Raw genomic sequence first — 260410 nt, 5'->3', positions numbered from 1 at the left:
GTCAGCATCCATCTTCATATCATATTGTTGTCATTTGATGCAAAAAAATCAATCAAAATCAAGTGAGAGATCTCGCTTGATTTTGACCAATTTTTGCATTGGATGACGACGATATGGCATGAAGATTATGTCGGTGACTCATTCTCGATTGTAGAGATGTCAGAATCAAAGAGAAAAGGTTATCGATAGTGATCTAGAAACTAAAGGTGAATGAGGGTGAAACTGAAATTTTTTAAAAGATTGGTGTGATTGTAATGAGAAAAATATATAGGTGTGTAAACCCTAGGCAGGCAGGGAGGGGAGTCAGTTTTTAAACCTTGAAAATTTGAGACTAGTGATGTAATTATTACTTTTTAAAACTAAGGTGGGAATAGGATTTTTTTAAAATAAAATCTTAGAATAACAATTTTACCTTGACAGTAATAGTAAAATTTAATAGAAGAGTGGGTATTTGGATTTTTAATAGTTAATGGGTGAAAAGTTTGGTTTGCACCAAATCTTGGGTGGGAAATAGTTATTTGGCCATAATTTTATTTCAATGATATATAAATTTATTTTTACTGTTTTCATAGTTTGTTTCATATTACATTCGAAAACAAATAATACTACTTATATAAACAAATTATACAACTATATTCATACAATTTGATGTTGTTGCATTTGATTGAGTGATTTTGATAGAAAAAAAAAATAAACAATTATATTACCTTATCTTAAGAGGTTTGATAGACTTTCAAGTGGTCATGTATGTCTAGTTTATAAGTTTGATGAGTTATTCCACTTAAAGAATTCAGATCAACTATAAGATAAGTGTCTTGGTACATTGAATGAATATTATCCTGTTGATGAGAGGTCGTCATTTGACATTTGTAGTTGTTATCTACTAAAGGTATGGTATGGGTGGCTTAGATCATGCAACGTATTGTAATTAAATAGTGAGCCGGTTTAATACACAAATTGATAGATTGGACAAAACAGACTATGAATAGTCAAGAAGAGATAAGCACTGAGACATAAAGGCCCACTTACTATGGAGAGCACTAACAAGCATTAAAGTAGTTGTAAGTTTATGGCCTTATTGTTAGGCAAGCTCAATTGTTTATTTTGTCATCAATCACGGTTTGGAAGCCTTAAGGATTACATGTATTTTCCTATAATGACACCTTGATGAAGCTTGACAAGGTATGACTATTGCTTCTAAATGCTTTTAAGTGACGTCTAGTCAAATGGATCTAAATTAGGAGCCAAAAAAGGCTAATGTGTTTATTGCTCTTGTTGACATTAAGGGAGATTGGTGGAGTCTTTCTCTTCGGGTGTGAAAATATCTACAGTGGTTTCCCTCTTGGAACCAAATTCAGCAAATTAAAAGTATGCAATGATCATGGAGATCAATATGAGTTCTAGGAGTAATCTTTTACTTAGGTTGTTAAGGCCAGTTTTGAAAATGAACTAGCCTTGGGAGAGAAGTTTTGGACTACTTTTTGAACTATTTAATGATCAGTTGTCTGCTATTTTCAATATCATTTTTCCTTAGTCATCATTAAAGTTGAAAAGTGCAAGATATGTTTGTATCATCCTTCTAAAACTAACTTTTTGATATGATTTTTTGTACCAATTAATATATATAATCTAGAATTTTGTATAAGATAAACTATGATAATAATAATTAGAATGTGAAATAGTCGAACAAATTTGTTACGAGTGAGAGTATTTAATAAAATGAATAAAAGAAATAAATGAGACATAAAAGTTCTGATGTGGTTTGATTTGATAATTGGAATGTCTACATATATGATAGTCTCACTAATTCGAGAATATTACAAGAATGATACAAATTTATTTGTGTTGTTTCTCTTCCCTCTTCTCCATATATACAATACAACTTCTTTTTAGGGAAAAGTATATTTAAATATCTTCTTTCTTATGGTCATGGCCCATAATTTTAAATTTAAATAAATGAAATTATTCTTACATCAATAATAGTTTAATTTATGTAAAAATTAATATTTTGTTAAATAACTATTACAAATATATTATATCGTAAAATTTAATAAATATATTTTTTTTGGTATAACCCCAGGAGATACTTTTTTTATGAACTCTAAATTTGATATTATCTTATCATATTTAAGTATCAGATCTATCATATGTTTTAGGCTCGAATTAAATTAGTCATTATCCTTTAATCGTTAAATCTAATTATAGTCTAAGGGTTAACTTCAAAACGATTTGACCTTTCAACCATTTCGAAATATATTAAGAATGAAGACATGAAAACTCAACTAAATACCCTAAATTTCAAATCTTTATTAGGCAATTCATCAATGTAAAAGAAATCAATTAAATTGGCAATAAAGTGTTGCCGTAAAGTGCTTTTGTTTTGTTGCCCATAAGTGCTTTTACTGCCATCATCTGATCAAATTTAAATATCTGTCTCCATTTTAAAAAATTAAGATAATTGTGCGGCAGTCACATTTTTGGGACAAATTGTTGCCAAAAAGGAAAATAAAACCCTCATAAATCAATCTGATCCACTTCTATTATTGCACGATTAGCCCCCTTATAATTTTGTTGTCACTTAATAAAATTTCCAGCCCATGTCGGGCCATTTCCGTAAAAGGACGAACGGGTCTTGACTAATCATAAAATAGCGACAATTATTGAAGTATATATTGCCTAGGGATTATTCCTAATATGTTCAAACAAGATTCATTTTACCAGAAATTTTTTAAATATATATATAAATATTTTAAGCATATAAAATAGATATAAAAATAAAATTTTTTATATAATTAAATATTATTTTATTTTTAATTTAAAATTATGTAACCATATTATATCAATTGAAAAAAAGAGGGAGTTAATTATAATAATCACAAAACATGAAAGTAACTAAATTTTATCGCTTGATATATGGGTACACGAACAATGGAAATTTTGGGGTATAGACTTATTTGGCATGTGGAGAGAGTAATGACTAACATTTTAGGGTTTAAATAGGGTGTTCGTTTAATGAACTTTATATTCGAATGGGTTAAAATTTTACCACTAAAATGTATGAATTTTGCTTCTTAAGTGGCGAATCATATTTTAAGTAAAATCATCTTATACATCTTATAGGTGTTTTTTTATGTAGATTGTGATGATGAAAACTCTTACAGAAATTGGACTACCGAGTGATGGCCAAGGTTTCATTATATAGGTATAAAATATGATATAATAATAACTAACATTGTAGAATTGTTCAATGTATTAATAAGACACACTTATACTTGTCAGTTGCTCTACTTGTTGAATTCATATAGGGTATTTTACAAAAATAGTTTTACAAGAAACGAAACATTGTAGGTAAATATATAATGTAATTGAAGTTTTTACTATTTATATTTTATTTATTTAAAGTTGATGCACTAATGCTTTAATTTAATTTGATTAACAATTAAATGAGACATATATATTACCCCATGAGCAATGGACACGGTCGGGTGCACGTAATGAAATTTGTGAGCATGATTTTTCAATCAATAAACAAACAACAATACGAGGTCAAGAGTGGTGCCCAAAAGACTAGATTAATTGATCTATGAGTATGTATTTGTTTGTAGTCATAAAATATCATATCTTTTTATTTTAAAACAATATGATGTCAATAGTGATAGCCTCGACTATTCTTCATCTTCTAAAAACATTGTATAAATTTTTTGTTGAGAATAATATCAAATTATCTCTCTTGATATATGTCTATGATAAGACAATCATTCAATAGTTAATCCAATTAATTTTTTACAACCTTCATTATAAAAAATATTTTTCATTAAAGAATTCTTTAGAGCTCCAGTAGAAATCAACTTTTGCATATATATATATATATAATTCATTTCTCTCTTATAATGGAACAATGATGTATGATTGTTATTTAATAATATTTAGTAATATAAATTTTGTAATGAAATCACAAATATATATTTAAAAAGTGTAATTTTTAATTAAAATAAAAAATTCATATATTTAAAATTTTTGGTGGGTCATACTCTATTGGTTATACTACACCTGTGACCCTTATTGAAGATGGATGCCCCTAGGGGATCAATCATAAAGGATTTATTTCTCTTTGAGGATGCGCAAATTGTTCTTCCCCTCCCTCATGATTCATCCACCCGCGAGTTAGGTGACCACCAAACCACGTGGTGAAATAGTCGTGGAACATGTTTATTGTTGTTATCAACAATCAAGGCAGACTAAGCTTAATACAATATCTCAAATTCTTAAAACGTAAAACAAAACGTTGGTATAGCTTGGAATTGAGACATTGGGATTGCCAAGCGTACCAAAAACATTGGAAAAAGACACAAGTCTCCTCGACAATCAACTCATGAAGCACGTGTCAAAACACAGCCTGTCTTAACGCTCATTTCTTTTGCACTGCTAAGTCAAGAAAAGCGTCTAGAATATTATTCTTTTTGTATTTGCTGTCTTTTTTAATTTTATCATAAGATTTGAATCAAATGTTAACCATATGATTGTGTTTCTGAACAAACACGTGTCAACAAGATACTGATGATATAGGACTCACCAACCAAATGCTAATCATAATTATTATTTAAATTATTAATAATTTTAATGCTGGGGTATTCAAATTATATTCCACCAGTAGTTCCTCTGGGTATATTCTCCTTTATGAATTATTATGATACTCCCCATTAAATTCAATCTTAGAAAAATGTACTTAATGTAAATATCAACATTTTATAAATTTATCATGTAGTATACTTCAAAGAAGGAAGAAATTTTGTACAATTATATTTTTGAATTTTGTATGCTTGGACTTTAGGCGTTAATTTAATTAAAAGATATAAGATTAAATTTCATTGGATCTTTTCAAATGTTTCACCCATCCCATGTCTAACAAAGATTTTACAATCAAAATAATATCTGGATCACATCCCCAAAACGACAACGTTTTCAAATGCCAAAGCTAACAATTGACACGTGTCAAACGAAGAGGAGTACAAATCCAATAACGCACACTGCTTAACTCTTCATTCCGAATCCGGATTGGAAACGAAAAACAGACAACAAAAAAATTTAAAAAAAACACAGATATTATAAAAAGCACCGATTCACCCATTAAAATATCCCATAAAAATCAACCCAGAACTCTCTCTCTTTCTCTTTCTCTTTTCCTTTGGGTTCAATTGGAATTAGATCTGAACCTGTCAATTAAAAATTTTCTTTAGGGTTTTGAGTTTGTCTTCAATTATCTATAGGTTGTCTTAAAATTTGTTGAGTTCCTGGTTTTTGCGTTCAGTTTGCGACATTGAGTTGTTCGGTTTTTACAATTTCGTAAAAAATTTGAGAAATTAGGATCTCTTTTAGCGCTTATCGGGATGCTGAGTTCGGAGAGAATGAGCGCGTCGCCACCATCGACAACGGCGCCGTCACCGCCTCATCCACCTAAGCAGTATGGAGTTACGAAGCCAATATCGATGTTGGGACCGACAGAGGCTGATATTCAGAGAACCCTCGAATTAGAGAAGGTTTTTTTTTTTTAACTTCTTTATTATATTTTGTAATTGTTTTAAATTTTTGCTGTTTGTAGTTTTCACTTATTTGTTTTGTCTTTACAGTTTTTGGTTGAAGCCGGGCTTTATGAGAGCAAAGAGGAAGCAGCGAAGAGAGAAGAGGTTCTGGGTCGAATCAGACAGGTGTTTACTATCTTTTCTTTCTTGTGGTATTTTTGAATTATTGTGAAATTTAAAGTCTGGTTTTTTATTTTTTTTATTTTCTTTTTTTGTTCTATTAATTGCTTGACAGTAAATTTAGCTTGTTTTCGAACGTGTTCATAGTTGTAGAGGGTATATGTGGTTTCAGTGTATTGTATCTAGATTGGCTTCATTTATATAGAAGTGAAACGTGGGTCAATTTTGATAAATTATTTTAGTATCAGCTGATAGCATTTTTATTTTATTTCTTATTTGCGTTGATTAAGTCTTAGCTCTGTTTTGAAGATTTTAACAAGTCTGCAACAGTAAGAAAGTTTAGTTGGAATATATTGGACTGATTCTCCCTGGAAATGACTAGGTTAAATTAAGAGTTAAGAATGGTTGGGATATAAATGAGGAGGTCCAAAATTTGAAAATTATGCTTGCATTGTTCGGTGTGCTGTCTCCCTGAATTCATCTTTATATAATTGTATCACCCGAGATAATAAATTCTTATAGTTGATATTTAAGGTAGGTTTAGTAAAAAATTTTATAAAATTATCATACAAAATTTTATAAAATTACAATACCTAATTTTTTGCTTAACTGTACTTTTTGATCTGTGCTTTCTGTATTTATATTTCCTTGCCAAGTTCACATAACCTCTCCCTTTATGCGCACAGATTGTTAAAAATTGGGTGAAGGATCTTACTCGTTTGAGGGGATACTCTGATCAGATGGTGGCGGATGCAAATGCTTTAATTTTTACTTTCGGGTCTTATCGTCTTGGGGTATGGTTTAGTGGCAGTGCATCTCTCTTTTTTTTATTTTTAAATAATCGTGAAGAGTTCACTTGTTCTTGTCACCATCTTCTTCTTGTTCTGTTCTGGCGACAAAGGAGACCTGGTCAATCTTCTTGTACTTGCTAGTATTCTAATTGTGTAACTTGTTAGCACTTCAGTTTTTCATCTGATTGCCATTTGATTCTCATGTTATCTTACATCATTTGGAGATCTGGCTTAATCTTATTACGGTGTTAGGTACATGGTCCTGGTGCTGACATAGACACACTATGTGTTGGACCATCCTATGTCAATCGAGAGGTAAAAACTGAAGTTAGGTTATCTTATTTATTTGAATTTTCTAACGATTTTATTTTTGTGTATCTAATCCATTGGCCTTTTGCAGGAAGATTTCTTCTTTATATTACATAACATCCTGGCAGAAATGGAAGAAGTTACAGAACTGCAGCCTGTTCCAGATGCTCATGTCCCAGTGATGAAATTTAAGTTTGATGGAATATCAATTGACCTTCTATACGCAAGTATCTCTCTCTTGGTTGTACCAGAAGTGAGTTTATATTACATTCATATAATTGATTGCCAACTATTATATGCGGATTGTTACTCTCTTTTTTCAATTATGTGCATACATCTTCACTGTTCCAGTTTGGATATTAATATTGAAATCAAATTACAATTTGGTATCCTTATTAGATATTCATTGTTTATTGCCCATTAAATATGAGCTCTTCAGTGTGAATGAAATGGTATTGACTGATATGATAGTGCATAGTATTTTAGTGGTTGTGATGAACTACTTTGTCTTAGTAGATGAGTGCTTTTACTGCAAATAATCAGTTCTTCTATGTTTGGAGGCATATTACTACTGTTTTAATGTTATTTCTATGAGCAAATGATAAGGTAGGAAAGAGATGTGTGAGTCTGAAGTTTCAAACTATATGCTTTATTTTTTTATTTAGTGAGAGTGTCTGCAGCAGTTAAACATGTTTTGTGGGGCTGTTGTGGTTATTGAAATGGGATTTTTGGGGAAGCAGAACTTTCCTTATTGTCATTTTCTCCATAATAATTGGTGAAGCTGAATGGAGTTGTTGTTTCTTATTGTCTGACAGGATTTGGACATCTCTGACATATCTGTATTGTATGATGTTGATGAACCAACTGTTCGGAGTCTCAATGGATGTCGTGTTGCAGATCAAATTCTTAAGCTTGTTCCAAATGTTGAGGTGAAATGTTTTGTATCAGATGATTCGTATGTGTTTTACTGGATACATGTGACCCCCTCTTTATAATTTTACCTTATTATCTATTTTCTACTTATATTACTAAGCCTGAATTTTCTATGCACTGTAGCATTTTTGCACAACGCTCAGATGTTTAAAGTTCTGGGCTAAAAGGCGTGGTGTTTACTCTAATGTAAGTGAATCAGTTTTTACTGACTGAATTATTTGTTATTCCTGATTTCTTATTGTCTCCATGTTTGGTATTTAGGTGACTGGATTTCTTGGTGGTGTGAACTGGGCACTTCTCACAGCTCGTGTATGCCAGCTTTACCCTAATGCTGTTCCTAGCATGATTGTTGCTCGGTTTTTTCGGGTTTACACACTATGGCGCTGGCCTAACCCAGTCATGCTATGTGCAATCGAGGAGGCTGAGCTTGGGTTTTCTGTTTGGGACCCTCGTAAAAATCCTCGTGACAAAACCCATCATATGCCGATCATAACACCTGCTTACCCATGCATGAATTCTAGCTATAATGTGTCAACAAGCACTCTCCGTGTTATGATGGATCAGTTTCAATACGGTAAAAAGATTTGTGAGGTGAGAAACTAGATAATTTTCTTCCTTTCATGTTTGGATTTTCTTTCTGTCATGTTCAATGTTAACTACTGATTTCTGGTCTACTTTTTGCCTAAATTCAGGAAATAGAGTTGAATAAAGCTCAATGGAGTGCTCTGTTTGAACCATATTTGTTTTTTGAAGGCTACAAGAACTATCTCCAAGTTGACATAATTGCAGCTGATGTTGATGATTTGCGAACTTGGAAAGGTTGGGTGGAATCTCGACTAAGGCAGCTGACTCTGATGGTAATGTTTATGGCTTTGAGATGCTTTGAGTGTGGGAAGATTGTCTCAAAGTTGAAGTTATCCATACATTTGCAAATTTGTGTGAACAGATTCCCCATTTTTTATAGCGTAATCATATCCTCCATTGTGAAATATGCAGATTGAGCGTGACACATATGGCAAATTGCAATGCCATCCTTATCCTCATGAGTATGTAGATTCATCCAAGCCATGCTCCCATTCTGCATTCTTTATGGGCTTACAAAGAAAACGAGGAGAAATGGTCCAGGAGGGGCAGCAGTTTGATATTCGTGGTACAGTTGAAGAATTTAAGCATTCAATAAATATGTATATGTTTTGGAAGCCAGGGATGGAAATATGTGTTTCTCATGTTCGTCGTAAGCAGATTCCTTCTTATGTTTTTCCAGAAGGTTATAAACGATCTCGACACCCAAAATTTTCATCTCAGCTGCAGTCTGATAAGCAATGCTGTGAAGACAGTGATGCACATCAGACTGGATCTGGTGATAGATTATTTAAAAGGAAAAAAGATACAGATGCTATGGAGCAAGATACTCCAGGAAAACGACAGTCCATTAGCCCTCAGAAGCAGGATTCTGCATCTCCAGAGCGTATGGCACCAAGTAGCTTGAGTTCTAGGACTGGATCAAATTCAGGCCCGATTAACCCAAATAAAAGGATGCTGGATCAGGAGATTGCTGAGGTTGGAAATCTCTTAAACTCCAGCAATACATCTGTGACAAGTTATGATGTTGGAAATGAGTCTGTAGCAGGTAGCACTGAGGGAAATAATGGAAGCATTGATGGGAGTGTTGAAGGGAGCAATAACCTAGGATCTTCTCAAAGCGATTCTTGTGATGCAGATTCTAAATCCCTCTCGGAGAATGGGAATCTTGATGGCAGTGGAGTATTTTACAATGGAACGCAGGGAGAGTTAGAGGTTTTGGATTTAAGTTCCTTAACTTCTATTCATCTTTCATGATTTTGATGCTTTGGTTTTCAATTTACCAGCTTTCTTGGTTCTATTCTTGACATGATTCTGTTAAGTGCTAAATTCTTATAATTTCAAGTCATGTAGATTGTGATTACAAATGCAATGGAGACATAAAGAATAATTTAAGGAAATTCTATTTATGTTCTTGATTTTATTTGAATGACGACTAAAATCCTGGTTGTGTCATTTGTATCATATCTTAGAAGTTGGATTGTTTGGGCATTTTTACCCTATTTGGAGAACCATGTGTAAGAAATACTTTCAAATCTTACAGGTTTTTGTTTCTTCATTTTGAAGATGATTTGTTTATGAGCTCTGACCAATCTACCTAATATTTGTTTCTTTATTCTTCTTGTGAAGCCAAATACTAGCCTCGGAGAAGTTTTGCAATCTATGGGCGGAATGGACTCAGAAACTGTGCAGAAAACCAGTTATAAGGCAAGTATCTGATAATTTGAATCAGTTTTTTTGTGTATTTTCTTTCAATGCTTTTCTTTATACTGTTCTTTTCTTGCATTTCTTTTGGCTTGCTTTATAGCAGGCTGAGTTTGACGACAACAGTATAAGAGATTAGTAGTCACATAGAAACCCTTGTATCATCAGTTATAATCTAATGGCTCAGAAGAGAGGGGAAAGCCAACAATTCTGGTAAGTGCTATTTAAGTTGGTGGCTTTGATTCCTTTCGTTTTTTGCAGACATGCTTGTGAGTCTATCTTAGTGAGTAAACCATCTTTAAGGCATGATCTGAAAGAGAGTTGTGGGATGCAGCTTGGCCATCATTTCTGTACAGTTATTTTTTTTATTTTTCCTTCGTCTTGTTAGTAGTATTCTGTTCTGCACAATCAATGAGCTCTTCCAAGCTCGGAAAGTTAGATGTTTGTTTTTATTATTTTTGTGCTGACAATCTCCTACTGTGGTAATCTCCCTAATGAAGGGGTGGTGGGTATTCTGTGTCTCAGTCTTGTTCTTATTCTACACAACTTGTGTATACGCTGTGATGAAATGTAATAACGTTATGTTGGACCTCTCTGTATCTCTTCTTGTGCCCTTTACTTTGTTTCTGTTATTTTGTTTTATTTTTCTAACATATAACGAGCGAACGAGAATGAGTTACGGGATTTTCATCGTGAGTGGCTGGTTGTAGTTCCGCGGCTATCACAAGATGCCCAGCCAGGCGTGTTTTCAGTGTAAACTTATTGACAAAAGATCTTTTGCCCCCTATAGTTTGAGAAAGTAATTTCGGACATTTAGGATATATATCAATCGAATTACACCCAAGAGTTTCATAAATGAATCATTCAAGGACCAAAACTGAAACTCCGTTACACATTAGCTACGAGTTTTTTTTTTCCCCTGTAACTCGAAATGCTAACCTTTGCATCCCATAACTTTTTTTTTTTTTCTAATTTATCACAGAATTTGAGGAAAACTCCTTAGTTTTCTGTCAAAATCCTAGTGGAATTTTTGGAAAAAAAACACTATAATGAAAATAAAATATTTCACAAAGAATATACATTAATTATTATATTTTGAAACAGATAAATTTATAAAATAAAATAAATTTTATTTTAAATTTAAAATGATAATAATATATTTATCTATCGGAAAACATTTAAAAATATAATCAAATTATTTTTTTTAAAAAGTCAATAATTAAAAAAATAAAATAAAAGAAGTGGAGGTGTAGTTATGGGATGCAAAGTGTCAAGGTTATGTATAAGTAGTTTATTATTTCAATAAGAAGGGTGTATATAGCAATTTGGCCAAATTGTCATAGTTCTCCAAACCCAAGAGTTGGTCCTTAAATCTTGAGATGGCAACAGTATGAATAAGAATAAGAGTCGAATACCTTAATTCTCGTTCTCATCTTAGTAGCAAAAATATTCTATTCTTGATACAAGGATGATGGGCAACCCTCGTCTCTTTTCCGTAGAGAAAATTTCTCTCATGGTCCCCTCTTTATCCTTGTTGGAAAAGTTTCTCATACTTTCCCTTTCCCATCCCCACTAAAAATTTAATGGAATAATGATTGAATGTTAAAATATATTTATAATAATTTGAAATATTTAAGAGTAATTTAATATATAAGAATTTAAAAAATACGTAAGAAGAAAACAAACCAAAAAGGGAGAGATTGGAAACATGTTTATCACTATTCTTGATTGAAAGATTTATAACAATCTCTATTTTTATTTTTATTAAAGAATCACTTTTTTGTTTTAAATAGAATAGCCAAAAACCCAATTTTACGGGTTAAATTGTCACCTCTAAACAATTTGATTAAAATGTTATAGTTGCAGGAAGGAGCAAATGATTTTCTTAACATAATTTTTTAAAAATAATTTTAGTTATTATCTCTCAAACTTGAAAGATTATATATATATATATATATATATATATATATATATATATATATATTTGTAATAATGTTATATTCATTATTTCATAGAAATCTTTTCAATGTCAAAAATTTGCAAATCTCTAATGCATTGAGTTTTTGGTAGTATCATTCCAATAACAACCATTTTCAAAATTAAAATAAAATTATCTTTTTAGTGAGATAACGAAAATTTTAAGCTGAATATTTGGATAATATAACTTTGAGAGTTTTTAACTTTGAGAGTTTTAAATCATAAAAAATTTGGCTAAGTTATTCATATTCGATGGAAATTTACATTGAAAAATCAATTGACACGTGTAATTTAACTGACATGACACGCGTAATTTAAATAGTAGAGAAGAAACTACAAAAACCAAAAACTAAAACAGAGCACACTTGCCGAGTTCACAACAATTCCTGTTTTCTTTCCTTAAGTATGCACGCCTCACTCTCTGAATCTTGAATCAGTCTTCCTTAACGTCTCATTTTATATGATCATTAACAAATATTAATATCTTTTTCGGAATGAATCTTCGAAAATTCCTATTTCGTGTAACAATCTATATGTATCACCATTATTAACTCATTGCACAAGTTTAATTTTGTTTATTTTGATTGAAAGACCTTCGCTTTTTATGTTTTTGGTTCCTGGGTCGTTGGAAAGATTGTGTTTTTTTATTTCGGTGAAGAATGGGGAAGACGACAGTTGTGGTGGCTTGCGCGGCGGCAGTGGCCGTTGGGTTGGGGGCAGCAGTGGTGGTGCGGCGGAGGACGAAGAGGGATGGTAACTGGGGGAAAGCAATGGGGATGTTGAAGGAGTTGGAAGAGAAGTGTGCGACGCCTGTGGCTAAATTGAAGCAAGTGGCGGATGCTATGACTGTGGAGATGCATGCTGGGCTTGCCTCTCAAGGTGGCAGTAAGCTCCAGATGATTATCAGCGTTGTGGACTCTCTCCCAACTGGGTATTTTGTTTTTTTTTTCACAAACTTTTGTGATTCCTTTAAATTTTTATAATCCATAAATCTCCCGAATCAATATCTGAACCCAGAGTTAATATGTTAGGACTAAGATTTTGAAATAGTTTATCATGAATCATACATGTGTTTGTCACGTGAGTGTGAATTTATGTGTAATGAAAGTTTGTATGATCCGCTTTTGCCCATGATATATTTGATCATAATATGTTAGGAATATGTTGAAAAAGATGATCATTTTGTAAATATGTGTTCATGTGCGCGCTTTTATATGTAAAGTGTAATGGACGTTTGTTTGATCCATTCTTTATTTAATTATATGTGGGGAGTGGTGGGTTAATTTATGGCATTCAAACTGATTAGTGTACAACATATCAGGATATGATTGATTTTGGAAATTCTCCCAACTGGGTATTCTATTTCATCCAAACTTGTATGATTTAATATGCCAGGAATTTAATTTAAAAGTTGATTAATATATATGTGCATGTGAGCGTGTGTGCGTGTGCCTTTATATGTGTGGTGGAAGTGTTTTCCATCCACTATATTTGGCGGTTAATTTTTGGCCATGACATATATTACTTAAATTGATAATTAAAAGTGTATGAAGACTTGATGGATTTTTTTTTCTGTTGTTGTGTTCTTGTTGGAGAAATTTTTGTGATAACAGAAAGTGATTTTGCAACATTATAAATTTATAAGTTCTTTTGGTTATTCCTGTTTCAGGAACGAGGAGGGGGTATATTATGCATTGGACCTTGGGGGAACCAATTTCCGTGTGTTGAGAGTGCAATTGGGAGGCAAGGGTGTTCGTCTAGTTAGCCAAGAATTTACCGAGGTGTCAATTCCTCCTAATCTGATGACTGGAACTTCAGTTGTAAGTGCTGTGTCCTTGAACCAATTTTCAGCAAAATTTAAGTTGATTTATATATAAGGTATCACAAATCTGAAAAATGAATGTGATTGCAGGCTCTTTTTGACTATATAGCAGCAGAGCTTGCAAAATTTGTTGCTCAAGAAGGTCCAGAATATAAACTTCCTCCTGGTAGACAAAGGGAGCTAGGTTTTACCTTCTCTTTCCCAGTGATGCAAACATCAATCACTTCTGGAATTATAGATAGGTGGACAAAAGGATTCTCTATAGATGATGCGGTTGGTACTTATTTCTAAGAATGCCTTTATATTCTTTCCATCAATTTTAATTTTGGCTGAAATATTAACACTACTACTCCAGAATTAGATGTCATTGGTATTCTTTTCCTATTGATTATGTTCTTAGCTTCAATTTAATAGGTTGGACAAGATGTGGTGGCAAAATTGTCAGAAGCTATGCGAAAACAAGGCCTTGATATGCGTGTGTCAGCTCTTGTAAGTTGAAGCTGTAAATTTACTTTGAGGACTTTTATGCAAACTTGTGAGGATTTTCCAATATTTGATGTTTAAATGTCTACCTGGTGTGCAATTGCTTAACAAATTTTGCTTTTAAAATATTATCTTGATATTCATTGTTAATACCAGGTGAATGACACAGTTGGAACATTAGCTGGAGGAAGGTATGAAGATCCTGATGTTGTTGCTGCTGTCATTTTAGGCACTGGTACAAATGCAGCATACGTGGAGCGTGCACAAGCAATTCCAAAATGGCACGGTTCATCTAGATCTGGAGATATGGTTAGTAAGTTTATAATAAATTACACCCTCTGTATTACCTAGCTATTTGCCATTGAGAAGAATGCATTCAGAGTTTGAATCATCAAATGGCAATCAAGAAGGATAATGGTAATGGAGGAGGCTATCAATCTCTGATTGCAGGTTATCAACATGGAGTGGGGTAACTTTTGGTCATCACACTTTCCACTATCAGAGTATGATCACGCACTGGATGCTGAGAGTTTGAACCCTGGTGACCAGGTAAACTTCTAAAGTTTTTATTTTTTTTTAGCTCCTCTAGCAAACATGACATATGTTCTTATAATTTTTAATCGATTCTGACAGATTTTTGAGAAAATGATGTCCGGTATGTATTTGGGGGAGATTGTACGCAAAGTTTTATTGAGGATGGCTGAAGAAGCTGCAATTTTCGGTGTCAGTGTTCCACCAAAACTTAAAGAGCCTTTTGTATTGAGGTAATTCCCTAGGTTTTATTTGACCATCGTTTAAATTTTTGTAAGTTTCTTTCGATAACACTGAATTTACTCTTCTTGCTCCTGTCTCTGCAATGTTCTACAAGGGAGGTTTAAAGAGGGAAAATCAGATGTAATGTCCACTTGTTTACTGTCAATTCTGTGTCCTTTAGGTTGTACTAACTTACGTTTGTATGTGTTACTTCGAGTATTCTATCATTGAACTTGAATTAACGTAATGATAAAAGAATTAGTATCTACATAATGTTTTGTGATCGAATCTGCAGGACGCCTGATATGTCAGCTATACATCATGACACTTCCTCTGATCTTAAAGTTGTGGATAAAAAATTGAAGGAGGTTTTAGAGGTAACTTTCTAATCTCAATGTCTAGGTATTTGTGTTTTACTTCACCCCAGCTTCCATTGTATGGCTTTGTCCATGATTGAGTGTCTGCAGTTCTGTTATTCGTTTTATTTACAATTGTAGAGCAGTATATGATGGTACAAGATACTTCCATAATTCCATTTTAGTTTCTCTCTTACAGAGATTAAGAATATTTAATCTCCTTTGTAAAACAAATAACCAACTGCTGAAGTACTTTTATGCGTATTTATGTTTATTATTTGCCGCTTCTGCTGCAGGTATCTAATACTTCCTTGAAAGTGAGAAAAATTATAGTTGATGTTTGCAACATTATTGCCATACGTGGGGCTCGTCTTGCAGCTGCTGGGATCTTGGGTGTCCTGAAGAAAATTGGCAGAGATACATTGAAGGATGGGAGTAAACAGAGGACAGTGATAGCCATGGATGGCGGATTGTATGAACACTACAGTGTCTTCAGCAAATGCTTGGAGACTACCCTAGAGGAATTGTTCGGTGAGGAAGTATTTAAAAACATTGTCATCAAGCACTCTAATGACGGCTCAGGCATTGGGGCTGCCCTTCTTGCCGCATCACACTCCAAGTACCTTGAATATTAGTCGTTCCAAATTTGTCTGCATTCTCGTCTAATTTTTTGAACCTCTGCTTCTCATTGTTCATGTTTCCATTTCTGAATTCTGTATAGGAGACTGTTGCCATGAATTTTAGATTCATGGCTTCCGGAGTTTGTTATATATGTGGATTGAACTTTTTACAAGCAGGACTTTGAAGCAGCCATGCTTTTATGCTGCAACCTGCCATTCTTGTGATGAACTTAATAAATTGGAAAATCAAAGTTTTTGTTTTTGGTATATTCTAATTACAGATGTCCCCCATATTGCAGATAGATATGTTACATTATCAGTCAGAATCTTACTATTTCAACTGCATATATAAGAGATGAAGCAAGGCCAAAATTTATGGCTAACAGAAATGAGATAGATGATTTAGTTAATTGCCTGAGATGGAAGTTAAGTCAGAGAGTGGATTCGTATTACAACCAATAGATACAGTGCTGCCTGTCTTGACATTGATGATGGCCATGAAACCTGTACAAGGCATAATCATCAGTTGAGCATTTAGCTTTGACAATATTGTTTGTTTGCATAAGAATTATATAAAAAATAAAATGAACATGGTTGTGACTTGCTCACTTATGAAGAAAACGACAATGCTCTCACGATAGACACGGGATAAGAAACAACCTTGAAATGATATATATGTATTTAAAGACATTTAAATTACTGGTAGCCTGTAGATCCCACTTTGAAATTACATATTAATAAATTTATTTATTTATTTATCTTAAACAAGTTATTATTTATTCTAGTGTTTAGGGATTAATGAGTTGAGCAGGTTTTTAATTATTCAAGTATTCTTTCAAGATTGAAAACTAAAAACCTTATACATGTAAATCAGGTGTGTGAGCGTTGGGTTAATCTTTTCAGATGAGATTTTTAAAACGATTGAAAAGGAAAGATTTAATCCATAAACTAGATTGAAAGATAAATACAACAACAAATTGATTGTGCTTTGACCAAGAGAGAAGGATTCTCATTAGAATATAAACAAATAACAAGTGGGGGGTGCCCATATATTGCTGCTCTTCCAAAGGGGAATGAAATCACAGTTGAAATTTGAGAAAGCTTTCCCTTTCACCACCACTTGAGGATAATGGAAAATGCATACATACATACATACATACATACACATGAAAAGTATTTCATGAATCACTATTCTTATCTAACATATACTAAGCTATAAGAAATCTAATCATACCCAAATTTCCTTCTTATTAATCTCTCTTTCACTAACAATACCAGAATGTGATAAAAATTCTCTCCCTTGCATTCATATGAAAATATGGAAAGGAGTATGTGACATGTTGAATCATACTTTTGATAATACTTGTAATACTTCATATTTTACAAACCAGATAGATATTATGTATCATTCACTGGAAACATCCATCATCCAAAATACATTAAATAAAGGCGAAAATTGCACCAAAACAAAACCCCACTTACAAGACCCTACCATTACTCGACTTTCCAATGCCCCATAAAAAAAAATACAGCATAAAGACACTGGGAGAGAGAGACCTAGAGACTCAATTTCAATGGCTATCCACAAGACAGTTTCCACTCTAAAACTCTGCCATGTTTGGTGGCGCTACCGCCGCCGTGGATGGCCGAGCATAAGTTGACTCCTACATACATGTATGCATCCACTCTTCTCTTCGGTATATTGATTGTACGTATAGTGAATGTATATGGCATACAGGATTTATCCAGGCAGCTCAGTAGACAAATAAAAAAGTTATAAATTCAGTTTGTGTATTACTAGCTTTATTACAAGTTATTGTACTTTTGTCTCTCTACCATTGTTGGTTTTGTTGGTTGTTTGTATTATAAGTAATCATCATTCTCTAATGTTTTGAGATCGACTGAGAAATGGGGAAGCATTTTCTAATTGATCTATATATAGCTCCTTGTAATTAACTACAAATATTGAGACTTTATTCTTGGATTTTATTGTTGGAGTGAAAATTTTGGTTGTTTTGATGCATTTTAGAATTTAGCTGACATTTTTAATTTTCTGTAATTGATGCCCTGCCACCAATGTCTCAAATTCTATTCTTAGTAATGCCCTCAATAATTTTATGTAAGAAACTCTTGATTAAGAATAATCAATCATGGAATTTCTCAAAAAATCCAGTTTAATTACTAGGAAGAGAAGCAAGAATTTCTTCAAAAGATGTGACAATGAAGCCATCAGCCTGGTACTGAGAATCCTCTCTGTTTCTCTCGATTGCAGTTGAAGTAAAATTAGATTTCCAAAATGGTTTCATTATAGAAGTATGATATTCACACAATATTATATCAGTCTGTCAGTATTAAATTTAACCAAGTATAAAACACAAAGTTATGTTCAGTAAAACCACTAATAATGGTGACAGATACATCAAATGGATTGGTGAGCATTAATGAGTAATTAATTTAAGTAGATATTACTGCTATAGAATTTTTATTTGGCTGAGTCTAATGAATTTTGGCAGTTGAATGGCTTTTCACCATTTATCCTCTCTGACTTCTGCAAATCTTTCAAGTATTACAGATTCCAAGATTTGGCATTATTGCACTCCTGCACCTATTCAGCTTCGTTATCACCTCTATGCATCAGCATGATTTCCCTGGAGATCTGCAATTGCAAGTCAAGGAAATAAATATAGTCTGGACATTGTATATGAAGTTTTTAATGGCTTAATTTTATGTAACATATATTGCTTGAATGGAATGTGGAACTTTCACTAAATCTTTCCAGGCTCCAGAAACAGACATTATAGAATCAGGAAATGACTTGACCTGGAAGTTTCTTGAAGCAAAGTATTCCATGTTTGTCATATTCTCTAAGTCAGATGATCGATTTATACATCCATGTTACTGCAGGCCCCCACCAAAGTTTTCTATGGCCAAGGGGATGGTGCCAGAAATTAAGCATGTATCAAGAATCTTGTCATTAGCAGTCTTCTTATTGAGAAAGTAATCTCAAATATCTATATAGTGTTGAGGTGTCTGGACTTGAACAAGAATGTACAATAAAAGCTATTCAATATACATTAGATGTGCCTAAATTTCTAGCCCCGGCCGTAACACGTGACCATATATTCTTTCAATATGCTGAACAGGGTAATTTAGATTCTTGCTTCAAATTTGAGTTCATTAACATTAAACCTGGATTCACTTGTAAGGCCAGAATGGGAAAGCCACCTGGAGAATCCTTCTAGCTAGGGAATAATGTGAAAAAACAAAAGGGCCAAACATCTCTTGCCACACAAAAAACACACAGCACATTAGTTCTTTCGACTTAGGCTGGTGTCATTTACAGACCCAAGTTAGGCACTTCCCCATGACAATGACCTTTCAGTCTTCCCCATAGCATATGATTTTTCCTTTCAACTTTTACCTAATTTTTCTTGTGCTCCTCACCATTATGCGCCCCACCAACCAAACCAACTCAATCCAAGCCTTTCAATCCGCCCTTCTTGTTCAGAATTAACAATAATCAACGGTGCAAAATCAACCAGAGATCAGACATTGCTATCAAAGACTGCTTAAGGGGCTGTTTTGAGAATAAGAGCTTCACTTTCTTTTCAGCTTTCTCCCCATCCAAAGCCTAGAGGAACCTTTGAATAGCTCAGTATTTGCCAGCTGATGAACAAGAGCTTTCAAGGAATCTAAAAAGAAAAAAAGAGCTTTACAACCCAATATTCTTCAAGGGCAAGACTTGTCAATTTTACACTGAAATGTGTTCTGGACCATGCGCTTAGTGTCACTCAAAAGCTTAGATCGGATTGTTAAGATAAGTGCAGAAGAAAAACACATAAAAAAGTTACTTAATTATATATTATATAATATTTACTGCGGTTGCAACAAAGTTCATACAAAACAAGGGAACAAAATGTCAAATGGAGAACACAAATCAAAGTCTATTCTTCAAACTTTAGTGGAGAATCTGCACAAGAGAAAAAAAAGCCTCCTCTTTTTCTTCGTTTCAATGCAGGGTTAAGTTAGTAACTTGTCGTCTTGCTTACTGCCTCCGACTGCAAAAAAATGCAACAAATTTCTGATTAAAGGACGGAAATCCTATAAATTAATCACGATTAAGCTCTTGAATGAAGTAATTAGGTACACTCACGGCTTAAGGATGAAACTTCAGAGCTCTTCAACACACGCAACCTCTTCACTGTTGAAACAAACATGCTGCAAATTCCATATTTAAAAACCAGTCTATCAAGATACTTCACTAGCAAAATGACAATCGCTACAAATGCCATTTATTTTGATTGATTAGAATACATAGATAGTAAACAAAATATGTGTCCTAAAAGAGGGAATCGCCTTTATAAGATTAGGAATCTAATGCTGTTTTCGCAGACAACCTAAACAACAAAGAACTATATACCAATGTATTATTATCGTAGGAGAAAACATCAAGTGTGGGAATATCATAATGATAAAATACGCTTAAATTGCAATAGTTAAGCAGTAATAGAGATGCTTACCGCCATGGGACATCCCCAACAAGCATCCTGTCCCCCTCATTATCCTCATAAACAAGAGTATATTCCCCAGTTCCACCCAATACACCGGTGATCGCTTTCTCTTCCTCTTGCTTGTTCACCATTCCACCAGCACATGAATCTCTTTGAGCTACACAAAGAAAGAAGCAAAAATAAGATAATCTAATTATTGACTCATTTAGTCATATAAACATGCATTTTAGGACCTAAATTAAACAAACAAACTAATAGTCCAAACTTTGCTCTTGACGTAAGTAATTTGAACTGATATTACCCCTAATGTTCCTATCTTGTACCTTAACTTAATAGACCTCACAATGACATGCATCATCAAATTTGTACAGGATTTCTCACTTGTTAACTTTGAAATCCAGGTTGTACTGGTGGCGTATTCTGTGTCAATACAGTAAACTTACGAGAAGGAAATTACTATCAACTCAACATTCTACAGCATGTGCATAGCCTTGGCAAAGCTACATAAAACCATTATTGCTCTCTTTTACCTGGAAGTTAAAAGTTTGGCCCCATGGATTGTAAATGAAAGGTTAAAATTATGTGCATCACCTGCAAGAAGGCCTCTGAAGAGTTCATCAACAGCAGTTGAGAGTTTTTCATAGCTGTCATAGGCAGTGAGATCAACTTTTCTGCCAATAGGGACACCATCCATATTGATTTTCACAAACAGACCTTTCCTGCTAGCTTCAACTGGCTTTTCATCAATATCCTTGTTTGAGACTGTATTTGGTGACTCGGAAGCTTGTTTTGAAGCACTTGTGTTTGAAAGATTCTTCCTGAATGAACGAATTGGAGGCCAACCCACCACTGAAGCAGGAGCAGTCCTATAATCAAGAAGCCATAAAAAGACTAAAAATATAAGACTTTTCATAAGAAAGGAAGATGAGTAAAAGTTTTGAATTTTGATTACGTAAACAAATATAGAAATAGCTGCAATAAACTGAAAAATAATTTTTTTTTTGGGTAAGTGTAAAAAAACTCTGCCACTCTTGCACTAAAATGGGACAACCAAGTGAAAATACATAAGAACTGAAAATAAAATATGCATGGACCACAATGGCGAGCTTACGAATTACAATGTGACCATCTGAGCGAATATTCTGGCAAAAAAAATGTTAAAAGAGGAACAGAGAAGGAGAGAGATAGAGATGAAAAAATAGGCTGACGTACCTTTTCTGAGAGCTGGTGGGCACAGCTGGGATTTTAGCAGGAGATGGAGAAGAAAATGCTTTCTTTTCTGGTGTAGACTGCAAGTCTACAACTTTAGTGCAACAGGGCTTTGAGGATTCCTTTGCCATTACAGGCAAGCTTTGTGGAGTTTGAGAAGCGACTGTTGAAGTCGTTGGGGTGGATGGGAACTGAAGAAATGAAAAGCCATTCTTGTTGTTGTTGTAATTGTTTGTGTTATTGATGGAAGGAAGGAAGTAGCCTAGAGAAAGAAGGTCGCTTCTTTCTGATATTTTGGCTTGTTTCATCGACCAATCTTCACCACCTGGTGGACCAAGCCTCAGTTCAAGCTTCTTCTCCTCTGAAGACCTCCGATTTCTCTCTCCATCTCCCATCTTAAGCCATTCTTTTTCTTTTGGAATCAAATCCAGCAGATGAGGACAAGCCTCACCATTCTTTGAAAAACGACCCTCCATGTCTAACACTAAAACCAACCTTCTCTGCCACTCCCAACACCGAAAATATAAGAGGAAAAACTGCAAAATGAACAAAAACACTTAAAAATTAGAAACCTCAAACAGTTATACAAACAAACTACAAATCAAAAAGCCAAAAACTTGTCACTCACATACCTTATAATATGGCTAACCAGAACTCAAAACCAATAAAAACCACATCTTCTTCAAACTTCTAAACTGAAACCCACATACAAGATCTTCACCACACAAAAAACCAGAGAAATCCCTCAAAAGAGAAAGCCATGAAGAAGACTGAACCAACAACACAAAGCGAAAAAAAAGAGTGCTAAATATAGCTTTAGCTAGTTATATATAAGCAAAACCACAAAGTTGATATGCCTTGTTTGTTATAAATGAGAATATAAATTTTATATATATTCTCCAAACTCAATAACACAGAACAGGAAGGGCCCGGCTAAGAAGAAGAAGAAGCATAACACACACGCAACCAGAACAGTAGTCTCTAAATAAAAACGTTGGGTTGGTTGGCTGGTTAGTTCAGGAAGCAAAGGCCAAAAAGTGCTGTTTGTAGCTGACCTCTCTACCTCTCTCTCTATATAGAATGGAAAAAATTATCTTTTTCTTTGCTTTTGTGTCTCTGTCTATGTTGTGCCTATAGGTACAGACTCTATACAATGCATACAACAAAAGAAAACTAGATTAAGCCACTGTGATCAGCACACTATCCCAAACATCCACCGCCCCTTACTAGAGACATAAGAAACAGTGTGGTTGTGGTGGGACGGAAAGGGACAAGATTAAGATGGGACTTAAGATGGATTGACTTGGTAATTAAGGTAATTTAGTTGCACTCTGCTTTCTACTTGCAATTCAACACCAAAATATTTCCTCCGTGGTATTATTGATTACCAGATTAATCCCCCCTTGGTAGTAGCATTGGTTTAGTATTACAACTTCCCAGGAAATTTTGTTAGTATGCGAAGACAGAATTTATAACTAAAATTGATGTGTCCATTCACTATTGGCTAGAGCTAATAGTCGTACTAGCCACGCAATCAGCGCAGCACAACACAACCATCTCAAAATACGACATTCTCATCACACGATTTTACAAGACGATTTGCAAGCCGTCTGATTTATTCTTTCGGATTTGAATGGACATGAGCAGAATCTGGCATCCCATCTTCATCCGAACACGTGGTCGTACCCGTAGCCAGCTTAAAAGGAGGCACCCTTTTTCTGTTTTCTTTACAATATTTTATAATTTAAAATTTAAATAAAATAATTATCCTCAACCGAAAAAATTTTGAGCAAACAGCAGATGAAAAAACAAAATATTTAACATCATATTTGTCCAAAAAAAAAAAAAACGTTTCGATAACTTCTAAAAAGTTTTAAATATTCAAAAATTTACTAAAACATTCAAGCCTCATAGATGGGAACGTATTAATAGTTTTTAATCAAGGTTGGACTCGAGTCAAGCTAGCTCGAGGACTGAGCTTGAGTCGAGCTCGAGCTAGCTTGATAGATTTTTTAGTAAAATTTTTTATAAATAACGACGTCGTTTTGATCAATTTATATTAAAAATGATATCGTTTTGATAACGAAAATGAGTCAAACTGAACCGAACTCGAGTCTGAAACTAGCCAAGCTTGATCGAGCTCAAACCGAACTCGAGTCACCTATATATGAATCAAACCGAGCTCTAACTCAAGCAAATCGAGCTCGTTTCAACTCAAATCTAACTGTATTTCTAATGATCATCTTCCATTTTAAAATCTCTAATACGCATATAAAATTGACCCATTTTATGATTTTTTTTTTTAGAAAATTAAAACTCTTCCAAAATCAATTGGCCCTTTTTCAAGAATTATTTTAAATTAAAAATATAATATTAATTATATGATAATATAAATAAATATATATTTATATATTTAAAATAATTACATATATATTAAATATAAAAAATAAAAAATAAAAAGAGGAAGATGGTTCCAGTTAGTTGAGAAACCGCAAGTATTGCGATAATTTGGAGTTTGGTGCTATATTTAGTCGCGTCAGCAAGGAATCTCGAATCTTTCACCTAGGTCGAATCCCCTACACCGCCGTACCACAGAATAAAGATGAACCGACATGATTAAACCCACCAATCACCATCACGCTACAAAGGACATCTTTAGTGATCTGTACACCACCATTACTCGAAAGATCCCCTCCAAACGCATCAAAGCCGTACATCCCAAAACGGACGGTGGCGATGAGTGGGGGCAAATGCCACGGCATAAAGAAACAAACACCCCGTGAAGTAAATGTCATGTCAAAATGAGTAATGATGATAGGTTTGTTGTCACAAGGACAAGATTGCATTGGAAGTCAGACATGGCGCACTGAACGTGCCTGTCTTATCATGAGATGTCAGGTGATGGGATCATCTCCACCGTCTGATTTATCATGTCTCATGCCCTTTGATGTCTCATCTCAAATCAGTGTCATTCGCCAAGGATCTGTGTTTCTGGCTCTTTAATTTCTTTTCTTTCAGGGGTTTTCTATTTATAATTTTTAAATCCAAAAATGGCTTTTTAATATATAAATAGAGTTATTTTCATTTCAGGATACATGAAAAATCATTAACACATAAACATTTAAGAGAAATTAATAATTTTAATTATATTTTAATCCATCTAGATAATTTTAATCTCACTTTTTAATTATATAATTTTAGTCAAAAATTCAATTTTATTTATTATATTAATTTGTCTAATTTATAAGTCAAGTATTCTAACAAATCAAATTTTAAATTTAATAATTGATCCTATAAACTTAAATATATATTTTTTATCATACAAACTATTTTTAAGGGATAAAATTATATTTTTGTGATTTGCTAAAATGATGAAATTAAATTGGGATTCATACAAATTTTATCACAGTCAAGCCTAAATTATTTAAATATGAATAATATTAATATTATATAATTTTAGCTTTATGATACAAAAATAACCATGTGAAAAGTATTTATTTAGGTTGGGATTTATCTTTATTTATTTTTTTGGTATTTGTTTAATTAAGAATTGAATATAAAGAATCATATCTTTTATATTAAAATGCTCCATAGGTTGAGTAAGCAAAAATTGATGACATTTGTACCTGGACATATTTTGACCCAAAGAAAGAGCAATGCAAAAAAATTAGGTGTAGTAATAAAAGTGAAATAAATTATTTTGTTGTTTGCTTTAAGAAAAATAAAAATAATTTGACCATAGTTGGAATGTTACTTAATTTTGATACAAAATAAGAAAAAACCCATATTACAAAAAGGGAGAAGGACTATTTCCCACCCAACTTTTGATGCGTTCTCAAAATGCCACACACGTCAGATGAAAATCCAGTTTTCTCACCTATGAGCTGTTAATTTGGATGGTTTTTGTTTGCATAAGGGTAAAATATCCATTTTACCCTTATTAGATGAAATGACAAAAATACCCTTCTGCAAAATTCATCCTAAAATTGATGTGAGGTTTTCCTTCACCCCCCTTAGGTTTTAGAAACTAACATTTCATCTTACCTAAAGTTTTTAAACTTTGAAAACTAACATTTTCACCCCCAAACCTAGGGTTTCCAAATTTTCCAAAAAAACAACCGCCCCCCATAACTTTCAAAACTAGCAGTTTCACCCCCATTCTTCAACTTCATCTCCCGACGTCGTCTCCGGCGTAGTCACCTGCCTCATCCTTCTCCTGGTGCGACGGCGGTGGTGGCCGAAGAAGGAAGAGACGGAGATCTCCTTCTCCTGGTGCACGGTGCGACGAAGAGACGGAGATCTCTTCGTCGCACAATGCGACGAAGAGACAGAGATCTCTTCGTCGTTCCACCCAGACGACGAAGGACGACTCTTCGTCGTCCTTCGTCGCTCGTCGCGTCGTCCAGACGCTACGACGAAGCGTCGTCCTTCGTCTGTTCTTCCAGATCTGGACGACGCTTCGTCGTCCAGATCTGGGCGACAAAGGGTCATCCTTTGTAGTCGGAGATCTCCCATCGATCGATTGCAGCGGCCGTCGGTGGTGGCCAAAGAAGGAAGCAAAACCCTAGGGGGTGAAATTAAAGTTTTCAAACTTTGAGGATGGGTTATTTACTTTTTGAAACCTGAAGGGGGAAACGGTAAAATTTTAAAGTTTTAATGTTTTAAATAGTAAATGACGATTTTGCCCCTGTTCCTAACTGAAAAAATGGACGGCAATTTGGTCATGGGTGGGAAAACTTGATTTTTATCTGGCGTGGGTGGCATCTTGAAAACGCATCAAAAGTTGGGTGGGAAATAGTCCTTCTCCCTTACAAAAATAGGTAAATGTAGTAACCAAAATGAAATCAACTTGTTTCAAAGTCCTACAAGTGGCCTTGTTGAAGTGTTGCTCTTAATTATTCTCTCCACATCAACACTCAGCACATTTAACATTGCTCAAAATTTGGTTGGTGCTCTTTGCCACAAAAAGCCTTTGCGTGTGCTTTCCAAAAGGTTTCTTTTCTTTGCTTAGTTCAGAATATCTAAAATTCAACCACTAAATCATTCATTTCACCTGTTTATATTTTTATCAAATACTTAATTTAGATATAAGTATTTTTATAATTTAGAATTTTATTTATTTGATATGATTAATTTGATCTCAAATAAATACTTAATCTGGATATGATTTAACATTCTTCAAAAATTGGTTGATTTTTTTTTGCCACAAAATGCCATTGCGTGTGCTTTTCAAAAAGTTTTTTTTCGTTGTTTAGCTCAAAATATCTAAAATTCAACTATTAAATTATTCTTTTCATTGGCTTATATTTTTATCAAATACTTAATTTAAATATAAAAATTTTTTAATTAAAAATTTTATCTACCCAATCAATTAATGTCATCTTAAATAAATAACTCTGTCAGAGTGAAATTCTGAATTAAAAAAGAAAGAAAGAAAAATCCATTGCACTTGCTTACCAACAGCCAAGACAGAGTAACCAGACCCATACAACTTTGATCCATATCCATTATTAGTAGAGCCCACCACTCATTCAACATGATCATCATCTTCATCATGATCAGTTCAATTCACTTTGATGATATTGACAAATTCTCATATCCCTCTTTCTGTGGCTTTTTGATTATTTTTGTTATGTACTCTCACACTTTTTCCTATATTTTATTCCATGCGCCGCGACTCTACCAAGTACAATATCACCTTAGGACCCTCTTTTGGTTTTGTTTAGACTTATTTTTAAATTTAAAAGGGGTAATTTTTAAATTTAAAAGGGGTAATTTTTTAAGTATATAATTTTTTTATATAATCTAAATACATAAATAATATATTTTTATATAATTAGATATTATTTTATTTTTAATTTAAAATTATTTAATCATATAATAATATGTTATTTATATACTTAAATTATATATTAAAAACACATATATATGATTTTATTAAATTGAAATACCATAACCTTCTTTAGAAATTCTAGAAAATTAATTTTATAAACCTTGCTCTTCTTACTTATATACCAATGCTAATAAAGTCTTCTCTTTTTGCTTAATTGGGTTGTGATTGTGATTATTAGAAGCATGAGGACTATTGAATATTAATAACAACCACACAATAAAGTCTTTTTCTTTTTGTTTTAAATTTTGTAGTTATGATGCAATGCATACAGGAGATTCTTCTTAAGTTTCTAAAGGCAGAAATTTTTCTCAAAAGTAGACTAAACTTTAGGATTATTTTAGTAATTAATAATCCATTTATGATTTGGGTTCAAGGGGAATAACAAGTCTTCTTGCCTTGAACTTAATGATGATTATAATCCTCTTTATGGGTCTTAACTAAGTCAAGATTACATTAAGGGAGGCTTTTGTCCCTCACAAGCAAAGCAAAGCAAAGCAAAGCAAAGGTAAAAGTCATTTTAAATATTTTTTATGCAACCACATGGCGCAATTTTATTCGTTCACACTGCAGGTAAATCATATTTCATATCTATCTCCACTTTTATTTATCAATTTTCTTTAATAATAGAATTTGTCTAAATTTATTGTATTACGGTTATTATATTCAATTATATATCTTTTTTTTAATCATTTAAATTATTTTTTAAGGGTATATTTATAATTTTTTGTTTTTATAATATTAAAAAATTGATAGAGATTTTTGGGTTGTAAAAAAGTGCTTCATTATTTAAAATTAAGATTTCCCATTTATCATATCCTGAGACAGAAGATTCTCTTATATATCATGAGAATATAATCATATAAATCTAAAAGGTGTAGCATATATAGAAGGGAATTATGCTGCCTTTTTTTTTTTTTTCCCATTTAAACTTCGAATCATTAGAAGTGCTCCCTCTTGATGATTAAAACAAAATCATAGATAAAAAGTGCCTTTTTCTTTCAAGGATCTACTCTTTATTTGATAGGCCTAAAAGCTCACATGCTCGGAATGAGTGTGAACCCATTACATGCAGTTTTAAAAATATATTAATTAAAAAATATATATATACAAATGATGATATGTCATTATATAATTGGGTATACGAAATATCCAATAATAAAAATAAAAAAAATAATTAAATAGAAAAACTCTCGAATATTTAGCTATTTCAAATGTGTCGATATCAATGATGACTTATTATTTTGATGAATAATTTTTTCAGACAAATGAAGATTATGTAAAACTTTATTCGAAATCTCACTTATAAGATTTCATTACGAAAGACATAATAAAATCTGATATTATTTATATATAAAATATTTAATAATGATTTATCACTGTAGATTCTATGCAAAGGGAATAAAGTGATTTTGAACGGTTTTTTGATGTGATTATAACATTCTTGACATTTGTCAACTGTATAAAAATTACGGCGTAAGATCGTCATGAAAATGAAGACTAAAAACAAAGGAAACATGTGTTAAACATTACTTAATTTTTTGAAATCATCGAAAATTCTTTTTCTTCTATTTGAATTATTACATTGGACGTAATGTAAATGAGAAAAATTCTATAAGATTGATGGAGACATATGCATGTGCGATGATCCTTAATTAAACCATATCAAGACCATAAAATAAAAATATTGAATTGGTAATTATGTTGAATGTTTGGATGAGAAAATTAAAAAACAGAAAGGGGTGGGGTGGGGTGGGGTGCTTTTCACATTTTTAATTAATAAAACGTGGTGTTATTGCAAACCCATAATAATCCAAAAAACGTTTTTGAAGGTGCAGGAAAGAAAGAATGGAGATCGACATTATGTTTATTTGAAGCTCCAATCTCAAATACCCAAAAATCTTATCTGCAAAAGTGAGTTCTTAACATTCCAATTTCCAACCAATAAATTGTTATTCTTTTTAAGCCAAACGGCTATTTCTTACCCTAAATTTAATACAAAGATAAATACATATTTATGAGAGATAAAAAATTTAAATATTTACATATAGATTAACTTCTATTAGAGATAAGGATAAAATCATTATTTTATTATTAAATATTAAAACTCTAAAAATTTATATAATTTCTTCTCTTAGTTTAAAAAAATTAATAATTTTTTTTTATAATTATGTTTTAAATAATTCACTTTTCCTTTTAAGTTTTTTTCTTTTTTTTCTAACAAACAGAAAAAAGTTTATACCATCAATCGGTCTTCCCACTATAACTTTCTCTCACTGTAAGTTTTTTGATTATATAAGTTTTATCAGACAAAGATGAAATATTTTTGTTTGACAAAAGAACAAAAACGATTCGTCATTTTTATCTATTTGATTAAACGAAGATAATTCATCATCATCTATGCCAACAAATTGTCATAAGAAAAATATTCAAAACAACTAAAAATAAAACTTGCCTTTGCATTAAAACTTGAGTTGGAAATAGTCTTTTACCTTCTTCTTTTCCCGCTTTTAAAGTGAGAAGATAAGGTTTTCGGTCAAAAGGGGATTATTTATCATCAACACAACTGAAAATATTTTAATAATACAAAGTCCATTACTACTTGATCTAGCCCAGCAAAAATCAAACTTGGGTTGGGCCAGACTCTTCCTGTTTGTCTTTATATTCTTTTTTGGTCTAGACTATGACGACTGATGCATTAGCAAGCACACACTACTTATTTTAGAGTGAATGTTATGTGAACATGTTTTTCAGTAAATTAAAATTATCTAATTTTACAATGATGTCATATATATATATATATTTATTTATTTATATATTTAAAAATATGTATATATAGTTTTATTGTTAATTTTAAGGAAGATTTAGAGTAAAAAAGAGTTGCAGAGAAGAGAAATGAATCTGCAAATATGATACGAAGAGAATCCGGTAGAAGGAGGATCTTCTAAGTGTACAGTAAATGAGATTTGCCTTTATTTCTTGCAATGGGCAAATTTTGCACAGATTGGTCTGAGTCAAGAGGCAGGCAACTAAACATGTTGGGCTCATTCAATAGGCCTCGTATATTGTCAGATAAGTTGAATGAAATGGTAATAAATAATTACGAGATTTACATTATATCCAAAAATTTAAAAGGAAAAAGAAAATAGAATTAACTGTCTAAATCCCAAAGCGGGCACCTTTAATCCAAATAAAAGCAAGATCCAAAGTTTGTGAGGTGTAAAGTAGAGACAGATAGACTTGAGCAAATTAACAAGAAAAATCCAGTCTGGATGAGCCAACACAAACAAATTTACATCAATCTTTTTTATCAATAATAATTCATTAGTTATGTAAAGTTCCACATGATTAAAATATAGGAAACTTGTACAGTATCCTTGTCACATGATTAATCTCCCAGCTGCCATATGATGTGGAAAATGGCCCCCATTATTCTTCCTAATCTTTTGTTTTTACCTTTTTGAAAAAGAGAGGAAATTATTTATTTATATAATAATATATATATTAAATATATATTTATTTATATATTCAAAATAAATATATTTAAAAATAATTTCTTCACAATCATTTACAGTTTTAGGTAATTATTTGAAATAAAATTACAACTTCGATTAAAGAGATACCATTGACCTTTCAAAGTTTTTTAAAATAATATAAAAAATCCCCCTCTGTAGACGCAGCAGTTAGTTTATCTGCCACTTGACTCTGTAAATATTTAAACAGCTTTGAAATGATGATTTATTATGATGCCTAAATTTTAACGGTATGAAAATGTGTAATATAAAATCGACATTTAGGAATTAAGTTAGAAGAACAAATGGGTCAAAAGAAATTTATGAAAATGTGTTAATAAGTAATATTAATTGAACAAACCAAACAACCAATTTAATAATAAGGACTAAATTATTATATCATTATATGATTATATGATATAATTATTAATTTTATTTTTAAATTAAAATCACAAAATCATATAATTATATCATTATTTAACTGATAATTAACAAAAAATAAAATTTTATATTATTTTTTTTCTAAACCCAAAAAATTAACTATTTTTCTCTATATTTAAGTTTTAAAAAGTTACATTTTTCCCTCAATTAGGTTTTCATTTCTTTGACGAAAATTTTCTCCTTGCCATGATTGGACTCCCCCTTCTCTCTTTCTTCGAACATCCATTTCTCTAGCAAGACAAAGACGACGATATTGTCTTTGTCCAAAGATAAAGACGTTGGGAGAGAGATCATTGGTGAAAAGAAAGACAGGTCATGATCAGATTCTGGTTGTCAAAGAATAATGAGTTGAAAATGAAACCCTATAGGGAAAATATAATTTTTTAAAACCTAATACTGAAAAAAATTGTTAGTTTTTCTAGGATTTAAAAAAAATATATATAAATTTTTATTTTTTTAATGTCATTAGCTAAATAATAATTTTACTATTAAAACTAATTGGTTTTATTAATTTTAACAATTCAACAGTAAGTATTGAAGTTTTTAAAATTTGACAAATAAAACTTTGGAAATACATTAAACTTTGAATGAGAATAAGTCTTATGCCTTATATAAAATGTTATTGTTTATTGGATAAAATTAAATTAGTTCTTATATATTTAAAAAAAACAAAAAACAAAAGTTTTTGTTAGGCTTCTAACTTGGAAAATAAGTAGCCTTATCAAGATATTTAACTACCTACACCTACACTAACATACTACTAATTTTGGTTCCCTATTTATGAGATTATACATCTCTCATTCATTAAATTAGCTCTTATTGCCATCTGCAAGTGAGCAAGATTAATGGAACTCCCACTTTCAAATCAACAATTTAATTCATCTTTGACTTGGAGCATGTTAAAATTGAAAATAAGGGAGAAAGACTATTTCCCCCATAACTTTTGATGTATTTTCAAAATGTCACTCATGACAGATAAAAATTCACTTTTCTCACTCATAAGCTATTAAAATGGATGATATCTGTTTGCATAAGGGTAAAATAGATATTTTACCCTTGTTAGATGAAATGACAAAAATACCCCTCAATTTAATCTCCCAAAATTGATGTGAAGGTTTTACCATTCACCCTCCTTAAGTTTTAGAAACTAATATTTTGACCTTACCTAAAGTTTTTAAACTTTAAAAACTAACATTTTCTCCCCCAACCCTAGGGTTTCCATATTTTTCAAAATACAGCCGCCCCCCATAACTTTCAAAACTAGCATTTCACCCCCATTCTTCAACTTTATCTCCCGACGTCTTCTCCTGCGTCGTCACCGACCTCCTCCTTATCCTGGTGCGACGAAGAGATCTTCATCTTCTCGTCGCACGGTGCAACGAAGAGATCTTCATCTTCTCGTCGCACGGTGCAACGAAGAGATGGAGATCTCTTCGTCGCACGATGCGACGAAAAGACCTCTCTTTGTCGCTCGTCGTCCAGATCTGGGAGATCGCTTGACGAAGGTCTCTCTTTTTCTCTTTTTGTCACTCGTTGCATCTGGACGACGCGACGACGAAGGACGATGAAGCGTCGTCCTTTGTAGTCGGATATGGGAGATCGATCGAATGCGTCGGTCGTCGGTGGTGGTCGGAGAAGGAAGCAAACGTCAGAGGTGAAATCTAAACTTTTCAAACTTTAATGATAGGTTAGTTATTAGTTTTTAAAATTTGAAGGGGAAAAATGGTAAAATTTTGAAGTTTTAAGGTTTTAAATAGTAAATAACAATTTTACCTCTATTCTTAACTGAAAAATTAGATGATAATTTGCTCATGAATGAAAAAAATAAATTTTTATCTGTCATAAATAATATTTTAAAAATACATAAAAAATTAGGTAGAGAATAGTCCTTCTCCCTTGAAAATAATGACAAAATTCACATCAACATTTTATTTGAAAAAAAAAAAAAATTGCTTGACATCTCATCGTGGAACTCAATGATGATTTCCTTGAACTTTCTTTTCACCAATATTATTATTTTTATTTTTATAGGATCTTGAAAAAAAGATTTTATTATCTCAAAAAAAAAAAAAAACCCACCTCAAAGTTATGGGGAATCACAATGCATGATTTCCCAAAATATCTTAAATTTTGTTAATATTTAAATAACCAAGAAAAGGGGTTCTTATTTCAAAATATTAAAATAAAAAGAGAGAGAAAAAAATTAAATAATAAAAATAAATATTTTGATAATATCTCTCTGGAATCTTGCGGTTGCGTTTATTGGGTATCTCTTTGGCGTTGGTAGATCTAAAAAATATTATATATTTATATTACAGTTGTCTCCTCTCCACGTGTGGCCCTACCATTATTACGCTTTTCAATTAATCGCCTTTTTTCGAGCTCTCGTTCCCCGTCTCTGGCGCCATTGCATTGACCTGCTTTTACTTTTTCTTTTTAGCCCTTGATAACTTCAAATTTACTAAATTTCGTAAATTGGTGTTTGGTTCATATTTGAAAATAAAGTTTATATAATTAAAAAGAATAAATAAGTTAATGTTCTTTCATGAGTTGATGAGTAATTTTGATTTTATTAAAAATAAAATTTTATTTATTTATTTTAAATTTATAAATAAATAAAAATTTATTTTATTTTATGATTAATTATTTTTAATTTAAAATAATATAATATTTAATTATATGATAATATATTTAAAATGAAAACAAAAACAACATATACCAACCCCATCTGTGCTTAAGTGTCGGTAACTAGGGGTCAAAGAGTCGCCAATAAAGCGGCGATGAAAAGAGTTTATGTGGACAACCCTGTGGGAGCGACAAACAGTGACTGTCGAGTCCAGTTCTTCGCAACTTGTGCCATCCTTTTACCCAAAACCACCCTTCACTTCTCATCTCCAGTATCAATTTCCGATTTTACTCCTTACTGATTTTAATATTTACATTTCTATTTTTGGAAAATTAATAAATAAATTGGTTTTACATCTAATTTGATTACTATTTGACGACCCTTATTCATGCTTATTTTGAGAAATGTTATCAATAGATAAATTTCTAAACATAAAACACAAAAAATAAAGTAAAAAATGAAAAAAATAAATTTATATCTAAACTCTTCACAATTTATCACATAAAAAATTCACGATATATTTTTGAAATAACAAATTTTTTATATATTAATAAATTATTAGTGAAGCTTTATATATTTATAAATAATAAATATGTTTAATATTAATTTATCTTTAATTAAAAATTTATTCAATACAAAGAATAACATATTTACAAGTTAAATGTTAATTAGTTTTTATTATTTATAACTTAATAATATTCTTTGTTATATTAAAAAATATAATTAAGTAGATTAATTCATTAACGAAAGAAAATATCCTTAAAATATAACTTAATTGAAATTCTTTTAGGTAGATTTAAGAAATTACAATTAGAATTTTTATTAACATCAAAAGAAAAAAAAATTATTTCAAAGCATATTTCTTAAAATTGAATTATTTATTTATTTATTTATTTTACGAGGGGCAGTGTAGCTCATTGCAAAAGTGGTCTCTGGCGGTTGGTGGTTCTCTGACTCTTGTCTGAAAGTCGCTTTCTCTTTTCACGGTGTCATGCTCACTCAGCAGTTACCTGGCTGAGTGCAAAACAACACTAAACCTGAACAACTACTCTTTGCATAAAAACATAACATGTTTTTCCTTTCCTCAGATTCCTCTCTTCCTCATTCCTTTCTTCTTCTGTCCTTTAAACCCCCTTAATATTTTTTTATCTCAACTATTCACTCCGCAGGCTTACCCTTTTCTCTCACTTTCCCACCACTTAAAAAAAAAAAAAAATCAAATTATTGTTTTTGTTACTACCCTGATAGCTATACCCAACATTCTTTCACTCATTTTCCTAAAGAATTTTTTTGTTTTTTTACCTGGTTAAAGTTTTTGTTTTTCTGCTCTGAGTTCAGCTCAAAATTTCCTCTTTTTAGTTTGTATAAGCTGAGGGTTGAATTTTAGTCCTAGTTTAAAGTTAAAAAATGACGCTTGAACGTTTTCATTTCTTGGTTTCATTCTCTGTTGTGGTTTTTGTTTTACAAATCAAGTTTTGTTCATGTTCCTACAACACACAACCCATGAATTGTACGGACACAACTAGGTTATGCGCATCTTTTTTGGCGTATGAGATGAAGCCAAACCAGACTCTGGCGGTGATCCAAAGCATGTTTGATGTTTTACCCGGGGATGTGACTGTGGAGGGAAATGGTAATGGTTACATTTTTGTGAAGAAGAATTGTTCTTGTTTGTCAACGACTAAGTATTATGTGACCAACACAACATATACAGTGAAATCCAATGGAGGTTATGTCTATGATTTGGTTGTGAATGCATATGATGGGCTTGGTTTCTTGAACAGTAGTTCAAGGATGGCTAGAGTTGGTGCAGTGGTGTCATTGAGGCTATTTTGTGGGTGTTCAAACGGGTTGTGGAATTATTTGATGAGTTATGTGTTGAAAGAGGGGGATACTTTGCAGTCTTTGGCTAGCAGGTTTGGAATTAGTATGGACAGTATGGAGCTAGTGAATGGGATGGAGAATCCGAATAATGTGACCGTTGGTAATGTGTACTACATTCCATTGAATTCAGGTCAGTATCTTGATCTTAATTTTTCTTTTTACTATTTTACCTTTTTTTTTTTTCTCATGCAGTTTTTATTTTTGTGTGATAGACAAGGTTAGAATTTCAGGAATCACATTAGTGAGGGTGACTATTGGCAAATTTAAGATGATATTGGTATAATTTGGAAGAAATATGATTTGATAGTTAAAATACTTTTTAAATCAGCAAAATAAGTGGCCTATGCCCTTAATATATAATTTTGTGGATTGCTGACTTAAGTAGATGTAGCTGGAAGCTTGGTCAGGGCTTCAGGGTTTGCTTTGGGAGTGAGTTTGGATGGAAATCAATCAGAAATGAAAACATTTAGAATGGTTATAAAAGCGAGTTTGAGGTTGAGATTCTGCATCCACCCTGGACCTAAGCCTTAATAAGTCTGAGTGTGAACTGTTGAGAAGACTTAACAACTTTGATAGATTAAATTAAAAAAATGTGTTCTTACAAACTTATTCTTGTACATAAATTTCGTAAATATGGTTTCTGTACATAGTGTAGGCGCAAAGTAGATGGCTGAATTGAGCATTGATGTGGAAGAACATTTACATTTAGGCTAAATGTTGAATCAAAATCCTGTTGTTTTCATGCAGTCAACTTCTATTAAAACCTCTATGTTAACAGAAGTGTACAAGAGTGAACCCTGTTATACTGGTGGTTTTCTACTATTAGGAAATGCTCCATTTTAGTTGAAAATTTAGGGTTTTTGTTGAGAGTAAATATATACTCTTCAAGTATGCTAAGGAAACAAAAAATGAGAAATATCAACAAGCTTGCACATCTTGGTTTTCTCCTGCAAAATGGTATCAGAAAACTCAAGAAATTCTCAGAGGTAGAATCTATTGTCAGTAGAGTTTTTTTCCATCAGGCCAGCAGAAGGAAAAACAGAAAGAAAAGAAAAGAGCTTGAAAACTAGGTTCGAGTTTGTAATGTATATTGTTTGTTGTCTTCTAATTATTGGCTCTGCACATTTAATTAAACATTTCCAGGTACGCTGAATGTGAAATGTCACTGTTTTGAACAGTGTCCTATATTTCAAGTTATTTTCTTTTGTAGTTCCCGGTGAGCCTTATCCTGTGGAGAATGATAACCCTCCTGCTCCAGTTCCTGCACCAGCTGCTGACAATTTTGAAGGTACGAAAATGATTATTTTGTTTCATATATTGACTATACTCAAAAGCTGAATATATTGAAATAGAGATGGAATGTGTATGAGACCTTCCATGTTAACCATGGGGTTAAATGTATTTGAAATGCTTTAAGCCAAAATGCTATCTAGATCTCTATGATAAAGTATGTATTGCTTATCTTGGAGTTTTTGAGAAATATAATGACTCATTAGCTATTTATTTGCAGTAACTGAAGTTGATCATAATGATCACGTGCCATATGGATGGATTGTTGGGGGTCTAGGGGCTGGACTGGCTCTCATTATATTGAGCATTGTTGTTTGTATTTGCTTAAGGTCATCAAGCTGCTTTACTGAACCCCGTGGAAATTCTGCTAAAGATCCCAGTGGCAAGAGTTCCCATAAGTTTCACATTCTTCGGAAGTCTAGTTTCTGTTGTGGTTCAGGAAGGTATGTCGGCAGCATGTCTGGGGACAATAAGCAGGCTACTGCTGAAGCTAGCCACCCTCCAGTTACCATCTCCAAAGGTATGTACGGTACAATTGTTGATTACTCAAAGCTAGATTTTACTCCTCACATTTCAATGTATTTTTGGATTCTAAAAAAATTTTTTAAATTTAGATTTTGTGTTAAATAGGGTTAAGCTTTATAATCCAAAACATCCAAATAATGGTTTGGTGTAGATGACTTTGTTTGCTATTGAGCATCATGTGGCAAATTTATTTAATTTTTTGTTCTATTCTCATGATTTAATGTCATGTACTAAATTTACGATTTTTTGCATTGTTACAGAAATCAGAGACTTAAATTAGTTCTCTTTTCCTTCATTAATCAATATGGTGATATTTATTTCAGTTTTCAGCTGAGCATCCTTGAATGATATTCTTTTCTCTCTGCTTCCAGCTCTTGGGACTGATGTATTTGACGTGGATAAGCCAGTAGTTTTTACATACGATGATATTCTTTTCTCAACTGATGGGTTCTCCGATTCAAATCTTCTGGGACATGGAACATATGGTTCTGTGTATTATGGCAACCTTCATAACCAGGTTCTAAGTGCTTGACACTCTTTTTCATATAACAATTTCTGTTTAGGAAAAGTACAATTTCTCACCACGTTACTATTAAAGTGGATTTGGATACATTCAGGAAGTTGCTATCAAAAGGATGACTGCAACAAAAACCAAAGAATTCATGGCAGAGATGAAAATCCTATGCAAAGTTCATCATACTAATCTGGTAAAACTCTTTGTGATTTCAGTGATGACCAATTTGTATGACACGTGAATCTTGTTATTCTGAGAAGTTTAAAGCATTGACTTCTATCTTGATTAAACTTTGTCAAGGTTGAATTGATTGGCTATGCAGCAACAGATGATGAGCTCTTTCTTATTTATGAATATGCCCAAAAGGGTTCTCTCAAAAGCCATTTACATGATCCTCAGAATAAAGGTAAGATACTTGTCAATATATTTGTGTTGGTTCTGGTTGATTTTGGTGTCAGATTTGGCCTGATATGATTTAGCTCTTCACCTAACAAGACTCTATGGGTGAGAGTGACCCTAAACTTATTTGACATGTTTGTGCGTGTTTCCTGAAAAATGCCTAACCTTTTTTAAGGTTGGTGACATCTTGTACTGTTTGCAGCAATATTAGGTTTCATGATACTTACAAGTGCAAATGTTTAATATTCTTGAAGGTCATACATCATTATCTTGGGTCATGAGGTTACAGATTGCACTTGATGCTGCTAGAGGTCTCGAATACATCCACGAACATACTAAAACCCATTACGTTCATCGAGATATTAAGACAAGCAACATCTTACTTGATGATGCTTTTAGAGCAAAGGTTCTAGTTCATTGCATCTTGTTGATTTTTTCATATTTTGGGTCTTGGTATACATATTTGTATCTTGCTGATGTTATTTGATATCATTGCATGTAGATTTCAGATTTTGGGTTGGCAAAACTTGTTGGAAAAACAGGCGATGGAGAAGCCACGACAACCAAAGTTGTTGGTACGTTTGGTTATTTGGCACCAGAGTAAGTGATAATACTTTTAATTAGCTACTACATGTCCATGACAAATCTTTCAGCTTTTCAACTGTTCTGCTATTGTATTTGCAGATACTTGAGTGATGGCCTGGCCACTGCCAAAAGTGATGTTTATGCATTTGGTGTGGTTCTTTTTGAGATAATATCAGGGAAAGAGGCCATTATAAGAAATGAAGGCATGGTGACAAAAAATCATGAGAGACGTTCATTAGCATCGGTTGTAAGTTTAAATGTTGCATATTTTTTAAAGTTAGTCCAAATGAGGATAAGCATAGAATTTATGAAAAATTCTCTTGTCTATCCTTTTTTCAATTGATATAAGTATATTTTGATGAAGTTGTATGGTTTAGCCTTCTGTATAGAGCTAAAATTGTCTGTATGGACATCTTTCTCACTTTACCCTCTTGTATATCCCTTTTTCAATTGATATAAGCATATTTTGCTTTTATAAAAAGAGATTATAAAAAAAAAATCAAGAAGAATGCATATCAGAAGACAAACACTTCCGGCAGCCAGTAAAAGAGGCCTTGCCTTGGTAGCAACTATGAAAACATTTCAACAGGTGGATGAAAGTTAGATGGGAACTTACCTAAAAGCTCCCATGCTTTCTGTTGTATCTTTTAAATATGAGCAAGTAACATCACCTAATGATGTCTAACGACTTTCCAACTTGGAACTTTTTTTGTACACTCAATAAGCATTGAACCAAATTCTTATGGAAAAATTACTCAGTCGAATCAGAATATTCCCTGTTACTTGTGTGCATGTGTTTCATTTATTATGTTGTTATACTACACTATGTTTTTATGTTTCAAGCCTTTACTTGAGCACACATCAATATTGATGCTATTTGTCTCACTGAATTCCATTGCTGTTTGTTAAATTGCAGATGTTATCAGCACTTAGGAACTCACCTGACTCAATGAGAATGTCAAGCTTGAAAGACTACATCGACCCTAATTTGATGGATTTGTATCCCCATGATTGTGTGTTCAAGGTAAATTTATTCACCTTTTGTCTCTCATACTCGAAGATGATGGAGATTGTTATAAAACTGTGCAGATATTCATAGTCCTCACTTAATGATGTGTCCATAGAAAACTATTAAAACTTAAAGTTAGACTATGTGCACTAATAATAAATAATAATTTGTATATTAACAATGATGTGTTACAATGTGATTAGGTGGTATTTTATCTCTAATTTAAAATCACTCAATTATACGGTGATATGTTATCATCAGTACATACATTAGTACGTATTGTTAATGCACAAAGTTTTATTGCTAAAACTTACATGCAAATTAGAGAACCTTAAACCAAACAAAAAAGAATGATCTTGTACTCGAAATGACAATATAAGTAGGAGCATGATCTCTAGGCTTTGAATATGACAAGTTAAGTGTGGAATTACATTTACCAGTCTAGTGACTCACCTCTTTGTTAATTGGAATACTTCCTTGTTTAGGTGGCCATGCTTGCGAAACAATGTGTTGATGAGGATCCTATCCTTCGTCCAGACATGAAGCAAGTTGTAATTTCTCTGTCACAGATCCTCTTGTCATCTGTGGAGTGGGAAGCAACTCTTGCTGGGAACAGCCAAGTTTTTAGTGGCCTTGTCCAAGGAAGATAGTAATGGAGGCGATGCCTTTCCTCTCCCACCACTTTAATATCCTAATTTCTTTTCTTTCTTTCTTTACCCCACTTGTTCCTTTTTCATCTTTATAGCTATGTGTGTATAGAAGCACTGAATTAAAGTGGCTATGTGGTGGTGTTAATAGGTTCTTACAAATTCTTTTTCTTGGTTTTTGTTATCCCTGTTTCAATCTTAATTGATCCATCTCTTTGAAGTTTCATTTGTGTGGGAAAATTTTGGTGTAATGCAAATCATATAATTCTTAGTGTTTCATTTGTGTGAGTGAATTTTTGTATTATTTTTCATTTTTTTTATACAAATTGAAATTTTCATTTATCTGTGCCTTTGTCATGGTTCAAGAGGCTGATGTTTCTTTCACTGTACCAGAGGAAGCAAAGTAATGCTAAAGCAATATATAATATCCCAACACCTTTTAAGCTTTAAATCTTGCTTTACTTAAAATAGGAGTCTCGATGAATTTATTGAGTTGAAAGAAGAGCTTTCTATGTTCATTTTGATCTTTAATCTCTCAGTCATGTGGCCAGCTTTCTGATTTGCCGCCTTGGGAAACTCAAAGATTTGACATTTGAAGCGACAAGATGTATTGTTTTAACATCAACCGGAATGGAATTGAAAATTCATGCTGAGAACTTGAGATTTAACTGAAACTTGAATTATGTACTTATTAACTGTATAAAAAAATAGACTCTTGCTCAACCATTTTCGATGTTGATGTTCAAATGATAAGGAATTGCAAACATCCTGGCCATCAGAGAATTGAAGATATAACAACTGTGTAAAAGGCTTTTAGAGGCGATTGGTAGCCAACAAAGAACTGATTATAGCTTGAATACAGTTTTAAAAAACATCCCCATTATTTTTAAAAATTACAGTTTATCTTCCAATATATAATTTTACAACAAAGACATCCTTCTATTATTGTTGTTTTATTAATCGAGTTTAATTTTGTGTGAGAAAGTATTATATATGATTGATTTTGGGAGAAAAGTGTTATTTTTACCAAATAGGGTGGAAAAGTGTTTTAAGACCTAAACTAGTAAATTACTCTTTTGCTTATTAATTCTGCCTCCTAATTAATTAATGAAACTCGTAAAAATAGAAGCATAAATTCAACAATTAGCCACATAAATTCTATAAATTTTGTAGAAGAATTATTTATACCCGCAATATTAATGCAATTAACAAATAAAGAAAATTGGAAAGTTGATTTGAGAAACTGTTAAATGCCTCAAGTTCGTTAACTTTTCCGTCTTTATTGCATTTCAGGCCATTTTGAGGGAAAATGAATTCCATTCATGGATAGTTAAAGAGTTGGAATCAGAGAGAGAGAGAGTCTTAGTTTGAAGGTAAATTAATACCTCTCAACTCCTATTTGTCTGTAATGAAGAACTTGTTATCATGATTTGGATGTTTTTTTTTTTTTGTTGTTATTAAATTTTAATACTCAAAGTCATTTGATTACTTACTAATACAGATACTATTATAACTATGTCTTGTTTGGCTGCTGAGAAAATTCTGAAATGAAAGATTTGGAGGATTGTAAGACGTTTTAGGACTTTGTTTGGATGCAGAAAAAGAAAAAAAGTGAAACGGATGAATATTAGACATTTGAATATGGAAATCTTCATATTAATCCACAAAGATATAACATGCAGCTTCATTTTTTTCTGTCAAAATTTTCATGTCTTTTTCAGTGTCAAGTTGGCCTAAAATGGCTATACAAGGACACAATAACAGGTATGGTATACAAGCAGAGAACTCAAGCTTTCATTATTATGGAGCATCCAATATATATTTCAGGCAAATAGAAAATCATACACAAGCCATTATTAACTGATCTTCGCTACTTGCAAAGTGAAGCTAATATGCGGCGTGGAGGATTGAATGATCTTCTGGCATGAAGCACAGCCCAGTTATCTATCAGCAAAACATCACCTCTCTGCCAAGGAATGGCAACGGATTCCTCTTCCAGGATTTTCAGACAATCAAAGAGTATATCAGCTGGCAACGGATTGCCATCTCCGAAAGTCACTGCCTTCACTGGATCGTTTCGCTTGTCTTTCCACCCTGTGTAAGCAGCTACCATGCTGTTGAACCAGATTTTGCGACCCCTTGATTCGTCATACTTGATGGCTGGAATCGGACCCATGATTGTTTTTACTCCGCCATCCTCCATCCACTCCAATTTCATTCCCAGCTTAGCAGCCCTGTGGAAAGATAATTGAGAGCCAATTTAGCTCAACTTTCATAGCTAGATACACTTATATAATTTAAGCTAAATGATCATGTTTATATGATTCTAGCTGAATCAGGACCCCAATTGTTAATTAGATGATTAAATCACAAACCTTTCTTCAGCCAAGTTCTTGTCATCAGTCAAGAAAGTGGATTTCCATCCACGGCCGATTGGCGACGAAGGATCATCCTCCTCTCCTAGTACTCTTGTATAAATCAATCCATGTTGCTCTAATTGTTCAACAAATTCAGGGTATCTCTGTTTCATCCTTTCATAGACAATGTGGCTGAGGACTATAGGAGTTTCTCCTTCACTTCCAGGCTCTACTTCACAGAAGAAGAACAACTTGGATGGGAACTCAGGAACCTGTTGAATAAGCCTTGTGAGCCCAAATTTTTTTTTTTTTTTTTAAGGAACACTTTTATACAAAAAGAATTATTTACTGGGGCATCTCTAAAAGTGCTTTTTGAAGAGAAGGGAAAAACTAAAAGCTGTTTTAATATCTATTTAAGCCAAACATTGAACATTAACCACAAACGTTCTTTTTACTATTAATCACTTCTGATAATATCAAAATCCTGAAATTGAAAACAGAACTCTAAACTCTTTCATGACATGTTGGAGAATTCAACCTCATCAAGAAGTCAACCAAAAAAAAAAAAACCCTCAAAATTCAATTTTAAAAAAAAAAAACTCCAACCAACCTGAGCCATTTCATGGTGAAAAGGAATTTTCTGATCAGGCGGGGGCTCGTTTGCCGTAAAAACCCGACCAACAACGTTGGTCCGAGGGGCTGCACCACCCACGTACGGCAACTCCTCGTAACCAAAAGCCTCAACGACGTCGTTGAAGTCCTTGGCCGCCTTCACATCAAACCCTCTGAAAAGCACAGCTCCTGCTCTATGCAGTACAGAATCAAGAAACTGTTTCTGGGTGGTAATGGTTTCCGTCAAAAGAGACAAAGAAAACGGAACTTTTATTGGGTTTGGGGAGAGAACTGAAGGGAAAGAAATGGAGTTGTAGCTTCTTTGTTGCGGGATTTGGATTTCTGTGAAAAGGTGGGCAATGAAACTCTTTGTTGCGGGATCTTTCATATTGTTTTTGTTTGCTGTTTCTGTGTCGAATGTATTAAAACTCCAGTCAGATAGAAGTGCTTGAGTGAAATTGTGTTGTTGTTTGTCTTGGAGTTTACAGTGTCGTGCTCTTGTGGAGTGATTTGAAGGGGCCTCGGGGAGTGTCCTGGAAATAAAAGGCGTCCAGGTTCAGGCGATGGAACGTTTTGTACATTACAAATCAACCTATCAATTTCTTTCATTTTTTGTCACAAGTTGTCTAGTTAGACTTGGGCCGGGTCACCATTAAAAAACCCGACCAAACCCAACCCTCGTCTGCCTCCTGGAAAATTCAATTGAAAGTAGTTGCCGTAAAATCCCGCCTGGAGCTTAGGGAAAAAAAAATTCAAAGTCTTAACAGAAACGCAAACTCGGAGACAGATTCCAATTCCGGTACACAGACACTGAGATGCAGAGGAACGATACGAAACAGAAATCAATCCGAAAACCGCTGCGAGATTTATCAAGTAACAACAACATCAAAGATGGAGGCGGATGTTTTCCCAAATGCGGGAACGCGAAGAAGAAATCGAACGACAATAAGCAAATCGAAGAAGCGTCAGACAACAACGCACTCGATCGCCTCTTGCTTGTTCAGTCCGATATTTCGAAACTTCTTCAACAGGTTTTACTCCGAGACCTTCATAATCAGTACTTACAACTTTCTTTTTTTATTATTTTTTAAATAATTTGAGTGGTATGACATATTTGAGTAATGTAATCAAATTGAATTTAGGATTAGTGTTTTTAGTTGTACGACATTCATTTTGTATTTTTGAGAATTTTTTTTTCTTGTATTGTAAGTTTTTGAAAGACTTATTGGCCGCGTTTGATAATAGGGAAATGGAATTGCGTTGAGATAGACATATTGTTTTTGTTTATTTCTAGTTATTTGGTTAAGTTCTGTATCGCCAAATACAATCCAAGCGGTGGGTCTAAATTTGGACCTCGTTGTTTTGATATAGATAAGCATATTGTAAATCTACATATTTTTTGGTTGCTTTTCTATGTTTTGGGAATTTTAGCTGTATTGAATTTGAAAAGAGTTCATTGTTGGATTGAATTTGGATAATTGAAGAAAGATGTTAGGTATGTTTAAGTTTCTTTTGTGTTTACGCACCTGATAACAAATTGTGCCAATTTTATTTTCAAGGATAGATCAAAGTAATTGTTAAATTGTGAAGATGACAGCATTATTTATCTTGGATTGGCATGGTTCAGAATGTAAAGTCCTTCATTTGTGGCTTGAAACTTCAACTTGCTGTACTGCAACGTTAGCATGTAGAGGCAGCAAAGTTGAGTATGGATGTGGTTGTTGTGTTATGCAGTCGTATTCAAGGACAGAAACTATCTTCTATGAATGTATGGTTGTATAGTTGCTGTTTCAGTAGCAATAACCCAATATAGTGGCAATCTTGCAACATTTTTAGACTCTGCCTGCCCATACAAAAGGACTGAAGGAGTAGTATATAAAATATTAAAGTGGCTAAGAGATTCACTTTTAGCTTACACATCTGAGTTTGATTTGCATAGGTAAAACCTATGCAGTATTGCAGCTATAATTCAAGGGGAACTATTGCCGGAGGACCTTTTCCCCCTTAATGCAAATTTAAGTTTTAAAACCCGGATAGTAAGCATCCATGCGCTTTCGGTCTATAATCTGGCCAGTAAGGATCTTCTTGGCCTTTATCTGAACTCACCGAGTCACACTTCATATGATAACATTTTGGTTTTCAGAAGGTGTCTAAACTGAGAGAGATGTTCCAAGAAAGCCAGTAACTTTTCTGGTACTGATGTTAGAAGTTCCTTTTATTCACAATGCTGAAGCCTAGGTTTAAGTTTTTATAACATCCAATGTACATAAGTAACTGCTTTTTATTTTCTTCTGAAATAGACATAGTTTATTGTTAATATGTTCCTTGAGCTGTTACTAAGGATACAATAATTAATGCCTTGAATTGCAGATTGACGAGCTAGTTATGCAAGCGCTTAAAGTTAAGACAATGAGCAAGGAGGGGAAAAAAGAAATTGAATCTTTCACTCATGTCTTGTCTCATATGAGTTCCACTTTGAAGGTCACTTTCCGCATTTCCTTATGTCCTGTTGGTGGGTGGATCATTACGTTTTTCGCTCCATATGTTCTATTGCTAAACTGATTTGAAATATCATATTGTATCATCACAGCCATGGGTTCCCAGATTCCAGAGGGCTCTCTCCAGTTCTGTTGAGTCTGAGAATCGGTTGGTACAGGCATTTGCAGGTAAATCTGCTTTTGCTGCAGATGAAGATGAAAGAACTTGTGAGTATGGGAGTCCAGAAGATGACAAGGAGCACACTTTAATCTCTCCTTCCCCCCTTGTGTCCTGGCGAGTCAATTGCACTGTTGAAAGAAACAAACAAGTGTTTCTGCTCACACCTCTTCCTATCTTGAAAGCTTTGTCATCCAAACACCAAGAACATTCCAAATCACTATTTGAAAGCATTACTTCCAATCACACCATTGAGCTACCGCCATTTGCAACTATTTCGGGAGATACAAATGATGATTTGCTTGAAGGAGTGCCAATAGAAGCAACTCCAAGGAAGCCTTCTGAATGTCTATCAGCTGGAAAAGGAAACACTCTAGAGTCTGCATTTGTTGTTTCACCAATGGTTCCAAAAGGAGACCACTCTATGCTTATGATGACCCCATGTTTAAAAATGTCCCCTCCTAAATCTTGTATATTGCTGGAGCCCATTTCTGGGTGCACTCATCGACCCTGGGACAAAGTTCGTAAGTCAACCCCATTTCCTGTTGGAATGCATAATTGCGGAAGTTCACAATCTTCTGAATCCTCAGGTAGTGAAGCTTCTGAGGACCTTGCTTTTAAGTATCCAGAGCTACTAGGAATTCAACAGGCTCGTAAATCAGTAATTCAGAAGAAAGAGTTTGAAACTTCACCAGATTGGTCATTCTCACCTCCTAAAAGTTGTGTTTTGTTGGAGCCACCTGATGAAAAGTCACTGGAAAATGTTGCTGATGTTCACAACATGCTAATGACTTCTTGTGATTTAAATCAGCAGACAAAGCTCTCTGTATTAGATGAAAAAGATGTTCCAAAAACCTCACAGCAAGCCAGGAAATCGATCCACCCAGGTATTATCTTTGTTTTTTAGCTTTGCTATGATATATATATATATATATATATATATATATATATATATATATATATATATGCGTCTTTTCTCTGTGATAAACATGCATTAGTTTATAATACCACTATTATGATGCTGTGAGCGTGTATACTAAATTTCACTCAAATGTTTTTTGAAAAAATAATTCGAGGCAACGCAGCGATTGTAGAAAGTACCCCGCTGTGGAAGGAACTGGAAAGCACAATGAGAACAGGCAAGCTTCTCGGTGAGAATACTCTAAAGAAAGAGTTGTGGACGAGGTTTGAGGCAGCATCAAGTTTTGGGATCCGCTACAATGCCTCTGCATTGCAAACGACTGCCAGGAAAGGATTTCTTGACATGCTGGAAGAAGCCTCTTTTGATGAAGGAAGTTCATTGATCAATAGTCTCAGATAGCAATTAGTGTTACGTTCTGTAAATGGTGGCATTTGTTGTATGTTTTTGGATAGTGTCGAGTGGCATTTCAAAGTTGTCTTGGTGACATGGTGTTAGCCCAGTTGTACCACCTTAAATTATGTATTTTTTTTTATATTAAAAAAAATCAATTTTCCTCTGAGTTTTAGAGGGTTGCTGCTGCTTCTCTTTGTTAGCTACTTACACTGCCTATATTTGGTATACTTATCAGTATATTATAATACGATATGATATGATACATATATAAAATAATATATTTTATAAGATATATTAAATTGAATGATACAATAAATATAATATATAATACAATATAAATCTTATAATATAATATATATTATTAATATAAATTGACACACTTTTAAAAAAAAAATAATATGATATAAGTGTATATAAAAATTTAGAAATTTTTAATAGTGTTTACAATAATTTTTAAATTGACGATGCACCAATTAATTATTTCATTAATATTAATATTATTTTTTAAAAACTGTATCATATAATATAAAAAATTAATATTTTGATATACGACATAATATATGATTTGAATATTATTGAGAAAACTATAATTAATCAATTTATAAAAATATTGAGAAACTTTTTGAAATGAAAGTTTTTGCTGAAAACGCCGGGAACCGTGTAGAAACCGAAGCTCAAAGGGGGAAACGAGGGAAACGCAAACATACGCGCCATTTAAGTGATAACTAAACTATTGGGGTCAACATAAAAATTGAAACACTGCTCTCTGTTTCTTGCTAGTTTTAGCTTCCGCTTTCTTTTAACTCATTTCGACACTGGGTCACAAAACCCCTCTCGCTCTCCTGCTAAAACCCTAACTTATTATTCAATCTTTCCGCAAACCAATGGCACAATTGAGTCAGCTGAGTCAACACATTGAGTCATTCGTTAACTTGTCCAGCTCGCCCGCCCACCAGGTTCTTAACCGACAACTCTTGATGTTGTTTCTGTTAAACATTAAGAAAACTTATAAAAAAATTAAAATTTAGAACCTAATATATGTAGCCAACGGAGTTATTATTTTTATTTTTGGATTCTTCTCTGAGTTAATTATGCCTGTGTGTACAGAATGCAGAACTTGAATTTAATTTTTTTTATTATAACTCTAGTTACGTGTATATGTATGAAATAGCCAAGTTTGAACCTAAATTGTGTAATTATTTGTTTATCAGTGTGTTTCACAGTATGCATTTTCTAAATGAAGAATAGTTATTTAATCATACATGTGCATATGTATAGCTCTGATGAATTTGAGTATATAATTGTACTTGTGTTGATTACAGGCTGCAAGTTTGGATGCAATTGTTTCTTTGTTGAAGAATAATGTATTGACTATAGAGAAACTGGTATGGTTCACATGAAGTCTTTTTGTTTGTGCTGAGTCTTTTTTTCATCAGGTGATTTTGTTGATGCTTCTCTTTACTTTGCCGTTTTCTATAATAATTTCTAGGTCATAGAGATGGATATGTATTTGACTACCACTGATGATGTCACTCGTGCAAGAGGTAAACGATTTAATGGTTTGTGTCTATGACCTTAGATTGTAGTTTCATTGGATTATCATATCACTGTCATGTTCCTTTGATGATTTTGAGTGAGAAAAGAAGGAAAGATAATCCAAAAATTTCCAGCCAAGTTGTGTTTTGGTCAGCCATGCTAAATTTTACTTTGTTTAGTTCTTATTTGTATTTTTTTTCTTTATTTCTTTCAAAGAATTAGCAAACAATTTGAGAATGAATCAAGGAATGTGCACTTCCTTTTTCAGGCATGCTTCTTCTTGGAGAAGTCCTTTCAAAGCTTGCATCAAAGCCACTGGATGATGCTACTATACATAGCCTGATAGTATTCTTCTCAGATAGACTGGTGAGTGTAGTGTTTCTCATTTATAACTTTATCTTTAAGAAGAATTAATGAATTTCTATTCTTTTATTTATTTCACAAGCATTACTAACACTGATTAGCATGGATTTTAAATGCTTTCATTTCATTACATTGGCATTCCATCCATTTTTTTGCTTATTTGAGGTTGATTATTATCAGTTTTATACATAGTAATTATAAAAATGGATAAATGATATTTTCCTTGGATCAGGCAGATTGGAAAGCTCTACGCGGTGCACTTGTTGGTTGTTTGGCACTAGTGAGTAGGAAAAGTAGTGGTGATGTGGTTACTGCAAATGATGCAAAAGCAGTTGCTCGGTCTTATTTACAAAACCTACAGGTGCAGTCATTAGCACAACATGACAGGAAGGTATGAAAATTTACATAACATGACTGTGTACCTTAAGTAATTCTGTTGGAAACTGACCATTGCAGTACTCATCGAAGTTTCTGTTGTTTGTCTTTCACATTTTATTCTTTCAGCTTTGCTTTGAACTTTTGGAAGGCCTATTGCAACGCTTTCCTGATGCCATTGCTTCACTGGTATTAGTCCTGTTCTCACTTTCTCTCAACTTGTACTTTACAGTGAATAGCTTATCACTTATTTCTGTAAACTAATGAAAATAAAGGAACCTTATCTGAGGCTTTATCACGAAAAGCAGAAGTTGGGCTATTGCACTTATGTTAAGGTCAAGAAAATGAAGCAAAGATTCAGCTTTAAGATCTTATGAATGATTTTTAGTTCAGGATGGAAGCTTTTTTTTTATTTTTTGAGCAAAATAATAATTTTCTCTAGTAGCTAGACCAACATTGAATTACAATGATGGAAAATTTTTATCTGTTTTGTTAATCGAACTTGTAACATCATATTCTAATTGTTTTTGTAATCTTTGTAGAACTGCATCTTTATTCTTAGTGAACAATTAGGTTAATTATATGCAAATTATTGAAATTTCTATAGTTGAATTTTTTTGGTTTTGAATTAGAATTTACATTGCATAAATTAAATCCAGTCATGCATGTGATACATGTCATAAGCCAAATCCAGTCATGCATGTGTGATCCCTTAATGTTTCTCACATGCAGGTTTATTTCATTTCTCACTTTTCTTGTGTGTTTTTCTATCATTATACCTTTTCTATTTCTGCACGTGAATTGTAGTTTAAATTCTTTTTCTCATACTCTCTCACAATCATACATACACACCAGTGACTCATGCATGTTCACATGTGCACTTGCATACTCTAGCCAAGGAATGCACTTTAAGCCATAAATATATTCAACCAAAATCATTCAATAAACTTGTGCTCATTTTTTACTTGATTTTCTTGACATATTTCCTTGCATTTCTTTTAAGTAACAATTAAATGGTTTATTGTGGTCTAGGGTGAAGACCTTCTATATGGAATCTGTGAAGCTATTGATGGGGAGAAGGATCCACAGTGCTTAATGCTAACTTTTTGCATTGTTGAGGTTGTGGTGCGAGTATTTCCAGATGATCTGCTTGCAAGTTTTGCTAGCGACCTTTTTGAAATTTTAGGCTGTTACTTCCCAATTCATTTTACGCATGTAAGCTTGGTTTATTTAGACAAACCATATTCTGTTTATCCTTATGCATTTTTTCTGTATTTGAATTGGCATAGGCTAATTTGAGCAGTTCAATATCGCAAGGAAGCTGGATTTATCTGGTTAATCACTTATAACATTAATTTGAGATCACTTTTTCGATACATATGAAGCATTCTCTTGTTTCATGTACATTTGTACCATATTTGTAATTTTATCCGGATATTTGAAGTGTCAATTTATGATTGTAACCTGTCCTTTCAGTATTGGGGTTGTTATTTTCTAGTTCTTTCTTCGATGCATTTGTTGGTGTGTCTCTGAAGCATTTTGTTTGTCTCTAGACATGTGCATGGGTTTGTGGTCCTAGGATTCTTAACCCATATCAGGGAAGCAACACATTATCTTATTTAGCAGAATTTTGGATTTTTAGTGGCTTTATCTCTTGTTTTCATAAAAGAGTATATGGGGAGTGTAGTACAGGGACCCCAAAATCAAGGCATGGTTGTTAAAAAAAAAAAAAGTTGTTTTAGTGGGTTGATCTTCAGGATACTTTGTCCCAGATATGCTATTTTATTTGATAAACAATATGCTTTTTTTTTTTTTTTTTTTGCTTTTATGTATCTGTTGTAAAAATGCAGAAGTGTTTTAGATGTTAATGGCTTAGATCTTAATGTCTGAACGTTTGTGTTCTATTGTCATGTCAATTAATCTTCTATGAACATGAAAAACATTTGAGTTTCCCTTTGGTTTCTGTGCTTCTATGTTGCTGATATGGGATCTGGATATTATTCTTTATGTCTTTGTCTGTGGATTTTACTGTTCTACATGGTTTTCTATTTGTTTGATCTACGGTTTATGATTTTCTTTGTATATTTTTTACAGTCTATGGGTGAAGACTTTGATGTGAAAAGGGATGATCTTTCAACTGCATTGATGGTATGTAAGTCAGTGTTGTCTACTATGCTTCGTTTCAATCACTTTAGCTTAACTGAATTCCTGCTTTAAAAAAATTTATCATTTATTTTTATATCTCCTCAGTTGCTCTTACATTTCCTCCAAATATTGTATGGATTTTCCTAAAAATGGTAAAGTAAAAAGTGTATAAAATTTTATTCCAGAAATTGATAGGACCTGGTTAATGTATTCAGCCCAAAATCATTATTATACTCTCAAGATATCTTAGCCACTGTGCCTCTCATCCCCAAACCGAAAAAAAAAAAAAGGAAAGGAAAACCTCTTCATAGAGTTGCAAAGGATATTGTAATACTCGTCAATGTTTATATACTTTGTTAACCACTGCTTTTTATTCTGTATCTGGCCTTTTACTTGGCCAACACTTGTTGGACTGATTCAATTCTCTGTCTCTCTCTTTTTCCACAGCGAGCATTTTCCTCCACTCCTCTTTTTGCTCCCTTTGCCATTCCATTGCTCCTTGAAAAACTTTCTTCTTCTTTGCCATCAGCAAAGGTCAGTATTGATTTTAATTGTATGTTGTTCCACGTGTTAGGATTTATTGTAATGATGTAATATTTGCTTCTATGCTTAGAATGATATTTTTAGCGTATTGAATCTTAGTGCTGGTTTTATGATTATATGCTGCAGGTTGATTCTCTGAAGTACCTCAGCAGTTGTACACTGACATATGGTGCAGACTGTATAGCGAAACATGCTGGAGCAATCTGGTCTTCGATAAAAGATGTGATATACTTTTCACTGGAGCATACTCTGTCCTTTGGTTTGGAATCACTGGATGGCCCTGGCTTTCAGGAGAATGCAATTTTACAAGAAGCTCTAACTCTTTTGCAGATAGTTATCAAGCAAAACACTGATTTGTTTTTAAGTCAGATTATAGCTGATGAAGATATAAATTTTATTTTAAAATCCATCTCTAATTTTAATAGTTACAATAAAATTCCTATGCAAAGCAAGCAGAAACTACATGCAGTTGGTTGTATCCTTTCTGTCTCTGTCAAGGCTTCTCTTTCCTCCTGCATTAGAGTTATTGAAAGTTTCTTCCCCACCCTGGTGAATGCTTTGGGGCTTTCAGTCAGAAACTTGCCTCAGGATTGCTTTCCAAGTGATAATTATGTGTTTGCTGAAAGGCTTAATCATGCAGCTCTTTATCTCTGCATTGAACTTATTGCAGCATGCCGAGATGTAGTATCAGGCTCTGAACAATTCATGACAGAGTCTGGCTTTGCACATGAGAAATGGTGTTGCTTGATTCAGAGCTTTTCTGTTTCATTAACTAAGGCCTTCACTTTTACCTTGGCAAAGAGCGCAAAAGAAGATGCTTATGATGCAGATGCATATTTTGGAGGTGAATAGTTTTATTTTTCAGTCAGTTGGTGTCTATTCCCTGTTTATGATTTGAGCATGTGTGTCTTGATGTCTTTTCCCATTTTCATAACTGTTTTAAATCTCTCTCAACAAGCTTGCCCAGTGGTCATTTTGGAGGATCTAAGGCATATATTGCATGAATTTGCATACACCTGTTGATTACAAGTGTGCGTATATCAGAAGCCTGTATAATCTGGCATTCCAAGGTCTGCACAAACTTTTAAATAAACTTTAAATGTGTTCTAATATCTTCATCCCTGCCATGGGTAGTATACATCATTACTTACATTATCGAAACTGTTTATGTGATATAACTGAGTTTGGTATTTTGTCCTTTAGTCATATTTTTGCCTTAAAACAGTACATGTGATGTGACATCATTGTTATATGAATATAATCTGTGACAAATACAATTAAGCTGATATGAAGTTACGTGATTAATTAATTTTTTCCTGATCATTCATCAATTGCTTCTTTAAATGAGTAATGATTTGTTGATCGTTCTTTTTCTTCTGAACTAAATACAGTGAAGGGTTTGCTGATTCTGGGCACATTCCCTGGTGGTTTTTTCACAATATCAAAATCCATATTTGAGGATATTTTATTGACATTGACATCAATTATTACTTTGGACTTCGAGAAGACTTTGTTGTGGAAGCTGGCGCTAAAGGCACTAGTGTACATTGGTGTCTCTGTTGATAGATGTCATGAATCTGAGAAGAAACTGAGCTACATGGGTATTGTCATAGACAAGATTGTTTCATTGGCGTCTTTCCATGATTTTAGTATGCCATTGCCTCTCAAATTGGAAGCAATTTCTGAGATTGGTGCAAGTGGAGCAAATTATTTGCTGAAAATTGTTCAAGGACTAGAAGAAGCTATATTTGACAATTTGTCTGAGATTTCTGTATGTTCAACTGCCAAGTTCTATGTTCTTTAAGTAGAAAACTTTTACTTAAAAGTCATGAAATGTTTTCATTGAAAGAAGATATTGGTTCAGTATCATTTTGTTGCCATTTGATGTTGTTTAGTTGTCTAGAGAAGTGTTTTATTATTATTTGAACTAGTCTATGTTTCTTATTTAATAAAATTATGTGCACTAATAATGATAACTAATTTGTATACTATGATGTGTCATCATATAATTAAGTGATTTTGGAATAGAGAAAAAGTAATGTTCAATCACATGGTGACACATTATCTTTAGTACACAAATTAGTACTCTTTGTTAGTGCACATAATTTTATTTTTTCTTATTTGACAAAGCATTTCCTCCAATGGGCTGCCCAAAGCTAATTTTTTAAATTTGTTCTTTTCTTTTGATGTTGGTTCATTTTTGCTTTCTCTTTGACTAGATCCATGGGAATTCTCAGTCAGCTGAAATCGTGGTTCAGCTTTTGGAATGCTACTCAGATAAGGTGTTTCCACGGTATACTCTTAATACCAAACATCATTGTACTGTTTTTTCAGTTCATTTGACTATTCTTTTTGCTGCTCTTGTGCAAAGACTCTTTTATTTGTGTTCCCTCATTTGTTGTGAAGGTGGAAATTTTTACAAATTAAAAGGTTATTGTTTTTCAAAAAAATTTGATGGGTATCCCACTGCTGGTGGTTATGTAATACGTTTAGCAACAATATTTGTTTGTGCTGCTTATGGCCTGCTATATATTCCAACTTACCCATATGTGCAACAAGTCTCCAAAAGTGTTGTTAACTTACGATGTTAGGAAGAGATGCTGTCAATCATAGCCCACATGATTCTTACTGTATTGTAGCTATCTTCTTTTTTTCCCCTGGAAAATTATCTTATGAATATTAAGCTTATGTAGTGTATGGATGGCATCACAGAATCTAGGTGCACATTTTCTTCTTAAAATGTAGATTGGACTCTCTGTATCTGTATGGGTGTGCATAATTGCATGTCTTTGTCAAAATTATCATGGGCAAGCATGACCACTCACCATCTACTATTTGTACTCATTCTGGTCACATTAGAAACTGGTAGAATGTTGTTGATCTTTAGTATGAGTCTCTACGATATGGATAATGATTGTCATCTATGCCTTCGGTGAAATTCCTTTAAGAGAAAATGGAGTAGGTTTTTAGTCATGTTTTCATACTCCTTTTATTTTCTAATCATTTGACATGACTTCCTCAAAAGATATAAAATCGATGTTGAAATGGTCTCAGGATCCATGAAACTGGAAGCTTTGAGGAAGTTTCGCTGAGGTTTGCTCTAAATATTTGGGGCCTTCTTGAAAATTGTGTGGCCTTCAGTGTCCAGGCTCATGAAAATGTGAGTCTTGTTGAATTTATTTTCACAGAATTTCTCTGGCTCAATGAATTATGTAGCACTAATATATTCATTGTACTGCAGGGGCTTCTTGATGCTACAATGAAGGCGATGAAGCTAGCCATTGCAAGTTGTTCAGTAGAGACTCAGACCATAATAGTTCAAAGAGCTTACAATGTACTTTCATCAGGCACTTCTTTTCCATTGAAGGAGCCAATGGTCGCCATTCCAATCCAACTGAAAGGACTACAGCTTACTCAAGAGATAGACATTGGTTCCAGTAGAGATGAATGGATATATTCACTATTTGCATCAGTAATTATAGCACTTCGTCCTCAAACACACATTCCGAATGTGAGGCTGGTATTACAGCTATTTATGACAACCATGCTCAAGGGTAATGTTCCAGCAGCTCAGGCATTGGGTTCCATGGTTAACAAATTTGTTCTGAACACCAATGTAATAGATGTATCAAGTACATGTACCTTGGAAGAAGCCATGGATATAATTTTCAACATGAGTTTATGTAGCTTTGATGATATTGCTTCTTCAAGGATATATGGTAGGATGAATAATGGTGGTGAGATGTGTCTTAACAGTATTTGCCGTGGTGTTGTAAATGGTAGATCTCTTCAAATCCATGCAGTCACTGGGCTGGCATGGATTGGAAAAGGTTTGCTTATGCGGGGGCATGAAAAAGTTAAAGACATAACTATGATTCTCTTAGAGTGCTTATTATCAAATGACCAAAAAGGTCCTTTACCGGTGGAGCAGGATTCCTCCGAAGACAGCTCTAAGCAGGGTGTGCATCCATCCGTGATGAAATGTGCTGCAGATGCATTTCAAATTCTTATGACTGATTCTGAAAATTGTCTATGCCGAAAATTCCACGCAACAATACGGCCACTTTATAAGCAACGTTTTTATTCAACCATAATGCCAATTCTGCAATCGTTGATTATGAAATCTGAGTCATCATTTTCAAGGTATGTATGTCCTTTTTCACTCATAGTAGAGTATATTTAGCTTTAGTTTTGGTTTTGAATTATTGTTTTTATTCCTGTTCATGGCATTCATTTTGGGCAAATGTATTGCTGCTTGAGTTATGTATACCAATAAATAAATTGTTGAAGTTGTATTGATTGATTGCTAATAATTCCTTTAATACATCTTCAAATAAGAGTCTGCTATAAACAAAGTTTTTGGTCCATTTTGCTTTATCCAATTAGTTTGTCTGTCCTAGGTCTGTCGAGGCCTTGTTCTACACAATAGCATGAATTAAAAATTGACTAAAATGCTGACAATATAAGATGTCAAGCAAATATTGGGACTCGTTGCTACTTTGTTTGATATTTGGCAACTTTTGTATCTCTACTTTCATTTTTAAAACATTCACCTTTTACCAGTTAATAATTTTCACTGATGTACGTACTAGAGAGATGCCTAAAGTGGATATTAAAGAAAAAGGAAATTACAACCTAATATAAGCATTCATGAAATTTGAAATTTCTTCAAGAGAATAATGTCCAAAAAGATTACATCTTTCTTTATATAATGAGATTGAGCTCTGAACTCTCAATATCCTTGTGGTACAAATCCATCTGACATAATAAATTTGTCTAGTGTATTGGTTAGAAGTTGTGCACTAAGTACTGTTGCATTACTGGCTTTGCCATCCTGAAGAAATATTTATTCTCGTTATAGTGAGGAATATACATAGGATCGATTTGAAACTATGTGATTACTTAGTGAAGCTGCTAATATGATTTCAGATCAATGCTGTGCCGGGCTTGTGCATACATTATATCAGATACTCCTGTAGTAGTTATCTTGAATGAAGCCAAGAAGGTTAGTGTTGAATAACGAAAATGAGTGTTATATTTCCTGCTATTCTTGTATATTGGATTACATCATGCATGTGTTTTTCTAGTTTTGCTGAAAGTATAATATTTTAATTTTGCAGGTAATTCCAATATTGATGGAGGGATTATCTGTGTTATGTAATGATGTTTTGGATAAACAAATTCTGTACAGTCTCGTGCTGGTCTTATCTGGAATATTGACAGAAAAAAATGGTAAGGCTGCTTGTATCCATATTCGTTATGGATTCAAAAAGAATTCTCTTCTATCATGATGAGCTGGTACGATGGCCTGCCACCAAAGTTAAGTAATTCATGTTTTACTTTTGTACATATTCTTGCAGGACAAGAGGCAATCCTTGAGTGCGCACATATCATCATTAATCATCTTATTGGATTAATTAGCTACTCTCATATGATGGTAAGAATTTCTTCAATAGCAAACTTGTTTTTTTCTAACTTGTTTCGGAAGTGTGTTCTTGGATATGAAATAGCTGGTAACTTTATTAATATTTTCAGCTTGTTCGAGAGACAGCAATTCAGTGTCTTATTGCCATGTCTAGCCTGCCTCAAGCACGAATTTACCCCATGAGAGTGCAGGTTAGTTAAGTAGAAGAATTTAATTATCAGCATTGCCACAATGAAGTTCTTTTTGCTGTTATCCTGTAGTTGCTTTTTGTAATTGCTGTATCAGTACCTCATTACATCTCTTCAAATCCAAGTTACTTGCTAATCCAAAAAATCACCATCTCCCTCGTGTCCTCATGTGATTTTCTATTTTAATTGTATTTATTAGGTACTAAAAGCGATATCAAAGGCACTAGATGACCCAAAGCGAGCTGTTCGTCAGGAAGCTGTAAGATGCCAGCATGCATGGTGAGTGCTTAAGTTCTAACCCTGTAATTTTAATGCATAGACATTTTCAAGGTTTTTGATAGTCACTGCCATTATTTTTGGTGATCATCAAACAGGGCACCAGTTGTATCAAGAAATCTTCAGTTCTGAAGATTGAGGAGTTTTTTCCCCTCGAAAGAGTGAACATGGAGACTGTTCTTAGCATGTCTCAATTATTTTTTTTTCTTTCTTAAAGTTGTTCATAAAATATTTGATCAAGCGTAGTTGTGAATATACAAAATGATTGCAAGGTTTTCTTGTCATTTAAAGAAATGAGACTGAATAGTAAATTGTTAATTTTCCTTGTACAGACTGTGCCTGTCTTTGGTGACAATGGAAAGGCCTTATATTTGACAATGGAAAATTACAGATGTAATCGAAATTCTCGCAACTTTGGGAGTAGGATTTTATCCAGAACTTGTTGAATATCGAAAATTGGGTTTTTTCAATTCATAGTTAAATTATTATCCTGACCAAATCTGATTCTTAAAAGAGTCTGTTTATAGTGAAGTTTATTTCTTTAAGTTGACATATTTATTAAAGTCAAACCAAAAGAAACATTGAATCATCAACAATCATTCATGGAAGTAGGGGTGGATTTGAGTCTATTTATAGTTTGGGTTTTCTTGAATGCCGATTGGATCAAGCGAGTTGAATTCAAACTTAGGTTCGAGTTCAGTGAAATTTATTTATAATAAATAATCCAAAATTTTAAAATGTTTCCTCTGGATGAGAGATTTTTTGTAAGACCATTTGTAAAAATTTTACATTTTTCTTTCTTTTGCAATATAATTTAATTTTCTTTTAATGTTTTTTTTTAATTAGACAGTATAAAACTTCAAAATAATTTTATAAGTTAAAAAATATTTTTCAGCAAGTTTGAGTCTAACCTTTTATAACTTAAACTCAAACTCGAGAATATCTTAAAATTTTGGTTCAAGTTTGACCTCAAAATATGATTGCTCATTTTGGGTTAAATGAAATTTAAGTTTGCGAAACTCAAATCACCTTAAGAAGAAGTACCAACCATTGAATTAACATTTTGATGTAAAATGGTGAAATATATAGGTAAGGTTGAATCAAATTTTTACCAGGTCTACCAAATTTACAAATAAAAATGACAGTGAACAATTAAACATAGAGAAAGCTTATATTGCCAATTATATTTTTTTGTTTCAAAGATGAACATTCTCACTTCGATACCATAACAAAATTTCTGTTATGTTTAACCTAACTTCACACCTCATTTTCTGCCTTATGGTATTCAAGGGGAGAGCCTAAATAAACTTACACCACCTAATATCTGGAAAAATGCTATAATCCACACAAAATTATATCTTCTGGCTGGTCGTTAGGGACTTATCAGGATCTAGTTAACTTTTATAAACCTAATGAAATAAAACTAGACCCTTATCACTCCTAAGCCAACCTGATATAAAATGAGTGTGCCTATTCCAACCCTCCAAACGGGATACATTTTCCAGATTACAGCACTTAATGGAAAATTTTCCTTCTAGTTAACCTGAGCATTGATGGCATTCAATCAGACAAGTCATCTTCAGCTCCACTAGAATGATAGAGATCTTGGTGTCGAGAGAGCTTTCGTGATCTTCCCAGGCTATCTTCGGCATCTAACCTTGCCATCTTTGAGCTGGTTCCCCTTGAGTTTGAATAAGCCTGAAAGCATCAATATGTCAGTCATATCCCAAAACTAAAATCTAATGTTAAAGGTGAACTTAAATATAGACTTCCACCATACCCCAGCATCCTTCGGCTCTATAACAGCAACACTTGATCGCCTCCTGACAGTCAGTCTTGAAGGCACAGGAAAATGTTCAACATCCTCATTAGCTCTCCCCTCTCTGGCCCTCTTCTTTCTCAAATTAAGTTTTGTGGGGAGAGGCTGCATCATAGGGAGAATTATAAGAACAAAAATTCTTACCAATGGATAACTTGGGCAATATTAACATAAATCCTGTTTGAGTGTATACCACATAGCGAGCTTCGTCATCATCAAATGAAACGAGGTATGATGTTGGATCATCGGCATCATCACCACGCACCTGTTAGAGGGCCACAAGGAAAATTATTCACAAAACAGCAAAATCCTTATATGCCAGAGACAATGTTAAAAATTGATGAACGTACATCCCAATGATACTCGCGAACCCAAGAAAATGATACATCTTCATTCTCATCATACATATCCTTCGATAGCTGCCACCAGTAAGATAAACTAGTAATTAATAATGAAGTAGCCTTAGCAAGACAAATATTACTCTATGAACTGTTCCATGACAATATGTGGAAGTTTACACAAGCAAAATCTACCTCATCGACAGAAGGGACCATGTATGCCAGAAATTTATCTGGGTTAGCTGGATCGGAGCCTGTTGCCACATAACTTTTCATAACAGCCTGTAACATACCAAGGAGAATGAGATCATCAACACAGTATCATAGCCATCTAGGAAAGGCTAGAAAAAAGGCAAATACTATAATATAAGTAACTTAAAATCTTGACTTCAATTGGGACACAAATAATGACTATGGGTATATTGCAATCCAATAGATAAGAGGATAAAGGCAGTTATCTTATTTGTCACCTTAGCAACTCATAAACCACTGGAATGTAATGAATTGATGATGGAAAATTACAAATATAATTTAAGTCAACAGTTCTAAGTTGATAAGGCTGGCCTTAAATAAATTAACCTCAGCTTTGTCATGAATCATTTTTGCTGAACCATCACTGTTATACATCTATGCTACAACAACATTTTATATATGAATAATGTTATATGTACACACTTTGAGTACACAAAATGAGTATACAGATGATGTGTTAATATACAATTGAGTGTTACTTTATCTTTAATTCAAAATAACTCAATCACATGATTATAGATCATCTATTTACCTATTTTGTGTATTTAAAGTGTGTACACATAGTTTTATTGTATATATATACTGACCCGTGATTCATGCTCATCACGGACAGACTGGTCCAGCCTGCTGTAGATTTCTGAATCCGCTGTTGGAACACCATCAAATAAAGCCACAACAAATTGATCATCATACCTAGCAAAGTTGCATCACAAGGGCTCAAAATTATTACCAACATGATGGTGTGTGATATAAACATCAATGACTAAATTTTGAAAATAAGATCCAATTAGAAAACAACCATATCCTCTATTATGACAGAAGACAAACATTAATTTAGTCAGAGCATTATTCTACTTATGAAGAGTGCATGTTTGATGAAAACAGTTCATTCAGCCTTGTATTCAAAACAACACAAGCTTGGGAAATCTTGAATTCGCTAGTAGTCCCGGTTTCTAGATCTTCTTTCCAATAATAGAAGAGAAACTAATTCACTATTAAACTTCATAGAGCTTGAATAGAAAATGTTTGCACAAAAGAAAAATAAAAAAAAATTAAAGGCACAAAATTGTTCATACCTCTCGAAATCAGGTACCAGAGGCCAAATCTGAACAGGACGTAAACTTTTATTGGTTGAATGAATAGGGCGCAGCTTTGAAGCCTCAAATGATGCCTCAATGTCCTTGATCTGTCTATCTCTGCAAAACTTTTAACGTCTTCAATAAAAAAGGATGGAAGTTCCCTCATAAAGTTTTTATGGTCCAATACTGTAAATAGTGAACAGGTTTGGATAGCACAAACCTATCATTAAGGTTATCTAAAATGTTACGGCCTCCCTTCATCTCTTTCATTTCTTTTGCTTGTTTTTCAGTCAAAGACTGCAAAAATCAATGTATTTTGTTACAGCAAAGCTTTCATCAATATTTGTCCAAAAAAATCAGATATAAAATTGTGTACTTATCAAGTACCAGTCTTGTTGATTCCATGCTAAGAGGAGATATATACTGAGTCTTAACTAGCCAAGAAACACCTTTATCAGTTGGCCGTTCTTTTTTCCTTATACCATCTTTCTTTACAGGGGTAACCACATCATCATCCCGCAACAACTCCTCATCTTCTGGAGCAAGAGGTATTCTGACACCCTTGGGAGGACTAATTAAACAAGCAGAAGATACAACAATCAATACTGCCATGACAGCAAAATTATGAGATTCTTCAACAAGCTTAAAGTGGTAAGAGATAATACTTGTAAACATTAAGGTCAAGCAGGTCCAGAGGTATCCCAAGATCTGGCTCAACATACAGCTGGGGCTTGTAATTCTTCTCCAGAGAAGTAATAGTGTATCTTGTAAATCTGCGATAGACAATAAGAAGATTAACATGGCATTGATACACAACAAAATCAGAATATGAATTCTTGATGCATGAAGACAACAAACTAAACTTTTTCCCTCTATCTTTGCAACATAAAGTGGACAAAGGCTTGTTTCAAGTCTTTCATATCCTAGTCTTCAAAATAGTCCATTTAATGCGTGTTACCAACCTTATGAATTTATCTGGCCTTCATTTGCCTTACTATGTCATCTCTTCTTGGTGACAAATATTTCTTGGACAATTTTGTTCAGTTAACATGGAAACATAGGAAGTAATTACATTTCCATACACACATGAAAGGCATTAATATATCAAGAAAAATTCAGAAATGTTGCATACCGATCTTTGTCTTTCTTCAAAGTCATAAGCTTTGGCTGTGCACTTGGGTCAGGAAGCTCATTACGGAATCTACACAATAGTTCAGGTGTTAAAATAACATGTTAATAGTATAGGAGAACAAAGTAAAAGCTCGTTTGAGACTAATGATGCTTGCCAAACATACCATATTGAAAAATCAATAAAACTATATATACCCAGTTTTGAGATTGAGTACTCAAATGATGTATCATCACGTGATTAAGTGAAATTGAATTAAAGATAAAGTTACACCAAATCATATGATGAGACATCATTTAGGTAACTAATGAGTATTCAAAACTGAGTGCACATAGAATTACTCTTGATAAAATCCAGATTCCATTATTCATATTATAGTGAAAATTTATAACAAATAACAAACACAGCACTTAATAGGCAAGAATGCACCATATACACTCACTATGGCATAACAAATACAGATTTTTCTTTCTTTTTTGCTTTCAAAATATAAATCCATTGTAACATATATGTTCAAGCAACTTGAAAATTTGAAGGCTACAAACAGAACACAACACAAAAGCAGAATCATACTGGACATAAAGATACTCACTTCAACTTGCACAAGAATGTAGTGGGCTTTTTTAACCTATTCTCAATCCTCTCACCACTTAGAAATGGAGTAGCCCTCCTATCCCCCATTCTGGACCCTACAATTGACCCATGGCCTCCTTTAGCAGAAGCCATCATATGAGTCTTCTGCATTGCTGCATTCTGAGACTCCTTCATTTGTTGCCTTTGCTTCTCCTCTTGCCTCTGCTTCTCAAACTCCTTCTTCTTCCTTAACCTCCTCTCCTCCTCCGTCTCCACTCTACCTGTACCTCCACTGACCTTCTTGACCATTTGTGGTGGCACTGGAGGCTTGTGCTGCCTCGGATGCCCATGATCACGTGAATCAAGCCTAGAAACATCCTTAGACATCCTTCTATCGTGATCATTGAATCGTGAACCTCCACTATCAATCTCCTTAGGAGGTGGTGGTGGTGGAGGAGAACTAGGAGGAGGTGGTGGTGGAATAGAGGAACTAGGTGGCGGAGATGAAGGTGGTGGAGGTGGAAGTGGTGGTTGCAATGGCTGCAATGGTGGTTGAAGGTTATACATAGAATTTTGAGTATACTGGCTAGCTGGATAATACATTGGGGGCTGCTGTGGTTGTTGTTGTGGTGGTGGTGGTGGGGGTGGAGGGGGGTACGACGACTCCGGGGGCGGTGGTGGTGGTGGTTGAGCATACGGGTATTGTTGGCGAGGTGGTGGAGGTGGTCCTGCAGGTGGATAATTTTGTTGTTGTTGGGGAGGCATTTGGGCATTATAACCCCAGTTCTGATTGAACTGATTTGGCCTCTGTGGTGGTTGTGTTGATGCCGGCGGTGGAGGAGGTGCGGGTTGGGTAGGGTTCTGGTTCGTCGGCGGGGGTGGCGGAGGAAACGAGGATTGTGGTGGTGGAGCAAATGGTCTATAAGACGCCATATTAATCAAAATTTCAAATCTAGACAATTAAGATCGAAAATTTTCGAATTTTTTATTTAAAAATCCGAAGGCAAAACAGTACATGACACTCAAAAGTAGCGACGAAATTTAATTATTCACAAAAAAGAACAAAACCCTAAAGAAGAGGAACGATGTGGTTCAAAACTCTTCTGGGTTTTCTCAACTCTTCTTGATTGAATTCTCAATATTTCAATCAGAATTCAAAACAGTTACTAAATTCTCTGACCACACTGCCCAAAACAAATAAATTTAAAACATCACTGCCCCAAAAAAAAAAATTCACAAACTTCTCGAAAGGAAGCTAGAACAAAATCAAGTAATCAAATTAAAGCTCTTGTTGATTAAGAAGACCACCCATCAAAAGCTAAACGTATACAAAAACTTTCCTCTAAACAACACTAAAAACAAAAAAAGATTTGAATTGAAGTGAAAAACTAAGAATAAGCCTGCATTTATATACACATTCAAAGAGTTTTGATTACTTTCAGAATGAGTTTTAAAAAAAAAAAAAACAGGACTCTGTTTGTCTTTATACGAAGAAACATGGTAAGTATTGGGTGAGCACATTGACTTCTGTGAGGTTTGGATTCATTTTACAGGTCAAGCACTGGGCTTATTTGCTTCTGCTTTCATTTGGATTCATGGTTTATTGGCCAAAAGACTCGAAAGTTTTATTTATTAATTATCATATATTTTTTTAATTTTTGTTATATTATATTTATATATTAATTTTTTTTATTTTTGTATTTACTAACTAAGACTAAAACACAGTCATCAGAACCAAGATAGTTTGGGTTTTATAATTGTGCTAAGCTATGTTTTTAATTAATTTATTGTGTTTAATTTATAATATGTGAGTGAGAATCTAGTAATTACTACAATTGATTAATTGATTAATTTGCTGGAGTTGAAATCTTTATCGAGCAAGAAGTGTCACATCTTGAGCCGACATTCCAATCTTCAAACTCATTTATTCTTCTACTTTAGATAAACGTTAAAATAAGTTTGTAGAAAATCTTGTTTTATGCTCCGAACTCGATCTATGTTTGAAATAAAAGAATTCGAATCAAATCGAATTAACTCAATTTTTGAATCTGAATCAGTTTGGTTTGAATCTAGCTTAGATCTAACAAGGCTCTTGTGGGTTACACAGGTCCACTTCAACACAAAATTTGTTTACAACATTGCGTGAAATGTTTATATCAACACAACAAATTAATCTTGTATGTATGCGTTTGTTTTTAATGAAAATTTCATAATGTCATATTCTTATTTAACTGTGGCTTGAAGTCATATATATATCAGTTCGATTTGGTACATTTAACATAACAACTGAGAAGAAGTTGGATCTCTTCAATTGTGAGGCCCAATACTGGGTTGGGTTGATCTTCTCATGTAAAAGCCCACAACACAAATTGGAAAAAGAAATTCAAGATTTAAAGTCAGTCAGCAAGCAAAGCAAGCAAAACACATGGATGTTACATTTGAAATGAAAAACCCAGTAAAAGAAGATGAATGTTTCTATTTGTAATTCCTAAAATTTTCTTTTTCAATTAGAACGAGAAGTCAGTTATTCTTGGATTGTATAATTATCGAAAGACATACATAAAGAATAACAGAGAAATGCTATATTTTAATGTTTCTTATAAACTGAGAAGCCATATATATATACAGAGAAAAGCCAAATTTAATACATATACTATTAACTTTACTCATCAACTCAGCCAAAACGCCCTTCACTTTTACTTTTTCTTTTTCTCTTTTTTACATACACCACCAGCATTTCTCACATTTTGGCTCCACATTTTCCATTTATTCACTTGCAAGCAATTATTTGCGACGACAAGCAGACTCTATGGGCCCAGCTTGTCTTGCCAGCTGAATAACATCAAAAACAACGTCAAATTTCATCAGTAAAAAAAAAAAAAACACATAATAATTTCTTCTGTGGGTAAAAAAAAAATACAAACAGGTTTGCCTCAGGCACCTGAAAATAGGCTTCAAGTTTCTTCTTCAATGTTGCATATTCCTTCTTCAGTTGTTGGAAAGTCCTTACACATCTGCAATCTCAAACGCAAAACACACCGTTTAAGAAACTGTCGAGGAAGATCATTTTTCTGTACTAGTGCCAAACGATGATATGTTAATAATATAATTATTTATTAATAAATATGCCATTACCCTTCTCCATTTCCTGCCTTACAATATTCTCTGAACTCTGTGCTCTCAGCTTTGACCTTTCTGGCTCCAATGCTGCACCCAATAAGAAAGAATGTTTTTTTTTTTTTTTTTTTATAAAGTTGTTGTTATCATAAAAACCGACACAGAATATACTTGATAGTTACACTCTTTTTATTGGATATCTTAATTAGTTAATTAATTAATTAATTACCTTGAGCTGCTTCCCTTGAACTGATGCATATATCCATCCAACTTGTTAAAATCAAGAGGGCTTTTCTCGCTGCTAATTGATTACGGCATTAATAATAAGCTTTTAACAAATATAGAAACTAATACAAGTTTTAACTTTTAATAATAAACTCACAGTCCCTGGTCTATGTTAGTGATTAGCCTCGCTGAATCTCGGTAGTATAATGTAACAACTTCCTCTACAAAATTAGGGTTAGCTTCATCTTGAAGCTCCTCCAGCTGGATGAATTGTTCATCAAGGTATCCCTGAAAATCCCCCCAAAATTCATTTTCCCATCTCAAACTCAAATACATACATATATATATATATTTATTTATTTATTTATAAGGAAGACCTCTCGCTTAAAATCGAGCCAAATTCAAACCTCTGGAATGAAAGAAAGCTTGTACAGGAAAACTAAATATATCTCAAAGAAAAAGATGTAAAGCTGGAGATTTTGTTTATATAAGACTTTGAGGTTATGACTTATAATTAATGTGGCTTGAAATGAGTTACATACACATTTACACGAAGGAAGAAATGTGAAGAAGAAGAGGAGGAATTATAAAGTAATAAACCTGATCAAAGAGGGACTGCCTCATGGCAGCAAGTTGTCTACGAAGCTGTTGGTTTCTTTCCATTGATGAGAAAATGGAAAATGTTGGAGAAAGGAAAGAAAATTTGGAAGGTAGAAAGTTGAAAGGTTGTAAGTGAGTTTGATAATGCAATAACATGAAGGCAAGAAGGGTCTATATAGTAAGGAGATTTTCAGAATCCAATTAAATTAATCATGAAAATACAGAAAAAAAAAAAAACATAAAATCAAATTTGTTATGTGGGAATTGAGAGATGGGCATTCTGATTCTGATAGATTATTAAAATATTATATAGATGAGATTTGTTCATGACCTACACATAAAGATAAAAGTAACTGATTTTATAGCGTTTTAATTACTCAATCCCCAAGATTCCTAATATCTTAACAAAAACAAAATTAGACTAAGCAATTAATGAATTATTTATTGTTGATATTGCATGCATAGATTCATGAATGTAAATAAAAATGGCTGATGGTTAATTTCACTAATCTCACATTGTTAAATGTTGATTAAATTAATGATTTAGGTCCGACCAGAAGAAGCCAACTATATCAAGCAACTGATTAAATTGGCATATGCCATTTTGGCTTCTTTTGATTAAATTTTGACAACAAAAAACTATTTTTAATATTGGGTATCGACAAGACAAAGGAATATATTGGCTGTAATGCCACATCATTTTATTTACCAAATATTTATATGATTTTTAAAAAAAGATTATTTTATATATATATATATAGTAACAATATTGAAAAAGAAAAGAAAATTAAATTAAATTTTATTTTGAGAGAAAGTGATTTGATTATACAAAAAAAAAAAGGATCGATTATGTACGGACACTCCTTTTTAATTGGTAATCTGAACTCATGATTAAAAAAGTAATTAAGAATGTAATTAATGGAGAAATTATATCATTAGTTAAAATAAAGTATAATCTTATTGTGACAGCTTTTTTATATTTGTTAAAGTGCATATACTTAGAAGAGGAGGCATAGAGCATTATAATAAACATACAATTGGCATGAATGGATTTATTCCTCAAAATTGATTCTAATTTCTACATCAAAATAAATTATTATCCTTCTATTCTTTTGCTGTCAAATCTCTTGATACACCACTTCATCCATTATTTTATCTTTTATTCATATTTCTTAATAATAAATTCCAGGCATTTTTCTGAAAATAAGTTTAAGAGGAAGCAATTATAATCATATACATATATATAAATATAATATATTTTTATTATATTGACGAGACAATAATATTATAATATATTAAATTATTATTTTTAATAAAATGATAGAATTTTTTATTAAAATTATTTAACTTTATACTATTTTTACTTATGGGTATAAACTTGTATTCTTTCACGTAAAATTAAATATTAATGATATAGTTTTTGTTTTAATTAAAAAATATGTTTAGAATAATTCTTGATAGACGTAAACAATTTAACAACTAATTTAGACAATTTTAAAGTTGATACGGACAATTACTATTCACAAAAATCTCAAATTAATTTATTTTCTTATATTATTTTTCACGTTAACTTTAAAATACTAAAAAACAAAACAAAACAAAACAAAACCTATTACCATAATTAAAACCAATCCACACTAAAATCTCCATCTCCATTACAGCAAGCAACCAACTGCTAAAGCTAGGGTTCCGCGTCCCCATCATTCTATTACTCATCCCTTGAATCTAGTTCTCTTGTTTCTTTGTTTCGATATTCATGACACTCAACTTTTTCGATTTTGTGTTGTCATGGTTACTGGAGGAAGGAGTAGAGGTTGTGTTGGAGTAATCAAGAACAAGGAGAATCATAAAGCCAATTATGAGACAATCAATATCCAAGATGCAACTGGTTATGAGGTTGCAACTCGTCCAGACAGTATGTTTACCATTGGTAGAGGAACAAAGTCATGGGTATCACTTTCCAAGGGCAAAGGTATCAAGTTGTCTATTATTGAGGAGGTTAGGAAGAGGCAGGATGCTTCCTTAAGTTCTGTGATACAATTTTTTGCTTTAGTTGCCATTTGATGCGTGGAGGTTCCTACTGTTTTCTTTAGTCAAGGTAGAATTGAAGCTAAAAACGGATCTTTACTTTTAATTATTGGCACAATTTTGATTTGTGCTTCGTTTGCGTTAGTTATTGTTTAGTGGATATGTCTAAGTCATTACATTACTTACAGATTTGAATTCAGTTTATTTGAGTTTAAATTTAAACTTGATTCGAATAAACCCAAAACAAGTTTAGCTCAAACGAGCTCAAATATAAAAATTTAATATTTTCAAGCTCGAACTTGAACTTAGGGGCATTTAGCGTATTAAACTTATGAGTTTAAAAATTTTGATACAAAACAATATTATTTTAACTAATATGTATTAAAATGACGTCGTTTTAATAACGAGTTAAGTTAAAAACTCTATTTGAGTTTGAGCTCATTTGAATCGAGTTCGATGAGTTTAAACTCAAGCGTTGTTTTATACAAATTGAAGTGAATTCAAATTTGATTTTATTCAAATTTAATCTTATTTATTCATATCAATGTAAAAAAAAAACATGGCAGCGTTATTAATGTGAAAATGATCAAATTATTTTTATTGAATATTATTTGAAGTTAAATGATAATTTAATATAATTAATAAAAAATGATAAAAATTTCGTCATTTCAATAATAAACCAGACTGTTTGATCATTGAAAAAATTTACCCAAAAAATAAAATAAAATTCCAAATTTCATTATAAATAATATGCTAATTCAGTACTTCCAAGTGTTTTGTCATTATCCATAGTTTGATTAGAAATACTCTGATGAACGTACCGTGACAAGAATTTGGTGACAGCCACATTATCCACCCTAGAATGGAGAGTTATCAAATCATTGGGTCCCAAGATCTAAAGCTGATGATGGCTAAAATGACTTCATTTCACATCAAAAATTTGTACATGTGGAGAATCAAAATTGGCTTTCACAGAAGTCTGTCAACTACTCTTTCATTATTCACAATTTTATTTTTGACATTTGGATCCAAATAGATTGGCTAACAAAACTAGTCTAGTGAAGTAACAAAATTGGTGGGTTATCAAATAAGAGTGTCATATCAGATTTGACATTAAGTTTTATAATGGTCATCTCATAAAGGTATTAATTTTTTGTTTAAATATAATATTGTTAATATCAATATAAATTTACTCATATACATTTAAAATCATGATTTAAGTTTTGGATGAGAGAGAGAATATAAAGAACTTTTTTCAACCAAATATAAATAGATAAAAATGAAAATAAAAAAAAATACTCGAGATTATTATATTGTCCTTATATCAAATAAGTAAGTATTATCGAATAAGATTTTAACTTTAACTCTCTAACGTATAGAATTTGTTCTTCAACTCTGTTACGTACAGAATTTGCCTATCGCCATTCAAACCTACCCTATATGGGCTAAGAAAAAATATCCTTGATTGAGTGATAAGCAAGGATATGGTGGGCAGAGAATAATAATAAACAGCAAGCGCCAACAAGAAAGAATAATCTTACAAACCCAAGAGAGAAAAAAACAAAATCAAAATCAAAATAAATGATTGACATATAACAACCTTCCCTGCAAATTTTAGCAAGATGTTAAAAAGGAAAGAGAAGGGATTCCATCTTTATTCCTCTTCCAATGCCATGCACAAACAACACAAGTGAAAGCAGAAATAATAATAATATGTCTTTGTTTTCCTGCAGTACTTTCACAAATATGTGGTCACATCTTTGTTAAAAGAGTAAACAAAAGCTGGAGGGTTGGTGTGGGTGGAGTAGGATCAGAATATGATTTCGTGTTTATTTCTGGCATAGATTGTGATTCTTTTTTCCTATCACTGTCTCTTATACTGATAAGAATCCCACCCTGGACACAAATCATCAGTACCGGCTGCTACTAGTTTTTTTATTCAATATCCTTCTAAATCAGGCCACGAAATATTTTCTCCAAATCAGTAAACAAATAAACAACAAAAATTTGCATCAGCATACCAGAGATACCACATTTGTTTAAGTTGTGGCTTATTTTTCCTTTTTTTTTTTTTGGGGGTCAGGCGAAGTGGGATATGAAAAATTTCTTTCTTATAATTAAAAAGTTTACATACACAACAGTTATATCAGGGACCAGTGATCAGGCAATATTGTAAAAGAATATTTATGTTAATAAATAATACGACACGTTTCGACAGTGGTAGCTATCAGCGCATTGTCAAAATATCTTGTGAAAACGATCCTAGTCCATATGTCTATCTATGTGCTGCTAATCTATGCAGAGTTAAGAATCATATAAAGGCAAAATATTCAAGATATAAGCAGTCCTCTGCCTGGATGTGTTGTTGAGTTCATCGAGTCACAGCTATGAATTACTTTGAACCTTCGAAATCAGTTTGACAGTAACTATGATGTTCTATATTGTGGAAGTTCATTTTCAGTAAACAGAACCCAGGAGAAACACTTTGTTCTGATTCTTGGCAAATTAGGCTAAATAAATTGAATGTTCACAAGGGTAAACAATCAGCAACTAACACTTGCAAAAACAAGCTAGTAGATTCAACGACAAGAATGTAACATGGGTTTGCACAATGCTATTTGGCATAAAAATAAGTAAGCTAATGTTGCCACATTCCACATAAAAGAATTTGCTGCTTGCTGGACCTTCTCGAAGAACATCCCTTTTCACTCATCAAGAATATGCCCACGCAAATAAACCAAACTTGTGGGCATTGATGCAATCATACAGAAGTTAGCTTTAAGGTGGCTTTCTCACTAGCCTTTATGTAGATATTCTCCTTGCAGCATCAATTCTGCTCATCTCAATGAGAATCCATTGCTTAGTAGACATTACTTAAAGCAGCAACCGCACTAAAGGTAGCTTTTTCTTCATCTGCCAAAATTTTATCCAACTAAACTGAATGAGACTTGATCCTCGTAGAAAAACCTGTGAGGAAGAACCAATTGAATGATCATGGAGCCACCTAAATTAGTATTGATAGATCATCAGCCAAATAAGGAAAAGTAACTTTAAATAACTTTCTAGAGAGGCCATGATGGTGCCAACCGCATAGTGGTTAAGATTTCAATAAGCAAATGGACTGCTCAAATACATCAGCATTTCCCTCCTGTAGCAACAACAACAAAATGACCTTCATATTTCCATTGCTATCCGAAAAGGAGTAAGGTCTTGCACACAATATCCTATTGTGAAACATTTTACATTCTCAAATTATCTAATCAATATAGGAAATATATTTTAAAGATAATTTTGAAATTCTTAATAACATTTAGAGTGTCTTATGAGTTTCAGAATAGAGGTTGATAGTTTCTTATACCCATGGCTTGCACTCCATGGTTGCTATTTTTATATTTGATTGAGTCAGAGTTTTTAATTGTGCTTGAACTTGCTCAATTCGAGTTCAATCTTACCTTTAACAAGATTGGGAAATTAAGATGCAAACCGGTTGATACACCATTAGAATTGAATTGGAAATGCAATAGTACCCAAAAAGACCAATTATTAGTAACTTAGCTTATTTGCTTGTCACTCACAAGAGCCAATATTACCCATGCAATAAGTGTTGTTAGTCAATTCATGTGTTTACCATCACAAAGACACCTTGATATTGTTAATAATATTTTAGGAAAGGGGCTACTATTTTATAAGAGTATTTATAGAGGTATTGAGTACTATGCAAATGTTGACTAGATAGAGCCCATTGATGAGAGGAGACATACTACTTGTTATTGCATCAAGGTTTGGAGAAATCTTGTCACTTGGACGAGTAAGACGTAGTCAACTATATCTCACAGTAGCATTGAACATGAATTTATAGTTTTAGCATAGAGAGTTTGTGAGCTATTTCAGCTTAAACGACTAATAGTAAATTTGAGGATTCTGTGGATAGGTTCTATGAACTTTATAGTTACAATAAATTAATTACAACAATATGTCCACAACAATTTCAATTGAAGCTTGACAAAAAATCAACCATCAAATCCTCCAATTGAATTAACATTAGAAGACTTTTTCTTCATAATGTTTACTTGTTAATAATTTAGAATTGAGAAGACCTGTTCTATATGATTACTTGTTGGTGATTCATAATTCAAGCTTACATTCATGTTAAAGAACAATCATGCAAACTAATAATATTACTAATTTAAAAGCTTTTTTTGAATGATGTTCACTAAAACTAAGATCAAACTATTTGTAATAATTTAATATTTTATAAGGTTTCTTCTGGATAATGTTTAATTGTAAGCTTCGGCTCTGGTTTTGATTCTGGTTCTAAGTTCTTTACAAGGTGGAATTGGAACCAAAACCTACCCAAGGTAGACTGGTTCCGGATAGGAACCAAAACTGAAAGCCAGGCACCCATGGTTTTGATTCCAGTTTGGTTTTTTTGTGCATCAATTTTTTGTTTACAACTCAACATTGACTTTTAAGCAGGCTGTCAATTGGTATTGAACCGAGTATAGTTTATTCAAGTTTTGGTCTAGAAAACATTTTAGATTTGAACTTCAAACCTCAAATTTAAGAGGTTGTCGTCATGTGATTAAGTGTTTTTAAATTACATGATAATACATTATTATTTATACACAAATTTATATATATTATTTGTACACATAATTTTACTCTTTAAGATGCAAATTACTCTAAAAGAGGTCATCTCTCTTTTGTTATTCACTATATTTTCAATTTCTGTAAGGGCTTATTCTCGAGTGTCTTTTAAATTAGACGAATGACCTTGATCCGTTGAAGGGCCTGGGCTCTGCCTGGGTCTATCTCCAAATGCAGGGCCTCGTACCAGGCCCTGTATGAGAGCCTGGTGGGTTAGGCCCAGATTCCAGCCTTTGGATCTAAATATTATTGTTTTAGAATTTAATTTTATTATATGTTTGAATATATTCATTTAAAATTTTAATCATAAAAACATAAATAATAATTTAAACTTTAAATATAAAGATTATCCAAACTCAAATCCAATTGCAAATATGTTGTATCACGAAATCGTCGTAACATCAATGTGAAATTAAGATCCCACTACTAGCTCTAACATTGAAAATCTAATTGGCTAGACAGTAATTTACGAAGGTTGCTTTTAAGTGCAAATCACTGGGGGGCAAATGACATGTTCTTTACTCTCAATATTGGTTATCAAGTCATTCTTAAATTCTGATATGAGCCTACCAGACAATCGGTCAACGTGCTCATATTTAACAAAACGAATAGACTCTGAGTTCTGCAACATTTCCCAGGATCATTAGCTTTGAGCAGATATGAAGAGAAAGCATTTGTGGCCAAAACCAATTGAATTATTCCAACTAATAGCTATTTCTACAATCTGAAAGAATTGAAATAATATCCAACCCAATTAATGTACCTATAAATTGAGCAGCAAAACTTCATACTACCAAAGAAAAAAAAAAGACAAGATGTGTCTTGGAGAACATATAATTGTACAAAAAAGAGAGGATTACCTAAAAGGGGAACAAAATATCATCATTCCCCACCAATTCAAACTGCTTGTATGGGGGTAGTCTTTCCCTTGCTTAAATTTGAACTGCTCTCAGGAGCGTTTGCATGAAACGCTGACTGCCTAGCTGGCCCTCCCAGCAGGTTTAAGGACAGTGGCGAAGGGTCTCTCAAGCCTCCCCCCACCTCTTCTATACTGAGCTGAGACATGCCAACGAGTTCATCAACATTGACAGGTTCTTTAGGAAGCATTGGAGTAGGCTTCAGAATCTGGTGAGGATGAGATGCCCCTGCTTCCTTATCTTCTTCCAGGGAAGCTGTGTTTGGCGGGTAGAACAGGTAAGGGACTGGTATATACACAGGTAAGAAACCAGGAACCATTGGACTAAACCCATTTGATCCAATCACAGTTTCTTCAGGTTCTTTTACTGACTCTTTAGATTCCATGGGTTCAAATTCTGTGTTCAGGGAAAGATTTAGAGAGGGTAGTGAACTGCTATTATCGGTTTCTCTGGCCAGAGGTGAAGGAAGTAACACTTGTTCTTCTGGCACTGGTGGGGTATCAGTGGCCTGAAAAAAATGATTCATTAATTATCACAAAATCTTCCTTCTATGAATCGACATGTTTTATAACTAGTAGTATGGCAGACCTAAATGCTAAATGTCAAATTGCAACCAGACACCATCTATATTCAAGCATGTGCAATATGAAAAATTAATATAAAGAAGCAAGAATAACCATATCATCGACACCCATGTCAAAAAGGCTTATGCGCCTCTTTCTTCGGGTAGCAGTAGTCTGCCGGATGAAATACTTCTGTGCATGACTTGCTACCTGAGTTGGAGTCCTTGACACAACAAAATTTCGTGATATACCACGCCAGTCTCCCTTCCCTAATTTCTGAAGGCCAATTAAAAACATCCGATGCTCCTCTTCAGTCCATGGAGTACCTGCACATCAAATCCAGTTTAGATAAGGGAAAATCACTAATTGCTACTAATAGAGAGCATCAGTCCAACTTTATAACAAGGTAAATTTGAGTATTCCGGCTTTGAAGATCAAAGGACATGTTAGCAATGCAGTGAGCTAACTGAATAAACTAAGCATTATTTTCTGCTTATTCGAAGTTAGGTTCCTTGATCTGAAAGCAAATAATGCATGACATCACAACTAGAACTTTGAAAGCTAACCATACCACAATTTAGTTACTACATTATTCTGCTGACAGAATGGAAAAAACACAGGTATACTAGCTTGAATGTGCTAATCAAGACACGTGAAAAGCAAACGTGGGAGAGAAGTTAGAGAAAACCAGTCTAATATAAAGAGAGTATAAATAATTGCCTAAAGAAGTGTTTGTCAATTGATCCAAAGCAAATAATTAGGAATACATCCTGATGCAGTAGCATCAACATATGCATATTTTGAAGCAATTCAAACTACCAAATATAATCTATCGAATGCCACATCCTGAGGTTTCACAGCAATAACCCTATAACCAGTGTTTTGAAAACCGGACAGCTATAGGCTATAAGATTTTATGATTACTGATTAAGCTCATCAAGTCAATCTGTGAATCTATTAAGTCCTCAAGAGAGGTTACCCACATGTTAAGAATCAAAGTCTAAATGAATAGTCAGCAAAAACCAAACAAGGTACTCATCAAAGAAACAAGTTTGGTACTTTAGCAATTGAATATCACCACAATCCTGCTCATATTTTCAATGTCAATGCAAGCAACAAGTCAAATTTAAGGACCATGAACACAAAATATAATAACAAGACAGTATAAGGTGGCTTTGCTAAAAAAAGAATGGTGGACTCAAACAATGGTTGAAGTGCACGCATTGTACCCAACATTAACAGTATATCCCTCAACGCTAACCATAAAATCTAGCTAAAACAAAATTTCCCCTTCAAGTATAAATCATATAGGCTCAAAAGTAAAACAATGCTCTAGCAATCAAAACCAAGCAACAATGAACCATCTTAAAAATGGAAACTGAATCACAATAACGTAGCATACCATATAAATTCATAGCCCTGGTCTTAAGAACCTTGAAAAATATTACGGAAACTGAACAGTTTAACAATGAAACTTGAATAAAATGTGACACACAAGACTCTTCTGCCACTGACTTCACATTTCTTCAAGATTAACAAGAAATTAAATTCATTCAAGAGCTCCATAAAATGAAATTTCCTTATCTCTGTTGACCTTAAATTTTGTAACCTCTTTGTTGGAATTGCTATCAAGTTGTTAGATTTATGCGTTATTAAAAAAATAAAAGAACAAAATAGTTCATTAATTATGTAAACAATATACTATGATTAAAAAAGCCAAGCAAATCAAAACAAAGACATGATCAATTCATATATGAAACTAAAATAACAATTGACAAGTTATTCTTTTTCTAATTTGATCAGTTATTAAAAAAAACCCATAAAATAAATAAAAGTATATCATCAAAGTTAACACGTATCATTAATAATTGACCAAAAAAAGAATTCTTGAACTCCTCAAAACTGTTAAAATAACAATAAATCAACCAAAGAATTAAAGAAATGTCATTGCTTTGATTAAAACATATCTAACCTTTCTTTCTCTCTCCACGTCGATTGGAAGAAGCCGCATGGGTCGGGTCATCGGACAAGTAACCGCTGGCGACATGCGTCGGGTCACGCACGTGATCCGATAACGGCGAGCCCGGATTCGGTGAAGCGGCAGCGGAAGACGAGCTATGGTAATGCAAGGCCGATAAGTTCCCCATACTCGCGCTCTTCTTTATGATCGACCCATCCGTCAACCTCACTCCGAACAGCTTCACACCACCGCAGCTCATCGACGCGCCGCCGCCGCCTCCTCCTCCCCCGCCGCGCGCGGGACACGTCCGTGAGTTGTGTCCGTTGTTGCTGCAATGCGAGCATCGCCGCGTCATCTTCAGCTCATGCACTGAGTCACCCACCCCAAGTCGAATAACAATCTCGTATTATTAATTAATTAATTAATTAATTCAATCAATCTTAAAATTAATTAATCAATAATCAGTTGAGTAAACAAGAAGGTTACAGAGAGAGAGAGAAGGGGCTTGCATGGCAAAGGAATGAGAGGTAATGATAAAGATGAGCAGAGAAATTTATGGAAGAGATCAGGGTAAAATGGGAATATTGAAAGTTGGGGAAGAAGAGGACAAAGAAATTTGCGGTGGAACGTTCGATGGGTGAAATTGAAGTGGCGGTTTTGTCCTTTATAAAGAAGATAACGTCCATGACTAGACTTGGTTGTAGATTTTTTTCCTTTTTTTTTTTTTTTTTCGTGAGTAAGAAAATAATATTATTTTGAGAAATAATCCTTAATCCCGATAACATGAAATACCGCAATAAGATTACTACATTAGTTAATGAGGTTATTTATAATAATTTTGTATTTTAACATTGGCCGAAAAAACTTATTCTCTCGAGTGTAATGCTAAATTCATATTCATTAATTTCTAAAAATTTTAATATTTATTTATTAAATATTAAATTTTATTATTATTGATAAAAGTAAAATTATTATTTAGTTAAAAATATTTTAAAAACTAAAATTTTATTATTTAATTTAAAATTTTAATAATTTTTTTCAATTTAAAGTTTAAAAAGTTATAATTTCTCTCATAAATTGTTTTTCTCCTTCTCTTAAATGACCGTTTGTCACTTTAACCATCAACTATTTCCTTTTCAGTCACTCTCTCTTCTCTTTCTGACCATTTTTGTTAAAAGCAAGAACAAAATAATTTTCATCTCAGATGAAAATAAAGACAACTGGTCTTTGTCTAAAACGAAGATGATCAAAGAGAAAAAAAGATTGATTGGGAGGAAAAGAGAGCTGACGGTTGGAGATAACGAATAGTCATTAAAGATGAAGATCTAGAAACTAAAGTAGAATAACAGTAAAATTGAAATTTCCTAAAAAGCTGAGAGGCGACTATATATAAAAAATAAATAAAAGTTTGCGACCATATATTTGAGAAGAATTAATTTTAAAATCTGAAAAATATGATGTTAGAGAACAAAAATAAAAATTTTAAAATTTAAATATAATTATAAAATATAAATTTAAATAAATTTTTAAAATAATAATTTTATTTCTAATAATAATATAATTTTAAAAAACTAACAGGGTAAATTTTGAAATTATGGTGAGACTTTAAGTGGGAAGAAGTCTTTTGGCCTTTAACATTTAATATTTGTAATGGGAATTTTGTTTATGTGATAACATAAGTCAAATCAAAATAAAGATGGAAATTGGAAAAGCCTAGGCAATACAACAATAATATAAATAAAGAAATCTTTAATTTTCTTTCCACACAAGACCCTACTCTTATTCGTGAATTTTTTTTTTTTTTTTAAAGTAAAAATGGTATTTGATATATCAGAAAATACAAGTCATATTCGTAATTTTTCTTTACTTAACAAAGAGAAAATAAAATAAAACCAACAACCACCATCAAGGTTGCATAGAGAAACACAAGAGAAATGCATGCACATATGAATATTTAAGGAGAAGACTCACCTTACCTTACCTTCCACAACATTTCTCCTTTCTTTTCATCGTTGAAAACCCTCACCCATGTCTTTTCTCTTTTTCTCTCATTTGTTTTGTTGCTCCCTTTCTTTCTCTCTCTGGTCACTTGTCTTTTATAGTTTTTCCAGTTTGCCGTCTCTGTAAGCAATTTACCTGCTATCTTCTACACCACATTGATCACATTATATCAACTCAAGTTTTGAATAGAAAGCTCCTTTCTGGCAAGCTAGAGTCACCAATTACATCTCTATAACATAACATGATGAGTATAATAAATACAACAAGAATGTAAAGAAATAAATCTTTTTTTCTCACTTAAAATCTTACTCTTGTTCGTTATCCTTTGCTCGGAGAATGTTAATTATCTATCTTCGGTGGGTTAAACTCAAGGCTTAAGAGGCATTCAAGTCATGAGTTTTGACCTTTTCAAGGTGTGTGCCTTCTGTAGACTAGCAACACCCAAAAGCATGTGGGAAAGTGATCATCTAAGGTTCATCTTTAGTTCTTATGTAGAGAATTTTAAAAGAGATATTTTGCCCAAGGTCGGCAAGTTGGAGGAAATTGGTATAGACTTTCACTCTAATGTCAAATTGTTAATAAAAATTCTCATCTTTTACTGATGTATACAATTCAGAGCTTTGATAAACTACATTAACAATATTAAGGATCTAATAATGGATTATAGTATTCACTACAGTGATGCAAAATAAATATAAAGAGAAAATTAGACCAAAAAGTTTTTTTTTTTTTTTAACATCGTTTAACCTACTACTTAAGAGCCTATTTTTATAGTTATGATATTATAACTCTGGCATAATCTCTAACAAAATGAGTACAAAGATTTAAAAAAAGCATTTTAAGAAAGATTAGACTTTGACAAAAGTCTTAAAGAGAATTGTTGAGTTTGAGAGTCTCATCACTTTAGGACAATCTTAGTTTTCAAGAAAAGGATTACAATATTGTCTGTTACAATTCAAATATTAACGTCCTAAATAGTTACAATGAAAATAAAATCATGATTATAACTAATAAGGTAGGAAGTTATCATTTTTGGGCAAATGATATGAAATATAGGTAAAGTAGTCGACCATATTAAAAATATTTGTCGGTCATGTCAATTAAATTCAATATAACCTATTATATTTAAGGGTTATATCGTGTTAAAGTCTATCTTGTTGACTCACTGAAATGGCAAAGCTTAGGGTATGACCCAAATATATTATTTTTTATATTTTATTTTTTTCGTAAGTTGTATTGGATCAACCCGCAAGTCGTGCCACTTGCAAACCATGCTTTTTCATATGAGTTGGATTGACTCTTGACATGTCTAGAATATGTTCTATGACAAAGGAAAATCTATTCAACAATCAAGATATGAGTTATTACTCTCATAAATAATTACTTCTCCAGCAAAGACTTCACAAGAAAGAAGCTACCACACATCGCATCAAAACTAATGAATTCAAATTTTACATGTGTGATTGTTATTTTATTTTTAAAAAATATACTACTTCTGATTCCAGCCTTAGCAAAAAACATGAAGCCAGGTCAAAAATATTCAACTGTTGCTCCCTTTGCTTACCACAAAGTCGCCTTCTTATACATATTTAAAAATTTCTAATATTAATATAAACACACTGATTAAATAGGAAAAAATCTAATATTTTTTGTGGGAATCACTTTGTTAGGAGGGTTTTAATCATTGGACCAATTATACTATAATCTTTAATCATGATTAAAGGGTAATTGTCCCCTTAATAAAATTGTCAAAATTAATAATTTTAATCAATTTTAAGTATATATTTATATATATCATTATGTGATTGAATATTATTTTATTTTAATTTAAAATCATCTGATCATATAATAATATAAATAAATATTGATATATATATATGTATTTAAAATAAGTAAATATAGTTTTATTGATTATAATAATAATATATGTTATAATAAAACTATATGTACATATTTTTTTATATAATTTATATACATAAATAATGTGTTATTATGTAATTAGATAATTTTAAATTAATGATAAAATAATATTCAATCATATGATGATATATATTTTATGTACTTAAATTATATATAAAAAATATATACACATAATATTATCTTGTATGTTAATGTTTATATTAAATATTTCGAAACCGTGAATAAAAAGGAAAAGAAAAAAGAAAACCATAACCACACAATGTTGGTTTGGTTAGCAGCATATCCTCTAGGGATAAATTTGATACCAAATTTATATGATTAAGACATTATAGGATTATAAAGCTAAATAGGTGCCATTATTTTCATGTGCCGAAATTGACATTCGAAGGCCAAGCCAAATTTGCAACTTCAATAATTAAGAGGATGCAAACATTTGTCAAATCATTTTCATGAAACCTCAGATGGGTTTGCTTCAGATTCAAATTTAGTGGGGGATTATGTCATATATTATCCATCCAATCCAATGACTCAAGCGATAAGATTCTTCCAAGTTTTTAATTGAAGTATTTCTTATCTTATCAAGGAAGGGATTGGGAGTGAAAGACAAGAAAGAAAAAACAATTTTGACTAGTCACTTACATAGATAGAACAATTTATAACAAAAAAATAAAATAAAATAAAATTATTCAATTTCTTGGACTATTTGTGGAGTCAACATTGATGGAAAATGTTGAGTTCTAAAAAATAAAAATAAAAATTATGCTTTGGAGTAGAATTGCTTTCACTCTTAAGCTCTTTTCTTATCCAAATATTTTAAAAAAAAAAATATCCCCTACATGTAAGTAAATGAAGATGGAACAATGTTACTGTTCCCTTGAATAATAAGTTAAAAGATTAATGTGATTCATTGCTCAATTTAAATTATAATTAAACCACTATGGGCTTGAAGCCCAATTTAGTCTGCAAAGCTTGGGCTTAACCCAAGCCTAACTCAAGCCTTTTATAACTTAAGCCTGTGTAAAGTCAGGATTTTTGGAGCAGATTTGGGCTGATAAATATAACGGGAATAAACTATATAAATATATTTTGAATATACAAATAAATATATATTTGATATATATTATTATATAATTAAATAATTTTAAATTAAAAATAAAATAATATCTAATTACATAATAACACATAAATGTGTACTTATTTATATACTCAAAAAGAGTATTCCCTATTTTCTAAATATCCATTCTTTCTAGCATCAGGTAAAGATATACACTTTTTTAGATACACAAATAATGTGTTATTATATGATTATTAATATTACTGAAATATGCTGCCCTCCATCTAAAACCCATTGGACCATGGCTCAACCAACACTTGATCCATACAGTTCAAAGACATCCCTTGATAAATAAACTTTGAATTTCATTTCATGTAAAATTTATGTAGTCCACAACAACAACATTTGATTTGACTTTGATTCGTCCAACTACTACTACCCACCAACCACACGTTTTTTCTCACCCATCACCACCACTACCACTTAAACGACTACACACGAGAATGAGGAGCAAGTAAACTTTAAAATAAATAAAAGAACAGACAAGTCAACTAGTAATTTAAGAGAAATGTTAAACTCCAAATAACCAAATACTACTTTGTAGCTTCACCGATAGGTTCGATAGGCAGGGCTGTACATGCAGCTTTCGGCATACTTCACCAGATCCTTAGGCTGGGGAAGACGAGTAGCCAATCCTGTAAAGCAATGGCAGGATAATAAGTATGGCATCGCTGAACAGTTTTCACTTTGAAAAAATATAGTTGACAAGTTATGCATGAAAAAGAAGCTCACCAAGTTCATAAGCCTTAGCAGCTACATTGGCAGCAATATGTGCTGAAATCTTTCGGATGTTCTTAAATGGTGGATATATGAGCCCCTTGTCAAAGTTTTCCTGAGTTACTTGCGAAGACAGAGCTTCCGCTGTACCGAGCCAAGAAACATATGCATTTATGTGAACATATTCAACTCATATCACTTGCCAACTCATGGCACTCATAAATGTTCATATCTATATATGCACTTACCGGCTGCCAGAAGCATGTCATCGTGAACACGGATGGCACCGGACATGATTAGACCCAGACCAAATCCAGGGAAAATGTATGCATTATTTGCCTGAATAATAAACGAAGAATAAACAAAATCAGCCTCGGTTTCATACTAATCTATATAGGACACTTCATTATATCTATAGAGTTCAGACCTGGCCAGGGATGAAAGCCTTGCCCTCATATTCAACAGGGTTAAATGGGCTTCCACTTGCAAATATTGCACGGCCCTGCCAAAAACAGAGTCGAGTATAAGAGAAGTTACACTAACATATTATGTCAGTCACAAGAAATACACAAATGATTTATCAGTGGGAAAAGGAGCTGATGATTTGCATTACCCGACTCCACGTGTAAGCTTCTTCTGCAGTACATTCAGATTGTGAAGTTGGATTGGAAAGAGCAAGAATAATGGGTTTCTGCATGCAGTTATACACAAGAATATGGGTTAGTTTCCTCATCTGGAAGACATTTATTTTAATTACCAAGAGTATGATGTCAGACAAGATACCTTGTTCAAGGAGGCCATAGCCTCAACCACTTCTTTAGTAAATGTTTGTCCTTGTCCTGAGGTTCCAATCAGAATCGTTGGCTTGATTTGCTGACAAATACAAGAAAATGCATATACTTAGAAACTTTAACACATGGGAAGATCCTATAAATGTAGTCATAAAATGAGATTGCGCACATTGATGACATCTACAAGGTCCGTAACAGGTTTGTGTTCATGTGCCCAGGGCTTCTTGAAATGTTGGAGAGATTCTAGGCGGGAACTCACAATCAATCCCTGAAACCCAAAATAAAATATGCATGCAAATTTTAATACAGGAAACAAAAGAAAACAGATACAAAAAGCAGTATACTTCACATGGCAATGAAATAGATCAGGACTTTCTACCTTTGAATCCACAAGCCAAACTTTCTTGCGAGTCTCTTCAACTGGCATATTTGTCTGCACAAGGAATCAAGGATCATTTTTAGAAGCTATCAAAGATTTTTTTTTTCTATGCCCAGTTGTCCACAAGACATCTCCAAAATGAAGTATGAAGATTTTGCTAATAAACGGTTATAACCTGTTTTGATATCTCAAGAGCTATGAGTTCTGCAATTCCGGTGCCAGCCTGTTTTTCAAACAATTGAAACTAAGATGAGAAAACAAGTGACACGACAGTTGTATATACAACAAGGGGAGAGAGCAAGAAAGAGTGAGGGGGTGGGGGGAAGGAGAATATTACAAAGATAAGCTATGTAGTAAGTATAATAAAAATTAAAATACATAAAGTATGGAATGATAGTAATCAAGTTTCAGGCATGACAATTTTATTCTTTGGCTCCTACTTCCTAGATTGCTTCTGCAAACTGCGAAATTATTTAGATTTTCCTCAACTCTATTGTGCGCTGAAAAACTTGTCAGAAAGCAGAATGATGAACTCACCTCCCCCGCACCAAGAAACAGAAATGTTTGGTCAGCTAAGCTTCCTCCAGAAAATTTCATTGCTGAAATAAGTCCTGAAAGGACCACAGATGCTGTCCCCTGAAAGATCATAACCAACCAAATTTCAGTAATGTGCTTGGTGAAAATAAAAAGTATCACAAATTCCCAACAAAAAAACCTACCTGAATATCATCATTGAATACAAGATGAGTTGTGCCATACTTTTCAAGAAGATCAAAAGCATTGTGGTTTGCAAAATCTTCGAACTGCCAAATCCAGCAAACAGATTAAGAGAACATTGAGACTAAAAATATAATTAGTAGACCTGCAATCCAGACTACTTCATTAAGGCCTTAGTCATCGCCAACTACCTGAATCAGGATTTTCTCCCCATAAACCTGCTTGACTGCTGTCATGAATTCATGAAGAAGTTCAGCATATTCCTAGAGCAAGGACAAGCAGGCCAGATAAGCACAATGGAATCAGACAACTTCCTAAATGAACTCAAATGCATAATAGAAGGGCAGTGCCAAACAAATCAAGAACCTGTCCAGTAGCTCTCTTTTGTCTGAGCCCAATGTAGAACTCATCATTCAACAATTTTTCATTATTAGTCCCAACATCAATGGTTATAGGTAAGCACTGAAAAAATCACAATATATGACAGTTATAGCACGAAGGAAAAATTGAAGCAACTTACTGGACTATATATATACCAATAGTTTATCATACAAGATGTTGAGAGCACCCCATAATGTCTCATAAAGACATTTCAATAGAGTAGTAAAAGATATTGCTATACAAAGAAAGAAATCACAGTAGTTGAGTTGGTCACATCAAAAAGCCAATAATATTGATCATGTTTACTTACAGCAGAAGGACGAACTCCTCCAAGAGCTGTATATAAAGAAAGTTTTCCCACTGGTATTCCCATCCCCTGAGAAAATGAATGGACATTTACTCAAGTTACAGAGGAGATCATGGAGAGAGACAAAAAAGGCAGCGATGTGTTAGAGATCCATATAGGGATCAGATCTCACACTTCAATGGGGAATATAAATAGATATCATAAACAATAGCCCCAACAAATGACTTCAGGTAGAGCATACCTGACATCCAAGATCCCCCAGCCCCAGAATTCGCTCACCATCGGTGACAACAATGACTTGAATATTCTTCTCAGGCCAGTTCCTCAGCACTTCAAGAACCCTCCCTCTACAAATAAAGAACTTATCAATATGAACACAGACAGTAGACAAACATTGCATTTAAAAATTCACCCATCAGCAACACAAGGAACCCAAACCTTACTTTTCATTCAAACTGATAAAAAGACCCTGAGGACGGCTATAGATGCTTCCATATTTTTGGCAAGCTTCACCAACAGTAGGAGTGTAGACAACTGGAAGTAACTCCTCAACATTTTCAATGAGAAGCTTGTAGAACAGCCGTTGATTTCTCTCCTGTGAACCAGATGGAATTAAATAGGATGAAATAATTAGTTTGCCTCCCTGACAACAAGGTAGCAGCAATAAAGGCCACAAGGAATATCAGAAATAATCATTGAAGAGAACTGACAGTCGAACTTATAAATGCATTAACAAAGAGGTATATAAGAAATGCATGTAAGAGAAGGAAACAATCATCAAAATTCAAATTTGGGAAGTATTCCTATAATTGTGGTAAGGAAATTGCAATACACAGTTTTAACTTTAAAATGGAAATAGCTGATTGTGTTCAACATATGATTTACAGTTTATGAGAATAAATTGTTGGTATGGTACCTGAAGATCCATCATGGCCATGTACTTCTGCAGGGGAACTTGGTACTGGCGAATATTGTGCATCATCTTCTTTACCTGGAGAGTTGATTAGCAAAAATCTAATAAATCAAGCAAACCATAGAAAACAAAAAGCACCAAAAGGGACCGAATAAGAGGAAGACAAGACAGGGTGTCAATGCAAGATAGATAACCTGAAGGTCTTGTGAAATAACTGTAGGGGGGAGAAGACCACGCAAGAAATGTGAATCTCTCTCTTTGCAGGTGAAGGCAAGCCCCTTGTTGTGATGAGGATCTCTCAGCAAAGAATACCCACTGAAGCAAAAAAAAAAATGTATTTAATATGAATGGGCAGAATAATTATAAACCATTTTTTATTAGCAAAAGAAAACAACACCATTTCTGTAAATCCATGAATCCAAACACAGATGTTAAAAACAGTGATCTCAAAGGTCCCAAGAAATAAAAGACAAGTCAAGAACTATGAATATTCAAGTTTATCTGCCTCAGGGGGTATTAATTGATAAAGGTTTACATATGTGTAATTTGATTCACAAAACCAAACATTACATTTCATCTTTTTGTCATATTCATCAAATCAGTTACATGGATTAAAGTATTAGAAATGAATATGGTTCAGCAACTGAAATCATAACGGTGCCTAGGAAGAGTTGTCCAATAATTTAATTTTAAAATGTCTAAATCGTGATAGAGAGCCGTAAAAACTCCCTCCGTAAAGAAGAATCATAAATGTAAAATGAACTGATAGTCTACAAAAAACTTTTACAACCCTTGATGCCAACATACATCCATACACAAAAGTCAGGAAGATGGCTTATGCCATACACCTATATATGGTGTCACATTTACAATTGTTGTAAGAGATTTTCCAATTGAATCATAAAGCATAATATATTAACCTCATTTGCAAGTAACTCGAGTACACTAAAACAAAGTACAATCTCAAACTGCAATTTACAAATACAAACTAAAAATAAATGATGTGACAACCCACATGGTCATTACTCACACAAACACTTTCAATCCAAAATCAGCAAACTACTACACTTTTTTATTTTTATTTTTTTAAATCTTCAACACAAAGTCGCAAGTGAGAATAACATAGATAATTTAATAAGTACCTGGCAACAGAGACAGCCCAAGGGGTGACAGGCTGGTCCTCAGTGGCAGTATCCTCACCATAGGCATCCTGAACGCCGCCGCTCACGACAGTTTCAGCATAGTCCTCTCTTTCTGTGAACGTCGGTGAGCCATTATTCTCCAAGACAAGGCTACCGGTTTCCCTCTTAGAAACGCCAAAAGCCACCAGTTTTGTTTGCAAACTTCCATTTCTTTGATTAGTAGTACACAAAGGGCATGATAGACCCTTGTTATTCTGTTCAATAACAACAAGGAAAGAAACAATTTTAAGCATAAATGAATCAAAACTATTAAAAAAATTGTGATATTTTTATCAGAATGAGCTTAAGCAAGAGAACTAAGAAGTGGACTCGTTTAAACGTGAATCTTTAGTTTAGATAATAAATTTTCAAGCTGAAAAACGCAGACCCAGAAATGGAAATCAATCAAAATTTGCAGGTATAATTAAAAAAAGAAAAGAATTATGAGGTAAAACCAGAAGGCACAAAAATGAACATCAACGAAATGAGTAGTTCAGATGCGAAAGAAACGATTTTGATGAGTGAATTTACGACTATATATGATTTGTATAAAGTAAATCTTGAAGTAAGAAGAAAAAAGCGAACTTCGGGTACATTTATATTACCAGGAAAGTGCTTGTGTTCAACGAAAACATGGCGAGTCAGAGGCGAGAGAAAATGTGAAATACCAAGCGAGAGTCTTGCGCCACAACAAGTTTACTAACACCAAACAACAATTAAAAGAAAAGAAAAGAAAATTATAAAAGGAAAGAAAATTGGGCAGAGAGAAGAGACGAGAGACTCTTTACGATATTGTATATAGAGAAAGAGCTTGAGCTTAAAAGGTTTTATTTATACCTTTAGCTCTAGATTTGCTCTCTCTATATGGTTTGAGTCTCTCTCTCCTCTTCTTTCTTCTCCGTCGTCGCTTTGGATTTTACGAACTCATTCAAACGCGCAAGAGAATCAAAGTCAGAGAAGAGAAGAAGCAACGAAGTAGCTGAAACACGTGTCTGTTTCACTTTATATTGTTTATTAAATTCTTTGTACCCCATTTTGTCTCTTTATTACCAAATAACCCCAAAAAATTCTTCGATTTTTCTTGGGTTATTTTGTCGTGGGATCAAGACTTGGGGACAGAAAAATCTTAGGAAAAAGAAATATAATTCAAATTTTTATCTTTAGTACAATATCATATTATTATAAAATTATAAGTGAAAAATATCAAAAACTTTCTAGGAAAGGTTGTTTTTGTCAAGTAAATAATTATTTAACATATAAGGATTCTTAAAATGGTCATTCGTGAAGGGTTTAGTTGTAGTTTCTAAAATCTGAGGGGGGTTTTTAATTGCCATATTCAAATCGCTGATTGGGAAAACTCAAATTTGAGCCAATCATACGTAGGGCGAAATGCACGAGGAAGGGCTCATCAAAAAGCAAGCCCAAACTTAAATTAATTTTTTTTTTTTGTTTTTTGGTAATTAGGTGGTCCTTTTGGTGTGAAATGTTGATACTTGTGGCGCCCTTATCACGTGTCAAAATCAACCGTCTGATCATCATCACATTCTGTCGGACACACTTTTTTTTTTTGAGGTGGTTGTTGTTGTTGCCGCATGTGGCTGTGATCCTTGATACGAAGAAATTGCCAAGTGGGATTTTGATAATGTTGTTGGATGTCACTGTAGACAATGACAATTTTGCCCACTAACTTCAGTATTTTCGATCTAGACTTCCAGGGATGAAAAGCTGATGCTCCTCAAAGTTTGAACCACTATCATCGCCATGGATTTGATTATTCGTAGGGATCAGATGGGTTCTGGGGACATATATTCCAGTAGGGGAATGCAATAGGAATACCCGATAATTCCTGGGACATATTCTCTTTTTTAGTAAGTTTCGTGGGACATATTCGTTCTCATCCAACCCCAAGGAGAGGAATTGATAGGGAGGGGTAAGGATCACAGAAAGATGATTTTTTTTTTTTCATCGTGTGATGAGATTAGGGTTTATAGAGATTTCAATCACGGTTTGTCTCGTTCGTACAGTTTTACTCTCCATGGATGGGATGGGAGAGAATGACAAGGAATTTCTATGTATCCAGTTTACTTGGAACTCTGTCACTTACGGTTATAGCAATGCTTCGATTTTTTTCTTCTTACGGTAAACGACACTCTTTTATTTTTTAATTAAGGAAACTTTAATCCAATTTATTTTATATTGAAAATTTTGTCCGTATCACAAATATGCTAAAATTTTGACATAGGAATATTTAATTAATTGGTCACAGAAAAAGTTTAATGTAATAAAATATACAAGTTATTTCAAAATTAAATTTTTTATTTTTTTAGATTAATAATTATAAAATCTTTCACTGAATTTAAAATTTTATTTAAAAGATTAACTAGTAAGGAATTCTGGTATTATAATATGAAATAATTTCAAAACAAAACAGACACTGTTAAATTTATAAAAGAATGCAAAGAAAAATGTTTCCCTCATTTTAACACGTGTCTCATTTCACATTGCACTTGACAATAAGGCAGAGTCGCGAACAACCATCCAACCGCATCCCTCAACCTCCAACACTACAAGCCAACCACTGAAGTCACCGACCGCTTCCGAGGTGTGTAACGTTTCGCACATTTTTATTATTTTGCATGACGGAATTTGTTTTTTTTTCCATTTTTTATTTAATGAGCTCTTTTAATGACTTTGTAATATCTAAATATGCAATAAGAATATAGTGGAGAAAAAAATCTTAAAATAAAAAATAATATTATATTTATACATTTTTATATATATAAATAGATATATATATATATCATATAATTAATTATTATTTTATTATTAATTTAAAATTATTCAATTATATAATAACATCTTATATATATTTATTTATATACTAAAAAATAGTACAAATAGTTTTACCCTGAAATAAATATCACCTTGTGTATATAATTGATATCAATTAAATTAATTAAGATTGAAATGATAGAACAACAAATTTCTTGTTTTACTTTGTATATTTAAATTTAGGCCAAAGTACTATTTATCCTCTAAGTTTTAGCTCAATTTCGAAAACACATCCATGCCTCTTCAAACATTCACTCATGGATCAACCTATTATGAGTAAAGGTAAAATTGATATTTTACTAATAATAATAAAAATATATATAATTTCATCTCATTTTATCTTCCAAATATTGAAAATCATATTTTACCTCTCAATCAATCTTAATTTTGAAAAGTAACTTTTTTCTTTCAAATCTCTAGGTTTTCTTTCCTCTTTAGTCTCTGTCGACAATGGTTGTCACCATTCCCACCTTTAGTCTGACAGTCTCCCTTTTTAGCAGAGTACATCAATGGAGATAGAGAACTTCGTCTCTATTAAAAAAGAAGAGATAAGACAAAACGAAATCGTCTCGTCTTCATCAATGAGATGAAGTTCTTTATCTCTGTCAACGTTCTCAACTGAGGAGGGGGATGATCAAGATCAAAGTGGAGATGATGTTGGGCATCGTTGACGGAGACTGGAGAGAGAGAAAACCTTAGAAATTTGGAGGAAAAAAATTACTTTTTAAAGTTAGGGATGGGGGTTGAAATGCGAGTTTTTAAAATATAGGGGGTAATGTGAGAAAATTATATATTTTTAATATTATTAATAAAATGATGATTTTACTCTTAATCCTAACAGAAAATTCGAACAACAGTTGATCTATGAGTGAGTGTTTGAATTTTTGAGTTTTTTAAGAGATATGGGTGTGTATTTGCGATTTAGCTAAAATTTGGGTGGAATATAGTACTTTGACCTTAAATTTATTATTGGAAGTATCAAAGAAGTTGGGTAGGTGGCATGTGGGTGGAACCAAAGGTTGTTGAAAGTGGATGGACGAAAGACTATACCCCATTTGAATTGTGATGAAATGACCATTTCCCTGACTTTAATTTTGAAAAAGTCTATTTACCCATGCATTGTACCCTTTCATTTATAAAAATAATTTCATAGAAGGATATAAACGTCTTTTTATCCTAAAACTCGTTAATTTATTCCTAAAACCAATTGTTTGAACTTAATGATGACAACTGAAACTTTAAAACTCAAGTATATGTTTTGCTTTGAATAGCCTCACTTTATACAAGGAGGGGATACGCTGAAATAAATAGAGATAATGATAATAATAAAAACAATCCTCACAAGTGGGTATAGATGAATCATCCCCATTCTTCTCCAAACGTATCTCATTACATTTTTTTTTTTTGCCCTTATTTAATATGCTAAAATATCTCTGTTATTTTTAATTAATTACTAAAATACTATCAATATTTCTTCAAAACCTTTCTAATATAGAGAACCCTTTTATTTTCAACATACAAACTTAATATTGTTAATAAGCGAAGAAAACATGTAAAATTTTAGTTTATTCATCATTTAACTTTGTGTATACATTTATTTATAATGATTTTTCTTCTTCTTTTAAGATAGAAGAAGATGTAAAAGCTAAAGATTGCACCATACTTAGAATAATTCACTAAATAAATTTTGAGGTTGGGAACAGGCCAAGAATGTTAACATGGATGGGGATACACTTGTTTCTCCCCCCCTCCATGTTCCATCTAATCACAACCATCGAACAACCAAATTCCATCTTCTTATCCTTTCCACAATTATAACAAAGACCTCCTTAATTCCATTAAGTCCAACTTATCTCTCTTGATTGTGGCATATCACTACATTTATACCTCTTTACTCTTTACTCCAATGTATCTAAATTTTCATATTTAAATGAAGAATTATTTCTCTACTTTATTAATAGAAAAAGTTTGGTGACTTGCATTTATTGGCCGCGTACCTAATTTTGAGGCAATTTAATTTAAATCATGCAAACTTGTAGCCTAGAGGTTTGAAAATGATTTAAACATCTTACTCTAAATATTAAAAAAAATATAGCTAGGATGATCGATAAATTTATCTAATAAAATCTCGATCATTTTAATTTTCGTTTAAGGACAAAAACATAAGTTATAATAGTGAATAGATAAAAAATTTATCCCTTCTAAGTTTTTATTAAAATTTTTTTAAACTTATTTATAATAAACTTAAAAACTCTAACCATCGTTATGTTCAACTCGGTCATTTGAATATGACTACTAACAAAATTTCTAGCTATTTAAGATGTGAAAAATCACTAATGACTTTACCAAACTAAAATTAATAATTAAATGTTAATATAACGTTTGTTTGTTTATTTTGTTTCTGTGTTTTTTTTTTTCCTAGTAAGAGTGAGAAAAAATTTTTTAGGTGGCCCATTGTTATGTTTAACAAATGAGAGGGTCAAAATAGGAAGTTCCAATATAGGGGGGCTAAAGGAATTTCAGTGAATTATGGGGCAGAAGAAAGAACGGAAACTATAGGGGGTATATAAAAAGTAAATCATACTAAAAAACAGATAAAATAAGAATATGCCCACATAATAGAGTTTATGTTATAAAATGTTTTGACTGAAATAGCGCGAGTTTATAACTTGTGTTATAATTTCTATAAAGAATGTCACCCTATTTATATGAATAAGCTTAAATTATGTGGCATGCATGGAACGGTTCTAGACCTGGATTTATATATTCTGATCAAATCATTTGACTTAGAATAAATCAAAGTATATTCATGGATCCAACTCAATCATACTCACCGAAAAACTTCTAACAAATACTCACAAAAAGTTTATTTTAGTCAAGAAATTTTCAACCTAAATTACATCAATGTACCCAGGATACAACATTTTCTCTATAATAAGTAACATTGGGGCGGCTAAAATCAGAAAGTAATTAGTATTTTAATCATCAGGGACTAAAATAATTAACATAAATGGGTGGGTCTATCGTGGAGGGAGCAAAGCGTTACTTTCTAAATTTAATGGACCAAATAATTCAGCCTAAAGCTTCAGGATCTAATGAAGAGATTGGACGGGCAGAGAGATGAATGGGTGGTGGGTGTTGTGCCATCGGGGCCAAGGCCAAGAGGTCAAGGTGGTGGGGTTAGGGTTAGGGCTACAAGTAGTGGCAGCCACAAGCTTTGCACATTATAATAAATTATTGTTGAAATTAATTCAATTCTAAATAATGAACATGTCAAGGTGGTGTGTTGCACCTTTCAAGTTGGCCAATAAAAAGCCTTAAAATTTTTTTTTTTTGGCAATTTTGAGTAAAGTTTTTAGAATTGTATCATTATCATCGTCTATTAAGAGTTTCTGATTTTCATTGAATGTTTCACTATACCATCGAACAGACCATATGTAAAGCATGGGTCTGACACCAATCAAATGGAGCATTATGTAAAATACATTTCGATTATGCAACTGTTTCAAATTATAAAAAAGTCTTTCTCTTATAATTTATTCATCATGATTATTGTAAAGATCAAGACTCTTTTTAGTTGATTTCCCTTATAATGAACCATATATACTAACTATATTTTGAAGTTTTTTATTGTTTCCATTTCAACCATAATATAAGAATTTATATCATTTACATACAAAGAATTAAAAGAAATCAAATTATAATATGAAATGCATTTCTCATTAAAGATATATATATATATATATATATATATATATATATAGACACACATATATAGTAACCTTATACATCTCTACATATCCAAACTCCTAAACTTGTAAACTAACTCATATTCGTCACTATCTAAATGTTTACAATAACCATCTAAAATTGGCTATAGTGAATTCTCATCTACCTGGTTTGGAAGTTCAAAGTCTTTATGCAGTAGGCAAACATGAAGGCAAAGAAGACTGTGAAGGCAACCAAAACTGCAGCCACTGCTCCCATGAAGTCTGGATCAAACCCAAAATGGTCCTCAATGTACCATTTTATACTTGCCCTAGTGTCCGTTCCAACCACTCGAATCTGATCTTCGACATCTCCGTATTGTGACACGATTAATCCGTAGACCGTCCATGCTACTGGGCAAATCCAGTAGTACCATACCCACCACTTGGGAATTCTCTGGAAATTTTTGACAAGTGTTAGAATGCATATGGTTAAGTTGCATTTTTAGTGGCTTCAGAGTCAAGTAAGTTGATTAAGGTTGACTTACCGGTCTTGGGATGAAGAAGCCAGAGAAAAGATTGAAGAGTGCATAGAATGCTGCTGCGAAAATGGCTGCTACTTGGTGGTTTGGTGTGATCGAAACAGTCATCATTCCGTAGTATGTCCAGTATAAGAAGGAGAAGAATGTGACAAAGAGGAACCAAAAGAACTTGGCTGCTTTCCATTCAAAGCCCACCATGGAATACACAATGAGGGTGTAATATATGGTTTGAATCAAGACGTATGGGATCTCAGAAACCACCTGCAGAGGATATATTGCACAGTTGAGATAAGTTTGTTAAATATGGATACAAAAAAAATTCAAAGTGTTGACACCCAATTATAGTTCCTTAGACTCACCTGTGCAAGGGCATAAGGTAATGCAGAGTACATTCCAGCAGCTCTCTCACGATAAAACACCGTTCTTTCAATTGCTACTATTGGCTGTACCGTGGAGCAGTTATTGATACCGACAAACAACACAGCAGCATACATGGCACCTATGATCATGGTAAGATCACCTGTGTCCTCCCTGAAACATGCAGAACATTGAAACTGTGAGTACTGCACAGCATCTCAGCGGTTACTATAAGTGAATGAGGATATGAATTTTGTGAATGAGAAATCTACAGACCTTCTAGTGCCGACTTTCCAGAAAATTGTTCCAACCATGAGAGCAGCAGCCAAGGTGAAAAAGTATCTAACAAGATTATAGTCAGGACTTCTCCAATAAGTCAACCACTGTTTCCATACACAAGATTTGAACTGTCCCCATGAAGATTGAGAATACTGAGTGGGAAAGCATAGGTCTTTTGCTTCTGGTGCTGGTGTGCTTAACTCCTTAACCAATGCCTTGTTTCGCCTATTCATAGTCAAATGTGTTAGTTCATAAACAAAGAACGTATTTGGTATCCCATAAAAAAGAATAATTCTTTCCGAGATCACTCACTGGAACAAAGCTGATGATTTGTAATATTCAGCGAAGTCCATGTTAAGACGAACTTCAGCTGCTACTGAGCTTACTTCTAGCATCCATGTTGCAGGATTGTATTTTTCTTTAATTTTAGGGACTCCAGGAATAGCCTATGAGTTTACACGAGACGAATTAGATAATGCTACCTTGTTAAAATTATTAGATGAAGAGCATTTCAAGGGAAGGCACCTCAAAATATTCAATGATCTTGTAAGAGTTTTTTCCCAGTGGTCCTGCATAGATCACTTGTCCTCCTCTCTTCATCAGAAGCAACTCATCAAAGGCTTCAAAGATATCAATGCTAGGTTGATGAATGGTGCAGACAACAGTCCTACCGGTATCCACAGTGTTTCTCACGGTCCTCATGACAATGGCAGCTGCCCTTGCATCGAGGCCAGATGTTGGTTCATCCATGAAAATGATCGAGGGATTAGCAACAAGCTCCACTGCTATTGTCAACCTCTTTCTCTGCTCAGTTGACAGCCCTGTAACGCCTGGCAACCCCACTATAGCATCCTTGAGACCAACTAGCTCTACCAATTCCATCACTTCATCCACAAAAACCTGACAAGAAAAAAGCCAAACATAAAACTGTTTTAACTCTTGATTTTTGGTTAACCTTAAGTGCTGAAGTAGAATATTGGTCATTGCTCATACCATCTTTTCCTCTTTTTTGACTTCTTTAGGGAGCCGAAGGGAGGCTGAGTAAATTAAGGACTCTCTAACTGTGACTTGGGGCGAATGGATATCGGTTTGTTCACAGTACCCTGAAACTCTCGCAAAGGTTTCTTGTTTCTTAGGGAAACCTGAGATTCTAACATCACCTTCAATGTATCCGCCTGTCTTTCTTCCAGCCAAAACATCCATCAAAGTTGTCTTTCCAGCCCCACTGACTCCCATCAGAGCCGTCAAGACTCCAGGCCTGAATGCACCTGTTACACCCTGAAGTAGTTGTAGCTTGTCCTCTGCTACACCTTGCCCTTTCATTTCCTGATACCACGACCAAATTTATGAATAACATTAATATTTGTAATTCACAAGGACTATTGATACAGTTCTAATTTCTTATTGTAAAGTGAAGGAGGAAAGGAGGTTCTCACAGTAGGCATGTCCACATAGTAATTTACAGTGTCGAATGACATTGCTAGAGGAGTGAAGGGCAAAACCATTCCTCTTTTGGGAGCAACACCACTGGCCGTCTCAAGAGAAGCATCACCATTTCTACTTAGCCCATTGGGATTGGATATGCTGCTCATTTTCTGGATGATCATTTCCCCTACAAAATTTGAAGCCCATTTAGGAACTTGATAACTGAGTTTGGACAGAATTCATAAAGACAATATCATGCCATTTCCTACTTGAATTGTTTGCATCAGCAGAAGATGGTGATCGAGACAATGAATTTTTCTTCGATTTTGGCCTTACTAATCTTGGTTCCTCCTTTGATTCCTCCTGGTCAGCGTCAATCTCTGCTGCTGTTTCTTCAGACAGTATTGCCTGTGGCTTTCCAATGGCTGATATCGCGTTCAACAATTAGTCACCACAATGAAAGAATAAAATTTTCACCAAAAGGAACACCTTGATCATCATGTAAAGACTTACGATTTAGGTACATGAGCGCAAATGTAAAGAGAACATTGAACAGAACAGTGAACCCGAAAAGGGCTGCCACGCCAATCCAAAACCAGTTCCTGTCATTGGGAACATCAAAGGATCTGAGCACTGCCACTCCCAATCTTGTGACATTGTCTGACGCCTGAAGTTCAATGAGTACATTGTTAATATTGGAGCCTCTTGAGATGTATAATATGACACCATAAGATAATGAAATTACATACCATTTTGTCCATCCATCTAGGAGCATACATTTCATTCTCAGTAAAGGCATTGAAACCATATGTCAAAGGTGAGATCCAGTAGCCCCAACTCCACCATTTTGGAATATGAGCTGCCATCAATGAAGTAATTATCATGTTAATTAAGTAATCATAATTATATTTACTCTAATTTATGTATATTTTTTATTATAAGGTCTGGTTGTTGCATTAACCTTTAGGAAGAATGAAACCTCCTAGCAAAAACACAAGGAGGAGAGTGAGAGAGCCACCGGTATTGGCAATGATCATAGTCCTGCATACTCCAGCAATAAGCCTGAAGATCGCAGCAGCCATTTGTTGAATTAGAAACACGACAAGTAGATGCTTGAAAAACCTGAAAATGTGAATGCAATAAGTTGCTTATTAGTACTCATTTTCTCAGCTGCTTATCTTAGTAATAACATTCAAATGATAAAGTTACCTGCTAGCTTCTGGTGCAAATCCTATTGAGTAATATGTCAAGACAATCCAAACAATGGACTCAAAAACTGATACTGGGATCCTGAGAAGGAAAGTTGGGACCGTGAAAGTCCAAACAGGATGAAACAAAAGGTCTCTTTGCTTGTAAAACACTGGAAGCCTTGAAATCATGAGTGAGAGCTCAGCAAAGCCATTGAACATATTAATGATCAGGGAAAATAACAATGCGCCAATGTATAATGCTCCATCTTCTTCATTTCTAGTATGCAAATTAGTCCTTAAAAAGACTGTCGATGCAATGACTGCGATAATAATTATCTGCATTGTCTTGAACACATAGAAAAATGAATTCCTCTTGATCAATAGCCACTCTTTGTCCCAACAAGTCTTGAGTAGTTCAAATTTCGGGACAGAATATTTATCGAAGACTAGAGCTGCCTTGTGGCAACTGGACTTGTCATAAGGGATAGACAGCTCATTCTCAATATGCATTCCTATATGGAATCTCTTGAACCTATTTGCAAACTCAGCAACTGAAATGTATCTGTATGGTCTGCTTCTGTCTGCCCAATATTGCTCCTGGTCCTTCCTGGAAGTAACCTATAACAAATTCCACAAATTCAGCTGTGTCCAAACAATACAATTTACCTAAAAATATAAACACACATATAATTGAGTAAATAAAATGGTTAAATTACTAACATTAAAATGATACCATGACATCATTTTAGTACCTCTTGCAAGAAATCAGCAGTTCCCTTTCTCTCAGGGCATTTGAACCCACAACTCTGAAAGAATTCAAGAATGTTATCTCGTGGGCCCTGGTAAACAATTTGGCCTTCTGATAAGAGAATCACATCATCAAAAAGATCAAACGTCTCAGGAGCAGGCTGCAGAAGGGACATCAAGATTGTGGCCTCGGTGAGATGCACAATCTGCTGCAAACACTTCACTATTTGATATGTTGTGGAGCTATCTAGACCAGTTGATATCTCATCCATGAACAATGTTTTTGTAGGTCCAACAATCATCTCCCCTATATCAACAATCACACCAATTTAACAACTTTCAGTCACTAAGTACTAATCCAATAACATTACGACATCATTTATTGGTTAGATCAATGTGAACTCATTGAAATAAATGCAGAAAAAAAAATTTTATTACACTAATTCAAAAGATTTTGGTAAGTGACAAATATGACACTGATCCAATAATATTATGTAGTCTAATGTCAATGTGCAAAAATCTTTTTTGAAAGTATTTTAAATATTTTTAAAGTGGCAATATGTACATTTGGCCAATCTTTGAAATTTGCTTCAAAGATTGAAATTGCTGAATTGGGTGTTGCTTATTATGTCTAGACCAAAAAAAAAAAGTATATATTAAAAAAGATTAAAGAAAATATAAAATTAACCTGTTGTTACTCTCTTTTTCTGTCCGCCAGAAATGCCTCTTTGCATTTCATCTCCAACAATGGTGTCCTTGCAAATATCCAGCCCCAAAATCTGTTCCATCCAAAACATGAATTCTATGTTAATTATAATAAAAATTAATTAAATTAGATGGCTATGTATTGACAAGTTGATGATGCTGAAAAGTTGGTTAAAAAAATTATCAAAGGAAACAAAATTGGGCCATCATCACCCACCAGGGACAAATTAATATCCAAAGTTGGACAGTGGTCAACAGAAAGTAGGCTAGCAGAAATTGTTGACATAAACTGAAGTCTAAAATTGGTGGACCTAAATGTTCTTTACATAGAGTTTTTGAAATCTATTTGCTCAAGTATTCACATGTAGTTGTTAAGAAAAATTTACTGAAATTAAGGAACTAATCCCAGGTCAATTACCTTGAGAGTGTAATCAGTAATGAGACTGCTCTCAACTCCTTTCATTGCAGTTGCCTTCATGAAGAGATCCACTTCAGCTTCTGGGAAAATTCCAGCATCTTTTTCCCTTCTTGCAAGCTCGTTCAGGAGTTCTACAATATATCTTATCTAATCAAAACTTGAACAAAGATATGTTTTCTTTTATTGGGCTTTTTTAATATTTATAATGTTTGATGAAATTAATTACCATATCTAGTTCCAACTCCTTGACATCTAGCTGAGAAATCAAGAGTTTCTTTAACAGTCATTTCCCCAACATGAACATCATTTTGGCTGATATATGCTGATGTCTTTTGTGGCACAAACTCCTTCATCCTGTATCCATTATATGTTACTTCTCCTCCAACCTGCAGTTTCATGTAAAGAATAAAATATAAATAAACATACATTTACTAAAGAAGTTGCCATAAATTAGAATAATTTAATTCTTCATGCTCCAATATTTTGACCAAGTACTGTCACCAACCTTCAAGCTTGGATCCAACTTTCCAGCCAATGCAAGCAAAAGGGTTGTTTTCCCTGATGATGGTGGACCCAGTAAGAGGGTCATTCTGTAAAAATTTAAAACTTCCATGGTTATATTTATAATAATATTAAAATTATACATTATTACTTTAAGTATACAAATAGGTACACATTTTGTATATGTGTCATTAAGTGATTAGTGGTTTTAAATTAAAGATAAAGTAATATTTAATTATATGATGACATATACCAAATATGAATCTATTTATGTACTCAAAGTAAATACAATATTGCTTAATATATCTTGTGTCTGTATTTCAAGTTTGGATAATAAAAAATTATGTCGTTATATTATACCTTGATGGTTTTATGATCCCTGAGGCATCTTTAAGGATTGTGAATTTTGTTCTCTTGGTCAAATTGATTCCAACCATTCCAAGAATTGATTCTGCAAGGTTTCTAGCAGCATTTGGGAGAGTGGGAAGAGCTCTGTTACCAACATGGCAATTGGCTTCAACTGTCAAGTGTTCAAATCTAACTTCAACTGTTGGAAGTTTAATCCCCACCCTGAAATTGTCAAAGAATCATGAAGATTTTAATTGCAAGCATTAATTACTTCGAAGAAGTTAATGGACGACGACAAGACAAAAAAGTGTCAATTTTGATCCCTAATGAAGCAAATTTGCCCTTGCCAAAATTCTTCATTCATTTATTTTGGTTGTCTCTCATTTCAAAATTGATAGAGACTTGAAAGCAACCACAAAACTATGTCACCGTGTTCAACTTATCAAACAATTACTATACAAATATAATAGTAAAATCTTTAGCCCGGAATAATACTTACTTGTCAATTCTATTTCTGAGCTTGGTCAAGAATTTTTCATTGTCTTCTTCGGCAACCCTGAAAAGTTTATCGATGAATTTTTGGCGATCATTGATGTCAAGTTTTGTGACATCAACTTGTTTGTGATCCATTTTTTGTCCCGGAATTTCATTCTCGAGAAAAGAGTGCATAATACTTGTTCTCAATCTGTCATAAGTCGGAAGTTTTTCAATGGCGGCCCATTTGAGAGCTTCTTCATCATCATCGGCTGGGTTGGTCCTTCTCGAATGTCTACCTCCTGCAAATATCTCCCCCATGCTCCAACTTCTTCTGCTTAAACTCCGGCTTATGCTACGGGTCATCGAGCTTGCTCGCTTCGAATTTCTCATGTTTTGATCCATTTTTCCTCCACCTGGTTTCAGTTTTCAGGAAAACCAAAGATGAGTAAAAGCTAAAAAGAAAAAAACTTCAGATGTTTCATGTTTGGCATATTGTTGTGAGCTTTTCTCAACCTTCGTGTGGAGGAAAGACAAGAATGAAGAGAAAAATTTGCAAGAAATTAAGCACTTACTTTTGTTAAACTATAATAAATCAAAATACAGAAATATTGAAGCTCTCAACTCTTTTTATGAGAGAGATCGAAAGAAAGCTTTTCTCTGAAATTTTCACTTTGTAATTCTCTTCAACAATCTCTGAAAAAGTCTCTGTCTAGCTCCTCCTTTTTCCTTGAAGAGAGAAAGTGAGTGTGAGAGACAAGAGAGAATTGCAAGTTTCCATCTTCAAGCCTCAACTCTATTTATATACGTGAGTTTCATGCAAAAGAGAGACGGAGAGTGTTGTGCAGCGGAAATATAAAACACAACTTCTATGCTATTGAATATAATAAATAATTAAAACAGAAAATAAAATGCAGAAAAATAAAAGAAAGAGAACACAAGTATTTACGAGGTTCGGTAAATGTACCTACGTCCTCGGCGCCGTTGACTACTTTCACTATCTCTAAAGAATAGTTACAAAGGAAACATAAACTATTAGAGATCCTTAAATAATAGGATTCTCTCAATACAATTGTATTTGACTACAACTGTCTTAGGGATAATTTTGAACTAAAACCAAGGCCTCTATTTATAGCCTTTGGAAAAATACAAAGAGATTAAATTAATAGATGTGGGACATAAAGAGCTACTAATTTCAACAATCTCCACCTTGGCGATTTAGCGAGTCCCACCAAATTTCCTCTATACTTTCTTCTTCAGCGACGACTTCAAATGCGCCTTTCGACGCAATTTAAGCTGGCATGATGTTGATCAAGTTCAAACAATGATTGAACTTGATCGTTGTTACCACCTTGGTCATCATATCTATAAGGTTCTCAGCAGTCTCAACATACAATAATAGATAAATGAAAAACCCATCTTGAAGCCTGCGAAAATATACACAATTATCATACTTGCTTCTTGTGTACCTATGCTCCATCATAAATTGATCAAATCGTTTGTACCACTGTCTTGGTGACTGTTTCAGTCCATAAAGCGATCTCTTCAATTTGCAAACCCAATTCTCTTTATTAGCAACCTTAAATCCTTCAGGCTGAGTCATGTAGATTTCCTCTTCCAAATTACCATGTAGAAATACAGTTTTCACATCAAGTTGAACTAGTTCAAGATTCAATTGTGCTACCAAGGCCAACAAAATTCTAATAGAGGAATGCTTTACAACTGAAGAAAATACCTCATCAATCCCTTCCTTTTGAGCATAGCCTCTTGCTACCAATCTTGCCTTGTAGCGAATATCTTCTTTGTTAGGAAATCCATCTTTTCTTGCATACACCCACTTGCACCCAATTGTCTTCTTGTGTTTTGGCAATTGAACTAACTGCCAAGTTTCATTCTTTTGAAGGGATTGTAATTCCTCATCCATGGCTTTCTTCCACTTTTCAGCTTCTAGACTTTTGACTGCTTCTTTATAAGTGGAAGAAATATCATCATCTACAATTGGAAGTGCATAGGCCACCATATCAGCAAATCGAGCAGGCTTACGTATTTCTCGTTTTGGCCTATGTAATGCAATTGATTCTTGTTGTTGTTGAGGTTCTTGGGTTGAAACCTCTTCATCTTCACTTTCCTCCTCTGCCACTGGAGTATCACTATCATTTTCAACAACTCTAACTGGGTTTATTGTTGTGATTGTCTCAAACTCCATCTGTTGCGTAATACACTCCACCTGCTGTTGAGTATCATCAATCTTCTTTGTTACCTTCTTTAACATGACAGATTCATCAAAGGTAACATCCTTACTGTGAATGATTTTCTTCAACTTTGGACACCATAGACGATATCCTTTCACTCCAGAACTAATCCCCATAAAGATTGCTTTCTTAGCTCTTGGATCTAATTTAGACTCCCTTGTATGATAATAGGCAGTCGAACCAAACACACGTAAGGAATCATAATCATTAGCAGGTTTTCCAAACCATACCTCAAGGGGTGTTTTCCCTTCAATTACAGTGGATGGTAAACGATTAATAAGATGACATGCATATGTAACAGCCTCAGCCCAATATGGTTTGCCCAACCCAGCATTGGACAACATACATCTAACCTTCTCCAGCAAGGTTCGATTCATGCGTTCAGCCACCCCATTCTGTTGTGGTGTTCCTTTAACTGAGAAATGACGTACAATACCTTCAGCCTGACAAACTTCAAAAAACGGATCACTAGTATACTCACCACCATTATCAGTTCTTAGTCGTTTGATCTTTTTGTTAGTCTGAGTTTCAATCATCTTTTTCCATTTCAGGAAAACATCTAATACGTCATTCTTCTTCTTTAAAGTGTACACCCACATCCTTCTAGAAAAGTCATCAACAAAAGTAACAAAGTAGTGTCTACCTCCCAAAGAAGCTGTCTTAGTAGGTCCCCACACATCAGAGTGAACATAATCCAAAATACCTTCAGTATTATGAATTGTAGTACCAAATCTTACTTTTGTTTGTTTTCCCAAGACACAATACTCACAAAAATCTAACTTGCAAGTCTTCGCTCCTTTCAATAAGTCTTGTTTCACCAAACTAAATAAGGTTTTTTCCCCTGCATGTCCCAAACGCATATGCCAAAGTTTGGTTGTTTCATCATCTACATCTTTTCCAGATATTACAGCTGCTAATCCAAAAACTGTACCACCATTATAATAATACAAGTTATTTCTTCTTGTTCCTTTCATCACTACAAGGGCACCAGAGATAACTTTCAAGACTCCATCTTGTATTGACACCTTGAAGCCTTTGGATTCCAAAACTCCCAAAGAGATGAGATTTTTCTTCAACTGTGGTACATGTCGAACGTCTGTCAGAACTCTAGTTGACCCATCATTATTCTTCAAACGGATTAAACCTATCCCCTCAGTTTTGCAAGGACTATCATTGCCCATGAAAACAACTCCACCATTTAGTTTTTCATAATTGAAGAACCATTCCTTGTGTGGACACATATGATAAGTGCAACCTGAATCTAGAAACCATTCATCATACTGAGATGTTGTTGGTAGACTTACTAGAGCAAAATCTGACTCATCTTCTTCAATTTCAGCTACACATGAAGCAACTTTGGTCTTCCCTTCATCTTTCCTTTGTAACTTCAGACAATCTTTCTTCCAATGCCCTTTCTCTCGACAGAAAGCATATTCATCTTTACTAGGTCTTTTCTGAGATCTACCCCTTCTTTCTTGCTTTCGACTTTGACTTTGTCCTCTTGCAATAAGGGCTTCAATAGTTGTCTCTCTATTCTCTTGTTGATCTTTCTTTCGAATTTCATTATTACTCAAAGCAGCACATACCTCATCATAAGTTACTTTCTCCTTTCCATGAAGTAATGTAATGTTCAAATGATCCAATTGCTCAGGAAGAGATCCTAGTAGAAGCATTGCTTTATCTTCATCTTTGAAGGTTTCATCCAGGTTCAGTAAATCAGCTATCAACTGGTTAAAAGTATCAATATGATCACCTATACTTGTACCAGGTTTCAATTGAAGACGGAACAGTCTCTTCTTCAAATAAAGTCTATTCTCATTGCTCTTCTTCATATACTTGTTCTCTAATGTCTTCCACATTTTACTTGCAGACGTCTCTTTCATGAATGGATATTTCTGCTCTCTACAAAGACACATACGAATTGTACCACAAGCTTGACGGTTGATCCTCACCCAGTCTTTGTCATCCATCTTCTCTGGTTTTTCCTCCTTCAGAGTTATATCAAGATTTTCTTGACACAGGGCATCCATCACCTCACATTGCCACAAGCCAAAATTGTTGCGGCCATCAAATTTTTCCACATCAATTTTTGCGGTTGTCACAATTGTCTTTGTTGATGTTGATGTCATTTTCTGCTGACTACGATTTACTTGGTAGATAGTTGTTCAAATAACCAAGTTCTACAAATTTATATTCAATAGCTAGAACAAAATTACTATAACCTAGGATAGTAGTAAGTGCCCAAAAAATGATAATATATGCACCAGGAAAGTACCCAGGAAAGATTGGTGGGGACAAAGCCTCCTTAAAAACCAGCCTCCTTAGACAGCATTTTCCTAGACATGCACATAACCATATAAATAGCTACTCACTGTCCTAAACCTAGGCTCTGATACCACTTGTTGTGCAGCGGAAATATAAAACACAACTTCTATGCTATTGAATATAATAAATAATTAAAGCAAAAAATAAAATGCAAAAAAATAAAAGAAAGAGAACACAAGTATTTACGAGGTTTGGTAAATGTACCTACGTCCTCGGCGCCGCTGACTACTTTCACTATCTCCAAAGAATAGTTACAAAGGAAACATAAACTATTAGAGATCCCTAAATAATAGGATTCTCTCAATACAATTGTGTTTGACTACAACTGTCTTAGAGATAATTTTGAACTAAAACCAAAACCTCTATTTATAGCCTTTGGAAAAATACAAAGAGATTAAATTAATAGATGTGGGACATAAAGAGCCACTAATTTCAACAGAGAGAGATTAATATAATCTAAATTAGAATAGTGAAATTAATCAACTAAAAAGGACAAAGAACGTTCAATTATGATGGGCAAGTAAGAGACTCTTTGCTTGACACTTTGTTGCATTTTGGTTTTTTTTTTTTTTTTCTGACTTTGTTTATTTTGTTAGGCCAAAGGACCTTTGCCCACGCAGAGATTAAAATTATTTCAAGTTCACACCTACTAATTTTGAAAAACTCAAATATTCATCCATATATTAATTTTAAGAGTTAATATCAGAAATAATATTATTATTTAACAAAAATAATTTAAAAAATTAAAAATTTAATCATATTTTCCTCCCAAGTTTAAAAAATAATAATTTTACCCACCCACCCTTTACCCAAGGTTTCTCCAACCGTTAGCATTTTTTTTCTTTTCCAACTTCTCTCTTCCTCCTGATCTCTCCCAATCGTCTTCATCAAATTTCCTTATGGTTGTTAACTTCTTCTTCTTCAGACTGTTTTTCCTCTATCGTTACTATTCTCTCTCAATTGATTTGTGTCACCACCTACTACATAACTCTAAAACTCTCATTGTTGCTCGTGTAACTTCACCACCTCATAAAAAAAATGTATACTTGTTGAATAACCCAATGGCTTATCGGATATTGACAAAATTTCTATCGTGCACATGCTACCAAACTTTTCCACTTCCTTACAAACTGTCGTTGGATTTTTGAAAAGTTGAGGTATATTGCTTCAGCAAATGTGAGTTATTTTGTGCAAACCACTGCAAATCTCCACTTGGTTCCATCAAACGAGTTGAACATAAGACTTGCATATCATATTTGCCCCTAAGTCAATTCTAGAAAAAATGTATATATAAGTTTTGACACGTTCGATACTCTCAATAGATAGATGACTATTATAACACCTACTCAAAAAGTATTGTTTTCGAGAGGAAAATATTATTTGACTAGACTAAATAAGCATGTAAATAACCTTAAACTTCATGTGAACCTATATATATTGAAATTCTAATAATACCCTTTATTTGAATAAAATGTGGATGCATACAAAGGATGCTTGAGTGAAAACCATAAGCATAAAATAAATGGTATGTAGCAACATAAATAACATGTAAAAAGCCACATATAAATTGTAGAAATGACAACTAGGCCCCTCATGACTACCCCATGCTAGCTCTATCGCCTACAAAATATAAAAATAGGACAACGAGTGATAAATCGCATAGTAAGGAAGAGACATTACTTATACTTTTACTTAATCTTCATTTTACCCTTATCTCAATCCACATTAATTTGGTCATCTAAAGTACACCTTCGAACTTCATACTTTAATGATGTAAATCTTACTTTACTCGTCTACATAACTCAAGATCACCTTTAGTCCCATAATCTATCTTGAGAAGCTCTAAGATTCTATATAATTATCTAAAATTCTCTCAGGTTCCTAATCTTGGATGATTATCTAAATTTAGAGATATTTGGGTAAAAACACTTACTATTTTATAACTTAAACTTTTATACCAATCAGACTAAATTAAGACAGAGATTTGACATATTAATCATTTGATGCTTTTTTTTTTTTTTTGAATTAACAGATAATTTGTTGTAAGAACTTAATCAATCAATCCAAGCAGGCAAGCATCCATTAATTGAAGCTTAAGTTGGAATTAATTGGCCTTAATTGTGGAATGAATCAACTAGCGTTGTTGAGTCATAAAACTTAGACTATCAGTCAACATTTAATCCTATAAAGCCATTCTTTTAACTATATGTATCACATAAAGCTTCATCGATCGAGTCAAAATATTAGAATCTATTTCATACGATTTATCTTGAAGGGGCGGTTTAAAAAAATATTGACATACTTGAAGAGTTAAAAAGCGGTCTAAAAATATGTGACAAAAAAAGACAAACATGTTGCACTTAATCCGACTAATACCTCAATTGCTAGCAAAGGATTTGTTTTAGACATAGTCAAAGATCCCCCAAACCAAACCAAACCAAAACAAAACCTATACAATATTTAAAATTGAATCGCTAGAACTAAAATAAATAATACCATACCGGCCTGCTGTTATGTCTAAAACAAATCCTTTACTAGATTTTACTTGGGATATTTTTGTGTTAATTGAACAACCTTTAACCTACTTTATTGACACATTGGTATTTCCTCTCAGGCAAAAATTCTCAAGGGCAAACCTCCGTTCTTGGCAACAGTTTTGTACTGAAAGAGTATTTTGACCAAATTTCTTATTTCAAGAGTATGATTTTTTTGTTTTTTTTTAATTTATAACTATAGATGAAGAATGCAAGTTGTAGAGTAGAGGTGTAGACGTGGTGACGTACCCATTGGACTGTTGGATATTGTTAGAATCTCAAGAAAAAATTTTGTCAGTTTTAAGCTATTTTCTTCGTTGAAAATCAAACAACATTGAATTTCGTAGTTCAGCTTTTAAATGAAGAGCAATTTTAGCCATGTAAAAGCTACTGAAAAAGCCTGAACTTCTGCTAATTCATTGCAGCCTGGTGAGGGATGTGATAAAGAACTGAAAATTGAACAATAAATTTTTTAATATTGAGTCAAGTGGAATATTTTCAAGATTAAGGTTATCTATGTCTACGTTTCATTTCAAAATTCTACCCTTGGGATCACTCAAGTCTGGAAAATTATAGGAAAGCAACCGAAAAATAAAACACTTCTAGAAAATATATATATATGAGCATATATTTTCTAGAAGTATTTTCTAACTGGCAAAAAGTCTCAATCTGCTAATAAAAATAAGGAGATTTTATACCAAACACAATAATTATTTATACCTAGTAATCTTTTATTACCTTTATACTTAGTAAATAAAATAATTTACTAGTAATCTTTTATTACCTTTAATCAAACACAATAATTATTTATACCTATCAAATTTTATCAAACATAGTAATCATTTATACCCAGTAATCTTTTAAGTAATTTATCTTCAAGGTAATCTTTCCATTTTAGTAATCAAACATTACCCAAACTAAACACCCCTAAATGGTATCTTAATCAATTAAAATTTAAAATTATATATATAAATTGATGACGAAAAATTACATCAACAATTACCAAATTATCTCTTTGTATTTTGATGTAAGGAAACGGATCGAAATTAATTGAATATCCCTTTCATCATACGGGCTTTTTCTCTGTGGTAGGTGAATATATATGTACTTGAACCGGAAATTTTCATTTTATGGCTGGTCATGAATGGAAGACCCAGATGATCAGATGGAGTAAATTTAATAGTATATTTTGATTAATTAATTTGTCTTTGTTATCTTGAGTCCCCACACATTTGATTATTGCCCTACTGATATGATGTTTGCATGTATCTTTTTAAAATAGATCTAGTTCAACACTCCTAGACAATATGTGTTTGTTTCATTCTTTCATCAGCTTTTCGTCATGAGCAGATTTCGTTTCATCATCTATATCAATAAAAATCAAACCGTTAGCTGAGATGCGTAGAAGAAGAAAGACAAAATAGTCTGGAGGAGTCATTTCTGAAATCATACAGATCAAACCTCCAAACTTTTACGGTATAAAGACTTAAATAAGCGAAACAAAAATAAAACTTATCTTTTGTTCTGCACATTACAAACTTTAGGACATTAAAATATGAGATCAATTAATTATTTTGTGGAAAAAAAAACAACAATATATAATATAATGGTAAAAACTTTGTTAATCTTCATAAGAGATTGGCATTAATGGTAGATATAAACCAAATTAAGTCTAAATATCTCTTGATTTAAGTTTAGTTTGAATAAAAAATAATTCAATTTGAATTTTTCGAGCCAATATTAAGGCTGATTGGTTTAAATTTGATTCAAATGGAAATAATTCGATTCTAGTTTAATTTGAATTTATAGTTGAAATGTATAACTCGAATATGTAGCTTAAATTCATGGTTTGAATTTGTAATATATTGACAAAATGACGTTGTTTAATAATTACTCAACATAATTTGAATTAAACCATGAACTAAATTCAAACTGAATCGAATAATCTACCTATCTTGTGTGGTAAATCAAGTTGAGTTCTCTCAAGCTTGAATTTGGCTCAGTTTTAAAACGGGTCAAATCTTCTAACTTGAATAATGTTTAAATTTGAATTAAATAAATTCAAATCAAATTGAATCAATTTTAGAACCTGAACTAACTCGATTCGGGTGAAACACTAATTGAGATATGCATCCTCTCTTAATCTTCTAAGTACTTAAGTTTCTGGTGGAAGGAATATGTTAAAAGATTTTATTTATTTTTTTTATTACATGACATGGATGACTGAAATTTTGTTTGTATATATTTTAAGATAATCCATAATTTAAAAAGGAAAATTGATTTACTTAGCCTAAATATTAAGGGTTTAAGCAAAATTATTTCAAAAATTAAACATTAAGCAAAAATATCATATTTATCTGAAATAACTAAAATATTTTTATATATAAATAAAAAAATTTTATATTCTCATCTATTTTTCCTCTGAATTCACTATTAAAATTCAGAGGAAAATTCAAGGCTTTCACAAGTTCAACGGCTGTTTGACTTTTTGAAATTTTTTTAGTGTTTTTCACATTTTTTTTATGACAAAAATAATAAAAAAGGTTAAAAGACAAAAAAAGATATCATTTGATAAAAATTTTCAACGTTAAATGTTTAACGTGATGAAGAACTGAATCCGATTTGATCACATTAAAGAACAAACAAGACCGGAAAAGAAACGTGTTATATCAAAACGATAAGTTATGATGTTACATTAATTTCATGTAGATCCAGTGACAGAATCCGTGTCATAAATCAGTCTACACGCAGAGCTACAGGTCAAAGAAAATTTTCAATGCATTAGACCATTTGGACATTGTCTACGAATTGCCAACTTCATTTTCAACGTATGCTCATAAATTTTATCAGGACTTCAAACCCACTTCATGACATCTGTAATCTGTATTTAAAGTTAAAAAAGGGCAGCAGGGATCATGATCCTGTTTATGTCAGAATGAACTCTATTTTCCGACCATTTTTCTCTGTGTAATTAAAGATGCGATCGGAAAAAGATTTGTTTCTTGTGGTGCCAAAAAGTAACTGATTGAATGGTTCACAGATGAACCAAAAATTCTACGGTGACTGAGAGAACTTTCAATCCACCCATTTAACTTCCCCTTGTGCGCAGAATATCTCTGGTAATCCATTGTGAAGTCGCAATCTCATAACAGCTCAAGGATCATCATAAACTAATTAATTAATAATACAAGTATTTAAAGCTTGAGGAGTTCTCCTGGCTTGTTTGAATTATGGCTATAATTAAGATTCCCGAACAAGCAAACTGAGAATTTTGAGGACTTATACATAATCGTAGTTTTGTTAACAAACCGTTATTGTGTCATCAGTTTCTAGATATAAGAAAAAAAAAAAAAACTTTCATATATATATATATATATATATATATATACGACAGCATTATGCTCTCCAACATGCCATAGAGAAAAGAGATGTTGCAAAATACTTAATTTACCCTAATTTGATCTTGTATTAGAGACATGGGGAACAAATAATTGATCTTGTAAAATCAAGTTGTTGGGGTTTTTTTTTTTTTTTTTTTTGCCAAATGACTTATTCCTTTCCAAAGTTTACTTTTCTCTCAAGTTTTCACCTATTATTTTACAAAAAATCAAATGTTCACTTATAAACTATTAAACTAATTAGTTTTAAGGGTAAAATCGTTATTTTATTAATAGTATTAAAAATAAATTAATATTTTATTTTATTTTTCTTTTTAAACCCTAAAACTGTTAATTTTTCCCCAAACCAAGTTTTAAAAAGTAACATTTTCTCCCTTAGGTTTATTTTTTAGAACCAAACATTTTTCAACCATCAAAAGAGCTTTCAGTCGCCTTTTTCAGCCTACCAAACTCTCCTTCCCTACACACTCTCTCTTCAACCAGAATCCCTCTGGTGTATTTTCATCTCTCTCCACTAGACAAAGATGTCAAAGTTGTCGTGCATGAAGATGATTCGACTTTTCATCTTCGTGCACAACGAAGCCATCAAGGACAATTCGTCTGTAAACAAATCATTTGTCTAGACGTAAACGATGCACCAAGAGATAGCTAGAAAAGAGAGATGACATTGAAGAGAGAGAGAGAGACTTTGTCAAGAGAGTGCTAAAGAAGGCAGTCATTCATCGAAAAAAACTCATTGAAAAATTGAAACTCTAAGGTGAGAAAATATAACTTTTTAAAACTTTTGTATAAAAAAAAAAAATTGTTAATTTTTAGAATTTATAAAAGAAAATAAGATAAAATTTTAAAATTAACAGATTTAATTAACGTTAATAACTGATAAGTAGATATCTGAGCTTTTAAAAGGTAACTAGTCGAAACTTAAAAGAGATTAAACTTTGTGTGGGAATAAGTCCTTGGCTTTTTTTTTTCTTAACTTTTTTTTTTAACCCAATATAATGGGGAACAAATTTATCCTTCATACAAAATAATTGACAGCGAATTTCCGTCATGATTACATTTCATATAAAAAAAATATATAAACGATTTTAAAATATTGCATCTTGTGGTCAAATTTTCACCTTCATAAGTAGACATTTCAACTTTCATCTTAGAGATGCATGTGTCTTTTGTAAGGTGAAATCTGAGCCATTGTGGTCAAATTTTTGGCCCCAAATAATTGAACCCAAATTGTCACATTCTCATCATAGATCATATTTGCTTTATAATTTTGAATGCCTTTACGGGGATAAATTATAGAAAAAGTTTTACAATTTTTCTATATAAAATTCAATTATATTTATGTACACCCTTTCTTACCCATGTGATGAATTCGACATAAATTGAAATTAATTTTAATCTCAAAATCTAATTAATTTTAGAAAATTCCATTTTATAAAATTTAAATATTTCTTTAACCTTACAATTTCACTTGCTTCAATAAAACATTTAAAATGAATATTTAGAATTAATAATAATAATTTTGAGGTATATTTTAAATAACAAAAAGCAGAAAATTATTGAGTGAACTGCGGTTGGTGATACTCCAGCAACCATCGGCTTATGAAATTGGATAATTATGTGGTTAATTATTCATAATTGTGGACTTAATTCACCTACCAAATCCTTAATTAGCTTACCCCTTTGACCCTCTATTTGTTGCATGCCCATATGGCCTGCCAAAATCTTTATATTCAAACAGATTATGCTTGCCTTCACCGTAAAAACCAAGCTTCAAAACTTTGTCTCAATATTTATTTAGTCAAGACCGGCACTTAATTACCAAATTTAGACGTTTCTTTATTATTTTTTTTAATTTTCATTCATTTTTTCTTTTCGAAAGTACTGAAAAATTGAATAAAACTAAAAGAAAATGTGTTGAATTAATGTTTTTTGGAGATTATGCAAAGCATCAGGTTAGACCTCATCTTCTAAGTTCTTCAATTTGGGCCGCACTACTTTGAAAATTATGGCCCAAATTAAAACTGGGCCAAGTTCAATTATCTTTTACAGAGTTGGGCCAAGCCCATTCAATTATTGAAATATTCCCATGTTTATGATTGACATAAATTTTGTTGATTTTGAGCACTGGGGGAATGATTGCTTCAGCAAAAAGTTGGGATTGTTTATTTATGGTGGGGTGAAGAGTCATCTTTAGGTGAAGGGTGAAGCTCAACTTTATGAAACCGAGACAATGTGGGGGCTAGATGGACCCTTCAAGCCTGCCTACTGTATTATCATTAGACCTCTCTCGGTGGTTCCATGCTTTCTTTTCAATTTTACAGCGTAAAAGCCTTAAAGTTCAAACTATTATCTAATCAAATCAAAGTTCTAATTTGTGACTTAAACCCACAAGTAAAAACTAAAAATCCACGTATTGAACCTAATAATAATGTTGGGTTATTAATATATTATCAAATATTTTGCTAAAAAGAAAGAATATTGACTTTCTTCGAGTACATTCTCAGTTCCAGTTTTGTTAATTGATATATGGTACATAATTTAGAGAAAATCCAAATATTTTGATCAAATTCCTTGTACCTCTTAATTTAGGTGAATGGGAAAATTTGTTATAACTCTCAGTTTGTTATTTTTGTAAGGTTTATGTTGAGCTAAAATAATATTTTACGACATTATATGCATTTATTTTACGATAAAATTATATATAATTATAATAAATATTAAGTTTGGTACTAATTATGATATATTTTGAATGATTTTAAATTAAAAATTAAATAATACTAATTCTATAGTTGCACATAATCATTTATACTCAAATTGATATCAATAATAAATATACATTACATCACACTTTATTTTCACACTGATAATCTGGTTGATATATAAAAAGTATAAATTTAGTATTTCATGCTCTAATCAAATTAATTACTCACTAATTGTACATAAGAATTATATAGATACGCATACCTATTTTGAATATACAAATTGGGTGATTGTGTAATTTTAAATTAAAGATAAAGTTATACTCAATCACATGATGACATATCATATATGTATTTAATTATATACTTAAAAAATAAATATGTATAACATTGCTGATAAAATAACAGTTGGAAACTCAAAATCTGAGATAGTGAAAAGTTGAAAATTAGCTGATTTTGTGTCTGCAACTATTGGTTTCAAGTGTGAGCCCAGATGTTGAAATGAGCAATGTGACCCCATATGTGTCAGCCAGCAGGCCAATTCATTTACTTTAAAAGAGATGATGATGATGATGATGAAATATGAAAATATGAAAGTGAAAAGCACATCTGTTGTGATTATTCTGTAAATGTGGACATTGTTAATGGCATACCATCATTGTTTCTCCATTCCCTTTTTCTTTATCAAAAAAGAAAGCTAAAACAGAAAAAAACAAAGGGAGAATTCATATGCTACAAGACAATCAACAGTTTGATCTTATTGATAATAAAAGTTCTACTTAATTCTACTCAGCTTAATTCTCTTATCTTTCTAATGGCTGCAGTTTCACCCCAATCCGTGCCCGAAAAGCCTTTTGATTTCCGTGCGCCACCACCATCACCCATCGCCAGCGGCCGCCGGTCATCAGTCACCAACGATGATGTCCTCACTGAATATCTTGAGCATTCGCTGCGTGTCCCGGATTTGATTTTGCCTGATAAGGTGTTTCCTAGACAAAAGTTCATTGAAAACCCTCCGAGAATTGATTTTCAAGCATTGGATTCTAAAGAAAGTTATGATACTGTTTCCAAGATTGTGGATTCTATCACCACAATTGGTTGTTTTCAGCTTGTCAATTATGGAATTCCAAGTGAATTAATCAAATCTGCTTTGGCCGCGGCCACTGGAATCTTCCAGGTGTCACCGGAAAAGCGGGCGGCAGTCACCAGGTCCCCAGAGAAGCCATATGGGTTTGAGGAAGTTCATGGGGAAGAAGAGATTGAAATGAGTGAAGAATTTGTATGGTGTAGGGATGAAAATTTGATGCTTGAAATGGAGGGAATTTGGCCTCTGGGATATTCAAAATTCAGGTAAGTAACTGCCAATCTTTGACATATGATTTATTGTACTTTAATATATATTTCTGGATTATTGAACAGAATAATTCTGTGAAGGCAAATTTTCTTACGATGTGCAGTGAGAAAATGAAGACCCTTTTGGAGGATATAGAGAAATTGGCCGAGAAAGTTCTGGGGATTTTGAGGGAAAATTGTATGAGAAAATCAATGCAGGGAGATGAATTAGTGGAGGAATTACAAGAAAATTTTGTGTCAGTTTGTCTTATTCACAAAGATAGCCATAACATTTTGGCTGATTTTAGCTCCCTAAGATATGATGTGATCAGAATGCTGATAAGAGGAGGTGATTATTCACATGCCTTGTGTCTGCATATTTGTGATGGAGCTTCAGAATTTCATGTTTACTCCAAGAAAGGTTGGGTGTCCTTTTGCCCTGATAAAGATGCCATTCTGATAACTGCCGGAGATCAAATTCAGGTAACTTATTCAACTCAACTCGACTCGGATTGAATAATAAACCTTCTTACTTGAGTTTGCAGATGAACTGTAATTATATCATTGTACAATCTTCACGAAAAATATGTCAATTTCTATGTGACAGGCGGTGAGTGGTGGGCAGTATAAGCATGTGATAGGAAGGCCAATATATAACAAACAGAAAGAGGACTGTATTTCAATGGCGTTTCTCTATGCTCCTCCTACCATTATCACCAGCTTTACCCCTAACTTGGAAAAGGGGAAGACCATTTCCCTTTCCCAACAGTTTATAGTTGCTCTACTTTTAACTCTTGTGTATCATTTTCTGGTTTACGTTTACAAAAAATTCTGAGTCTGTCTACATTTTTTTTTTAATTCAGAATTATACATATTCACACCTTTCACTCGTATATGTTCATATACTTAACCATTTTTCTCTTTAGCTTCTATATTGAGAATTTTGTAAAAGTGTGCCTTTTTTCGCATTCTTTTGTGTATGGAATTCCATAATTTTAATTTAGAATTTTATTGTTATGGAGTATAAATTAATTAAATTGTATGAGTGTGTTGAAATGACTCAAATCTTGTTCAAGACTCGAGTTTAGATTTTGAATCTAAATAATTAAAGAAATTAATTAAAATAATCCAATTTTATTGAACCTCAAAAACAATAATAAAAAATATATTGGTTAGGTGATGTACATGAAATCTCAACATAACTTTGTTTTATCCAAATAAAATGAGAAAACAAAAATTCAAGAGTTAATTTTAATATAATTTTATATTTACTTCATATGCCCTTCTAAATATACATTTACTAGAAAGCGCTTAAAACTATTTATTTGAATAAAATTTCTAAAAGAGTAATAATTTAAAAAAAAAAAAAAAAAAAACCTCTTTGAGATATATGACACTTTTTATAATCATATATATTTAGTATGAATTAAATACGTCAATGGGCTAAATCCGGCCAACTCTAGCTTGATTCATTGAGCTCATGGGTTAGGTCAGACTTTAGATTTATACAGTAATAAATTTTCAGAACGAGTCAACCTATAGATTTTTAAAGGCTTAAGACCCGACCTTATATATATAGAGTCGAGCTGGGCCTTAAACATGGTCTATCTATTTAAGTAATTTTTTTAAAATTTTAATCAAAACTTTTAAATATAAATTATTTTTTAATTATTAAAACTAAATATAGTATCTCAAATATTTTATTTATAATCTTTTATTTGTAATAGAAGAATATTATGGTTGTATGATCAAAAATAATATAAATTTATAACATAGTACAAATAAATTAATTTATATATCATATAATTACAAACATAAATAAAATATATATATCATACCATTTATCTACTCATCCTTAACATCCGAATTTCTGAATTCATTTGCAATAATTTATAATAATAAAATTGAAATAAAAATGAAATTATAAATACAAAGAATTATTATTTACAAATTTAGATAATTTCTGAAAAAGAGTTAATGAGAGAAAATGAGATTGAGAATATAATGAAAGAATTAAGATTAAAATATTTATAAATAAAATTAAAAATAAAAAATACTTGAATTGATTTATATAGAAAAAATTAAAAAAATAACTTCCATAAGTAGAAGCAATGAACACTTCTGCCTTTTTTTTCTTAATTTGTGAACATAATTGGACAAGTTGGCCCAAAGCCCACAACCTGACCCAAAAGACTTATAGGTTGAATCATGATGCGACAGTATCAGACCAAGTTCTTTCGAGCCGAGTTTAAATTTTGGATCTCCATTTAACCTGACCGAATTGACATATCTAATATGAATCAATTTTATGTATAAATAGATTTCTAAAATATTTCATTTACAATTTCACAAATATACTATTTTTATTATGGATTAGTAAAATATTGAAAATGATAAAATTAAATGTATATATTTTTTATATATAATTTAGTTATAAATTTGATGTGTCATTATATAATTAGATAATTTTAAATAAAAAGATAAAATAATATATAATTATATAATAACATATTATTTATGTATTTAAATTATATATAAAAAATATATACATATAACATTACTCTATTAAAAAATTGTTCAAACATAAAATCAGAATTATTGATATGGGCTGCATTTTGTGATGCACATACTAATACCTATAAATGAGTTATGGTATGTGTATCTATTAAAGTTTAACATTTCAATAATATTATGTTTATAATTTTTGTATATAATTTTATATCTAAATAACGATATATTATTATTATATAATTTGATATTATTTTATATTTAATATTTAATTATATTATAATATATCATTATTTATATATATTATTATTTTTATACCAACTTATTTACACAACACCACTCTCAACATTTATATGTCACCGTATAAAAGGGCAAATGGCTTTATCTGTATAGAAATCTACGTGGGGTCTACTTGTTTCTAACCCTAACGTGGCAGGATTTGATTGGCCAACCGAACCCACTAAGCACCAACTAAGACCTCTGTTCTGACATATAACTCCTGAAAGCGAAGCCTCGGAGATTCTCTTACTTGAACTTGTTCGGTTTTTCAAAGACATGGAGCATTTGGAATCAGTAGAAGACTCATGGCCTGAATTTACACTTGCTGAGGTAATAATTCTGATAATAAATAATAAGATATTATATTTGAAAGTATTACCCCTCAGTTTCGTGTTTATGTTGCTTCAAGTGTTTAATCTTTATTGTTCATTCATAGTTTTCTGCTGAAAATGACGATTATGGTTTTTCTTTTCTTTTTTTTTTCTTTTATATTTCGTCCATCTGATACGTATTTTTTATGAAACTTCTGATGGAGGGTATATGAAGATTTTTTGCGGTTTATGACAATTTTTGGAATTTCATGTAAGGTTTAAGAAGAAATTCTAAGATTTAACCACTGTAGGTAATGCCATTTCTCTTATTTACTCTGGGTTTTGTGGCTTTCTGGGCTATCTATTAAGTTTGCACATTGCATTTCAAGCTCAATTTTTTTCTTCTTTAGCTGGCTTCCATTTGTTCAGTTATCTATATTTTATATGAAGAATGCAATTGGTATTGAACTACATATATATTAAACCAAACCCCATGAAACCGTGGGTTGAGAAAAATGTGATCTCAAGATTTCTTTTACAACCTCAAGAGAAGAGATCCAACTATCTGAATTCTGGTTTGTTGTTTCATCATGTTCTTTGACAGATTAAGGAATTGTTGAGTACATATAAGGAGTTAGGTGAAGCAGCATTGAGTCAGGAGTTTTGCCAAGCGCTCGCAACCAGTTTTAGGTGGAGACCCTTTATGGAAATCTTGATGTAGTCTTAATTGAATCAAAATATTCTCATTTTCTTAATTATTATTATGCAGTTTATATAGGAAGTTTTGTCTGAACATTTGCTCTTTTTCTTCATTACATTTCCCTGTATTTATCAGTTTTTCTGCGCATCGTGCTGGGAGACTGGCCATTCCTTGGCAACAGGTTGTTCTCTTAAGTCTCCTCCAAACTTTAATATTTGTTTGGTCGAATATGCCATCTTAAGTCTTGTATTGCTCTTATTTTGTTATAGGTGCAAAGTTGGTTCTTGGATAGGCTGAAAGGCTCACGAACTAAAGTCCAATCATCTTCATCTAAGGCCTTCAATTTTTTTGCTAATCTTTCTCGTGAAATTTTTCCAAGCATTGAACGTGAGACTTCTGAGAAACCTAAAGGTTTTTGTATCAACATGAGTAGAGTTGCTGTCTAATTAAGATTTTTTGAAATTATGTTAAGTTGAATCATTTGTGTGCGTGTTTTGAACTTTTAGCCTAATTAATTGATAATCTGCATTATTATTATTTGAAAATGTTGTTTGTGGTTTATTGATCATATAAAATTAAATTTAGGTTGCTGGGTACCTACAAGTTTAACCTAAGAGTGTCACTTCTTGAGTTAAGTTTGTTGGACTTGCTATGGCGGAATTACATTCAAGAAATAAGAAAAAGAAAGAGTTCCTATAATCTTGACAAAATCAAAATCTGTATGAGGAATTATAACATAGAGAATGACATAAGCCATTCTAATTTAGTTCTTAGCTGTAGCAAAACAGGATAGTTGGTGCCATGATCTCATTCTTGTAGATGGCCATAACCTGTCATCCATTTTCAATCAACTATACTCGGTAGGAGCAATAACAAGTTTACTGGAGGTTTTTGGATGCCTATGTAGATTGTTATTATTGAGAAGTCAAAAAATACATTCTAATAGTCTTTTTCTTTAGTTATATACTAAAAATAGAGTGTTATATTTGTTAAATGGTGCTGTGATGCCGATTAGTTACTTTTGAGTATTATAACTCTTTTTGACTGCCATTTTTGGTTACTAATCTTCCATCTATTTCTTTAATTCTTTTTTCTCACTTTTCCCTACTGCTGCAATGTTAACTACTACCCATGTAAGGCTCTAGATCTACAATACCTGTTTTTGTTTCTCTGCTTGGCAAAATCTGAATGCATTTTATGATGGCACTATGCAATCTGACACTTCCCCCTCATTTCAATGGTGAATTAAATGATTATAGTGTATACATTTCAAGTCATCCTATGGAAATTTAATAATGGTTGCCCACCACATGATTTTGGCATTCAGTCTCAGTAAAAGTATCCCCGTAGAAGTAAAACTATAAACAGAATTATAACTTGATTTCTAATATAAACTTTTATACAGGTAGCCGAGTGTCAGAACTAAAGGAATGCCAATTTGAAGCCTTATCAGCAAAAGACGCTGCATGGTAAGAATGCATCTAGTAATATGGGATTATAGAAGTTTGTGTTAAATTGCTATATTTGCATCCTGCATATAAGGAAACCACATTATGTTTTATTGCATGATGTTAAAAAGCTTATTGGTTGCTTCTTCTTGAATCTGGAACTTGCATGGTGGATGTAAGCTAATGATAATCATCTTGATTTTTGAATTTTTTTCTAAATGGATGATTTGTATTTGTGACATCTATACTAAAATGATGGTCGTATTCTTGTTGAATTGATTTTGATTAATTTTTGTTATGAATTTTTTTCTGGTGTAATGTCTAGGTATGATGTTGCCTCATTCCTTACCTACAGGGTTACACATGCTGGTGAACTTGTAAGAATCATTTACTATGAATTTATATTTCTAAAAGTTTCTAAAACAGTGCTGCTTATGAGAAAAGTTTCAAATTGTCCGACAATATTGTTTTTAAAACTTTGGTGATTAGTTGTAACGCTTACTTTGCAATTTGCTGTTTTGACATTACTTTTTTACAATTGAACTAGACATTTTAGGTGCTTGGTTTTTTTTAAACAAAAGATATTTAATCTCTGATCAGTGTGTAAACTCATTTTAACCACTACAATAAGGCTCAGAAGACTAGTTCAATCAAGCACACATTGTCCAGTGAAACCTTGAGCTTACAGTATCTCTCATTGAAGAGAGAGATTTATTCATTATTCAAACTACAAGAAAATATTGAATTACATATATATTTGCAGGAAGTACGTGTACGATTTTCTGGATTTAACCACGCAGAAGATGAATGGGTAAATGTAAAAGAGGGTGTTCGTGAGCGATCTATTCCTTTAGAACCTTCAGAGTGTCACAGGGTCAACGTTGGAGATCTTGTGCTGTGCTACAAGGTAATCCCATTTTCATAATAAAATGAAACACAAAATGTGCCAGATGATGTCTAACTAAATATACTGTAGTACAATTAAAATTTCACTATCAATTATATGTTTGAGTCTTGAGCTCCCCAGAAAAGCATCTAGACTGAGGTTGCTGTGTTGACTTTCATTTGCTTATTCTTCAATGAAACCCACTTGTTTGCATTCTGAGGTTTTCACCATGGGAGGTACAGAAGAAACTGAACAGAGATGAGCAATTGTACTAATTTTTTCCTGCATAATGATGGATTACAGGAAAGGGAAGAGCAAGCAGTCTACTGTGATGCCTATGTTGTAGAAATCAAAAGGCGGGTACATGATATAGAAGGTTGCCGGTGCATCTTCCTGGTTCGCTACAGCCATGACTACACTGAGGTTATTTCACAAAACTGTCTTCTCCTTGATCAGTTTGTTTATGTATGTATCCGAGAGTTTGCATATGTGTGGTAACTCAAGTCAGTCTGTAATATTTTGAGCCTTTAGGTTATGTAGAAATTAAGTAAATGTTGTCTGATATTGCATGTGACATGTTTGTTGCAGGAAAATGTTGATTTGGGGAGGCTGTGTTGCAGGCCTGGACATTAAAATCTGAGGCAGCCGTTGCATTCAATCGGTCTGCATTAGGCTGAAAATTGAAGATCATATTTTCCCTTTAAATTGATTGGTTAGTCAAAATTACTACCAAAATAAATTACCTAAAAGATAATTGAGATTATACTGTGTTTCGCATACATGGTATAGATAAATAATTATTATATTTAATTAGCGGTACTAAAAGAAATATGAGATATTATTTTACTTAAATATCTTAGAAAAAATTACTGGTTATAAATTATTACTGTGTTTGGTCAAACTGACATTTTTTATGCTAAACTTGTTAAAGAGTATATTATAAAATAATTAATTAAATTATCTTTCTAATTTGTCATGTTATTGCATATATGATTCAATATTATTTTTACTTTTGTATTCTTTATTAATTTTACATTGTCACATAAAATTAGTAATTATGTGATGAATAAAAAAATTAATGATATCAGACATACCATAAACCCTAAAGATTCACGCACATCAAAATCTACAAACAAATTGCCAAAAAAAAAAAAAAAGTCAAACCTTCATTAAAATATTTAAAGCACAAAATTAAACTATCAACTTTAATATTAACTCAATAATGAATAAATAATTAGGGTTTCAAACTGGTTTGAGGGAATATTAAAAATTGATTTGTAACATATTAAAGAATGAGATGTGAGTTGAATTACCAGACAAGTTAAAAGAGATCAATTCTATCTTTTGAGAAAAATGAATTGATTTGAGATTTTTTTTTTAATCTTATATTATGATAGTAATATGTTAAGAGCAATGTTATGTGTACCTATTTTTGGTACACAATACATATACACAGTGATGTGTTATCATGTAATTAGGTGATTTTAAAATATGTGTCATCATATGATAAAGAAATATTCAATCATATGATAACACCTTATTTGTGTACATAAATTGTGTACCAAAAATGGGTATACATAGTTTTATTGAATATGTTAATTAAAACGACAATTTTGTTTGAAATTAATTTTGCAAGGTTAAAATAATCTTTATGATAGTAATAACGGTAATTGGGTTGTATGTTATTTTACCATAGAGTAAGGGCGTTTGTGTCATAAAATAAAATCACAAGAAAATTTACATTAAATCTTTATATCCTTATCTATTATATAAAAGATTAATGAAATCTTTCACGATCCAATCGACCAATAATAAAAAGTAGATTATACCCTGAACCAAATGGGCACCCCATTGTCGTTCATTATTTGACTTTTTGAATGAAAAAAAATACACCCATTTCAAAGAGTTTTATCATGTTTAATTGAAGTGAAAAAAATAAGGCATTGAATTGGTAAGTTAAAGTGATAATTTAGGAAAATATATTCCAATGTTACCTGATCGAATTTCAAATCAAAGACACAAATAATGATCAAAAGCCAACTTTTTGCATATCTTAAGACCTCAAAAAGTGCTTATTGTTCAAGACTATACAAAGCTAACAGACCCATAAAATTGGGACCTTGAAAGTTCGACAATGGCCAAAGAGAAATTCCTCCCGATTGACATACATAACATACAGTGTCACTAAACTTGCTGCTATACCTTGATTAAAATCAATTAAATATGTACTCATCAAAACTTCTCGAAGCCTAGTAGAACCCTAAGCTTCAGAAAATTCTTGCTTTCCAGTTGATACCTAGAGTGTCATCGAGAGGAAGCGTTTGCACTAGTTACAATGCTGTCACAAGGGGCACCAAATAATAATGTACAGCTCATGAAACTGTTCGTCCGTAACAGACAGATGCGATATAAAGATTCTTTCCCCATTTCTCCTGCAAAAATAGTTAAAACTTTTAGACAGATATATATCGAAAACAGTAACAGATGAAGTGATTCACAATGAAAACTGATGATAGACCTTCACATGTGCACTAGGAAAAGCTGAAGTTCGCAGAGTTTCTTGGGTTTCATCTGCAGGTTTTCTCCGTGGCACACTAAGAACCAAAGCAGCCTGGTCCAAAGTTGCTGCAGTGGCTGTGATACGATAACCAGAATCCCATCGCCGATGAATACCTTCACTTGGGTAAAGAAAATCAAGTTCAACGACCTGAAATATACACAGTACATCAGAATGCTTCTACCATATTAAACATTGACATGCAACATCAGTAATTCCAAAATGACCTGGTCAGAAAATCCTGCACCCCGAGACATTACCACCCCCCATCTACCACCAGAGGTGGCCATAGCAGTGACATAGAAACCCTCTCTCCATTTTTTATTAATCCACTTAAAAGGAAATGAATCACTGACTTTGTAAGATTGCTGCAGATACTGTGTCCCTGCACAAAATAATAATTTAAAGTCAATTATAAAGAATTTACATATTCAAATGTATATAGAACCAAGAAATGAAAGATATCCTGTACTAACCCTTTGACATGACTACTAAGGAGCTTCCATTTGTAGCTCCAGCTATTGCACTGATGTAATAGTTCTTTTCCCACTGCTCCATTATCCATTCCTGCACAGACAGTAAGATAGCAAATTAGTTGCTTTATCCTAAAAAAACCTATTTTACACAATAAGGTTCAGATTTTGACATGATGCCACACTGCAGAGCAGCAGACAACAGATTGATAAAATCAAAGAGAGCAGTTACCTTATGAAGAAAAAAGGGTGAGAGTTCATAGACTTGTGCAGTGAAACCAGTGCCAGCATCCATAATTAGGGCCCAGAGATTTTGACATGAAGCGACACAGCTAATAAACAATCCATCCTCATTCCCTTTCTCAATGTGTTGTGCAAGCCTTGCATCTGCTACATTATAGTGATACCTATAATGGCAAGAGAAGAAAATTTTCCATCATCACTTCATAATGATTCAAACTTATTTGATAATTCTTAATTAAATATAGAAACAAATGCAGACAATGAAAATGAAGGACACAAATTACAACAGACAAGAAAAACTATCAACACAGTGAAGCCTTAATCATTCCCATGACCCAAAAAAAAATCATCAAACCACCCCTAACTAAATCTGCAAAGCAGATAAAAAATGACACAAGGCATAACAATACCTTTGCTTCATTGGTCGACGAGCATTATAAACACTAATCCACTGCGTAGCTGGCATTCCCATCCGAATCTTCTTCTTCGGTTGTTCATCATCTTCATCCTCCAGTGTCAGCCGGCCTCTCTTATGACCAACTTGATAAATAAGCTTCACAAGATTAAAGTACAGGTTAGGTACACCAAAATCTTCCGTGATTCACATTCATTATATCTAATGGTACCTTCAGTCGCAAAATATATAAAACTTCAGCTCAAGAAAAACCACAATAACTACAAGATGAATAAACATAATCCATACCTTCTGTGCACCTTCTGTATTAATTGGCCTGATATCTGGATTTGGACCAACAATCCCATCAAAGAGGGAAATGTATTTTGCGTAATCAGGCTCTTCATCAAACTTCAAGTTCACAACATACTCAATGAACTGTCTAAAAGGCTGTGGACAGAAGCAACATAGAGCCTCTGGGGATGTTGCCATCTTTTTCTTGCAAACAAGGAATCCTTTATTCTCTCCCTAAGAAAACCATATAATGTTAAAACATTGTTAGTGAACTATCATTTCTCATTCCTCATTTTTATCCCCACAATATATGAACTACTACCCAAGATAACAAAGGCTACTGACCTGGTAGCCTTGCCAAGGCAAACGACCTCGAAGAAGGAAAACGAGTGTGTAAGCAAGTGATTCTAGATCATCTCTTCTACTCCCAGTTCTACCTAAATGGGCATGTGCGCTGGCATAACGCACTGTACCCCTGCCAGACATGAATAACCCATCAAATAAAGAAAATAAAAATACCAGAAATAAAAAAATTTCAAACCAACCATGATAATGGTCAGACCTGAAAACATCTGGTCGCTGATCATATTCAACATGCAATCCAGTCGAACCATCTCGCCACTTGGTAGCTAATTGGCAATATCAGATAAAAAAAACTATGAGTTACAAAACAATTTTGAAGAAAAAACCACCTAACATTTGAAACAAAGTGATAAACTGATTACCTAACCCAAGGTCAACAAGGAATAATCTCTTCTCATCAGGTGTTCCTGGTGGACCAAGCAGAAAATTCTCAGGCTTTACATCTCCATGCACATACCTGCCACATATTGTGGTAAGCCTAGTATGAGAATCCTAAGTTTTATAGCTTTGGTTATACAGATAACCATAAGAGTGTTTCATCTACATCACTAAGTATGCAGATCAATGCACTCTGGCTCATGTACACGAAAAAAGGAAAAAAAAAAAAAAAACAGGGGAACCTATGGGGATGAGTAGGGACAGGAAGTAAAACATATGTTTAATAACACAAGGAACCTTACCCTCTGGAGTGCATCTTCTCCAATATGGATATTGCTTCAATGGCAATGCAGGCAACCATTTCAACGGACATCCTGTGATTATCAAGAGCATTAAATAAAGCAATCAAGAAAATTGAGATGACATAGTAATTTAACGGGGAAAGGTCTCAATATGTGTCCATTTTGAGAGAACTTACGTATGTGAGTTGTTATTCCAAACATCCCACAAGCTTGATCCAAGCATATCCATGACCTGCAAGAAACGAGGGCCTTATCCTTCTCCAAACAAGCAGCAACAGATTAAAAAAAATCAAAACAGAGTTGAAAAGATAACATACCATGACATAATAATCACCCTGCCGGCCCTTGAAGTGTACTCGAGGGACACCATGACTACCACCAAGGGTGCTGTATAGGTCAACCAAAAGCTTAGTAGTCTATGAAAATTGAAAACCAACAATCATAAGAAAACATAAGAAATATTACTATACTCACTTGTATACTTGCCACTCATATGGCGGTCCATAGTTGCATCCTTTACTACTTCTATGTTCAAATTTCAAAGCCACCTAGGATGCAGAGATCATTCAATGTATAAGTAGGTACAACAAGAAAAGATATAAAAAATAAAATTCACTGAATCAAGAGTCAGATACAAATGAAATACCTCCACAGCTCCTGGGCTGGAGGATCTATCATTTGTATTTACAGGAGACACACGCCGACCAACATATACTTGCCCAAAACCACCCTTCCCCAGCTTTCTGTCCAGTCTATACATTGGGGAACCCCCAACTGAAATCTGTGAGAATGAAGCAATTAGATTCATTTTTCCAAGACACAAGAAAAAATAGAAAGAGACGTAATACTATTACCATAAAAGACTACATTTGTCCATAAAAATTTTCAATTGAAAAAAATAAAGATAAAGCTTCAGAACTGCCCTTACAACTGGTCTTTAAATCCATATAGAATAAACTACACAATTCCAAATTAAACGTCAAACCAAAACTCTTGCTGATCAAAATATTGTAAGAGGGAAAACAAAAATCTAAGAAAGCTTTATCACCGCAGAAAAAAAACGCAGAAATTTTTTTTAGTTTTAAACTAAACGCCCTATTCAACATGGGAAACTTCATTTTCATGGAGGGGCTAACAGGGAAAATTGGGTCATTCAATACAAGAAATATGTTGACTCAATCAATTAATTAGTATAAAACCAAGTCAGCTAATAAATGTGAAGACCAAATCCTGACTTTCTTAATATGAATATTGTAATGCCTGCAGTATAACACTAAGAAAAGACAACTTTTAAGTGATACAATTACTTTATAGTCACTACTGATTATTAAAATTGTGCAATTCAGTTAAATTCAGGCCATCTTAGAAAGCAACCGGAAAAAACAGATACACATATGAAACACGAGAGAAGCACCACACCACATGGCGATCTTATTGACAAATGTCAAGTTCATAAATAAATATCATAACGTGTTTTGTGAAATCATTTATTTCCTATAATTAGGGCAAACCACGTAGTTATAAGCTGCAGTAACGACATCAAAAACTCTATCTTCAGGTAGTAGTACAACATCTAACCACACTAGTTATGGCAGCTTAAAACATTGCATATTCCGTTTAAATCAAGATAGTGTATATCATCAATACACCAAGACAGTCCATTTTAGCTATATGACAGAAGACCCTCACTTTATACCAAATAAGTCAACATAACAAATATAAAACTAACACATGCAAAGCATCTAACACTGCAATCACAACCAAATCTAACTTTCCCCCAATAACGGCCCTTCATTTTATTAAAATTACTCCGTCCTCAATACCAACATTTATAACACTAATTACTGCCCTTCCCGGTAGCAAACTTGACTTGAAACTGGAAACTCATATACTAACATAAGCAAAACCCTACAACAAATCCAATTAATAGACCAATCCAAACAATAAAAGGGCCTAAAAAAATAAAATTATTAAAAATATAGATATTCATACCTTTTCAGGAAGAGGCGCCGTGCTTCCCTCATCTTCACCAGCGGCAATGGCCTTATCATTACTTCGACCACCACCGTCAAACCCATCCATATTCTTCTCCCCAACTTCCTCCTGCGCTTTCTCCGCCTCTTTCACCTCCGCTACCACCACTACTTTCTCATCAACCGTAAACTTCTCCTTGTTGTTATTATTACTCTTTGGCACTGCCGCCGCTGCCGCAGCCGCGCGTCTGCGCCTCGTACGTGTCGCAATCGCCTCTCCCGCTCCCTCGACTAAATTCCTGTTTCCCTCCCGCCGATCCTCCGCTGTCTCCTCCGCCTTCGCTGCTGCTGCTGCTGCCCGGCCTCTGCGCACTCCGCTACGCAGCACCGGCATCGTTCATCCTTCAATTATTCTCATCACAATTTAAAAAACCCTAACAACACTAGTCTTTGCTCACGATCACTCACAACAACAGAAAAAGACTCTTAATTTCAGCAAAATCTCTCACGTGGAATCAGCCAATTGCATCAATTTGGGATTTTTATAGCGAATTTTAAGACTTTGATTGCCACTCTGATGAAATTAGGGTTTTAAAATTTGGGGATCTAGTAAAAAAGGATCTGATGAAAGAGAAAGTCTGCGGGGAGAACAGGAGAATACTTTACAATGAAGAAAAATTAGAAATATAAATTTATAATTTTTTGTGTTTCTGGAAATTAAGATTATATCGTGGAACGATCTGGAACGTTAACTGAGAGGAGATGACCGGTGATGTGAATTTTTATAAATTGAGATGAATTTAGGAAAATAGAAGAGTATAAAATTACTAAAAGGGGTTTTGAGTTGTCCTTGTGCCGATAAAGAGGAATAAGCCACAAAGCGGTGTAAAGTACAAGATTACGATGCTTGGATAGGTGATAGCAGTAGCCAGAAGGGCTCCACCCGGGGTGACTTGGAATCCCATGTCATATGGGTTTAGTTTAAATTCGTTTAAATCGAATTTCAAACGAAATAGTTGAATCATTTCTAAAACTAAACTAAAATCAAGTTGATAAAACTTGCATTAAAAGGGACACATCAATTTAACTCAATTTCTATTTTTACATGAGATCATATTTTCAGTTTTTTGGTGGTGTAAATTTTTGTATCAATAAGAAGGTAGGAAAATGTAAATAAGCATAATTGAATGAAAGTAAGAAAAAACCTTTATAGGGCGGATTTACATTTTAAAACAAGAATGTTTGATGACATCTCCTTAAAAGCCTACATGCTACCTCACATTATCTTCAAAACTTATTTGAATAGTGAAAATAGGGCCAAAAGACTTATTGTCAACCAAGGTTTAATCAATTGCTAAACCTTCGTTCATTAATTTTATAAAACTTAAATACTTATTTGTTATCTAACTTTCGTTAAAAAAATTTATTAGTTATAAGAGTAAAAATATCATTTAAACAATAATATTAAAAAAATACCCCTTCTCCCATGCTCTAAGGTTTTATATTTTTCAAGTTTATCTCCCCCCCCCCCCCCCCCCCCCCCAATAAAAAAACATGTTGAAACTTTATTCAACCTTTATATAGTTCTCATCTATTGTCCTTTTTCTATTGACCACTTTGCCTCGATGTCCCTTGTGTGGCTATTGACGGTGAAAAGAGAGACCAAGCAATTGTCTTACATCTCTCTCTCAATTTCTTTCTACATTGTGACAAAGAGAGGATAGAGAAGAGAAGACGTCAATGACCCTTCTTTTAGCAAGATTTATCTCTTCATCACGACAAATACGAGATCGACCGAAGATCTAAGCCAAAGAGATGTCAACCCTCTGTCTTCAACTAGGAGGGAGACAAACTTGCTAAAGAAGAGATTAAGCGTGTCTCTGAAGAGATGGATCTTGTCATTGTAGCAACAAGAGAGAGAGTTATATGGTTAATCTTTCTAGAGAGAGTGTCGTTCAGCGCTAAAAAAGAGAGAAATTAGTTGAAGACAATGGTCAGAGGAGGCGAAGTTGGCCACAAAACTTGGGAAAGAAAAATAAACCCTAAGGGGAAAAATGTAACTTTTCAAAACTTAAGTTTGGAGGAAATTACGAGTTTTTAAAATTAAGATGAAAAAATAAGATAAAATTTTATTTTTGTTAATATTACTAGTGAAATGACAATTATACATTTAGATTTAACGAATTTAGTTAACTTTAATAGTTAATAGATAGGTATTTAAATTTTCAAAACTTAATAGAGGAGAATTTGATGATAAACTAAACCTTGAGTGGGAACAACTCTTTTACCCTTGAAAATATTAATTTCTAGTGTACAAGTTGGGCTTAAAAGAAATTGTGCCTGTTATGGATTGGCTGAATTGCATAAACTTGTTTAAAGGAAGAGTTTATCAAGTTGAACATAAGTTTAAGCCCATTAACATAATGGCAAGAAGATTAGTGAATCAAAGAATTTTTCGACATTTGTCTTTTAAAGGTGTAGATGGTTACATAGAAAGAGATGGTCGTGTCACTTGTCTTCGAACTGATAGAAATAGAATTAGGAAAAACCATTTTACTATAAAATTACATACATAAACTATGAAGTGTTTTATTTTGATTAAATGTTAGTTTATTTTTAATTTTCAATTATCTAATCACATAAAGATATATCATTGCTTGTACATAAAATTATGTATAAAAATTATATAAATAATATTACTCATATTTTTAAGCCTCGTCTTTACTTTCTCTCTACCTTTTCACTTTCTTTCATAACTCACCAATTTTTCATCAAGAAAAGTTTGTAAAAGAAATGTTTATCGGAGGAGAATGAAGGGTTTTTATTATTCACTCTGCGAATTAGAAGTACACTTGGGATTTTCAAAAAAGTATTTTGTATTTTATTCAATTATCATTTACCTTTGAAAAAGTTTTCAAAAAAAATCTCTGAGAATTTTATGAAGTCAATATATATAAATACGAGGATGCGGCAAGTTAACCAGCCCGTCTAGCTCAGTCGGTAGAGCGCAAGGCTCTTAACCTTGTGGTCGTGGGTTCGAGCCCCACGGTGGGCGTTTTTGTCAAATTTTGTTTTTAACATGGGTTTCTTTCTTCTCTGTCCAATGGACATTTTTATGAGTCTTTTTTCTGTGTTAGGCCAGCTGATCTTCTTCTCTGTCCAATGGGCTTTTATATGACTTTTTGTTTTGTTGGCCAATTAATTTTGAACAATTTTTATACATATAATTTTTAATATATAATTAAATACATATGATCATGTAATTGAATATTAAATAATTTTTAATTAAAAATTTTTTAATCATATGATTATATATTCAATTAATTTTTACTCACAATAAAAGTGTTGAGCCCTCAGAATCCATTTCTCCTTTGTCGTATGACTTTTATTAGGGTTTACACTCTTTATCTGTAAACTACAAAATGACAATCGACTCTAAAACATTATAATCAATAATCGTCATTATTTTATATTAAAAAAGATTTACCATAATTATATTGCTTGACTACTGAAGGCTAACCCTGGTTTCAAAAGGCCGATTGCTTTATATAAAATTAATTTCCTTGTGATCTGTCATCTTTTCTCATATTGCTTATACGAAAGAACCTAAAATGGGGGAGAGTAAAATTAAAGCATGAAAAAGAATGTCTCCTTTACATTAACTTAAGGACTAAATTGAAGCAATTTATCAAGGAATGTTTTGTCTTCTATCTAACATAATTATATTAAAATCATAAAGTAAAATTTTTAGGATTTGATTTTGGAGTATATTGCCTAGATTTGAAGCAAATATATAATATATCCATCCAAACACCAATTATTTTTATATATTGCCGATCATCAAGCATTAAGTTAGTGGAGAACAAATCTTTTTATACCACAATGTATTAAAAGTAGGCTATCCGCAAATTATGACACTTCCATAAAATTAATACTTTTGTTTAAGATGAAGAAAATTAGGTCTACAATAAATAGCCATTCTCTAAGGAAGGATATATATTGATGCTTGAAAATTTTTAATGTGTTGTTTAAAGGCCAAAAAATTATAAAGATGATCGTATTTGATCAATTTTGTTATTTTATTATGTATTTTTTTTTATATATATATATATAAATCATATATAAATCAATGGATTTGTATTTTGTGAAACTGACAATAACTAGTTATAGTCACTAGCATTTGGTTTTCAATTAATAAAACTTTAAAAATCTACACCAAAGATGGATATTTTGAAGTCTCAAACAATATTTATGTTTTATTAAAAAATTAAAAATATGATAAGGAAATGATCCTTTAAGTCTTGAAGGATTGAGAATCATTATCACCTCTAACTCGAGCAACCCTCTTATTAAAGTAAACAATTAAATAAAAACCCTAATTTTCTTTATATTTCTTTTGGATGAACATTAGCTTCAGGGTTTATGTTTTAGCTTTACTGAGCAAATTATAATCTGATGATGGGGGGTGGTGGGGTGGTGGAGTGGATGTGGAACTTTATAGTGCTTTTGACACATGAAACATAATAGATAGTTGAAGCAAGAGAGACAAGGCAAAAGCACTGTTCTTTTTTTTGCTAACCTATTAATCTGTCTGCCTCCTAAAATTTTTGGCATCCACAAAACCTAATTACTTATCCTCCTTGACAACCAAGTGCATGATTTGATGATTACTTACTCTATCCAAACTGTGTCAATTCTTTACTTCCCACAGTAGAAAGATCAGATTCTCTATTTATATACGTTGATTAGAAAGATATATGATGATTATATAATAATAATAAAATTATGTATATCTATTTAATATACATAAATGTGTATACGTTTAATATATGTCATCAAATAATTAAGTGATTTTAAAATAAAGATAAAATAACATCTAATCTCATAATTATATATTATTTGTGTATACATTTATATATCAAAAAATAGATACGTATAATATTATTCATATAATAAAGACTCTCTAAGCTTTAAGTAAGAGAGTTTGAATATTTGTATCTAACTAGAATTTGCAAAAATATACATATCTTATATATTAAGAAATAATGTAGATTAGTTTTAAAATAAATAGAAGGATATTATTTTTTAATAAGGTACTTTAAGCACAATCAATTCTTTGATGGTACTTGTCTTCGATAATTAGGGAAAAAAAAATGAATAGAATTCCAATAGAGAGGCCAAATGTCGAAAACCCCATGTCTTCAAAATCCAAGTTTGTCTTCATGCCTTGATAGCTTTCGAAGGTGAATAAATTAAATTAAATTAAAGTTTGATTTGTGGCTAAAATTAAAATGTAGTTTGGATTATTATTAACTGAATTAGTGATTAAGTATTAGTATAGGGTTCAATTATTGCGCACTATTGGCTCTTTCTTTGGCAGCCTTTCTTTCTTTATTTGTTGCACTCTCTTGCTTTGTTGTCGTTTTCCAAGACTTAGCTTTTTGTAAAATCTAAATCTAACATTGTTGTTTCTACATATATGAAACTTAAAACCCTAATTTTTATTTGAGAACCAAAGCTGGAACCCATTTCAACTTTTGCATGCGTCCCATGTATATATATTTCAATCCTTCCAATTACAACTCCAATATATATTAAATTTGTAAGAAATAGAATTTCCGTACCAAAACAAAGTAGTAGTCATAGGAGAATCCATCTGTTCTTGCTATCTTGATGAAATCATTTACAAATTAACCTAACTTATGATTTTATTATTATTATTATTATTTTTGTAACGAGGAATCTCATTCAAATTGAATTGTTTTATCAAAATTAGAGATGTTAATTAGGTCTGATCAACCAGATACAGTAGCGTATCAAGCCCGATCTAAGGATCTTTAGGGTTAGCTGTGGGCAACACAAGACCTGAGGTCAACCTAACCTAATCCATACTGTTTACATAATTTTAAAAAAATTAATTAATAATTATAATATAAAAAATAATGTAAATAGTGACTGGCCTTAAACGGGCTGAGTCATGGTTCTGATGCATCCCATAGGCCAGCTCAGCCCATGGACATCTCTAATTGGGATTAAACTAATCAAACCGAATAGGTCAAACCCTAAGTTCAATTATTGACTTCACAACCAATGAATTATATAAATTACTGAATCCAGTAATTGACCTCATAACTACTAAATTATATAAGTCGAAAGTTTAATTTTGAAATATTATCAGAGAAAACTTGAACTCATATTCTTTTATACATAGAGTTTTCTCTTTTGTCACTCAATTTATCTATCAAGAGAAGTATGATATTATTATATCATATTTAATAGCACATTTCACATTCCAATATGATATTAATTGATAGTATTATTATGTGGCAAATCGCTATCAGTATTATCATAAAGCAAGCATTCTTTCTGTTTATATTTTTCAAATTTGAACCTTTGTGTATTTGTTCATTCTATAGCTGATAAATAAAATATTGCAATGTTTAATGCAATGAAATTTGATCAAAGTTTTAATTTTTTAAAATCTATTTATTTCTAATAATCATTGATAATCTCGGTTTAAGAAAATGATTATTACAGAAGAAATTTAATTCATACATACACACACACACACACACCCCATGCATGCATACATCTTGTGTATGCCTAACTATACGATGAATTTAACAAATGACAATGTGATTTTTATATATATGCATGGATATGCATGTATGACCATTAAAGCATCCATGTATTATGATTTGGAAGTAAGTAATAAATTGCTTTTGAAATGAATATTATACTTATAACTTTAGTTGAAGCACTTTTGTTAGTGGAGAAGATAGAGAATGAAGAAAGCTTGGTATGAAAGAAATTGAACTTTTGAAACAAAACAAAAGCCCTCTCTTTTTCCCTACCTTCCCCACCACTTCCTTCTTCTCACTCACCTTCCAAACTATAATTTAACAGTTCATGGTTTTTCAAGCAATCCATAATTAGCACGTATAAGGCACCATTTTCTTTTTTTAAACTTTATTATTCAACAAGAAGACTTTGTTCGCCTTGAGGAGAGTCTGATAAATTATGATTTAGTCTTTCGTTTTGCAATTATAGGATTTATCTGCCCTGAATTTATCAAATATTTACAATTATGGGAGGTTTTACAATTATAGTAATATTTTATGTATACATATCTTAACATAGAATTAGATACATAGATGATGTGTTATCATATAATTAAGGGTTATTTTTTTTTTAATTTAAAATCTCTCAATCACATGATGACACATTATTTATATACCTAATTGAGTACTCAAAAATTTGTATACATAATTTTATCTTATTTTAATAATATTATATTTTTAAAAGTGCAAATTTTGTTTGTCCATTTCTCTTTAAGTTTTTTAATTGATGCCCCACTTTGCATGTTCATTAATATATTAATAATATGTTGATGCAAAATAAATGAATTCTAAACATGTTATTCATGAAAATGCATTCATAGAATTAACCATGATTATCATGTGTATTGCATATGAATCATAAAACAATCACATGATTGAAAAAGAGGGCATGGTAGAGGCTTAGGACCATGCCTCCCACTCCTAATTTATCACCTCCTATCTGGTAGCCTTCCCTTATAAATTATAATGAGTTAAATTATTTCTTATTTATACTTTTAGATTAATTACTATAAATAGCTTTTTAACACATATATGTTCTTTGATTATTACTGAATATCCCTAGTCCTTGAATTTGAGCTGGAATATCCCTAATTATGTAACTTTATGCGTTAACATGTATTCAGTATGGTCAATAACATATATTTCTTTGTTCTATACGGAAAAGAAAATTCAATGTCTGATTCCTCTTTGGGAGGAGAGAATGTGATGGATGAGTATCCTTGCAACTTTTAAGATCAGTCGGTAAGCGGCATGTGCTTTTTAACAATTGTAATAGATGAGATTATGTACCTCTCTATGTCGTAATAGTTTTCCTAATGCAAGCATGTTGGACACTTTTCCATAAGCTAGTTGGATTGTTGGACAGACTTTAAGCTTGAGTCCTGACTAGGGCTAAACTCAAACAAAGTTGAGTTGGTCTAGAAAGCTAATTTGACTTGGTTTATCTCGACTCCCCAAATCATTAATGAGTTTTCCATCACTAATTGATATATACAATTAGAAGCATAACACAAGTTATACTATGATAAAAATAATGAGGATTTAGTTATACCTTAATGTTTGTTATTGAGTATAAGGAATGATTAAGAAATTTAAATAAATAAATAAATAAGACACAAGATTTTTAAAGTGGTGTATACTTTCACGATATAACAAATATTATATCGTACCTTTAGGCATATATTTCTAATTTTAGAGTATTTTAAAGAACTCTTAAACTTCTCTTAAAAATCTCTCTCCTCACATTACATTTAAATTAGGATAATCAGAAAATTCTAAATTCAAATATGATTCTAAATATTTATTTCAATTCTAATTAAACTTAAAAAAAAATATTTACAACATAAAAAAAAATATTCCATTTGAAAAAAAATAAAATAATTTTCTCTTATTGTCACAACAAAGAATAAGAAAATCCTTGCAACAGATTCTAGCAATTAAAGGTTTTCTTGGTATCTCGAGCTGGAAGGTTCACTTGTGCCCCTCGTCGCACATTGAGGAGATGTATTCCTGAAGTAGAATTCTTGCGACATACTGGAGAACAACGTATAACAATTAGATTTAATAAATTATTATTTTGACTTGTCAATTACTTTCAAAAAGAAATTGACTAAAAAGTCTACAAAAGTGTCGATAGATCCATTATGAAATGCTTCTAAGTTATAATAAACTTATAAAATGATTAAATACGTCCAATAATTGAACACCGTAATTTCTTGTAATTAAATTATAATAAACATAAAGATTTTTGTATCTCTTATTTTCAAAAACAAAAAACTGTATTTAAAATCTGAATTAACCTCAAAATCTTAAATTTATAATAATTTGGTTTGATCTATATAACAATATCTATTAATTTGATGTATACAAAATGCTGCCAAATTCACAAGAATACAGTAGATTAATTCAATCATTAGCCGCTAATTATTTTGATTAGAGAATGATTGAACTTAACTACACGTGAAGCATGTCAAAGAGAGAAGCCAGGCAAAGCTAAGTTGAAAATGTGACATCTGTGTCGCATTTGCCTCCATCAATTTCGCTTTCACATCTACACCTAACATATTACCTAAACCTTTGGCCTTATAAGTGCACAGCCACCCATTTAATCATGCATTATACAAGGAGAAAATAAAAATATAAATATAAATATAATCTAACGTTAAAAATTTGACTTCAGATTAATAATACAATAATCAAACATCGATCTTGCCCTCAAGCAATCACATTCCAGCTCATGTTTTCTCTCTTATTCTTTTATTGTTTCAAAATTATCATTGTCTAAACTTTGTGTTTCCATCTCTTTCAATGTTTTTGCTCCATTCAACTCAAGTAATCAATTATGTGTACATATTTTTTAATATACGATGAGTATACGTGATAATGTGTTATTATGTAATTAGGTAATAAGTAAAATTACTCACATGATAATATATTATATGCATTTTATTTACATACTAAAAAATGAGTACTCATAGTAAAAAAGTTCAAAACTTGACGTTAATTTGACAAAAAATTTCACTTTCTTTATATGAAAAAAGAAAATGTGTACTCAGGTTTTAAAAAAATTGTACTTAAAAAATATTGTTTAGAAGTGTTTTTGATATATTGAAATCACCCACATGAATATTTTCATATATTAAGTTGAACAATTTTTTTTGCTACAATGGCGTCCAGTTTGTCAAAGTATAGCTTTTCGCATATGTAAAGCGTGTGAACGAATGATAAACAATGTAAAGAAAAGTAGGGTTCGCTCACCAGAAAAGGACAGTTCTTTCTTTTGATTTTCCACCCATTTTTCTTCAGAATTTAATTTTGTAGCAGCCAGTTTTTGCTAGGATTGAATACCTAATCCATAGTGTATAAAACGAATTAATTAGACGATGAATTTGTACTCAGCTGTGTCGGCTTTCTTGGTTGGACATTCCGATACTTTTGCTTCTTATTAATATCTAATTACTCCAAGTAAAACTTCGATGTTGACTTAATTATTTAATTACATTTTTCTACAATCAAAATTACTTATCAAAACTTCATTTCGATCTATCCAACTCTGGCTACTACTAATTAACACGTGTCAATACCCCAGTTATAGAATTTTGTAAACATAGAATGTTCTTCAAATTTTCTCATAATTAAGTTGATTTTTTAGATCATTACCCTCTTTTGTTTAATATTTTCGGATTATTTTCTTTTTTTATTAGGATGAAACTAATTGAAGCTGATGAAGGGCATCTATATCGTTGACTTTCCAATGTGAGGAGTCGCCAGATGAAGCTTTTGTGAAAGATGAACTCTTTACAACCTTTAGAATGATCACTTTAGGTTGCAGTAAGTGTTGCAGTTGGAGTTGTGACGATGATTTCAATCTTCGAAAGCACCCAATTGCACTCAACCTTAATATAAGTAAGTTTCTTTCAGGTTGAATTTCGAAAATATAATACCCAAAAGGAGAAAATTTGAAAAAGCAAAAGCTGGCAAAAGGCTTATAGTATTTTGACGAGTCACTGGGAGACTGGGGCCAGCTGTTTAGGGTTTACTTCAATTACAATTAGTGGAATCACATCAGGACTTGAAAAACTCTATCAAATTTAGTGGAATCAAAGTGGCATTTAGTCAGTTAAAATTGTTGACAATCAAAGTGGAATCAGCAAAAATCAGCTAAGTTATAAGTAAGGTTGGTAAAAAATCTTAACCCAAAACTATAACAAAACGAATAACATTATGTGTACAATTAATCAATATAAATTTAAGTATAAAAAATAAAATATTATCATGTGAATGAGTATTATTTTATTTTTAATATAAAATCATCTAATCATATAATAAAATATCATTATTTATATTCAAATTTATATAAATTGTTTATACATATAATATTATTTTAATAAAGACTTTTTTCGGGCTAGCTTATCGTGAGAATGAGGAAAAATAATTACTTAGGGTTGAAGATTAAACACTTTGGTTTGACTTCGTGTGTGAGAAATGCAAGGTATCCAAAGAACAAAGATTCCCCATGTTTAAGATTTGAATCACTTTTATTTTATTTTATTTTTTTAAAAGAAATTTATAACAGGATAAGGGTGAAAAATAGAGATTCAGGCTGTAAATTTTTTAACAGGAAGAATTATTTTATAGATTGAAATTGATCCCTCTGGTGTACACATCTCTCATAATTTGCTTAAAGTAGCATTCTCAAAGACCCACAAAATTAAAACCTTAAAAGTTCATACAAACTTTTAATTATTATTCTCATTTATACTGATTAACAACATAATCATAATTAACTTAATGATTAAGAAAAAAAAAAACAGGAATCCTAATTAACACTCAGCCATGGACATTTTCTTCTGCTTCTTCAACTCTTTATAGAATTTTTTAATAAATTCTTCAGCTGCCTTGTCAACATACCCGTTATCTTCATCAACGTCTCTTAATGGGAAGGGAGAGTCCGTTATTCTCAGCGGCCTCACAAACGGGCTTTGTCCGAAACCTGGCAACGCCGGGGAAGCCTCAACCACCATGTCATTATTGTTGAACATCTCGAGAACCACCTTGACGGCGTTGGCAGTGGCGATATCATCGTCATGAACAGACGGCGCGTGAGCGCACCCGAAGAAATGGTGGTAGTGGCCCTTCCTCTTGTTGAGGTGGAAAGGGAAAGTGTAGTTGGGGGTGTTGCTGCAGCTAAACTCGTACTCATTGGGGGGCGCCACGAAGGGGGAGACGTGGTGGTGGCTGTGGTGGTGGAGGAGATTGCTGAGGGCTTTCCCGGCTATCTTGCCGCGTTTGAGCATCATGTTGAAATCAACCATGAGCTTTCTTTTTGATAGACCTTTTCTCAACATGAAGAAAACCACACGTACCATACTCCTTATTCTTTTGGCTATTACTGGTAAATTTTGTTGTTGCTCCATCTTTGTGTTAATATGGATGTCTTTTTCTTTTCTTTTCTTTTTTTTTTTGGATCAGAGAGAGAGATGGAGAGAGAGAAAGTTGATTGAGCTGCGGAAGAGAGAAGGGAGAAGGGAGTATTTAAAGGCAAAGGCAAAGATAGCGGTGAGCCCTAGATATTTTGCGCTTGGCAATAATTTCTTGTGGGTGTGCATGGATATTTTTTTATTTGGTACAATCATGCATTATTGGATAGTCTAGTATATAGTGTGTGCAACTTCACCAATATAGAATGGACACCTGTTATGTGACCGTACATGTTGATATCAAACATAATACTATATATACAAATAAATTGTATAAACTGATGCGATAATAGTTTTTTAAATAATTGATAGGATAGTATTTAATTGGATAATTTTGAAATAAGAAAATAAATAAATAATTATATCACTTACAAATTACTACCTTAGTTTATATAAATTAATTTATTAATATGCGTAATTTTATTCTACTAATAAAGAGAATGAACACCTTATAATTACAATAAAATTATATACACAAATAATATATATAACTTTATGTATAAATAATGATATATTACCGTATAATTAGATGTTATTTTATCTCTAATTTAAAACTATCAAATCATATAAAAATATACGATTGTTTGTACATAAAATTATACATATTATTTATAGAGATAGCATTAGTCTTATTGTATTAAATACTGATTCAAAATTGTAGATGTAAATTGTGCTTTTGTTAAGAGAGGATAATAATTCAACATGTTCAAAAGCTTTTGTGTATTGACTTTCTTTTTGTGGGTTTGAAAAACATGTTCAATTTGCACTATTAGCCTTTCTCGCCCCCCGAGCCACCTTCAATACTTAAGGCATAAGCAAGAGACCTTCAAAGGATTTTTACATGTGTACAATTATTATTAGTAAGGACTTAATTAACTGCAAAACTTGTTTAATTAGTGCTTGTGTTAATCATCATTAACCTCACAGGGCATTGACACAATTAAGTATGACTCATCCCTAAATATTTATTCCGAATTTCACATTTCAAATATTATGTTCACTTCAATGCTACATATATCCATAATATTATTTAGGATATGAAATTTGGGTTAAGTTTTGGGGGAAAATAGTACTATTGATTAAATACTTATATATGAACCCTCTGTATTATGGCTGGCTGAAGAAATAAAATGAAGTTAATCAAGTGTAGATGGATGGATGGATCCCCTTAAGGCCCAATATAGTGGGCTGATATCTACAATCAAGCTCAGACCATATATAGTCCAAAGACACCTAACCCACACAAAGGCCCACCGAAGAAGAATTGTAGGAGCCCAAAATAGGCCCAAACATCGCCCCTTACCTTAAGATCGAAGATTTCAATCAAATTAGGTTTTTTGTTGAAACAATAAAACTATAAATATTCATTCTAAATATATAAATGGTTATATATTTAATATATGTTATCATGTGATTAAATAATTTTAAGTTGAAAATAAAATAACATATAATTATATAATGAGACACATAGATGTGTATATATTTATATACTCAAAATGGGTCGATATAATATTGGTCATGATGAAAAATGAACAGTTGAGTTAGTAATGAAATGTACCCAACATGCTCGTTAACAGCCTTGTTCAACTCAGGCATTAACTATATATGGAAACTTTATTCAATAAATACTTGAAATGGCTTTTCACCGCATCATGATTTAGCTTCAACTACCACTATTTTTTTTCGTTAAAAAACAATGTTATATATACACACTTTAAATTATATAGTTAAGTATTGTCATCATATATTATATATTATTTTATCTTTAATTTAAAATCATTCAATCACAAAATAACACATCAGTTATATATCAAATTATATATTCAAAAAATATATTCATATAATTTTTTTTTACCACAAAACTATATGCTTTTGCATGCATTATTATTTATCTAAGGGTTATGTGGGTTCATATTTATCACCCTCACCCTTCACCAATTAACCATCGTAGTTACCTCTTTTACTACTATACCACAAATTTTAATAATCAAGACTTCATTCAAAAATCACTTATTTGTAACTCTAATTAGAGTTCTCTAGCCAGCAATTAGCTTACTTGATTAGATGTGATTATAGTCAAGATCTTTAATTAATTATTTGTAACATGTAATTAATTGCTATGTACAACCATTTTTTAGGGGGGCTTGTTTATGATTTAATAGAGTGTTGTATTTTTTACATTTCCATAGAATCGATCTCCTCATTTTTCTTTAATTTGATTGTTGAAATTTACCCGGTGACTTCGAAAACATAAATGTATTTTTGAAAGGTAAAAAATCAGTTTGGTTTTCAGATTTTTCAATATATTTCTTCTATTATTTAATTTAATTTATTAATAATAAAAAAATATAATAATCTTTTACTATTAATAATGATATAATACATAATATAAATGATAATCTAATTATCATCTTCATCTTATATATTAAAATATTATCAAGATAATATTAATTTTATTATAATTATAATTTTATTTATTATTTTTTAGAACAAAAATAACCACAATTTCAATTAATATAACAAATAATATAAAAACATATTTTAAAATAATTTCACCCGAAAATATTTAAATAAAATAATATATTAAAATTTCTTTTACTATTTGTAACCAAACACAATAATTATTTATCTTTACCAAATTTTATCAAACACAACAACCATTTATACCCATTAATCTTCTAAATAATCTATCTAATTTAATAATAAAATATTACCAAATCCAAACATCCCCAAAAAGTAATTTATAATGATTCATTTAGTTTGGCAAAACAAAATTTTATTTTGCAGATTTAACTTGATATAACCCAAAACTTCACAATTCAATTCATATCTAACTTGAAACTGTTTAACTTGCTTCTCTTTCTAAAAATATGAGAACTATTGCCACATACTTTAACATATAAATCACACAAAAATTCCTATCAACGAGACACAATTTTCTCTGATTTTTTAAACAATGAATCATTTCAGGTAGTATCCATACACTCCAAACACATTTCACCAAACCAGCCCTTTCGTTTTTTGTTCTCCAAAACTTAAAACATATAAAACATGTTTAATCGTAAAGAGAAAACAGCCGTTGAGACCACATAAAGAAAAACATATATTCAAAACCTAACATACATAAATTTTCAAACCATCTCAAGAAAACGTTTTCAACACTTTAATTCATCAAAATACGAAATTGCTTTGCAAATAAACAAAAGGGTTCTCTCCATTTTGAGTGTTGTACCAAGAAAACATTTTCCAAATTCAAAACAGATTTTTGTTTTCAGAAGACTGGAAGCGACCCAGATGCAACACAAACAATAAGAGATTGCAAACGTAATTAAGTTTCATATTGCATGATCATTACAGCATAAACTCCAAGCAACACAAGGAACTAGTTTAGAGAAATGCAGGAGGCCTAACAACCTTATCTGTCCTAGTAGCAATGCATTTTAAGGCTTTAATGGCCAGAAGTTTAAACAAGCTAACAATACATAAACTGTCTTTTGCAGGTGATTTCTATCATCTTTGGCTGCTCCAAATGTCAGACAAAAGACCAGTTAATGAACATAAAGCAGATGCAATGAGCAGTCTCTTCTTCATTCAATACCTTCCATGCCACTGCACGTTCATAAGAAACCGGTCTGCCCATGCTCGACAAACAAATCCCACCTTGAAGACAAGCAAAGCCCTACAAAGTGCAATCTCCTCATGAAAAGGAAAAGAATTCATCCAATTACCTCCTTTTATACAGTCAAAATTGAGGAAACTATCAAACCTGTTGCATTATCTGTGGAAACTCTGAGCAGAGAGTCTTTCGTCCATGGTCATCAAATATCTTTTCCAAAGTAATGTCTTGCAGTGCAACCAAGGTTGTCTCAAGCATATCAAGCCCTGCCTGATTTGCAAAGGTGAAAACGGGCAATGCCTGCAGCATAAACTGTGGTGTTAGAGGGAAATGACCTAACCACAAAGGTAAGAAGAGAACATGGATACTTAAACTAGTAAATGTTAGCAAGGTGGCAATAAAAAAAAAAAAAAAAATGTTTGAATGGTAAGTGCTATCATCCAGTAAGAAAGAATAACAGATTAACGTATGATTAATTAACATAATAAAGATTAAATGATTTTTGTTTATTTCTTTTGGCAGATGACTGTGCAACTGGAGAATGAAGCCCATGTAGTACTTGAAGAGGAGATACTAGAATTTTAGATGGCATGATCTCTTTGGCCACAGGAATTATAATTCCCTATCCAAAAAGTTCATGTACCACGAGGCAAGACAAAATGAAGAGGGGGGCATCCTGCACACCTTTAAAGAGCAGCACATGACAGCATCTGTATGATGCCACAGGGTTTTCAAAATGGTATCACTTCCTTCACTGCTGGATTTGAGCAATTCCACACCCAAGTAACACCTGGAAAATTTAGAAAAATAAAAAATAAAAAAGTGAAACCTCAGATAATAGATCAAACCATAGCAGCAGTTTTACTTGCACCAATGCATAACATACAAGTGAAAAACGCAGAAACAATAATTTCAGTCATTCTTCCTGGCATGTATGAATTACTTGCACCAATGTTCAGCATCTATATGACACAAAATTAGTCATGACATGTTACTGTAAATAACCATGAATACCAAGCATTTGTAACAAAAATGCAAAAGGGGTTGTCCACTATGCTAAATAAATTATATGACCTCACAAAAAAATTGAAAAACAAACAAATCGCATACCGATAACTCTGGCAGATCCAACGAGTGAGTGTCTGTGCTTCTGGGGTTCCCAATGGTGTCCGAAGACCACCATGTGAATTTAAATGAGCAGGAGAGAGTGCTAATGCAACCCTCTGAACAGATGATATAATGCTGCGGACATATTGACGAGCCATCGAAGCCACATGATCCTGCATGTGACTTTCAAATGCAAATTCAAATGCTATCGTCATCACTGATCTCAAGCAGCTAGAATTAGTGCAGTAGTCACTAGACGCTCTATTTCCTGTTGAGCCAATCTCAAGAGCAGAAGCAAGGTCCAAGGTGCGGTTCGGACTAGAGGCTTCCTGAAATATTATGCAGGGCAACAAGTAGATAAGTTCACAATATGTGACGCAAAAATAAATAGAATAATTCATGCAACAATGTCATTTATCCACCAACCTTTCCAGAATCAAGAGGAATGATGCGAAAACCAGATGGTAAAAGAGGAGCATCATCAGCAAAGGAAGCATCAATGGGAGCAAATATAAGTTCAGCACAGGTACCAACAGCATTCTCGTCCATTCCACTACAGAGCTATAAAACAAGAGGAAATTTTACCGAGAGCCAACTAAAAAGTCATCGTGCTGACAATATATCAGAGACAACATAAGTATTTTCAGATATGCCAAACAAGTGTTCACAAGAGTAAACTAATCAAGAACGCATATAAAAGTAAAATCCTTCTCAGTAATTGAAGATATTGTTTGAATAATACAAATTCCACCAGAAAGCTAATTCTATGTGGACTAGCAAACTAGCTTATCAAAGCAACGTAGACTAAATTTTTCTGGATTACCTAAGTTTGCCAAAGAGGAAGTGAGGGATATATTCATTACAAGTAAATATATTCTAATTAGCTTCCAAATTGCATAGCCATTTCAACACCAATGGAAACAAAATTCAACAACTTAAATTACACAAGTACTTGCTTCAACCTGTTATCAAGGAAATAAAGAAAACAAAATAAAAAAATATCAATGATTTGCTGCATATTCTACAGTGCAATTCAGGGTCAAACATATATGATGTTTAAAGGCACCCACAACATACTCATATTCAGGTTCTACTATATAGGTAACCCAAGTTCAACAAATACTTTAGATTTGCCTGTTCGTGCTTAACAAAAGTTAGACAAAGCAAACTAACCAAAGCTAAATTATTCTTAAACCTATAATTGCACAAATTGAACTCTGAAAAGAAGACGTACAAAAACAATATAAAGAAATGATACTTACTTGCAAGAGAAGTATATCTCTAGGTATCATAGCATCTTCAGGAGAATGGCCAACACCTTCCAACTTGATGACCTCCAGGTACTATAAAGTGAAAGTATGAAAAAAAATAATCGGGTCCAGAGTATATATTTTAGAAAAAAAGTAAAAAAGTAACACAAAAACAAAAACCCAAGTCCTAACATCATCCTAATGCATAAGAAAAATAAAAGCAGTATCATAAAAAATTGAGGATAGCTATAAGGATCAACATGCATACCTCTTCATGTTCAATAGTATGAGCTAGTGGGAGAATAACTTGACTCCCAAAACCTCCAACTCTGGACCCTGCTAAGCTACAGGGACCAACCTTGATAGCTGCAGCTGAGTAAACATCAATATTATTGTCTGCCCACTCTGATCTGTGCTCTCGCAAAAACCGAAGAAGGATTGCAGGCGGCACATTCTGAAAATGAAATAGACGACAAAAGCATTCATATTAGAAGTAAAGTTGGTTAGACTTCATATAAGATGCCAAATCCAAACTATAAGAAGATTTGTAATAATGCTGCTTTCAAAGGCAAACAATTCAACAGCTTTGGTTTGCTGTGTATTTTGCCTTTGGACAACACTATCAATAGCATAGCCAACCAAAGGCCACAAAGAAAAAAAAGGAAATATTTTCAGCATAGCAACCTGCAAAAGCATTGACGCTTTAGCACATAAGACAGCATTGCTGACAGCTGGAAACCCATTAGCAAAGGAAAGATTTAAACCCATTAACTTTTCAGGAGATGAGTTCACAAGGATAGTAACATCATCCATGCCATCATTCCCCATCACCGTCCATCCCTCATCAGTAAATCCATTAACGGCCTCATTAAATCCCCTATAAGGAATAATCTATCAGATTTGAATACCAAATAAATATATACAAACTGCATGAGATGTCAAAATAGAGATACTAACCTGCTCAACCTCCGGCTAAATGAACGTAGAACAGCAGGGTGCCTTCCCAAGCCAGCAAAATTAGACTGAGAAACCTCCTGAGCAATCTGCCTCAGCTGACGTAGTGCCTAAATGGAAATGAGAAAGACACCAATGGAAAATAAAATCATCACCATTGTGAAAGAAGCAGCAAAACCATGCTGAAAGTGAATGACATCTTACCGCAATTGTTATCTTTTGGGCAAGAACAGTTGATGATTCATACAGCGGACGCAAGACTTCAGGCACACTCCACGGCTATATTTCAAAATAAAAACGCATAATTAGGTGTTGACTATTCAGAGGAAATTACTGCTTAGCAGCCACAAACAACAATGTGAAAGATTAATTTTCAAATAAAATACAGGTACCTCCAAATCCATATGATCAACAATGTGTAAGATTGAACCACCTCCTTCACAAGGTCGGATCAGGTATCCACTTGGCAGCATTTCTGCTCTGATAAAATGCTGCACTGGTGGCATGCTGGAACCATTCTGTGTATTCTTCAGGGATCTTTCACAAACCTAAGCAATAGGTCACATTACAGACAAATGCAAGGACGAATCAGATTAGCAATTGGATGCGTCTCCATAATAAAGCCAAATATAACATAACATTTGGGTGTCACAACGAATCACAAATTATAAGACTTTGTCTTACATACCACAAGGCTACCATCTTCTAAAACAGAAGTATAGCGCAACAACCAAAAATCACGAGCAGGTGCCAATGTAGTCGGTGCATACAGCTAAACATACAAAAGATTAAGGCATCATTTAATAATTCCAAACAAGATGACTCCAAAAGGTATTATAATTACAAAATAATCATTTCTTACCTGCATGTATAGTAGCTCAATGGTTCCACCATTGGCAGTTGGCAGCACATTGAGAACATCCACAGCTCGGCAATCACGAAACCAGAAAGGCCGATCCTTTAGGATTTCTGCAACCTGACATGAACATAATTATTTATGTCACAAATATAACTGATAGAATAGCCCAGCAGAAAGGAAATCAAGTGTACTTACCCTAGTAGGCTCTAGACCCACCAGGCCGCATGCTCGAGCTGCCACCCCAGTGCAACTTCGAGAAATAGCAACGATTCCAATGGAATCCGGACCAGGCTGTTCATGACAGGAAAAAGAAAGTAAAAAATAAAGTGGCATTAGAGAAGCAGATTAAAATCCTGTTATTCAACCAAACTAAATGTTAACCCTTTACTGCAAGATAATAAAATAAAGAAGAATTATAAACATTATATTATATCTTCTGTGGTCCCACTATTTCCACTCACTCCCCACATTCTTTTTCTATCCAAAACCACACACCAAGGTGTAACATTCAAGAGCACAGCATGCATCAAGCTTTAGAATCTTTTTCCTTTTTATTTTAAGCCTACAAGTTTCAGTCTTCTACTAGGTCAATCTTTAACTTTTCTTAACTAGATAATAGAAAAAGAGAACTGAATTGCACATTATTTACAGAAAAAAGAAAAAGGTGAAGAGATACCTTCATTCCAGGCATTTGGACCCACTCAACAGCAGTTCCAGTGGCCTTCGAAAGAAACTCTGTTAAAGTCTCTTCTGCAATGGACAAAAGCCTGAAAGAATACAAGCATGGTCATTGATAACCCACTGACAAGCGCACAATATCAAAGTGGTACAGAAAACAATGACAGAAAATGACTAAATAACCATATAACCCCTGACTCACCCTGCAGGACTAGCATCCCTTGGAGGATGCTGAGGTGTCAAATGGTGTTGACCACTCGTCACCACTGATTCACAGCTTGTATCTTTGGTTGCAAGCGTTGTCTGTAAGAAAGCAACCCATATTTTGTTAACTTTCACAAATTTCAACAAGATAATACAAACAACAATGGAGTTGAGTTCATTCACCTGCCTACAAATAAAATAAAAAGAATGGCTTTTCATTTTATTTCAACAGATCCTCACAAACAAAAGCCAATGATTGGAAATAGGATTATAAAGCAAAATGAATAAATTCTTACGTTTGGGGTATGTTGGCGGAAGTATCCATTCTCATACACCAGTTGTGACACTTGCTTCTGCAACCTATCATTCTCTTCCATTAACAGCTTGTTCATAGCTGTTAGCTTTCTATTCACAGCTTGAAGCCGGGAGGCCTCTTTCCTCTGCTTCTCTCTGCATCTGAAATATCAAAGGTAAAAACAAACACGATAACAGTGTTACTACCAAATGTCAAAAGAATTAAGAATATTTCAGTAATACATGAAACATTAATTGTGAAAGTAAGTTTAAGCAAAGTTTCGAGTCTCTAGGTAGACAAAAGAATACCAAACATTAGAGTTTGCAATTTCATTTCCCAAACACAATAAATTTAAACCTGTACTTAAGTAATTAAAAAATATAACTTCCAAATCATGTATACCTTCTGTTCTGGAACCAAACTTTGATTTGTTTGGGTTCAATTTTATTGAGGATTGGGCACTCCCTTATCAACTGTTGGCGGCGAATTGAACTGGGTTTGGGGCACTCGTGATAGAGCCTCTCAAGAGCCTCAACCTGCTCAGGTGTGTACCTTACATACTTGCCATTGTCCAAGATCGCTGATTTACCATCCTTGCAGGACATCGCCATCTTCAAATTTCACCACCAAAATTCAGAAATTCCCACAATGAGAGGAACTAGTACAAAGCCACGTAGCTTCTCTTCTTTAGTCACAGTTTCAAAAACCTCGTGCACAAACTGACATTACCCACGAAGCGCTATAATATCCCCAATCACAAGCTCACAAACTATAACACACTTTCAAGAGCACCAAAATATGCACAAATGGGGCCAAACAGGTTGCAATACCCACAAAAAGCTAGCCAAAGACAAGTGGTTTATCCTCCTTTAACACAATTTTAAGCACTTAATACACCTTAAAGCACAAGCATATCGAATGAAACTAAACCAAACAGAAATAGCTCCGTTTCCTCAAACAAAATATCCACACCCTTTAACACTTACAACAAAGAACAAAATATAATGGGGGTTTCACTAAAATAAATACACTCCATAAATTTATATCCAAAATTTCGGACTTTAATATTTTAAGGAGTGGAGATAAAGTGGACAAGAGACAAGGATATCCTGATTCGCTACGCAGTTATTCTTGTTTTGCCACTATAAGACAGCCCCAAACACGATAAAAGCATAAATCCTTCGAGATCAGAGCTTTCAACACGTAACGATCTGTTTCACGAAAACATTTCCAGTGTTTCCCAAAGCATAAATACAGAATAAACGCCACGAAACGTTTCACATCAGGGCGGTATTCCTCGTCGCTGCAAGCTCACTTTTTACTCCCGCCTCCGATTCCACCAAGCTGATGCTCAAATTTCCAAGAAGAATTCTCACCAGAACATCGCAAGGTTTCGTAAAACATCCAAACTAAAAACCACTGAAACGTTTCGGACAAGACGTTTCTCTGTGATTCGATGGCTTTCTCTCTCCTTAGCTCGCAAGCTACCGATTCCACTCAGTTACTCATTTTTTCATTCACTATCTTCCAAACAGAAAAGCAAAATAACCACAAATCACCCATCTGCAGGATCTATCAGCTATACAACCACGAAACAGATCGAAACGTTTCAACGATCACCACACTCGCGAATCGTCCCTAACCTCTGAAACATTTTGACTTCCCCTAACATCCACTCTACAGCTCAAAAAGAAACAAACCCAAAAATAAACATCTGGGTTTTTTGTGTAATGAAAACAAGAAATGGATTTGCAATTTTTAGAGAGCAAATGAAAATACAAAAACAAATACACCCAGCTAGATATTGTTTCTGGTTGCTGCAGTCGCATAAGAGGTTAAATAAAAAGCAAAAGCAAGAAAAGTAATTTTGGCGTTTTTACTTCTGTAATGTTGTTTTGGTTGTTTGTTTGTGCAGCTTTTGGTTTTGTTTTTACATCTCATTCACTCGGAGCTTTTTGTTTTTAGCTTTTGGTGTTTTCGCTTTTTGTTTTTGTTTTTGTGTTTTTGTGAGATTTTTCACAGGGTCGTCACTTTTTTCTTCCACTCTTTCACTGTGTTAGAAAATTGCAGTTCATAGTTTTTTCCTTTTCAAAATGGTGCGAAATATGTAATGACTAAATTACCCTTTCTTAAAAAAAATGTTTGATTTATCTTTAGATGAGTGTAACAATAACCTAGTCAACTAAATATGTGCTTCACCATTTAAAACGAATTAATATGTAATTTTCAAATTACTTAATCTAATCTAAATTAAATTACGTTTACCTTTGTAAAAAAGTTTAGAAACCATAGCCTTAGCCACCACTTTTTACTAGAATCACACCTCTATAGTTACAAGCTATTTTCATAACTAATTTCCAAAATACAACTGTATCAAATTTCATACAGTATTCCCCTAAACAATCTTTTACCAACTTTTGATCTTAGATAACATTGTTTGGTTATCACATGCCTACCAGCAACACCAGCGATTAACGTAGAGTTTAGATTCAAAGTATTTTTAAGCAATACAACTACCTTCAACATATTTCGATTAGATAATTGAAATCGTATCTACTTAAAGAAAGAACACTTTTTAGTTGTTCTGATATTTGTTGTCATTGAGATTTTTGTCACTCCTTCAACCTTATTGTTCATTCATATCAAGATTTGCTCCACCATATCTTCGGTGATAATTTTGAGGGGTGAAATAGTTTTTTGAGAGGATTTAGGGTATGAAGACAACAATTAGAAGACCAAAATGGGGAGCAAAGAGGGCAACAACAATGGTCCACTAGGGCAGAGTGGAGGCCATTGGCTGGGACAATAAAGAGGTGGGTTAGACAAAAGAGGGTGCAAGTGAAAGTAGAAGGGAAAGAAAAGGGTGTTGATTAAATTTGATATATAAAATGATATTTTAATTTTTTGTTAATTTAGGGTGATATAGAAATTTTAAAAAGTAACTTTGTTAGGAATAACATAGTAATTTAACTTTCTAATAGTATAATCAAATTATATTTCGTTAATGGAGTTAAGTTTAATAAAAAAATGTGATTTGCATATCCACAAAAGTGAAAATAGTTTTTAGGTTTAACCTTAAACACTTGTCGAGTTGGGCTCGACCCAATTAAGAAAATTTTATCTCTCCACTTCATAGTTTGATTCGTGTCAAGTTTGACTAAACTTAAATATTATACTTAAATTGAGCTCGAATTTATTATTGTTTTACTTACTATGTTATTAATAAATTTTAAAGTAAATTTCTTACCATTATATTCCTAAATTATCACTCTATAAGTTTGAATATACGTGGATAATTAGTAAATATATAAGTTATGAAGTTTAACTTTTTTATAAAGTAAAGCTTGAGTTAGTAGTTTTTATCTCAAGTTTGCAACTCTCGAGTTTAAACTTTACATAAACCTAATCAAATTAAACTCAGACCTAACAATATCTGGATTAGTTCAATTGTAACAATACCAACTTTGGAAAGAAGTGTGAATGTCTCTTTATGAGTTTTGATTAAAAGATTAATTGTTATTTAATTACATCGTGTATTTTTTTAAATTGATTATTGTTTATAGGCTAAAGGACTCATTCCCACCAAAAGTTTATTATATTTTTAAATTAATATCCGTTAATTATCAAAAACTTAAATATTCATCCGTAAACTTTTAAAATTAATTGAACTAATTAATACTATATTTTTTTTCTCTAAATTTAAAAAATTAATAATTTTTTTTGATATTAAAATTTAAAATATTATATTTTCTTCTTTAAAATTTTCTTTTTTTTCTCTTTCTTTTTTTGACACTTTTATCACTCGAATTTTTTTTCTCTCCTTTTTTTTAGTATTTAAAATTGGAGAAAGATAAATTATTTTTTTTTAGAAATTAAACACAATAATTATTTATATATATTATTTTTTATTAAATATAATTATATTTTATATTTAATAATTTTGTTATTAACCTATTTTTATAATAATTTTTTATTTTTAATAATAAAATATTATTTAAATTAATATAAAAAAAAAAAGGAGATTACACGGATCTTACCTAACGAAGGGGCATTGAATTAGAGAAGGAGAAGGGAAGAGAGTAATAAAGACGGAAGTACAGGGGCATTAATGAGAGAATCAGAAACTTATAAAATACGAAAAAGAAAAAAGGAAGTCTGCGTGGAGTGGGACACAGAGGACAACATGATTAGGTCCTTGCATGCGTAGCTGAAAATAACGTTTTTATTTTATTCGTTTATATTTATTAAATAATAAACATATATAGTTAAATAATAAATTAATAGCCTCTGCAGCATCATGATGATGATCGGCAAATCAACGGTCTGCAAAGAGAACAATTAAGCTATATATAAGGCTAAGACTTGCATTGCATCTGACAGCCAGACAGACGGACAGACAGGCACACAAAACTATTAATTTTAACAATCTAATTTTAATATTATTTTATTATTTTTATTATTATTATTATTTTTCCTGCATGTGATGATCTTCGTTCAAAATCAAACATCTTTCTTTTGCAATTAGAATCTAATGAAGAGATTGCCTAGGATTATTATTATTATTAAATCACGGTAAAAAGACTTATTATTAAAATTTTAATTTTTGAAAATGAACGAATTAATAAATAAAGAGAGGATGAAATGACAAGAATGGGATTTGTATGTGACGTGATGGATGGCATGGGTGGGGTGGGTGTGATGTAATTTGAGTGGGGACAAAACGGGTGTTACCAGGCCTTATCTGATGTATTTATTTTTAATAAATTTAATTCAGAATTGGGATGGAATATCCATCCTTTTCATGTTTTACTTTTTACTGTATTTACCTCTGCCGTCAAACCTGTTTCCGGAACTTTGACATTACACACTAACTAATTTCACTTTTTTGATTTTCCATTTTCCATCCACTATACTATGGTTTATTTAAACTATATTAAATTGATTATAATATATCATAAATATCTCTCATTCATTCAAACTTTAAAAAAAATATCTCTGAAAGACGAAAAACTAATACAAGATGACAAAATATCATAATTCGATAAACTGAATATTAACGGCTACATACATTTTTTTACGTGCAAGTGGAAATCTCTTATCAAAAAATAATTAAAAAAAAAAGTTGAACTTGACAAATTCAACCTTATGGAGTGTCCCCAATGTGATAAATTCAACTCCCCTTATTAACATAATTATTTATATTTATTTTATGTTTATATAAAAAAGTAATTATTTTTTATTAAATTCAAATTGTATAATTATATTATTTTCATATGAGTCATAATAGAAATAGAAGTCTAAGTTTATTATATTAGGATTTATTGAGACGTAACCCTATCTATGATCTTATAAATACACGATTTTATAAGAAAGAGGACTTTTTGGATTTTTTCTTTTTATAGTAGCTTCCTTTTAGCTCACGCCAATATTATGTTGCAATTCACAAACACGGAAAAAAACATAACTATAAATACAAACTTTCGAGTAGCGAGTTAAATCATATTAGATACACCTCTTATATGCAATGATTTTAAAATCAAACTTGATTGATCGGTTCAATTAGTTGAATCAGAAATCTGTTTCAAGTCTAATCTAATTAACATAAAAATACAATTTATTCATTGACTCTATCAAACCTTCTCAAAATTAGGTTTGATCAGATGAATTGATCAAAATCGAATTTGGCCAAAATTTTAAAAAATGTTCAAGAAATTTGATTTTTTATTAGATTAGATGAATTTCTAAAATATTGTAAGGAAAAATAAGTTCAAAAATAAAATAAAAAAGAAAAAAAAAATTATCTTATATCCATTGAAATATTTTATATATACAATAATTTACATAATTATTTTTATCATGAAATTGAGACTTTTTTTATTCTAATTGTTTTATTAAAATCAAATGAATAATTGTTACTTTTAAAAAAAAAAAATTATAATCCTCATAGGTGTGGATATCTTTATTGATTTTATTTTTTATAAATTTTTAAATAAAATCTATTCTTTATAATTTGATAATAAATTGAATCAGTTGATTTTCAGTTAAACCGATCAAATTGGTTAAACCATAAACCAGTAAGATAATCGATTCAATTACCAATTTGGTTTTAAAAATATTGCTTACATGTAGATCAACCTAACACACAGTATTTGTCTATTCTATTCCATGTCTATATAGGAAAGTAATTATTTTCCACTAAATTGGGATAATATTTAATACCCTATTTCCCATATGAGGCATAATAGGAATGGAATATATAAAGGTATATGGGGACTTTTCGGGTAGTTTTCGCAATGATTTTCTTAACCCACATCGGTATTCTATTGCATTTTATAAGGAAATAATAACATAACCGAATACATAAATTTGCTAGTGGTCAAACTAAATTAAAAATTTCCTCGTGTTTAATTTTTTTATACTCAAAATTACATCCTCAATTTCACTGATCATGTAAAATCACAAGCACTACTTTTAGTTTTGATTTTGTGTATTAGTATAATATTTATGATAAACATTATTAAGGCCAAATGACAAATTTGCACTCAAGGTTTGATAAAATGACATATTCAAACATTTTAAATTTGAAAATCCAATTTTTCACCCATTTGTTAAATCGGTTAAATAATTTGTTAAATTTTTTATAAAAATATTGAAAAGACAAAAGGCCCTCTAACTAAAAAAATACTGTACCCCTAAAATTTTATTGAATCATTTTTATATTCTTAATTTAAATTAAAAATAAAATAATTAGTATAAATATAGATAAATGTATCAATAATATATACTCATATGTTTAACGTAAACTATATTTTTTAAAATTTTAAAGATGATAATGAACAGTATAGGAGGGATTTAGAAATTGTAAATAAGTTTGAGGTGTTTTAAAAAATTTTCAATTTCAATATGCTCCTCAATAATTTTAAAATTATAATTACACCCTCAAATAAATAAATAAAATTAAATAAATTAAAAATATATATATCATATTAAAACTATAAATATGTTATTATAATATATAAGTGAATATGATAATTTTTGAAATAAAATAGGAGAAATATTTATTTGCCTTAAGTAAATTTTAAAAAATGGTATTTACACTTCTATTTATATTTTATATAATGATATTTTAACAATAAATAATTTAAATATTTTTTAATAGTTAAAATTAATAATTAATTTTAATAAAGATATAAAAAAGTAATTTTTTTAAATATAAATGGTAGAATTTGTCAATCTGTCAAACCTAAGGTGAAAAATAATTTAATCTATTTCCCTAATTTTAATTAATATTCACTAGAAACATCATTAATAGCTTGTCTGACAATTGATAATATAATTTATATAATACATAAAATTAATTAATATCATAATTAAAAAAAAACTATTATCTTAAAAAAGGACGCCTGTCTGTTTATATTGTTCCGTAGACAGAATCATATACAAGGCCCTATCTAGTATGGGACTATGACAATATTATAGACCTTATCATTAAACTTCAATTTATGGTGTCTCACTGAATGCAACCAAAACGGGGTCCATCTCCCACAAGATCAACGCATTTACGCCTCTGTCACCACACTTCCCCTGGTACAATCATATCAGACCGTCCATACCGCTGACATCCTCACATCATCGCTCCCACTTATGGTCATCAGCATAATGCGTCATGTTTTGTGTGTACACGCAATCAATTGTACTGCATGTGACATTCGGGGCGGGTATCGGTGGAGGTGGGCGCTAGACAGGGAAACGTGTAGGGTCTACCAAGATATGCCCTGATATTTGAAATTTGGAAGCTTAGTTGGCGGGTGATGTTATGATTTGTATCATTAATTCAAACGGTCTACTCGGCGGCGGCGCCGGCGCCGGGTCTAACGTGCACCCCTATGGCGTGTTTTTTAAGGGAGGAGGAGAATGGCCGGATGCAAATAATTTTGACTTTTTTTATTTATAACTTTTATCCCAATTTTTAAAAAACATTTCACTTAATATAAATATTTTTTTAAAAATATATTAACTAAAATTATTTTAAATATATATAAATATATGTTTATATATATTTTAAATTAAAGATAAATTAATATTTAATAATATAATAACTTATATAAATATATATATTTATATATTAAAAATATTTAAATAAATACATATAATATTACTTATAATTAAAACACTTATTTATTAAGAGAATATAAATCATTATTTTCCACCCAAGTGCTTTTGTTAATAGATATGTTAATTCTAAAAAATAATTATTTTATTATTTTATTAAAATTATTAATATTTAATACAAATATTAAATTATCAATATATTTTTATCAATTTAAAAATTTATTATTTAGAGTATAAAAAACTATCAAACTTGTGCAGATTTTAAAAATTAGGTTTTAGTCATTTTTTTAAAGTGTAATGGCCATTTTGAATTATTGGAGTGTTTATTGATATGTAAAAAAAATTTTCAACTTTGAACTTTTTTTCAAATTTATAAAACTCTTGAAAATTTTTATCAATATTTCTGATATTTTAAAAAATTATAACATATTTTTAAAATTTTGAAAAAAATAAAAAATATAATAACATTTTAATCATTTTACGTAATATACTTTACCAAAGAAAATAAATAATGATCGAAAATTTAATTTTTTAAAATTTAAAAAGTTAGAAAAGCTTAGGTGAAAAATAAGTATTTTGGCGTATAAATAATCCCAAACCCTAAATAGCACCTTTGTAACTAATAAATTAGGGTCCATTAAAATTATCTTATATATGAATTAAATGTTGACTTAATTTGACCCATTTAAAAACCTTTGCATACCAAACATATTTTGGTTTTGTCTCATGTGTCACTCACTTTGTTGTAGATCGTGATGATTAAAGGGATTTCTAATGCACAAAAATGATAACCACAAACAAATATATTAATAATGGAGGTGAAAACTTAAAAAAAAAATATTTATTTCTAAAAAATAATTTATTAAACCCTTCGAATGTGGTCGACTTAAAAATATTTTGTAGAGAAAAGAAAAATGATTTGTGTTAGGTCAACCAACATATTTCCACTTAAAGTGTATTATTTTTTTAAGTTTTTACTGTTTAATTTTTAAAAAATATTTTATCTATTTATAAGTGATTAAAATTAATTAAATCTATTAATTTTAAAATTTTATCTTTTTTTTTCATTCTAAATCTTAAAAATTAATAATTTTTTTATATCAAATTTTAAAAAATAATATTTCTATTCTTAAGATTTAGTTTTTAATCTTCAACGACCTCTCTTTTCTAAGAGTTTCTCTCACTTTGATGATAGCATTGGAAATTGAAAACTAAATTCTAATGGAAAAAATATTATTTTTTAAAATTAATTATAGAGAAGTTGTTAGTTTTTAAATTTTAGAAGTAAAAAATTAGATAAAATTTTAATTTATTTTTAATATTATAAATAAAATAATAATTATATTTTTAAAATTAGTAGATTTAATAATTTATGAATGAGTAAAAGAAATTTTTCAAGTTAAAAGGATGGAACCTTTGGAAAACATCTGTCTTTGGCTGGGAATAAGTCCTTTGGCCTTAGTATTATGGACAGAAGCAAGGCAAACCAACTTTCCTGAGTTACTCAAGATGGTCAAACTATACAACGATTAACTTAATTAAGTTGATTAATTAATCTCCCTTACAAATTAATCTAATTTCTATCTGAATTAAAACTGTGTTACACCAACTAGTCAACTGCCGAGCACTGAACTTGATTGGCCTCGCTAGCTTGTCTGTTGTTGCTGCAGAACCAAGACTGAGCATCTGCCCACATCCATGGTTGCAAGCAAGTCTCCAAGGATCCCGAGTTCAGGAAATTCGCTCCATTGTTTGAGTCCCCACGTCTTTTTTGAATCCAATTTGTCTCTCCTTCCAACTATCATCAATCAAATTCACTAATAATCGAACGAATTATCATTGCAGTTTCAGGTCCGTCTTTTACCTCATGTTGCATGTAGTTGATGTAGCCATCGGTTTTTACATCTCTTAATGTTAGATTATCAACCGTTTTTTCCCATTCCTCAGAATCGGAATCATCATCGCCTTTTGTGGCGGTTAAATGCAGCACGGAGAGGCTGACCCTGGTGTTTGGCGCTATCCGTTTGGCGAAAGTCAAGGCCTCCCGGTCGTCAGGGCCGCCCATGAATATCACTCCGACGTTGTAATCAGGTGTTGATGATGGATCCACCACCTTCCGTCTGATGTTGCAGCGGTCTATCAGAATTCCTACTGAACAAGGAGATTTTTACAGGACCCTGGAATTTAAGGTCCTTATAGCTTCATCTTCGGATTCAATAGATCCATCGATGTACCATCTTCGGTGAAACGGGACGATTATGAGGGAAGCTAATTTGTACAATGCGAGAGTGCATATATCATCATGCACCAGATTCGGCGGAGAGACTGCTGTGAAAGCGTTGACGGGTACAGCACCCCAGTAGGTTCCCTCAAATTTGGTGAAGGAAATAATGACATTTTCGGAATACGAGTGATTGGAGACAAATTTCTTATTCTTCTGGCGGGAAATGAAGATGGGAGATGCCTGCCCACTGAGCTTCACGAGATGTAGGACATTTATAGACATGGGATAATCCTGAGATGGAGAAGCTACATCGAATAAGTTGATCAATGGACTCACATTGTCTGGTACATGAATGCAAGCAACTATTTCTAGCTCTGTGTTGGGCTTGGAAGCCATTATGCTCCTTTTCTGGTAGCCTGCGTATTTTCTCGAAGGATCATGCATCAATTTAACCATAACTGACACAAGGCTCGCCATATAAATGACAATGTAAAACATGAAACAGTACGTTTGTTCGTCTATAATCTGCAATTAATAGATCAAAGAAATTATAATGATTTGATGAGAACAGGTCAAGTCCGAAAAAGGTTAAAAGAAATACCTTCTTGTCGAACAGGAAGCAGAAGGTTGCCATCTCGACAATGCCTTAGCAGCTCATACTAAGAGCGAGTGCAATTGCATCATATGTAGGCATTTTGCAGTACAATGGTAGAAGCAAGCAGACTAAAAATTTAACCAGAAAAGCTACAGCAGCGATCAATGCAATAACACTAGTGAAATTGGTATCAAATCGGATGAACAAATTCTCAATCCTCATGCCGCATGTTGTAACAAAAATTGGCAAAAGTAAATTCTGAACGATGGTTTCTGTCTTCTCCACCAAGACAGAACCCAATGGCGGTCCGTGAGGGATTGCTAAGCCTAAAACATAAACACCAAACAAGAAAAATTCACTAAACCATTTGGCGAGAGATAAGCAAACTAGGAACAATAACAGGATGATCGAAATGAAGAATTCGTTCACAGGCTGGCCTTCAGGAATGTATGTAATCACATATTTAATTCCAGGCCGAGCACCAGAAAAAGAAAACTAGTTAAGGAAATAACAAATCCGAGATCATGTATAGCTGTGTGAATATCCTTTTGTGATGCTACTCTCAAAACTGTGGTAGAGACAGAGAGAAATAGGCTCAAAAGGTCACCAACAATTGCAGAAGATACTGCTATTCTGCCGAGTTCCGAATTCAGGATCTTGAGTTCACTGAGAAGGCAATAGATGACTGGAAATGCAGTCATGGCATGAGCCGCTGAAAGAAATAAAAGGTCGATCTTATCTTGTTTCTTAATGGTGAAAATTTCCTGGATTATAACTGCAGAAAGCAGAGGCATTGTCACAGCAAGGAGGCCTATAGAAAAGGCTCTTTTGCTCATTTCACTCCAATCAGAAAGAAAAAGAAAGCATAGCCAAATGTCCCCAGGGTTGTAAGAACTTGCACAGTTTCTTCTTTAAACCACTTGTCTTCTGCGTTTTTTCCAATTACTGCTGGAGAAAGCAGCAGGCCAGCCTAGTTTACAGAAATCATCACAACTTGTTAGAAAATTTGATTCAAATAACACCAAGAGATCGATTAAGGTGAGTGCAAAAGGAAATGTAAGCACTTACAATAAGCTGGGAGATGAACATTGGAAGGCCAAATGTTTTGAGGACGGAATGAGAGAAATGAGTGATGACAAAGATCATAGCAATGAATAATTCAATTCTCGGCAATTCAAATCGAACCAGCCCAACTTTCCTCCCAATGCAAGTCCTTCCCACAAGCCACTAGATTGAATATGAGGGGGCAGTTGAAGGCAGACCTTGGTTTGATTCACGGCCCCCATGACATGGCAGCCATAATAAATAGTAATTCAGATCAATCTTGCTAGCAATATAAGATGATTAATAATTCATGCATGAGACAAACGATTAATGTGAAAACTTGGAATTGATGATAGAATTTCACCAAGTTGGTTACACTAACTAGCAATTACAGGCTATTTTTCTGCATGTTCAGTGGAAGGAAGGGCACCATTAGTTAAGCTTTTCTATAGTTAATTTTTCAGTTGAATTGCTGATTGTTGTCTTCTACTAGCAGAGTTTTTTTTTTTTTTTTTAAATCTAAAAAAATAGAATTCTATATCTTATAATTTAAGGGAAGGTTTAATTTTGAACGGATGAGAAATTGACAGATTATATTAACTTGTGATATTGTTGGTGTGAAATTGTGCACGAGAAGTCTATCGTTAGAGACTTGGGTGCAAAAATGTGAACAGATACAATAATATACAGATGGAATACCAACATTTCTTGCATGTTTCTATAAAAATAATTAGGAGTCTATGTCCTTCTCATTGTTTCCTATTTATAGTAGGAAGAGTTAAAGTTACATAAGTTAAAAAATGCAATAGTAAATGATATGATAAATACTGTAATGGGTTTTATATGATGGAGAGTAACTGTATTTCAATTGTGATTGCTAATTTTGAGGAGGATGATTCGGTGAAAATAGAAAACATTTATTTAGTGTCAAATGATTATTATGGTCTTGGTAACATTGGTCATTGTTTCTTGCTCTAGGCTTTTAGGAGATGTCGTCGGAGATTTCAAAACGAAACTCTAGAATGAAACTGTCATTTTCTAAAATTTAGGCCGGGGAAAACTTTTAGTTTTTAAAGTTTAGGAGGACAAAAAGAGATAAAATTTCAAAGGGTTAAAGTTCCGTTAAGTTTAACTGTTCATAGATGGGTATTTGGTATTATCAAAGATAAATGGTGAAAACTTGAGATTGCAGCATACTTTGAGTGGGAAATAGTCCTTTGGCCTTTGGCCTTTGGCTAATTCCAAAAATCAAACATCATTCCAACATTGTTAGAAAATCAACATAATTCAATTCCTTCTAAAAACAAAAAACAAAGATAATATTTGGTTCGATAACGCTACCAGATTAGTTCAATTATCGGATCCCAAATGTGCTTCATAATACTTTAGCTGCTGTGTTGGTCCATTGGACCCAAAGAGCCCGATTGATAGTTCTTATAGGCTTATGATCCAGCCCGACGAGCAGCTCTGAGTCCCATTTCATTTTCGCTTCCCTTACATAGAATTTGCAATCGAGGTCAAGGAGGTCGGCTTCTTCCTCAACTCACAATTCACAAGATCAGCTTTATATCGTAACGGGATCGTTGTCCATCCTAGCCTTCGTTCTCAGGTTTGATTTTTTTCCCAAGTCATACAATATGGGTAGGATTTTTTCATTTCAAATCGATACGCTTGATTGATCATGTTTTCATTTCCCCTGTTGGTTGCTCAGGTTTATTAACTAATGTTTGATCGATTAGATTTGATTTATCACTAGTTAATTCACTGTGTCTGAATTTAGGGGTTTTTTAAAAATATTTCTGTATGGATCCAGTTTAATCAATATTCGCTTCCTTTTTTCAGTTTTGTGATAATATTTAGTATCTGGTCTATTTGGTTTCTGAGAAGACGTTAAAAAAGTGGAAACTGTGAATTTTTTAGATTTCATTTTTTGTGCCGAAAAGGTTTGGAAATATATATTTGCATTGTACTTTAATTTTGTAGCATTTTCTCAGCAAACAAACAAGGGGGTTTGTGAGTGAGAAAGCGAAAAATATAGGTTTTAAGTGTATGAATTTTTCAATTGTTTTTTGTAGGGGCCTATAGTAGAGAAGAATATTTTGTAATTGTTTAATTTTAGTGTAAGCATTGGAGAAAATGCCTTCTCTGAAGATTGAACCTGGTCATGAAGACACAGTCCACGATGTGGCAATGGATTACTATGGTAAGCGCATTGCTACTGCATCTTCGGACTACTCAATTAAGATCATAGGTGTGGGCAATAACACCTCTCAACACTTAGCTAAGCTCAGTGGTCACAGAGGACCTGTTTGGGAGGTGGCATGGGCTCACCCAAAGTTTGGATCGCTACTTGCGTCGTGTTCTTATGATGGGAATGTCATAATATGGAAGGAGGGTAATAATAATGAGTGGAGTCAAGCTCATGTGTTTGATGAGCATAAATCTTCAGTCAATTCAATTGCATGGGCTCCTCATGAACTCGGTCTTTGTTTGGCATGTGGTTCATCTGATGGGAACATATCAGTTTTTACTGCAAGAGCTGATGGTGGCTGGGATACATCAAGGATTGACCAAGCTCACCCAGTTGGTGTGACTTCTGTCTCATGGGCCCCATCAATGGCACCTGGTGCACTTGTGGGTTCTGGCTTGCTTGACCCAGTTCAAAAGCTTTGCTCGGGTGGTTGTGATAATACTGTGAAGGTGTGGAAGCTGTACAATGGGCTTTGGAAGATGGACTGCTTTCCAGCTCTTCAAATGCATACTGATTGGGTTAGAGATGTGGCTTGGGCACCCAACTTAGGGCTTCCAAAATCTACTATTGCAAGTGCATCCGAGGACGGAAAAGTTATCATATGGACTGTGGCAAGGGAAGGAGATCAATGGGAAGGTAAGGTGTTGAATGACTTCAAGACCCCTGTTTGGAGAGTCACCTGGTCAATGACTGGAAACATATTGGCTGTGGCTGATGGAAACAACAATGTAACATTGTGGGAAGAAGCAGCAGAGGGGGATTGGCAACAGGTGACAGCAGTTGAGCCATAGACTAAAATGTTCCAGTTTTCTCATGTGATATGCAATCATGTTTCAGATCCTTGATATTAACTTCTGCAAGGAATTCATGACAAAGAAAAAAAAAACTTCTGTTGGGACTTGACACTGGAAACATTGCTTTCTATTTTTTGTTTTTTTTTGCACATTATTGCATAGTTCAGTGACTTTTTGTGGAAATATTTGAACTTTAAAGGTTTGGATTTGGACTTCAGCTTCCATGAAAAACCTCAGTTTTCATGTCATCAAGACTGATACGTGGTTTCGTTTGGTATTCTCAGGTACCTTTTTTTTTTTTTTTAAAATTAATAAATACTCATAAGAAGACTGTGAATTTTATCTTGCAGATGTTTATGTTTGCTTTTGTTTTACCGGGTTCCCTAACAGGTATTTGATTCATTCTGTTGCTTCCCTGGATATCTGTTTGTCAATTTTGTGGCATGCATTTGATGAATGACCATAATTATATGTTGATTGTTACAATTTCTATTGCTTATACTTCAATTTTATGATCAGCTAAAAGCTTAAAAAATATTTTCCAGTGCTAGTTACCTCCAATGGTTTCCAATCCAATGGGGTTTGGTCATTGGAGGTCTTTTGATCCTTTGATGGTGATATCAGTCACTGATGGAAGGCGGGCAGGTTACATGATGATTGGGGCTATTTAATTTTTCTGTTCAAGGAAACGGTAACATATAGACTTAGAAATGCATCAAGTGACGAGAGATTTAATGCCAGTTTGTGCTAAATTTGCGAAAGTGGATTAGGGTTCCAATACTATTAGTAAGACAAAAGTTTGTGCTTGTAGTCAACAGATTTTATCAAGTCTTCCTCTTTATACAGAACTTTTAGTAAAATTCTCCATTCAAGTTTAGGTTATCAGCACTTGTGCAGATTACTCAATACATATATCAGTTGCAGCAAGATGTTAGTTGAAAGCATCAGTTTACTCTTGGCATTAGGGGCACAGATTATGTACTGAGATATGAGCATTTATGTTTATGTATTGAGATAGCAGCAGTTTTATGTGGAGTGTAGGTGGTGCTCCTGCAAATTCTGTTTCAGGGGTGCCGGAGGGGTGTTTCCAGAACTGGGAAAATGGTGGATCTGCTTGTTTACCATTTTGTTCCCTTCATCATTACAGTTAAGTTTGGGTAGTTCAAGTTGACTCTTGGGGAAGAAAACTTTGAGTTCCCATTGGACATGTTTTACACAGAGTCTGCAATTTTTAGTTTCTGGGATTATTCTACTGGCACTATTAAGTCAGCTTAAGGCTATTAAATGAAGGGCCAAGGCAAAGCCATATATATATATATATATATATATATATGTTGCACATGGATTTATATAATATTATTTTTATGATTTTTAATAAATTGAAAATTGATTGATTGAATAAATATATAATAAAATCCCAAATTATATATAGTCATGTGGACTTTTAATTGATCTTAATTTTGAACAATAAAATTTAGTACTCTTTAATTAGAAGTAGAACACTTGGCAGAAAATTTAACTTAAAAAAAAAAAAGAGGATGTTGGGAGTTCGATAATTCAATTGAAACCCAAGTTGAAAGGCAAATATGAAGGGAGAAAGGCACGTGCAGGTGGGTGTGCAAAGCACGTGAATTGTGAGCACGTGCAACCATGTTAGTAGGTGTAGACAAGCTAAGCACAACGCACGTGTGAGGAAGCAAGCAAGGAAAGTAGGGGAATAATCACTCGATTGGTTGGCTTTTAAAACTCACATGGTTGCTGACAGCATCCACCTCCTCTGTCACGAGTTCCTCGGCCCCACAAATTAGTAATTAATTAGCTTTATAAACTTTTTCAAGATTTTACTACTTGCATTGCATCCTTAAGATGGGAAGCCTTTTAACAAATTTTACTGTATATTATTATTATGTAAAATCAATTAACTTACTATTAAATTTATCAAAAATTATTTTTTAATCCAAGAAATATTCATATTCTTTCTATAAATTATAATTTTTTGAACCAAAAAATTTTATTTATCCTCATATTTGTCGTCATTTTTAGGAGATTTTAAAATTTTAAAAATATTTGTATCCAAAAATGAAAATAAAAAAGGATCTTGAAGTAATAACGTAAAATAAATAAAAATGGATTTATTAATTGTAATAATGAAAAATAGAACTTAATTAAGTAATTAATTCTTAATTTGTCACATAAGCTCCCCGACATATTATTCTCTTCCAATGATTTAAAGGCTTTAATCAAGGTTAGGAATAATTTTGCATGTGAAAATCCCTTTTCTCATGTCATGTCCTTTTTTTTTTTGGAAAGAATATCGGAGTATACACAGTTTGGTTTAGTGTGGTAAAAAGATTTTTAAAACCAAATTTGAAGAAATAATTTGAAATTTTTTTAAATTAAATTAAACTGAAAAAATGTAGATTAAATTACAGTTTAAATTTATTAAAATAATTCATTTCTAAATATATATTATTTAATAAAATTATAATTTTTTATATCATAATATATATATGTAAAATATATATACAATATACATTTAAAAAATAACAAAATATATACAAATAAAAACAACTTGTTTATCTAATTATTTATTAAAAAATTCTGTTAAATATAGTTATATATATTTTTACAAAATACCATTTACTGTTTAATTCAATTTAAAAATCGTTTAAATCGTAATATAAACTGAAAACTATTTTTCAAAAATTTACCAACTCAAAATTAAACAATTTTATAAATAAAGCCAAAACAAATGATAGTTTATAAATAATTTGATCGAATTTTATAATTTAAACTAAATTATATACACTCATATCTCTCACAAAACTTGAGTCTTGAATTGGTGTTTATATAATAAACCCAATTTTAAAAGAAATTTTTTTATATAATTATTGAAATAAATAATATTATTTTTTGATAATTGATATTCATTTATCAAAAATTAAACCAAGATTATAAAGAATATTCTATAATGTACCAATTTTAACCGACACGTAATAACGTCACTGTACATAACCATTAATTGTTTAGAATGATAAATCAGAGTTTGAGTGTTCTAACCGTAGAGGAAAAGATGAAAAGAGAAAGGGACCACGTGGATGAGATCATGACCGTTGCTTGGGTAGAAGTTGAGCTGTAAGCATCGTGCTTTAACGTGGAAAGAGAATATAATAAGAGGGCAGGGCAGCGCATATTAAATTATAAGAAAATAAAAGAAAAAATCAGTAAAAAAAACAAAAGCACAATTCCCAAAGAGAAAAAAAAAATTTAGTGCAGAGGATTCCCGGCTGTTTACCTGGACACTAATGCTCTAGTCACAGAGACAAAACCTGCCCCTCCAGATCGATTCTGATAGGGTTGAATTTCAATTTTCATTATTTTCTTATTTTTTTAATTATTTATTATTTATTTTTCAATAATGCAATGTAATTTTTTTTTTCAACTTTTCTTATCTCTTCAATTGCACCCTCTTCCAGAATTTTTTTTACTTGGTTTTGATTTGTGTTTTGTGACAGTCATATAAATGATTCTATATATTACTTCCTTTTTTTTTTAACACTTTAAGCTATTGATTTTATAAATTAATTTATATTTTTTTACTTAAGATTTAGTTTAAAAATATTTTTCTACTTTTAAACGACATAAATAACATAATAATATTTAAAATAAAACTTTTTTACAAAAACTCATGATGTAGGGGTAAAAAGTTAAATATATGATTTATAAATTTCAAAAAATTAAAAATATTAACTTTTTTTATATACTCAAACGTTTCAAATATGATAATTTAACTAGTTAACAAGTTTAAAAACTTGTATTTATACCCCTAAGCTCTAGCCACTATTAAATATCACTATCACCATTATCGATGATCAAGCCACAATGTCAAGGCTATCGAGAAAAACAAGGTCATATGATAGAAATCAACATAATTCCCTTCAATCATGTCATTGAGAAAAATTACCATTGATTTTCAATATACATAACAAAAAGTTTCATCTGTAAGAATAAATAAAACTGTTAAGAGAATCAATATGAAATATAGATATCAACACTTGAAACAGGTTCGAAGATCGAATCTATATTAAAATTGATTTACGAAAGTGAAAATGGTGGCGAGGGTTTGTTGGTTAGAGGGTACAAGTGAATAGAAATGAAAATAAAATGATTCTTATAAAATTGAGATATTTAAAGGGTTTTTTAAAATAATTTTTGTTAATTTGATTTTATATTATAAATTTGAAAAATAAAATAAAATGATAATTATAATCATAGATAATCATGTTTTGGTATATGCATATGTAGAAGCATTGAAATTTCTTTTTAATTAATCACCCTTTTCAACTTTCAATTTTGATTTCAAATATGAGATAAATTCATTTGAATTTTACCATAATATACATATATTATATTATAATTTTATTGGGCTAAACATATTAGCTAACATTTTATGAATTATATGAATATACGCAAGATCTCAATTTAAACATCTAACTTTAAAAATCCTTTGATAAATTATTTTAATTAATTTCTTGTAAAATAATTTTAAAAAAATTAATTAGTGTAGAATAACAGTGCGATATTAATATCAAATTAAAACATTTGAAAACTTTATGCGATCTAATATTTATTATAGGTATTTTAAATAATGGAAGTTTCTTAGTAAGATTCTAGAAGGAAAGATTAGAATCTTAATTAATCCATTTAACATATGTTAATTGCTTGATTATCCCTTCCCCTTCGGTAAAATGATTTACTTGACTTTACCAATTGGCTTTGAATTTGAACTTTGAAGCATAAACCAACTTTACCTTTTGGTCAAATCAATACATACTTTGCCAACTCATTATCTCTTCACGTCTCCTATCCATCTTCTCTGTCTCAAAAGAAAAAAAATTAATCCCTTTCCTAAATCAGTAAAATTAAAATTAATTAATCATAATTAAAAAAAAAATTAACCCTTTACAGAATGAGGCATCTTCACCATTATAAAATATTCAAGACTTCTTAGCCATGAACGTAGTTGCTTCTTCTTTCATTTTCAATTTCCCATTTTGCCCTTCTTTCACTCCTCAAAACCTCACCTTCCCCCACCACTCTCACTCTCTCACAACACGCTTCCCCTCTCCTATTCCTTCTCCATTTTTCAAACACATTTTCTGGCAAGGCAACACTCTCTTGCATCAGTTTTTGATTTTGTTTTAAACAAAATTTGAACCAGTCGTAACTGTCTCCGGTTACTTTGGTGCAATTATTGATTTTGTTATTTTTTAAAGGGATTTTTGTTATGGAGACACCCGATTTCTTTATGGGAGCTTACTTCAATGCTACGTCAGCGAACAGTTTCTGGCCGGAGAAGCGAGTTGCCACCGAGCAAAAACCTGGGGAGAACTTCAACTTCACCGTTGAAGACCTGCTCGATTTCTCCAATGACAGCGGGATTATCGGAGACGGCGCTCTCTTCAACAATTTCACCGGCAACTTAACGGATTCTTCCACCGTCACTTGCAATTCCGCAGCTTCCGGCGGAGACAACAGCTTTGCCGGAAACTTCGGCGGCTGCCGCAGCAGCAACAGCATCGCTGACTCTCATATTTCCGGTGAATTATGTGTACCGGTAATATTTCTAATTCTTAAATTTGTTATTTGAGAATTTGATATTTCATCTATGATTCTCAAATTTATTTTATTTTCTTTAATTTTTAAAGTTTAAATTTTATAATTTTAGTATAAAATGTGCAAAAAGAATTGGGTTTTATTTAATTCCGAAATTACAATTTAATATAATTCAATGGCAACATTGTATTTGTTTATACAAATATAATTCAATTAATTGGATTCCAATAATTATTTTTTCTTTTAAATTTTGCAGTATGATGACTTGGCTGAGCTCGAATGGCTGTCAAATTTTGTTGATGATTCGATTTCAATAGACCAAACTTTACAACACAATCACATGCTTTTGTTATCCGGATCCAAATCCAAATTACTCATGCCCGAATCATCCTCCTCATCTAACCGAATTCCGGAACCCACCAGCCCCAAACCCAACAACCCGGTTTTTCTACCTGAAACTCCATTGCCCGGCAAAGCTCGTTCCAAGCGCTCCCGTACTGCACCTTGTGATTGGTCCACACGTCTCCTTCATGTGTCTCAAAAAGCATCTACCATTAAATGTGTAAATTTGAGTTCAAGTTTGAATTCAGACATAAGGTCTATTCGAAAATGTTTGCATTGTGGGACGGAGAAAACCCCACAATGGCGAACCGGGCCTATGGGACCGAAAACCTTGTGTAATGCATGCGGAGTTCGATATAAGTCGGGTCGGCTGGTGCCCGAATACCGACCTGCAGCAAGTCCAACATTTGTGTCAACAAAACATTCAAATTCACATAGGAAGGTAATGGAGCTGAGGAGGCAAAAAGAGTTGCAAAGGGCACAACATCAACAATTTCCTAGTCAAAAATCGTTCTTTGGAGTATCAAACGGTGGGGATGAGTACTTGATTCATCATCATACCGGACCCGATTTTCGGCATTTGATTTAGGGTGGAGCTCCTAGTTTTTACAGCCTATTGCAGTTAAATTTCTAACTTTCTTTTTTTTCTTTCTCCGAAGAATTTGATTTTGTAGCTTTGTGTCGAGAAAAAAAAAAGTACAATCTTAAAAGAAGAGGTGGAGGGAGAAGAGGAATATTTAGTGATTGGCACTAAAAATGTACCTTTAATTTTCTTCACTTGCCCAATTTGGAAAAATTGAAATCCATCTTTCTGGAAGAAATATTATTAAAAACAAATTAATTAATTAGTAAGCAAGGGAGAGTCCAACTGTAAGGAAATATTTAGTGAGCAAATTTGTAGTGCATCGCTTTTAAGAACCGATGGACCACCAAGAGGATGGGTCGCCATACCTAAATTGCAACATTTGTACGTGCCCACCTGGTTTGGTTCTCAAATTATGCTCTCTTTGACTTGATTATAAGGTTTGGTAGAGATTTTGGTCTCGCAAAAATCGGGTAGGGAGATTTTGGATTCAATGAAAAAGAAAAAGAAAATAAGAATAATGTAAAAAGCTCTTACTCCAAGTAAAATGTAAAAAAAAAAAAAAAAGGCAGAAAAATGGGTTTTGTTTATGGAAAACGAGGGCCAAAATTACTCGGGGAGGCATAGATTTCAGTGAGAAATTGTCAATTGGAATTTTATATCAAGTTAAACATCGTCTTGTGCACGTACCATAAAATAATTTTATTATTATTTTTTTGAGAGTTTTTATGAATTTTAATGGTGAAACTCAAGGTGGGATAATATCAAGAAAGTGAGGGAATCCATAAAAGGAGGTTGAGGTTGAGGAAGGAAGAAGAGAGAATTTTGAATAGAATGGAATGCAAATGCCAGGTGGTCCTTAGCTTGCAAATTATGGTAAAGAAAGTCGCGTGGAAGCAAGTAATAGTAGTAACTCAATTTGTTTTAAAAAAGAAAAAGATTGAGTTTGGTTTTTATAATTGGGGTGATAAGTAACTGTCTACCACACTCAATACATTTGATCTTCCTCTTTGGGTCCACCTTAATGTTTATGATTTTGACTCCAAAATCTGTAAATATTCTTCCTACATTGTGACACAAAGCCTTGATTAATTATTATGATAATTAGTTAGTTCCTTAATTAATTGACATGGGTTTGTGTTTAATCTCCTAATATTATCTATAAACACTCGACTTATTTTCATTGTCATGCACCCATCCTTACATTTTCTCTTCTTACACAACTTCTCGTATTGGACTTTTTTAAAATAAATATTCTTGGGTATGAATACATTTTCATATATTTGGAGTAATAATATTTGTAGAGACTAACTAATTAACATCTTAATAATTGTTATGTTGGCGACTTTTGCAAGGCAATCGCTGCTTTTGTAAGGTTTGTTGAAATAACAAAGTTTCATTTATTAAGTTTAAAAAATTTAAATACTTATAATTCTGTTAAAATTTATTATTAAGATTATACGTAAAAATGTTATTTAGTTAAAAATATTGAAAAAACTATAAACTTATCATATTTTTCTCTATTAGTTTAAAAATCTAACAATTTCTCTTTACCAAAGATTTGAAAAATGATCATTTATCTTATAGGGGTTTGAAATTGTCATTAGAGACGACAAACTTTACTGTCTTTGTCTCTGGTCTCTTTCCCTTCCTCTCTAGCGAACTTATCAATCTCTCTCCCTCTCTCCCTTTCAAAATCGTCTTCGTCTCCAATGATGGAGAGAGAAAGAGCACAACTAGTGACGACAACAATTATCGAAAGTGATAACAATTTCAAAACCCTATAAGAAAAATGGTTATTTTTCAAACCTTGGGGGGGGGGGGGGTGAGGAAGAAATTATTTGATTTTTAAACTAAGAGAGGAGACAAATATGACAAGTTTTTAGTTTTTTTAATATTTTTAGTTAAATGACATTTTTACTTTTAACCGTTATAATAAATTTTAATAGAATACTAAGTATTTAAGTTTTTTTTAACTTAATGGGTGGAAATAAGTATTTTGGCCTTATTATTATTATATTGGTAACGAAGAATTTCATCCAAACCAAACATCAAAAGTATAATCTTGTATGCTTTTGAAGGGTTTGAATCCAAAATCTCATCCATGACATCACGATCCCCTGTCATTCAAACCATCCTTGACATTATAATGGTCATTATTGATTAAGTTACTTTTGCCCAAGCTTTATTGCAAAGTTACTATAAATGCCAGTAGATAAAGAACATGCAAGCAAGAAACCCTTTTTCTCAGTTTCTAAAAGGCCACAAAATACTATAAAACCAGTACACAAAAGTACACCGTATGTGCACAATAAATATTAGAAATTACGTGAGTCATTTTATGAATTGCATGGCATTAATTAATTATTAAAAATATAAAGCAAAATAAATAATAATTAAAGAGAGAAGATAGTGGGTAGTCGACATGCATGTGAATTCGAAAGAAGAGCACATGAAGGTATGTGAGGTGCGTGACTGTTTTCTGTAGGATAATAATATTAATTTCAAACATTTTTATTTTATTTTATTAATTGTCTAGGGATCTTTCCATGTTATTTGCTTTCAAAATGTATGGCTTCTTGTTTCTCTCCTGCAACACCCCACTTTCACAACTCATTTCGGTCCTTTTTATTACTTGCTGTCGAATTAATGCACCTTTGAGGGAGAAAAAGGAAACCCCTCTTCTTTTAGAATTTTACTGAACTAGCTTAACTTAAACATATCTTCTTCATATATTTATTCTATGCTAATGATGAGAAGAATATCAGAGAAAATTCTGCAAGACTACTTGAACATATCTTAAAGGAGAAGACATGAACATGATATAGCTTGAAGATTTCAAGCATATCATGAAAAATTAAAGAATCCCCATGTGGAGAATTATGGTTTCGATTTTCATCAACTTGAAGTTAATGAATGAATCATCATAATGGGCAAACATTATGGCCTCAAGGCTCTTCCTTTCTTAAAAGTATAGGTTATATATAATATTAATAATAAAGTTAAATGAAATGGAGGTCAAAAAGGAAAAGGAAATAAAGTCTCTCCACCATATGAACGAATGCTACTTAGTGACCTAATTTGAATTCCCCTTCACATGCCCATCAACATAATTCAGTTCAATCTTCAATATGGGGTATGTAGATTTTTATCTGTCTATATGCATATACACATATTCTGCATGTATGCATAGCAATTTATAATATTTAACATTTTTCCGGGTAAAGAAATTGAGTTTTTTTATTTTTATTTTTTCTATTACAAGAATCGTGTTTAGAGTTGGATTTGAGTCGAACTTGTTTGAATTCGAATTAGAATTCAATTCAAATGAGCCTTTGACCAATATGGAAATTATTCAAGCAATTAGAAGCATATCATATAAAAAATAATACATGTAGCATAGATTGCAAATGCTAGGCTAGCTCATCCCATATTAGGCGAGGGAGAGCCCTTTCTATATATAATAAGAATGTGACAATCTTATTGAATAATATTAAACTATAAACCAAACTATTTATACACATCGTGCATGGCTACTTCCATCAATTAATTTGACCAAATTGATCATACATATATAGTTAGCTAACCATAATAAATAAATTATTATTACAACTGAGAGCTAGCTAGATTATTAGAATAATAAGATCATAAAATGACATAAGATAATACAATTGCTCTTGGCCTACCCTGTACATTATAATTAATTTGTTCAAAGATTGCACATGCCTAGGCAATGGGGAATGGTGGGATAGCTAGCTAATATGTATCTTAATCAATCTTTAATTGATGATGATCATGTTCATGATCAAATCTTTGACTAATATTCCTATGATATGAAGCTTTTAATTGTGTTATTTTTGACTTTATGCTATGTGGAATTGTCCACATTATAGCCCTTATGATACTATTCCATCAAAGTATGTACACGTTTGGTTTAGTTTAAATTAATTGAGGGATTATTCAGTTCATATTTAGCATTGGCCTTTCCAATTTATATATTAGAATTTAGTCAAATGGTATAATGTTTAAGATTTTATTACATTTTTCTAATTTTAAATGTTAAGAAAATCGTTGGAGACCTGTCAATGGCCCAATAAGTTTATGGGCTTTCAAGCAGGCTGGGAATAAATTAAGGCCCAGTTAATTTGCTTTCGTTGGGCCACTAAGGTTTAAAGAAATATTGTTTAGTTTTTCGTTTGAAGATACATAATTAAGTGATGATTTTGCCAATTTCTGATGATTTCTCATACTTTAGGAGTCTTGTTGATATATTTGGAATCTCAAGGGGGAGATAACTCAAGTTAATTTTCCAAATATGAAAGCATTTCCCAAACACAAAAAATCCCCCATTTCAAATTTCAAAATTTTCATGGAAATTAATTGTAAAGAGAGTTTGATACCCACTTTACAGCTGAATCCAAGAAAAATCATCAATCAACATCAATTAAATCACAAAAATCCATTGCCAACCATAGAATAACAACATTGACCAATCAATTGAATCTTAGCAAAGCAAAAGCAAGTAATTTTAACCCTAGCTTTTGTCCAATCACGGGATGTGAATGAGAGACAAAATTTTGAGTTCTCTGTAACAGTTTGTGGCCTCAATTTTATTTTTAAATTTTAACACACAGCCTCAAAGACCCGTGACCATGGAGAGAAAATCTGATGTGGGTTGCCTATAAGTTAGCCCAAATGTGAACATATGTGACACTTTTGGTGCTGGTTATGGGCTTCTATTGTCTGGGTTTTCTTGCAATTATGGCTACTAACACTTGTTGCTCTATTGAAACGGAGCCTAAAACTTTGAGCCAAGGCCAACTCCATCAAGCTAGGGTAAGTTCAATCTGTCTTTGTTTTTTGGTTATCTGTCATTTTTCAGTTGTTTCTGTAATTTGAGAGTTTTAGTGAAACTGTTTTGGAAGAAAAGGTGGCTGCAGATGTTGTGCAGAAGATGAAGGAAAAGGATGCTTCAAAAGTGCAGGGCATGGAAGGTGTGGAAGAAGAAGAGAAAATGCAGAAAGAAGAGCAACTTAACATTGGTAATGATCAAAAGTTCGGAGTGATTGAAAGACCTTGCCAGTGTAGAGTGGATAAAACTGTAGAATCCCCTGATCATATTAATCTTAAAGAGCCCTTGTCAGCTCCTTTTTAAGGTGTTTTAACAATGAATGTGTGATAGAGTCGAAGACTCATGATATGTATATTTAGTTTTAAGTATGTCATTAAATATTTAGACGATGTGTTATTATATAGTCACTCAATCATATGATGACATATTATCTAATTACTTAACTAAGTAATAAAAAACTAGTTACTTGTAATTTTGTGATTATATTATAATTATTGACATGTAATGTTTTATAATGGTCTGTTATATTATATGTACAATCAAACATGAGATGAGTACATATGATATCATATTAGTTTACTCTAATCTTGTGATTGATTGGTTGTAATAAAAAAAAAATTATGTTTTTCTTAGTCTCATAGTGAGTAGTTTCGCAAAATCAAATTGCTTAAAAAGTGATTTCAATAGTTTGTAAAATTGGTAGAGTATTAGAGTTTTCAGAGAAAAGATTTGTGTTTGAGCAATTTGTGTCTAACCAACTTGCCTTTGAGACGGTTGGGGGATCTTGAGAACTTGGTTTAAGAGCATTGATGATTGAAAATATTGCTCATGAAATTTTGGTTGCTGGATTATTTCCCTCCCTCCATAGCCGTTCTAAGATGGGTGAAATCATCCTTTATATTTAAAAAAACTTATTTTTTCACGTATTTATAAAAATTAATTATTAATTTTAATTATTTAAAAGTATTTAAATTATTTTGCGTAATTGTTATAATAAAGTAATAAGGTCAGTCTCACTTATACTTATAATAGTATAAACAAATTAATTTTAATTTTAAATACTTTTTTTTTACTCAATTTTTATTTCGTCCGTAAAAATTTATTTTTGTATTAAGAATATTAAACCATTAATCACCACTAACATATTCTCACCACACATGTTCAACTCTGCTAATATGTGCGGTGAAAATTTGTTAGTGATGATTAGTAAGAATGTGTAAGTAATAAAATATAATCGAGGGAAAATTAAAAAAGTAAAATGGAAAAAATAAAAAATTCTAATTAATAATTAGTTTGAAGTATTTATGTAAAATTAATAAAATATGAGGATAAGTTGTTAATTGATATTTACATTAAGTTGTAAGGATAATTTTATAAATTTATTAGTAAAAATGAATAATAGGTAGGAAATTGATTTTTTTTAAATTTAAAAGGTAAAAAATAGTCATTTTCCCGTTATATTAAAGAACTATGTCATTTGGCCTAAATTATAATAGGATAATTCAAATTTTAACTATATTATTATTAATAAAATTATTTATATAAATAATAAGTATAAATTTATGTATAAATTATGATAAATAATTATATAGTTAAATAAATTGAAATTATGTAATAATATATTATTATTTATATATAAATTTATAAATAATATTTATATATATAATATTATTCTAATATTAATTTAGTTGAAAATTTCAAATTTTATGCATTAACGTGACCGTAACAAAATGACCAATTGAAGGTAGGTTCTTTCAGTCATTTCACTAAAAAACCAATTAAAATTTCGATCTGAGGTTTAGGGTTTCGGAAACATTCTCTGTGAAAGAGTTCCGTTCATTCTCTACTCTTCGGAGACGGTAAAGAAGAAATATAAAACAGAATAAAAACAACCAAGTAATTACAGGTATTTTCTCTCTCTTGACTTAATTTTCATTTTTTAAAATTATTATTTATGACTGATGGATTGAATAAAAAGTTTCTGTTTGTTTGCTGGGAAAACGCGAGAAAAAAACGAGTATGGGTTTGTTTAGCTGAGTAAGAGATTCTAGAAGAGCTAAAGAAACCCACACCTTTTTTTTTTTGAGATTGATTTTGTTGGTGTTAAATTTTCTAATGCATGATGTGAAATTTTTGTTTATTCTAAAAATTTTAGCTAAAAGCTAACGTATTTTTGAGCTGCTTCTTGTTGTTGAATATACCCTTAGAAAGATTAAGAAGATGTAACTATTTGGATATTTAGTTTGTTTAGAGTGAATTTCTCTTTTTAGTTTCTCATATTTAAATTAAGCGAATGGTGGGTTCATTTTTAAATTTTTAATTTGTGGAAGGTCTTTTGTTGTGTTGTGAAGCTTCTTGAAATGAGCAGTACAGTGCATAGAACTCCCAAGTCTGGAGGTGGCAGGCAATCGCCATTTTTCCAAGATTTAGCATCACCAATTTCTGCTCGTAGAGGGAAATTTTCAAGTCCGGGTCAGGCTGCAGCAGTTTCAGCTCTGTGGCGTGAGAATTTTGGGGGTTCAGATCTTCCACCTCCTCCCATGTACACCTTGGATGACCGCTCTGATTTCTCTCCAGAGTCTGGGTTTCTTGACTACCCATCATCGCCGGAAGTAAAGTCATACTTGAAAACTCCTGCTCAAACTTCTGGTCGGGACTTTTCATCAACTCCAGCTAAGGGGAAATCAGAGACATCTTTTGCTGTCAGAGGTGGGCTGCAGAATCAGCAGGGTTCACCAGGCTTAGGTTGGTGGTTGCCAACAAAGTCTGGTAGCAGTGAACAAGAAGACAAAGCCAGGGGTTCGCCAGTTGAGGGTGTGGTGCAGCCTGGTGCTTTGATCATTCTTCCTCCACCAAGGGAAGTTGCTAGGCCTGAGATGCAGAGAAATAGCTTACCTGCTGGGAACCTTGATGAGGAAGAATGGGTTACCGTTTATGGGTATGTTTAAACTCACCTTTTCAGTCTACATATTTGGACATCAATATGTCACTGTTTGATCTTTTGACTCTGTTACAGTATATATGCCACTCACTTTTTTGTTCTATATCACTTCTTTGGTGTAGTTTTGATCGGTTTATCTATTTGATTACATGACTGACTTCCCTAAGTTGACGAGAAAGTATTTTCTTATACTTACAGGGCTTTAGATACCTCTCTTGTGCTTACAGTATTGATTAATGAACTCTTCTCAATATAAGGAAATGTGAACTCTGTAGTTTGTCCGTTATCCACTGTCAACAACTGAAACTGTTAGTAATTTTTAGAGTCAAATATGGGCATCTATAGGTGTGATTCATTTGCCTACTTTGATGATTGATATTCTCCTTGATACTAAGTGTTTATGGAAGGCTTAGACCCTGAAATGCTATCTTATATTATTACCTTGATTATTTATCAAATTTGTAGTACTTATAACTCTTGTTTGGACCTTTCTTACCAGATTTTCCCCAGCAGATACCAACTTGGTTTTGCGGGAGTTTGAAAAGTGTGGTGTGATCTTGAAACATGTTCCAGGTCCAAGAGAAGCTAACTGGATGCACATTCTGTATCAGGTTCCTTTTCTTTTCCATGAACTTGAGCATATTATATGTGAACAATTTTCAGTTAATAACTTTGATGCTTTTTGATCCATCTTATTGCATTGGAACTTTGCTTACAATGGAGAAATGTATGCCAAATATGGAGTAACTTCTTTTATATAACAAATGTATAAAGATTTGTTTTTATTTGTCTATTTCCATTGATACGGGGAACAACCCAATTGTGCTAGTATTTTACTAACTTGCATTTGGCAGAGTTTGACTAGATTGCTTCTTTGCCCTATTATCTAAATGGGTTATTTGGGTCTTGAGAGCTATTTTGGTTATTGATGGAGTTTTGTTTTTGTTAGGCCACTGGGTAATTTAGAATATTGGTTTGATTTGGTAATTTAGGAATTTATAAAATATTAGGTAAAAGTAGGAATATTATATTAGGAGTCCAATTTGGATTTAAATTGAATAATTAATATTGACAATTAGGGTTAGGTTCATAATTCAAAAAATAGTTGGGTTTAGAGAGGATTAGATAGAGCTTTCAAGAATCTAATTACAGAGTAGCTTTGTATTCTGGGAGGTGCAGCACCACTGGTAGTCTCTTGGCGGAATGTTGGAGATATTAGATTCTTGATTGTAATGTTGATTCCTTGTCTTATAAAATTCAATTCAGTTGATTCAAATACTGATTTATTCCAATTCAGTCTGCAATTACAACCCAGGGTTTTAACAGTGTTCATTTCTTAGCCTTCTATTAATGGCTTGGGTTTGCACTGGGCTCTTGGGCTCAGTAGGTCATCCTGTTATTTGTGATAATGCAATAAAAGTAATTTCAGTATGCTTTCAGATTTATCTGATGTTGTAATCAAGGAAATGTTCTCTTCCTTGTTTGTTTTTATTAAGTGTTAACTATAACAAATGATTAAATCGCTCAGGTGAGGGTGACTGCCTTTTGGGGTTTGAAAAAATTGGGTTGTCCAACTATGCAATCATCATGCTTGCCTTTTTCATTCAATGAAAATTTAGTTTTGCAACAAAGATCATGTTTTCAGCCAAAGTATTGGGTGCACTTGATTCTAAGTCTTGTGATAATATTTATTGTTAAATTTTTTGCTGTAAATGATTGCTCTAATTTTTTGGCTGGTGCAGAATCGTTCTGATGCGCAGAAGGCCCTCAATAGAAATGGGATGCAAATCAATGGAGTATTAATTGTAGGTGTGAAACCAGTGGATCCCATGCTACGCCAGGCTTTAAATGAAAGGCTTAACAATCAAGGATTTATGACTTTGGCCCCTCCATCAAGCAGAACCTCAGAGCTGAATGCATCAAGAGCCTCTTCTCATCCCTATTATCTCCAAAACGGAACCACAAATGCTCGGCAGTCAGGTGGTGCCATGGCTTCCCCATCAAAGTCAATGGTGTCCAAAATCATGGATTTGATGTTTGGTCTTTAAGTTTGCTGTTGTCTCACCTCAAAGATTCATCATATTTATTATTAACAAATTGTCAAATGTTCCTTCGGCAATTCAAATGTATAATTGAGAGTTCAACAAATCTTCTTTTGAGCTTGATGCTTGAATCAATATTACTCCTTTATGGGAAGTGCCACATTTCTTCTTGTCATGGACATTGTACTAGAGCACCGTGTAAACATTCTCTTGAGGTTGAGAAATGATAGTTTGTGCTCGCATTGTCTCTACAAGAGTATGCATGATCTGTTTATTATTTCATAGTAACTCTCCTTTTCTTTGCTTCTAGATTGTTCTTATCCGAAAAAACTACTACATACAAAGATAGGATTGAATTGAGGACTTGTATGCAGTTTGTGGAATGAATGAGTGGCTGATACGGTTACCCTTTTTCTTGGCCTTAGAAGAGTTTGAATGCTTTCAATGGATATAACTCTCCTGTCCATTTCACTTCTGGTACATTTTTAAGCATTCAATTTGTTCCAGGCTTTACTCCTTCTTGTACCCTAATACTGCCTTGCAGGTTTGATTTTTGGGTTAAAATTAATAGTAACTTTTTTTTAATAAATACATTTTAACGACATATAATTTATAAATGTTACATATGTGGTAAGCTTCCGATACTAGAATCAGCTTGAATAATATGAAGGCCAAAATTTCACCATCCTCATATTAATTATGATGGACTGCAGAGCTAAAAGGCAGTGGAGATCACCAATAGAAAGAATCCCAACTCTTTCGGCCCAGAATATAGATATAGTTTTCCCCCAATTTTTAGGAATTCTACAGCCCAACGACCCCCATTTAAACAGAAGTTTGTCTTCTTGACAAGACTTTAATGCTACATGTGATGCCAGCTATTGTTTCAGTAACTCCCTCTTGGTTTTTAACGAGAATTTCACTAGGGATTTTTTTTTTTTTTAATTTTACTTCCACTAATTATGGAATACCAGTAATTCTAACTTAAAATGATGTATAGTAATTACTAACTTTCTAGAATAAATTTTCTGCACTTGTGATAATCAATGTAAAACTACACTTTTCTATCATGGCATATATTCTAGGACCTATAGATTTCTCGTGGAGAGTGGAAAAAAAAAAAGAGAGAAATGGGATCATGGAAGAGTGTACTCCGTTGATAGAGCAACCCCAAAGGAAAGAATTCAATCCTCATACACCTAACATCCAAAATATCACAAATGTATTGTTGCACCGATTAGTATTAGAGATGGTAACGGGGAGGGGATCTCAGTCCCTGTCCTGATCCCGTCTCCGTTACAGAGATAAAAATGATTCTTCATCATTTTCCTATAAAGAAAACTCTTTTCTCCGTCTTTGCAGGAAAAATTTCTCCCCTTACTTGAAAAAAAATTTCTTTTTTATACCTTCTAAACATAATATAAATATATTCAATAATAAAATTAAGTAAAATTAAAATTAACCTATTATTTCAAATATCACAAATATAATATATTTAAAACTATAAAAATATATTAATATTTTAAATAAATATATTAATATAAAGAGACGGGGATAGGGGCGGGGAGGGGACACATGTATCTCCATCACCAGCTCGTTCTCGATTACAATAATTTTTTTCATCCTCGTCTTCGTCCCCTTTCCCGTTTTTATTAGGAAATCCCCTCCCCGTTAGGCTCGGGGAAAGTCGAAGCCTTTAAAGTCGAACCTAAATTGGCATCCCTAATTAGTATCAAATTTGACGACACCAATTATGGACTTCAATCCGAGATTGAGATATATATCTTATGCAAAAGACAATTTAAGATATATAAATAGGATCTTCCACAATCCTGACAAATATACCCTAATTTTATAAAATAGAGAGTTGAAATACAATGTTGAAGGGATGGTCGATTAATTTGATGGATCCAAAACTGATAAATAACTACATCAGTATTGCTATAGCATATTTTGACGAATGTACTTTTCTAGATTTGCTCTTACAAAATTTGAATCCTCTCAAACACCAACGGACCAAATTTTATGTGTTCTTACCGCCTAAGGATTGTCAAATTCGCCCAAAATTTGATTATTAAAGATGGAATCCCTCAAGTGGGTGGGATGATTCAAGTCTTCATCAAGATATTCTTCTTTCATTAACTATAATGTACTCTTAGGGTTAGATACTTGAGATTTAGGTTCAACAATAAAAATCGAAAGAAATGGTCGGTCGGACACAATAAATTTCCCTGGTTAATGTAGCTGATACATTTAACATGATGTACAGAGTAGTGGTTGCACCCTTATCCCACCAAATTGATGATATGACAGGCCATGAAAATACAACTCTTCGGAGGCTGCAGCTATGAGTCATTTTTCTTATAATAAATTACCATTAAACTCACCACTCAACCACCCCTCTCTCACAAGGTAATGGGGGGAGCTGCCCTCTCTTATGACTCAACATATTCAATTCCTTGTCCAACTCTTTGACCCTTTCAAGAGAGAATACTGAATGAAAAACATGATGAAAGAAGGAAATCAACAAAGCTTCAAACCTGAAATTCCATGAAAGTTGGTCATATAAAATAGCATACTCTGCCCTCCCCTGTTCCATTAATTATGAGCTACAGCCCTCCCTCATATGGGCAGTCAGCTATACGGTTGATCCTTTTCAGTTTCATATTGGCCTATTTTTGAACTTGATCAACCTCACTTCTAGATAATCTCAAATCGATAAAATATGAAAAAAATATTAGATTTATATATATATATATATCTCACAAGATATGAATAGTTAGATAATCTAAAAACAAAATAAAAATGATTAATATCTTGACACCCAAATATGGGGCACCCGACATTTAACGGCTCTATTTAATTTTAAATGTTGTCACAATGATCCATCCTTAAAAAACATTAAAATTCATGTCTCCATAAACAAATTAAAAACAAAAGTCAACAACAAATGCACAGAGTTTCAAATCTTCAGTTAATCAATATGTATAGAATATAATTAGCAACAATTAGTGAAAGTAGAAAGATATTTTAACTCCAGGGATTCAACATTTTTTGGAATTTAATTAATCCCTGTGTGACAGATGGCCTTGCAACTATGGCTCTGCTCAAAACTGCTGTACTTCCGCATTTATCTCTTTCTATTTTAATGCACTGATTAAATGCGAAAATCTAACTCACGATGCTGTAAGAGCCTCCCATTAAAAACCCTTGTACGTAACACTCAATACACAGAAAGCAACACTTTCAAAACTAGCTATTTAGAGAAGTGTTTTATGTGAGTTTCTTATTGTTCTTGGTTGATGATGATGAACGGCCACAAAGCTGATCAGAGTGTGGAGACAATGAATGGATCCCACGTGGCGGCGGAGAAGGAGGTGATGATCGACCGGCGCAGAAATGAGGTGGTGGTGCAGCTGGTGTTGAGGTTTGTGTGCTTGGCGGCTTCTTTGGTGGCGTTTACACTCATGATTAGGGCTAGTCAAAAGGGTGAAGTTTCTATTTATGGGTTCCAGCTAGATGTTTCTTCCAAGTGGTCTTATTCTTATAGTTTTGAGTAAGTGCTTTTTCTTTGTTGTTTTGTTCTTCAAGTGCTTTTTTATGAGTTAAATGCTCTTTTGTTTGGTTGATAAGAACGTGAAGGAAAAGAAAGTTCTTTTCGTTCATTTGGTTGTTTAGCTTAGTGGGTTGGTTTTGATCTTCTGTTTGGTTACTGAGAAAGTGAAGGAAAACAATTTAAACAAATATAAATGAAACTTGTTTTTCAGCTTATGACTCTGGTTGGAAGCCTAGAAAAGTAAAGAAAAGGGAATGATATTATTTTATATTTTGATATCTGTTTATTCTCGTCTTTCCTACACTTTCTTGCCGACCAAACAGGTCACGCAACAGCACTTTTCCGTTTCAAAGTTTTCATTTGTTATAATAATAAAAAAATTAATTAAACAGTGGTTTATCCCTCAATTGGGCCAGGGAAAGCGGGGATTTGTCAGCTTTATTTGTCATGTTGTGATTCAGATTCCACTGTTCTTATGAACCTTAATTTGTCTTGTTGAAATTTGCTCTTGGTTTTAGTGCTTCTTTCGTGAAAACAAACTCTAACTCTGCAGTTTGGTGGCATATGAATGAACAGAGCACACCCGTGACTGATAATGACTAATTTGCCTTGTTGAAAATTTTGGCTTTCAAGATTTGACTAAAGAATGTTAAGGATTAAACTAGTGAAAACATGTTAAATTGTCCCTAGTACTTTCACTAAATGGGTTGATTAAGTTTGATTATTTGTCAAGTTAGTGTGCAGCTTTAAGGTTCCATATTTAATTCAAATATGTCTAATGAACCATATTCAAATGGTTTTGTACTAAGCAGGTATCTCCTCGGAGTTTGTGTGGCTGCAGCAGCTTACTCTTTGCTGCAATTGCTTATCAGTGGCACAAGGCTGCTCAGGAAAGTTCCACTGATTCCCTCAAGAAGCCATGCCTGGCTTATATTTGCCCTTGATCAGGTAACGCAATAGAGGATCGATGGACCTATTACTGGGGGCGAGTCGGGGTTGTTGACCCGATTAAAACAAATCATTGATTTTATTAAAATTTTTATTTTGGTCAGGTTGCATTTGGGTTAATGTTTCTCGATTTGATTTCAATTCCATTCCAGGTTTTCGCATATGCAATGTTAAGTGCAGCGTCAGCTGCAGCTTCAGTCACAAATTTGAACCGCACAGGGATTAAACATGCCCCTCTGCCGAATTTCTGCAGAGCTTTATATAGATTCTGTGACCACGTTGCCATCTCAATAGCCTTCGCCTTCTTCAGCAGCCTATTGCTTGCCGTGACTGTTCTTCAGGATGTGATTTGGCTCATCAAGCCTTGAATATTCGTGACCTTTTATTGCTATACTTATATGTAGAACTAATGGATATGAATAAGCTTAAAATCTATGTAGTTTGCCTAGTTTCACTTATGCAATATTGTAAAGCTCAGGATTGGCCTTAGTAAAGAGCAAGATAGGTTCTGTAATTTGTATTAGTAATGCTTCCTGTGGCTCCTTTTGTGACCAAACTTATCAAACTTCTATATTAATATGATCAAACTTCCTTCTGTAGCAAAATTTCACTTTGCCATGTGAATTAGGCAGTTTTCATCAACTCAAAGTTTTCTATGTCCAGTACAATCCAAAATGAGTTTGAATAAGATTATGATGGAGCTTGACTCGGATTAAGGAAGGGGCATCTCAATTTCTGTGAGTTGGTAATTTCTTAAACTTGGTTTGATGTGAAAGATCACAATTTAAATTTTATTTGAAATCTGTTCAATTCTGGACACGATCCAAGCTTAACTCGAAATTAAACTTGACTTGAATCGAATGGGTGACTACTCAAATTCAATGGTTTGGAATGAATCCAAAACCCAAAAAAAAAAAAAAAAAAATTAAATCCACATACAATTAATTATATATAGATTCTAAATATTAAGTGTCTTAATCATTATGTGTAAAGAGAAACTAAAATTTTGAAAAATTGTCATGTAAAGTGGAAAAAACATACATATTTTTACTACCTCATTTCTTAAAAATCATTTTTAAAAAATTATTGGAAGCGTTTGGAATTTTAAGAATACCAAATTTAATCTTATTTTCATAGTAAAAAATTAATTTGAAAAAACATTTGCTAAAAATACTGTACTGCCATGATGAATAATGTAATGGCCCTAATTTGAGACCCAAACGGGGCTAATCCAATTAAAAATGTAATTACCAGAACGGTCCCATTTCTCCGACTCGCTGGGCTCGCTTTTGTCTATCTACAAGCTTTTACAGAAGATCGCTTTCTGCTTCAATGTCGATTCAACCAAAGCTAAATTCTCTCAAGTTCAGTCTCACTATTCGCCATGTATGTCTTCACTCTAGTCTAAAGCCTTTTACTTATCTTATCAATATTCATTAATCTTTTTGCACATTTTTGTTAAGTTAAACTATTTACATTTACATGGCTTGCAACTTCTCTTTTGGTTCTTCACTATCATTTGATTTTGCTTCCACAAAAGCCAAAAGCAAAAACCCTAGGGATCCACGAAAGTTACAACTTTCTTCCTCATTTTCGTGTCAAACTCAAAACTTTAGTCCTGAGAATGAAGAGAAAAACCAGAAAGCTGATAAAAACGCTTTGAGTTTTTTAATATTACCTGTAACTTTGACTGTTATATCCACTTCACTCGCACAAAAGCCTTGTTATGCTGTAACAACTGTGACTTCAGATAGAAAGAAAAAAACCCAGAAAAAGACGCAAGAGGCATTGACCCCTGAACAGCTAAGAAATTGGGCAAAAGATTTGCCTATTGTGTCAAATAGGATTGCATATACTGAGATTTTGAATTTGAAACAGGAGGGTAAGCTTAAACATGTGATTAAATCGTCTGGTGTTGGTTTAAGACAAAAAGCAGAATCTGTTTTGGTCGTTTTGGAGGATTCTAGAGTGTTAAGAACTGTTTTGCCATCATTTGCTAGTAATAGGAGGTTTTGGGAATCTTGGGATGAGTTAAAGATTGATTCTTTGTGTGTAAATGCGTATACACCTCCGATTAAGAAACCAGAGCTGCCTCACCCGTATTTAGGGTTTTTGTGGAAAGTGCCTGAGTCTTTGTTGGGAATCTATAAACCTAAGAAAGAGTCGAAAAGGGTGGCAGAGATTAGGAGAGCGAGAGAAGAGTTTACGAGGCAAAAGAAAGAAGAATTGAAGAGGATGAGGGAAGAAAGGGAAAAGATTGAGAAGATGATGAAGGTTCAAAAGAAAGAGGAGGAGAGACAAAAGAGAAGGGAGATTAGAAAGAAAAAGTATGAGGAGTCATTGCAAAATAGAAGGACAAATTATCAGAATATGGCAGATATGTGGGATGCTATGGCACAAGATCCAAATATTGCAACGGTTCTGGGAATGGTGTTTTTTGTGATATTTTATAGGACAGTTGTGCTTAGTTATAGGAAGCAGAAAAAGGATTATGAGGACAGGTTGAAGATTGAGAAGGCAGAGGCAGAGGAGAGGAAGAAGATGAGGGAGATGGAAAGGGAGATGGAGGGTCTTGAGGCTGTTGATGAGGATGAGACTGTGCCAGGGAAAGGGGAGCAGAATCCATATTTGAAAATGGCTATGCAGTTCATGAAGTCAGGTGCACGTGTACGGCGTGCACATAGTACTGGGCTGCCACAATATTTGGAGAGAGGCATTGATGTTAAGTTTTCAGATGTTGCTGGGCTTGGGAAGATAAGACTTGAGCTTGAGGAGATTGTCAAGTTTTTCACTCATGGGGAGATGTATCGGAGAAGAGGAGTGAGGATACCTGGTCAGATTCTCTGAAACCTTAAAATTTTTCTGTTTGACTTCTGTTATTAGGTTATTTCTTTTCATATTTTCTCAATCAGTGCAAAGCCTGAATAAGGAGCTTTTATTTTTATTTTTTGGTTTGTTGGGAAATCTGAATTGGGGCTTTTCAATTTCCTGAATCAGTTTCTTTTGTTTTTTTTCCGTATTTGTCAACCCAGAAGCAATTATACAATAAATTTAGGAGAAGACTTACGGAAAGAGATATATTCTGATTCCTTTATCCGGCTGCTTAGCCTTCATTATACAGATTCTGTATTACTATTGCTTATTGATACTTGAAAGTTCTTGTTAGAAAAGGGGGCATAGATAGACACTTATTTATGCTTAATGATATTTCAATGGAATATCTTCAACTACCATGTGACAGTTATCAAAAGAAATGTTAAAAAATGTTGCAAAGTATCATGTTATTTAAGATTACCAATTCATTTAAGAGACTCACTTTTTTTAAGGGGACAGTTTTCTTGCATTGTCTATAAATCAGTTGGATGCTCAACCAATAATCTCATTGTAACTGGGGGTTTTTTGGTTTTGGGATCAATGATTTGCATCTAGCATCTTCCTGTCAACTGTGTATGTTGTTTATCTAAAACTTTTTAGTTGTCACTGGTTGACAATGAAAACTCTATGGATTATATTGACTGATAGAATGTGTTGCTGTTTTTATAGACTTGGGCTCAAGTTTCTGCGTAGCTCAAACATTTTTTTCTTTCACCTGAAAATCTTAATCAGGTGGCATACTTCTATGTGGCCCGCCTGGGGTGGGGAAGACATTACTAGCAAAAGCTGTGGCTGGTGAGGCAGGTGTGAATTTCTTCTCTATTTCTGCATCTCAGTTTGTTGAAATATATGTTGGAGTTGGTGCATCTCGGGTCCGATCACTTTACCAGGAGGCACGGGACAATGTAAGTGTTATCTCATAAAGTATCAAATGCATCTTATTTTTCTTAGAATACCATTCTGTCATTCTCATACTTCATTTGGTTTTGTTCTTTATTTGTTATATAATTCATTGCCTTTTGGAGGTTTTAACATTGATATACCAAGGATAATGAGTTTTTGTTTGATTTTGGTCTGTGTAGGCCCCATCTGTTGTATTTATTGATGAGTTGGATGCTGTTGGAAGAGAACGCGGTTTAATCAAGGGTTCTGGTGGACAAGAACGTGATGCTACCCTTAATCAGGTTGGTTGCAACAATATTTTCTTTCAAGTAATGTAAATTGTTTATGCTCGTGGTGTTTAAGTCTTTATCTGTGAATTGATACTTAATGTTGCTGATGCATTACAGCTTCTTGTCTGTCTGGATGGGTTTGAAGGAAGAGGAAATGTGATTACTATTGCTTCCACAAATAGACCAGACATTCTAGATCCAGCCCTTGTGAGGCCTGGACGATTTGACCGTAAAATTTACATTCCTAAACCTGGTCTTATTGGCCGCATGGAAATTCTGAAGGTAATTATTGGCAGTTGCATATACTTATTTTTGGATTTTATATGACATTGCGATAACAATCATTATGCAATTGGCATGTTGTCCCCTTCAGTTATGACTACTGATTCTTTTCCCTATCTCCTTGCCATAGGTCCATGCTCGAAAGAAGCCAATGGCTGAGGATGTTGACTATATGGCTGTTGCTAGTATGACTGATGGAATGGTTGGTGCAGAGCTAGCAAATATAATTGAAGTTGCTGCTATTAACATGATGCGTGATGGAAGAACTGAGGTATTGGCTACTTGTGAATATTGTAGCTTCTGTTCTTTCTTCAGTATAACAAAATCCAGGATGCATATGATATTGCTTGATATTAACATCAAAACAAGCGCCAGTTCAATGCACATAATTCATTGGTTTTTGATACATTTAATTTATTCTGTATGGAGATGCTTTACCTGGAGTTCTGATCATTGTCTTTGTGCAGTCCCAAGGCATGATTAGTAGAGAATGTGTTTTCATTTTGTAGATTACAACTGATGACTTACTACAAGCTGCACAAATAGAAGAGAGGGGAATGCTAGACAGAAAGGAGAGGAGCCTTGAGACATGGAGACAAGTAGCTCTCAATGAAGCAGCAATGGCTGTTGTAGCTGTGAACTTTCCTGACCTTAAAAATATTGAGTTTGTATGTTCTTTGTGCTTCATTCTTTTACTTGTTTTCCACATGCACTAGATTTATGGTTAAACATTAAACTCCTTAGAAGTACAAGTTTACGCATGGCATTATTAGATGAATGGATCTGACTTCTGTCATATGGCTTGTTTGAAAGCTGTATGAAGATCTGTTAGGATCCCAAGTGCAAGGTATGGGACTTGGATCCCACATTGGAAAGTATGGGCAACTAGTGTGGGGTTTATATGGCCTTGGGCTCTCTCATCTCAATAGCTAGCTTTTGAGGTGTGGTTCTCCTAAGGTTCGTATCATTTGGTATCAGAGCCATCACCATGTCTCCCAGTTGCAATCGTGCGGCGCGGGTGGTGACGCCGGCATTGCAGTGTTCGCCCGGGGCTAGCAGGGAGCTAGCGCACAGCCAGCCCGCGTGGGCGCCGGGGCTGCGGAGCGTGGTGGTATGTTAGGATCCCAAGTGCAAGGTATGGGACTTGGATCCCACATTGGAAAGTATGGGCAACTAGTATGGGGTTTATATGACTTTGGGCTCTCCCATCTCAATAGCTAGCTTTTGAGGTGTGGTTCTCCTAAGGTTCGTATCAAGATCATAGTTAGTTGAACTACAACCTTTGGTTCCATTTTTATTTTTTTTGTGTGTGTGTAGTTAAGGGTGATAATAATCATTTTGTGAAATAATGGAAAACTTACAGGAACGGAATTAAATTCTCCTAGAAATTCTGTCGTATGTAAATGCCTGATCTTTGCTGACCTTTGGGCTGTTGTTATGATGATTAGTTCATTGTACTATTGCCTTGAATTATAATGTCAGTTTTGGTTAACACCTATTGATTAAATCTAAAAAAATTTCAGTTCAGTGATAGCTGTAAAGCATTGTGGTGCGTTATACTTGGTGGCATTCTGTGGTTTGAGGGCCAGTTTCCAGTTTGGGCAAATTTATGCATATTATTAGAAACAAAGGACACAGTAATAGTGCTTTTTACTGAGCCATCCACTTGTTTTTTTTGTGCCTTTATCATCTATGAGATTGAATTTTTTCTAATATCTCTGGAAGTATTATTGCAATTTTCAATTACATTTTTCTGCATCCATATATATGTTTTAGTTTCTACTTTAAAGGTTTGTACAAAAAACAGTTATGCCTCATTGCTTTTGAGCAGGCAACAATTGCTCCTAGAGCTGGGAGGGAGTTGGGCTATGTTCGGTTAAAAATGGACCATACGAGATTCAAGGAAGGATTGCTAAGGTATGCCTTACTTTAATTCTTTGTTTCTTCACTTTTTAGTGACATCGTTTCAAGAACTACCAAGAATTCCAAAATAGTCAACTTCTCATAACTCATGTTTGTCCTTGATAATTCAGTTTCTATGGAGCATTAATTGCATATTAAATCATGTTAATCATAAGACTGTAGTCCATTCCTTTTTAATCAAGCTGTCTCTGGGTATGCAGTCGGCAATCCCTGCTGGATTACATCACTGTTCAACTAGCTCCACGTGCTGGTGATGAGCTTTGGAATGGTGAAGGGCAGGTAAGATAAGTGTAGCTTGATCCTTTTTTTTCCTTGTGGAACGCGCTAGTTGACATGTTCTTCTGTGATTTTTTGTGATGCTTCAATTATATTCTCAGTTTGGCTTATGTGGTCATCATAAGGGCTTTTTATGGTTTTATAAGATCTAGCTATGTTTAATATCATTGTGCTTTCTGGATTTATTTGTCTAACTTGATGCTCGAAATTGTACTCCTATGATTTATTCCAGCTGAGTACAATATGGGCAGAGGCAGCTGATAATGCTAGATCAGCAGCACGAGCTTTTGTTCTTGGTGGCCTGTCTGATAAGCATTATGGGTTATCCAACTTCTGGGTAGCAGATCGAATTAATGTATGGAAACACACTTCTTTTCTGTTTTGGGGTTTTTAAGCTTTGTTTTGGCATAATTCATAGTTTATTATAGTTTGAAATTGTTCATGGCCAAATATTGTGGCCCTTCTGTATATACTTGTTCTGTGTATCCACAATGTTGTGCGACTACATATTTAAGTACTGATGCATTTTTATTTGTATATTTTAATCTTCAGCAAATTGATTCTGAGGCATTGCGGATTATGAACACCAGCTATGAGTGTGCAAAAGAGGTAAATTCTTATTTATCTAGAGCATCGTTTTTTACAACTTTTTACTATCTGCTTCTGTATAAACAGTGTTTTCATATCAGATCCTGCGGAGAAATCATAAACTTATGGATGCTTTGGTAGATGAGCTAGTCAGGAAGAAAAGTTTGACAAAACAAGAATTCTTTCATCTTGTCGAGTTGCATGGCTGTGTACGACCCATGCCACCCAGTATAATTGAACTGAGGGCTGCCAAACGTGCACAATTTCAAAAACAGATGATTATGCAGGATGCAACATCTGCAGGGAGCAACTCATGAGCCAGTTGCTTAATCTTCAACCTGAGGAGAGAAACATGTGATCCTGAAGTTTGATGGGCTGCATATTGATGGTATTAAATGCTGGAATTTCCAGTCTGCTGTCTGCTGGGTGAGCCTATCTTTATAAAGCAATCACATATTGAAGCCCATCTGCTGTCATGAACCAGTGGCATATGTGATCCCAGTCAAATAATTCTTGTTTCTGGTTATCAAAATTATTAGAATACTAATTAAAGATTAATTGGCCGCCAGTTGCAGCTCTATTTAGTCTATTCAGGAAGTTCTCATTTTATATTTTCTCTTGCTATTGTTGGTTACATGAAGACTAGTACTATTTGAGGCCACTACAATTATTTCTAAATCCCATTTTAAATGAAATTTATTTGATAATTTTTTTCCTATAAACATCCTAAGCTTCTATCTCTTTTGGTAATCTGTATTGGTCAAATTAAATATATAGAAAAACTGTTATTGGATGGAGAAGACATCTCAAATTTGTTAACTGGATGGAGGAAGCGGTCTCAACATCTTTGCCTTCTGCATCCATGTTTTTTAAATTGGATCAAATTAATCGATTTGATTGATTAAATTATGAATTAATTTATAATCTGATTTAAATTTATAATTTGATTTGTTTTATATATAAATATCTATTAGTTTGATATTCGGTTAAGTTCGATAAACTTGATGAATCGAAAAAACTATTTAAAACTAATAAAATTAGGTTTATATAATTCTATATAATTTTTATTTTTCTAAAACTTAAAAGAATTATAATTTATAGGGTTTTATTTGAATTAATAATAAAAATATATAATTTATTCTTTTATCAGTGTTTAATTAATATATTTAAATTTATGTTTTATATGTTTAATAAAATATTATAAATTTTTTATATTATTAAAAAAATATGTAATAAAGTTAAAATAAATTAAATTAATAAAAATCACCGATTTTATTTTAAAAACATTATTTTGCAGTACAAATGAACCGGGGAATCTCTTCACATTTATTCAAAAAAAAATGTAAAGAGATTTGATATTTTTTATTATATAATTTAATTTACTTTAATTTAAGGCTTAGAATCAGATTTATTGGGCTAAAATAATAACATTTTTCTTCATTTTATGGGACTGTTTCAAACTTAACCGCAAGCAACTCAATGTCATGTACACGTTCGCATGAACTCCTAATAACTGCCGATAACCGTCACATGCCACTCCCTTTGTCTCTATTTTATAGTACTTTTCTTGTTCCAAATTTTACATTCGATGAACTCAAACTCATTTTCCTAATTGCTTTCAATCTTTTGCTACCAAAAACAAGAAGAACAAGCACAATGAAGCACACACAAATGGCCTCTCTTTTGAGTCTCTTTGCCATTAGTATTCTGCTCTTAGCTCTCATTCATGGCGGGTTTGGCGTCGAAGCAAGTAAACAGTTCAAAGTGGGCGATGACTTCGGCTGGCAAGAGCCTAGCATGAACAATACTGGGATCTACAGCCACTGGGCATCAAGTCATAGGTTCCGTGTTGGGGACTCTCTTTGTGAGTTTGTTTTTGTTTATTTCACTTTCTAATGATTTACTCAAGGAAAATTTATTGATCAAATACCAGTTTTTTTCTTTTGTCTGTCTCTTAAATATGGCAGAGAGTACGCTGAAAGTTCATTCAGTTGTTCAAACTCATACTTTTTAAGTCTTTTTTTAATTTTTTGATGAAGAAGAATCCTCTGATTTTCTATGGTGTGTTTTATTCCGTTCTGTGTAGTTTTTGAGTACAACAATGATTCAATCCTTGAAGTGGACAAATGGGGTTTTTACCATTGCAATGCAAGCGGGGCCATCATCGCCTTCAACAATGGCAAGAGTGTTATCAAGCTTGACAGGCCAGGGCCTGTCTACTTCATCAGTGGAGTTCATGATCACTGCAAGAATGGCCAGCGATTCATTGTCGAGGTGATGGGTTCGCACTCAAGGTCGCCTCCAGCGATTATTGCAGCTCCTCCTGAACCATTTCTGGCGCCAGGGCCTCTTCAAAGCTCAGCCAAACCTGTTTCAGTGATTGTTTATTCGGTTTTTATGGCACTTGTTGTTACATTTGCAACAATTATATGGTGTGCAGCATAACCTCTTGTTTTGTTCTCATTCTATATATTTTTTAGTTCAGTTTTCTTTATTGTTAGATACCAGGCTTTTTGGGATATTCATTTCATTTTGGACGATGTTGGTTTAATTTATATAGATACTTTTTATGTTACATTATTTTGGTTTTAATTGAAGAATTACGTTCTCTTTCTTATTGAGATTTCCCTCGAAGTTAAGTTTACCCGCAAGAAGAGGACGAGCAGGGCTCCGCTGCTTCCCTCCCCTTTCCATCTCTATTCCTCTACCACTGTTAACTAAAAACCCGAAAAGAAGCACACTGGCAGGAAAATGAACGGCTTCCAAAGCCTGGAAGTCCTGAAAATGAAAAACCAAAGCCTTTAGACAAAACAAATATAATTTTGAACAAAAACTCAACACAACACTTATTGACATGGAAAATGGAACGTGATATTTGATTTGATGCAATCCATAATCAAGATGGACGGAAACTAGAAGTTGATGATAAAAAATTTATCTAAATGTAAGTCCTCATAGAAGAGAAGAAAGAGTTCCAAATCCTTGCACAAACAAAAGAATCAGGAGCAAATACACAGGCAAGAACTGATAGAAATTTACCAGTGCCGTCACAAAAAGAACATCATGATGCATATACAGAGGAGCTACAATAATGCGCACAACACAATCACGCTAGTCGCCATTGTTTCATTTACTGTGGACTACAAGCATTAATCCTTCTGGTGGTGTCTACCAGGAAGGCCCATTGAAGGGACAATCAATAGCTGGAAGAAGAACAGCTTTTAAGGGACTTTGTAATAAGCAACAGAATCGCTTTATGCACATCCTTATGTATTGTGAATGTTCTAGTAAGCATCATCCCATTTCGGAGAAAACCTCTGATGCTTTGTAGTTGTTGACAACTGCTTTTATTGCAGCCACATGAACACGGGGATAGATGGAGATTTGAGGCCTTACTGTCCATTTGCATTGCAGCGCCAGTATGGGGTCTGTGTTGTTCGGTATAGGGGTTATGCTGGTTAAACTCCAATTGAGGAAGTTGAAGTGGAGGAAAGAGCGGGAAAAAGTGACCAACTACTGAAGATCAGCTATGTTCCAGATGCAACTCTGATGTATACAGCGCCAGATTTTTTAGGATATCATGCCCGCTGAAAAATCTCGCTTTGGGAGATGATGTTCATAAATAAGTTGTTTGTCCTGTTATGGTTTGAATTGAGAGTGCTTTATGCCAACCTTTTGTCAAGTTCATAAAAAATTATCGCACCTGAGTATTTTGTTCATAATATTTGTTAATCATTATTGACAATATACGGCAACTCTGTCATTAGCTTTCTATTTGACCGACATGTCACTTGGTAATGTTTTTGATAGAAAACACGTCGTCCATATAGGCGATATGCATATGACCGACATGTATATTCTAGCAGTTATATTAATATTACATGTCGTCCATTGGTATTCCAGGAAAACGACAATATCCCACATTTTATGTTTCATATATGCCCTTCTTTTGAAAACTTGCGCGGTTTCTTCCCCTGCAAAACCTTACAAAACCTCAAGTTATCTCTTCCTATTACTTGCAATTCCCACAAAATGAAATCAACTCTCAGATGCTTCAACTCTCCTAAACATATTCTCCCACTCCTTAAACCAACCCACTCTCTTTCCCGCCGATTTCCTCAAAATTCCCGCCAAATCCACTCTGTCAACCCTCGTCTCTGCTCCGAACCCGACTCCAGCCTTCCACCCAAAACCCAAAATCCCCCTCGTTTATGGTCTATTTATGATCCTGTCATTGCCGGTCTGGTAACCAAAACGACGGTTAATGTCAGTGAAGAAGCTCGAGAGCCAGAGCCGGCCTCAGCGCCGGAGTCGAGTGTTGGTGATGATTTAGAGAGGGAAAGAATTAATGGGAAGTTAAGAAGTCAAAGTTCAGGGGATTTGGAGCAACCCCACGTGAAGAAAAAGCCTAGTTTGGGTGTTAGAGACATAGTAGGAAATAAGAAGAGAGGGAGGGGCAATAGAGTAAATTGGGTTTGTGCAGACTGTGGCCACACGGACGGCCAGTGGTGGGGGACATGCCGGTCGTGTGAGAGCGTGGGCACGATGAAAAAATTTTCTGAAGGGGAGAGTGGAAATGGACACGTGGTGGAGAGAGCTTGGCTGCCGCAGAAGCCGGAGCAGGTGCAGCCAATGCGTTTGCGAGATGTGAATAGGGGAATTAATCAGTTGAATTGGAGAATTCCTATGTAAGCACTGAATGTTTGAAGTGATTTGATTGGTTTTATTTTTTGTTTTCGAAAGTTATTTTTTTTACCAATAGATGTTTCCTCAGAAAAATGTTAACAAGTAAATTCATTTGCGTGATTATTAATTATGCGGATTGATGCCATGGCTCCAGTTTAGGTTTGTCAAATCTGCATTAATATTGGATACCTGGAATGGATTGTTAGAAGGAGTGAATTATTAACTAACTGTTGCTAACACTCCTCTGCTTAATGGCACCCAAATATCCCTTAATCTTACTTGCATTTGAACCAGTTAGCAAATTTGGAACAAGTGTATGATCTTGTTACCTTTGGTAACGAAGAATTCTTTGAGGCTTAGTAAGGTCAAGTTGAGTGAGTGGATGGAAGACTTCTAGGTCCTTGACATTAGGAATCATTTGGGATCGGGAGGAGTGAGTGGACAAAAGATTTGGTAATTTTTAGTTTGAAATTATTTAATATGGATGAGCAGACATGAATAGTGTGGTCAGTTGGGTAGAAGTTAAGGGGACTAACTTCCTCATAAAAAAAAAAGAGATAATGGATTTGTAAATGCATTGTTTATGTCAAAGTGATTGTGAAAGTGTGGCTTTACAAATAGTTATATTAATCAAAGTTTAACCAGGGATTCTTACTATAGAAGTTACTTGTCATTTCCATTTTGGTTCTTGTGTCTCTTTATATCAGGTATGGATCCTTCGGGGATGAAGTTGCCAGGGTGCTTGGCGGTGGTCTTGTTCCAGGTTTGTTTAATTTGATTGTTCTATTACTTATTTTGGTTAATTGCTTGGAGTTATTAACTTCTTTGTTTCTTACTTTGTTGATGCTGAATTTATTTGATAGTGCTTGTTGGAGATATAATAAAAATGTATATATTTGTAACCTAGAATTATTTGCATGTTGATGTCTGTTAAATGCATTTACTCTTACATATTTGTTTCATTATCAAACATTTAGGGACCAAACTTCATCAATTTAATTAGTTAGAATTCTTGGAAGCCAGCCTTTAGAAATCTTATTTGGGCCTTGAATAGCATTAGATACTATGCTTCCCTCTCTTATTCCCTCCCTTTGCATGTATTACATTTTGTTGTCAGATTTGCTACCTATGTGGCCTCTGTTTTGGAAATTCAGTGTTAGCCAACAAAAAGTTGCATTGTGTTTAAAGAATTTTTTATTGTAATACCTCACTCTTCTATTCTGGCTGACAACTTGAATCCTTGTACTGCAGCGCCCATGCTTGTTAAAAGAAATGACCTTAGTGTCTTAAGAATTTTTCTCCCCTGTAAATTGGATATTTCAAATTTTATTTTGTCATTGTTTATGATTTCTGTTTACAGGCTCTTTAGTTTTGGTTGGTGGTGATCCTGGTGTTGGCAAGAGCACACTGTTGTTGCAGGTATGTAATTCCTGCAAGGGTTAAATTTTGTCTCATAGATCTTCATTCTTATAGATGAATATATGAATGCTCAATCAAAATGCTGAGCAACTTAATTCCATAATTTAGTACATGATTCATTTTGTGTAATAATAGTTTATTTCTTTTTTCATGTCAATTTTTCCATTTGAAAACTGGCAGATGGCCGCAATAATAGCTGAAGGCCGTGATGTTGGTGAACCTGCTCCGGTTGTGTATGTCTCTGGTGAAGAGGTTAGTCTATTATTGTTGATCATTGCCTTTTCCTTCAAAGCATGACTATGTCATGCTGTATTCATTTTCAGCTTTCTAATTCTATTCAGCATATGTTTTCTTTTTATTTTCTTTTTTTCTTTATATACAAAAATAATAATTTTTTTTACTAATAGTGAAACTTTGTTTTAGATGACCACCAAGAGACTGAATTCTGAGGGTTGACCACCCTTTTTGGCTTATGCTTTTCTTTGTTTCTTAGGGGACTTTTAGTTAATCATTAAATATATAAATAAATAGATTTTACTTTTGCAGGACCTTTGATGAGATTTTTTGTTGGATGGTTTAATTTGTCAAACATATAAACATATATTTGTTCACTCTTAGTTAGAATGAATTATTGTAAGGTTTTTGAATATCTAACTGATTGTTGTCTGAAAACTTCATCAGATGAAAAACATGCTTAAGTTGCTATAAATAGATCTTGGGTTGTTTGATTCTAGGTTATTTTCTGGAAGCCTATTTAGGATCTGGATGGGAAAATCTTGCTCATTGTTGTTGTTAAAAGTTGCAATTGTGTTTTCATTATGGATATGCGGACATCAAAACACCTTGAACACTTTAAAATAATACTTGTTTCCCTTTTGCTTCCTCATCGTGACAGAGTGTTGAGCAAATTGGAAATAGAGCTGATCGGATGGAGATTGAAACGGAGGAACTTTTCTTGTATTCCAGTACTGATGTTGAGGTCCCTGTATTTATGATCATTTTTCTTCTTCTTGTCTTTATTATTATACTCAATTTTGAAAATTCGTCTTTTTCGTAATGTTTTGATTGTGTGTAACATGGATGCTTCGTGAGTGACAAGGAGCAATCATGTCTTCCTATTCACCATTTCTTTTTAGGTGACTCATGTATCAACGTCAAATCAACTTTTTTCTTTGCAATTACTTAACTTCACCTTTACTTGCACCATAATATCTGTTATAGTTCGTGCAAAGAACATTTTTAGTTAAGAATGTTTATTAATGTTATACATGTCATGATCTTCTACTTTTTTTTTTTTGATGCAATGAAGATTTTTGGTTCATCAAGTTTTTATATTTTACATGTCATGGTCAAATAATTTTTTTTTCTTATGAAGAAAGTAGTATTGAACTAAGTTTTCTGTGAGTGCTATCTGTATAATTGGCTGATACATTTCCTCAGCTTCCAAATTTTTTAGCTTTATCATGAATTAAAATATTATGTGTAGTTTTTCAGATCTAGAGTTTCATGGTGGATGCTCAAGGTGATTAGTATTCCTTTCTGATTTCAGGACATAATAGAAAAAGTTCAGCCCCTTTCCCCTCGAGTGCTAATAATTGATTCAATTCAAACAGTTTATTTAAAGGAAGTTCCTGGAAGTGCCGGAGGGCTCGTGCAGGTTGATTATACAGTCTATGGTCCTGCAAAGTCTGAGTGCATGTTTTAGCTTAATCTGTTTGACTTATATGATACTCTTTTTATGAGCTTGGTGAGATGATGTATGAGATGACATAGCTCAGGGCATTCTTTAATTGTGACAACCTACTTCTAGTTGATAACAACCGTAAAATGTTCTCATTTGTGAAATAATTTTCTATTATATCCAAATTTTAACCATGCTCTGCCAACCCAAGTTATTAACATTTCTGAATAGAACTGAGAAGATTGTTAGGATGGCAAATCATCTATTTTCTTTTTTTTTGGGGGGGTGGGGGTGTGTTAACATGGGCATTGCAACAAATATTGTTAATGCCATAATTAGATAATCTTTAAGGGTGGTTTTGTGATTGCATTTTCTTTGAGTAAAACATTGCATTGATGCACAACAGGTGAGGGAATGTACTTCAGCCTTGCTACGTTTCGCAAAGAAGTCTAACATCCCGGTTCTTTTGGTAAGAACACATTAAATTTCTTGAATTATTTTTAAACTCAGTTTAATAGAGTGAGAGCACTTTCATGATCAATGTTAAAATGTGATACTAGGTATTTGAAATGTGTTCTGTTAAATTATAAGTGTATGCTACATGAATGTTAAATCTGTTGACCAGTTGTTCCTTATTTGATTGGCTGATATGCAACTCTAAATCATTTCCACTTTTACTTATATACAAAGGGATTAGTGTGAGTTTATTTTTTGTAATGATCTCTCGGCTTTTTATTTTTTTTATTTGTTTCTGTTTAATTTTATATTTATTTGTATGCTTTGTTTCATCCAAAATTATAGCTTTGGTACATTGATGGCTGATTTCCAGGTCTTCATGTGAATGTTGTTCATCTTTAATTTTTGTGTTCAACTTGCATGGGTTGAACATGGTTGACATGATTAATATTATAGGCTGATCTCTTATGCTTCTGCTCTTTTCTTACTTTCTCTCTCTTCTATTTATACAGGCTGGGCATGTGACAAAATCTGGTGACATAGCTGGGCCTCGTGTTCTCGAGCACATTGTCGATGCTGTCTTATATATGGAAGTTTGTACCTTAATATAATATTCTTTTCTTCATAGTTGATTTTATAGGCTACCATGAATGCAATTTTCTGTGTTGGTTCCTTATATGTGAACAACAGATCCCATTTCCGCAAAGAGATTTTTGAATATTAATAAAGGGACTGGGTATAATTGTTGCATCCCTATGCTTTTTTAATGAATAATTATTTTTTTTTTGTGCCTTTCATTCTAGTTGTTTGCTGATTGCCAGGAAGTCCTTATTTTATGAATCATACTTTGATCAATGCCATGAAAAAAAAAAATCTCTGATTGTTTGTGTTTTTGAATGTTAATCTTAGGGTGAGAAGTGCTCATCTTATCGTCTGCTTCGAGCTGTGAAGAATCGTTTCGGGTCCATTGATGAGGTATACATTGATTTCGTAGACAATGGCAGTTCAAGTTAGTATGTGCGTATAATTTATAACACAACACAAATAGAGTTTATTCTCTTAATATGGAGAAAATATTATCTTATCAACCATTGTTGAGGATTTATTGTTACTTTCAGCTTGGGGTATTTGAAATGACTAAATCAGGACTGCAAGTTGTTTCAAGCCCCAGTCAGATGTTTTTAAGTGAGCAGCACTCAGATTCTAATGTTTTAGCTGGACTTGCTGTTGCTGTTATTATGGATGGTACTCGGGCATTCCTTATTGAAATTCAGGTACTTTCCAATGTTTTTACAAATTGTTAGCTTTTTCATATTTGCTACTATTCTTGTTCTTAACACTTTTTATACAGTTAAGTCCAACTTAATGAATATGGTAAACTTGTTTCGTTTCTAGATCTATCATCTTAGTAATAGTATAGTAAGGATAATCAGACATTCTAAAAGACTTATAATTAATGCACTGAATAGTTATTTATACTTGCTTGTGTCACTGGGGTTATGCTTATGTGTTTTCCAATTTTTATTTTTACTGATTATGCATGTACGGTACAGAGATACTATTAGCATTATGTGGTGCTGTCTTTTAGTTTACTTCCTTGCATCCTTTCTCCTGTAGTTTAGACTTGCAGAGCTAAAAGTAAATAATATGGTTGTGTTAAACCGACAGCTTCAAGGGGTGTAATATCTATCTAAGATAAGTCTTATTTTGGGAAGTTAAGAATTTTTTGATGGAATTTCCTGAGTTGAAGTGAGTTACAATGTCAGATTTTAGGGTTATCCTGTTGTTTTGTTAGCCAATGTTTAATGTTTCTTTTTGGCTACCTAATAATTTGACCTTCAGAAAAATAAAATTTTTAAAATCGCATCTGACTCATAATTTCCTTGCATGTACTTCACCATTGGCTACATTGTTCACTTAAATGTTTGATGGACTTTCTGGATTTTCATGTAGGCTTTATGTGTGTCTGGCTCAACAGTTTCAAGACATTTTAATGGTATCCAGGCAAGCAGAGCTGACATGATTGTTTCAGTAAGTACTAATTTAAGTTCTTTCATTACACGCATGCCATGGTTGTTGTGTTTCTCTTCCTGTAGTAAATTAGTTCTCTCTTAATAAGTATTGTTGTGCATCACTATCTTTGTTGATTACATATCTGCTGTTTCCAATAATTTCTTATTAGATTAGCAATAATTGTTGTTTTTAGGACAATATAATAGTTTAAGACTCATTTATTATGATGTTACTTTTCCAAGTTGATTTAAGGTATTCTATACTTTTGTCTAACAAGAATTCTTTAGCACATTGCATCTAAAGCATGCAATAGTAACAATTTCTGTCTGAAATGTTAGGTTCTCATGAAGCAAGCTGGTCTGAAGCTTCAAGAAAACGTAAGTTCCTTTACATACTATTTATCCTTTCACAAATCATTTCCTTGTCACTATTTACTCTTTCTCCCACAATTCGAGAGGGGATTTGTATGTATTGAATTAGGGTCTTCTATAATTCATGTTTTCCTTGTTTTTATCTATATGCTCACCAGGTGCAGGCATAATAAGTGTTTTGATGTTGGTATTTCTGAATTCTTATTCATACATTCACGCATCCACTAGATGCATTGGTGATTGGAATTTTCTTTCATTTCTAAAAATGTTGCATTTCTAAGCTATGGAAAACACCAAATAAGCCCTTCATTGGCTGTACTTCATTTTGTGATGCTATAAACCTTGATGGTCATAATTATTTTCTAGTTAGTGGATGGGCTATTGTTTTTCATTTATGATTTTGTTTACTTTATATTTGACTTTTTGTTCTTGTTTATCTTGCTACTCCAGGCCATATTTCTAAATGTTGTTAGTGGGGTGGCCCTGACAGAGACTTCGGGTGATCTCGCTGTAGCTGCAGCAATTTGTAGCAGGCATGTGTTTGAGTGGCTGGTTCTTTGTTTACTCTACAATTAGTTCTTATTGTATCTGATATTGATATATAATTTCATCACTACCATGATTTATACAAGATTGTCTTGATTGATTTCGCTTTGAGTCATGTTTATGTGGTTCTCTAGTTGATGTTTTTGCCTCAAATACTTTTTCTTTTTCCTGAAGAAATGAAAGCTAACCTTCTTCTCTTACTCAGTTTCTTGGAGTTCCCTATTCCTAATGGCATTGCATTCATAGGCGAAATTGGCCTTAGTGGTGAGCTTCGCATGGTGAGCACAAATCTAATCTCTAAAAACAAACTGATTATCTATGACATTATTACAGTTATACTCACACAGTTAGGGCAGGTGGCTCCATAGATTTTTGTTTCTAACTCAGCAAGCCTGTTTTTACAACATGATTCTATTCCCTATTGCAATATTATAGGTACCAGGTATGGAGAAAAGAGCAAGTACAGTGGCAAAACTAGGATATGAAAAATGTATAGTCCCCGAATCAGCAGAGAAATCTCTAGCAAGTATAGGTTTGGAGAGGATGAAAATCATAGGCTGCAAGAATCTGAAAGAGGTCATCAACATTGTGTTTACAGCCCATTGACATTTATTTGGAGATCATTCTTACTCTCTGTTATTGATATATATTATTTTATCAAATACCTCAAAGAAACTTGTATATTAATTAAATTGTAAAACTGCTGATTAAGCTTGTATTCAGAAATGGTGGGGTTTTGGTGAATTTTCTGCTTGTATATATACTTCCTGTATTAGAAAAATTGTGAGAATACTATAATTATCTTTTGATCTTTTATTGTTATATTCGCAATTTCTTATTCTGCTTGATGCATTACATTCTAGGAGTCAACTGTTGTGTGTATTGAGTTTTATTTTCTTTTTAAACTTGCCCTTTTAGAGGAGAGAAAATTAGGGTCATGTTTCAGCATCTAGTGGGGCATTTGTAAGCAAAATACAAATGCTAGTAGGCTCTGGCTGTGTGAAGAAAAACACAGCATGAATGGCGGATTTCGTTACAAGCTGAGAAGCTTAACAGTCCAGCGATAGAATGACCATTTTTCTATTGGTTGAATCTGTTATGTATTATAAATAAACAACAGTGTAAGCTTCCGAGAAGTAATGAAGATTTTGGCTATTTCCCTCTCTTGCAAACTTCGGAGACAGAATCTAAACATTTAAGATTGAAGGATATGATAGTTTGTGAAGAACAAAATCACCCATATATCTGATTAGTATAAATGTAATGGGATAAGTCAATATTAATTTAAAACTAGGGACATACAACAATTAACCAAAACCTTAGTGCATAATTCTTTCCCTCTATTTTTATGCTATCCGGTAAAATGCACAAGAATTAAACCAACTGTTAACAACTCTCTCATCACTTGGCGCAAAACTGTGCAGTGTTAACTTCCAACTCAAACCTTATCCTCTCAAACCCTCCTTAAACCTTCTCAGGTGAACTCGCTTCAACTTTGTTTCTTTGTAATTCCTTTATGCGTTTTTGTTTGTTGCTTTGGAAATGTAGTCAAACGAGTGATAAGAGAGAAACTTTTTCAACTTTTATGTTGTTTTGGTTTGATATTGAGACAAAACTCACTTAACTAACTCAATTAGTTGTGTTACTCTAATGGGATTTTACTTCTCTTGTGGCAGAGTGGAATATTGTAATGTGTTTGGTTGCTAGGAAAATGCGGGAAAATATGTGTCTGGTTTTCATTTTGATGGGTTAAAATATTTCTAATTTTAGCATGGGAATATTTCGATGAATGATTTCCGTGACAATGTTTCCGAGTTGTGCTCAATGAAAATTTATATGGCCTACAGTTTGTGAATAATTTGGATTGTGTTACATTATTGCAAAAGATTGTTTTTTCCGTACTTATTTATTGAGTTACAGTTTCTTGAAAGAAAATGGCATCATCTATTACTGCCACATCCTCTGTTGTGTCCGTCGCATCTCCTCATTGTGGTAGAATGGATGATAAGATTTTGAGTTCTTTGAGTAGATTGTTGTCATTGGCTTCCATATCTTCAAGTTCCTTCGTTGGTAGGAGAAAGGATGTAAATCTGCAGAAAAGGAGGTCTCTTAAGGTCAAGGCAATCGCCAAGGAACTGCACTTTAACCAGGATGGTGATACTATTAAGAAGGTACAATTAAGTTGGCAGTTGGTAGTCGGTGTAATTTGTGGGCAAAGAATCAGCTTTGTTAATCATTACCTTACTAATTCTTTCATTTCAGACTGCTGTAAACAAGCTTACAGATTTAATGGGTGTTACCCCTTGTCTGAAAGGGAGGAATGTGTTTTAGACAGCAGGAATGGATGCCCAAAAATTGTTAATGATGGTGTCTGTTGTGAAAGAGGTATACTTATCATTGAGCAATTAGCACCTGTTTCAGTCCATAGCCGGCATTGCATATATTAAGCAATAAAAGGAGATTCTGGCTGTAATAATTGAACATTTCAGCTGCACCTTTTTAGTGGTTTCCTTTTCCATAGCCAGCACCTTGTTGCTGCTGTTAATGCAGGAAACAACTATGATATAGGAAATATGATAGCTAAGGCCATGAGTAAAGGGCGGAGGAAAAGTGTACTGAGTCTTGAGGAATGAAACAGTTCGGACAGTAGACAATGCAATTAAACCCACTGCAAGGCATTGAGCTAAAAGTATAGGTTAGTGACCACAAGTTTAGAACTTGCAAGGTCCTCTATTTGAGGCACATAAGAGTTGCACCCTTATTGAGGCACATCTTAGTTAACTTAACCTGTTTAACCACTCTCTGGTGATTAATGTATGATGATGCAGGCAGCAGAGCAGGACTATGAAAGAGGGAAGCTTAATGAAAGAATTGTGAAACATTGAGGAGGTGTTGTGGTTGTTCAAGTTATTTTTTGCTTGCTTGCTTCTAAGTGTACAGATTCTGGCTGATTTAGATAATTTGTAGAATATCATTACCATTTTTATTGATTGATATCATTTTTTGAGTTACATATCAAGGTTGGAGCACAAACAGAAACAGAGCTTAAAGAAAAGAAATTGAGAGTAAAAGATGCTCTTAATGGAACTAAGGTATCATACTTTCTGTGGTTATTCTTACTTGTGTCTTCTGACATTATATTTGAATTCAAGCTCTAAACAAAATGTACAATCTTTCCTAGGCAGCAGTAGAGGAAGTTATTGTTGTTGATGGAGGATGCACCCTGCTGTGGCTTGCAGCGAAAGTTGATCCCATTAAACAAACTCTTGACAATGATGAGCAAAAGGTTCTTAACACTTAGTCCGAGTTTCTATCATTTGTTTTTTATCATTGTATGATCCTTCATTTGATTTTCCATGAATAACTCACAGGTTGGAGCGGATACTGTTAAAAGAGCAGTGAGCTACCCTATGAAGTTAATTGCTATGGATGAATTTCATTATCTTCTGTGTGTTTCTTCTCATTTTAGGTTCTATCCAGTGACAACCCTAAGTATGGTTACGCTGCTGCAGGAAAATATGAAGATTTCATGGTTGCTGGTATCATTGATCCAGCAAAGGTGACTGAAATTCTTTGGTACATGAGATTTATATAGGAAAATAGTTATACATTAATCTGTATGCTTAACTTAGTTGCACTATTTAGCATTAGCAGAATCGAGGATATTGAGCCCCAGGTTTTCAATTGATTCTGTGTCTTGATGTTCAGTGTGGATTTTTGCTAGGAGCATAATATTTCCAGAACACTATAGTTCTTGAATATGATAGAATTGACCAACTTGCTCATTAACTGCTCTATGCATTGGCTTCCTCTAACTGCTGCACATGCAGTAGTTATATCTGGCCACTTCTGGCTCTTTCTTTCGCTCCCTTAGTCTCGGCTGATGTATTTTCTGTTTTGTGGTACTGTATTAATAGAGTCCATACTTCATAAAATGCAATGCTTTTGCATATACTAACTATTTCTTTATCTTCCAGAAGCCTGTTAAGTTAGACATCTGATAGGCCTTCTCTCAAAGTATACACGAGATGGAAAGGAATATGTGCAGACGAGATTGTTTTGGAAGAGCTTTACTGAAATATGCGATTGGCCATTCTTTTTGCATAAGAACAGCGACTAATCGTGCACCTGAAGCATCGGTTTCCAATATAAATGTCTTAGTGAAATCCGGGAGAGCCAGCACTGGTGCTGAAGTCATTGCTTGTTACAAATTCTCAAAAGCTAGATGTGTCTCATCATCCCATTCAAAGGAGTCTTTCTTAAGCAGCCTGGTGAGTGGTGCCGCGATCTTTCCATAACTTTGTACAAATCTCCAGTGTTATCCAGTAAGACCTAAAAACCCCCTTAATTCCTTGATATCTCTCGGACAGGGCCACTTATCTGGCTGTATTTAACAGTCCTTTTATCCAATAATGCAGAAATCTTCCTTCATCCTCTTCAATCTTCTTGCTCAATTGACTGAAATAGTTCATTGCTTGGTATTATCTTTTCTGGTTTGAGGTTGAAAATTGCAGGATACCCGGGACTCCATCAAAATCTTACTTAAATTAAACAATTTCATGGTCTTAAATTTCAGGTGGTAAGATGATGCTTGGAACAGGCAGCTTCTGTTGCAAAGACTTTTCTCACATCAGATGCAGTGGTTGTTGACATCAAGGAACGTGAAGCTGTAGCTGCAGGAAATCCCATGGACAACTTGGGTTTTTGCCATCATCTCTACAACATCATAATTCTATTTTGACTCAAATCATTAAATCTCATTACAGTTGATTGATTAATCTCATTCTGTTGCATGTAATCAGGATCCGAATATTGATCATAACAAGGCAAACGTGGCGTTCAAGTTTGTTTAATAGTCAACATCACTTATCAGACAAGATATTGCAAAAGATGAACTTCAAGTCATTGCACCTTCATATCTCTGCAGTATAATGAGTTAGCAACTAGCTGATTTTTTTTTTTCTTATTTTTCCAATCAAATTGTCACAACTAGGGGTGGTAGGCATGAGGATTGTATCAGCAACTTGTTTCAAACATTAGAGTATCAATTAAGATAATCTATAGAAAATTATTACTGGGATTTATTGCATACAAAAAAAGCCAAAGGACTTATTCCCACCCAAAGTTTATTATATTCCAAAATCAAAATCCGTTAAGTATTGAAAACTTAAACACTTATCTATAGGTGGTTAAAACTAACAAAATCAATTAACATTATATATTTCTCCTCTAAATTTAAAAAACTTATAATTTTCATCTGAATTAAGCTTTAAAATATTTCATTTTCTCCCCTAAGTTTTTTTTTATTTTTTCCACCCATTTTCTAACACTAGAATAGGGGAGGGAGAAAAGAAAAAAACTTTACAGAAAAAAATATAATATTTCAAAGTTCAATCTAAAAGAAAATTGATAACATTTTATTATTTTTAATATATTTTCACCTAAAAAGATGATTTTACCTTTGGAATTTAACTGGTTCTGTTAGTTTTAACCGTCTACGAACAAATATTTGAGTTTTTATTACTTAATTGGTATTGATTTGGGAATTCAACATACTTTGGGTGGAAAAAAGTCCTTTGGCCTAAAAAAATCCCAAATTATTGCTTCAAGATATGGAAGATCTATATTTTCTTTCTTCTTGTCATTTTCTAATTTGATTTTTCCCAACTCTTGTGAGGTTTGAAGCAGATGGAAACATGTAATCTATATGTTTAAGATGCTATCTAGGCCACAATTTTCCCTTCAATTTTTTTCCTTTTTTTATTATCATATAAATTGTCTACTTCACTATGACATCAGCCTACAAAGCTGTATTGTAAGAAAAATAATACAAAAGAAAATTATATAGCACAATCATTCTGTAACAATCATGAAGAGAACCCACCACTTAGAAAATCACTGTCTAAGATTACAACAAAATCCCAAGAGAAAGTTTTACTTTTTTAAACATGACTTTGAAAGTCTTTTTATAGGAATGTAATTCATTCTCCTTCCTGAAGTTTTTCAATATAGTAATATTTCCACTTAGGTATCATAAATATCAATTTACCCTTCCATCGGCATTAATCTGTTAGAAGAAAATTTTGTTGTTTATGAAATTTGATAGAGAAATTCCAGTTGAGGAAACCTCAGGGGGTAAATAGAACCTTTTTAGAAGAGGAAAAGATGTGACTCCAAGTTTATATAACACACAACATGTTGAAGAAGTTGCCAAATTTTGTTTTCAATATGTATTTTCAAAGCTATCAAAAATTGAGAATAGGTTTCTCTCTCTCCCTAAATCTTTTTCTTTTATTTAAAATAGAAAATAGAATCAAAATCATGAGACAGTTGAGCTTCAAAATCAACCAAAAAAGCCAACAACATCTCTTAGTGGTTTCAATTCAAATGATTGCATGGTCATATAAATATTTCCAAAGAAGCAAATAAGAATATATAATCTTGTGGCTCAAATGGGTCATTTGCTATAAACCATTTTAGGTGAAGTGTCTAAACAAATATTTATATCATATTCAATAAGCTCCTTTAAATATGTTGACAAAGTAATTCTTACAAATTCTTTAAATTTGAACCCTCTACCCTAAAGAAAATGAATGATTTAACAATCTTAAAGATTAGTAAAATTGATATAACATTAAAATTTTTAGAGAGAGTCTGTGTTTGAACTTCATCATGCTTATGAAACTTTAACATATCTGGTGTAGTGATTATAGGTCTAATCACTATATTATAAATTTATTCGTTTAACCAATACAGACAGAATTTCCTATTATAAATAAAAAAAACTTAAAATATAAATCACACATGATAAAATGTCATCAAACAACTTGGCCACATAAAATAATTGGACAACAAAATTATTGGTGGTCCTTTTTTGCATTATTAAAAAGCATTAAGCATCTTGAATAGGATTGAAAAAGGCTTTGATTTGAAACACCAACACTATCCTCTTTCTCCCCTTTCTATTTTAAAGTCTAACTTTTTTTTAAACCTTAACAAAAGGATCAATTGTGGTGATTTCCATTCGGTTTCGAGAAAGAGTAATACTATATATATCTATTTTAAATATACAAATGAGTATATTTGTATATATATCATTACATAATTGTGTGTTATTTTATCATTAATTTAAAATTATTCAGTCATATATGATAATACAAATAAAATATATACTCATTGTGTATTCAAAATAGATATATATAGTTTTATTAGGAGAGAAATTGCAAGTATACTCAAACTTTAGAAATTGCAACTAGTTTCAATCCAACTTCAAGTGAAATGACTCTATCACCCCAACAATTGAAAGCCATTGACAAATTCTAAGGGGTGTGTTTGCAAATCTTTCAAACTATCCAATGCCAATGTGTGTTAGTAAAACCTTAGGGATAAATGTAAATCAAGAATATTCTAATTGAAAATGATATTACATATTTCTTCTTGATTCTCTCACGTGCAGTTGTGAAATACAATCAAATCAATTCTTTACTGCCAACGAGGAGTAGATTGTTTCCCATTATCGCCATGGAAAAACATGAATCAATCTAGCACAGCAAAAAGATTCAAACAGGATTTGGGTACAAGAGTTTCATATTATAAAGTTGGCAATTATTTTGGTTTGTGACATATATTATTAATGTATGATGACTTTGGTGTAATGTATTGCAAGTTGATCAATTCACAACATCAATTTATGTGTACTTCTCGTGATGCTTTAATTTTAATTTTCGATTAATTGCAATGACAGACTAAAAGATAAATTTTAGAGGGTTAAGATGAATAAAATTAAAAAATAATAAAATCATTTAAAAAATAATAAAATCTAATCAGAATTATTATAAAATTTTAGGGTTTATATATATAATTTTTTAAACTGAATAGGGTCAATTGATCACCCTTGGATCTTCTATTGATTAATTGTTTAGCTACAAACAAAATTAAACTCTTTTAATTTTTTTCACAAAAGAGGAAACAAAGATTATTCCTTTAATACTGAAAAGCATTATAAACTTTATTTGGCAAATTTTTTATTGACATTATTGCACCAAAAGGGAAAGGAATATTGTAAAGCTTACTCCTTTAGTAATAAAAAGGGAAATCACGCCCAGTGGGACTCGAACCCACAATCGCTTGATTAGAAGTCAAGCGCCTTATCCATTAGGCCATGGGCGCTCATTTGACAGAGATTTAATTTTTATTACCTTTAAATTTGACATGAAGTTAAGCAATTATAATTGATAGTTTTTTCAAAATAATAATAGAAATCAATCCAATAAAACCAAAAGCAATCAAGTCGAGGTCGTATCAGAAATCCCACAAAATTTTGGAGTTAATAACACCCAAAACTAAAGTCATTTGTAAGTCATTTCCAGCTAATAATTGGATTATTGAAGGATTTTAATGTTGTTTAAGCAATGAACACCAAAGGTCATTTGATTTGATCAGGAAAAATGACTATAAATTAAATGTAGTTTTGCACTCATCCATCATTTACTTGAAGAGACACAATTTGATAAGGTCATTTGGGTCCATATCAGTTGTAAGAGGGTCACTTTGGCTAATGCAGATTCCATTATATTTGGGACAAAATCTTAGCATCAATATTCAATGTAATGCAAACCTCACAATTTTGGTAAATTAAAATTATTCAAGGGCCACCCACAGCCCATGTTATTTCAATTGCCTTTTCAACCACATAAACCCTCACCTACCCCATTCAATTGTCCTTGAAATTTTTGCCCCTAAGAGTGAGGGAAACTCATTAAAAGAAATTTTGTACAATAAGGTGAAGATTCTAGGGAAGTGGGCCAATGGTGGCAATGGGACAAAATGAGATTGTGTGACAATAAGCAGGGTTGAATTCGAATCGAGCTAAATTTGAAGTTCGACTCGATTTGTATATAGTAGAGTTCGAGTTCGAGCTCAAATTTTTAACTATTTTGTTATGAAAACGACGTTGTTTTAATACATATTTATCAAAACAATATCATTTTATATCAAAAATTTTAATTCGTAAATTTGACGAGTAACTCAAACTCAAGTGAGCTCGTATAGAACTGACTCGTTTCGAACTTGTTCAAATCAAATTCAAGTTTGAGTTCGAATAAGCTTGATTCGGATCCAGTTTTAACAATAAGATAACTTATTTATAGCATGACAGGTTTGTTGGGTTCCCAAATATGTCTTAGAATTAATGTAATTGGAAAGGCATATATGGGATGAGAAATTGACCTGAATTTGTGGAGATTGCTGAATTTTTCCATTAAAATTGAATATATAAGATGCTCAATGGTCACCCCACTTCTTTAAAAATCAAAACACCTAATTCCTCCCACATTAATATCCCAACAACATTATTGATGTAGAACCTTGTCCTATGGACCGACCTCATAAAAAATAAAATAAAATAACATTAATTTGAATTTTAAAAGTCTTTCAAGCAAAAACCACAAATATTTAACACATTTTTTATCATCAATTTCCACAAAATAAGTCCTTTAGATATTATATATATATATATATATATATATATATATATATATATATATATGTCATTTTCAAAATATTCTATCTAGAATTATTTTTTTTCTCATAATGAAAACCACGTATATTTGACGCATTTTTCATCATCAATCCACAAAATAAGACCTTTATATTATATATATATATATATATATATATATATTATTCCTTGTGATTCTCCTAGCTTAGTATATTAAAAGATAAATTTTTTTTTTTTGGGTATAATTATCTCAATTAACTTCTATTAAGTCAATAATTATTTCAACTCTCTTTCTCCTTACATGCCCATATTTAATAAATCTTAAATAAAACTTATAAACATGTGAAAAACTATTTCTTTGGGTTGCAAATTACTTCATTAAAACGACTCAATTTTAAGTATTCAATTTAATATTTTGATGTTATGTCATTATGTGATTAGATGATTTTAAAATAAAAATCAAAAAACACTCGAACACATCAAATAAATACCTAATTAAATATTTAAAATTTAATGCACGTAACGTAACATTGCTTTTAATATAATGACCAATTCTACAATGTTTTAAATGGGAAAAAAACATGTGTTTATTAACAAGACAAGACTGTGAAAGTTTAAATTTGAGAAAAAGGAAAAGAGAAGGTTCCATTCCCTGTGTTAATCCATGATCTCACTTTAACTTGATTTTTAAAATATGTTTAAAAAAATGCACCTAGATCTAATTCATGATTCATGTGAATATGAAAGTTTGGATATTGTAATCAATATAAGCCTTGTTTGTTGTGAAAGTTACATGGTATTATTAATCATTTCAAGCTTAATGGTAAAGTCCCAATTGGCAACCCATTTAATTAATTATTCATCCATATAAACAAATTAGAGACGTTGAGATTTGACTTGGTATTGCCTAACCATAATTGAAAATTTTTTTTAACTGGATTCAAATTTGGAAGCCGCCTTCTATTGTTTTAGGACAACAAGAAAAGTCTCATCCATTGTTTGGTTTGATATATTGGCCAAAAGGGTTATTACGATTTAGTTTATTCTTAATCTCTTATTCATTAAGTTTTAAAAACTTAAATACCCATAATCAGATATTAAAATTAATAAAATTCGTTAAATATAATGGTATAATTATTATTTAACTAGTGATATATTAAAAAAAAAATTTATTTCATTTTTTCACTTTAGTTTGCAAAACTTATAATTTTTTTTCAGTCTAAATTTTGAAAAGTTATATTTTCCCTACCATGGTTTACATTTTTTCTTTACCTTGTCCAACGACAATCCAGTCGATTGATGCACAGTCAACACATATCGCACAAATCTATGTAATGGATTTATGTGTTAGTCGATGCACAAGTCAATCGAACGAAGACATAATGAATGAGACTTTTTTGGTCTTCCGAAAATAATAGAACAACATTGATGAAGGACCAAGGTCAGAGCAAAACTATGCAATAAAACAACATTGATGAAATTTATTAAATAATTTAAGATTCGGTCCAATTCGGCAACCTTCGTATTTAAGAATATGGGAAGATCATGACCAATTGATCACATTGTTAACAAACAGATTTTAAAAAATAAAATTAAAATTTTTTAAGGGAGGAAGATATTATATTGTAGTGAAGTTAGTTTACAAATCTATTTCTCCAACAGGAATATGAGGGCAAAGTTAAAATTAAATCATTGGTATAAGAAATATAAATATTTTAATTGCAACTTTATGTGAATAATAACAAAATAATCTTTTATAAAAATCGAAAAATCACAGCAAATTTAATATTTATTTCCCGGCCATTGTATCTACTCAAACTTTGTCACATGTGTAGAAAATCTTATAATATAAAAAATAAATTCAACACGGCTTGTGATGAAATCAATGGAATCTTCCTGGAAAAAATAAAAGTTTTGGCCACATTAAAGTTTTGTTTTGACCTTTTATCTTTAACTCTTTTTTTTTTTTTTTTTTTGATTCTTCAAAACTTATATTATGGTATGGAAAATTACATCGATTAATCAGGAGTTTTACATTCAAGAATTTTAATTTCATTAATTAAAAATATATATAATTATGTGAAGTAAAAATAAGTCTAAAAAATTAAATTTATAATTAAGCCAATAATAAGTGTTATAATTCAATTAGACTTGATAAATGGGCAAACATAATTGATACAAGTATGGGCAAATGAGTATAGATCGAAAACAGATCAAATTATATGGGTAATAATTCTTAAAACATATATTTAACTCGAGGGTTATCTGTTAATATTAATTTTTTATTTTTTTAATTATTTTAATATTCATTTTATAATTTTTAATATTTTTTTTTCAAGAACATAAGTTTTTCGTAAATGAACAACAAATTACGTCAAATTATAAAAATATTTTCTATAAATTTGAAGAATTTTAGCATTGAATACAAAATAAATATCTATAACAAAGTGTTTGGTGCTCATATTTTAAAATTTTTTTCAACACAACAAATTTTTTAATTTTAGGGTGGTTTTGAGTTTATTTCATGTAAAAAAAAAGAGAAATATGTGAAATTTATGTTGAGTATGTTGTACATTTAAGGTTGAAGAGAAAGAAAAAAATGAATAGAAAAGAAAAGGAGTGATCCCCTTGCAAAAATTCATTATCTATTGATACGTGTCTAAAAATCAGAAACTTGTACTTGTTTTAAGTGGGTTATTTATGGGTTATACAGGTAACTTGTCTATTTTACGAAGTCTAATCTTAACAACGAATTTTAGAGGTTTTTAACTAGTATTCTTAACATTAGTCAATTTTTTAATCAATTCGGATGGTGAAGAAAGACTTACATTAATTTGATAAATCATCATATTTGAATTTTATGCTATATGTTTGACAAAATATGATTAGTAATTAAGAGGGTAAATTAACGTTACCCTTTTATTTTCCTCCCTTGATTAAGACATCAAAATTTGAATAATCAAAGTCCATAATAAATTAATTATATCATAAATTTAATACAATTGTTTGTAACTCTTTGGACAGTTTCAAAATTAAAATAATTACCTAATCATAAAATAATATATCATCTGTGTATTCAAATTATGTATAAAAATATATATGTATATGTAATATTATTCATCCAAAAAGTACCTTACACTTTTGAAAATTGAAACCAAAAGCTAAGAATCACTTGTAGAGGAAAGTGTTTTTCCTTGTATGCAAATTCCACTTAATGATGGGCATGATTGTTTTATGTAAATTGCATTGAACAAAATAAAGGCACACAGTGTAAAATTTCATATACATAATAAAAGGACAAAAGTTAACAAGCCTTAACTGTACAAAAAAAGTATGTGCATTTATACGATAAGATGTGGATTTTGCGATAGCATAAGGACATTTTAGAAACTTAACTGAACGTTGCCCACTTTCAATTTTTATGGCCCCTCAACCCCATATTTCTCTTGTCTTCTTCCTTCTTATAATTTTGTTTGGCATTAAAGATAACGATGGAATTACATAATAAACCATACTACTTTACTTAACTAGTTAACAGAATCCAATGAGAGGTTCGAATTCAGAATTTTTTTTTTTAAGTTTTAATATTTTATTAATTTTATTAATCTTTTTTTTGAATCGAATGGATTTTCTAACCAAATAAGTTGATTATATACAATTTAAAAAAACATTTTACTATGATGATACATAAACTTTTAGTATATCTGTTGTAAGACATATTTTTTTTATCATGTAATATAAATATAAAAGAGAATTTTTTTTTTTATAAATTAAAAAACTAATTGAGTTTTTTAAAATTAAAATTAAGTAAGGTCAATGAAATTAATTAAAATGGTACATTGATCAAGAAATAAAAAATACAATAAATAAATTAAAAACGAGACTCTCTGTTAGTAAGTTTTTGTCATGGTAGAAGGATGGTAGGTTAAGGGTCACTATGTATGGAGCGTATTCTCTCTTCCTCTACAAAAACCCTCTTCTTCACTCTTCTCTTCTCCATCTCTCTCTCTCTTATTCTCTCTCTCGTATCTGCCATTGCTCTCTTCTCTCTGTTTTGACCTCATTATTTGCAGCTTTGCCATTGCTCTGTTTCTGTTTACTCTGTTTTGACCTCATTTTTTTTCTGATCATGACACAGCTTTCAGACCCCAAGTACTCCTCCTCCGAAGCTGAAAGTACCAGCAACTCCTCGGCTTCTTCACCTCCTTCACCATCTTCATCCGGGTTCTCTACACAATCCCACCAGACTTCCATCTCTCACTTGTTCACTCACTCCAAAACCGGTAAACGACCAGCCAAAAGACCGAGATCAGCGGCAAGTGAAACCTCCAGCTCCTCTGGGTGCAAGCACCCGGTTTACAGAGGAGTACGAATGCGGAGTTGGGGCAAATGGGTATCCGAAATTCGTGAGCCGAGAAAAAAATCTCGCATTTGGCTTGGAACTTTCCCCACTCCAGAAATGGCAGCTAGAGCTCATGATGTAGCAGCTTTAAGCATTAAAGGCGACTCCGCCGTTCTGAATTTTCCCGAACTCGTCGAGTTTTTGCCTCGCCCATTGTCGCTCCTGCCAGGTGACATTCAATCTGCAGCCACTAAAGCCGCGTCGATGATAAAGTTTGATTCTTTATCATCATCATCACAGTCAGTATCAGCGGCGCAGCCACCGTCGTCATCAGCTGACGTGTCGACAGAATCCGAGGAGCTGGCGGAGATTGTAGAACTACCAAACATAGAAGGGAGTGGCTTTGAAGTGATTTCAATCGACCTGTTCGACGGCTGGGTGTATCCACCAGAGGAATTTTCCGGTGAATTATCAGAGCAAATATTCGGAGCAGAGTGGCTGATTCCGACTTGGGACTAATTAATTTTGCAATAATTGGTGTGCGTTTTTCTTTTTTTGGTGTATTAATTCGTAGCTATACTTAATTAGCTTGTTTAATTTGTTACTTTAATTATTGCTGACTGCCCCCTTCAATTATTGTATCATAATTCACACAAAATTTTACTCAAATATACAAACTATAGCTAGATTGAATTGAATAATAATATCAGTATCCATTGTCCAATGCTCAAAAGAGAAAAGTATTTCCAAATGGGTCATTACTTTTTATCCTTAAATTCTGCTTGTCTTGTTAATTTAAATCATCCTTTTGTGATTAAACCCCAACCCCAAGGCCTAAATTATGGGAATTATTATTTTTTTATATTGAAATTTTGGGTTTTTTTTTTTTTTTTGGGTAAGTCGAAATTTTGGGTTTTGATAATAGAACAAACTGAAGTAAAGTACCGCTTTGGAAGGACGAGAATCATATAAGATTTGCACAAAAATTTTAAAAAAAGAAAGAAAGTGCTGTTGCCAGGTTATGAAATTCAGAGACTTCGATGAGAACGTAGCCAACATTTTTGACAAAGTGCGGAAGAGAGAGATCCCACAACGTTTCAAAATTTATCAATTATTTTTTAGTTTAAATTATCTGAATTTCTGGTGTTTTATTTTCTAGATTTTTTTGTGAGAATCCCTCACAAAAGTCTAAAAATCCTGGAATTTTTTTCGTACCTAACGGAGACTTTATGCCAAAGAAGATTCTCAAATTCAGAAAGAGAGACAAATATGTAAAAATAATATCGATAAGGAAAAAGGGTTTTCGGCTTTCAATATTTATCAACCTCGAAAGAGCTAGCTTTCAATTTTGATTGAAGTGGTTAAGTATAATGATACAGTAAAAATAATCATTCGATAAAATAATCGCTATTAAAAGGACAGCAAAAAGACTTAATACCTTTTAAGGTTTAATGTATTCTTAAATTTTTATTTGTAAAATTTTAAAAACTTAATTATTCACTTTTTTGCTAAAATTTATTGTTAAAATTTAGAGTAAAATTGTTATTTAGCTAAAAATGTTGAAAAAAAACTAAAATTTTATCATATTTATTCTCTTAATGTAAAAATATAACAATTTTTTTCACCTAATATTTGAAAAATAACTATTTCTCCTTTAGAGTTTTTTCTCCTTCTCTCCATCAATTATCTCATTTCCAACTGTCAATATTTTCTCTCCCTTGTTCTAATAAAGACAAATTTTGAAGATGAAGACGATGGAAAAGTGACACAAGAGAGACCAAAAAGGAGAGAAAAGCTAGGAGGAAGAGAAAATGCCAACAATAAAAAGGGAGATAGTCGTCGAAGAAAAATAAAAAATCTTAGTGAAAAAATGGTTACTTTTCAAACATTAAATGAAAAAAAATTGTTAGATTTTTAAATTAAGAAAAAATATTATAAAATGTTAGCTTTTTAAAATATTTTTAGTTAGATGACATTTTTACTTTTAACTATATCAGTGAATTTTAATAAAAAATATAGGTATTTAGGTTTTTAAAATTTTACGGGCGAAAATTTGTGAATACACTAAACCTTGGGTGGGGAATAAGTCTTTTGGCCTAAAAAGACTCCAACATTGATTAATTTGTATAATTAGTGCATGATCCATGCTTCTGAAAAATACTATTAAAAAGAATTATGTGGTTTCAAAATTAATTATTCCCATAGCATGTTGGTAATTCCTTTAAAAATTAAGTTGGAATTAAAAATGACCACATCACTTGCTCTTGCTTCCTTAGATTTAAAAATAATAATAATAATAATAACACAAAGTCAATGTTTCAGGAAATTTATACTAAATTAAAATCAAAAAAATAATCAAACATAAGCTTTGTGCTCATGCTGTTACAAGTCACACCAATTAATGATGAAATGTCTAATATTATTAATATTAGAGGTCATCTCTCCATCATCATACTTATCTTTTCTCCAATCATATCCGTATGGGATCTTGGACAAATCAAGAAAATGAATAAAATCTGTTTTTAAGATATAAAAATAATATTATGTAAGTCCTACTTAGTTAATTTTGTGAATGTTTTCAGTGTCACATGAGCATCCTTCACCTAACATCATCAATATGTGAGCCATGCGACAATGTCAATCATAAAAATTTGAGCATTATTTGGTTAGACTCGTAAACATATTTCATTAAAGACAAATTTATTTAGTCCAAAGATTTTACTTACTTCATAATAAGTATACCTTATTATCTCTTATCTTTACTTAATTCCATAAACGTTTTGATCAATATGCTCGAAATCCTTATAAAACACATTACAAATTCACAAAAAAAACCCACAACCACAAATGTGCCTAAAATTCTTGTTCACAAGTCAAAATTCTAAATTTTTTGGCTTTACTTTTTGGGGACATTGTTTTATATGATTCAATCATGAAAATGACTCTTACCTTGAATATAACAAGGTCGTGTGTGAAACATAATATCTACTATGTTACCAATAACGGTAACATTATCTAGTCACTGTAAACTTTGCATCAACCCAATCGTATAATCATTTTAACAACGAGTAATATTATATATAACAAAATAATTAAAATATTAGAATTTTTACAGAAAAAATTTAGATTTGAGTTTCTATCATATTTATAAAATTTTAACTTATCTAATGTAATGATTGTGAGTCCGGTCATTGTGCTCTAAGTTTACGCATCAAACAAATGTCAACAGGGTCCCCAGTTACCAAAAAAATATTATGTATACACATGTTTTAGTACGTAATTAGATAAATAGATAATATGTCATTTTATTATTATATATAAATTTATTTTTAATTCAAAATTGTATAATCATATAATGATATATTATTTATATATTTAATTATGTGCTTAAAAATATATATACATAGTTTTATTATATAAGGACAATATAAACAAATCTTCTTCACTTTTGCTTTTTCTTGTTACACTTGCCATAATTAAACAATCATAGCATTGTTGCATTGTCTTAATCTTAATTAAGTTGGTAATGTGATATTGCACTTGCCCTTCTAATTTTTTTTATTCTTAACTTTTGTCCACAGAATTAATTGTGGTTTTAAAATTATCACTAGCCTTTTTTTATTTCTTTTAATTCGAAGACTTGATGCTGAATTTTGACTGACGTTCACTTTTATTTTTGTATGCAACTAGGGTTCATCAATTCAAAATTCAGCAAATACAATTAAAAATAAGTCTCTGGTGATAGAAAAAATCTTCAGAGAAAAATTATCACTTTTTAAATTTTAAGTAGAAAGAAATTATTAGATTTTTAAATTAAAGAAGAAAAATATGATAAATTTTAGTTTTTTAAAAAAAAATATTTTTAATTAAATAACATTTTTACCTTTAAACCTATCAAAAATTTTAATATAATAGTGGGTATTTAAGTTTTTGAAATTTTAAATATGGGAGTTTTAAAAATACACTAAACCTTGGGTGGGAATAAGTCTTTTGGCCTTATTAAATCATTTAATCTGCACTTTGAACAGGGATGGTATACTTAAACTCAATTAGCTGTAAATTTAATACCTAATAAAAAATTTGTCACCCAATGGAAAGAATTAGCTTATAGTAATGTATCAAAGGAACATTTTAAGCCTCGGGTTTTCAAATTGATTTTAATATTATCATATGATTAAGTCAAAATCAATCAATTTGTACATATCATTTCCGCATAAGTGAAAGGAATTAATTAATTAATTAAGTTTATTGAATAAAACAGAGTAACCGTTTGAAAAGTATATACTTTGTCATAAAGAAAGGGGAAAAATAATAAGAATAATATATGGTGTTGGTGGGCAATTAATTAGATCTGTTTTCTCCACATTTACAAGTTTTGTTATGCAACCACATGTTAAGTTATATTTTTATTTAAACAATCGTGGCCTGCTTTTGAGTTCGATGGAGAAGATGCTTTTGAGCTAGGGCATGTGGGATTTGAGTAAATAAAATTATGTTATTATTTAATTGAGTGATTTTAAATTAAAAATAAAATAATATTTTTTAAAATAATAATAAATTATTTATATATTTAAATTATATATATATAATATTGTTAAAACTCAAATATAGTTGTCACATTGCTCTTCGATGAGCATATTTTTGGTCCATATACAAAATTTTTACAAGAGCCCAAATTAAAAATGGCAGGAGGTGCCGCAGTTTGGACCTTTCGGTCTTAATTGACTCAATTTGGGCCATGGACACTAATGTATACTAGGAAATGTTTTGAATTTTGATGGGCTTTGCGTGTTCGAAGACATGACAACACATGTAAATACCGAATTATAATATTTTTTTATTGGAGCGGTCGATTTTTTATTTTTTATTTAATGGATAAAATTTATATTTGTCACATAAAAATGATGACTTGACAATTCTTGGATAATGTGAAAAATTTTAGGGATTATGTTGTTAATGGAAACCCACAAAAATCTCAAATTCACTTATTTCTCCAAATTATTTTCACAAAAACAATAAACTCACCCATAATAAATAAAATTTTTTATTTGATATTTCATTATGCGAATTTAGTAATTTAAGTGTGGGTATATTTTAATTTTTGTTATAAATTTTATTTTTTCAGATTTCTTTTATAATTTTTTTGTGGTAAAAGTATAATTTAAAATTTTTATGGGTTGTAAATGTCTATGATAATGCACAAACTATCTATATTACCGCAATGTAACGTCAGTACATAAAATTACCATGTGAGTGTTTTAAAAAAAAACCTTCAGATTATTCATATTGGATGTTATTGAAAGTTAGACTCTAGTTTGATAATTTTTATATAATTTGGACGATTTAATAAAAAAATAAAATTAGTTATTTTTAATTAAAAAATAATAATTCGATATCTTCGCATATTGTTTTCTTATTTTTAAAATTAACAGACTTTGTAAAAATATAAACTATTGAAAGTTAGTCGATTTGGAGCAAAAAAATGGAATCTTTACTAAACCTTATGTAGATTATGATTGTATATAAGAACTATCATTAATATTTTATTGTATATCAAGTATCATATCATGTCGTATGATATAATTTTTATAAAATAAAATAATAAATTATTAATAAAATAATAAAAATTATAATTAATATATTATTATTTTAGAAAACATCACAAACACTTTTAAAAATTTAAAATTATTCATATACACTCCTTTACATCATCATTTTTTAAAAATATATCATGTGATAATTTAAAATTTTTTATATATATATTGATTTTAATTTATATTATATCATATTATAAAATATATATTATATATCACAAGATACTGATATTTTTGAAGGTTTTCAGATGACTTGAAATAAACTTTTGATTTGTGAGAATTGTTCTTAGAAATGTCAATCATATATAAAGGAAGAAGAGGTAAAAGAATGCCGTTAAACTTTTCACCGAACTATTTTCTTGTAACCTACAAATCATATCTTAACAAAATTATAAATATTCGTTTGGTGAGATTATAATGTAAATCACATTCCCCAAAAAGAAATTAAAATTGCAAGAAAAGAATATAATAAATTAATTCATCTCTCACTCATTGTAGATCACCCAATAGGCAAAATCATCCTATTCATGCCTTTAAATTGACCTCTATCAACTAGTCAAAACCATCCATTGATGAAATCAACCAAAATTAATTTCAAATTCAGTTACTTGCAAGAAAATAAATATATAAATGAAGGTGGTTCTTCAATGGATAGTGAGTTTGTTGACCTAATCATATGTTGTTCTATTTATTATTTTTGATGACCACAACTTTGTGTAATGGTCACATACTAAAACTAAAGTTGCCTAAGTATTTATAAGATTTTTAGAAATGTCAAAACTAGTTGCCTAATGTGTAGCATGGTGGTTGGTCTAGATTAACCATTTAAATTTGGTGGAATTGTCATCCAAATTTAAACTTAACTTTTGAAAAAAAAAAAAAATAGTGGGTATTTTGAGTTGAGATGGTAATTTGGTTCGACAAATAGGGTTTTTAACTCGTTCCTCCTAAACGGAGTGAAAATTCTCTGATAAGAATAATATTAAGAAGGAGGATGAGATGACTAAAATTCTTACAATAAGGAACAAAGATAAATATATGTCCAACCCATCTCCTTCTTTATATATCTCTCAAATATTTAAATATTGATATACTTTATAAAATTTTGAATTATTATAAATACGATCTAATATATAATAAATATTTAATTATTTTTCTAATGAAAAAGGGTAGGGGAATTTTTCCTGCAAGGATAAAAAGGAAAAGAGGAGAGAAATCTTCTCTGTGGGGAGAAGATAAAGATTTTCTGTCATCTTCGTATCAAGGATAAAATGGAGAGAGAGATTATAATATTTAACCCGTCATTGCCGTGTTACCATTCCTAATTTTGAGGATAGATTTATTCAAAACTTGTGTATTAAAAAAGTTTTATAAAACCTATATTTCATATGAAGTTAATAAAGTAATTTACATGGTGATTAATTATATCAATAATCTTTAGATGACAGGTAAGTGGTTTTGTTGGGACTTACTTCATTTCCTTCAAACCTGCCCCATCTTCTTTACATTTTTGTTGATCCATTTTAATATGTAAAACAAAGTTCATTAAGTATTTTAATAACAATCCTACTCATAATAAAATTTTCAAAAACCCTTAAATAAAACAAAACGGCACAGTTTAGGAGCTTCCTTCCCTCGTATCATATATTAAGCAGCGACAATCGAAGCCTTTCAAAACATAACTGAAGCTACGTTGTATAACCGGTAATAACGTTGTTTTAATCGCATTGCACTACTTTACCAGGTTTCTGAATTTTCCAATCGCAACTCATGGAACCCGAAACGTATCTTCACGGCCTTGACGACTCATACCGGCCTCTCCCTTCTCTCTACTTGGCTTTTCTCTCTATCTGGTTATTCTCTGTTTGTTCTTGGACCATTAACACCTATAAAAACCGCCATTTTCAGGTCATTTCTGTTTGTTTCATTGATAAAGATTTCGTTTTTATGTATTCTCGAGTGATTTTATAAGTGGGTCGTTTTATTCTGTTTAGTGTTTCAATTGTTAGCTTTTTGGTTTGTTAATGATAATTTGAGTTTAAAAATGGGATTTTTTTTTTTTTTGGTTTTTGGTTTTTGATTATGTTATTTGATTATGAAGTTGTATTATGATTAGGAGATGTGTGGCCTTTTATTTTTTTAATGAGTTGTTCTGTTTATTGTGAATGTTTGAATTGTGTTAGAGCAGACGAATAATTTGCAGTGGACCCTGACTTCTGTTCCGTTGATTAAAGCATTGCAGCTTACTCTATCTTTTCTCTTCTGGTAAGTTATAAATTCTTGGCTCTTGTAATGAGTGATTTTTTTTTCTAAATTTTATAATTGTTTGATGAACTCTTGTTTTGATTGCTGCACTATGGATTTTGTTTTCTGTCAGTTGAGATCAAATGTGTTACCACAAGAGGACTGCTTATTTATTTTTGCACTGAAAATTGAATTTATAGGATACCGTTTTGAGTTTTAGTATCAAGTTATGGAATGCTGGTTGCTGTAGTAAGATATATAGATAGGTATCAAATATCTTACTGGCTTACTATGATGATAAACAAATGTGGCAATTCACGTATTTTAGACACCTATTTAATTACATGACTACCATCTGTGTAACAATGACCATATTGCTTCTGTCAATCTTAAGTGTAGGACATGTTGAAAAACATGCATACATTTCCACCCGCCGAATGGTAGGTGAGTTTAAGAATAGGATTCTTATACTGGGAAATATTCATGATCAAGCCAATTTTTTAAGTTTAGAAACTTCACCTCTCTCTCTCTCTCTCTCCTGTGACAGTACTCTCTTGTGAAAGTAAGAAAGTATGTTTAAGTTAAAATGTAGGGTTAAAGTTGTGAATTTAATAGTTTTGAGAGCACTGAAGGATGTTGGAGAAAAAACATGATAGTTTGTGTTTTAACGGGTTGCTCTTATTTTTTTCTCTTCCAAGTTTAAACCATGCCAATTTATTTTTTCTTTTACTGAAAAACTGCTGTTGAAGTTTTAGAGAATCATTGTTGCAGGTATTCATGTTTTCATCTTCATATTTGCTCTCTGTGGATGTCCTTTGGTGTATATGTAACTGGAGTGCTATTCAAGACAGCTTCTTTTGTGTCCTTCTTGCTAATATCTCATGGTTACTGCATCATGTGTGAGCATCTTTCAGTTACTGAACGCCGTACCACAGCTGCACTTGGGTGTGTCTTTTACTTGACTCTGGTTGGGTATAGAGCCTCTGTACCTTATTTTTCAGTGAGTTTCTTGATTGGTGAATCTGTTATGCTGTTGAAGTAGCAGCAACTTGCTACTTTCTGCTGATTTTATGTTATTATCAATGTTTCTAATTCCTCAAAACATTTCACTGATTCTTTTAATCTGCTATTATAGGTCCTGCTGCTGCTTAATTATTTAGTTTCATTCTATGTGATTTTCCACCACATTTCTCAAAATCTGTCAGTACTACGAGAACAATTAGCTTTCATAGAGGAAGAAGATATTCAAGACATGCATGATGCTGTGTATGCAAAGTACACCATGTTTAAGTATGTGTGACATGTTTGAATATTTTGAGTTACATAGTTTTATGACCTCTGAATAATCTAGTTTAATATGAAAGAAAAAAAACTTTAATAGAAGTTTGAAGATGTTGAACCTGTTGTGCTTGTTTTTTTCTGGATCTATGCAGGAAATTTCAGGGAGCAATGCAAATTGTAGCAATGGCAGAAACTGTGGTATAAATGTGCCTTCAGTTTCACACTCTATTAAAGCTATACATGCAACTTCATCATAGAGGACATGAATTTTTATTAATTAATTATTGTATTTCAGATATTCCTTAATGTGGATGACTCTTCAGAAAATTACTGGCTTCGATTATTAGTTCGAGAATGGGCGCAATTCTGCATCTTTCTGTACATTGGGTACGTAGAAATGATAACCTGTATTTGTGTGTTTCATGAAAAACATTTTTTATATTCTGAAATATATGGATTGTGTCATGAACTAATTTAGATTATGATAAATAATTTTTTGTACGTTGATTTTCCATTTGTCCATTCAAGTACAATAACTTCTTTTTTATCTGTTCATTTCTCTCACAGGTGGACTTTTAGATCACAAGACTTAGCACCACGATTTTCTGTTATGCCGACTACAAAGTCTAAAAGGGAGACAATGGTGCCTCCCATCTATAGCATTGTAAGTTATTTTCCATAGTTTGAGCTCTTAGAAATATGCCCTACCAAACTTTGTTCTGGAAATTTGGCTAGTCAATGGTGTAAATCCTTGATCTTATACTATTATGTAGCATAAACAAGTATGCATTATGCAAGACATTAGAACCACTGCTAGGGTTGACTCCAAAATATGAGAACCTGGCAATAGAGCCCATAATCGTGAAGCTTCAAGAAACTTTTTGGATATTATTTCCTACAACATAATAATGTTGAGCAATAACTGCAGGAAATGGATGCAGCAACATTCAAAGATTTTAGTTGTCATGAATGGCATATCGGTGTGGTGAGTGATATAAACTAAACCTTTTATTATCTATGGTTTTTGTCCTGTTCTTTCAGTTGTTTAATCAATTTGTATAATTTTTTTTTAAATCATTTCATCCAATAATATTGCCATCCTACATACACAATCGATTTAATGTTTAGTGAAATTGAATTTACCTAAGAGATATGTTAAGGTACCGGGTTGATAAACCGACTCTTGAGAATCATTATAAAGTACTTTTCCTTTTTGGGTGTTAATTCTGTGGCTCTCAAGTGCTAATGACATTTAGATCCAGTGACATACCAAGACCAACCCTTACATGGTTTTGCTAAAGCTGCTTACATTTTTTTTTTTTTATTATGTCATTGTTTGTTGTTTAGTATATTTCTTGGCATGTCTACTAACATGTTTTGGTTTTGATGTAGCCAACTTCTGACGAAAGATCAAATGATTCACTATTAGTTGTAATTCAGCATCCAAAAGCTGTTCGATTGAAGTCAGGCACAACACATTCTCAGAGCCTCCATCTAGTCTAGCTTCTTAGACTTTACGATTATGATAGGGATTCATGTTGATAGAAGAGTTATGTCTGTAAAGCCATTGACAGAATAGGTTGCTACAATTTGGTTACCAACATCCATTTTTCTGAAAGCCATACAAAATAATTTCCCTTTTAGTTTTGTAGAAATCTGTAATCAAACGCAACAGATGGCAAAGGCTTGTTCACTAATATTGTCAAACAATCAAAACTGTATATTCTTTTCTTGTGGGGCGATCTTTTTGCATAAGCTTCTCAGACTTTTGGAAAAAGATCAGGCATCTTTAATAGGTTACATCCAGTTTTATTTGTGGCCATGCTATGGTACTGGGAAGACGTCATAATATACAAAGAAACAGACTCCCTAATTTCTTACTGTTCAACTAGTCGTCACACAACACAAAACTCCAGTCGAATCTTGGTGCATGATGCATTGAGACATCTTTTTCTGACTTTGCTGTTTGTTTGGCCGTTGAGAGCCCTGGAGTTATTGGCTTTCAGTTTAGCTGCCCAATCAAACAAGCAACTGTTTCATCAATCATTGCAATCCTTTCCGGTCTCTTTCTGACTCAATTCTTCTGCCAAAAAATAAAAATAAAAAACATGTTTGCCACGGTCGTTTTATCTTGCGGTGTAATTCACAGTTACTAACAAAGAAACAATGCTAGAGTAAAACATTACACCAAGACATGAAATATTACATTTGGGCAGAAACTGAATAAAAAAAATCATTGACCTCCCAAGATGATTCTAGTAAAGAAAAATGATTCTGGAAAACCGGACCGTGCTGCCATATTGTGTCAAGACAAGGAATTCAGTCGCTTAAGCATTGGAGAATTCACGTCGATTCTGGTAGTCCTCTAATGAGCTGCTAGTTGTTAGGGACCCGGAGTGATTAGCTTTCCTACCAAAATTGATATTCAAAAACACCTTTACCCTTTTAAGCATCGAAGGGTTCTGGTTGAACAAATTTCTGGCAGTCTTTAATAGAGATATTTGTTTCGTTGTTTAAGGGCCCTGGAGCAATCGCCTTCCATATCAGCATAGCCTCCCAACCAACCCTGCTACTCTTCCAATTAGGCCAACCAAAGTCAAGCCAAACACAAGAAAAAGCTCTGTTATGTAACAGGTACGAATCTGTTTGTCAAGATCAATAGTATTGATGCATAAGCAATAACATGTTCAAAACATAAATTTAGCAGTCATGTTTAAGATAACAGGTCTAAATGCAAGGTTGAAGATATAGACGTAAGAGAAGCTTTCCAAGAAAATGTCTAAACCAGACAATTCAGCTCTTGTTTCATCAACAATATTAACTCTTTGTTTCAAGCGCCTTAATGATTTTTTTGCTATTGATTGATTTCATAATTGGTCCTTCCTTTGCGCTGATCAGTGAAAGTATGTATTCTGATATGTCTCTTTGAGCCTTTCATCAATTAATGATTTTTATACCAGTATAGGTTGAAATGTTAGTAGTCTCCTGATATTTCTGTGCTGAAAATGTTGTGGAGTCCATAATCTTCGTGCAGTGAATGTTTCTAAAATTATACTTTCAGGGGCAGTATCATCATAATTGAACACCTTCATAGCAACATTTGTATAAGAAAAGTTCTCACAATTTTAGTATTATATTTGAAACAATTGTTTATGATTTATAATACATAATACACAAAAGTTGTTACTCGGACAATTCTGGAGGGAAAACTTTTTTATATTTCCATTCATGTCCTTTCCATTCAGGAAGTTGCTGAATGACAACCTGTAGCAAATACCATATAGTTCATCCATTTCAGTAAAATGGTTCATCCATTACCATAGATGTTCAATTGAAAACCAGAACGAAGAGGAAGAAGAAAGATTACAGACCAGCCCAGTAGATTCAGGAGTTCCAACCGTGGTTTGGCAAGCCAACCTCCAGTTTTTTGGTTGCTGCATAAATCCATCAACACCAGCATTACTAACTCTTGAAACAATTATTTTTCACCTCATCAACAAATACATTTTATTATGAAATATTTCCCTGAAATTGTTATTACCCTCTTCAGCTTTTCCTTCTCTTTGTCAGTTTTTTGGCTTAGCAGCTCCTTTCCTTGAATAACCTTCAAACAGATCAAAGATTTATCGGATCAGTGACTGTATAAGAGCCCTGGAAATGGCCAAGAAGAAGTTGAGCCGTTAACACTTCCATCCATGAATAACAGTTCGCAGTAAATAAATTCACCTCCACCATACAAGTACAACAGGTTCCTCCTCCCCCACAATTCAGCAGAGGTCTAGCCTGAAAAAAGGAGCACATAAATGAAGATATGTTATGTAAATTTCAATGAAAACTATGAAGAAAACTTATTTAAATTAATGCGGGACAGAAACTTACGTATGGTCCATACAAATCAATGTTCCCATCCAGCATTATATTCCTAAGCTTCTGCCCTCCACGGGCTGTTCTAAAATGCACATCTGGGGTGCAATCCGGGAGTAACACAGACTAAAACAACCCAACAAAGCGCAGTTAAATTGCTATTAATTCATGTACTACATACAATTCAGAAACATAATCAAACCATTTTTTCAGACTAAATTCATATCAAATCGTTGAAAATTACATGAACAAATGCAAAATTGACTACTGGAGGTCCTTCATTAGCATTTGACTGGGAGTCACTATCTGGGATGGTTGCAGTGGCTCTGATTTTGCCTCTAGAGAAGCCATAATGTCTGGAGAATTTAAGGTTTTTGCAGTGGTTGGAATTATAATGGAGGTTGCAAGGCACAGAGTGAGAAGGCAATCTGTAAGTATTAAGTTGGAGACTTTCCATTTTAGATTATTTGAAGATGCAATTGTGTGCTATAATTATTAAGATAGTTTCTTTCTATAGGATATTTCAATGGGTGGTGGCTTCCATTTATCTTATCCGAAATGTTTTGGGGCTATGGTATATCATGGGCTAGATTTCAGGCCCAAAAATAGTTGACCCGGCCGATGAAAATATAAAGATGGATCCTAATCCACCATAGTCCAAGTTTGATCTTAAATCAAATTAGATTATCATCTTAAACATTAAACTAACTTTCCAAACCAATTCTATGGCATTTGTCATCTGTGTTATCAATTTCTTAAAGACATTACTCTCAGTTAAAATAAGTGAAATATGGACAATAGTTATCTTGATGATCATACTAGTAGTAACACTACACAATTTTATATATATTACATAAAAGGGTTATTAATTAAAATATCTATAATTTGAGAGGTTATGGTAATAACTCAATTAAATATAATTTTGTCCTTAACCTAAATCCTACAAAACCTAAAGGCTCTTAACCTAATTCCAAATTTTCTTTTAACTCAAACTCTCATATCCTAAATCTCATACCAAAGGCATAAAAACTATCTTAACATTGACAAACATTAGCCGAAGCCAAACTTAGAATATAGTATATTTGATAAATATATCAATTATGGCGTTTTGATATAATTTTCAGTCATGGTTTTTTAGCCCCTTAACTTTTAAAATTGTACATTCACCCCCTAAATGAACCTTTATAAAGATATAACACTATCAGGACTCAGGAAAAATTTAAGAAAACTTCTGGCGATATGAAAATATTGCTACCTAGAAGCTAGACTTTTTGGCTGTGACGCTCATTTGTACGTCCAGGCCAAAAATCGACACCTGAGTTTTTAATTTGAATCGGAAGGAGTTGATTTGAGTGAATACACATCAGAGAGCACAGATCAGAGATCATATCTGGAACTTGGATTCTTTGGACTGGGTGAAATGGCGAAAATGGTGGGGGAGTGTCTCGAGTGCTTCTGACGCGAAGGCTTTGTGAACAAACGACTTAGCATTCAAAATAAAGGTTGTTAACTGAAGCATGCTCTAACCTAGAAACTGAAACATGCTTCTTTTCTATAATTAGTCTCTGTCATTGAAAATTCGGGCTCCTGCAATTGATGCAAATTCTTTTGGGTCAATAGAATTTTGGCTTTCCAGTACTGTCAAAACGCTGAAGTTGCAGCCGTATTGAAATAGAAATTCTAAGCATCCCTGCGTATACCTTTTGCAAAATGCGAAGCTTGTTCCTGGTGTTAGACATAATAACTGATCGACTACTGGTAACTATCACCAACTCTGTTCCATTTTCGGTAGAGTTGGATCTCGAAGACAGACCAAACATGGAGCTATTGACAGACCATGACTTGACCAACAATGGTCTACTGGACCTCGGTTTTTGTCAACATTTGACTGCCCTTTCTCTTGTAAGAAGTACATTTGGACACCAAGGAGCATTTAAAAGAGCAAACCACTCAGGGTCTTCAGCATTGTAGATGGCGGATGAAAAGAGACTTGTTTTTTGGGTTTTTTATCTGCTGGCAGCTGGCCGCCACCATTTCTTCCCTCTTTTAACTGAAAATTGATTAAATTTCGGAGGAAAATAATGTCTTGCGGTCGAATGGACTGAATTTTTCTCCAAAATTGAGTATACACACAACACAGGGGGTATTTTTGTTAGTTTACAATCTGTTCATAAATTTAAATCCTCAAAAATTGACCTTGTAGCCCCTCGAATTATGATTGATTCTTGAAAACCCTACATTAAAAAAAGAAACCAAACATCAATCAGTATCTCTCTTTTCTCCATTTCAACCCCCTTAAAAGTTAAACCCTCAACACAAACCCACTCTTTGTTCCTCAAATGCTTTCTATAACTTCGAACCTCCGCCTCCTCCTCCCTTGTCATCTCAAACTCTCTCTACCTCTTTGCTGCAACCCCACGACGCCCCGCTGCTCTTTCTTCACCGTCTTCTCCTGCGCCAATAAAACACACCCTTCCACCAGTGCTCCCCAACGAAACCTCAATCTTCAGAAACGGAACAAAAGCACAAGCAACAAAAGGGTAGCTCCTATGCAAGATAGTAAGAATGAAACCACTTTTGGGTTTAACAAAAGAAGGGCTGAGGGAAAAGATGGTGGTGATAAGCCTAGGAAGAATCCTCAGCTTAAAGTTCGTAGGCTTAACCCTAGTAATACTATTTCGTATGTACAGGTAATGAATTTGTGTTTTCGAGAGCTGGGTTTAGTTTACTTTTTAGATTTAACGTACGTGCTTAAAGATTGAGTTAAAGTTCGTATTTTTTTTTTCCGTGGTTCTTGGCTTGATGGTTTCAGTGAATTTTGGCTTAGTACATTCTGTTTTCTGGTTCTTTTAGTTTGTTTGATTTTGGATGTTATGCACTGTGTTCATGTTAGTTTTGTATTTCTGGGGTGTTATTTGGAAAGGATGTGAATTTATAGTTTGTTTTTGGCTTTAGTGGGGTTGTTCAATTGTGGTTTTGCTGGATGGTTCAGATTATTGAGTTGTTATTGGAAATATAATTTAAGTTATCTTATTGGTTTGTGATATGATATTGATGATTTTTTTTTTTTTAAATATAGATTTTGGGAACTGGAATGGATACTCAGGACACTTCTCCTTCAGTCTTACTCTTCTTTGACAAGCAAAGATTTATTTTTAATGCTGGAGAGGTAAGATTTGTTTCTGAATGTATTAATTCAATTCTAATTATCCATTATTTGGATAACATTTCCTTAATGAGGAAGTTATTTTGAAACAATGGCATGTAATTGCCTGAGAAATGAATGTCATTTTATGTCATTTTCCTAGACATGAAAACCTATCAATGTATTGATGCTTAATGCACTACTTCTATTGCAGGGATTACAACGATTCTGTACAGAGCATAAGATTAAATTATCAAAGGTAAGAAATTCCGTAAACAAAACTTTTTATTCTCCCTTTCTTCCCATTCATAAATATATTTCCAATTTTATTCACCCTCAGTTTTTGAAAATTGTCTGGTGCAAGAGTTATTGATATGATGAATCTTTCTTCAGATAGATCACATTTTTCTTTCTCGTGTTTGCTCAGAGACAGCAGGTGGACTTCCAGGTTAGTATCTTGATAGAAAAATTATGACGTATCCATTTCTATTTGCTAGCATAATCTTATTATTACATTTTTTGGGTATTGTTTTAAGCATTACTATAATGAACTAGTATTAGGACTGCTCAAACAAAGAGGTGACTGGCTGAATTTTTACTTTACCTTGTAGGTCTTCTTTTGACTTTGGCCGAAGAAGGAATGTCTGTGAGTATCAGCCTGATTTCATGTATAACTAGCTTTCTTCTCGATAATTTTAACTAAGATTTTGATTTACTTGGTGGTGACTCATCTTTATCTAAAATTTTCGTTTGTTTGATTATAGGTCAATGTGTGGGGTCCTTCAGACCTCAACTATTTGATTGATGCACTGAAGTCTTTCATTCGACGTGATGCCATGGTTCACGCACGGAGCTTTGGGACATCTCCATCCTCTGACGATGCTTCTGATTTAACAAAGTTAACCGACCCCATTGTTCTTGTCGATAATGAGGTTGTTAAAATTTCAGCCATTATTTTAAAACCAAATTGCTCCAGAGGATCAGTAGTAAATCCTGGTGAGATGTCTGTCATATATGTTTGTGAATTGCCTGAACTCATGGGAAAATTTGATCCAAAAAAGGCTGTGGCCCTTGGCTTAAAACCGGGGCCAAAATTTAGTGAACTGCAATCTGGGAAGTCTGTGAAGTCAGATAGCAAAGACATCATGGTGGGTTCCAAAGCTAATTAATGAGAGGCAAACTATGTTACTCTAATTTACTTTTGGTGTAACTGAAATTAATGCCTGAACATATTTTTTACCATATTTTATTCTCATATTTGTAGGTTCATCCAGGTGATGTAATGGGCCCATCTGTTCCTGGTCCCATTGTACTCCTTGTTGACTGCCCAACAGAAGCCCATACACTGGATTTGTTGTCTGTGGAATCTCTCAGTAGTTACTATGCAGATTACTCACAAGAATGTGCCAAGACTGTGAATTGTATCATTCATTTGACTCCCACTTCTGTCACAGCCACACCCAGTTACCTTAAATGGATGGAGAGGTTTGGTTCAGCCCAACATATTATGGCTGGGCATGAAATGTGAGTTGCTTTCACGACATTGTTCCTTCTTTGAAAGGAGTACTGGTGTCTGCTTCTTTTTGATTGCTGATTCCTTCTGGGTTTTCATGATGTTTGTAGGAAGAATCAGGAGATTCCAATTCTAAAATCCAGTGCAAGAATAGCATCACGACTTAATTACCTGTGCCCACAATTATTTCCGGCTTCAGGTTTCTGGTCTCTTCAGCATTTTAATAATTCCGCAACAGACTCTGGTGCCAGCAAGGTTTGTTCTAGTGCCATAAGATGATATTTTGGATTGTTAGAACTTAATAGTTACCATTTGAAAATTGTTGGGGGGCAAATGATTAATTGATTTTGCTTCATTTTACCAGGGTCCTTATTCAGTGCCTTCTGAAAGTATTTCTGCTGAAAATCTCCTTAAGGTATGAACAAGTATTCTGGGCCATTCTTCTTCTGTTCTGCTGCTGGCTCGGTATAACTCTTTCTGGAATTTACTGATATTTACTTATTTCATTTTAGACCAACACCCATTCCTTTAATAAAAATGGGTTTTTTTGCTGTTACAGTTCACTCTGCGTCCTCATGCTCATCTTGGATTTGATAGAACAAATATCCCAAGTCTGGTGGCTCCCTCTCAAATAATGGATGAGTTGCTTTCTGAGATTCCAGAGATTGTCAATGCTGCACAAGATGTCAGCCAGTTGTGGCAAAAGCCTACAGGAACCAAAGAGGCAATATCTCCTGTGCTAGAAAACGAATTAATGATTGAGGAGCCATGGTTGGATGAGAATAGACATCCTAGTTGTTTGGAAAGCGTAAGGAAGGATGACCTGGAGATTGTTTTTCTGGGGACCGGCTCACAGCAGCCTTCTAAATACCGGAATGTTAGTTCAATCCATATTAATCTTTTTTCTAAAGGAGGCTTGCTCTTAGATTGTGGGGAAGGAACCCTGGGACAGCTGAAAAGAAGGTAACAACTTAGAAACTTTTGCTACAAGGTTTGCCATTGTTTTCCTGGTATTTTATTCTTTTGAGGTGACAAAGCTTATCGGTGTTGCATGACTGCCTGAGTACAGATATGGTGTAGCGGGTGCTGACAATGCTGTGAGGAATTTAAGGTGTATTTGGATTTCTCATATTCATGCTGATCACCATGCTGGTTTGGCAAGAATTCTTGCTCTTCGACGTGATCTTTTGAAAGGAGTGTCTCATGAGCCTTTGCTTGTTGTTGGCCCGACACAACTGAAGAGATTTTTAGAAGCATATCAAAGACTTGAGGATCTAGATATGCAGTTCCTTAATTGTAGGTACACTACAGAGGCTTCATGGAATGATTTTGAGTGCAGTGTTGAATCAAATAAGGATTGCTCAACTCAAGGGAGTGCTAATAATTATGATAATCTGAGCCATAAGAACGTTCTCCATTCTGAATCAAATCTGTTTGCTAAAGGAAGCCGTATGCAAAGTTTTTGGAAGAGACCAGGAAGTCCGGTTGATAACAGCACTGCTTTTGCATTGCTAAAGAGCCTGAAGAAAGTGCTCAGTGAGGCAGGGTTGGAGACCTTGGTTAGTGTTCCTGTTGTGCACTGTCCCCAGGCATTTGGAATTGTTTTGAAGGCAGCAGAAAGATTAAATAGCATGGGAAAATTAATACCTGGGTGGAAGATTGTATATTCCGGTGATACCAGGCCCTGCCAGGAGTTAATTGAAGTGTCCAGGGGAGCGACAGTCCTTATACATGAGGCAAGTTATCTCGTAAATTTTGAGTTTTTAATTGTTAATGCAATGCTGCCAATTGAATTTTGTCAACAGTGCATTATATAATCCATGATTCTGGTACGAAGTTTATATATAGCAGTTGACTGTTACTTGCTTGACATTAGACTTGGCTATGCTAGTTAAATATCTCAAGGGCTTCATAAAGATTTTATAAATGAACATAGCTACGAGATTCTCTTATTAAATCAAAGTCACATCATAACGCTTTTCTGTATAGAAGATTTAGGGTCCTAGTTGATGACTATTCAGCTTCTGGGTGAGGTTGCTCTCCTCAGAAATGACTGCTGAGCGTTCTGTTTATTGTTGCAGGCAACCTTTGAGGATGGTATGTTGGATGAAGCTATAGCAAGAAACCACAGCACAACAAAAGAAGCCATTGAAGTTGGGTCAGGTGCTTATCGAATTGTTCTCACACACTTCAGCCAAAGATACCCAAAGATTCCTGTAGTTGACGAGGCACACACACATAAAACATGCATAGCATTTGATTTGATGAGTATTAACCTAGTAGATTTGCCTGTTCTCCCAAAAGTTCTTCCATACTTTAAATTGCTTTTTAAAAATGAAATGCCAATTGATGAGTCAGATGATGTTATTGATGATGTACGCGTAGCTCCTTAATGAACAGTAATTGATTTATTATAGTGATTTTTTATGATTCCGTTTTACTGTACTAGTTTTTTAAGACCCTTCATCATTTTAATATACTATTCTCTTATACAAGTGTATTGACCGCTGAATGTTCCTGCAAGTAGAAGAACTCCATTAACACTGCTAGTTTACATGACATTAAATTGATAATTAAAATTTCCAGTGATTAGCCGTATAGATATTGCAGTTATGTAATCAATTAATTTCCTGAATTATATATTATGATGTGATAAAACAGCCATGACCGGGGAAATTTTAGCTTAATCATACACCCACTTTTAAAGCTCTATGAAAATAGCAAAAATCTTTGTTGTGTGGAAGAATTAATTTGCTGCAACAAACCAAAAATGTTTGATTATAGTGGCAGCTTTCTATACCTGCTTTCAGAGACCCTTCAAATTCATTCTGACATATAGGTGTACTCGCACCACTAACGGAAGCATTCATGCTTGCCAAACCAAGTAAAGGGCTCTAGAGTCACAAGCCAATCAAACCCCATTACAGAAATGAGCTCAACAGAGCCATCCGCTACAAACTTTGGCAGCTTTAATATGCTGATAAATGACAATGCATTATTGGCCAGTTTACATTAACAAGACAAATTTCACAAGGCTACAATATGTTAAGACAAACAACATAAACAACGATAAATGTTTTTATTATTGACTATTCTATTCTATCCCAGATGCATTCATCACACGATTAACATTACTAGTGTTTATGTTGGGAATAAACGAAAAAAGATGAAAGAGAGGCGGGGAGAAAACATTCTACAGATTCATTACAATGGAATAGCATGAAATCAGTGTACAAATTCAAAAACAAACTATAAAACAACTAATTTCACAGAAATTCTCATTCTTCTTTTTCTTGAACTCAAGTACAAACAAAAAATATGCTAATTCTACTCTGTGGACTTTCAGCCACACCTCCATTATTGCAAAAAAATGTAGAAACATCTTGGATTTAAGATAAACAACTTGCTTTTGATCTACTCACGTATAAATACGCCTCTTCGGTAACAAGTTTACCCCAAAATTTAAGAAACTCTCTTTGGATCACGAGCTGCAGCAAGATGGTCCTACATGACAGACACAATGCACAACATTATCATGGATTATCATATCACTTCAGAAAACAACTTAAAGAGGTTATTTAAGCAAGATTCAATTTCTCAAGAGAATGCATTGAAAATCTAAAATATGCAATGCGAAAATAGTAATTTCAAATACAGTGCGACTGCTGTAGACTTGCAACATATATCAAATTTACAAAATAAACCTGACAAATAATATTAGGTAATGACAGATAAATAATGTCCAAAATTTGCTTTACAACTCTGTGCCTTCAAAAAAATACTCAAGCACCATAAATATCACTATAACTTTAATAGATATATAAGTAATAACTCTCAAATTTTAACACTATAAACTTAACATCAAGAAAGGAGATTAGTATAAAAACTGAAAATGAAAAATCAACAACCCGGAATAAACTTACAGAGATAAAATCGAATGCTCTGGTTTCCTCTTTCTTTGAATTGTTCATTGGACTAGGGGTTGGAACTGCAAAATTCGGTTGGAATACATCTGGAAGTGGTGAAGAATAGCTTCCATTAGTTCCCATCGCATTACTGCCACCAGCATTTTGAGTGTTCAGGTTACCAAGCTGTTGAAAGTTTGACATTGTAGCAAGGAACTGCTGCTGAGCAAACAAACTCCCCATGGCACCATAATTAATTGGTTGAGAAGCAATTGTGGGATTGAACATCCTGCCAGAAGGAATGTTATATGGCATAGCACCAAAGGGAAGCACTGGATTTGCACTCATCCCAGCTGTTTGGGCACCAAGTGCGTTGCTAAATACATTGCCAGAGGTCTGATAACTAGATTTACTGCTCAGATCTGAAAAGATATGTTCAGATGGTGCCACAGAAGCAGTTCCTTTCTGCTCTAAATTTGGCATGTTTTCCTTAATGGATAAGCCAGCCATTAAGTCATTAACATCATTTTTCTGATTTTCTTGCTTTAGCAGAACTTCAGAGTTCAAGCCAAAGATATCAAATAGTTCAGGTTCCTTTTTTTCAGCTATGCCAAGATTTTCATTAACACATGTCTTATCATCAACAGTCATACCAGAAAAGAGATCTTCTGCATTCTCTCGACCCTCATTAGTGTGAAATGAGACATCTGCAAACGGGTCATCATCATTATTTTGTTCACCGGTGCTCGCAGCAGCACCTGAACTCTCTCCAAAGAGATCATCAATTAAAGGGGCTGGAGATGTCAGCTTCCCAATGCCTTTATCACTTGGATTCTTCATAGAATTATCTGTTCCATAGTAATCATCTGAATAACCTGTGTCTATTAGGTCAGGCATCTGAACAGCAGCAAGGGTCTCAGCCTTCACTGACCTATCTGAACCACCTACAAACTGTCCTGCCAGCTCTCCATCAAGAAGGCTCAGCACCTGTTTAGGAAAGACCAATATTAATATTAACTATGTCATACACAATTTAATTCAAAGACAATTCTTCATAATGTATACACTAGTGGTGTTGCAGCCTAACAAAATAACCAGAATTTTACTTGTCACAGTAATTAAACTAGTTTACATGTGTTGTAGCATAACAAAAACTTGCTGATCCTGGGAGACTTGAATATATAAATACTGTAAACATTGCATCACATACATTACGAAAGCTAGATTATCAAGGATATCATTGTAAAACATCCTAAAATTTTGAAAAAAATGTAAACTTATCTAAGACACCAATACTTGTCTGGTCCACGTAATGGTATAAAAAAGTTGCTTTATCCAGATGATATATTTTCCTTTTCTTTCCTTATTCCAAATTATATTGAAAGATTATATGTGCCCATAACAAATCAGAATATATAGAAATAAAATGTTCAAAAAGAAGTTGATTAATGATGCTCATCAGAAACTTTGATAATTCAGTTTGGAGCTTCATATGAAAACACTATTTATCTTATATCCTCTTTCCCCTAAGAGACCAATTGAAGAACCACACAATCATCAGTAAGAGAAGCCAGGTTTACCTTATTAGCCTTTTCCCTCAGAGAAGTTTGAGGTGATTCTGAACATCCAATCACAGCATCTTTATTCTCGCTGAAGTATGAAGCTATAATTAAAAATTTTCCATCATCTTTTCTCCTTAAAATTGACTCAAGAACACAGACAGCTTTCATTCGGACCTGAAAAAGAAAATTCAGAAAATTAAAGAACTTCTACAATGGATCTCGAAAAAAATCTAGAGACAATGACATTAATAAACACTTGAACACAATATTGCAGAGAGATCAATTTGAATTCTGAGTGAGTGCATGTTCTTATATTTTTTATTTGAGTTGGAGGAGGCAACCTGGAGTTTATATTACAACCAACAAATCAATTAAAAGCACATACCTGCCACAATGGAGACTGAAGCTTCGATTCAAGGGCTTGACTCAAAGCCACTGCATCCAACTTTGCAGCCTCCACAAGGAAAACCTGAATGGCATCTCGAGTCGGTTGAAGGCGTACACCACCAGATGTCACAATGCTCTCCAACAACTTCTCTTCACGAGTTTTGCTCTCAGCATAACTTGTGCTGGAGTCCCCATTTATCTTGTCTTCCTTCATTACTCTTGATTCTTGATTCCAAGGTCCAGCCACATCTTTTGAAATTCCAAAACCAGTTTGAGTTTCATTGCGTAATTCAACCGGTTCATATATGTCTTGATATTCATTCTCAATTGTCAATGACCTTCGAAGATTTGGACTTTTATAACTTCCATTATCATTCTTTTTTAGTGAATGACCTTGAGTGAAATTAGTTATCCCCTGCTTGATAGATGCACTTCCAATACCTACTACCTCACTAAAAAATGATTTCTTATCTTCTGGTGGCATGTCAAAGTTGGTATTCCCAAATCCTTGAATTCGCTTGTTAAGATCTTCTGCAGGTGCAGGGGCAGGCTTATTTTCTTCAGAGAAAATAGCAGATATAGTTTCATGAGCAGTGTCCCGCACAGCCTTATTTAGGGCATCCCCCTTAAGTGGATCCAACTGTCCCTTGTAATGAAACAACTGACGAACAACCGCTGAATGTCTTTGCATTTCCCTCCTGAACTCCACACCAGACTTTCCCACTGCATATTTAATCAATCTCAATGCCTGCAAAATTATTGGAGAACCATTGGTGTCAACTGCAATATCTCAGCAATATAAATAAACATAAATCTCCAATCTAAGCATATAATGATATATAAACATGGTATTCAAATCTACAAGTTCATCACTCCAAAAGGGCTCATAAAGATAGCACGAGTAATAGAAAAAATACTAACAAATTCAACAATATCGCAATATCACAAATGTATATTAAGTTCAATTTAATGAATGAGCATCGTGCCATAACTAAACTTAATTATTACCCTTCAGACTCTACTTGGTTGTCCACATGGATTAAGATATTCACTGAAGAATAAAACAGACATCATAAATAACTACCAAAATCAATTCTCACACGGTTCTATTACTAGGAATCCAAGCAGAATTGAATCCACAAGATGCAACATATTTAACAAATGGAACGGAATCTTCACCAACAGATTGACAAATAACAACGCATGCATGTTGATCACTATTACTTCCAACTCATCAAATTGAACAATCTTAATGAATTCAACAACGATACACATGCAAATTACAAAACGAATAAGGGATGCATGATGAATACCATTACTTCCAATACATCAACTTGAACAATCAGGAACAAAAAACAACATAAAGCAATTACCTTCTGTTTAACAACGGGGCTCTTATGCTCAAGCCTCTTCAGGATAAACCCAGAAACCTCCTTAACAATACTAACGTGAGCTGATCTCAAAAGCTCACAAATCTCTTCCAATTTATACACAGGCGTCACCTTGTCTTCATCTGTCGTGGCACCATCGATCATCCTCGATCTCCAATACGATTCCACAGCTCTTCGACTCGAATCCATTCTCTCAATTCAATTTCACAAACCCACTTGATCAAAAACCAATCAAGCTCCAACAAAAGCCTCGAATTTCAAAACCCACAAAGATCAATCAAATCTTGAACTCAAAATCAATGAAATACTCAAAAAAAACCCTTCTCTTTTGCCCACAAATCGATATCTTTTCATTCAATCAAAGTCAATACACCAGACTTGTGACAAAATAACAACGGGGTTTCGAGATCGATCCACAAACAGTGAATTAATGATTAACAGGTGAATTGAGGGGCTGTCGCTGTAATGGATTGAAAACTTGAAATCAGGGTTTGTTTGTTCGGTTAGAGAGAAAGAGAGGTGAATCTAGAGGCGAAGTGATAGACAGTCTTGGGAATCAAAGACAGGTGAGTTTCGTTGCGGGGTGAGTCACCGACGTGTCGTTTGTGCCCTAAGTTTGAGAGTTTGGTCGGTCCTCCCAGCGCACGTTAACAAATTCCTCTATTTTCAATTGTGATGTCGTCATTTTTTTGGTTAATATTTGATGCGATTAAATTTGTCCTTGATTCACATATTATAGTTCCAAAAAAAAAGGAGAAATTACCAATTTAGCACCAATTTTTTTTTCTGAAATTCCGTAAAATTTAACACTAGCAAAGGTTAAATTAGCAATTTTAAGTAATCGGAAGTCGTCTTTTAAGATAAAGACAGACACTGGGCATGTCCAAAACCAAGCCTCTTGGAAAACATAAAAAAATGTCTGCAGAATTCCGAGGAACCATCAATTAAATTGAATCCTTAAAAAAAAATGTCGCCAACACTTGATGTGACCAGAACTTTAACACTCCATTTTTCTATTCCCCAATTCCCTGGAAATTCCTTTACTTGAAATCTTAATCCCTTCAAGCAAATAACACTATTTCAAAGACAAATCTTAAAGGAAGGGAAAACCTGAGATAAAGCAATGAAACTCTTCATCTTTACGAGTGGCATCGCCAAATTCTAACTTTCCTAATTGCCGTTTTGGCCTTCCATAACTCTTAATGGAGCAGCAAATTTGAACTTATAATATTATAAATATGAACTTCCATAATCTGACTCTGAGAGCTTTTGAGACACAAAAGAGCCTGAAACCCAAACGAAGGGAGAACACCAAATTTTCATGTCGAGGGCATTCACTAGTAAGCCTCTTGATTATCTCTTCGCTTTTTAAAGCATTTTCAAGACTCACCAACTTACATTCAACTAGCTTGAAAGTAGTCATCAACTAAGCAGAAAAGATTTTTTGAGGCAAAGTGTACATTACTGGATCACTAACTATGCTCAAACATAAATGTAGCTCTTCTACCTCTTTGTCAATACTTAATCCAATCCATTCATCAACATGAGAAGAAAATTCTTCAGCAATAAAAAGAGTTCGTAACAGCCCAAATTTTTGCATAAAAAGCTCAAGCTTGCAGAACCTATAGATCAATTTCTTATAGGTGTTCCCTAAATTTGTTATCCAAAGGAATTTATTTGTGCAATATGGTTGAAGCTAGAGACTCAACATCCATTTATCATAAGTGAATCTCCAAATTCATTTGAATCAAAGTGTTGATGAACAAGAATAACTTTGACAAGCTGTAAATACAGAGAGTTCCATAATGATTCTTGGCGTTGTGTATATCTATGCATCAAAATATATGCAAAATTTGAAGGTGAAGTGAAGAACTTTTCAAGATTTTGTACATATAGCAAAGAATACGAAGCTATTGCACAAAATTGTCAGACAACAGGGTTAGTATGAACAATCACTTAAGACATTGTGGAAGGATCTTCCAGGTTTCCCCATGACTGAACTTCCATCTTCTTAATTCTCTCTAATTGTTTCACAACATTCAGCCGCTCAGAAGAATATGGAGAAGGGATCTAGCAATAGTTTAAAAAAAAAAAAAAGATTAGAAAGAAATAGAGAGGGAAAGAAAAGAACTTTATATGTGGAAGAGAAAACAAGATTTACCATAGATGGCATATACTTATTGATAGCTGCTAGCATTGCAGCCTGGCCTACAGCTGATACCTAGATACAGGTAGGACAAGAAGATGCAGTCAACTCTCTAGAAAATTTTAACGCTACTTCTACAAACTTTGCATCTTCATTTTATGTGCTTCATGTGCATAAAATGTGTTTTGAGGATAAAATGAGAGCTTACAGGAAGTAGCATTATAATCGTAATTGGGATGAGTGTAACAATGTCATTTAGGGTTCTTTTCAACTTCTTCCGTTCTCTCATTGTAACCTTGTAACCACACAACCGCTTCAGGAGTAACTCTAGAGACATCGATATGTCAAAAAGGAGTAATTGAGTACCCAACCATACATCCTATTCCACAATTCAGTTTGGTGTAGTGTCAATTGAATGTCAGATTTTATAACAATTCTGCCTGTTGAGTAAAAGCAGGGAATCAACATCCTTATTAAGCTAGTTGACATCACCTTGATGCTGTATTTCTGTATTAAGCTCTCCTGCATTGCATTGCTTTTGCCACTGCTGGTTTCCTGCATAAAGTCTATTGCACCTGCCCCAGCTGAGCTCCTGGCCTGGAATTGCAAACTCATTATGAGAAAACAAAAGAGTCCACCAAATACCTTGAGGCACCGTTCTAATCCAATTGCTGTTACTCTAATTTTCCCTTTTAACACACCGCCACATGGTCAGGAGCCTGGTTGGGTGAAACTTAATATAACACTAACCCACCTGAAGAGTTATAATTCAGAAGCCATACCTTTTTCACATTCAATGGATGTTGAGATTTATTCTCAATATTTCTGTGTGTCAGCAACTCATTGTGCTTTTGTTTTTCCTCAAGTGGAGCAGAGAGCTTGGTTGTGCCTTTAGTTCCAACTGAAGGCATGTGGTCAGAGGGACCTGTTTCTGCAATCTTTAGCAGCCCATTACTGCAGAACATTAACGCAAGTGCAATTAAAATACATTTCTCTCATTGTTTTCATTCAGGATAAATTATCACAGAAAACACAGTTATAGACCCTTAACACACCTTGATCGATCAAATGCAGCCCAGTAGTCATCTAGACAAATGGTAAGCAGACTTTGGCTGAAAATTTAACAGCACCAACATATCGTAGAAGTCGATTAAAAACTTTTTACACATAAAAAATAGGACAATCTAATGAAAGTGAAGATATTTCTCGCTACCTTTGGAGTAAGAAGGCTAGCGAATATGAATCTAAGGTTTGTTGAGTAGAACGATTGAAGTGAGCAAACCCGGAGAACACATCATAGCAAACAGAGAAAACATATGATAGAATAATTTCTTTCTCCGCTTGAATAGCATGATGCTTGAACCTTCTCTCTCGACGGCACGAGGAAGGAAATGCAGCATAAAAGTCAAGCCAGCCAATTTCCTCAGATACTATCTGTAAGGATAATTTTTTTGCAGTTTAAGATGATTCACATCATGCAAGTTCGACAAAATTTGTAGGAACTGACCTCCATGAATTGTTGATACACTGATATGGAAGAAAAGTCTGGGTAAATGAAAAGAATGCCACACTCCAGATAGCTTCAGGCAAAGTATTATTTGAACTCTTATTTATCTGTATTATATTGATATGCTGAAACATCTAGATCCAACCAAGTATGAGGAAATTTTACCTGAGGAAGTCCTTAACCATCTCATCAACATCCTTTATGCCTTTACTTGATAAGAGTAATCTAGTCATCCTTCCCAGATATGCAAAAAGTCCTAATGTAGCCAAACTATCTGTCTGAACCTATCAAAGTTTTTGGCTAAATTCAACCTCACAAATTTTGGTAAACATATGTAACAATGCGAGCAAGAAATTCTAAATGCATGAAAAATGGAGACCAAATTGACCAGGAACATTGAGCAAGGTCCTTATGTTTTGGAATATAAGAAATAATTCTTTAGACATACTTAATTATATAGGATGATCAAAATTTAGGGGGTAAAGAATATAGAACCAACCTTTTCATGTAAATTTTTGGTCCCACAAAGCAAGCCTTCTCTGTAGAATGCAACTGACAGCTTCTTATGAGCTACTCCAATCCAAAATTCAAGTTCCTCAGTGTTTTTGTCCAGAAAAACCTTTTTACCAAAGTGAGATAGCAAGTCAGGTTCAATTCCGGCCTCAGTTGCTAAGTGATGCAGCCTGTCCACTGATACAAAACTACATGAAATATTCATTAGCTCTACTGATACATCTTCAATTGAGATTCTAAATGTGGGATAGGAAATGCGCTCAGGACCCAGTTTGCCTACTGCAGCGCAGCAGCTTATCGCCAAAATAATCCCTGCAACACCACTGAAATTTTTTGTGTTCAGATTAAAGTCTTACTATTATATAATAAAAGATATACACTAGAATGAAAATAAGCTCACATGCACAACAATAAATTATTTGAATATCAATGCAAACATATGTTGTTGATAGGAAAGGAGTTCAGCATTTAGGAGCAATAAATCATATGCTAAAAGAAAAAGTTTTTGAGCAAACCTTCCTGCATATTCCACAGACCACTTCTTTAATAGAGAACTGAAAAATCCTTCAATACGAGGTAATTCCACTATTCTAAACCATTGTACCAATTCTGAATGCCTTATGCTCAATTGACTTTCAATGTACTCTCCCATAGCATTTATCTCAGGGGCCAAGCTGGAAAATATATGTCATATCTTATTGACATTTCAATAAATGCATAATGAAACTCAAGACATAGAACAATTGACCTGGTGTACTCTCATGATTTTTATTTAAATCTGAGCAGTAGAATCAATATTTCATAGCACAGTGAACACCAACTCTGAAAATCATGTAAAGATGTTTCAAAAATTTAATCTTTCTCTGGTGGTGGTGTTTAAGCACTTACATGTCATTAACAGGAGCTGCATTGTTGTGACGATAATGAGAGAGCAACATCTCCACTTCAATGGCCACTTTTAACAAAGCATAAATTGCTACCTGAAGAGCCATACGAGTCAAAGATTCTTGTTCATTTTCTCATGTCTTCTAATAATTCACAAAGAATGTTCCATCCCCACTCAACTTAGAATTCACCGTAATATTTGTTCAAGGAAAATAATTAAAGTATGAGCAGAAACATGCCATTGTACGCATCCATTATTATTACGAGTCTGAATCATTCAAGTGAAAATATCAAAATCAGTTACATAAACATATATAATTCTTGGGACCATGTTTCTGGTAAAAAAAAAACATGTTAATCTGGCAATAGTGTGTGCATACTCTATAAGCAATACGTTTACGCCATTCGTTCACATCCTTCCCATTCCAAGCCATTGCAAGCTCAGTACCGCTTCTGGCCAATCCAAGTGACTCAACAGCAAGCGAAAAGCTCCTGGCGGATTCATGCAATAGCCAAACAAGGCAATTCACCCGACTAAATTCCATTTCATGACCTTCAGTTTTAGCCGTAGGAACCACATTCTCACTACTGGTTTGCTTTGAAGCAGAGGTAGAAATTAATGCCCTCAACGATACACGACTTGCAGAACTATGGCACTTCATTAAAAAATCATGTGAAAGGTTACTCTTTGATGAGTAGAATGCATTCATGTTTATTGTTCGCCTGGTATCTAACCCAAAACATTGTCTGCAATAACCGAATGCAACCAATCCAATGACAAACTTCTATAATGGGAGAATCCGTAACATAAAAAATAAATTAATTTCCAAGGAATAACCAGAAAAAAGAGTAAACTTTTTCTTCCAATACTTGAATGCTTTTTTTCAAAAATTAAACTTTATCTCTTAACTCTTAACCATACATAACTCAAAGAAAGCCCTGATAAGATTTTCCACTACAACTGAAATATCCATAAATGAAAATGAGAATTTTACAATTACACCAATCTAGAAATAAACTCCCCCATCTGAGTTCAAGACTTGTCTGTTCAAATACAATCAGTCGCTACCCTCATTTCTAAGCAATTAAATAATCAAAATTGAGATTGCCACAAACCAAATCAACTAAACTTATGCATACTAAGAAACAAAATCTTCACAAGCAACATAAAAATAATTACGTTAAACTGGTGTTGCAAAAACATCAATAGAGAAAAAGAGGGAGCTTACGAGTAGTTAAAGTGGGGGAAGTTGCAGAGAGAGAAGCAGGACACCATGGAAGAAGAAGAGTGAAAAAGAAGAGGAAGATGAAAGAGTTGAAGAGAAAAGAGTAGAAATGGAGTGAGAAGCGTAAACGTCGAGGCAAAAGAGTTAGAATAAATATTAATGAAATGCAATGAAGGCCTTGCGGTTGACTGAAGGTGAATATCGATTGCTTAGTGTTTATCTCCAGCCGGCCTTTGAGATTTTGAAGTTGATGTTGGCTTCTGCGAATCCGACAACATCAAACAAATCAAAATAATAGCGAAGGCGACAACTTCCTCTTCCTGTCATTCTTCCTCATTCATGTTAGTTGCTTGCATTTCTCTACACCTTGTGCATTTTCTTCTGTGCCAGAACGTTCGAAACTCGTTCTCCTTATCCTTCCTACTTCTCATGAATTGACATCACTGGAATAATTTCGTTCCTCTGTGGAATGATTACAATGATTTTAGAATAAGTAATAACAAAATCTATAGAATGGTCATTCTACTCTCTACAACGTTTGGAATGACCGTTGTATGCGAGCAAGGACATTGTTCTTCTACTATATATATATATATATATATATATATATATATATTTGAAATAATAAATGCAAACATCCCATTAAAGTATTATTATAAACATTGTTAGGACATCAATGTCTTGAATTTGTCTCATATTAACAGATTGAGTAAGTTACTTATATTATGAATCTTAATTTTTTTTTTCAAAATTTGGATTCTTACTAAAAAAAAAAGGGTATTTTTTAATTTCTTATTGTTATGTAAATTATTTTATTATTTTAACGTCAATTAAATAAAAGATTACCAAGTGTGTGCTATCATATCAATCATATGTGGGGAAAAAGTCTAACTAAAATTTTGCTTTTTAATATTAGACGTCAATAATAAATCACCTAGCTTTATTATTTTTAAATTAATTTTTCACCATTAAATATTAATTCAATATAAAAAGGTTATCCTATGCATAAAAAATAAACAAACAAACAAGTATATAGAGACAAGATAAGAAAAGTGGCATAGATATCTCCAATTCAATCCATTCTCACAATAATTTAAGCAAATAATGGACCTCAACAGCACTTTACAATAAGAAAAAAACAATGTTAAAATAAAAGAAAAAGAAAGAAAGCCAAAAGCTTGCATTTCTTTCCTTTATTACAAAAACAGTCAAACCAACTTAGAAATCATTGGACAATGGCACATGTTCGGATTGCATGAACACATTGCCATAGATCAGCCCAGCTAGCCCACCGCCGATGAGAGGCCCAGCCCAATAGATCCAGTTGTCATGGAAGTCGCCGCTGGCCACTGCAGGCCCGAAGGAGCGGGCTGGGTTCATCGACCCACCGGAGAAGGGCCCAGCGGCCAAGATGTTGGCACCAACAATAAAACCTATGGCAATGGGTGCAATTGTGCCCAATGAACCCTTCTTGGGGTCAGCTGCGGTGGCATAAACGGTGTAAACTAGAGCAAATGTGATGATGATCTCCATTACTACTCCTTCTATGGCTCCAACTCCTGCTGCCACACTGTGGATGGGAACCGGCTGCAAAAGAAGTAAAAAAATCCAAGTTGATTATTACTTAATCATCTCTAATGTATAGTATTATTATTATAATTAAGGGTTATGAATTTTTATATTGTGATAGGAGGTCGTTTTTGTCATTTCATTTATAACTAACAGAATCGTAGACCTAGTTGATGGAAACTCGTGAAGCTAGTTTTGGTATTTGACACGTGTCCTGTCAGTGAGATTTTGAAGCATACCAGGCCACCTGTGACGGCTTTGAGGAGGTAGCAGGCAACAATGGACCCGAGAAGCTGAGCAATCCAGTAGAAGATGCCAGTGAGGATGGTGATTTGGCCGCCGAGAGCCAATCCGAAGGTGACAGCTGGGTTGACATGGCCACCAGAGATGTTGGCGCCAACTGAGACTGCAACAAAGAGAGCAAAGCCATGGCAGATAGCAATCGCAACTAACCCTTCAGGATCAAGAGCCGCATCTGATGTCAACTTGTCTATCACCCCAATCACACACACACAAAAATTAAAAGATTAGAAAACAAAACCAGAAACTTCAATCTAGGTTTAGAAAATCATGCACGCAGAAGAAGAAAGAAGGCAGAATTAATTAAGTTAATTACTGTAAGCGATAACAGAGCCAACGCCGGCAAAAACAAAGAGCAGGGTTGAGATAAACTCAGCGAGATAGGCTTTGACAGAGCCTAAACTGAAGGAATCATCAAAGCGTCCAAAGGCGATGGCCATTGATGATGGATAGAGATTCAGAAAGACGATGAAGAAGGGAAAATTTTGTAGAGGTAGAGCACAAATGGCTTGGCTATGTCACACACACAAATATATAGAGAGAGATACCATAAAGATAATTTTATTATATGGTTTTTAGGATAAGGTGGTGTATATTAAATATGGTCATGAGGATCATAATACATAGTTATTTATTTTGAAAGTGCATGAGAGATCCCAGAGTCATGGATGTATCCTTTTATTATGGAAGTTACATCATATAAACTCATGCATAAGTAGGATAGAAAAGGAATAAAGGAAGAGAGGTAAAGTATATTCGTCAATGCAATGCAAGTTCAATCAAATCAAGCTCGTTGTAGCTGTCACAAGCAAGCTTTAATGGAAATGTCTGGATGCTCATCAATGACAATCCCATGTGAGCAATGTGAGAGTGATGGGTCCATTTGTGAAGACCTAAATTATCATGCCAAACTGTGATGAATCATTTTGGGCCACTCATAGCGCCGACCTTTAGATTTGAAATTTGTGCGGATAAGATTGGTTTGGGTTTCAGTTCAGTTTACTGAATTATTAGGGAGGTGGGTGGCCGCCTAATTTTAGATGATAACAACTTAACAAGGAATGTTGAGCAATTTATGGGCTGTTTGTTGGCTAATTTTAAATGGGATTTGATTTATTTATTTTTTTGAGATAAGTTTACCAAGAACACTTCAAATTTCAATGGTTACACTTATAATTTAGTTTAAATCATGTTATTAAACCTACCTAATTCAAGTAAATCTCAATATTATAATGTTAGTGATATTACGTATACATATTTTGAGTATATAAAATAGGTACATAGATGATATATAATCATTTAATTATGTGTTACTTTATCCTTAATTTAAAATAATTTAATCATATGATGACATATTATCTGTAAGATTAGATTCAAACTGATTTTTTTTAAACTCGATCTCAAGCCTGATAGTTCAATATTTTCAAACTCAAGCTTTAGAAGTGTTTTATTTGTAAAACTTGTAAGCCTAAAAAATTTGATATAAATTAATTAAAACGATGTTGTTTTAACCAATATACATCAAAACGCTATCATTTTAGTATCAATTCAAATTCAAAATTCGATTCGAGCTTAACTATCTCAAACTCTTGCTTAGATCCTTTGAAACAAACTCAGTGAACTTGAGCTCAAGCTTGGCTCCATTGAAGCGAGCTGAACTCGAGTTAAAGCGAACTTGACTTGATTCAAATCTAATTTTAATTATATGTATATTCATTTTGTATATTTAGAGTGTATGCTTAGTTTTATTAAAAATATATAGCAATGTATCACTCCACGATTAAAAGAAATCTAGAATTTATCATTTTGAATGATAATAGTTGGTCTAGTGTTCATTTCATGAAAATTGAGCATCACATGTTTTGCCCTACTCCATATTTTTAGAGCTACCTTCTCACAAGCCATTGTGCTTACAATCTTCAATATATTTTCATTTCCCTTAATTTAAGGTTCACTCTTGAAGCACTTTACATTTACCTAACTTTGGTTTGCCTCTTGTCTTGAACATGACCATAAACAAACTACTTAAAAAGCATTGAAATTAGGTGAGGTAAGAGGAGTGATTTGATGTGTGTGTTGTATATGCTAAAAGATATGAGAGAGTGTTGGTATGATACAACATTATTGTCACACATTAAGGTATTTGGTTGTCGCAAATAATTCTTAGTGTTTGCTGCCATTCATTTTGTCCCTTGTTGAACAATGACATTTCTTTTATAAATAAGAAAGCAAGATGTGCAACTGGGACCAGTTTGTTTAATAATTAATGCAAGGTCCAAGTTCATCATGGTGCTTCCATTGTTTAGCTTGAGAATGAGTGATTATCGCTTTTGGTCAAAGCATTTGGGACTATTTTGGACTCATTTAACTATTTGTAGTTTAATATATAATTAAAATTAATTCGGTGGTGGTTAAATTCAGGCATGTGAAACACAGGTTAAGTCTCCCACGACAAGGATAATGCTTTCTAGATTTCTTGTTTGCTCTCTTTTTTGTGGGCTGAGCCCAAAGAGATATTTCTATGGTATGGCTACTTCAAAATAAGGTTTTTATAACCTCAATTGGCAAGTGAGGCAATCCTAACCCACCAATTTCTGCATTTTCTTGCTGTGGTGATAGGTCTTAATTAAATGGTACTTTTTATGAACAATGCTACTCTTCTGCAGTTCGTTTAAGTTCCATGACTGAGAAAAGTAATCAAATCTTTGAATGGTCCATTTTGCAGCTCTTGCTGAATCTGACTGTGATGAGCTTTACAGCAACAAAGCTCCAAAATCCAAGAGATCAGTCATGTGCAAATGCTGATCTTCTTCTGCATAAAGTAAGGATATAATTTGATTTTGTTATTCATCATGCAAAAGCAATTTCATAAGTACTAAAATATATTCTAGCTAGGAATTATTTTTATGCTATACTTGCTGAAGAAACGATCAGAAAAGACAAGAATTAAAGTTAGCATGATTATTTGGAATACAAGAAGAAACTTGTAAAATAAACAAGGAACCAAAGAGAATTCTTATATCCCTCTCCATAAGCAAGGATATAATTTGATTTTGTTATTCATCATGCAAAAACAATTTCATAAGCACTAAGATATATTCTAGCTAGGAATTATTTTTATGTCATACTTGCTGAAGAAACGATTAGAAAAGATAAAAATTAAAGTTAGCATGATTATCTAGAGTACAAGAAGAAACTTGTAAAATAAACAAGGAACCAAAGAGAATTCTTATATCCCTCTCCATTTATGACTGAAGTTGTTGATGCTTAACCATGGTGTGTCTAGGGGTTTTCATTGAGTGCAAACGTTCTCATTCTCTTAAAGACTATATTATTTCAACTCTGGTGATTATAGCAATTCTTGTTGGTTTACGTATAGTATGCTACACCATTTATCGTTTGTTGAAGAAAGATCATCATTATGCTAATGAAAATCCCCGTCATGGTCTCCAAATGCACCGGCGATAAGATTATCATTAGAAGAAAACCATTGCCTAGAAATGAAGTTTGTGATCTTAGCAGAGCTCTGTAATGTAGACATGCAATGATTCATTTAGTTCTTTCAGTTGGGAACAATTTGTAGCTTTCATCTGAAGATGCTCTCAATTATTTGTCCATTCTAGTTTCATTGACTCCTTATAATACACAGTTTAGCTACAATACTGTACAACTTTCTTCTGCAACATTAAGCATAAACTAAATTTCTCCCCAGCCGGTCTTGCAACCCAATGGCTACTTTGATGTGTTCACTATTTCAGCTGAATGTCGTCATATGTACACCTAGGTTGATTATATGCAGCCCATTTTATGGCAAAAGTGTAGGCAGATGGGAAAATCCAAAGTGGGACAACGAAAATTAATGAATTCAGAAAAGGGTATAGATCAGAAAGTGGGATAATAGATGTTCAAGCGCATTAATGGAGTTATGAAAGAGCAACTTTCATTACCGACTCCACCAAGAAACTGATGAAACTCCAACTTCTGTCCATTTTTGTGTAATCACATTTATATGTAGAGTTTTTCTTTGGTAAATTCTAGAATAACAAGTGGGTGTTATTGAATCATTTATGGAGCAAAATTAAGTAGGGGAAGTTTGATCTCCATCTCCTCCGTTCTCTAGAAATGAAATTTATTTATGATGAGAGCTACTGCAGTTGGGTCATAAAATACCTTACCAAAATCTTTAGCTTCATTAATAATTTAGGCCTTAATTGTCAAAACTAGGATCCTTCCCTCACCATTCACTCTCCTTAAATCCTCCCAAATAAGATAAACCCAGTATTAACATAAAACAACACCACTATGATATCATTAACCAAATGAAATCGTTTAAATTTTATATCTTCCACTATTTACTACAATTAACAGACAAGACAAAATGCCGATGTATTTAAGGAAGGTTGCTCTTTTGAAGAACTTGTGGCGACCATAATTATTATCACTATTATATAGTATATTTTACTTATTTTATGATATAATATGATAAAAAAATACATATTTTAAGATATGTTAAATCAATATAATATAGTAGATATATCGTATGATATGATATATTTTATTAATACAGATTAATATACATTTTTAGATAAAAAGATGATATAATATAAATATATATAAAAAAATTTTAAATTTTAAAGGTATTTATAATATTTTTTAAAATAATGACATATTAATTATAATTTTTATTATTTTATTAATATTTTAATTTATAAATTATATCATATAATATAATATAATATTTGATATATGATACAAAAAAATTAAATTTTTTTTATATAAGATACAATATATTGTATCATTCTGATTGGAACATAATACAAAACCCCCACCACCATGAGCGGTAAAGAATAACCAAAAACCTCTGACACGCGGCCTTGTCCAGAGTTTGAAAACCACACCAAGCGTTCTGAAATCTTATTCTTATCCCCCACCATGTGATCAAATGATCCATACTGTTTGAAAAACTGCAAAAAGACCCTCATTTGTCATCTCTACTTTTTATTAATAAGAATTAAAAATAAGTAATAGAAAACCAAAAAAATAATTATTTTTTTTATATTTGTGCAAAACCCCAGCCTTGCTCATTCCCACAATCCCTCTCACGCAAACTATGAGCACAAGCACCACACTCCGTCACCCTCACTCTCCCAATTCTACCGCCACCGCCACAATGCACGACCGCTCCGTCTCCTCCCGCCGTCCCGCCGCTGACACGGAGACCCTAGCCGCTTCACCCTCCGACGCCGCATTCGAAGCTGTCGACGACTCCAAGACCAAACGCCAACACTTTTCCTTGTTAGCCTCGAAGTACCTCTCACGAATCGGTAATGTGTCGCCCTCTCTCATCCTCTCTCTTCTCGTCTTCCTCTTCGTCGCCTCCTTGATCTTTCACTACTCTCGTGGCCTTGTTTGTGTTTCGCTGTACGATCCGCGTTCTCGGGGCGGACCCGGGCTCTTTCGACCCGATGAGTTGGAATCCGATTTCGGATATCTTGGCGTTCCCTGGTGTAAGTCTGTCTCTATCACTTTTAATTTGATTTTAGTGTGATTTCAGATCTGGGTTAATTGAATTTAGTACGATTTTGATTTAATTTTTCTTGTGGTTCTAATATTTAGTTGTTGATATTTTGATTTGATTGTGAATTTTATGGGCTTATTTAAACTGGGATGTTGAGAGATGGCTTTATCGTCCGTTAATATTGTGTAAACTATAAAATTTTAAGTAATGTTGGCTATTATATAGAGAGGTCTAGGTTCCTTTAAGTAGCCATTTGTTTTAAATTTTGTTTGTTGTTAAATTGATTTGATAATGGATCACACAGGGCCGAAGATATGACTTTTTGTCATCTTAAGAGTTCTAAAGTTGCAATTAATGTTAGATTGATAATGGGAGTTAAATGGCACTTTTTTTTATTTTTGGATATTTCGGCATTCATTGTAATTTTTAATATGAATGTGTTGAGATTTCAAGATGGTTCATATTTGTGTAGTGTAATCTGGCGTTTTGGTATTTTTAAGGTGTCCAAATGCATTGTCGGTTTATTAGTTTAATTTCAAATCTCTATGGCTGGGATTTTATCTGGTGTTTGTAATGGTAATGTGAGTGGGAATGTGGGGTTGGCAGATTTACTTGTATAATTTTATGCATAGATCTTGAAGCTGTCTATGGATTTGGTTTAAGTTCATCTTGTACTTTAATTTTTCAGCCAAAAAAAGTAGATCAGTGGTTTTTCATTTTTGTTCTTTCACATTCTAAATTCATGATATAAGATGGTGTATGGTTTTCTGAACTAGATCTGGATATAATTTGGTATCGTCTATTGAACTTTAGACCATTTTAATTTACAATCATCTTTAAAGTTCAGCTAAATGTGTCTCCATTGTCTTGAACTCTTTTGTGCCAGTTGGAAATTTTCTTTTGCTTCTTTGTTTTTCTTAATTTCTGCTATCTACCTGATTTTTGCTTTCACATGAAATGTGGGATTCAGTTGTGTTGAATATAAACTTAACGAGTAAAAGTCTTAATCTGTTTGAATTAATCAGTTGATGTTGTCAGAGTTTGAATTTGAGCATGCTGTGTTTAATTGCTTATGGTCTATGTTGTTTAATTTTTGTCCTTGTCAAAAGGCAGATCGAAACAGGGAAAGACAGTTGAATGGACATCCAAGGATTTACTCAAGGGTTTGGAAGAGTTTGTACCAATATATGAAAGTCGTCCAATTAAGAACAACATGTATGGGATGGGTTTTGACCATAGCTTTGGGCTTTGGTTCATTACTCGATGGCTGAAACCTGATCTAATGATCGAGAGTGGTGCTTTCAAGGGGCATTCAACTTGGGTTTTGCGACAAGCAATGCCAGAAACTAAAATCATTTCACTTTCACCCCGGCATCCTGCAAAGTATCTAAGAAAGGGACCTGCTTATGTTGATGGAAACTGCACATATTTTGCTGGAAAACAGTTTGTGGATTTTGGTAGTGTAAATTGGGGGAGTGTGATGAAGCAGCATGGTATAACCAATCTCAGCCGAGTCCTAATATTTTTTGATGACCATCAAAATGAATTGAAAAGGTACTAACAGTCTCATTGATTTTGATTGTACAAAGACTTTTTGTTCCTTATTATATACTATTGGGCTTGTAGTTTGCTTAATGCTGATTTCTCTAAATTCATCCTTTCATGGAAGAGTAAAGCAGGCACTGAAGGTTGGCTTTCAGCATCTTGTTTTTGAGGATAATTATGATACTGGAACTGGAGACCATTATTCTTTGAGGCAGATATGTGATCAGTTTTATATAAAAGGTGCAAGCTATTGCTTTCTTATTTAATATTTAATGAGTTGCTCATGAATGCCTGGATTCTGTAATAAGAATCACATAGGCTGATTTTGCTTTTTTTGCTGCTGTTTCTACCCTTATGTCTTAATTTAAGCCTGTGTTATTTGTCCTTTCTGAATAGCGCCCTATATTTTTACTTGGCTTTCCCTTGTCTGAAGTGCCTTCAAATCCTTGACATCAACATTGTAATAGAATTGCCATGCCCCTTTTTCCTCCTTGTTCAAACTGGGGCTTATCTCTCTTTCTATCTTTTACCATCATATGAGATCTCAACAGTATCCAACTAAGACATATTTAGTGATTTTAATTTATTTGTTTCTCTGCTTCGCAGTTCCTAATGATTCCTTCTTGCTGTTTACAAACATATTAACTGGATAAGAATTTGGTTCCATATAATCTTACATCTGCAAGGACATTGTTAGTTTTCAAGTAATGTAATAATTTGGTCCACCTTTCATGTTTTTGATTCAGGAGGTGGCCATAGCTGCTTTAGAGATAGTGACGAAGCAAGGATTAGATCAAGAAGGAAGAACTTCTGGGAGAAGGCAGTGGATGTAGAAGAATTATGTGGACCAGATGAAACTTGGTGGGGTGTTAGAGGGGAGATGCGAGATAACTTCAACCACAGCAACAAGCCCATCTCCTATATGGAGCATTTTCAGAACAGCCGATTTATTGAATCAATCTTAGATGTTTACTGGGAGCTCCCTCCAGTGGCTGGTCCTTCTCTTACTCACCAAACACGATATGATCCTGCTCGTGCATCCAGTCCAATCGTTGAAGATGGCCGCTTTGGTTTATTTCAGCGACTTGGTTTAGGTAGGCTTGAGAACTCTGTATTTAATGGCTATACCCAGATGGTGTATCTTCAAATTTCTGAACAAGAATCATAGAACCATGAGCAATAGATGAGGATGTTTTTTATAGTTTTCCACTTCATCGAAAATTCAGGTTTGTTAATATCCGTATATTTTGGTTACTCATAGCTAGCTGCTCAGAACTGTTGCTATCAGTTATTGTTTCTATTGTTCATTCAATTTACCCAATCATAGCCACTGATTCTAACTTAATTATAGCACTTAAAATTTTCATCTATCATTTATGAACGCTAATGATACATATCCTATTGGTCCGAATTGAAAAAATCTTACTAAATCAGAGCTAGCAATAAGCAGTTTAAAATGATAAGAAAATGTAGCAAAGCTAAACAATATTTTAATATTCAAATCCATGAAATTTATGG

General features: G+C 33.0%; 36 protein-coding genes, 1 long non-coding RNA gene, 2 other non-coding genes and 1 pseudogene across 50 annotated transcripts; 24 read left to right on the top strand and 16 right to left on the bottom strand.

Moving 5' to 3' along the window:
- Nucleotides 1–5050: 5050 nt before the first annotated feature.
- Nucleotides 5051–10617, top strand: LOC123211552 (nuclear poly(A) polymerase 4-like). 3 transcript variants are annotated; one of them, XM_044630353.1, is made up of 12 exons: nt 5051–5537; nt 5628–5705; nt 6386–6493; nt 6743–6805; nt 6891–7052; nt 7615–7728; nt 7856–7918; nt 7994–8323; nt 8425–8589; nt 8729–9529; nt 9944–10021; nt 10125–10617. In XM_044630353.1, the coding sequence occupies exons 1-12, from the start codon at nt 5388–5390 to the stop codon at nt 10155–10157; spliced, it is 2145 nt and encodes a 714-aa protein (XP_044486288.1). In that variant the 5' UTR covers nt 5051–5387; the 3' UTR covers nt 10158–10617. The 3 variants fall into 3 exon arrangements, with proteins under 3 accessions (XP_044486288.1, XP_044486287.1, XP_044486289.1); XM_044630352.1 differs by having other exon boundaries at nt 10122–10617; XM_044630354.1 differs by having other exon boundaries at nt 9944–10025; nt 10122–10617.
- Nucleotides 10618–12384: 1767 nt separating this feature from the next.
- Nucleotides 12385–16298, top strand: LOC123211002 (hexokinase-1-like). The gene is made up of 9 exons (XM_044629499.1): nt 12385–12926; nt 13665–13815; nt 13908–14090; nt 14232–14306; nt 14457–14609; nt 14751–14849; nt 14934–15064; nt 15349–15430; nt 15706–16298. The coding sequence occupies exons 1-9, from the start codon at nt 12655–12657 to the stop codon at nt 16042–16044; spliced, it is 1485 nt and encodes a 494-aa protein (XP_044485434.1). The 5' UTR covers nt 12385–12654; the 3' UTR covers nt 16045–16298.
- Nucleotides 16299–17407: 1109 nt separating this feature from the next.
- Nucleotides 17408–19118, top strand: LOC123211822. The gene is made up of 2 exons (XR_006501477.1): nt 17408–17703; nt 18602–19118. It is a non-coding gene; the product is annotated as an uncharacterized LOC123211822 (long non-coding RNA).
- A 750-nt stretch (nt 19119–19868) lies between these two features.
- LOC123211821 (auxin-responsive protein IAA26-like) lies at nt 19869–22927 on the bottom strand. Of its 2 annotated transcripts, XM_044630739.1 has the most exons (6): nt 22382–22891; nt 21753–22285; nt 21132–21406; nt 20550–20697; nt 20183–20247; nt 19869–20087 (listed from the first exon to the last, which is right to left on the bottom strand). In XM_044630739.1, the coding sequence occupies exons 2-6, from the start codon at nt 22223–22225 to the stop codon at nt 20050–20052; spliced, it is 999 nt and encodes a 332-aa protein (XP_044486674.1). In that variant the 5' UTR covers nt 22226–22285; nt 22382–22891; the 3' UTR covers nt 19869–20049. The 2 variants fall into 2 exon arrangements, 1 of the variants encoding a protein (XP_044486674.1); XR_006501476.1 differs by lacking the exons at nt 19869–20087; nt 20183–20247 and adding an exon at nt 20864–20960 and having other exon boundaries at nt 20654–20697; nt 21071–21406; nt 22382–22927.
- A 12220-nt stretch (nt 22928–35147) lies between these two features.
- On the top strand, nt 35148–41359 carry LOC123210407 (lysM domain receptor-like kinase 3). The gene is made up of 11 exons (XM_044628741.1): nt 35148–36232; nt 37313–37390; nt 37613–37912; nt 38289–38434; nt 38535–38624; nt 38732–38837; nt 39085–39236; nt 39333–39430; nt 39515–39662; nt 40332–40439; nt 40910–41359. Exons 1-11 carry the CDS (start codon nt 35626–35628, stop codon nt 41072–41074), a joined length of 1998 nt encoding a protein of 665 aa, XP_044484676.1. The 5' UTR covers nt 35148–35625; the 3' UTR covers nt 41075–41359.
- A 1339-nt stretch (nt 41360–42698) lies between these two features.
- Nucleotides 42699–44596, bottom strand: LOC123212405 (clavaminate synthase-like protein At3g21360). Its single transcript, XM_044631526.1, has 3 exons — nt 44039–44596; nt 43447–43700; nt 42699–43305 (listed from the first exon to the last, which is right to left on the bottom strand). Exons 1-3 carry the CDS (start codon nt 44426–44428, stop codon nt 42942–42944), a joined length of 1008 nt encoding a protein of 335 aa, XP_044487461.1. The 5' UTR covers nt 44429–44596; the 3' UTR covers nt 42699–42941.
- Nucleotides 44597–44707: 111 nt separating this feature from the next.
- Nucleotides 44708–48176, top strand: LOC123212403. 2 transcript variants are annotated; one of them, XM_044631525.1, is made up of 4 exons: nt 44708–45071; nt 46411–46521; nt 46631–47582; nt 47781–48176. In XM_044631525.1, exons 1-4 carry the CDS (start codon nt 44856–44858, stop codon nt 48014–48016), a joined length of 1515 nt encoding a protein of 504 aa, XP_044487460.1. In that variant the 5' UTR covers nt 44708–44855; the 3' UTR covers nt 48017–48176. The 2 variants fall into 2 exon arrangements, with proteins under 2 accessions (XP_044487460.1, XP_044487459.1); XM_044631524.1 differs by having other exon boundaries at nt 47772–48176.
- A 596-nt stretch (nt 48177–48772) lies between these two features.
- LOC123212251 (MMS19 nucleotide excision repair protein homolog) lies at nt 48773–59317 on the top strand. 2 transcript variants are annotated; one of them, XM_044631338.1, is made up of 20 exons: nt 48773–48966; nt 49333–49395; nt 49500–49554; nt 49815–49912; nt 50142–50300; nt 50414–50473; nt 51317–51499; nt 52379–52432; nt 52877–52963; nt 53099–53816; nt 54364–54743; nt 55192–55265; nt 56027–56132; nt 56214–57115; nt 57902–57977; nt 58093–58204; nt 58333–58409; nt 58508–58588; nt 58785–58864; nt 58960–59317. In XM_044631338.1, exons 1-20 carry the CDS (start codon nt 48895–48897, stop codon nt 58991–58993), a joined length of 3471 nt encoding a protein of 1156 aa, XP_044487273.1. In that variant the 5' UTR covers nt 48773–48894; the 3' UTR covers nt 58994–59317. The 2 variants fall into 2 exon arrangements, with proteins under 2 accessions (XP_044487273.1, XP_044487274.1); XM_044631339.1 differs by lacking the exons at nt 48773–48966; nt 49333–49395; nt 49500–49554 and having other exon boundaries at nt 50146–50300.
- Nucleotides 59318–60020: 703 nt separating this feature from the next.
- LOC123212086 (protein PAF1 homolog) lies at nt 60021–65613 on the bottom strand. The gene is made up of 12 exons (XM_044631126.1): nt 64071–65613; nt 63482–63550; nt 63015–63122; nt 62737–62920; nt 62570–62646; nt 62347–62466; nt 61858–61963; nt 61214–61300; nt 61031–61099; nt 60874–60945; nt 60642–60785; nt 60021–60559 (listed from the first exon to the last, which is right to left on the bottom strand). The coding sequence occupies exons 1-12, from the start codon at nt 64982–64984 to the stop codon at nt 60422–60424; spliced, it is 2088 nt and encodes a 695-aa protein (XP_044487061.1). The 5' UTR covers nt 64985–65613; the 3' UTR covers nt 60021–60421.
- A 1006-nt stretch (nt 65614–66619) lies between these two features.
- On the bottom strand, nt 66620–68269 carry LOC123212381 (histidine-containing phosphotransfer protein 4-like). Its single transcript, XM_044631496.1, has 6 exons — nt 67994–68269; nt 67551–67681; nt 67398–67466; nt 67187–67258; nt 66993–67065; nt 66620–66883 (listed from the first exon to the last, which is right to left on the bottom strand). Exons 1-6 carry the CDS (start codon nt 68147–68149, stop codon nt 66836–66838), a joined length of 549 nt encoding a protein of 182 aa, XP_044487431.1. The 5' UTR covers nt 68150–68269; the 3' UTR covers nt 66620–66835.
- Nucleotides 68270–75341: 7072 nt separating this feature from the next.
- On the bottom strand, nt 75342–78648 carry LOC123210105 (transcription factor MYBS3-like). 2 transcript variants are annotated; one of them, XM_044628309.1, is made up of 4 exons: nt 78121–78648; nt 76263–76474; nt 75529–76093; nt 75342–75392 (listed from the first exon to the last, which is right to left on the bottom strand). In XM_044628309.1, the coding sequence occupies exons 1-3, from the start codon at nt 78461–78463 to the stop codon at nt 75566–75568; spliced, it is 1083 nt and encodes a 360-aa protein (XP_044484244.1). In that variant the 5' UTR covers nt 78464–78648; the 3' UTR covers nt 75342–75392; nt 75529–75565. The 2 variants fall into 2 exon arrangements, with proteins under 2 accessions (XP_044484244.1, XP_044484243.1); XM_044628308.1 differs by having other exon boundaries at nt 75342–76093; nt 78121–78647.
- A 4779-nt stretch (nt 78649–83427) lies between these two features.
- On the bottom strand, nt 83428–89519 carry LOC123211833 (NADP-dependent malic enzyme-like). The gene is made up of 21 exons (XM_044630757.1): nt 89367–89519; nt 89135–89228; nt 88491–88744; nt 87543–87663; nt 87352–87426; nt 86879–87030; nt 86677–86782; nt 86439–86504; nt 86114–86209; nt 85939–86010; nt 85750–85833; nt 85568–85666; nt 85206–85253; nt 85031–85084; nt 84821–84919; nt 84644–84733; nt 84474–84551; nt 84288–84362; nt 84109–84199; nt 83876–84004; nt 83428–83778 (listed from the first exon to the last, which is right to left on the bottom strand). The coding sequence occupies exons 2-21, from the start codon at nt 89162–89164 to the stop codon at nt 83690–83692; spliced, it is 1908 nt and encodes a 635-aa protein (XP_044486692.1). The 5' UTR covers nt 89165–89228; nt 89367–89519; the 3' UTR covers nt 83428–83689.
- A 5598-nt stretch (nt 89520–95117) lies between these two features.
- LOC123210548 (ABC transporter G family member 36-like) lies at nt 95118–102810 on the bottom strand. Its single transcript, XM_044628974.1, has 21 exons — nt 102630–102810; nt 102080–102470; nt 101593–101802; nt 101237–101321; nt 100958–101117; nt 100732–100862; nt 100297–100387; nt 99614–99915; nt 98881–99479; nt 98633–98793; nt 98421–98530; nt 98185–98338; nt 97941–98096; nt 97683–97858; nt 97240–97572; nt 96772–97146; nt 96559–96692; nt 96244–96471; nt 95970–96141; nt 95617–95871; nt 95118–95525 (listed from the first exon to the last, which is right to left on the bottom strand). Exons 2-21 carry the CDS (start codon nt 102457–102459, stop codon nt 95253–95255), a joined length of 4485 nt encoding a protein of 1494 aa, XP_044484909.1. The 5' UTR covers nt 102460–102470; nt 102630–102810; the 3' UTR covers nt 95118–95252.
- A 13081-nt stretch (nt 102811–115891) lies between these two features.
- Nucleotides 115892–117612, top strand: LOC123212159 (1-aminocyclopropane-1-carboxylate oxidase). The gene is made up of 3 exons (XM_044631218.1): nt 115892–116615; nt 116723–117080; nt 117205–117612. Exons 1-3 carry the CDS (start codon nt 116080–116082, stop codon nt 117430–117432), a joined length of 1122 nt encoding a protein of 373 aa, XP_044487153.1. The 5' UTR covers nt 115892–116079; the 3' UTR covers nt 117433–117612.
- A 1901-nt stretch (nt 117613–119513) lies between these two features.
- LOC123210794 (protein SAWADEE HOMEODOMAIN HOMOLOG 1-like) lies at nt 119514–123581 on the top strand. Of its 2 annotated transcripts, none has more exons than XM_044629275.1 (9): nt 119514–119714; nt 120300–120385; nt 120531–120576; nt 120665–120782; nt 121801–121864; nt 122169–122220; nt 122607–122750; nt 123033–123152; nt 123318–123581. In XM_044629275.1, the coding sequence occupies exons 1-9, from the start codon at nt 119661–119663 to the stop codon at nt 123360–123362; spliced, it is 729 nt and encodes a 242-aa protein (XP_044485210.1). In that variant the 5' UTR covers nt 119514–119660; the 3' UTR covers nt 123363–123581. The 2 variants fall into 2 exon arrangements, with proteins under 2 accessions (XP_044485210.1, XP_044485209.1); XM_044629274.1 differs by having other exon boundaries at nt 119521–119714; nt 120665–120806.
- A 1174-nt stretch (nt 123582–124755) lies between these two features.
- LOC123212083 (casein kinase 1-like protein HD16) lies at nt 124756–130372 on the bottom strand. Its single transcript, XM_044631122.1, has 16 exons — nt 129726–130372; nt 128380–128514; nt 128208–128281; nt 128051–128120; nt 127910–127965; nt 127734–127805; nt 127416–127510; nt 127253–127319; nt 127036–127165; nt 126706–126924; nt 126413–126555; nt 125992–126166; nt 125763–125853; nt 125514–125671; nt 125248–125436; nt 124756–125161 (listed from the first exon to the last, which is right to left on the bottom strand). Exons 1-16 carry the CDS (start codon nt 130098–130100, stop codon nt 125102–125104), a joined length of 2109 nt encoding a protein of 702 aa, XP_044487057.1. The 5' UTR covers nt 130101–130372; the 3' UTR covers nt 124756–125101.
- Nucleotides 130373–132688: 2316 nt separating this feature from the next.
- TRNAK-CUU lies at nt 132689–132761 on the top strand. The gene has a single exon. It is a non-coding gene; the product is annotated as a tRNA-Lys (tRNA).
- An 8276-nt stretch (nt 132762–141037) lies between these two features.
- LOC123210642 lies at nt 141038–141848 on the bottom strand. The gene has a single exon (XM_044629115.1). The coding sequence runs from the start codon at nt 141741–141743 to the stop codon at nt 141150–141152; it is 594 nt and encodes a 197-aa protein (XP_044485050.1). The 5' UTR covers nt 141744–141848; the 3' UTR covers nt 141038–141149.
- A 3274-nt stretch (nt 141849–145122) lies between these two features.
- Nucleotides 145123–152681, bottom strand: LOC123211433 (homeobox-leucine zipper protein ATHB-15-like). Its single transcript, XM_044630160.1, has 18 exons — nt 151172–152681; nt 150771–150930; nt 150473–150573; nt 150269–150359; nt 149788–149883; nt 149596–149709; nt 149422–149505; nt 149126–149281; nt 148938–149012; nt 148737–148843; nt 148464–148656; nt 148048–148233; nt 147792–147872; nt 146956–147090; nt 146533–146858; nt 146107–146212; nt 145573–145722; nt 145123–145485 (listed from the first exon to the last, which is right to left on the bottom strand). Exons 1-18 carry the CDS (start codon nt 151378–151380, stop codon nt 145339–145341), a joined length of 2517 nt encoding a protein of 838 aa, XP_044486095.1. The 5' UTR covers nt 151381–152681; the 3' UTR covers nt 145123–145338.
- Nucleotides 152682–160516: 7835 nt separating this feature from the next.
- Nucleotides 160517–164227, bottom strand: LOC123210989 (annotated as a pseudogene).
- On the top strand, nt 164174–166066 carry LOC123211991 (protein transport protein SEC13 homolog B-like). 2 transcript variants are annotated; one of them, XM_044630992.1, is made up of 2 exons: nt 164174–164353; nt 164864–166066. In XM_044630992.1, exon 2 carries the CDS (start codon nt 164881–164883, stop codon nt 165784–165786), a length of 906 nt encoding a protein of 301 aa, XP_044486927.1. In that variant the 5' UTR covers nt 164174–164353; nt 164864–164880; the 3' UTR covers nt 165787–166066. The 2 variants fall into 2 exon arrangements, with proteins under 2 accessions (XP_044486927.1, XP_044486926.1); XM_044630991.1 differs by having other exon boundaries at nt 164821–166066.
- Nucleotides 166067–170824: 4758 nt separating this feature from the next.
- On the top strand, nt 170825–172592 carry LOC123212150 (GATA transcription factor 9-like). Its single transcript, XM_044631210.1, has 2 exons — nt 170825–171406; nt 171662–172592. The coding sequence occupies exons 1-2, from the start codon at nt 171077–171079 to the stop codon at nt 172334–172336; spliced, it is 1005 nt and encodes a 334-aa protein (XP_044487145.1). The 5' UTR covers nt 170825–171076; the 3' UTR covers nt 172337–172592.
- A 4429-nt stretch (nt 172593–177021) lies between these two features.
- Nucleotides 177022–177654, top strand: LOC123212484. Its single transcript, XM_044631644.1, has 2 exons — nt 177022–177166; nt 177261–177654. Exons 1-2 carry the CDS (start codon nt 177059–177061, stop codon nt 177483–177485), a joined length of 333 nt encoding a protein of 110 aa, XP_044487579.1. The 5' UTR covers nt 177022–177058; the 3' UTR covers nt 177486–177654.
- Nucleotides 177655–178921: 1267 nt separating this feature from the next.
- Nucleotides 178922–182416, top strand: LOC123210036 (nuclear pore complex protein NUP35). Of its 2 annotated transcripts, none has more exons than XM_044628193.1 (4): nt 178922–179088; nt 179534–180120; nt 180623–180734; nt 181866–182416. In XM_044628193.1, exons 2-4 carry the CDS (start codon nt 179543–179545, stop codon nt 182169–182171), a joined length of 996 nt encoding a protein of 331 aa, XP_044484128.1. In that variant the 5' UTR covers nt 178922–179088; nt 179534–179542; the 3' UTR covers nt 182172–182416. The 2 variants fall into 2 exon arrangements, with proteins under 2 accessions (XP_044484128.1, XP_044484129.1); XM_044628194.1 differs by having other exon boundaries at nt 178951–179088; nt 179513–180120.
- A 2839-nt stretch (nt 182417–185255) lies between these two features.
- On the top strand, nt 185256–187274 carry LOC123210638 (CASP-like protein 3A1). Its single transcript, XM_044629112.1, has 3 exons — nt 185256–185721; nt 186534–186669; nt 186822–187274. Exons 1-3 carry the CDS (start codon nt 185468–185470, stop codon nt 187035–187037), a joined length of 606 nt encoding a protein of 201 aa, XP_044485047.1. The 5' UTR covers nt 185256–185467; the 3' UTR covers nt 187038–187274.
- Nucleotides 187275–187921: 647 nt separating this feature from the next.
- On the top strand, nt 187922–194491 carry LOC123211898 (probable inactive ATP-dependent zinc metalloprotease FTSHI 2, chloroplastic). Its single transcript, XM_044630864.1, has 11 exons — nt 187922–189502; nt 190276–190448; nt 190626–190727; nt 190833–190997; nt 191128–191268; nt 191507–191665; nt 192829–192914; nt 193121–193199; nt 193429–193551; nt 193749–193805; nt 193886–194491. Exons 1-11 carry the CDS (start codon nt 188152–188154, stop codon nt 194099–194101), a joined length of 2652 nt encoding a protein of 883 aa, XP_044486799.1. The 5' UTR covers nt 187922–188151; the 3' UTR covers nt 194102–194491.
- Nucleotides 194492–195371: 880 nt separating this feature from the next.
- On the top strand, nt 195372–196283 carry LOC123210008 (mavicyanin). Its single transcript, XM_044628155.1, has 2 exons — nt 195372–195648; nt 195871–196283. The coding sequence occupies exons 1-2, from the start codon at nt 195441–195443 to the stop codon at nt 196227–196229; spliced, it is 567 nt and encodes a 188-aa protein (XP_044484090.1). The 5' UTR covers nt 195372–195440; the 3' UTR covers nt 196230–196283.
- Nucleotides 196284–197205: 922 nt separating this feature from the next.
- Nucleotides 197206–205778, top strand: LOC123210985 (DNA repair protein RadA). Its single transcript, XM_044629484.1, has 16 exons — nt 197206–197289; nt 197688–198472; nt 199178–199233; nt 199831–199889; nt 200070–200141; nt 200785–200868; nt 201439–201546; nt 201977–202039; nt 202539–202619; nt 202936–203001; nt 203145–203300; nt 203980–204057; nt 204378–204416; nt 204861–204943; nt 205162–205234; nt 205392–205778. The coding sequence occupies exons 1-16, from the start codon at nt 197206–197208 to the stop codon at nt 205560–205562; spliced, it is 2058 nt and encodes a 685-aa protein (XP_044485419.1). The 3' UTR covers nt 205563–205778.
- A 513-nt stretch (nt 205779–206291) lies between these two features.
- Nucleotides 206292–207616, top strand: LOC123210987 (ruBisCO large subunit-binding protein subunit beta, chloroplastic-like). Of its 2 annotated transcripts, XM_044629486.1 has the most exons (3): nt 206292–206434; nt 206877–207127; nt 207219–207616. In XM_044629486.1, exons 2-3 carry the CDS (start codon nt 206891–206893, stop codon nt 207285–207287), a joined length of 306 nt encoding a protein of 101 aa, XP_044485421.1. In that variant the 5' UTR covers nt 206292–206434; nt 206877–206890; the 3' UTR covers nt 207288–207616. The 2 variants fall into 2 exon arrangements, with proteins under 2 accessions (XP_044485421.1, XP_044485420.1); XM_044629485.1 differs by having other exon boundaries at nt 206877–207616.
- Nucleotides 207617–207949: 333 nt separating this feature from the next.
- Nucleotides 207950–210036, top strand: LOC123210984 (ruBisCO large subunit-binding protein subunit beta-2-like; the record flags this gene model as incomplete). The annotated part of the gene is made up of 4 exons (XM_044629483.1): nt 207950–208048; nt 208138–208242; nt 208328–208515; nt 208934–210036. Coding segments are annotated over 4 exons (408 nt in total), but the record flags the coding sequence as incomplete, so codon positions are not given.
- On the top strand, nt 208543–210036 carry LOC123210988. Its single transcript, XM_044629487.1, has 3 exons — nt 208543–209227; nt 209375–209434; nt 209533–210036. The coding sequence occupies exons 1-3, from the start codon at nt 208985–208987 to the stop codon at nt 209542–209544; spliced, it is 315 nt and encodes a 104-aa protein (XP_044485422.1). The 5' UTR covers nt 208543–208984; the 3' UTR covers nt 209545–210036.
- Nucleotides 210037–213052: 3016 nt separating this feature from the next.
- TRNAR-UCU lies at nt 213053–213125 on the bottom strand. The gene has a single exon. It is a non-coding gene; the product is annotated as a tRNA-Arg (tRNA).
- A 5284-nt stretch (nt 213126–218409) lies between these two features.
- Nucleotides 218410–219501, top strand: LOC123210886 (ethylene-responsive transcription factor TINY). Its single transcript, XM_044629374.1, has one exon. The coding sequence runs from the start codon at nt 218585–218587 to the stop codon at nt 219314–219316; it is 732 nt and encodes a 243-aa protein (XP_044485309.1). The 5' UTR covers nt 218410–218584; the 3' UTR covers nt 219317–219501.
- Nucleotides 219502–226056: 6555 nt separating this feature from the next.
- LOC123212419 lies at nt 226057–229666 on the top strand. Its single transcript, XM_044631545.1, has 9 exons — nt 226057–226299; nt 226580–226656; nt 227407–227635; nt 227771–227925; nt 228069–228114; nt 228212–228303; nt 228484–228580; nt 228845–228901; nt 229309–229666. The coding sequence occupies exons 1-9, from the start codon at nt 226162–226164 to the stop codon at nt 229417–229419; spliced, it is 1002 nt and encodes a 333-aa protein (XP_044487480.1). The 5' UTR covers nt 226057–226161; the 3' UTR covers nt 229420–229666.
- Nucleotides 229667–231015: 1349 nt separating this feature from the next.
- LOC123212420 (photosynthetic NDH subunit of subcomplex B 3, chloroplastic) lies at nt 231016–232294 on the bottom strand. Its single transcript, XM_044631546.1, has 6 exons — nt 232025–232294; nt 231796–231906; nt 231643–231699; nt 231458–231520; nt 231288–231350; nt 231016–231180 (listed from the first exon to the last, which is right to left on the bottom strand). The coding sequence occupies exons 1-6, from the start codon at nt 232235–232237 to the stop codon at nt 231100–231102; spliced, it is 588 nt and encodes a 195-aa protein (XP_044487481.1). The 5' UTR covers nt 232238–232294; the 3' UTR covers nt 231016–231099.
- Nucleotides 232295–234065: 1771 nt separating this feature from the next.
- On the top strand, nt 234066–238878 carry LOC123212417 (tRNAse Z TRZ4, mitochondrial). Its single transcript, XM_044631543.1, has 12 exons — nt 234066–234470; nt 234860–234949; nt 235140–235184; nt 235319–235373; nt 235537–235571; nt 235690–236073; nt 236190–236449; nt 236549–236693; nt 236803–236853; nt 236998–237401; nt 237508–238174; nt 238520–238878. Exons 1-12 carry the CDS (start codon nt 234120–234122, stop codon nt 238829–238831), a joined length of 2799 nt encoding a protein of 932 aa, XP_044487478.1. The 5' UTR covers nt 234066–234119; the 3' UTR covers nt 238832–238878.
- A 740-nt stretch (nt 238879–239618) lies between these two features.
- On the bottom strand, nt 239619–244363 carry LOC123212418 (protein MODIFIED TRANSPORT TO THE VACUOLE 1). Its single transcript, XM_044631544.1, has 5 exons — nt 243666–244363; nt 242291–243040; nt 241924–242079; nt 240362–241330; nt 239619–239942 (listed from the first exon to the last, which is right to left on the bottom strand). The coding sequence occupies exons 1-5, from the start codon at nt 243870–243872 to the stop codon at nt 239901–239903; spliced, it is 2124 nt and encodes a 707-aa protein (XP_044487479.1). The 5' UTR covers nt 243873–244363; the 3' UTR covers nt 239619–239900.
- Nucleotides 244364–245397: 1034 nt separating this feature from the next.
- Nucleotides 245398–250516, bottom strand: LOC123210833. 2 transcript variants are annotated; one of them, XM_044629321.1, is made up of 14 exons: nt 249964–250516; nt 249115–249481; nt 248738–248829; nt 248365–248523; nt 247836–248172; nt 247502–247620; nt 247337–247409; nt 247043–247263; nt 246885–246941; nt 246612–246783; nt 246322–246426; nt 246038–246208; nt 245845–245904; nt 245398–245753 (listed from the first exon to the last, which is right to left on the bottom strand). In XM_044629321.1, the coding sequence occupies exons 1-14, from the start codon at nt 250008–250010 to the stop codon at nt 245640–245642; spliced, it is 2094 nt and encodes a 697-aa protein (XP_044485256.1). In that variant the 5' UTR covers nt 250011–250516; the 3' UTR covers nt 245398–245639. The 2 variants fall into 2 exon arrangements, with proteins under 2 accessions (XP_044485256.1, XP_044485257.1); XM_044629322.1 differs by lacking the exon at nt 249964–250516 and having other exon boundaries at nt 248738–249002; nt 249115–249240.
- A 488-nt stretch (nt 250517–251004) lies between these two features.
- LOC123210252 (aquaporin TIP2-1) lies at nt 251005–252553 on the bottom strand. The gene is made up of 3 exons (XM_044628504.1): nt 252146–252553; nt 251769–252019; nt 251005–251547 (listed from the first exon to the last, which is right to left on the bottom strand). Exons 1-3 carry the CDS (start codon nt 252267–252269, stop codon nt 251179–251181), a joined length of 744 nt encoding a protein of 247 aa, XP_044484439.1. The 5' UTR covers nt 252270–252553; the 3' UTR covers nt 251005–251178.
- A 4327-nt stretch (nt 252554–256880) lies between these two features.
- On the top strand, nt 256881–260179 carry LOC123210249. Its single transcript, XM_044628497.1, has 4 exons — nt 256881–257336; nt 258457–258901; nt 259017–259132; nt 259639–260179. Exons 1-4 carry the CDS (start codon nt 256940–256942, stop codon nt 260058–260060), a joined length of 1380 nt encoding a protein of 459 aa, XP_044484432.1. The 5' UTR covers nt 256881–256939; the 3' UTR covers nt 260061–260179.
- The last annotated feature ends 231 nt before the right edge of the window (nt 260180–260410 follow it).

The sequence above is a fragment of the Mangifera indica genome, chromosome 3 (assembly GCF_011075055.1).
Source record: "Mangifera indica cultivar Alphonso chromosome 3, CATAS_Mindica_2.1, whole genome shotgun sequence".
NCBI classification, from domain to species: Eukaryota; Viridiplantae; Streptophyta; class Magnoliopsida; order Sapindales; family Anacardiaceae; genus Mangifera; species Mangifera indica.
Note: the sequence above shows the minus strand (reverse complement) of the source record. Positions and strands in the feature narration are given on the sequence as shown.

Excerpts from the sequence above, each read along its gene's own strand:
- LOC123210833 (XM_044629321.1), bottom strand. The coding sequence starts at position 250,010 with ATGGTGTCCTGCTTCTCTCTCTGCAACTTCCCCCACTTTAACTACTC. Across the intron at positions 248,173-248,364 it reads TCTGTGGAATATGCAGGAAG|TGGTGTTGCAGGGATTATTT; the intron begins GTTTGCTCAAAA and ends AAAAAATTTCAG. Across the intron at positions 246,784-246,884 it reads GCTGCATTTGATCGATCAAG|TAATGGGCTGCTAAAGATTG; the intron begins GTGTGTTAAGGG and ends AATGTTCTGCAG.
- LOC123210548 (XM_044628974.1), bottom strand. The coding sequence starts at position 102,459 with ATGGATCAAAACATGAGAAATTCGAAGCGAGCAAGCTCGATGACCCGT. Across the intron at positions 97,573-97,682 it reads ACTATGTGGACATGCCTACT|GAAATGAAAGGGCAAGGTGT; the intron begins GTGAGAACCTCC and ends TCGTGGTATCAG. Across the intron at positions 95,526-95,616 it reads GCTTCTTCATCCCAAGACCG|AGAATTCCCAAGTGGTGGGT; the intron begins GTAAGTCAACCT and ends AAAAATTTCCAG.
- LOC123210985 (XM_044629484.1), top strand. The coding sequence starts at position 197,206 with ATGGGGTCTGTGTTGTTCGGTATAGGGGTTATGCTGGTTAAACTCCAA. Across the intron at positions 201,547-201,976 it reads GTGCCGGAGGGCTCGTGCAG|GTGAGGGAATGTACTTCAGC; the intron begins GTTGATTATACA and ends GATGCACAACAG. Across the intron at positions 202,040-202,538 it reads CTAACATCCCGGTTCTTTTG|GCTGGGCATGTGACAAAATC; the intron begins GTAAGAACACAT and ends CTATTTATACAG.
- LOC123212381 (XM_044631496.1), bottom strand. The coding sequence starts at position 68,149 with ATGTTATTGCATTATCAAACTCACTTACAACCTTTCAACTTTCTACCT. Across the intron at positions 67,467-67,550 it reads ACTAACATAGACCAGGGACT|CGAGAAAAGCCCTCTTGATT; the intron begins GTGAGTTTATTA and ends ATCAATTAGCAG. Across the intron at positions 66,884-66,992 it reads AACTTGAAGCCTATTTTCAG|CTGGCAAGACAAGCTGGGCC; the intron begins GTGCCTGAGGCA and ends GATGTTATTCAG.
- LOC123211833 (XM_044630757.1), bottom strand. The coding sequence starts at position 89,164 with ATGTTTTCGTTGAACACAAGCACTTTCCTG. Across the intron at positions 84,200-84,287 it reads AGGCTTTCATCCCTGGCCAG|GCAAATAATGCATACATTTT; the intron begins GTCTGAACTCTA and ends TTTATTATTCAG. Across the intron at positions 83,779-83,875 it reads TGCTAAGGCTTATGAACTTG|GATTGGCTACTCGTCTTCCC; the intron begins GTGAGCTTCTTT and ends ATTGCTTTACAG.
- LOC123210252 (XM_044628504.1), bottom strand. The coding sequence starts at position 252,269 with ATGGCCATCGCCTTTGGACGCTTTGATGATTCCTTCAGTTTAGGCTCT. Across the intron at positions 252,020-252,145 it reads TGGCTCTGTTATCGCTTACA|ACAAGTTGACATCAGATGCG; the intron begins GTAATTAACTTA and ends TTGGGGTGATAG. Across the intron at positions 251,548-251,768 it reads AAGCCGTCACAGGTGGCCTG|CCGGTTCCCATCCACAGTGT; the intron begins GTATGCTTCAAA and ends CTTCTTTTGCAG.
- LOC123210638 (XM_044629112.1), top strand. The coding sequence starts at position 185,468 with ATGATGATGAACGGCCACAAAGCTGATCAGAGTGTGGAGACAATGAAT. Across the intron at positions 185,722-186,533 it reads TCTTATTCTTATAGTTTTGA|GTATCTCCTCGGAGTTTGTG; the intron begins GTAAGTGCTTTT and ends TGTACTAAGCAG. Across the intron at positions 186,670-186,821 it reads TTATATTTGCCCTTGATCAG|GTTTTCGCATATGCAATGTT; the intron begins GTAACGCAATAG and ends ATTCCATTCCAG.
- LOC123210987 (XM_044629485.1), top strand. The coding sequence starts at position 206,891 with ATGGCATCATCTATTACTGCCACATCCTCTGTTGTGTCCGTCGCATCT.
- LOC123210642 (XM_044629115.1), bottom strand. The coding sequence starts at position 141,743 with ATGGAGCAACAACAAAATTTACCAGTAATAGCCAAAAGAATAAGGAGT.
- LOC123210249 (XM_044628497.1), top strand. The coding sequence starts at position 256,940 with ATGAGCACAAGCACCACACTCCGTCACCCTCACTCTCCCAATTCTACC. Across the intron at positions 257,337-258,456 it reads ATATCTTGGCGTTCCCTGGT|GCAGATCGAAACAGGGAAAG; the intron begins GTAAGTCTGTCT and ends CCTTGTCAAAAG. Across the intron at positions 259,133-259,638 it reads TGATCAGTTTTATATAAAAG|GAGGTGGCCATAGCTGCTTT; the intron begins GTGCAAGCTATT and ends TTTTTGATTCAG.
- LOC123212484 (XM_044631644.1), top strand. The coding sequence starts at position 177,059 with ATGGGCTTCTATTGTCTGGGTTTTCTTGCAATTATGGCTACTAACACT. Across the intron at positions 177,167-177,260 it reads GCCAACTCCATCAAGCTAGG|GTGGCTGCAGATGTTGTGCA; the intron begins GTAAGTTCAATC and ends TTGGAAGAAAAG.
- LOC123212159 (XM_044631218.1), top strand. The coding sequence starts at position 116,080 with ATGGCTGCAGTTTCACCCCAATCCGTGCCCGAAAAGCCTTTTGATTTC. Across the intron at positions 116,616-116,722 it reads CTGGGATATTCAAAATTCAG|TGAGAAAATGAAGACCCTTT; the intron begins GTAAGTAACTGC and ends TACGATGTGCAG. Across the intron at positions 117,081-117,204 it reads CTGCCGGAGATCAAATTCAG|GCGGTGAGTGGTGGGCAGTA; the intron begins GTAACTTATTCA and ends TCTATGTGACAG.
- LOC123211552 (XM_044630352.1), top strand. The coding sequence starts at position 5,388 with ATGCTGAGTTCGGAGAGAATGAGCGCGTCGCCACCATCGACAACGGCG. Across the intron at positions 6,494-6,742 it reads TCGGGTCTTATCGTCTTGGG|GTACATGGTCCTGGTGCTGA; the intron begins GTATGGTTTAGT and ends TTACGGTGTTAG. Across the intron at positions 10,022-10,121 it reads TGCAGAAAACCAGTTATAAG|CAGGCTGAGTTTGACGACAA; the intron begins GCAAGTATCTGA and ends CTTGCTTTATAG.
- LOC123211898 (XM_044630864.1), top strand. The coding sequence starts at position 188,152 with ATGGCTTGCAACTTCTCTTTTGGTTCTTCACTATCATTTGATTTTGCT. Across the intron at positions 189,503-190,275 it reads AAGAGGAGTGAGGATACCTG|GTGGCATACTTCTATGTGGC; the intron begins GTCAGATTCTCT and ends AATCTTAATCAG. Across the intron at positions 193,806-193,885 it reads GCTATGAGTGTGCAAAAGAG|ATCCTGCGGAGAAATCATAA; the intron begins GTAAATTCTTAT and ends TTTTCATATCAG.
- LOC123210988 (XM_044629487.1), top strand. The coding sequence starts at position 208,985 with ATGGAAAGGAATATGTGCAGACGAGATTGTTTTGGAAGAGCTTTACTG. Across the intron at positions 209,228-209,374 it reads AGTCTTTCTTAAGCAGCCTG|AAATCTTCCTTCATCCTCTT; the intron begins GTGAGTGGTGCC and ends CCAATAATGCAG.
- LOC123212418 (XM_044631544.1), bottom strand. The coding sequence starts at position 243,872 with ATGGATTCGAGTCGAAGAGCTGTGGAATCGTATTGGAGATCGAGGATG. Across the intron at positions 241,331-241,923 it reads TGAGGGAAAAGGCTAATAAG|GTGCTGAGCCTTCTTGATGG; the intron begins GTAAACCTGGCT and ends TTTCCTAAACAG. Across the intron at positions 239,943-240,361 it reads GAGCATTCGATTTTATCTCT|GACCATCTTGCTGCAGCTCG; the intron begins GTAAGTTTATTC and ends TCTGTCATGTAG.
- LOC123210105 (XM_044628309.1), bottom strand. The coding sequence starts at position 78,463 with ATGACGCGGCGATGCTCGCATTGCAGCAACAACGGACACAACTCACGG. Across the intron at positions 76,475-78,120 it reads ACGTGGAGAGAGAAAGAAAG|GTACTCCATGGACTGAAGAG; the intron begins GTTAGATATGTT and ends TTTGATGTGCAG. Across the intron at positions 76,094-76,262 it reads ACATGGGTGTCGATGATATG|GCCACTGATACCCCACCAGT; the intron begins GTTATTCTTGCT and ends CATTTTTTTCAG.
- LOC123211821 (XM_044630739.1), bottom strand. The coding sequence starts at position 22,225 with ATGGAGGGTCGTTTTTCAAAGAATGGTGAGGCTTGTCCTCATCTGCTG. Across the intron at positions 20,698-21,131 it reads CTTCAGAGGCCTTCTTGCAG|CTCAAAGAGATTCATGTGCT; the intron begins GTGATGCACATA and ends TTCTTTGTGTAG. Across the intron at positions 20,248-20,549 it reads GTTGGGGATGTCCCATGGCG|CATGTTTGTTTCAACAGTGA; the intron begins GTAAGCATCTCT and ends TGGAATTTGCAG.
- LOC123212086 (XM_044631126.1), bottom strand. The coding sequence starts at position 64,984 with ATGGCGTCTTATAGACCATTTGCTCCACCACCACAATCCTCGTTTCCT. Across the intron at positions 62,647-62,736 it reads GCATGGAATCAACAAGACTG|TCTTTGACTGAAAAACAAGC; the intron begins GTACTTGATAAG and ends TGATTTTTGCAG. Across the intron at positions 60,946-61,030 it reads TTCGCGAGTATCATTGGGAT|GTGCGTGGTGATGATGCCGA; the intron begins GTACGTTCATCA and ends GCCCTCTAACAG.
- LOC123212405 (XM_044631526.1), bottom strand. The coding sequence starts at position 44,428 with ATGAAAGATCCCGCAACAAAGAGTTTCATTGCCCACCTTTTCACAGAA. Across the intron at positions 43,701-44,038 it reads TTCACCATGAAATGGCTCAG|GTTCCTGAGTTCCCATCCAA; the intron begins GTTGGTTGGAGT and ends CTTATTCAACAG. Across the intron at positions 43,306-43,446 it reads AAGAACTTGGCTGAAGAAAG|GGCTGCTAAGCTGGGAATGA; the intron begins GTTTGTGATTTA and ends ATCTTTCCACAG.
- LOC123210008 (XM_044628155.1), top strand. The coding sequence starts at position 195,441 with ATGAAGCACACACAAATGGCCTCTCTTTTGAGTCTCTTTGCCATTAGT. Across the intron at positions 195,649-195,870 it reads CCGTGTTGGGGACTCTCTTT|TTTTTGAGTACAACAATGAT; the intron begins GTGAGTTTGTTT and ends CGTTCTGTGTAG.
- LOC123212417 (XM_044631543.1), top strand. The coding sequence starts at position 234,120 with ATGCTTTCTATAACTTCGAACCTCCGCCTCCTCCTCCCTTGTCATCTC. Across the intron at positions 234,950-235,139 it reads TTATTTTTAATGCTGGAGAG|GGATTACAACGATTCTGTAC; the intron begins GTAAGATTTGTT and ends CTTCTATTGCAG. Across the intron at positions 237,402-237,507 it reads CTGGGACAGCTGAAAAGAAG|ATATGGTGTAGCGGGTGCTG; the intron begins GTAACAACTTAG and ends GCCTGAGTACAG.
- LOC123210036 (XM_044628193.1), top strand. The coding sequence starts at position 179,543 with ATGAGCAGTACAGTGCATAGAACTCCCAAGTCTGGAGGTGGCAGGCAA. Across the intron at positions 180,121-180,622 it reads GAATGGGTTACCGTTTATGG|ATTTTCCCCAGCAGATACCA; the intron begins GTATGTTTAAAC and ends CTTTCTTACCAG. Across the intron at positions 180,735-181,865 it reads GGATGCACATTCTGTATCAG|AATCGTTCTGATGCGCAGAA; the intron begins GTTCCTTTTCTT and ends TGGCTGGTGCAG.
- LOC123212403 (XM_044631524.1), top strand. The coding sequence starts at position 44,856 with ATGCAGAGGAACGATACGAAACAGAAATCAATCCGAAAACCGCTGCGA. Across the intron at positions 46,522-46,630 it reads ATATGAGTTCCACTTTGAAG|CCATGGGTTCCCAGATTCCA; the intron begins GTCACTTTCCGC and ends GTATCATCACAG. Across the intron at positions 47,583-47,771 it reads CAGGAAATCGATCCACCCAG|GCAACGCAGCGATTGTAGAA; the intron begins GTATTATCTTTG and ends AAATAATTCGAG.
- LOC123210407 (XM_044628741.1), top strand. The coding sequence starts at position 35,626 with ATGACGCTTGAACGTTTTCATTTCTTGGTTTCATTCTCTGTTGTGGTT. Across the intron at positions 36,233-37,312 it reads CTACATTCCATTGAATTCAG|TTCCCGGTGAGCCTTATCCT; the intron begins GTCAGTATCTTG and ends TTTCTTTTGTAG. Across the intron at positions 37,391-37,612 it reads AGCTGCTGACAATTTTGAAG|TAACTGAAGTTGATCATAAT; the intron begins GTACGAAAATGA and ends ATTTATTTGCAG.
- LOC123212083 (XM_044631122.1), bottom strand. The coding sequence starts at position 130,100 with ATGCCGGTGCTGCGTAGCGGAGTGCGCAGAGGCCGGGCAGCAGCAGCA. Across the intron at positions 127,966-128,050 it reads AGGGTGATTATTATGTCATG|GTCATGGATATGCTTGGATC; the intron begins GTATGTTATCTT and ends CGTTTCTTGCAG. Across the intron at positions 127,806-127,909 it reads TGGAATAACAACTCACATAC|GATGTCCGTTGAAATGGTTG; the intron begins GTAAGTTCTCTC and ends TGATAATCACAG.
- LOC123210794 (XM_044629274.1), top strand. The coding sequence starts at position 119,661 with ATGGAGCATTTGGAATCAGTAGAAGACTCATGGCCTGAATTTACACTT. Across the intron at positions 119,715-120,299 it reads CTGAATTTACACTTGCTGAG|ATTAAGGAATTGTTGAGTAC; the intron begins GTAATAATTCTG and ends GTTCTTTGACAG. Across the intron at positions 121,865-122,168 it reads TCAGCAAAAGACGCTGCATG|GTATGATGTTGCCTCATTCC; the intron begins GTAAGAATGCAT and ends TGTAATGTCTAG.
- LOC123212150 (XM_044631210.1), top strand. The coding sequence starts at position 171,077 with ATGGAGACACCCGATTTCTTTATGGGAGCTTACTTCAATGCTACGTCA. Across the intron at positions 171,407-171,661 it reads CCGGTGAATTATGTGTACCG|TATGATGACTTGGCTGAGCT; the intron begins GTAATATTTCTA and ends TAAATTTTGCAG.
- LOC123210886 (XM_044629374.1), top strand. The coding sequence starts at position 218,585 with ATGACACAGCTTTCAGACCCCAAGTACTCCTCCTCCGAAGCTGAAAGT.
- LOC123212419 (XM_044631545.1), top strand. The coding sequence starts at position 226,162 with ATGGAACCCGAAACGTATCTTCACGGCCTTGACGACTCATACCGGCCT. Across the intron at positions 226,300-226,579 it reads ATAAAAACCGCCATTTTCAG|ACGAATAATTTGCAGTGGAC; the intron begins GTCATTTCTGTT and ends GTGTTAGAGCAG. Across the intron at positions 226,657-227,406 it reads ACTCTATCTTTTCTCTTCTG|GTATTCATGTTTTCATCTTC; the intron begins GTAAGTTATAAA and ends TCATTGTTGCAG.
- LOC123211991 (XM_044630992.1), top strand. The coding sequence starts at position 164,881 with ATGCCTTCTCTGAAGATTGAACCTGGTCATGAAGACACAGTCCACGAT.
- LOC123212420 (XM_044631546.1), bottom strand. The coding sequence starts at position 232,237 with ATGGAAAGTCTCCAACTTAATACTTACAGATTGCCTTCTCACTCTGTG. Across the intron at positions 231,907-232,024 it reads TCAATTTTGCATTTGTTCAT|TCTGTGTTACTCCCGGATTG; the intron begins GTAATTTTCAAC and ends GGGTTGTTTTAG. Across the intron at positions 231,181-231,287 it reads CTCCTGAATCTACTGGGCTG|GTTGTCATTCAGCAACTTCC; the intron begins GTCTGTAATCTT and ends TATTTGCTACAG.
- LOC123211002 (XM_044629499.1), top strand. The coding sequence starts at position 12,655 with ATGGGGAAGACGACAGTTGTGGTGGCTTGCGCGGCGGCAGTGGCCGTT. Across the intron at positions 12,927-13,664 it reads GTGGACTCTCTCCCAACTGG|GAACGAGGAGGGGGTATATT; the intron begins GTATTTTGTTTT and ends TTCCTGTTTCAG. Across the intron at positions 15,065-15,348 it reads AAAGAGCCTTTTGTATTGAG|GACGCCTGATATGTCAGCTA; the intron begins GTAATTCCCTAG and ends TCGAATCTGCAG.
- LOC123212251 (XM_044631338.1), top strand. The coding sequence starts at position 48,895 with ATGGCACAATTGAGTCAGCTGAGTCAACACATTGAGTCATTCGTTAAC. Across the intron at positions 50,301-50,413 it reads TAGCACAACATGACAGGAAG|CTTTGCTTTGAACTTTTGGA; the intron begins GTATGAAAATTT and ends TTATTCTTTCAG. Across the intron at positions 50,474-51,316 it reads CTGATGCCATTGCTTCACTG|GGTGAAGACCTTCTATATGG; the intron begins GTATTAGTCCTG and ends ATTGTGGTCTAG.
- LOC123211433 (XM_044630160.1), bottom strand. The coding sequence starts at position 151,380 with ATGGCGATGTCCTGCAAGGATGGTAAATCAGCGATCTTGGACAATGGC. Across the intron at positions 149,013-149,125 it reads TTGATCATATGGATTTGGAG|CCGTGGAGTGTGCCTGAAGT; the intron begins GTACCTGTATTT and ends TTTGAAATATAG. Across the intron at positions 147,873-148,047 it reads ATACTATTGAACATGAAGAG|TACCTGGAGGTCATCAAGTT; the intron begins GTATGCATGTTG and ends TTCACTTTATAG.